Below are 255,209 nucleotides of genomic sequence, written 5' to 3'. Positions count from 1 at the left end.
AGAAGATTTTGAGAAATAAAAAAATTGAAAATAATAATTTTTCTTTTAAGAACAAAAATTCACGTGAGTCAGTAGAATTTTCCTGCAGAAGAAAATGTCTTTGGTAGCATTCAGAGAAAATGGAAAAGGAATGAAAGGCGAAAAAAAAAGGAGAGAAGTAGATTATCAATGTACATATATGATTTCAATGTTAGGCCATTGCCAGAAATCACATGTTATGCATCAGCACCATCTAAATCAAGTTCCGGTCTAACGCGTGCTTCATTCGGGTTCTTGTCTCCCTTTAGCACTGCATCGTGTTGAACATTTACATTATTATTGTTATTTTATGCAAAAACAAAATGGATTTCATGTACATTTCCACACACACTGCAAGTCCTGCATAGTCCTTCCTCGCCACATACTCATGGACAATGCAGAATGCCAGCAGTTGGGTGGTTGGGAGGCTTTTGCGATGAAGCTTTTTCCCATCCACCACGGCGCCCGCATGCATCAACCTCATGATAGTCTGGTGGGCGGTTTTCGAGTCCCAAGTGGCAAAGAGCCAAGGATGGTGTCTAGCCACCCCATTTGCATGTTTGTTTATGGAGCAGGTCTCTTTATCCGGATTCTCCATTTCATGGCGAAGGCAAATCAAATTCAAAAGTTGCGGAAAAAGAATGAGAAGAAATTAATGTTCCTTCTCAATGGTCTCTAAAATGTCCTTTGAGGCCAACAAGGAGGCTTCCTCCCATGACCCTGCAGGCTCAAAAAAGGGATATTTCACTTTCCACCCCGGGGATCATTTGGACATTTTTATAACATTGGAAATTACCCTACTCATACCTTATCTCTCCCCGGGAGTTGGGTCTCCCAAATAATTGAAGTGTCGGATGTAGCAAATCCATGTTGGCGCACGAGGAGAAAAAAAAAGGAAAATCTTTTGAAGAGGAGTGAAAGAAAATCTCATTCCTAATTTTGCTGAATCGATGACTTCCCATCATCCGGAAAAAGGTAAAACATTTGAATTTTTATATTTCATCGACCACCCCTGATTCCTATGCTAATACAAACCATTCAAGGCGCAACAAATTGATATCCTTGTATCGTCCTAACCACCCTTTTCCATAGTAGACGCCAAAGAAAGGCAGAGAAATTGATTTTTAGGTTACATAAATGACAAAATCAGGCCCAAAAGGGTACCGTCTTTATAGATTTCAAAGTGGATTTGTTAATAAAATTTTATTAAATTGATATCCTTAATTTGCAGGATAATTGTCTTTTAATTATCTTGTTTTAAACTGTCTGCTTTATAGAAAAATGTAAAAATATAGAGAAGCAGGAAATAAATTATTATATCAGCTATTAAAGAATTCATTTAAGTCATTTAAGCACTTCCCTCTATAATTAATTCCTTAAATTTTTAAATTTATTCTCCAGAATATTCTGTTAAATATTAAATTTTTAATCAATTTATAGGATTAGCAAGAAGGACCCCATTTGGTAATGTATCCAACATGGTACTTAATCTTAAGAACTTTTCTTTGCACATTCGTACAAACATTCGGTGATTTTTCTCACCTTGTCTGTAGGGGTGGAAAACACCCACACCCTCGGGGCGCATTCATTGAAGATTGTAGAATGATGATAAGTGAAAATTAATTTGAATTCTAATTGCAAACTTCTTGATTAAAATTTTTAATCTTGATTTATATTCCTGCACGCTTCGGTATTTTATTATTTACACAATTACATTTCCATGCTCCACAAGAACTTCATTCAAGGGCGGGGTGCGCAATTCTGCTGACTGAGAGGTGGAATTATATAGAATGTCTGTTCCTGATGCTCAGATGGGTTTTGTATAATTTCCATGGCATGAGGGCGATGATGCTGGGGGGTTTTGTGAAGAGAATTCTCGTTGATAAACAAATAAATAAAATGCACATGTGCTAATTTAGTTAGTAAATTCTAAGGGGTTGGGGATTATTTGTCGTGTGAGTGAGTGAGAGATTTGCTGATGCTATTAATTACGTGATGACACACAACCCCTTTGCAGACGATCAAATAAATACGACGGTGTTGTTGATACAACCTTTTCGACACATTCACGTCATTTGCTTAGTGATCCATCTTTTGCCACTTTTATAATTTGTATGTATTTATAATTGGCATCCCTCTGCTGCTAAATCTCATCAACCCCTTATGGCAATCAAGTTGACTCGCACCGAGGGGACTTGAGGTGGGATTCACTAAAATAAACAGCGTCAACATCAAAACAGGCAAATAGTATAAAAATTTATAGACTCTGAGAGATTTATTGCCACCAACCAGTTGGCTTGATGAGCAACACAGCTAAAATATGGTACTATTTTCGCCAGCACAACAAGTTGCTACCAACCAACCCACCCTCATGGGCAAAATGTTTGAGTACTTTCCAACCATTCCAATATTGCAAACACACAGTAGCAAGTCCGACAAATTGATCAATTTGAAATGGACACAGATTGATGAAAATTCACATTGTTTTTGCACAGTCGGTGGTACAATTAAAAGCACTTCTTCATCCACCCACCCCATGAACTCGCATCAGGGAAGAGTGAGCCTCAAACAAGGGTTGATATTCACCCAAAATTTACTCTCTCGCTCTCCCTCTCTTACTCCCTTTCTGTCTCACATGGGAGGACCCTGTGCCAGGGAAAACCCTTATACGCACCCTCATGCTCGATTTTGTGTTAATATCGTGCACGGTTTGTATATTTGGGAATTTGATAAAGTCTCTGTGAAATGAGGGTGGAAAAGTGTCTCCCAACTGATATCATTTTGGTACACGACAAATAATCTCTCGTACTGTTTCGCATGGCAAAAGAGGTCAGGCGGGTGGTATGAGAGGGGACACCAAAGAGCCCGAGAATAATGATTAATGGCTAATTTTGTATGGTATATCGCCAAATTACTCCGCAAATGCGGTCACATGTAGTATTTTTCACTCATTTCCCCAAAGGTTTTCTCTTTCATATATACGTAATGTATGTATGTATATTTCACTCAATATTGTCCTTTATGTGTGGAATAAAAGTCAACAGAGCTATTCAGAATGACGAAATAATTGAAATGGTAAGAAAAAAATTAAATTTAGTTATATTATTAAAAGCATCCCTTCAAAACGTACCTATTTAATATTTTATTATGAAGTGATTTTAGGCTTTAGAATATTGAATTAATTTAAGCTTATAATCTAAACTGTTTTTTGATGGGCCAAAATCTTCTTCTTTCCTTTTATATTTGTAAGAACATTGTAGGACAACAGAGATTAATATTGGAAAGCTCGAAAGCTCACTACATGAGATTGAGCTCAGATTGAGCAAAATTGGAATGAGAGAAATTAGTAAAGCAGGAAATTTCCCAGAAACTCTTCTATTTCGAACTTTGTCTAATAAAATCCAGAACAAAGAGACCACATAAATGATTCTATCCAAGTTGATTAAATATCTCTTTCTACACACACCTATTTCATCACCAACTAATTATATAGTCTCATCTTCTGACGCAATAATCTAAATCACGTGCAAACAGGAACATCCTAATTCTTAATCTCCTGTGAAATATAATGTGAGTCTATTGAAGAAAATTTATGTTTGACATGGCTTCGAAAAATCTCGTGTCTGACATCAGAGATCGTTTATTATCATGGTCCTTTCGGTTATAAGGCGAAAAAGAGAAAATCTAAATTGAATATTTCGACATGAGCAGGATTTATCTTGGATGAAGAAAAAACATGGAGATGATTAATTTATTGAGTTGTAATATCTCTCGACGTATTTGCTTTTTATGACACCCAAGAACATAATGAGAATTTTCCCACCACTCCCATCGGGAGGCTGTATGGGCATCATCCATGGCACCGGAGGTGGTACAAGCGGCCTATTTTGTAGAGGTTTACGACCATTCCCGGGAAAAACGAGAATAAGGTGACCGAAGAAACCCCATTTAATAATAAATAGCACGTCGACACGCTACTAAATTATTATTTCATGTTTTTTTTGTCAAGTTCCTCTGGGCATTTTTTCTTCTCTTTTATCCTTGATGTATACACCATTTTCCTTGCTATCGAAAATCTCTTCTGTGTGATGGAGATGTGGAGAGTGGAAAAAACTGTGAGAAATTCAATCATGAAACTTCTGCTATGAACATCAAGGTATAAATAGCAAGAAATGCTCATCAATTTAGCTATGAAGAGCTCTCAATCGAAGCGTTAGTAATTATTTCTTTCCTTTCTCCCTCCTGCTCAAGGAAAGAAAAAAAAGCTTACAGCGTGAGCTTTTTGCTTTTAGGACGCACGCTATTGGAAATGTGCCTAAATTAATGCATAATGTTGAAGATCATTCTGCTCAATGAGCCGTGCATATTTACATCATCTGAAAACAAAAAAAAAAGTTTCTAACCATCCAAGGAATTTTTTTTGATGATTCGATGATTCAATTGAAGAAGAAAATTGGTTAAAAAATCACAAACAATTCTAATTAATTCAAATGAAGCCGGAAGCTTTTGCTCGCTTATTCAAAGAATTTTTGAGAAAAAATCATCCATATTGATTGATTTTCCCCGGAACTTCCTACCTTTTTTTTTAAATATTAAATAAAATGATAAACAAGTTAAGGAATTTTTAGCGAGAAAAAAAATTGATATGATTTACGATGAGAGCTGCAAAAGGAGAATATCTAGGAATTTTCATTCAATACGAGAGCAACATCGAAAAATATTACGAGAATATTCATTAAAGGATCAAAAGCATTCATACTATTGCTATACGTGCAATTGTCAGGAAAAACTCCTCCTTTTTGAGAATGGTGTCATCGTTCGTTTAGGAATGAAAAAAAAACGACAGTAAATTATAACTTATCGGGAGCTTTCATCAACGGGGGTACATGCTAAATTGACAGTCAGCGTCGACAGAAACACGTACACACCCTCTGCGACGGTATCGTGTAATTTTCCCAATGCCTATGTCGCTGAGGGTTGTTTTAATTGTGTTCAGTGATTATTTATATGACAGCTGTCATATTGCACCACCACTCCCTGAAATATATACATATATGAAATTGAAAATTTTTGCATTACAAAATACTTTAACGTCTCCTATCATGAAGGGGAGGACCCAATACGACCTCGTATTTAGAGGACGCTTCCTCTTGATGTCACGAATATATAGAATTGGAAAGAGATGTGACATTTGTATGGGAGAAAAAAAAGAAGTTACAATGCAATACGATTCTTTGAGAGTGCAATTTTTTCCAGAGGAATGAATTCTCTTTCAGGGAAAGTATCTGATTGACGTGTTTCTTGATTCACTTTTCGAGGGCATATATACATAATATGTAATGCAGATATTAGCTGAGCAAAGGGTGAGGACATGACGAATTAGTTGACATGATTGAATTAAATGGGGTTTTAATCAATTTTCTACCCTCAAAAAAGGGGTTCGTCGCATATGAATGCCTGAGTGACAGTTTTTTCATGAGAAATAAAATGTGAAGAGTTTTACTCTCCTTCCGCAACCCTGCGCATCCCCTTAACCATTAAACTGACTCTTAGTGGAAACATTTTCATCTCAATAAGCTCTTCATATTTTTCATGGCAGTTCCGCATGCTTTTTTTCTTCTTCGCCATACATTCTCTCTCTCATCCTTTTTCCACACTTTGCCTCAAAAAAACATGACACGAATTTTTATTTATTTATTTAGAGAGGATCGAGTGAAAGGGAGTAAAAAAAAGCTGAGATTCTCAAGCACAATAAATACATTTTCCTCCGCCAGCATCTGCATAAAATGTAAACATTCAAACAGAGAATTTTTACAGTTTGTTTCACAAGAGTGGCAGGGAAATTTATTTTTAAACTTGATAAATTCTTTTAAGGCTTTTGCTTTATAGAGTTGTAATAAAACTTAAAGTTAATTTAAACTTTTAGGGAGAGCGGGGTTGATTAAAATATTTTGTTGAAAAGTATAGAAAATTTTAGGAAAGTTCTAATCCTATAATTTTTAAATATTTAGACTTTATTAATTTCCGTCTTCCCTTCATAGAATTTTTAACAGCTTTTATTAAACCTACTTCTCCAACAAACTGTAAACAATGCGGCGGGCCATGTGAAAGAAATAGAATCACACGAGAAGGCAAAAAGAAACGTCCTGACAAGGGTTATCATTGCTTTTCCAACATTCAAAAGTGTTGAATGTTGCAAATACTTGGGGTGAAAAGCTTCTCAATGTCATTTTCCGAGTCGAGAGGGTGGAATGGGTGAGATAAGAAATGTTAGAGAAATATATTTAAATAATGAAAATAAGCATGGAAAATTGCCAAGTTTCACATTTTTGGCGGAAATCCTTTGTTAATTTGGCACACACACACAGGGGTGGGGGAAAAAGAGTGGATTTATTGTGTGATAAAAATCTAATAGAAGAAACTTTTTCAAGCACTTCTGCGGGAGTCTTTTGAAAAATTCACGAGCCCCCAAATTCACCCCAAAAAGAGTTTTCTAATCGTCATTTGGGGTAATTCTAAAATTGTAGGGATGAAGTTAAGGAATATATTTTTTCTTTCAGGAATTAAGGATTTGATTGATTGAAAATTTTTATGTTGTAGAGCATAAATTAATTATTAATCAAACCCACATTTCAAATACAATAATGGGGTCTTTCTGATGGTGAATTCCAGGACAAAATCATTCTCTTTTATCCCATATCCCCATGGAGATGCGATCAAATATTTCAATCTGATGCAAATACAAAGCCTCTGTGTGCAAAGCTTTATTTAAAAAATACACTGGACAATTATATATAATAGCTATGTACACAAAGTATTTTATAGACACAGGAGTAGCATATCAATTTCATTTGATGTGAGTGAATAAATAACTGAAAGCTCCACATTAATGACAATTTCGCGTAATATCTGCATGTTTCACTACCACGAAAGGTACGATGCTACTGTTGCGGGAAATTAGTTTAATTTTCCATTGATGTACATATATGTATGTATATAATTTAAATATACGCCAAATGCACTTGCATGAAACATTCAAACAAGCCATTGCGACACAATTTAGCCCCCCTTTCAACCATAAAAAATACAAGGATACACATAATATTCATTGTTATATGTATGGGGTGAATATCAAATATCCTAGGGGGCATTAAAACAAACCACAAATGTTCATTATGTGGGTTTAGAGGCCCCAAAGGCTCCAATGGTTTTGGTTTTATTTAACTGAAAATTAATAGAAAATATGTTCCAAAAATACCTGCATAAAATCAATAAAAATATTTCTCAAAAAAAATATATAATGAAATTGACGTAATAAAAAGCACAAAGCTCTCTATTTTAAAATGAAAATCAGATGATATTATACAGAGGAATTAAAATTAAATTGAAACCTTATATAACTTTGTTGAAGCAAGAAAATTGATCGTAAATCATACTTAAGTTTAGTAATTTGAGTGGAGAATTTCTGTTAAAAGAAATTACATGCCTTCGATGAAAATAATAATTGAGATCAGTGGACGTGCGGGTTTTTTTTTGCTGTGAGTGGGAAAGGCATCACAAAATCACCTCAAATGAGACTTTGCCTCAATCTTATGTTTACACCAATATAAATTACAATTTACTTCTTGTTCTCCCCACACACACTTCAAAAATTAAATACAACACACTTCTATTTGTAGACAAATAAGAAGAAAAAAAAAGCACCAACAAACAGAATAAAAAGTCCGTCCAAAAGCATGCGAGGAGAAAGAACGTGCGGAGAAATGTTGCACCTTCACTTTCAATTTCACTCAAGCACACGTAACACGGCTCTCTAGTTCTGCTTAATATTTGATACATGTGTTAGCCGAAAAAAAGTGTCTCAATGGTACTTGATTTTTTTGTTTTTGGAAATTAGGTGGAAAGAGAGCAAATATAAAAAAAGTAGAAAAAGTCAATTTCTCGCTTTCTTGCCGCCAATGTGACGAAGGGCCAACGTCTTATATCACAAAAGCACTTAAAACTCTGAACGAAGACTCTAGGGACACTCCAAATGACGTAGACAATGCATGGTATGAAGATTTATTTGCTAAACTGTCAATTGGGTGTAATTAATTCTCATCAAACTCAATATAAATTAAAATTGCGGCAATTTTGGTTTCTTCTTGATTCAATTCGACATATGGTTATGCTTTAATGCTGTAATTTACTCACCTTTTGCTCTCTTTATGTACGTCTTTTCTTTCTCTTTAGCGAGCTAATTTGAAAGTGCTTAGCAATAATTTTGTAGATGATTAAGATTGATTGCCAATGTCAGTGACCTTAAACTCCAAAGTACATTTGAAGCGTTATGAATCTCCTCAAGTTATATATAATAGCATCTACTTGCCCGATTAAACTTCATTGCTTGGCAGGAGGATGAAAAATTTTTATTAGAAGAACAAAATCAAAAGTTGTGTAACGAAGAAAGACCGCACAAGGCATATGGGGAGAGCGCCTCTTTGGCATATTGAGGGAAAATGTGGAATAAAGCTCTCGAACTTCGATATTCATTTATGCATGGATTCCTGCAGGATATGCGCAAAATCTTCAATAGCCCAAGCTAGTGTTTAAATCTTCTTGAATATTCATGTGACCTCCTTTTGACCATGCACACTCTCCTCCTGGTGTACGCTCCTCTCACGTTTCCGGCCTTTCTGCACCCAAAAGTCGACCACATTTTTGGATATATGTATATAGTACCTCCACACAGTTGGATTCTGCTTACGGAGCTGCTTCACCCCATATCGCCAATATGCAGATGCGGAGAGAAAACCCTTAAAAATTAGTCTACGGGCATTTTGATGCTTCTCCATGCACAAATTATGCATTTCACCTTGCTATATGGGTACAGGGGGGAATTTCTTCAAACACTCCAACTCTATGACACTTCCCACTGAAATATTCACATCTTTGGTGTACTTTTAGGGGCTGAAAGTGCTGAAGAAGTGGAAAACCCAAGCATAACTGATTGTGAATTAAGCTGCATTTTGTATTCTTTGGGTATTCACTTCGTAGGCAAACTTTATACATTTTGCCATCAATGGACTTCCCTGGCAGATCTTCTACTAAATATTTGAGTCTTTTTGGTTTGTTTTCTAGTGTAACCGAAGAAGCTGAAAATCATAGGTAAAATATTTTTAGGGAAAACTTGACAGTTAAATAAACCCTCAAAGGGACTTTGGATGAACTGAAATTAGGGATTTTTTTTATTTTAAATTTCAAATGAAACTCTTTCAAAAGGTTTGTGTAACCTAATTAAATCCTGTTTCCCTAATGAACGCTTGCATAATAAACAGGAAGGTCCAGGAGTTCAATAATATTATTTTTTAATATTTAAAAAAAAATTCCTTCAATGGTCAATATTTTGTATCCTGTTTGATGAACAGAAAATTGTTGTTAGGTATTTATTTTCCAAACTGACTATGAGCGGAACTTACAATATTGCAGGAAGCTAAAATATCTATGAAAAAATACATTTTTCATTGTTTATGTTTCTTGTTTTCTTTTATATTTATTTGCATATTGAAAAAGCTTACAAAGCTTATTGGATCAAGTTTGCATCATAATAAGATGTAAAAATATGTGTTGGTTGTAGTTTAAAGGCATTTTCCAATGCAATATTATCCGTCTTAGAAAATACAAAGGGAGGTATGGAAAACAAGAATCTTGGTTATAAACCTTTAGAAAATTCCATTAAAGTGTAATAAACGACATTTTTATTTTTTTTACTATATTTTTCTACTTAAATTTTGCAAAGCTTTTTGTTGGTACATTATATTTTCCAGCTTTTTTTACATATAATTTTTGAAAGAAAAATGCTCCTGGTTCTCAATTCAAACCCTTCAATGAAAGCTCCTAGAAAATTTGGTTAATGAAGCTCAAAAATTAGGTGTTGTATATTAGAGCGAAAAGAATTCCTTTGAAGACATGATTTTCATTCATTGCCTGGAGGTTTTTGCTACTCCAACCGAGCACGCGTTTTTCTATGCATCAATCGCGGTATTTTCTTTCCTCCATCCCGCGCGTATTTCACCTTGCTCCCGGAAGCACATACGGTATTTCGGCTTCAACCAGAGGGATGATATCCACCGCTCGATGTCATTGTAATTTTGCCACAGATTCCTCCCGTTCGCAATGTTATTTGTGAGGCATATGAATTTCTCGGGGAATTTCATTATGCGTCAATATTCCCCGTATGAAGGTAGAACGAGGTGTGTGGGGGGAAAAAAGATTTCACGGAACAAAAGAGGGAGCTTTCTTGGGCAAAAGAGGCTGGGAATTCGTCATGAGGAGGAGGATTGTATGGATGGGGAGAGAACTAGATGAGGAAAATAGTCTGCTTCCGCAGAAACCGAACGATAGTGTGAAAAGAAAACCATAAATCTTTGTCAACATTCGCTCGCGAGAAATGTCTTCCATTCACACACAGTCAATGAGGGTGGGACGAAATTCTCGGTTCTCCGACGCACCCATCCTTTAGCTAGTGTAGACGATGTGCGGGAGGGTGGAGGGAGGAATATTGCTGGAAAACATTTTTATGTGTGTTAGACAAGATTGATAAATGAAATTTGATGTGAAAAATTGCTACAAGATATTATGCTGTGATTTGCCGTGGCAGAGGGCTCCGCGAGAGAGCTTTGTGATGGGAGCTTGGGAGGGAGATTGTGGGGTGGCCCGGGGCTGCGTGGAAGGATTCTATGGCGACAGCTACATGGTGGAAAGAAGGAAGACTGTTGCAAATGTGAAGAGAATAAGACGAATAACATGTGAATTCATATGTATATGTGGACTTTTACTTATGCTTCGTCTCACTCAAAGCTTTTTGAGATTTTTTTTTTTGCCACCACAATACCACATACAATGATGAGCGATTGAAATTGGGAATGTTCCACTGAATTTTTATCAAAATTCTCTATATAAGAATTTCAACAATAAAGGGAAGCATATTTTGGTAAATAATTCATTTGAGCTTTTATGAGAGCTTTTAAACAATTTACAGGTAACTGAGTTGATGAGGCAGATCAACTAACCCACCCTGTTGTTCCTTCAAAGAGGCATAAAAGGGATGTCTTTGAAAGTAAATTTATATTTATGTAGGCAAAAGAAAAATTGAAACGATGACAGATTTTTTGCCTTTTGCTTGATATCGCTTTCATCGTATAACTTATCTCGTCATGTTGTTAGGATATTCTTCTACTGTGTGCATGTAATTTAATCCTATAATTTCAATAAACAGAATTCCTCCTTCAAACAGATAAATTTCAAGCATTTTTTGCGAATATTAATCGTGCTTCGCATCACACACAACATACACATAGGGATGTGTTGCAGAAGGAACTGTTCAAATGTGATTGGCCTGGAAAAGAGAAAATGGGTGGAAAAAGTATTCAAAGCACAATTAATAATATTCAGTTCAATTCTGATTTGACATTATGATTAAATGTTTCGTTTGTTCCTCCTTCTCCATACTATGTGCTTTTCCATCCCTCAAATACAATCGCATACATACATGGAGAGTCCCTCTTCACATTGGGGCAACATTTGTTATTGTGTGTTCTTTCCCATTGCGCCAACATAACAATACGAAAAATAATAAACCAGAAAAAATATACAGGCTCGGCCCGGAATTCGGTTTCCGTTCCCGCCAAACTATTCTGCAGCAGTGGCCGAATGGGGGGGTGATACCAACCACCCTCCAGTTACACAATATACAGCAAGTAAACAGCACAAAAACAACTCCTTCCTTCCTGCCAGTGTCACTCTGAGCCACCCCACCCTCACCACCCCCGCCCAGAGGCTTGCTCTCTCTGTCTCTCTATGCGGAAAACCCCGAAAGCTCTCCCCATGTCCGACAAAGTGGAGCAACTCCCGGATGTTGGGCAATTTATTACTCAATACACGTATCATTTGGCTTATCAATGCGCCACATTGAGAAATTCAATTCGGAATTGTATTGATAAAAATTATACCGCCTTACAATTGATTTACTCCATCATGTGTATTCTCGGGAGTATGAATCAACATGGTCAAATTGATATTCTTTCTGAGAATCAATATCCTCTCCTCTTCTTCCGATTGGATTCAATTTGGCGCATTAAACATTGCACTAGGTTAATTTGGTAAATTACACGGGGAGCGAGAAATATTCAAATATTTGTATTTCATAGCATATTTTACTTATTTTAGATTAAAATTTTTAAATAAAAACTTTGAATTTTTGATTATAATAATAAAATTTTTCAACAAATTCTTAACTTCATTTCATATAAAAGTATTTGAGAATTATTTTTCATCATTATCCTCATGATTATGACACAATAAAGGAAAATTGGGAAAACATACTAAATTATGTAGGTACATACATACGTACATATGTAATGTTACATTAAGGAAAAATGAGTCAATCATGAGAGAAAAGCAGGAAGAACGTACAAAAGTCACACGAGAAAAAAAAGATGTGTTTGTTGCAGTGAAATTTCTTTCTATTGGTTTTCATCTGCGTCTTCCACTTCAAATAACTTTTGTACTCCCCGGGATAAGTCTCTCATGAAATCCCCGCTTTGGTGGAAGAATGTTCCCCTCAGGAATCAACCCTCGTTTTGTATGAATCGCAGACAGACGAATGCGATACATTGGCAACGAAAAGGAGACGCCCTTAAGACATTTCCGTTTTAATACCATCAATCTACACGCAAGAATACACTGCAGGGAGTCGATTCACTTCAATTTGAATAATTTTCTAGTCTTTTGTGGATTTTCTCGAGCAATTTCTGTGCCCACAGATTGCATTTTACTCTTTCCATCTTCCCCCTTTTTTTTGAGCCCCGCATATACAGAACACACCACCAGGAGTGAAGTCAATAAAGAGAGACGCAATCACAAAAAGCAGCCTCAGGTCCTCTTTTCGCGTCAATGTGGGGAACATCCATTCACGGGAAAACTTCCCTTTTTGCAACCAACCCCCTAAACAATTGACTTCATGCTCGATAACGCATATGGAGCTTTTCATTGTTATATTTGAAAGCTCCCCAATACCAATTCGTTAGATGTTTCGTTGAATGTTTTATGCTGTTTCTCACCCACGCAATCACCGCAGCTGTCACAATGAAATTTATGAATAAATCAACATTTTTCGCCAATTAACACGCGGTAGGATTTTGCTTGTTTCGTTTATGACTTTCAAAGGAATTTAATCCTGTTTCATGGAATTATCATTGAACTCACAACGGAACTCTTGAAAAATGAATTTCTTGAATCAAAAGCTTCCCTATATAGTTCCTAGTAGGTACCAAAAACATATAGCAACTAATACTCAGCAAAATTCTTCATATCGTAAATCTTTCCAAAGGTTGGCTAGTGTCGCATGATTTCTGGACACAGGTCTTGGGAAAAGTTAGAGAAGAGGAAAAAGGAAAAGAGAAAAAGAAATGTGATTGGAATTTAAGGGCAGAGAGACGATTCCTTTAGTGGAGTTTTGCAAGTCAAATGGCGCATAAGAAAATTCCTCTTCTATATTCTCTTCCACTGTGTTTTTCTTCGAAAATAAATTTATTACACTTTTCATTTTATTTGGAATTAGTTACGGAACGATTGAAAAGATAAATTTTTGCATCATGCACTAAAGAAAGTGAAACACGATCTTCTGTTCATTCACGTGGCAAAATGTGTGAAGATGATGGCACGGCAGAGGTGTTGGCAACCTTCCCGGGGAATATAAGAAAACATTGCTGCGTTTGTTTTTGCAAAATTAATTTATTTTTGTCTAGAGTCTTTGTTCCAAAAAAGTTTTTCATTCTTTTTGTAAAAAAAATCGTTGGTCATTACAAATCTAGCAACAATTTCAAGTAAAAAAAGCTGTGCTTCTTTGAAGAAAGAATCACAGCTACAAAAGGTTCAACAATAATTTTCCGCCGAGATGGTAGGATGTCGCTCTCTTAGAAGGAAGTTAATCAATAAATAAAATCGAAGCCCTAGAGAGTGTCTCGCCGGAAGGTTAAGAGATGCCCTTTTAATGCCAGCCATGGGCCTTGACTTTGTGGAAAATTGTCTTCACAACAGGTACTTTAACTGTTGAATAAACAAAAAGAAAAAAAACCAGCACGGGTTAATAACTCGCCAACCACATTTCCACCTACTTTGCACACAGAGCACGGGGTCAGCGCACCCTCAACTCACCTGGGATTGGGTGGGGGACGGGCACTTGGATGTATTTCTCAACTTTGTAGGGCACGTGTTTCTCCACGGGATATGGGATTTTCTTCTCCACCTTGTAGGGAACAATTTTCTCCACGGGAATGTTAATTTCCTTGATCACGGGCTGTGCCACAGGTTGAGACACTGGGATGTGAACGGGGTAAGGTTGGGGAACTGCAAAATATATTTTCAACTTTTAGTCAAATATTTGCACACAAAATAAACTGACAAGAGTTTGTGAGGAGATTGCAAGAACATCGAAAAAATATTCTCTACATCCTCCGCACTGAGAAGATATTTACCTGGCACTAGAACTGGATGGGGAATTTCAACTTTGACCTTCTTCTCAATTGGAACATGGACTTGTTTATAAATCTGCAAAGAGATGCATATTTTTTTCTCATTCAGGTATTTTCTGTACACATTTTCATCATTTTTCAGCATTTTCCTGTATTTGCAGAATTCTAAAAGAATTATTAATACTTTACTACTCAAAAATTATTGCACTCATTTTTTCTACATTTTAAATATGCCAAAACAAAAAGAGAAGGTAAATAAATTCTATATTCTTTGACGTCATGGTTCTAAAGTATCTGTAAATAATTTATCTGTATATGAATATGTAGTTAGTGAGAGCTTTTCTAATATAATTTTTTAGAGATTTTTCAATGGTATTTTCTTTGTTTTAACTGATGGAATTTTGTTAAAATTTATTTTCTCTAAAACTTTTCGCAAACTTAACGTTCAAATATATTTTTAAATTAATTTCTTTGATATTAAAAATATGGAAAAAGCTCTATCAGAACAAGAGCTTTTAATGGCAATTTAAGTTAAGAAAATCGCTGAGTTAAAATTTTAAAAGCTTTGATGCTCTAAAATTAACAACAAAAATTCGCTTTTTTCATTAAAGATTTAAATCTTGAAACAAAGTTATTAAACTTTCCTCAAAAATCAAATTCAAAAACTGTAAAAATCATAATATACAATTACTTACGGGAACTGGGACGTTCTTGGTAACTTCAATGTGTTCACTGATGGGGATGGCATGGCCGTGAGTGTGGACGGATTCTCCGTGTTCGTGACCGCCATAGTCTCCACCGTAGCCGCCGCCGAAGCCGCTATCGTGACCAGATGAGGCTTGGTAGCTGTCGTATCCACTGTGACCACCCTCCTGGTCTCCACCGTAGCTTCCGTAGCCACCACTGCTAAATCCACCGCCGTAGCCACCATCATGACCACCACTGTAGCCACCATCATGACCACCGCTGTAGCCAACACCGTGACCACTGACTGGTGCCCATCCGCCCTGACTGGCGCCCGTTGTGAGGTCAACAGACGCAGCAGCTGCGTGGGAATAATCCTGCCCTGATCCATAGCCACTGCCACCGTAGCCACCACTATATCCACCCCCTGATACACCAGTACCATAGCTATCACCATAGCTGTTGGATGCGGATCCTTGGAGGGAGATACTGGCACTAACAGCCACCCCAAAGACAGCCACTGCCATCACAAGAGATTTCTGCACGATAGTGAAAGGGATTTTGTGAGTAAATTCAATGAAACGCGTCCATAACACCACTCAATTGCAATTTCACTTACAAATGCCTTCATTTTTCCACTTAATTTACTTTTCTTTCGGGCACACAGAGAATGAGAAGATATACCACTCTCTTGCTGATCCACACGTGAACTGATGCCATTCATACCACCATCGAGTGCTTTTATACCCACCAAAAAGCCCCATAGGCTAAGATGCTCCGCGGGCGAACAGGTGATGGCTGGAGGGAGATGCAGTACATTTGCCGAAAAAAAAGTGCTATGCTCTCTAAATAAGCTTTGCCAATTTATCACCAAAGAGAATTGAGGAAAGCCTATCTCAGGTACACCGTATCGCCATCACACAAGAACGAGCGTTGCGGATTCACAATTGTGCTCTCATTTTGAATTCATATCCAGTTTTCGCAAATTGAGACGCAAATCGGCGTGTAAATAATGCACTATCAGTGTTAATTCGTGTTTGAAAAAAATCTTTCCCTCTTCTGAGAAGCAGCTGTGTGAATGATGCTCAGAAAATGTAAATTAGAAACTTTCCGCGAGATCAATTCGGAGCATTCGGAGCAATTGCTCTAAATCTCTAAATAGATTTCTTTATGATTTTGTTAAAGAGGATTTTTTTAAAATATTTCTTTAAGAAGGAAGAATTTTGTTGAAAAGATTTTATTAATGCCTTTATGAGGTATTGACGAGGTAGAAAATTTCCAGGAAAAAAACTAATTTTGGTAACATGAAAACTTTATTTAATTTATTTTTATTGAGGAATCAAAAGCTCTTTAAGTACATAATTAAAGAGTTTTCCTGATAGAATGAATGTTCTTAAATTAACAAGTTCTTATCCATTCTGAGATTCCGCCCACTAATCTGGTGGAATTTAATGAATTGTATATTATTTTATGAACGAGGTAAATTGTCGCTTCGCTCCGATTTACCTCGCCCTGCTTCGCGTTGTTGCGCTTCGCGCAAATAGAGAGAAAGAAAATGTGATGGTTTAAAGTAGATTAGGGCCACTAATCAGTCCCGAAAAAAAAATTTGCAATGAGGAAAAATCATTTTCATACAACATTTCAGGCGCCTAATTAAAAAATTCTCATAAAATGCATGACTTTTATATGGGGGGTACCTGATGGGGGGCTTTGGGGGGAAAATGAATACGGTCATCTGAAACCGCCTGTTATAAGGGGCCTCTGTACCAAATTTCATCGCGATCGGTCAAACGGTGTGGATTTGTATAGAAAAGAAGGAACGACGATTACCAAAAAACAGATCTTTTTATTATATAGATATAGATTTGAATTCTTGTGTTAACGAATTTCAAACAAGTATCTTGTTCATCTAAATTTTTTTTCTCTAAAATAAAATATTAGAAAAATTATACTTTAAGCTGAATTAAAAATTCCTAACTTTAAAGGAATTCCCCATAATTGTTTTATTTCTTTATTGTTCCTAATTGGTTTCTTTTAAAGAACTTGCTGTAAAAAAATAAAACGTTTAAAAGACAGTAAACACTTTTCTACACCATAAAATTCATTAATGACGTTTATGTGATCATTTATGCGTCTTATGCGTTCACACATCGTGTTTGTATAATTTATTTTGCGGTTCAGCAAATTAGCAACAAAGTTCTCTCACTTTTCGGTGCTTCGAAGCATGGTGAGTGTGTGAATGGAACTCATTGACAAGAACAAGAGGAAAAACTTTCAATTGAACTCTTTCATCTCCGCAACCATTCTTTTCTTTCATTGATGTTTTTTTTTGCAACGTTTTTGGAGCAACAAATAAATTGAAAAAGAAAGGATTTTTATCAAATCTTTATAACAATTTTATCGCAAAAAATTGCATCAATCACATGAATTCATGAAATGTGCAATTATTAAATAAAAAGAAGAAACTACGAAATATTTTCTGTAGAAATGATTCAAATAGAATTGTACTTTGAAATTTAAATTGAGAATCTCCTCCTCCTGCCTTGTATTATGCAACATTTCCCTGTCGAAGTTTCATTCACCTCTTCCGCTGATCAGAGATAAATATCTTCATTTGAACGTGGAATTACAATAAAAATTCTCATCACAGTTGTGAAAGGTTTTTCATACTCCAGTTTCATTTCTTTTTTGTCAATCTTTCTTTTTGAAAAAGAAAAAAAACTCCAAGCGCGAGATTCAAGCGATTCCCCATTCACAATAAAATAATATAATCATCATGCAAAAGAGAGCGAGAGTTGCAGCTGAGTTGTGGAGGAAAAAAAAAGCTCCTGGCCCACCATATTTTGAATATTTCAATTTTGCTTCTATATTTTCCATCATCGACATTACAAAAAACTTCCGGGTGTTTTTTGCACGGAGAAATGCGGATCGACCATTCTCTTCTTTTGCAGTGTGCAGAGATTTTGCCGTTTCGCGAAGATGAATTTCTGTGAATGAACAACACTGTCGCTCACCTCTTATTGTATCACATTGCGTAATAAAAGGTTGAATGTGATGGAATTAATTTTAACACCATCCAACTTCTTTCTCCGCAATTTAATGCCCCAGCGGCTAAGAACAAAACACTCCTGAGATTGTTTAGAGAGGTAAGACACCGCGTGTGTGTGGTTCAAAAATACCTTGTACACATTGTAAGATTTGCTATTTTGTGTAAAAATTATTGTGTTTTGTTTAATTCATTCAGTGATGGCGTAGAAATATATACAACAGTGTTGTATGTATATCAGTACATCATCACAGTTCATAAGTTTTGATCTACGGTAGATACCTATAATTTGCATATTTGCATGTATTATGTAGCTTGGAGATTTCCGAACCGATGAGTTTGTTGACCTGGATTAAATAATAATTTCAGTTAAAAAAAAATTAAATAAATATCGAAACAAAATTAGAAGACATCTATGTATTAGAGAATTTTGTCTACTTAACTTCTTTAAGATCCAAATTAAAACAATTTTGAAAAAAAAAACGTTTTCTAAGGTTTATATAATTTTTTATACTACTGGTCTCATACTTACTTATTTATACATTTAGCACCTGTAAAATGCGAGAAAATTATTGAATACGCGACGTGTAATAAATTATCTATACAGCGAAAATGGTATACTACCTGGTTAACCCCTATTTATCCCTTTTATGCACGTTATGGACAAAACAAAATAAATTCAATCCTAAAAAAAGTTCCAATAAAAAAGAATTTTACAAAAAGAAATAACATAATTTTAATGTTACAATTTTCAACAGAACAGCTCTCACTCAAAGTTGGTGATAACTTGCTGACTTGAAAAACTAACCATGCGAGTTTCCACTGATATTTCCAGTCATTCTTTTTTTTATGGTGTATTGCTGTCGGTTTTTTAACAATACCTTTGATGCAGCAATGGTGTCACCGAGTTAACTGATTTGATGCCTTGGAGGTATTCAAATATGCTCTACAACAACGCCAGCGGGAATCTCACCAATGCGGGGAGAACACATCAATTGGCTTCATTCAAAATCACCCCATATAGTGCCAAAGATGATAATTATGATGTTGCGACGATGAGGCTCAACTGAGAGCGACGTGCGCTTCACCCAATGAGTGTATCAAGTTGAGGCTGCCGGAAGGGCTGTGGGGCGGCAGGGAGGCAGCACAATATTGCTGCTAATAACTCGTTGCGCATAGGAAAACCGGCAAAAACAAATATTTGCTCTGCAATACTACCACGCCACGCCGGAGAGACGCTGATGAATCACTTACAGCCCCCTCACGAGTGTTTAACTTTTGAATTTGCATACGTTATTAATATGTAAGTTTTCTTTATAGGAACTGTAGTGCCACCTCCCCTCTGCTAAATATCTTCCTTTCTATCACACAGCTTGTGTTCTAAATCCATTGTTATACGCGTGGATTAAAGGGGGTATTTAATAACTTTTCAATTCAGATAAAATTATGGAAATTCAACCGCCAATTTTTTTTATATCGGCGTTTGCTTTTTTATTTAACAATTCTTTTATTTAAAACTCTTTGAAAACTTTAGGTTTTAGAAATTTTATATTCGTTTCTGTATGGAAAATTCCCTCATTTAAGGAGATCTGTGAACGCGTAATTTTATTTAAAAAAAATAATAATAATAAAAATATCCGAAAATTCAGGAATCAGCTAGATAATTCAGGAAAAGATATGCCAAAAAATGTAAAGAATGACGTCATAATGTCAATTTTGACGTCATCACTCTGTTTTTTTTTGTCTTTTTCAATGCATATAATTTCCTTATCCAAACTCACAGACACAGCATTTTGTTGCGTAAATTCATCGTGAATGCTTTATGGATTTAAAGAGATAAAAAATAAAATAACGACGTCATTGTTTACATTTTTTGGCAATTCTTTGCTGACTTTGCCCTGCTGATCCTAGTAAAAAAATTGAATGCTTCATCGAATAATAGGCTCCCATACAGAAATGAAGGAACTTGTTAGGAACATTTAATCTTAAAAAAAACTGTTTGTAGGTTTTTATCATCACATCAAATAGCATTAAAATATGCTCGAAAAATCATCTTTCTCTTGAAAATTAAATAACAATTTCAAGAAATGGATTACGTCTTTGTCTCTTCGTATAGTGAATGTTTTTCAATTAAAATTTCCTTTCTTTTTCAATTACTCCAAAAAATGGGTAAATATTGAATTTTTAAAATGAAAAAGCTTGTGGTTTGCAATCACATAAAAATTAAGTCATCATAATCGGAAGAAATTCTTTTTGCGCTCGAATGCAAAAAGTTACGAGAGCAATGGTATAGAGAAAGAACCTTCACCTTCGACACGTGATATGGTGGGGAAGTGAGTTTTTCTTCGGCTCTAGTGGATAAATGAGTGTGATGTCATGAAAGTGGCATGTGAGTGATCTTGAATGTTTGCCTGATCATTGACTCCTATGCTTACAGCCTGCCCCCTTATCCCCATCTAAAAACTGTATTACTTTCACTCTCACATCTATGCGGACTTTTTCTCAAGCCAGCCTCCTCATCAGCCCAAACACTGCCGAATTAGCGTGGCAGCACGCATACAATCAATTATCGATTTGAGCTCTATCAATCATACCGCTTTTTGCTCATCCTCCTCATTTCAAGGCACCCAGTGTGGGCTTCACGCTGCTAAATTAAAATCCACACGACAATCGCTCTTAATTCCCACTGCGTTGGTGATTTTCCTCGCGATGTGTGGACAAAAATCATCGCGCGAGGAGTTTCTTGCACATGTATGCCAATTTTGTTTTTGAGCGGATAAAACATTGGTGGACTCATTGTGATGGTGAAGGGGGCAAATTGAATTCCTCATTTACGGAAAATCGGTGAATGGCGAGATAATTGAATGTTTGCTGTATTGTACAGCGAAAACATAGGAACAGCATCAGCAAGAGACCAATGAATAGGTACATCAGACGCAAAAGAGACTTGAATCAGCTGCAGTACTCCCATTTTTTTGCTTTTGCACATGATTGTGGATTTAGTTTACAGATCTATGCTTGAATTAATCAAATTTTTTAAACAATATTTTGAGACAGACATTTTACAGTTTAAATATGTTTAATTTTAAAATGAAAATATAAGAATTCAAAAAATCCTTTTAATAAATAAAATTATGTAAAGCATTGTTTAAGATTGAGAATTAAAAGATTTCTGTGCCAGTAATCCAAGGAAAAATAATAATTTTAATTAATTTCTCATAATAAGATCCCAACGGAAGTTTTCCAAGAAGCTCCTTTTTTTTCTCCCTCTCAATCAGTCCCTTCTAGCGGCTCCTTCATGTGGAAAATGTTGTTAACAACATAATTTCATATTTATCTCAATTCATATCCTTAAGCAATTTATTTTTCCGTAAATTTTTCCGGAATATGATTACGCTTCTCTCAAACACTTCACGCTCATAAATAATTTTAGATAATAGCTCAAGCTATTCTCTCTATTTTAAGAAACTTCCATGAAATTATTGTTTATAACTTTCTTCGAATTCCTCGTTAATATTTCAAATTAGATGATGGATTATGTTATTATTGATTACCGTGTCAGCTTTCATAAGCAGAAAATCATAAGGAAAATATTATGAAATGTTTTCTATTGGAATTTTCCACAAATTTCAATATTTAATTAAAAACTTTCAATATAGTGCAGTCAATTTTCTTTATCCACTTTTCAACTGTCAACGGCAGAAGCAAAGATAAAATCTTATACATTTTATAAGCAATTTGATATGTAATTAAATTTGTATCCAATGAATTGATTGAATTTAAACAAGAGAGATTTTTTAAAATAAAGAATTTGCGTGATTTCTTTGATAACGTTGCATTCCAATCATATCCTTTTACTGGAAGTTTTCCCCCTGCGGTTATTGGCTTTAGTGTATGCATAGAAGAAGAGCTGAAAAATCAGAGAAAAAAATTTAATCTCAAAATCAAGACGCGGGAAGTAGGAGGGGGAAAGCATTGTATATATGTATTGTGGATATACATACATTTATATACAACATGTAGTACATATAGGAGTCTCTTATTGGGAAGGAAGTTAGTAATCAGGAAACCTCGAGGAGAGATTGGCAAAGCGCTAGATTTAATGATGATTCCGTCTTCATAGAGAGACTCTCAGTATAGGCACTATATGTATTTTAGGTCCCTCTATAGCATTTCACTTTATCCACATCCACCCACACCCCAAGCAGTCTCCACACATTTGACTTATTTTGCCTACGGTGGGTTTGAAATTTCAATACAAATATCTTTGGTTGGTGTGCAGAGGAGAAGCCACTAGCAAAATGAGAGGGATGGTTATGCCACAAGAGTCTCTCGGTGTCTCCATTCCCTGGGATAAAATTGCAAATAACATGTCACAAGTGGGATGGAAGAGGAAAACAGATTGAGGGCGTCATTCAGTGTGTTGTAATTTTCCATTAAAACTCACCCAAAGTTCGATTTACTCTCTCTCTCTCTCTTCGTATATATAAAATTATTTGCATTTACGTTGTATGAGGAATATGTAAACATTTTCCATCTTTTTCTTGTGGACAAAAAGTATTTATTTTCCTTCCTATAGCTCGTTGAGGGTTGATTCATCCCTTCGGGGTGTAAATCCTCAGCATATAGGAGGGGTATAAAAATATTTTTTCCCTACAAAAAGAGGATCATGGAGTTGTGTTTGGAGGAAGTCTCTGCGATACCCCTCCACACCATGGTTCGCTCTCGAGCGTGCTCAACATGAAGATTGTAATCAAATTTGGTCATATTTTGAGCCAATTTGCCATTGTTGATACCCCTGGTTGTTGCTCATACCACACACAAATACACGTGAAACTCTCTAGCATGAATTCCTCCAGATTTGTCTCCAATTGAACCTCAAATGTGACGATTGCCAACAAATTGGGCACGAGTTGAAAAGCTTTCCAAGTATTGGGGGGTTGATTTGCCCAACAAAAGCACGCACAGAGGGTGAAGCTTTTAGGAATCTCGCACCCCTTTCTCTCGTTCCCGTATTTTACCTCTCATGGGTGTTGTATTGAATCAAGTATCGAACCTGACTGGAGAATCTTACACATGCCATCATGGGAATATTTCTCACACCATCCTCATGCATTCTCTCACGCTATTTTGGAGCACATTCCCTCCATTTGACACCCTTGAGAATTTTTTCACCCGATCGAACGACAGGTATTCACCTGCCGTTCACATAGCGCGAGAAAAAGGGTGAAGATATTTCCACGAAGAATTTTTCACACTGAATTTTTTTTGCTTCATTCGGAGATTGAGTTTCTTCATGGGAACATGGAATGATTTGGCAGAAAAAAAACCACCTTCTGTACCACTAAAACATCACCAAGATATGCCTGCTGGTATGCTCAGGCCATTCAGGTAGGTATAGTTTAGGTAATAGAAGAACCTTGGGTTTTGTATGTACAAAATGCTTATATATACTGAATAAAGCTTTTTCGATTTTCTCTCCGAAAGCTTGCAGGCTTTTTCTGATCAAGCATTTAAGTTTCTTTTTAAGCGATTGCAAATATGTGGCAAAAAGGATTGAACCGAATATTTTTTTCAAGTCTTCTTATAGGTTTAAATGTGATCGTCGCAATAAATATTTGATCAGTGAAATGGGATTTTTTTATCAAAATATTTTTTGAGAAAAATTTTAATTTAATGTCTTTTTTAATTTCTTTTTTTCTATAAAACCTAATTCTCCTTTAGAACTTTATTTCAAATAATTATGTCAAATTTTCTCCTAAAAACTCCCCTGAATGAAGCCTATAATCACGTGAACAAATTAAGACCTAGAACACTTAGGATGAAGTTAAAAAGAATTTCTTTTGGTCTTTTATTCTAAAAATTTTCATAATAGATTTGCCAACAATAAATTTTGCAAAGTGCCGTCGAAATGATTTATAAGTCTAAGACCATGGCAATTTGGGCATTTTTCATATCCTCAAGCCCCTTGTCCTGCCTTCTATACTATATATGGGTGCTTGCATTATGTATATTTTCTTTCTTGAGCGTCGGTTGCAAGCAGAAGGGGATTGCATCACCACCAACGCGCGCCCTCAAGATGCAGCACCATATATAGCACTTTTGGGGAGGGTGGTTGGATTTTCGCAGCCACTCTGCAAATTGTGAAATATGATCCCCAGTGAGTGTGCAAGGGGGTGGAAAGTGCACGCTCGACTGCCCTTTAGACTCCGAGGGAATTTGTGCAATTTTCCTAAAAGAAGGGTTGGTGTATCGCATTGTTTATTTTTTTTTATTCTTTGCCTTTCCCTCCCCATTGCCGTCAATTCCTTCCTCTTTGCTCTTATAGATCAAGAGGAACGATTTTGGGCGCCTCTGCAGCGGAACTGACTGAGGAAATTCTCCACACAAACCTCCCCCAACCCTCACTGTATGGAGAAGTGGGAAAATAGTCTGGGAAATAGCGTTCGGCAGATAAAGGAGATCTGAGTGGTTTTGAGAGGAATTCCATAAAATTGTTTTATACGAATACATGGTAAGAAAATAAAAGCAATTTTACACTCTTTCAATGGGGTTTGTTAGTGTGATTCACGAGATGAGGAAAATTGGATAATACTGTAGATAGAATGAGAAATTCTGATTGATTAACTTGAGTTGGAGTGATTGGGAAAACATCCGGGCAATTTCGTTTGAAGAGAAACTTGGTGAAGTAAACTGAGTTTGAGGAAATTCCCTCGCACTAGCAAAGACAATTTCTATCACAACCAAGTTTGCAGTTTATTTTTTAAATTTTATTTTTCTGCCAAAGTCAAGTGGGGAAATGTTTTGTTTGTTTGATACCAAAAGATTTGGAAAACTCATTCATTCATTTTTATTCATAGCTGATTTATAATTCTAAGTTTAAGTGAAATTATTTTAAAAAGTAACTTTTTCATACTACATTGTGTATTTTGGCAAAAAAATCTTTTATGGCACTCTAGACACAAACCAAAAATATTAAATGACTTTCGTACAATTTATTTTTGTATATTTTCAAGCAGAATAGGGTCTTCTAATTCGTAAGGAAGTTGTACGAATTTATTACAATTATCAAAATTTAGACAGAACATATTAGTTTTCCTTTTATAGCATGAACTGTGTCTTGGCTATTAATTCTAAGCTTAAAACTTCTCTTTTGTTTTCATTCTTTAATTTCTGCCAAAGTCTATCAGAACATCTCAAAGTTTACAAATTATTATAAAAGACTTTTTTTTTAACTTAACTCTATTTAAATAAAATAGAATTCTTTTATAGCACAAAATGTATCTCGGCTAAAAATAATAAAAATCTTTTTTCTGTATTTTTTAATACCAAAAAAAATCTAATAATAATAAACGCTGTAATTGAGCAACTCTATCAATGTTATATCACAATTTATTTGAAGGTCCACCGCGTAGGTTGTGACGCGATGGGAATATATTGTGGAGTTAATTGAAATATTGATTTTTGTCGGAAGAATACTTCGCCCAAAAGCCTCGAAACCTCGAAAACGGTAATTGAGTTGGTGGCAATTAATTGTACAAAATGGGGATTTCAAGTGGTGATACATCGTTCCGTGAGATTTTCATTGGATTTTATCTAGACTCAATTAGTGCCTCCAATATATAGGCTGGGTAAATTAATAGTCTGGGTTTTGCAGGGAAAGTCAGTGTAAACATTGGCACGTAATTATTTTCCTGTGGAGAAGGTTATTTCTTCCAAAAGTGGACCGTTGTTGTTATTGGGGCTGCAAAATAGTATTTTTCCACATGCTCCGCGGTGGACCATTGAGTGTGTGTGTGTGTGTGTGTGAAATTTCTCAAATTGCAGCATGGAGGAAAGTTTTTGGGGAAAATTTATAGCCCTGGAGCGCTATGGGGGATTTCAAGTTGGATGTGAGGAGTCAGGAGAGAAGTTTAGCATATGATTGATATATGAATGCATTCACGGGGATGCTCACCATAATAGATATGTGTTGGGAATACCCAACAAGGGATCAAATATTATGCTACAGATCCGCGGGTATGCGCTTTCAAATTGTTTCACATCACTCTAACCGCGTGGTACTCTTTAGCATACGTGATACTTGATGAGCATCATGCTGATATTTGAGCAAAAGTTATGTTGTTGACAAAAGGGGTCGAATGGAATTTTTCCCATATGTGTAGTAGCATCATTGTACTATTATTGATGACACTAATTTTACAAACTTCATTATAGAGGTACCTACCTGAAACTTCAGACAAAAGTTTCGTGTGTAAATGAATTATTTTCCCTGTCTCTTCACATTTCTCCTGAGTAGCAAATTAATTAAATGCAAATTTTCACCAAACACAATATAAATATTTGAACAGGCAAACGCTAAGCTTCAAATTTTTATATATGTACCGAAGCTTTAAAAACGGGAGGAGTGTGAAAATAGGAAAAGGAAAAGTGCAACAAAAATTCAATTCAACCCGAATAAGTGCAGAAGCTTTTGCAGACGAATGCATCCAATTTATACAGAGCTTTTCTCGATGTGGAAACTCGTCGATTCGTTTTCTGGTCCGTTACTTTTACCAGACCAACTTCTCCCCCTCCCTCCCCTAAACCCCCTAGCAATTCTACAGTTGAATGCCATGAAAATCCTTCAAACTCTCTCCGTTGTTTTTATCCGAAAAGTCTTCCCATTAACCTGGTTTAAATCATGCAACTCAATGATTAGAATTCTTTGTTGATTTTCATCGGATTCTTTGGGATTTTCCCTCCGAAGAATTTAATTGGCAAAGAAACTTCCTCAATTTCATGAAGTTTTATGATGTATCTTCCAGACCAAGATGAAGAGGATTTTTCAAATTCGTTCAGAAGATAGAAAGCGACACAGCTTTCAATTCAAGTAGATTTATTTAATAGGTCACAAGGAAGAATTGAGCTAACCGAATAAATATTTTATAAATTAACTTTAATTCTATAATTCCGAATTTTCCCTCGATTTAGTAAAAATTTAGAAATAATCTAAATATTGAATTGAAAATTAAATTAATTAATCTAGAAAGAAAGTTAAACTTTCAGAAATCTCATAAAATATTCCGCAACTTTTATAATTCTATGCCCACTTGAATCCGCTAATTTATAAATTATTCATAGCACAGGAATTTCGCCGAAAAATCAGGAAAAACTTCATGGTATGTATAATTTAGTCATTCAGCACAATTGAATAATTTAATTAATATACTCACATTAATGGGACAACATTAATTTTATATTTGAACAAACATTCAAAAAATTGAATTTTATTTACTCGACATTTTGGTGACAGAAACAGTTCACATTTGTTTATAGGGTGTTGTAGGGGGGAGGGATGAGGATAAATAAATAATAGTGTTGAAAATTACGATTCTATCTGGGTCAATTGCACCTGCAAAACTTTTTCCAAATAGCCAATATGCTTTAGACTATTATTTTGTATTGTTTGCATAAAAAAAATCGTTGATATATTAATATAATTTCCGTGTCCTTAAGGGTAATTTGAGAAATTGTAAATTAATTTTCTCGTATATTTTATTCCTTGCCTTTTTGTTGTTATAAAAAAGCCTGACCTCAGTGCTAAATAAAAAAATTGCATTTCTGTAGACAAAATCTCGGGGGTTGTAAATCAAATGAAATTTTTTTTCGTAATTTGCATGAGTGACGTCACTCGGTAACCTATATATTTGATTGCGATTCCACATGAGGCCTCACCCCAAATGGGCGCACGCCCACCCCTATGTAGGGGACCCGCACTATATTATAGAATTGGTCTCCTCCATGGTGACCCAGGGCACAAACGACAACTTCATCAGCATTCATCACGTAATGGGAGCCCCACATAGCACCGTGTTTGGATCTCGCGACAAAATTTATTGGATGATTTCTTTGACTTGACACCTTAACTCGTGCATGCAATTTCCCTTTGTCACTTTCAGCATATTTACAAAATATATTTATTTACCATTTCAACGCAAATACCTGACATCCGTTTCAGGATTGAAACATACATACCTCACGACCCACATGTGACTACTAAACTATGTATAATAGATTTGAGCTATATATAGAAATTCTCCTTGTGTCTTTCAATGTAAAAATTTTTCTTTAGAAAATAAATGTTGAAATAAAGCTAAAAGAGGGATTCTTTTCACAAAAATAACATAGATGAATTTGAGTATAAAATGGTGGGATTTTCGATGTATTTTGTTCCATCAATTGGTCAATTTTTTAAGGGATTATTGCTTACATACGCCCAAGTGGAAGGCAACTGCTGAAAAAAAATTCCCATAAGCCGCTTTTGAGGACTATTCATAAATATTTGACATGGTATAAAACTCAGTACATCCCTTGTGCTGTTTTTACCAGCTAACAAAATAAAGAGGGGGGGTGGGTCACTGAAACCCCCCACATTAGGAGGAAACCTCAAAAACAAACCAACGAACTCGGGGGCATGTAAATATGGGAGCTATCTCTTTTGCAAAATATCATTTATGAAAGGGAGGAAATGTTTATCTTTTAGTTTTTGCCATCGCTTTAGTCCCTCCTAGGGTTTGGGTCAAGACTCGCTCTGTGTTGCCTTTTTTTAGGGGGGTGGATTCGAACGTGAGGTTCTACTGATTGAGATACACACAACACTATTGACCCAAAGTACCCGCACCAATAAATCACGCTATTGATTTGTCGGAAAAATCTGACTACCTCCCCAATAGCGCTTACGGAGAGTCTCAAACTGCCGCAGTTGATGTGTGGCTTTTCGGGAGGAAAAAGAGCCGACAGAAAAAAAACTCATAACGATGTAGCCATTCAATCCACAAACGGCAATCTGTCAGCGACACAAACTCCAACCAAAGCTCTTGCTCAATTTTTTACATCCCACCCCCGCACAGCATCCCCGGTACCGCACAGTTGAGAAAACCTCCAACTTAATGTTTTGCGGGGGTGTGCGGAGAGGAAAATGAGGAAGATGTTGCCGAAATCGTGAATTCTCGGTGTACTCTGGAATGAGGATGTAAATGTTTTATGTTTGGTAAAGAACACATGCTTCTGTGGCTTGGAACTTCGGGACAAGAAGTATTATTTAAGAGAGCGAGAAAGGGAGGATGGATGCAAAAAAAAGAAGACCACAGGGGCATTAATCTCTTTCAAATGTTGTACCAAGAAAAGGGGGTCAAAGTGGATCCAATCCATCCAACATTAGAGACTTGGAAGGAACTGTGAAAATGTTCTCCAATTTTCACATACTTTGCCCCAATCCCCAGACAAATGGGATTATTTAGTCCCATCAAGGAGGTTATTAAATACAAGAATTCCCTACCAGGGCCATGTACACCACTGGGGGTTACTTTTCATACAACCCTTAAGTTGAATATCTTCAGCAGAAACCTTCAATTTGATATAGTTTGTAAATTTATTGGGTTGCTCCACAATGGACCTAACTCCTCGAATCTCAATATTCCATATAACGAAGCCGAGAGAATATCTTATGGTTAAGTTGAGATTATGTATGTAAATACTTCAGTGCCTAATTTGAAAAATTGATTGTTTTTTAGCGGGTTTTTATAAGTTTTAATAAGGGATGTTTTATTTTTTCGTCAATGAGAAAATATTTTATATTTAAGCTATTTGATTGATTTTTTCTAACACGAATAACAATTTAATTAAAAATGCTTTAAATAGATGGAAAAATAATTATTTTAAAATTAAATTTCTAATGAAAATATTTAATTATTCACTAAAGAAAATTAAAGATTAAAATCAATCATTTGATGTTTATGTATATTTCCTCAATCCAGTTTTTCTTTTAAGTACTAAATCCTGAGCGTTATATTTGGGCTCAATGACTTTCTTCTTACCCCATTGCCCTCGTAACGAATTTGTGATTATCCTTTTCGATATTTATTTGGGATTTTGTAGGAATAATGTTGATTGTTCTGTTAAGATAAAATTCCCAAAAGGAATTATCATAAATACCACCAGAGAAACTCCAAAAAAGGAAAGAAATCTCTCTGTGTTGGAATAATTTATACAGATACGGAGGTTGGAGGGATGACCCAAGTAAATGGACTTTGAGAAAAATCTACCCCGTAATTTTGGGAGTGCCGACGACGACAGAGGTACAACGATGAGACTTCTTCCTTATCACTGATTGACCTATTGATTCTCTTGTGCTTCCGCAAAGTACCTTTCCCCCCATCAATACCCTACATTATATACATATTTTTCCCAGACAAATCAATACAATGGGGATGTTGTGTGGTGGAACAGAGTACCAAACACTGCACGTACATTATATAGAATTGCCATCATGGAATCCCGTGCTGGTAATTGGTATTATGTATACACATTTATACCGTCTATTTTTGCAGCAGACCAGAGAATAACCAAAATCCTATTATTGGAATCTTTTAACCCTCAAAATTGCGGGGTCGAATGGCAAATGGGTGTCATCCCCTACCCATCCTCACACCTACATTACACTTAACCCCAAACACTATTGGAGCACAAGTGGTGTGCAAAGTAAATGCGAATTAGATTTCCCAGTCACATATGGCTTCATCTACCGAAAAGCTCTGTACACTTCATGGAATTTACATTAAAATAACACAAAACACTTAAAACAAAAATGTGAAAAACCAGGAAACTCGAAAACAATGTGTAGATACGGAGAGAGAGAAAAAATCATCCAGGATGGGTGCAAAAAGCTTTTTTATATCACTTTCCAAAGTACATAAACCTCAAAAAATTTCATGTTTTCTGCATACTACACGCTACATAATACCAAATGATGTGGTACTTAAAATGCAATTTTATCATAAAGGAATTGACTACGGAAGTGCATCTAAATTGTAGGGGAAACAAGGGTAATTATTGTATAATTTTTTTTTACTGAAAAATAGTTTTAAGAAACTATTTTAAAAAATCGTGAACTTACAACAAAACGTTAAAGAAATGCGTCAAAAGTGGAGATAAGCATTGTATTAAAAAAGATATATAAAAAAAACAATTGTGACGCCATTGATCGTATTTTTAGGAAAACCTTTGCTGATTTATTCCATCTGGACTGTTAGTCTTTTTTTATTCTCCTACTTAGATGATCTCGAACAATTAATTTCTTTATCTTCATCATTAAAAAAATTATTTTATTTTTTCTGAATCTAAAATGTATTAAATTGCCCCAGTTTTCTCAATAATTTTCTAATTTTCTCAAAACTCATATGTTTCCCCATTTAATATAACTTAAATGAAACTTTTTTTTTTGGAAAAAGAGTGGCTTTAAAATTTTGTCTAGAAATATGTAGCAGGAAAATTAAATAAAGCACAGAAGAAAGAAAAAGAGAATGAAAAGCTTTAGAAGATAAATTATCTTCTTATTCTAAATCTAAATTATCCCACAATACAAATATATTTCGTTATGTATAATACATTATTTTCCGAAACAATCAGTATAATTGAATTGAAATAGTTGAAATGCTGACAGAGTAGTAGAACATTGCAAAAGTAAAATAAAAATTCTCTTGGCAGTGCTTCAAGTGCATCAAATTGAGGATTCTCATACGAATTTGGTAAAAAGAAAACATTTTTTTATAACCTCCTTGCAAAATTGAAATGTGGAACAATAAAGCTAAATTTTGGTTTTTAAATTTCCAATAACCATTTCAGTTTGGTTTTGGCATTGATTCTGAATTCGTATCACTGATACTTTTAATATAAACATTTTACAATTTAGTACATGCTAAAAGTTTCAAACTGTGGCAGTTTTCTCAATATCTTGATGATTTATTTCAATTTGAACCACAATTCCCAACTAAAAGTTCATAAAAACAAAAGACCCAAAAGCTAAGGAAGGGAAGTAATAATTTTAGAGAGTTCCTTGAGGATATTGGAAAAGTGATTTTTCCGTATTTTTGTCCGAAAGATTTTCTTTTTATTACATGAACTGTTTCCGTGGCTATAGCAGGACATTTTTTATGAGGTGGAGTAATTTAATCGATAATTTCTATAATTTTAAAAATAAAAGTCTTTGAAGCACCATAAAATTATATAAATAAAAAAATCTTCAATAACTCGAAACTTGTAGTTCTCAATATAATAAATCTCTCATATCTATGGGGAATGTTATTCAATGTTGAAATTAAAAAGAAAATAATTTTAAAACACTTCATTCAGTTCCACAACAGCCTTTATATAGAACAAAACAAATACAAGCTTTTCGTGAAAGAAAAAGCGAAAATGATTTTTCCATTGTGAAAAGTTGTGAGAAATGCAGATTGCAGGAAAACCGCGAAGGGCATTCCGGAGAGAGATGAGAAAGTTATATCAAAAATAAATCTTTTTTTTTTCGCCGCAGCATAGAAAAAGTGCTTCTGACATTGAGTTGAGAGGGGGAAATTTCTCTCGCTTCCGCCCCTGAAAATAGAAAAAAAGGGTAAGAGGTGAAAAGTCTCAGCGTGAAGATAGAGGGGCAAAAAACCTACCGCAGAACCTGGTGATTATTATTATTTCGAACTTCTTTTTTTTTTCTTTCTTGCCACCCTCAACCATTCACAACCCCCCATTTTGCTGTTGGTGAAATATAGTTTGAAAAAGTGGTTGGGGCAGTGAGAGAGAGCAATTGCAATCTTGAAAAGGTGAACTTTGGGTATAATTCTTGTAAATGAAAGCATGGAAAAGAAAGCTCTTCGCTCTGCTTTTGCTATGGCGAAATGCAATTTGTAGAATTGCAGTGCATGGAATCGTGCACCCCAAGGAAGTTTTTTAGTGTTATAGTTTATTAAAGAAAAAGCACAAGGAAATAATCTATTGTTGGATGGTGTGAAAGGCTAAAAGACTTTACTTGTGTGGAATTTAATAAATGCCAGCAATGGGGTTGCATAAGGGAAATTTTTGCAATATTTCATAGAAATTTTAACTTGAAAATAATAATGGCGCGAAGAAATAATGAATTCATGGATACATTTAGGTTGGAAAGTATTTAATTTTTCGGGTAATTTTCCTGCTATTTGTTGGAAAGTCTAATGACGAATATAAAGTAAAGTTAATTTCTTTAAAAATTCGAGTTTCAAAGAACCTTCATCAGGCCAAAAACAATAGGTCACGTCAAAATGATTGCTTTCAAAAGCTAATCAAGAACATACACATATGGAGTTTAATCAGATAAAAATATATATTGTTTTGGTAAGTGGATAGAGAGGCATTTAATGCGGGAATAAACTAACTGGGCATCGCGATATGCCATTGTCTTGCCTTATAGATAGAATGGGATTCCATGAGAGTTTGTCTCTGACACGCGTGAAAGGACCCCTTTAAACGGGGAATCCTCTCATTGTGCCAGCACGACGATAATAGTATTCTGCTGACGAGTCGGACGACTAAGCGCTTAAGTGGTTCCTCTCGATGCGTATCTGAAAAGTAATTGATATGCAAATTCACATAGTCGTCATCCCGTTCCACCCAATCCACCATGGCGATGCGACAAGAATTGTGAGATGAAACACTTTGGGAGATATGACACCGTAAGTGGCTATTCAGGGTGTGGAAGCTCACTCTGTACATACGCATTTCTTCATCGTACTGTGCCGCTCTGCTGTGTGCCCTTAAGTGCAAGACAGCGCGAGGGTATGTATGGAAATAATTTAGTTGGACCATTTTTATTTAGACCACGTTCATGGAATTTCATTAGCATAAACATCCCTTCGCTCCAGCGCGTGTAGAGCTGCGGGTGAGACTCCCACTACACAAAAAAAAAACTACACACACACTGAATTGCCACTTCCTGGCGAAAAATCCCCTTTTTCATCCCGAAAAAAAAAGAGAGAGGGAATGAAAGGAAATGTAGTGGGCAAACGTGGGCTTATTTGAGATGGAAAAAGAAAAGGGATTTCCCACTGTCCAGTGTTCAAATAAAAAACGAGCCCGGGTGGACTGTCAACAATTTATCTCACGAGAGTCCCCATGTGGCTCTTTCATGTCCTCGCCAGTGGGTTAATGGCAGTTCCAAAACCAAAATGTAATTCAGTATAATACTACGGAGTACCAGAAAGGTACAAATAAGCAAACAAATCCAAAAGAAATCTCTTTATTCCGCTGGATATTTCAATCATTGTACAAAATGCTTTTAAAAAAAATCATAAAATCATTCTGCGAACGAAAAGAAAAATTAAAAGTATCAAAATTTAATTTTTCCAGTCAATCAATCAAAACAATTTGGAAAAACACTTAATCTGAATAGACTCAAGTGTCGTGTCGCAATAGAGCTTATAAACTACATTTCTGCAGTGAATATTTTCAACATTTACTTTAAAAATCAAGTTAAGGGGCTACATACACTGTTACTGTTTTAAGATAACTTTTTCTATTCAAAAAATAGCTAAATATTTAAAATTTAGTTTAAAATCGAAAAGGAAACTCAAACCTAGAAAAGTTACCTACTTAATAAAATTGTTTATTAAAACCAAATAAATCTGTCAAAAGCTTAGGCTCTAATGCATTTCCTTCTGTTTTGAAGAAAAAAAAACGAGAAAAGAAAAGAAATAGAAAAGAAGCTTTAGGTACAATTAACAAAACTTTATCAAACTTATTTCAAAATTGCAAAATAATAGAGAATTAATTTAAAAAGAAAATATTTTGCTTTGAATAAAATCATACAAATTGCAATAAATTTAATTACTAAAAAGCATTTTTGAAAAATTAATAATTTTTTAAATACAATTTTTAAAAAATCAACAAACAATGAAAAAAATTCAAACAACGCTTCGTTTAAACAATATTGGGTATACTACCCCTCCTATATAGTGTTATGTGTCGGTTCTCCTCCTGGAGCTTTTGCATTTATGTCCTTTCCACATTCTTTCGCCTTTCAACCATAACGCTAAAGTCAGCCGTCCTATTTACTGAAGGCAATCCAGTCGTAAAAGCTCCCAGGGCATGTGAAAGCGGCAAAGTGTCATACAAAATAATCCCTTGAAATTTTTACATCACCCATCAACTTACAGCTTGAATCCACCTTCCGCTTCTTTTTTTTCGGGAGAGAAATGTGGAAACTTTGCAGAAAATCGCCTCAATGGGTGTTTTGGAAAGGAGCGAGGGCAGAAAAAAAAACTTTATTGACTCTGTCGCTATATTTAATTCAGTGTGCAAGGGATGGGGTGCGGTGGGGGAAGAAAGGGGAAAAGGAGAGAGTGTGAGAAGCGTCTTCCAGGGCGTGAAAATGATCAATTTGGGAGTGCGGGAAAGAATTTCCTAATCAACTTGAAGTGATTTTTCTTTAGATTCGATTCCCTTTCCATCTTCCCGCTCTATTGCTCGTCTATCGCATTTACAGTTTGAGCTATTGATATTCACTCCATTCTCTTCCTTGTGTAGTTTCTATATACCAAGATACTACGAAACAAAATGAAACAACTTAAAAACAGAGTCACTTAAGTTACATGAAACGTGGCGGGAATTTCAAGAATTTCCACTATACACGTATATGCTGCAGGAGAGGTTGATAAGTAAATGCATCTATTGTTATTTTCAGATTTTTGATTAAAATTTAAAAATTAAATATTATATTTCGAGCTTTACTAATGGACTCACTACTCAAATTTCAAGGCAATTATTTTAAACCATATTTGCCTGTTTGTTTTAATGTTATTTAATTATTATTTAAAAAATGTAATTTAAACCTTTTTGATGAATAATGAAATTGCTTTATATTATTAGCTGTGTTTCTTTCAGACACAGCTTTTGTGTACCGAGCAAAATCGAAAGTCGTCAGATCGGGCTCAAACTTGGTATGAGCACGAATTAGGGTCCCCACATTCCAAAAAACGTATGCGCCAAAAATAAGTTTTTTCCGGCCGGCCGGCCGTCCGTCCGGCCGTCCGTCCGGATTATAAACTTAAATTGCAAGAGAACGGTGATAGATAGAGACTTGCGGTAAACGGCAAAGTTTAAATATCGACCTGAAGAAATCCGATTATGAGGTCAAATCCACCCCCCCACCCCCCCGTCCGCCATTTTGAATAACCTCAAAATTTTGTTTTTGCTATATCTCAGCCGCTATTATAGCTAGAGGGCTGAAATTTTGATATGTTGTAGGGGCCATCAAGAGCTTTCCAACGATACCTCATTTTTGAAAATCGGTCAAGCCGTTTAGTCAATATGGCCGCCACAATTTTTCATCGAAAATCGACCATAACTCGAAAACGGCTTGACCGATTTTGATCAACCTGGGGTCAAATGAAAGATCTCAACAAACCCTACAACTCTCTAGAACATCCAAAGTTTCAAAAGTGACCGCTAGGGGGCCAAAAATCAAAAACAAAATTTTCGATGAGTTTTCGATGAATATCTCGAAAACGGCGACATAAATTTTTTTCATTTTTTGATATGTTGTAGCTGACTATATTATCTAGTTTCATGCCAAAAATGAAGAAAATCTATGGATCCGTTCTCGAGATATAGCCTTCCAAAGTTGGCATGTCATATCTCAGGTTCTACAAGTCCGATCTTGATCAACTCAAGCGCAAATGAAAGGTTTCGTGAAAACCTACAAATGTCTAGAACATTGCAACTTCGAGAAATGACCGCAAGAGGCGCTAAAATCAAAAACAAAGTTTTCGAAAATTTCGAACTCGAATTTTTCGAAAATGGCGACATAAATTTTCTTCATTTTTCGATATGTTATAGATTACTTCAAGACCTTTCAAACAAAAAAAAATTTATGAAAATCTATGGATCCGTTCTCGAGATATGGCGTTTTAAAGATTTCTTGAGGAATGACTTTTCAACTTTTCCCGACTTTGCGCGTATTTAAATTAATTTACGTTCTAGTTTGCTCTCACAAAATTGGTACACTGAAAGAAACACAGCTCCCGTAAGCTTGGTCAGCTTACCAGTACATTTGAAAATGTTTTTGCAGGTGGGATAATAAATTACATTTTCGTTAGGACGAAAACAATAAAAATGTACTGGTAAGCTGACCAAGCTTACGAGAGCTGTGTTTCTTTCAGTGTACCAATTTTGTGAGAGCAAACTGGATTGCGAATTAATTTAAATACGCGCAAAGTCGGGAAAAGTTGAAAAGTCATACCCCAAGAAATCTTTAGAAGGCTATATCTCGAGAACGGATCCATAGATTTTCATAAATTTTTCGAGAAATTTCGAGTTCGAAATTTTCGAAAACTTTGTTTTTGATTTTAGCGCCTCTTGCGGTCATTTCTCGAAGTTGCAATGTTCTAGACATTTGTAGGGTTTCTCGAAACCTTTCATTTGCGCTTGAGTTGATCAAGATCGGACTTGTAGAACCCGAGATATGACATGCCAACTTTGGAAGGCTATATCTCGAGAACGGATCCATAGATTTTCTTCATTTTTGGCATGGAGCTAGATAATATAGTCAGCTACAACATATCAAAAAATGAAAAAAATTTATGTCGCCGTTTTCGAGATATTCATCGAAAACTAATCGAAAATTTTGTTTTTGATTTTTGGCTCCCTAGCGGTCACTTTTGAAACTTCGGATGTTCTAGAGAGTTGTAGGGTTTGTTGAGAGCTTTCATTTGAGCCCGGGTTGATCAAAATCGGTCGAGCCGTTTTCGAGTTATGGTCGATTTTCGATGAAAAATTGTGGCGGCCATATTGACTAAACGGCTTAACCGATTTTCGAAAATGAGGCATCGTTGGAAAGGTCTTGATGGCCTCTACAACATACTAAAATTTCAGATTTTTAGCTATTACAGGGGCTGAGATATAGCGAAAACAAAATTTTGAGGTTATTCAAAATGGCGGACGGGGGGGTGGGGGGTAAAATTTGACGTCATAATCGGACGTCTTCCAGTCGACTTTTAAATTTTGCCGTTTACCGCAAGTCTCTATCTATTACCGTTCTCTTGCAATTTATGGTTGAACCACGGCGGACGGCCGGCCGGACGGACGGCCGGAAAAAAAAATTTTTGGCGCATACGTTTTTTGGAATGTGGGGACCCTAATTCGTGCTCATCCCAAGTTTGAGGCCGATCTGACGACTTTCGATTTTGCTCGGTACACAAAAGCTGTGTCTGAAAGAAACACAGCTAAAAATACAAAAACAAATTAAACAATTCATAGGATACCGACAAATTAAATTTTAAATGAGCGTTAGTTTAAAATTTAATTAATATAACGGAAAATTTTTATTGTAAAGTAAAGGAATTTATTATTTTCCAACCTCTTTTACAGGAGCTTTTCAGGGTTTGTTTCATTTTTGCAGAATTGGCACTCCCTTTTGGCATCTATATATATTTTCTTATTGGAGAAATATGTAATGGGTATAGCCAAGTCAACCTCCTTTCACGTACACAGTTTTGGTGGCCCCTGCCGATTTGCTGGTGAGACATAAAATTACATTAGCTAAGATTTAATATCACAGTAAATCAATTAAACCAATAAATCAAGTTAAACATTTCGATGTGAGGCAATAATATTGAATTCAGTGAGTCCACTCAGGACCATTTCCCATCGGCATGGGCAAATAATGGTTGGGTATGGGGTGAAATGGGGCAAAAAGTGGAGCGCTCAGGTGCGCATTCGGAGTCGTTTATCCATGAGTTGATATTGAAATCAATTTCGTAAGCTGTCTCCATGCCATTGTCCATGTCCTTTTCAGCCAAATTGCCCCGAGAGGAAAGTCTCAAAGTTTTGCCCTTTGACATCCTTCCGCCTTTGCGTTCGTAAGACATCCCCCAAACCGGATCCCCAACATTAGGCAAATCCTCCCCATCCGGACAACCCTTCATCGATTTACTCGCCCCCTGCCCTCCCTATATCCATCTCTTCAGCCTTGAGGGGTTTCACAGTGAAAAATTGATGAGAGAAAAAATTCAATTATCAGGAGAAAAAGATGCTTCGGCATCTGACTCCATTCTCGCCGATAACTTTTTCAACCTGCAAACGATATTTGCTCATTGAATTTTCTTAAGCTCCTCAAGGAGCTCGTTGGCGCTTTTCATCGTGAAAATTGACGCTTTATTCCAGAGCAGCACAATTTTAAGTCTTTATCAACTACAAATTAGTTTTTAAAACTACATTGCGAAAAGCATGGTAATCAAAACAGCATCACTGCAAGAGAAAAGTTATAGAGAGTATTAAAGTTAAATGAGTTAATTTAATAGGAAAAATATCAAAGGAATGAAATTAATCGAATTCAAACCTTCTAGTGAGGAACAGTTTTTTTTTTAATGAAATGTTATTTTAGTAGATAAATTAAAATCACTACTCCAATCAAAAAAAATATTATTAGACAAGAGGAACTCAGTGCAGAATTTTTAACAAATATTCTGCTGATTTCAAAAATATTAAAAGTACTTAAATGATAATGACCTGATTTTTCCATCAAGCAGAATTTTAATAAACAACGTCCATCACTTTAAACTCTTCACACATAGCTTACAAAAGTGTCACAATATTTTCCATTTTGCGTGCATTAGCCGGGAGAAAGCTCTTGGGAGATTTTTCATATAGGTATATTTTTACACGACAATGAAAAGAGCAAAAAGCCCAGTTGAGCTTTCAGCATGTCAAGCATAATTGTAGTTCCATAATTTCGTGCTTTTAAAAATTAATCCCTTTACATTGGTAATTCATATTTAATTGCAGATAATCACCTCACACACTGGGTGGCACCTTTATTGCCGCCCGTACCGAAGCGTCGTGGCGTAATTGGTGATATTTCCATTTCGCCTCCACTTCTTTTTTTTTTTAGTAAAAAGTTGCGCAATTAGTAAACCACTATGGCGCGTAAGTGTTGGAGTGGATTTCAATTTTCCTGGTGAGAAATTAAATTTAATGAAATTTCCAGTGCACATACATACTCTAATTACTCACCACTAGTATTCCTACTTATACACCTATATGTATAATGTATTATAGGTAAACTATTTGAGGTGGTAAAGCTCAAGTTTTGATTGCTATACCCCATTAACTTGAGCCATACTACTTCTCCCTCCCGCACTCACTCTCCTCTGTGCACACCTTTCAATGCGAACACGGAGAGTTATGAGAATGTTGAGAAAACCCGTCAACAATTTAGCAAAATTTGTCGGAGGAGTGACTTCTGGGAATACCAAAGAGAACGACTAGGGGACTACGGGGGGAGAGGTGTACGAAGACGACATGAGAAATTTGCTGATTAATACAAATGGATTCGTGAATTTGGAGAACTTCTTCATTGCATATGATCATCCGTCATTGGCGTCTTTCTCAGCACTTTCTCTCACCCACCCTACACACCCCCATAGACGCTGTCATTGCTTCCATTCAACATTTCTGAACACAACGCGCATCTTCCTACCAGATGCTGCACCATCAAATGATAGTTTTCAGATTAAACTGTTACTTAGTGGTTGAAGTATCAAAGATTCTGCACATTGCATATAATAAGTATATAGCGTAAACTAATATGTTTGATATTGTATCATATTTTATGCAAAATCGTCGTATTTCAATCATTCAGCAAACACTTTCCTTGGGAAATTGCATTTGTACCAGTCCTTTAGTAATTCATAGTATCAGGTTTTAAAACAGAGTGCAGCTAAAGTGAGACAATGTAATTATATTAGTTAGTAACACCTTGTGTCAATATGCTTTTGTTAATTTTGTAAAATGTCTTTTGCACTTCAAACCCACCCACCTACCCGAATATGGAAGTTTTAATGAAGACTGAAGTGAAATTGAAGTGTATATGCATTACCATTGGACCTAAATATATTGGGGGATGTTTTTAGCAAATTTTCACCTTAACCACCTCATTCATGTCTTTAGCCGCGACACACTAGTGTGTGGTTGGATGTTGTGAGTGTGGAAAAAGGATGGGGTGTATGTTTTCGTGAATTTTCCTAGAGAGTTAATTTAATTTTCATGTGCGGCCAATGCTTTTCGCATCCCCAACATTTTGCACTTATCTCCGGTTTTAGCACCCCATCCTACCCGTTGTCCATGCGAGAGTGCAGAATACAGCGAATGTGATAAAATATATACAGAAAAACCTTTCTCTACATGCTCGGTAATCCTGGAATATAGGGCGGAGAGAACATTCTTTCGGTTAACATTTTATGCAATTGCGAGTGTGCAATTTTTCGGAAGATTTTAATGGCCGTCATGCTGGGATTACATAATTCCACTTTAATTAATTTTAATTCATGTAAATGAAAATTCCTTCCGCCTCTTTTGCCCAGTCTTGCAAAAGAAGTGTTTTCCATTTAAACCCTTCTTAAATGCCATTACTTCACAATATATTATTCTAAGGTACCTATACCTTATTCCATACTTTGTTTTTAAAGAAAATATATTTTGCGCATTTAGATTTTAAAAATTTAATTCATTATTAATTTTTTTTAAATTTTTTTAATGGTTTTAAAAAATATATTTGATTTTGTTTTAAGTTCCCTTTAATAAAGTTTTCATATGATCTAAAATAAATAATTAGATGTCTCTCTATCAAGTTTAAAGATTTAGATTTAATCCTTTATTTATTTAACCTTCCTAAATCTACATTTGAGTCATTCCACAATATTTTTTCCTAATTTATTCATTTTTCTCGAATAGCTTTTAAAATTGTACAAAAATTGTCCCTTTTACTACCCATATGAGTTTATTTTAGAATGCTTTTAACAATAAACATTACTTCAGATATGAACAATATTCAGTAAAATGAATGAAAAAAAATTCACTAAAAGCTTTTCCTTTTCCACAGAGAGTGAGCTCATCGGAAGCTTCGAAGCAAAAGGTGAGGGCAAAAAAAGCATATTCAATTAAATTTAGCCCATACCCCATACATTGTTTTTATCATGGCAGCTCCTGAATGCATTTATGAGAGAAGGCTGCTCAATGGGAGATTGGAAAAATTGAAAAAAAAGTGTTGTGGGTTTTTTGGGGGATGATGAGTTCCCACAACTGGTCCTGTGCGCTGGATGATGATGGATGCTGGAAGCGGGCCTTTGGGTAGAGTCAGTTGATACACTGGTATTTCTTTCACTTCCAACTTTATTTATTATAATTGACTTTACAAATGTTACAAGTCCCAACTTGGACTACCTGACTCTAATGAAAATGTCCCAATATGGACTCTCCAAATTAACTGATCGACTGGCCAGTGGCCCGAGGCCACGCTCTGACTGATCGAACTGAACTCACTGAACTGACTCTCTGATCTGACTGACTCCAACTGAATGATTGACTCCTCGATTGAGGGCGTCAGCCCTTTTTATTAACTTGATCACCCCCTCACCTATCTCCCGTCTCAACACTCTACCTGATAAAATTCCAGGAAAAGGGAGCGTCTCTATTCTCGGGATGACGAAATTCCCAGAAAAAGGGATTTTACCCTTGCGAGAGACGCGAGGTGGCAGCTGCCCATTGGTTATCCTCAACGCATCTACCCCCGCTATCGCGGCGCGATCGCCAAACATTGGATCGCGCTTTCTCTTCCTGTAGCATCATCACGCATGCATGCTGTTACCTTCCCGCGCATCTTGAGCAATTAGGCAAGAAAAACTCTGTCACCTCGCTCTTGGTGATCGTGGGAGTTTACCTTTTTGTGAATTCTCATCTTTCAAATATGACCATATTTGGTCATAACTGTTGGGGTTCATCCGCTGTGGAATTTTACCCCTATATTGTATCAAGGTATAGTCTTTTACAAGTGAGAAGATCGAGGGAGGAAGAATGTCGCTAGGGTGACTTTAGAGATAATTTAGGCGCAAGATATTGAATATAATGTATTGAAAATAAGGGGTTGTGTTGGGTCACAACAAAAGTTACAATTTCCCATTTCACATTAATTTATACAAAAAGAGAGCCGATGGATGGTTGGGAAATTATGTATATATGTATGTATATATAAGAAAAAAGCTCACAACGCCTCAATGAAAAAGCTCGGTAAGATCTCAGGGAAATTTGCATGAAATTGGGAGGAAAATTCGCGGATGTTGAGCGTAAAAAGTTTTCTGAAAAGTCAGAGAGGTTTGAGGGTGCGAAGGGATGAGCTAAGGAGGATTTACCTTGCTTGAAGTATTGATGTATTACATTATGCAAATACTGCAGCAGTGGTTGAAATCAAGATGCTCCAGCAAGAGTATCAATTTGGTGTGTGATTGAAGGAGTACCACCACCACCCCCTCAGTGGTTTGGAGCTCCCAACATAATGTGGGGAGTGGGAGTGGATCCTGACACACTAATGGGAAATGATGGGGTGGAATTTCTTAATTGACAGTCGACGAAATTAATTAGGAGGAATGAAGAAATATGATTTTCTCCTTACACTTTTCACCACTTTTCACTTATTTGCGTTATTCAATAAATTTAAACCGTCTCTCTTGGTGGTAATTGGAATATTTTGTGAGAGAATCAATTTTTCATTTTCCTCCCTTAAAAACATTTTCTCCATCATTTCACCTTGAAAATAATCTCATTTTGCAAACACGTGTTGTATTTTGTGTTTTATTATAATCACTTTGTCGGATTTGTGGAAAATTTTCTGAGGAAATGTTCTCACCATTGAAACATGCGGCACGTTGAATTTAATTAAAAGTCGTTTATAATACTTAATTGTTCTACATAAAATATAATGCAAAGTTTTATTATGTTACAATGTTTTTTTTTTATCAATTTCCCCTTCTTTGGGCTAAAATAAGCATTGAAAGCTTTTGAATTAATTAAAGAATAAGAAGGTGAAAGTAGAATCAAGCTAATTAATCAGCTTTCAACTCGAATTTGAGATTCTTTTCAAAATACTCTCACAAGAAAGTTAAGAAAGAGAGGAAAGAATCGCATTTGAAGCATAATAAATCTATTGGTAATTGGATAACAGGCATTGTATTATTATTTTATTTACCCATAAACAAATAATTTCCTTACGATGTCCTTTCTCAATTTATTTAGTACATTACATTACAAAATCGGCATGGAGATTTCAATCGTTTATTGCTCCAACTTTTCAACTTGGAGCTCCTCGGCACAACTATTTGCACACAAACAGTCGAAACGGGAGAGATTATGTGTGTCTGAAGGAATTTAAATAACATTTCTACTTAATGGAACTAATTTGCATGTTATTGCACGCCGCTTCGGCCATGGAGGAAATTCCATTCAACACTATCCTTATTTTCAGTCTCTTTCCCAGCATCACTCTCGTTGCCATTCCTTTTGCCCGGTCGAAGAATGAGCCCAGGGAATTATTCTTCCGTTCCACAATGACTGAGTAGGGCTAATAATTTTACCCTGTTATTTGTCACATAATGTAGTTGAATGAATGGAGGAAGAGATCCAAGAGAGAGCTGTACTGGTTGGGATGAAAAAAAAAAAAGACGAAATAAAATTGTCACTCAATTGGCTTCAATCTCTATAATGGGTTTCCTTCTACATTACGGGATCATTTCATTTAACTTTCCCTTTATCCTTTTTCTCCTTTTTTTTCAACGACTATTTCATGAACTTCATGGAACTTTTCTATTGTCCTTCGCAGCGATTAATTCAATTACAGATTTTTTTCCAGAGTAATTGTCCAAGAGTTTGTAAGATTCATCTAATTTCTCCTTCAAGAGAATATTCATTCTTTTTATTAAATTTGCTTTAAAAACTTTAAGATTCTCAAGGATTTGAAAAGAATCTTTTTGTTTTATGATTTTCAACATAAAAATTTTAATAAATCTAGTAAAGTCATAAAGAATCACCGTATAAACAGCAGGATGTTCTAAAAGAGTAAGAATTTTTCATTGTTTTCCATCTTCTTTCCAGGAATTTGATTCTATGTGAAATATTTTAAAAATCCGTTTCAACTGAACGAGATCTACCAACGAAAGTTAGGAGCATCCGAAGTTACGGAATGCATATGATTGTCTAATATATATTTCAATTAGACACAAAAGACGACAGAGCTTTTTACAGGAATTATTGTGCACTTTTGAGCATTCATTGTGTACCTAGTTTTCCCTTGAAGAATTTCTCTTTTGAATAACTGAAATTCTTCCTCCCCATGAGAAAACAATTCTTCCTGGAATTCATTTGATTGTTTCTCAATTTCAAAATATTTTCCTTCGTCTTTCCTTGGTAGTGATTGAGATATATTTTCTCGGGAAATCTACCTGCATCCCCGTGTATTGTAATGAGGGTGAAACCGGTAAAAAAAATCATAAAGTTACTTGCGAGAGAAAAAAAATCTACAGAAAGAAAGGAGTTTGATCTGTCTGTTTATGGTATTATCGCAATTCAAAGAACTCTTGCTACCCCTACAGATAACAACGTTGAGCTTCTACTCACATCTTGAAATTTTATCTTCGTATTTTTTTTTCTTGCCTTTAGTGAGCACTCCGACAGCCGTTGGGGCGAAGGGTGAAAAAAACTGTTGACGGTGTTCCATGTCCCCATCATGCTCCACCCACCAAAATGGAATGTAAAGCAGCGTCCTGTGTGAGGGAAGGGGTTGGCGACAGCGGAGGGGGGTTTTTCTGATTTTTCCTGGCTGTTATTAAATTTTCTTCTGCTGCTGAATTTGCGAGGAACGCGTGCGAGAGACTGCGGTGACGGCATCAGATGAAGATGCTTGAATAAGAAATCAAGGTGTGGGCTCCCATAGAGGGAGAAAATTAAGTCACACGATGTTGAGAAATTTATTTCTTGAATTAATTTTCCAATCCACAAGACGGTGAGGAGTTCAAAGGAGCCACAGGAAATTCCTTCTTTTATATAAATTTTATGTGACTTTCAACTTTAACTTTTAAAACGTAAGCAATGAAGCTGAAAAGTTAAAGGGAATTTCTTTGACGTAAATTTTTTAAATTTTTTTATTGGTTTGAAATATTACTAAAAGAAAAAAAAACTAAGAAAATTTCTCTAAAAGTTGTTGTATTACAATTTAGCCCACATTCTTTTAGCTCCTTATGCCTACATTGGGAAAATTACATTGGGACAGCCTAGTTTCAAATATCATCAAACATTGTGTTATGGATTTTATGGAATTTGTGGGTGAAAATTTTATGGCGAGGAAATTTGCGGAAGGAAATATTGAAAGTAATTTCAAGTGTCAACATTCAACACATTTTATTGAATTACAATCGAAAGCTGAAAGATAAACAAATTCCATGGATATTCCATTGATTTCTCTCTATTTTGGTATTCAAAGCAGATATATAATATATGAAAATTCAACGAGGTGCTCCCGAAGACGTTCCACAAAGGAAGCACGCGATTGAAAATCAATTTATGGTTTTCTTACAAAATGGTTTGTTCTATTTCAAAACATATCCCAAAGTGTGGGTGTTGGTTTTATTTTGCAACAATAGCTTTGGTACTCAAGCTATGGATTTGTTAAGTTTCTCCTTCCTTTTTCCCCAAATTCTTTGCATTCCTGCCAAAAGCGTTGCATATGGCGATGGGGTGTTTAAGTTGTCAGAACGAAAAGCGATAAATTTTTCATTGTACTCCTCTACTGACAAATCTCTCGCAGATGCTGGCGCACTCCATGCTAAAAGCTAAACCCCAAAGCGCAGTGTACTATACAAAGGAAAAAGGGGGAAAACAAGGAAAAGTCATGTGAAAGGTGATCAATAAACAAGAGTTTAATTAACACGAATGCCTTTCTAATAAGGTATTAGGAAGAAAAGACTATTAGTCAATCCGATTGAGGCGGTGGCTTTGTGTAATCCACATGGGGAGACACACATGTCCCCTCATATGTGATTCAACCCTCCACACAGTGCAGACACACGTGTCTATATAGATGGGTTAAAGCAAAAGGCTACGTTACACACAATGTCCAATGGAAATGCAATAAATAGGGAGAAAATAAAATCGATAATTGACCTCATTTCTATTCCCATTTAATCTCGGACTTTTCTTCTGCATCCGCTCCATATGCACAATAGGATTTAATTAAACTGAAAATTACGTTCATTATCTGAAACACTACTGTGGATGCTTTTATACGTACTACATCAGGGAAATCACAACTAAAGGACGAAATGTTTTAGACTACATAATGGAATTTTTTAGACTCGTATCATATAGAAATTTTCGTAGGAAAATGGTAATCGAGAATTTCTTAGAACATGAAAATCGTTGCATAGTGAGAAGTTCTAAATTAATTCTGTGGAACAGGAAAAGTTCAAAATAAATCGGCAGAACGTTTTTCAGAACGAACAATAATCTGTTTCTGCAGAAGAAAATCTTTTCTGTAATTTATTTAAAAAAAAAAGAAACATATCAAAGAAAACTCTTATACTACAGTTATGAATATAAAAAAAGAATAGCGTCTTAAGAAAAGGAAAAAGAAGTAAATTTACATAACACCTGGTTTCTATGCTTCCTTGCAGAGAAAAAACTATAAATGTTGATCAGTTAATTAACTCTTTTCTTCTAATGTTTAAAATTAAAATAAAAAAGTCCTTAAAAAGAAATTTTTCATAAATAAGGGCGTTATTTACATAATAGCCCATAATATTGCTCAATATTCAAATATTAGGTATAATTTTCTTCATTTTTTCTCAGTTATTTTCCATTAAAACCAACAAGAATATTCCATTTTCCTTTAATAAAAAATCAAAAATAAACTAATGGCTTAATATAAAATATTTGTTTTTTTTTTTCTATAAAGCTCACTGCATGAAACTAATTTTCCAAATGGTTCAAAAGAATCCCAGGCAAACAAAAAAAATACCCCAATACGATAAAAATGAAAAGGGAGAAGAAGAAAAATTGGATTGCAATAAATTTACTCATTTGAAGAATTTGCGCCATCAATTCGTGGCAAAAGTGGAGGGTAGTGCCACTCTATGTATGGAGAACTTTCTCTATTGGGAGATATTTAATTGAAAATTGACCTTATCGATTGACAGATATTGAGGGGAGGATTCTCCAAAAAAAAAAGAAGAGGAGGAAGTATAAAAAAAAATACATTGACTTCAAGTGGCAATAGAGATGAAAACATCCCCCATTTCTCATTCACTTAAAATGGAAATTCCTCCAGGCTGGGCGTGTATTCGCAAAAGAGAATTTTTCCTATTATTCGGTGACCCACACCCCCCTGCTGAGATCATCGGGGTGGTATTTTGTGCTGAAAATCGTGCAATATACAATTTTTTGTTGTTGTTGCTGTATGGAAATCAATAAAAAGAAAATTTAATAGAGAAAACTATTGCACTTTTTCAAATGTGGCTGGAGTGAGGGAGAAAAAAAGCAATCAATTTTATCGCTTTGAAACATTACAGCACTCGACGGGGGACTGAAAGAGGATGTTTCCGTTATTGGGATGGAGGAGGAAGTATAGCCAAACAATTTTCCTTCACTGGTTCTATCGCCTATAACGTATTGAACTTTTACCATATTTTCGCATGTTTCATTCATCCCCCCTCAACGAGAAATGGCATCAAAAGCCAAATGCAAAAATTTTCATATGCAAATTTTGAAAATTTCACAGAATCAACGGAAATTTTCTCCACGAATTTTATTGAATTTTTTTATGGGAGTATTTTTTACATTTTCATGAGCATATAGTTTTTAAATCATGAGAGAAAGTTTAAAATGTCAATTTTCAGAGCCTTTCTAGGAAATTTTTGGCATGAAAATTTTATACAATATACTGTGAAACTTACAGTCTACAAACTTCCCTACCACATATACTTGAAATAAAATCTTCTAAAGTTAATAACTCTGAAGTTAGAATTTTAATAAAATTACTTTCTGCTCATATTGTGCCTTAAATTCTTAAATTCCTCAATAATTCATAAATTGTTTGAAAAATTGAGACCTAACGTGATTTTTCGACAATCTGCCACTCTGTGAATTGCTACAGCCCTCAATATTTGCAGCATTGTACTTTTGCACGCGGGGAAACCGAATACGAGAGTACAAGAGTGGTCCAAAAAATTGGAAGCGAGGTGCTATACCTGCACCCAAATGCTGGGGATGTTATAGTTTTACATCCAAAGGGCGGATTGCTGAGGGAAAATTGAAAAATGTTTTATTGCTCCTCAATATGCCAAACGCACACACAAATTTCCACAGAAGCCCACCTCTTCGGGTCAATAAAGCCATAGCACGCGGAGCCACAAGGAATTTCTCTCATATTGGGGATGGTTGGGGATGTCTACGGTGAACACTCCTCTCAGCTTCCGACGAAGATGACGGATTCGCATGGAGAGGGTGCCAGGAGGACTCTACATAGCGAGGGAGTATTATGTGCTATGGGAACTTCCATCCAATAAACACTTTATAGATCTACAAATATGGTTTCCTCGAGAAGCCCATAAACATCTTGTATTTATTATTAAACCTGCAAATAGACCAAAAAACTCTGCCTCAAACTTGCTCGCCATGCGGTAAGAAATTTCTCTTTTATTTATGTTCTCTCTCCGTGTACGTTACACACACTTAATAGCTCAGCTTTCAGTTTTTCCGCCACTTCCCAGTGAACCACCCTATACAATACTCCCCGTCAACTTTCAAGTTCAATTTAATGAAATGGTTCTAGGAAGTCCTCAAGGTGCTTTCGATCGTGGGAAGAAAAGAGAATGAAAAAACGCTACCTATATATAACACAAAAAATATATATCACAACTTTCTTCAATGCTGAAAATTCTTCGCTCCCACCCAACCCCTATAAAGCATGCGAAATTGCCGAAAAAAGCTCAAAAAGCTCTTCCCCTTTTCCACGTACAGGCACGAAAGTTTATTTATCTAAAAAATATAAATCAAGAACCGTCAAAAATGTTTGATTAGATGGAATGCTGGAGGGTGCGGGGTGTGGGTTGTGTGGAGAGGTCGGAGGTTTTACTATATGTGCAGTATATATATATATAAGTTTTATTCAGCATCTAACGTACAGTTACTTATGCTTTTTCAGTGCCTTAATTACTTAATACATTAGTTTTCTTAAACTAAATTTCTTTTATTAACTTGGTTCTAGTTAGGAATTCAATTACTTTTTCTATGGGGATTTCAAAAAGGATATGTTTTAAGCAATTTGACTTTAATATTAGGTTTCTTATGTTTTCTACTTTCCTGCATTCTGTAAAGATATGCTTTATTGTGAGTAGCTCACCGTTACACTCACAGTGTTTTTCATTTTCATTTCTATTCATTAGGTGGCTGTGGGTTAATCTAGTGTGTCCTATCCTTAGTCTATTTATTATTATAGCATGTTCTCTTGAAATACTATCATTATAGGCAAAGCCGCTGGGTGTTTCGTAAATCTCCCTAAGTTTTTTGTTGTCTGTTATTTGTGCCCAACTGTTGTCTCTTTGTTCAATATTTTTCTTCTTTATAAGGGAATTTATGTCCTGAAAGGATGCTATATTTAGGTCGATGTGGTATTTTTCGGTACTTTCTTTGGCTGCAATGTCAGCTATCTCATTTTTTCTAATTCCTATGTGTCCGGGGACCCATAGGATGTGAATTTTTGGGTAATATTGGAGGAGTGTATCCCTTATTTCTGTAATTGTACTGTTTTTGTTTCCAATGGTACCTATCGCGATGACGGTAGATAGACTGTCGGTAACTATCAGTCTTTTCTCGTATTCAGCAAGGGGAATTGAACACGCTTCCAAGAGTGCAAGTGCTTCGGTTGTAAAGACCGAGCACACATTTGAGGTTTTAATGCTCTCGACAACTTCTTCATTTGGGCCTACTACGCTAAAGCCTGTACCAGATTGGGTTTTGGAACCGTCCGTGTAGTATTCAGTAAAGTCTCCGTATAGAGATCGCCTTTCTCTGAATAGCGCTGTGTATACTTCAGGTGGAGTGTTGTTTTTCTTGTACATCGTTAGGGTTATATCAATGATGTCGTCTAAGTTCGTCCAGGGAGCTAACTTTGGGGTTACATACGGGATAATGTCTATTTGTGGGATGCTTAGTTGGGAAGCGAGTCGTTTAGCCATATTCATGAAGGGTTCTGGGTATTTCATTGAAAGACGGAAATTGTCATTTGGTGCTTCTGGGGAGAGAGGTAATTGTGGGAGATGTTTTAACCTGTAGAGGTATTTGATACAGGCTAACTTTCTCCTATCTTCAAGGCTGCTAAGACCTGCAGCAGCTAGCAGACTTTCAATGGGGGATGAGCGGAAGGCTCCTAGTGCTGCTCTAATTGATGCTCGAAAAGGTGTTTCAATGATTTTTAGAGTGTCTTTTTTTGCCTGACCGTAGGCCTGACATCCGTAGTCAATCCGGCTAACTATCAGTGCCGACGTGATATTGAGTATTTGCTTCTGTTTGGCTCCCCATTTTCTGGATGAGATAGCCCTTATTAAGTTAGTTATTTTAACAAGCCGGTTTTTGAGGTTAATTAAGTGTGCCTTCCATTTAAGTTCACAGTCAAAAATTACTCCTAGTATCTTTACTTCCGGTACTATTGCAATTGGATTATTATAAAGGGTCAATCTGGGAGTGGTGGTGCAGGAATATTTTCGGCAAAAGTGTATGGCTTTGGTTTTCTCATTAGAGAAAACAACGCCGTTGTTGCGTGACCATTCTTCAATTTTGTGGATAGTATTCTGGAGTGAGGCTGTCATGGCGTTTTGGTTTGGCTTAGAGCCGAAAATGACTAGGTCGTCAGCGTAAAGGAGGTATTCTGTGTCTGGGCATTGGTCTAAAACTAGTGTTAAACTATGTATGGAAACTAGGAAAAGTGGGACGCTAAGGACTGATCCTGTGACCATCCCGTTAACTTGTTCTCTCCATTGGGATTCGTGTTGACCTGATAGTACCCTGAAGGTTCTGTGTTGCAGGAAACTTTGAATTAAGTTGAACATAGGGCCTGCTAGACCCCAACTAGCCAACTGGTGTAACGCTAGAATTCTCCATGTTTTTTCATACGCTTTCGTCATGTCAAAGGTAATGCATGTAGTATGGGACATTTTTTGGCAGCTATTGCTAACGTAATTTTGCAGGTACAGAATATTGTCAGTGGTACTACGTTTTGCCCGAAAGCCTGATTGTCTGTCCGACAGTAGATGGTTTTTTTCCATCCACCAATTAAGCCGTCGGACAATCATTTTTTCTAATATTTTACTCATGCAATTAGTGAGAGCAATTGGTCTGTAATTCTTGGGATCTGTGGGGTCTTTATTGGGTTTAAGGATCGGTATTATGTTAGCTTTTTTCCAATCGTTGGGATAATGTCCGGATTGAAAAATGTCATTAAATAGTGATAGAAGAACTGCTTTGCTAGAGGGGTTGAGATTTTTAATCATTGAGTATGTAATTAAATCAGGCCCTGGGGATTTCCCTTTTGCATGAGAAAGTGCTGTCTCTAGTTCTCTAAGTGAGAAAGGTTGGTTGAGTGTACTGGTTTCGGGGGATTGGGGGTAAAGAAAAGGGATTGTTTCGAGATTGCGTTTTTTCATCAGGAAAGTGGGATCGTCGAAGTTATCGTCGCAGTTTTCATAAAATTGTGTTGCTAAAATTTCGCAAATCTCTTGAGGTTGATCGTGGTATGTGTTATCCTTTTTTAAGTGGTAAATTGAAGGGGATTTATATGTTCCTGCTATTTTCTTAACTTTATCAAATACTTCTTTAACTGGGGTATTGTTGGTGATTTTAACGACATAGTCACTCCAGGATTTCTTTTTAGCTTCCTCTTTTAACTTTTGAAACAACTTAAGGCTATCTTTGTATAGAGTGTAGTTTTCGTCTGTGGCATGTCTTTTAAATTTTCTTAGCTTTTTGGTACAGTCTTTTCGTGCTTTTGTGAGTTCATCATTCCACCAAGGTACGAGTTTCTTTTTAGGTTTGGCTTTGGTCATGGGGATACTAGACTGTGCTGCAGTTACTATTTTATCAGTAACTGCCGCTACGTTTACGTTAGTTTCTTGATTTATTGAATAGGCTTCAGATAAATCTGCTTTGTTTGTGAAATTTGTCCAATTCGCTAAATATTCTTTCCACCTGGGCCTACGCATTAAATCAGGATTATTGTCAGATATTTTGATATGGATTGGAAAGTGGTCACTACTATGCGGCTCCTCACTTACTTTCCACTCAAGGAATGGCATAAGCGAGGGACTGCATAGGGAGAGATCTATTGCTGAGAAAGATTTATGTCCCGGGTGTAAATAGGTGTAATCACCGTTGTTTAATAGGGTGAGGTCGTTTGAAAGTATGAAAGTTTCTATTAAGGAGCCCCTGCCATATGTGGACGTACATCCCCACATGGTGTTGTGTGCATTAAAGTCCCCAAGAATTAATACTGGTTGAGGTAGGTCATCTAGAAGCGCGTTCAATTCTCTAATACCGAGTTGAAGACTCGGGCTTAAATATATTGAACAAATTGTTACTCCTGACAAAAAGGGAGTTCTTATTGCAACCGCGTCAAAGTTCGAGTTTATGGGTACCTCTGTATATTGTATACCTTCCCTGACAAAAATACCACATCCACCTAATGGTCTATCGTGCAAATGTCTATTGGAAATTAATGAAAAGCCTTTAAGAGAAATTGATTTGTTTGTAGTGAGGTGGGTTTCTTGTAAGCAAATAATACCTATACTATTGTCTTTCGCCATGGATTGTATATCTGTGAAATTTTTCATACCATTAATATTATATTGGACTAAATGCATAATTATGTTATTTAAATTTTACTTTAATCTATTGTAAATTGAAAAAAACTTTGAATTAAAGACTAAACTTATGTTCTAATTAAGTTCCATTTCGTCTGGGTTGTATAGGATGCTGCTTGATTGCGTAATGAGTTTGCCTGTAGAACCAAGGTCTCCGGAATCAGTACCGGCGTTCCCGGATGGAACGCCAAAGTCGACGGCCGGTGCGTGTGCTCCGGGGGTTGACTGATGAAGGGTGGCTGTGTGTGTGGTGATGCTCTCGGTTGTCGGGTGTTGCTCTTCCGTGGTTCTGGAGAAGGGGCTGTTTCTCTCAGCTTTCGCGATATCAACGTTCTCCTTGTTTGCTTGGAAACGGAACACAAGTCCCCTTTCACCGCTGTTGAGGTTCCCTGCCGATTCGCTCTCCATGCGTTCTCCTGATGGTAAGGTGCGACGCTGATAAGCGTTGGGCTGCTGTCTGTTGGTCATTGTTGGTGCTTGCTCTGCTCTACGTCCTCTCAGGGCTTCTGCGTATGAGGTGTCCGTCCTCTTCCTCTCCTTATGCACCTTCTTTGCTGCCACATACGAGATTTTCTCTGTCACACGGATTCGTTGGATATCGAATTCTTCTCGAAAGATTCTACACTTTCGATTCCATGAAACGTGTTCTTCTCCGCAATTCGCGCATTTCGCTGGTCCATTGCATTTTCCATCGTGCTTTGGTAGTGAGCAAATGCCACAGATGGCTTCTTTTGCTCTGCATTTCTTCTCGTGGTGGCCGTATTTCTGGCATTTCTGACATCTCATTGGGTTTGGGATGTATGGCCTCACCCTGAGCGCATGGTAGTAGGCATTCAGCTCCTTTGGCAGTGTGGGTTGATTGAAGGTCAAGATAAACGATCCTGTGTCCTTCAGCAGCGATGTTCCATCTTCTGTAACTTTCCTCTTGATTCTCTTCACCTCCGTGACATTGAATGCTGCCAATTCAGTTTTCAGCTCCTCATCTGACAGCTTAGTGAATGCAAAGCATGCAATGATTCCTTTGCTCTGATTTAGCGTTTGATGCATCGAGAATTTCACTGTCTTTCCATCGATTTCCTTGACAGCCATCAGTTTCTTGGCCTGGTCCTCATTGCTGACTTGAATCAGTAGTTTTCCGTTTGCAAGTGGTTGGAAAAATGGAATTTTTCCAGCAGCCTTGTCCAATGATCGCTTGACTTTAAAGTATGAAATGCCAAGGAAGTCACCCTCATTCTCACTTTCAGCGACGAGAAATCTCTTGTTGCTACTCTCATTGAACACTCTATCCAGTTCCAGCGTTTTTGTCATTCTCTTCCTCTTTCCTTTTGCCGATAAGAGAGGAAAATCCTCCTGCCCTGTGTCGAGCGGCCCGAAGCGATTTGCCGTCGGGCTGCCATTGCCGCTACTGGCAGCGGCCATCTTGTCACTCACTTCACTCTATGGAAATTTCCACTCTTTTTCTTCACAACAAGATTTTCTATTTACTCCACAAAATAAAAGAAAAACTAATTTCCACAACGTGGATAATATAGTTATAGTGTCTCTCTCACTTTCACTTTCTTCACACTCGGGATTTTCTAATTTTTTGGAAACTTTTCTATAGCAAATAGCGGAGCGCTCAAAAGCACGTCTTGCTTGATCAAGCGTCAGACGCAGAATGATATGTGCAGTAATGCCCCGTAAAAAAAGCTTTCCACCAAATTAAATTTAAAGTGATAGGAAAGAACGAAAAAAAAAATCTTAATCAGTGAGCACCACAAACATATAGAAAAGTTGAAAAAAAATTCAGGTCACATAAATTGTGTCGGAAGGATTTGTCAACTGAAATATTGGGGCCAGTTGTATGGTGGAAAATTCCCTTTTGCAACATCAGGAGCTTTAATGGCAAAAATCTCGATATAGGGGACAAGATGGACGATTTTATTGAGTGTGTTCTATTTTAAAGAATTTTCTTTGTTGTGTATTAAAATATAATTTTATAACAAATATATTTTTAACATTTTTAAACAAAATTATTCAATCAATTTGTCATTCTTTACATGTATTGTAGATATGAGCTTTCCTGAACGATTGATAGAATAAATTCAAAGCTTCTTGGCCCTCGGGTCATATTTAAAGTATTTGAAACAAGAATTTGAATCTTCAATATTCTAAATTTGATTATTCGGCAAATTTTTCAGCAGAAAAATGGAAATTTCATTCTGAATTTAAAACCGTAAAATTTCGTGTGCTTTTTTTGTAATTAGATTTATGATTTTGCAATTCACTTTTGCGAATATTTCACGCGACTGCTTGAAATAAAAAAGTGAGAGGCAAAAAGTTGAAAAAAAAATTCCTCCCCTTTGATTTGCACCATATGGCATCCTTGTAATGCTTTGCGCAAATAGAAAGTTACATGTTATGGTGCTATAAAGCTTTCCGGATGAGAGAGATTAAGCTCTCGGGGAAGCGTATGTGGTTTTATATTTTGTGTGTGAATCAATCTGAAAAGTTTCAAACATCAGAGTGTCCCTTTGATCCCCCGTAGGTTGGTCCTATCTCTCTCTTTTTTCTCTGTTGCACCCACCCCCGCTGTGTGTAAACCTCATACTGGCTTGCAATTCATCGTGGTGCATCACAAATATTGCAAGCACAATGAAAAAAGCCTTCAATATCCGATCGGACATCCATGGCCCTCAATTTCCAGGAAGCACAATGGAATGTGACTCATGCATGCAATATAATCTCGAAGGATTTACAGCTGCGCTCCGTACTAGGTCGTCAACTTCAATATCCTGCCACACATACTCCTTCGCATCGCACCTAAGTGCATGCCTCTCACTTCCAAACTCCCCGGACATGAACATCCTTTGCTCCTCTTCCCTACTCGAAGGTGGTCCGAACAATGGCGCCAGCGAAAAAATTTCCATCCGCATATTTTCCATTTGAGCAGCATCTTGGCCGTGAAGCGGGGGGCAAAGTTTGAGAAGGGAAATGCTGTTAAGATGTTAGACTCACTGACAGCTATATAGTTTGTGACAGCATCAGTGGAAATGGCAGCCAGAGCGCGCCCGGCATGGGGATTATGGTTGGGGAGGATGGGTGGGTGGACGTGGGGGATGACAAGCGAGCTTCAAGCATAGTGAAAAATATGGAGGATAACATCTTGGAAAAATAACCATTTTTATCATAAACCGTCCCAAAAAGTAATTCATTACTTCAAAATTACACTGTCGCACCTCTTCGTTGACGGTAAATAACATTGCCGCTGCAATTGAGTGAAAATGCCACAAAAAGCGCGCGAGAAAATGCCGGAAAATTCATGTAAAGGAAATTCTGATTCACTCCAATGAGCATTATTGCTTAGTCGCGCGCGTGTGATTTTATTTGTTCTATGGAAAATAAAGGGCGTGGATTAATTGTCGATAAATAATAAATTAGATCAAATAAAATCAGTTGTTATATACCCACAGCATAGGCTTTAAGAGAATTATAAAAAAAAATAAATTAAATTAAGTTTAAAATAAATTTCAAATTAAATTTAGAAAAAAAATATTTCAGGATTTGATTCTTTCTTCCTTAAAAATTTTCCACATTTTAATTTGAGAAAACTTTCAAAATTTCAAAGGAAATACAACAGCGTATTTCCCAAAACAAAACATAGCAATAACTTATAGAGAAAACATCGATAAAGTAATTTGTAGGTGTTTAGTTTGTAACTATTTTTTTACAAGATAACTAAATATAGAAGATATTTGCAGATGAATCAACAAACCCCTGAAAACTTCCAAAACATTCTGTATTTGGATGTTGACCCAAAAACCTGCCCTCCGGGTGGAATTGAGATTGTTTTCCGAATTTCCAAATCATTATTCTCTAAAACATATGGATCTTTTGCTATGTAGAGTACATTATGTCTAACATAGGTAGGTTTAAAGAGAATGTAGCTTGATACATGTATAATTTGAAAGTTGAAGAATATCTACCCAACCCCCTTTCGATTTTCTCCTTAAATCCCTTGCGAGATTAAGCAGATAAATTTGTAGTTTACTAGCTGAACCCTCACCCATTCATCTTTCCTGCACCTCTTCAATCCCACCATCACCCTCTGCCGGAGCTCACCCTTTGACCCCGCGCTGCTTTTGCTTGCTTCTGTGTCATGTGTGCGTATTGTGAAAATAAACTCCCCGAGACATATTGCTCCCATTTTCTGTTGTTTTTCCGTGACAAAGTACTTCCGTGAAGGCTTATAATTCGATTAAATTTCCACATCGTGCGGCGGTGAGAGAAATGAGGGGTGGCCTACCACCCCTCGGGTTGCCCTGCAATTGAGCGAGGGTTTATTGTGTTTATCAGAATTTGAGCAACACTCCGGAACCCCCGAACAAATGCTCTGCTAGTCACTCATACCGCCCCATACCCACCCAACAATATGCCGCACCACCTTGGAGCAATATTATTATTTTTTGATTGAGTGCTCGTCGTGACGATGGCAATAATCATTCATAAGACGCTCCATATCTCTTACCACCCGACATTCACTCCGACGTCACTTGTATTTATTCAAGGATAATATAAACATTCCCCAGCTTATACTTTGCACACACCGCCCCCGCATGCTCTAGGCTTAGACCTGAATCTATGTATGGGAAAAGTGAGTACGGGCCAACCACCCCCGAACTCGCGCCTTTCAATGTGGGGGACGACGCACGAGGAAAAAATTAAGGGGCTCTTGAGCTCCATGTTGAATTTACACGCGCACACCGTTCACATGAAATCCAATTGTCTCACTTCACGTATGCTCCATCTTTTTTATGTGAACCACCCACACCCTTCCGAAAAGAAAAAAAATCTTCTTTAAATTTTATTTCCATCGCACCTCCTTTTATTTACTCCTTAAATGGCTTTTCCAAGAATCTGCCACACTCCCCCACTCGTACCACCGCGGCACACACAAAATATGGGCACGCACATTCCTCAGCGACTCAAGATGGGTATACCGGAGAATTAATTTTTAAATGGTTTCGGCACATGTAATTGAATTTATGGTTGAATTCCTTTAATGTGATTTTAAGTGAGGATTCCTCATCATTTCGCATTTCATATATAACCTACCCAAATTTACTCACTCACACGTGCCACCTCGCGTATGGAAAGCATTTACACACCACCGTCAACATTTCAATCTCATTCCCATAAGCACCATATTTTGGTACCGTGTAGGTACATGAACTATCCCCTCTGGGGTCCAATTACACCCCATAAGTGGCCCCAATAACTCAACTCCTCCACACCTCCGTGTGACAATTTGAAAGCTCATTTTGCGCTACAAAATCCATCGTTAGAACAAACCCAATTCCTACATATACTAGAGCTTTAAAATATTTTGCTGCGTTGAATTTTCCATAATTTGATTCTTCCGCACAATAAGCTGAAGTATTTTCAATCCTAGTTTTGATCTTGTGCTAGAGAATGATAAAATAGTGCATTGCAGTCAACGCCAAAGGCTGAATTGTATCGACTTTAATAGAGTTTCAAAGCTATGTATATTACCTTACGTTCTCTCCCTATCTGTTATTTAGGATTAATAGTGTTGAATTGAAAGCTTTATATCAGAAAATTCTTATATGTTAGACATTTCATAGATTTGAGACTAATATTCATCTTCTTGCTTTACCGTGTAGTTTATGCTTAAATATTTTTATAATACACAACAGCGAGAAAATAGCTCAAAATAGGGTGTAAAGAATCAATAGGATGAATGGGATTAAAAACGAATTGAGCATAACTTCTTGGAGTTTAGGCATACGACTTGAACATAAAATGCAATTAATATGCTAGTTTTAGACGCTTTTCATAATTTTTGTGAAAATAATTGACATAAAATATTATTATTTTATATTCCTTTAGAACTTATTTTACAAAAAAAAATAATCTTGAGCTACCTTAAAAGGATTTTTTTTTCTAAATTGGACGTGAAAGCGAATTTTAATAGAATCCTATAGATAGATGCTACAATAAAGGTACAACAATTGATAATTTTTTTTAGGATTGGGAATATTTTTGTTACATTTTTTAGCTTTTAAAGCAATTTAGCTACTATTAGTAAACAAGAATTTTGGTAATGTTTTCAAAAGTATTGCATCTCTAAAGAGTTAAATTTTACTTTAAAAAAATAATTTTTAATATTATTCGCAAATTTTTTAGCTGTGATTCTTTTATCTTTGTAATTAATTTTTTTTCGGGAATAGTCAAAGTTTGAATAATGTAATTATATTAAAACAAGCTAGTATTTTAATTATTGAAAAATAATTTTGGCTTGAATTGAAAAAAAAAATGAAAATTAATCAAACATCCCATTCATGACTCCAGAATCATATTAAATCTTTAATCAATATGAAAACAAATCTTAATACAATAATATATATTGATTGAATGTTGCTTTCAATATTGGTTGGAATCTATTGACATGACTTCCTTCCGCTTCTAATGGGAATTCCGTCCATTGCAGCATCTCTCACACCCGAGAATTGTGTGCATGGAGTGTCGATTGTTGCACACTTGAACTGGAAAATTGGAAAATTATAATCGAAAATGCTCCATAAAATAAATGAGTGACACATTAATTAAAAATTACATACACACACCCCCCTACCCCTGTTAATAGATTCTCTTTCTGCATTGCACTCGCGAGAAAATCGTCAACATGGTGGGATGGAAAATTTATAAAGTTTTCCCAGTATGAATTTATTGTTTCACAAAGAGCGCGTGCTTTTTTGTGTGTGTGTCATCGCTTGCAAAATATCAATAATTTTTCACATCACACGCCGGATTTTTTTTTCATTGGATGGTGAGGAGGAAAAAAAAAACCTAAAACATGGCGAACCACGAGAGGATGATAATCCAATTATCCAATTGTGATGTGATATTTTGGCGCCAGTTGCGGAAGGATTGGCTGAGAATCATGACCCGCTGCCAGTATCTTTTATGCTCTTTTCGCTTAAAAATGCTAATTTTCGTGGCTGTGGCAGTGAGTGTGGTGCAAAAGTGTATGTACCTGGAAGTGACTTTGTCGGTGGAAATGGGGAGAAAAGGTGTGTGTGGATCATTCATTTGCAACGGGGGAGAGCATAGGAAGCACACATAGTCAGTGGCTCAATTGATGGAGTGGCGTCGATGAATCGATGGGGTGTTTATGGTCTACCATCACCCCCATTTGTGCTGTGTGAGAGTTTGTCCACGGCCTCGGACAAAAATCGGAACATTTTGAAAGTCAAAGCGTTCCGAATGCGTGCGCCTCGATTGAGATGTGCTGCACGACTGAGGGGTTTGTTATATATGACGAACCTACCCCAATTTTGCTGATCAACAGAAGAGAGAGAAAACGCGAGAGAAGCCTTTAGCTACCCCTATTGTGGTGAATTTTACCTCGATGGTAAAATTCACCATCATGCAGCCAGGGTGGATTATATGTTCTTCGTGAGAGAGAAATCGCGCGCGAGCAATGTAGGGGAAGTTTGGGTACGAAGTGAGAGAGGAGTCTGAGTGTACGCAGTCTAAACCATGCGAAGGCATATTCCGAGGGCACACAAGCCAGTCGACGTCGGTCTGTACATCGAGTATCACGTGTATCTGTTACCCATCTGTCGGTTCGAAAGGAGCACAGAGGACGAAGGAAGTTTTTGATCCGAAAGTGTTTGTCGTGCATGAAGAATCGAGAAAAAAAGAAAAATCCCTCTCATTGTGTTCTCAAATATCAAGTAATTAACCTCCCCACAATACATCAATGTCCTTCCGCGTTCTCCCCCTCAAGTCAGAGAATTTGCACACAAAACATTTCTTCCACAGCGCTCTACGGAGTGATGGGGGCTGTTGTGAGAAAATTGAAAAAGTTCAACTAAAAGCAATTTCCACCAGCAATTTAAGGAGTAGAATAATTAAATTTTATGCACTTTAGCCAATTCGCGAGTGAGAAAAAAAAAGGCAGCCCACACGTTCATTTGCCGCTCACCATGCGGCAATGGGGTTGCTATATACATTAAACAAGCAGAAGCGGTGGAATTAAATAGAAATTAACCCTTTTTCTTTATTATTCACATAATTAACTCGGAAATTGTATCCAAGTTCCCCTGCCAACCCCGTCGGAATTGAAACTTTTTACGAGTTCAAGTTTAAGCGCGTTGGTGGAGCAGAGTGGGATGCGTTTGGTGGAAGTTCGATGATACTCACAACCAGGATTCCGAACGTTTTATTTCTCTCTTTCCGTTTGGGGATGCTCTGCATTTCCCAAAGAATCTCCTCTACTTGTTCACGAGAAATAAAGTTGAGAAATTTTTAGGGGTTCAAAGGATTCAAAATTTTATCATGTACGTACATCCTTCAACAGCAACATCCTGATGCTCCAATGAAGGCACTCTGAACAAGAAGAGAAAGATGTGGAATTAAATGGATTCTTTGGATGGTTTTGGGAAATAAAATACGGGTTGGAAATGCAATAATTCTGAAATTTATGCTTCGTACATTGCTAAATAATTGTTAATTTTGGATAATTAGTATAAATGGCTATAACTTTCTTCTCCATTCTTGGCATCGATCCAGGACATTGTTCAAAATTAAACAACCAGCATCTCTTCTCTCTATTAGCACTCATTCATTTTCCTCGGCGTGAATTCTTTAATAAATTCTTAATATTCTTTTCACAAAAATTTTCTTTATTTTAATTTTGTGTACACTCTTATGTGAGAAAGTGTAGGAAAATCTTCTTCCTGTTTTATTTTGAATTTTCTCAAATGGAGGAGTGATTCACTGGAAAAAGGGAAAATACTCGAGTGTGTTCACCAAACTATATTGTGAAAGTTTAAGTGTTCCCAAAGAAAGTGTTGCGCTTCACTCATGGAATATTCCTCTTCCTCAGCAATTACATCAACTCTGGAAGTACCCTTGTAAAAGTTCAAATTGAACATCTTCCATGTCTTAAATTTCATTGAAATTTCTGTTTTGCTAAACCAACATTTTTTTTTGGAGGATTCTGGTGAGAGATTAAGTTCGTCTTCTAACATAAATGACTCAATAATTTTGGAAACTTTAAGAATTTTTCCAATTATCTTTTCTTTTTAGATAAACTCTATTTTACTTGTCAAATACAAGAGAATGGTATTGTTAGGAAAAAAAATAACAAGATCATTTAAAAAAAAATTTCTTTTTCTTTTCTCTCATATTATTTTCATATATTTCGCAAGAATAAAATTTTCTAGGGTTTTTACATAGGTATACTAGCTAATTATCCTATTGTAACTTTATACTTTCTCGATATAAAACTTTTTAAATTATTGAATCAATAATCTTATTTATTTTTAAACTGATTTTCTAAATAACTATAAAGAATATGTTTCTGAAAGTAGATGTTTCTATTAAAAACAATTTGTCAAGGTTAAAAAAAAATACAATTGTTCAATTTTCTTGTTTATTTTGAAGAAATTTGATCCATTAAAATGTAAAAAAAACATTAGGTATTTGTTTTTTTTTCTAAGGCACAGATTTTAGTTAAGAATCATAAAATCTAAATTAAATAATGAAAAATGATAAACTCTATAATCTAAAGAAATAATATTTGTTTAAAATAGATATCTTCTTTAATTAATCCTTTCAAAATTGTTCAAACTTTTTCCCTTTATTTCAACAATAAAGAACTAGACACATTTTTTTTTTGAGTAAAGTTAGAAATTTTTTTATGATAGAATTTTCGAAACATAAATGAGAAATATGTTCATAATTTTCTTAAAGTTTAATTCGAACAGATTAAAAGTTTATTTTCATGCAACTAACGTATGTACAAATTTATTTAAAGTTTTTATAGTGTTGTTATCATAACTTTTTGCGTGAAATCTCTGACTGAGATGTTATAACTTACTCTTATAAATCGAATTCTTAAAATATCCACTACAAAATAAAGTTCTTCAGTTCATTAAATCATTTTCAATCAAAATATGATTTTTATTAAAGAAATTTCAAAATTTAAATGTGATCATTTGTTCAATAATTCAATTCTTTGCAATTTTCAACGAATAATTTCTTTAAATAATTTTGTTTAATTTTCAAAACTAGTTGCATATTAATGACATTAAGAAATACTGGAAAAATGAATTTTTCTTTTTGTTTAAATCATAAATTATCTCTCAGACATCTCGACTAATTTAAAAACTTTGTGAAATGCTAACTAAAAAAAAATGAACAGTTTTGTCATTGTCTAAATTAAAGTTGTTTTCTAAAAGTTTTCAGAGCAGAAGTTTTGAAAATTTTATGAACTCTGAACAAGTAGCTAAATTTTGTTAAAATTCTTGAAATTGTCTCACTTTTTCGTATTCATAAATCGTATATTATGTGAGAAAAATTGCCACAATTTGACTGTTTAAAACTGTTCTGAAACAAAGTTTTGAATATGAAAAAAAAGAATAATATTCGTCTTTCTAGACAAAATTTTTCCTCCCATGCTATTCTTTTTCTCTCTCTTTTATTTAAATGACTTTAAAATATTTTCAAGTCTTTTTTCTTTTTCTGCATTTTATCTTTTACGGCTGTTGGATTCCTTTCGGATCCATATAGTCATTTTCAAGTCAAGTTTAGCATTTTTGGAAATAAACAAAAGAAACAAGGTCGAGAAGAAAAAAGATCATTTTATGGAGTAATTTGTAAAGATATTTTGTTATTAAATCAAAAATGTATTCAAAATAGAGCAAAAAATGTATCCTTTGCAATCAAAAAAACATGGCCTTTAGGTTTAAAATGTAGGAATTTCTGTGACAAGAAACATCCAGCGGATACCTTTATAGGAATATAATGGAGGTAATATAACAATGAACATATTGAAATAATAGCCATTCACATTTTTTATCCACCTTTGCCTGCGGGGGTTGAACAACTCCTGTGTAGTGCTTTCGACACAGTCCTACGCTGCCTTTTTGCTCCCTCAAATAATGTTATAGCCACTCTGTGTGGGGAAAAATACTTGGGGAGGAGGTACGCTCATCCCCTAGATCACCGAAAAATTAAGCCCAAAAACGGGAGCAAGAAGTATCTTTGTGATTTTGTGAATTTGTGTCCAGAATTTAAAACGATTTCACGGGGGTGGTGGCCACCTGAAGTCATCGTCGCGCTTTTTTTCTCACATTATTAATAATACAGCACCTCCTTATTATTTAATTTGTCTTTGATGTAATTTCTCCCTTGGTGGAGATTTGCAAATGCCGCACAATTCAAAGGGAATGGCTCAAGGAAACAAATTAAATGGAGAAAAATTTTTACCTTGTTAGTTGAACCTTTTTTTCTCTTTTCGTCCTCTTCATCTGGCAGTTATTAATTCAGACGACATGAAAAAAAAGTCTACACAGAGGGGAAGAATTAAGCATGAGGGTGGCCAGAATGTGATGTATTAATTATTTATTGTCTTGGCAGGAGATGGTGTGGGAAAAGATCCTTAATTTGCACATTCCTCTGCCTTTTTTCTCCTCCTTCATCCATCCACCCCCGCCTCGTTCCATTCATGCTTTTTTTCTCTCTCAAACAAACTGGGTGCCTCCACTTTGCCAAACACGTTGTTGGAAACGATAAAAGCTTTCCCGGGTGAGATGGGAGCTTTTACTCTCTTCAATATTTCACCGAGAAACGTACATATACTTCTTTTTCCATGGGCACGGGAAAAACGGGACACAGTGGGACAAATCATTCCACAAAGGCATGCTATATATATACGTATACATATATTCTTTAGTAAGAATTGGTCGTCTCGCAGATGTGCACGAAAGATCAATGAATTTTCATCACTGAGTGTGTTGATGTAGCCAAATAGCTTTCATGGATCATTAAAAACGGCAAATGTCGTCCGTGAGAAACACACGAAGGGAACCCAAATTTTCTCCATGGGCCCCAAAAGGGGATGCCTAGAAATGTATATGTGGGACGTGGTATGAATGCTAAAAAAATATATATGTAGACAATTTCCGCAGAATTTTCCTTCGACGAATAGCCCAAAAATGCTTCAAGGCAAAAAGTAACAATTGGATAAAGCTCGAGAGGCATGGGAAAATGAAATACATGTATAACAATGTAAGCGGAAGGAAATAAAAATCAAATTTAAATTATGAGGAAATTTATCAAGCTCTAAGTAAATTTACTTAATAAAATTATTCGAAAGAATATGGAAACGATACCCATTTATGTTAGGAGCTAAGAATATATAATTTATTTGTTGGCAAAGTTGGGAATGGAAAAGGGATTTTTTTTCAGTATTTCTATTAAAAGATTCAGGGACATTTTGATTAAGTTCTTTAATTTTAAAGTATCCCCCTAATGATCCTGTTTTTTTTCTTATTGAATTCTTCAAGAATTATCTCACATTGAACTAATTCCGTTTAATTAAGCTAAATCGTTTAGTTACGAAAAGAAGTTAAAGGCAAGATCAATTTTGATTCATTTTTTTTCAAATTTAAAAAGAAGTGGTTTTAAGGATTTATAAAATTTGAGATTAATATTTTATTAACTCTCTGAAATTAAATTTTCCAGTGTTGTTAACTTTTAAAAGCCAATGGCACGTGTTCATCCCATATTTTTCTTCGCTAATTGTTTACTCTGAATAAATTGTCGTCCTAAAAGGGTTTGAAAAAGCCTCAAAATGAAAGAAACCCTTTGAGTTAGCTGGGTTTCTTTCAAACATAGCTTTTTTTCATTGCAACTTAAAGAGAGAAATGAAACGACAAAAATCTTTAAAATACGTAATTCATAGTGAAATATCTCTAACAAAGCTAAGAGCGTATTCCGAAGTATATGATTCAACTAATTACTGCATCAAAAGTTGTACTGAGGAATGCATTTCATTTTATGCCAATCTGGAGTAAGTTTTAACAAGGAATTTTAACAGTGACTGCACAAATTACATACATACTGGAAAGTTAAGTGTATGTGTACGTCGGAAAAAGCAGAAAAACTGACAAAAAGCTCTTACAGCATAAGCTTCTTTTCAGTGAAAAATAATTTTTCCTGCTGGTAAACGGCATGATAACAATGTGAATTTATATCTGTGAGTTGAATTTATTAATTTCCATCTAGAATATTCTCATTTTTTTACCCCCAATGGGAAAGAGAAAGATTTGACGCGGAAACCATAATGAATGCAAAAATTCAAATTTCCCAACTGCATTTGTGAGATGAAAACTTTAATTAACAATTTCCCCATGTTCAGCATTTTTCGTCTATGTCGAATTTATATAACATCAGTTTGAGTGGATTTTTTTTACAAATATTTTCCTGCGAAGCTTTTTTTCTCCCCACCCAACTGGTGGAGATGGGATTGCTGTGGATGGTGATTTGTTTTAGCAAATTCCCGCCAAACAATCCCAGCTATGTGTGCAGTAATGTTTTGATGCAGCAAACTCTCAGTTTGGGGGATGAAATGGGTGAAATAAAAAAAACTCACAGCCGCCAATCGAAGCAAATTCAATTGACTTGATTGATTGGAGAGTGTTTTATGAATTAGCGTGCTGAATTATTCAAGACTCACAATATCTTTTCCATTTTCTTTTGGCAGGTGGATGGGATCAAAAGCTTGTGGTGGTGATGGCATCGAGCAGTAATGATTGAAAATTCGCCGTGAGAACGAAAGTGATGAGAAAAATCTCCCTCTAATTAATCCTCTGTGTGAAATTGGGAGTCTGTTCAAATAGACTCCAGGCACAAGAGGGTGTGCAAGAAAAGTAACAAAAAAGTGTGAGGGTTTGAGAGAAAAGCAAAAAAAAAGAGGAACCGCAGAAACTCCAAAAGAGTTTTGTGCAGAGGGCTTTTTCTGCAGGGTGGTTGAAAATAAAATAAAAAAGCGGAGTGTATGTACAAACACTGAGACAATTTTCAACACTTGCCAACCCCCTGAGCGAGCAGTGGATGTGATTTCTTTTGATAAGTTACCCAGACCCAAAGCGAAAATTACTCTGTTGTGTGCCAAAAACTTTTGAAGCTCAACACCACATAAAACCAACAAGAGACATTTACGGTGCAGTGAATTTTCTCTCTAACCCTTTTGCTTCCATTTGACAATTTTCCGCATTCGCACACACCTTTTTTTCCACACCCCCCGCTCTTCTCTCCATAAGAGGGGGTAGAGAAATCTGAGCCTGTGTGTTGACTGAGAGTCTGTGAATTTGTCCACGGGAACATTACATGCGCCCACCCTCCCTGTCAACTACCCCCAGTGCCGTGACAAAGGAAAGTGAGACCAAATTCTTTTTTATTATATTTTTTAACTTTCCGTAAATTTCGTGTTCACCAAAAGAAAAAAAATAATAAATCACACCAAACGGGCAAATTTTCATCAGAAATTTTCGAAGAGAAAAGTGTTGCAATCATGAAGAGGTCATCAGTCACCGGACGCCGTCGAGGTGCGTCAATTTTGCGCCCAGCAATTTGCATTATGGTCATTCTCGTGGCCGCAGACACCCTATTTACGGAGGCAGGAAATTCAAATCGCGGTAAGTTGATCAAGTGACCTATAACCCCCGTACCCACCAAAAACCCCCAAACTTGTCAATGTTGCGAAAAAGCCCCCGTGGCGCATCATTGGAGTCACCTGATGTGAAAATTAATTGGAAAAGTGTCAAAAGTTTGACTAATGTGTCACACACACTGTGACCGCAAGAGAGCCACCCCAATTAACTCCCATTCATTTTCTTTTTGCAATTTTTCACACACACACACACACACACTCTACTCAACATCTGCGGGGCCGCAGGACTTTTCAACTGATCGATTTCCACTGTGACGACTCGCTTTTTGCGGTCACCTCCTCCGGAGGAGGCCAATGTGTCAGCTCACCCCGAGAGTAATTAATTGCCCCACGAATCATTTTTCACACTGCCGAGCTTTTTTTTCTACTCGTGATTTTTCACCAAAACGGGGATTTTCTCAGTGACGCACGTGGCAGTATATAGGAAAAAAAGAAACACAAAATGCCGTCAATGGAATTAAATTTTTCATCCGACGGCTGGGATTTTGGGGATTTTTCATTAGAAACTCCATGAGCTTTTCTAATTTATAAAGTTTCACCGTGTGTACAGATTCTTGCCGGAAGTTAGTTGCTTTCTATATACCAATTTGTATGTATGTATATATTGAAAATGGCTGCCACTAAATGAGTTTAACGGAAATAAAATGGGGTGAATAGGATAGCATTTTGCAAACTCTAAGAGATCTTTGCCAAAAAGGTAGGACTATTAAATGAGAATAACCTAGGCGATTTTTCACTTTAAATTTAATTCTTTCCGGTCCTGTTCTAGTCAGAAAACATCTTATATTTTTTCGTGTAGAAAATTAGTTTTTGTAGCAAAACTTAAAAGCTTCAATAAAATATTTTATTATTTTATACAAAAGGAAACCAAAGAATTAATAAAATAAATTTAATTTATATTTCCCACAAAGAAAAAGAAGAAATCAAAGGATATTTGCAGAGTGATTGAATCGAATTATTATTTCAATTTAATGAAGCCAGAGGAAAGGAAGTTAATGCGGCGAGAGCTTTCTGTGGGGGTGGAGAATTTTCTTGTTTATCACCCAAGACTTCCGCTGATGTTTGTGTTTGCGACTTTTGCCACTTTGCACTTCCAATTTGGGGGCTGTTGATTGAATTAAGGGGTGAAAAAGTCTCTTCAACTTTTTCGGGATTTGCTTTTCTCACTTTGCCATTTGCATCCAGACAAATTCGCAAGAGAGAAAGTCCTCCAAGTCAATCAATGATAATTCTTTGAGAACTTTTCCGTTATCGAATTATCGACGGAGAATTTTTCACTTGAATTTGTGACTTATGCTACTGCTGTGTGAGAAAGTTTATATACGGGGATTTCACGCTGTCACTTCTGTGGAATTTAAAATGATTCTATTGTTAAGCTCCTTGGCCCCCCAAACGTGTTGGAAAAGTTACTGGAAAATTCTCACATCGAATTACAGGAAAATTATTTGAGAATTTCCTGCATGTGCAATTTCGATGACAAAAGGCATATGGCAGAAAAGTCGGGAAAAGTTACAAATTAATGCCAGAAAATTTAGTCATTTATTGAGGAAATGAAAATTTTCCAAATTGTCCAGTTGATTTGGCACAGAAGCTTTTCTGTGGTAAAAGGACCCTTAATCAGACTGTTAGATTGGCATTTGAAAATTACGTTTACGTTTAAATTTGAGGCAGAAATTTCCAGGCTTCGTTATCTCTGTGTATCCAGAGATACAATTTTCCCGATTAATGTTGTATGTATTAATTAACCTACACCTCCTGCAGGTATATGTATTACATACGCTGTTGGATTACCAAGTGGAAATGTTAGAGAGTGTTTATTATTTTGCGACTAATTGCAACAGGGATATTGGGTGCATGTTTATTAATTTCAATGTGATATGGATAGCTTGTATTGCCGAATGTAAGATTAAAATACCCAAAGGAATAAATCACACGTTTCTACATTATTAAGTAAACATAAAATGTTATTACCTATATTAATCACAAAAATAGGGTATCATTACATAAATTACAATTTTAATTAATTAATTGTTATTCCTTCAAATATTTTTGATTATATACATTTGTAATTTCTACGAGCGGCCACAAGAATGAGGAAAATCAATAAAAGTTGCCCCAATTAGATGGGAAAATATACCATTTCATGAAATTCAATTATTTACATTAAAATACAAATTTTCCTCATTACTGGAGAATTTTGTAAATATCAAAAAACTTCCAAAAGAGCTGAAAAAATCTTCTACACTTCTTCCTGCTTGCATTACGCCTTACTTAAACATATAATTTGAATTTTCTATATGTGTAAATCAAGAATTAACGAACATTTAGAAAATCCTTTTAGAATGTTTGCAAAATTAGCTTAATTACGCTTACATTTTCTTCTAGCGAGGGAAAAAAAACGTGAAAAAGCACAAAAATCAGCAAGTGGGGAAAAAATGGGATAAGTCATTAGAGCTTTCGTTAGCGAACGCTGTGTTTAAAATCAATTTGCGTATGTCAGTGAATGTTAGTTAATTGAATTAAAATTACACGCTATTTCCGTGATAACTACCGCCACCCTCGCAATTCTGCCTTTCCTTGTAGGGAGAATGACTCGGACAAATTGACGTACGTTGACGAGCGGGTCACAGAGCTTTTTTTTGCTACTCGCAAATCAACGAGTAGAAGGATTAAAGTGAGAATCAACGAATAGTAATTGCGGGGTTTGTGTTATATCAAATTGATAGATTGTCCAACATACAGAGAGCTTTTTTTATGCGCTCTGCACTTGTGCACTTATATTTAGCGAAAACAACCTCAAATACCTCAATACGGTTTAAAAGTGTACAAATCATGTGTGATATATTGATGGCTATTAATTAAATGTCTCCAACAAATAAAACGACAAATCCACCACATTTTTATACTCCACTTTTGCCATTTTATCCATTTCACTGCGGAGCTTTTTTTTTGCTTTCAAACTACCTACATTTTCATACATAACATTTTTTTGCAAATTATCTTTTTGGACCCATATGTTCCAGATTTATTTTTGCTTACGAGTTTAGAGAATGAAGAGAGGAGAAAAATGCAATATTTATGGGATATTAGCTTACTAAACATATTTGGAAATATGTTGTGATTTTTTTTGTATGTTTAAAAAAAACAGCATACATCCAGAAGGTATTTAAAAGCCTGTGAACTAAAATGCCGAAATGAGATTAAATTAATACATTGAATACGAAGTGCTTCATGCCACATGAAATATGGGAAACATGTGACGTTTGCTGAAAATAATGATACCTAATTAATCATACGGCTTTATAACATTTCATCGTGACACCCATATAACTCACATAGCAGCATAACTCCCTTGACTTGCGGGGCTCGCCGTTTGCCAATAAATTATGTTAGTTCGCCAAGTGGTAGGACAGATGGAAGGATGGTGCAGCATCAAGTGACTCTCTGCTGTTTCTTTACCAAAATTTCAATCTCAGCCCATTCAGCGGCAATGCGTCTTCTTTTGCTTCATTTTGCGGTTGTACTTCTGTTCCACTATCCTTTGCCTGCATTATCTACATCCTCAGAATGCTAATAGAAAGGAATCTCGATATATTTAACTTTTTTTCACGTATTTTCTAATGAGCTTTTAAATAATAGAAGAGGTTGGGGCAGAGTCATTTAGGATTCAAATAACTTTGAAATTGTAAGAAAAGAAAATTCGTAAGAAAAAATGTTTAAAAAATATTGATAAATTTTCCGATTTAAAATAAAGCAAAACGTCGCTGAAATTCAAAGCTTCCTTCTTCTCTTTCGCAGTCACTTTTCCTCCAATTCTCGACAACTTTTTCCACCACAGTCTATGCAAGACAGAAAATTTTCTCTGTAAGTGAGCGAATTGGTGTCTGAGAGTGAGTGTAAAGTTGTGTAAAGAAATTCTATTCATCTTATTCTTATCTTTTATATTTATTTTTATACGTTACCTACCCTTGAAGTAGGTTTACATTTAAATTGTCCTATATTGTTATCTCTACAGTACAAAGAAAATTTCGTGCATTCAATTTCCGCGGCTTGACGATTTGCATGTGCCCCTCCACACTACCAAAAACATTCCAATTACACATAGTCTGGGACAAAGGAATCATGCTAACAAGTGAAAAGTTTGGTGCATTCTGAAGAATCTCTGTGGGAGTCGCTTCGAAAACATTTCCCCTTCTTTTGTGCACACAAGCTCTCATTCAACAAAGGGCATCTCTTTTGCCATATCCAATTTTTTTGCGCTGCACGAGCCACGATGAATTAATTAAAAGTGCAGAAGAAGTCTTTCAACTTTGTTGGCTAAGAGAAATTACAAAGCAAAAATTTACACATGGCAAAGCACTAAAGAGCATTGTAAAGAGGAGACTATGCAATGGGGTTTGTTTAAGCTTGCTCGGGTCAATAAGTTGGGGATTTTAATATGAAATCCATTATTGGACTAATTTTAAAATTTCAATTTGAATTATAAATGGCAAGATAATTGCATAATGGGGTGTCGGATTTTTCCGCTGTGATTAAAAATTAATGATTTCCATAATAATAATCTGTTTGATTTTAAATATTTCGTTTGATCATCTTCCCTCTCATATTTATACTCTCCTCATAGAAAACATAGGCATTCCCCCAGCATAATTAATGTTAAATTTTTATTTGGAAAAAAAATCCCTCGACTTATGTAAACTTATTTCTCAGCTCGCAATTTGAAAAAAAAATCCAATCAGAAACTGGCGCGTTGAAATTCGTCCAATTCTTGAAATTCCAGCATTTGCTGGGCCAAGAAAAAAGGGATGAAGAGATGCTGGAAAGAAGTACGGTGAAGAAGGAAAAAAAGAGCGGAAATTAGATATTGTGGCTAAATCGATCCGACTCTCCAAGACAATATCGCTCCAGCAGAGATTTTCCACCATCAATCCACAAGGGTGTTTTTTGTTGGCTTGTGTAGAACCCACCCCCCAGCCCCTCTTCTCTGCCCTGTGAGTCAGGAATGGGCGAAAAAATATCACAAGCGCAGAATTGTCGACAGCCCATAAATAGCGATGTGGAAAATGAAGCGAAAAGAGTACTTCCGGTTTTCACCGAGGAAGCTGTTTCTCACTCCCACACCACGATCCCCATGGGAAATACCCCGCAAGGATTTCCACACACACACACACACATACACATACATATACATATAATACACGGAGCCGATGAGAAAGGGATGAAGAGGTAAAGAAAGTGATTTGAGGATTTTCACTCACCATCCTTCGCGCTTTTGGAGATTGTTTACGATGAGAAGACCACTGAACAGCCAACATGAGATAATTTCAAGACCAATTTTCTACCATAGCGCTGAAACAACATTCCCACCCCGTCCCATGGGGGGTGAAGCCACCCCGGGAACGATGGCTTCGATGTTCGCAATCAAGTTGGTATTGTGAATTTGGGCCCCTTGCCAAGAACACTGGAGAGGCGGTAAAGATGTGTGAAGGCAAAATTATTCACATCATCCTCATGGGGAGAAGGGAAGGAGGTGGCTGGCTTGGCGAATGGTACACCACTCACGAGTTAAACTAAAAGTAGAATGTATTCTACTTTTTTTTTTCATATTATTGAAAATGTACTGAGATATGCTTGTGAAATCTATGTTGTGGTTGCAAATAAATTTATTTGGGATTTACTTGTGTATTTATGAAGAATTCTTTTTTTTTGTGGGATTTAAATTTGGGATTTGCGGGATTTACAGTGGGATTTATGGAATCTGCAGAAAATTCTCTTTATAGAAACAATTAAGAAGCAAAGAAAATATTGGCTAATTATGTAATAAATTAATTTCTAAATATTTGAGAAGGGATTTGAGGGATTTATGTGATTTGTGTAGGTAATTTTCAAGTATTGTATAAGATTTTAATTAAAATTAAGAATTTAAAAGGATTTTGAGAAGAATATTTTTTAACAAATACGAATTTAAAATGCTTTCGAAAGAATTTTAGCGAATAGACATCAATTAATAGGCAAAAATTAATATTTTTTTAAGCTTTCAGCTCAACCTGTAGTCTTCATTAGGGGCTGATAACTTTTAAAAAGATTTTCTAATTATTTTTTCTCGAAATGAAAATTCACGAAAATTAATTCAAAACTGTATGAAATCTACAATCTACAGAGAACTCAATTCTGTTCCCTTCTCTCAGTGAGATGGTGTAAAAATTTCCAATCTTCAACTACACAATATTTCGTGTATTTGGGGCCGAAATACATAGTGGGTGAAAATTTTGCAGTATGTAGCTGAGGTAAATCATGATGGGGGACGTGAAATGGTATAATTTTCAATATTTCTGTTTTCTCCATACCCCTGTCAAGTATTATAAGAAGCAATCGAATCAAGAAGTTATGTGAAAACTTTTTTCATAACGTCACTACATGACTCAAAGAGGGTGTAACATGCCAAGGATCCCACGGTTCCCGGGGTTTTCAACTCTTCCCCCACACGCACCCATACCTTTCGATGGCAAAATGACGTAGTCACGGAGGAAGTATGCAAACTTTATGTTTTCTGTATATAATCTTTTTTTTTTGGCCCATTTCGACTTTCTCATATTTATTTTTCTGCCATGTATATACCCAACATTTTTTACATATTTGTTTAATTTTGGCTTGAGCTTGACATCCCGGACTTCCGACATATCTTCCGAAGTGCTGGTAGAAACTTTTCCTCGCCAAAATGCGTTTCAAGAATCACTCAAGAAAATTGAAGATGGAATCATGCGGGAATGGGGAATGCGGTGGTGGCCCACAATTCGATGTAACATCACCCCAATGCCTCCAAGCTGTGAGAAGGGTTTTGGGAATCTCGCGAGAAATCCTCGGATGCAAATAAACCCTTCTCGCATACGCTTTGGGGGAAATTTTGATGTAGATTGGGATGAGAGCGCGAGCTAATGTAGTATTCGAGGTCTTGCTCGAAGGAGCGACAAAAATGCCTTGAAGTTCGAGGAAGGAAAAGGAGCAAACTCTTAGCATTCGCACAAACTGCAAATGCCCCAGAAAACTGTGAATGGTGCACACGCCCCTTTAATGGCAAAACGAATATCAAGTTTTGCAAAAGTTTCTTGGAAAAAGCAAAAATAAAATCTGTCGGGAAATCCATCGATCCATCCATTTGAATGCAAGACATCTTCTCCATTTCTCAATTCACACACCACCCCCCCATCCAAAAAGCACATCTTATTTCTAAACAAACGATGTGAAAAGATTTGGGTGGGAAAACTAGAGGAAAATGCACAGAAAAATCCCCCTTGAAGCTACACACATGCCTTTTCTGTTGTACACTTAACCCCGGAGCATTGCATCCACTCCAAACGAATGATCCGCATTAGCACCATTTTCACTATGGAGATGCTGGTGCAGAGAAATGTGGATAATGTCACACAAAGTTTCACTATTAGTTGGTGTTCCACTTCGTGGCCAACACCAAGTATTGTAATCGTCGGAAAAACCGACCACCTCAGATCGGGCTCAAACTTGGTATGAGCACGTTTTAGACATCCCACATTACGAAAATGGTGGTGGAAAATTTTTGATCCGGCCGGCCTGCCGGTTATCCTGCCGGTGGTCGTAATTTTGCCTTATAGCTCGAGAACGGTAACAGATAGAGCCTTCGGGTTTGAAGTTTTCTATAGAAATGTAGGTGTAAAATTTCATTTTTTCGCATTTTCAAAATCCAAGATGGCCGCCGTCCGCCATTTTGAAACACCGTCAACCACTTCCCTTATAGCTAGAAGTCTGAAATTTTAGTATGTTGTAGAGCTGAGTGAGACGTTTTCATCAATAATTCATACTTGAAAATCGGTCAAGCCGTTTAGCAAATATAGCGGTCTAAAGCAAAAAGTGTTTTTTCGGTATAACTTGAAAACGGCTTGACCGATTTTGACCATCTTGGTATCAAATGAAAGGTTTCAAGAAGCCCTACAACTGTCTAGAACATTTTAAGTTCCAAAAACATCCGCAAGAGGCGCTAAAATCAAAAACAAAAATTGCCTAACTTTAAGGGGCAATATCTCCGAATCCCCATTATCGATTTCTTTTAAATTTTGATATGTTGTAGCCTGACTCAATATCTTTCATCAGTCCGAAAATGAAGAAAATCTATGTCGCCATTTAGAAGATATTGTCATTTGAAAAATTCTTGAATTTGAAAAGTTCTAAGAGCCATATCTCTTGAACGAGTTGTCCGATTTTGCTCATCTTAGTATCAAATTAAAGGTTTTGCAAAACTCTACAACTTTCTAGAACATTAGAATCCTGTAGAACCATTCCTTCAGAACAAAAAATGCGATAAACTGTTTCGGTAAAACAAAAATCCGCCATTTTGTGTTCTGGAGGTGACCTTGAAAATTATTGAAATTCATGTCAATTTTTAGCATGTTTTAATACCTTTCCAAAACTAATCAAGAAATTTCTGTAGGTCTTATAGAACCAGAGATATGACCATTTTTATCCATCAAATTGCCGAATTTTACAAAAAAATCAAATTTGTCTACTAATTCTGCTCACAAATCGCATTACAACGCATAAACAAACTTCTACACGTGTGGGACACCAACTCTAATAACTGGACGCGTTATGATTGACTTTCCCCTATTTTCTCGCTATCAAATTTTCCGGAAATATTCAGATTTGTAGACCGTATAAAATCCATTGAATTGAGCCACATTGTTGAATTTCAGCTTGAAAGTTTTGTGCTCTCAATTTGGGGGTGGAATAAGAAGGATTTAGGGAGCTTATATATACACAGATCTAGAACGATTTTTCATACACGGAGAAATCATAAAAAAATAATTTCACAAAAATAAAACTCTTTTAAAATGTTTAAAATAAAAAAAAACTAAAAACTCCTTTAAACTAAAAAGCAAAAATTAAGACAAAGGAACCTTTAATATGCAACACTTCAATATTATTTTTCCTCAATCTCTTCATGGCAATATGATGTTGCTCCTCTGCAGAATGCATCGTGTTGTACAATTTTGAATAATATAGAGCACAAAAAAGTATAAAAAAATATCTGCTTGGTATGCGAGTGACACGAGAGAGTACTGAAGAGACCAAAAGAAGCACATATTGTCGCAGAAATTCTTTCTCACACTGTTTTCTCATTCCATTTGGATTTATTTATTTGTTTGTTTCATCCTCGCGATTTCACATGGCACTTAAATATTTTCCCCCGGCATCCATTTCACGATACAATTTATGACTATTTTCTGTTCTTTTGTGGCATATCCAATTTCAAATTTGTTTTCACAATTTACTCACACAAAAAAATCAAGGATAATTGTTTCTTATCGTATTTCACGTGCTCTTTCATCTGCTCTCCCATATCATCGCCACTTATGCTCTCAAAAGCGATATCAAAAAAAACCTGTGTATGTGATAATTTGAAGGATGGGTGGGGGTGGAACGGCACAGGGGGATTGGAGGAAAAAAAAGAGCCCCTAAAAGAGGGTGAGAATTTAATTTGAAGCCGGACTTTTAATTAATGACACCCACAAACCATGCCCACCACCCCATCGTATAGAATTTAAATGTTGAAAAAGCTGAACCAACATAGGAGGGAAAACCACTGCAATTACTCCCCGATGCAATTTCCGCACGTTTTCATATGATATTGGGGCTTGTAATTGTGGATATTTTCTCTAAAATATTATTCACAGGCTAACTCTAATTGCACGAGGTATGTTGCCTAATTAAATTTTGAATAGAGTAACGCACATATGCAATTTTCCACATGTGATTTATAACTATGATAAAATTCACATTTTTATACCATCTCATTGCTGCAATATTGCATTCCTTTACATTTCCCCTATTTTTCTACATTGTACATTTAACACATAATTTCCCAACAATGTGCATTTTCATTTATTTTTATTGAAACTTTTACTTCACCCATCAATTGAAGGCTACACACAGCATATTTTGTACATAAATGTTTACACAATGTTTACCTTTCCCTTTTTTTATTAAATGAAAATGAGGGAAAATTAAAATTTTAATAAACATTATCATTATTGAATACAATTCGAATTTGTTTTAATTCCATTAATAAAGGTTAATAAAGTAATTAAAATGAAATAGATTGAGCACCTGTAGGACAGCCAATAAAAATTAACTCATACTGCCTTATTTGAACTCATTTTCAATTTTAATTAAACCTTTAAATTAGGGGTGATTTTTTTAAACTTATTTTTCTGTGAAACAGCTTATTTTATTTTTTTTCTGTGTAAAATCATAAAAATTCCAAAAATCTCTTTATCCCAAATCTCAGATTATTTATAGGACTTCAAATTTCCACTCTAACTCCTAATGTAACCACCATTACTGCGAAGAAAAATACCCAAAACGTGTTAAAGTTTCTAGTCTGTGCAAAGCATAAAATTCTATTATACAAAAAAGTCCTCAAATCCTAGAATTTTAAGAGAATTTCTCAACTTTCTCTTGCCTTTTTGGCTTTTTCATGTCTCACGTTTTTTCCTATCTCTCTTTCTCTCTCTTGCGTGACTTTCTCCAACTGTGTAATGTAATTAATTTCAGTGTAAAAAAAAACTTGTGAAACTGGGATGAGCTTTCTTTTGGGGTAAAAAAAAACAACCAAAAAATGTCTTGGGGGGTGCTGAAAGATGATGAAAAAGTAAGAAATATAATAAAATATTTTTTGCGGATGCTTAAGCATGAAATATTTAACGTGTGTTACAATAAATTTATAATGAAAATATAAATTAGCCAGGGGGTGTATTTTGTTCCCAAATTGGATGTAATTAATGGTCACAGAAACTTTTTGCGTACCACCAGATTTTTTTCTTACCCAATTTTCTCTGTCTTTTCTTTTTTTCTCCCAACAATTCTCACACCACCTTCCCCGGTGGAGGGGATGTGAATTCTGCCAACTTTGGGTGGGTACACACACAGAGAGAGGAAGACAGCGAAAGTGCCAAGAGCGCTTTTGAGTCCTCACCAGAAGCGAGCATTAAGCCCCAACCATATGAAAAGTTTTATTTTCTCTCAAACACCCTTACTTAAGGGTGGATAATTCCCTGGGCTTAGACCACCATGACGGTGCACGAGGGTGAGAAACGGGAGATTTATTATTTTTTAACCATATTACAATTTTTTTGCTCACTCAGCCAATCGAAACTCCCTGCAACAAAAGCAGGGAAAAGCCCTTTCGTTTTCCCCCCGAAAAAAAAAGAGAAGTTGATGAGGCGAGCTTAAGAGATGGTGAGAAATTGGGTTTTATCGCATTTTAATTAAAGTCTTCCCCTTAATTCTTTGATATATAACTTTTCAATCCTTCTGCAGATTTTTCCAACTTTTTGCTACGAGAAAATGGAGCATGCAGAAATGCAAAGAGTAGTGAGAGAGCGAGAGAAAAGTTTGGAAAAAGTAGAGAGAACGTGGAGAAAAATGGAGAAAGTTTTATTCAATTTGTGCAAGTTGCATTGATATCACATTAATGTATGTCCTCAATAAATCTCCATAATTCCTGTATAGTTGGCACTATGTATATGGGCGGTATGGGAAGTGCTATCGTGCATTTTCCGCAACCCAGGCGCACACAGAGAGGCGAAAAGTGTGCTACATAGAAGAGATTGAGTTGAAGTGAGAGAGAGAATGAAACAAGTGATTTGTTAACGTTTGCAAATTTCTCACTTAGACACTGAGGAATATTTTTCCCGGTGCTTTGTGGGAAGTCATATCCGAAATGGACTCGCCAGGAGCGGCGATTTTCTCGTGAAAAGAAAACGGGAAAAATATTCAAATGGACTCCCTGAAAAATCGCCTTCCGTCTCTAGTAAGGAATTTTGCTACTATATGTACCTCAAACGGTGCTCTCATCTCGCCAAAAGGGGTTTGTCTTGGCAACATAACAAGTCCTCATAAAGCATTACCTTCTAGGCCTCCTACAGTGAGCTTTGTAGAGAGGAAGGGAAGGGTTGTAGAGAGGGTTATATTTATACGTAAATTTCATAAATTTCTTCAACTAAAAATTATGCAAGGAATTCTCAAAAATATATTACAAGAACACGAAAGCTCTAAGACACAGTTAGCTTAAGAGCTTTAATGTTAGAAAAAGAATTTAAAAATTATTTTTTAAGGTTCAAAACTTAATAGTATAATAGTCTTTTAAATAAAAACAGCATGAAAAAAATATTTCAAAAGCTTCCTAATGATTGTCGTATGGCTCATTTATTGAATAAAATGCTATGCAAATGCATTTTCAGAATTTTCATTTTATTATTTTCCACTAAAGCTCACAGCACTGTTCAAGTAAATAAATAATAATAGTTTTAAATTGAAAAGTGACTTTCGAAGTTTTAGTGAAAACTTTTTCGCGTGAAACTTTAACACCTAAAATTCATCTCTTGGGAGCGTTCTCGCCCAGACAACCAAATCATTTAAATATATAATGTCCATTTTGTTATCGCCTCTTGCATTATGCATTAAATGTGAAACTTTTCGCAATTCACTGCCTTTTTATGGGTACTTCTATCTCACTGTTGACACTCACCAGTGGATTATGCTTCCCTAAAAATATTGCTTGAGCATTTCTCACCAGACTGCACTTGCCCTATGTGCGATGATTACATGTGAGATTTCTAATTCCATCGTGAGTCATTTTGCGTACAAAGAGCGGAAGTTCGGAGTAAATTGATGACTATGTGCTCCTTGCAAAGAGTATTGCATATATACATATATGTACGTATGTATGTATATAGTTAGAGGGTAGTGCTATTTTTAAGAAGCGAGATCTGGGTTCCTTATCTTCTTCCATTTGGAGAAGAACGAGATATCTCGGGGGCGGGTGGTGGAATAAAAATGTAGCGCTACTAATAGAATTTTACGATACAACCCTTCCCCGCCATGAGAGACTCCCACTGTTTTCAACGCATAAGGGAGTGTATATAAAGTGAGTCATTTTGTAGGGGATGTATGGGGATTCTGGTTCCTTTTTAATAGTTCACCACGGGTACAGCTGGAAATCAACATACTTTCACGCAGCATTACAGATGTAAATGGCAAAGATGGTGGCTACGTGTGAGCTCATGATGTGAGACGCCTTGACTCCACCATCATCCTGTAAAGCGGGACGAGATCAAACTTGGAATTTCCAGTGCATAAAGTTGAGCGCGTCGGGGAATCCGGGTAAATGGTTCGGAGCTTGTAAGGGGCTGCATTTAAAATATGGGCAATGTGGGAGGGTGGTTTGGGGATGAATCGCATAACTCTCTCACGGAAGTTACGTGAATGAAATTTCTGCCGAGAGTGAAGCGCATCTTTTACCCTCTTGCCAGCAAGAGAAAAAACAGCATTTCTGGGTGAAAGCTCTGTGTGCAGAAGCATAGACATCAGAGAAATTCCCGGAAATGTATAGGGATCGTCTTGGATGGAAAATGTGACGCCGTAATGATGATGAGATGACATTTTTTTGCTTGGCACAGCATTCGCCAAGAGAGGGTGTCCCTCTTTGGCTGTGCGCCCCAGTATGGGGCGAGATTGTTCCATCTGTGTCACACTGAAGTGGGAATTAACTGACATAAACCCTAAACGATATCATTAAGTTAATGTCCAGTCGCTCGGAAGGACTACGGGACATGCAATACTCTTCTTTCCATCCATGCCACCCGTCCCACCCCCACCAACCCACCCCCCAATGCCAATGTCCGAGAGATAGAATCGATGTGTATCTTTCGAGTCTTTCACACACACTGGACAGGGATTTATGGACCAAATAAGACTTGTGTTTATGCATCGTTTTCTTCTTCGCTGATGGTACTTCCTGTCTCTCTCCGGGTTCCTTCCTTCTTGCGCACTCACATTTTTGGCATAATTGTTTTCCATCCTGTGTGTGTGTGTGACGATTGAAAAAAAGAGTACCGGATTGAGTCAATCCGGAACTTTATTTCGTCCCACAGTTGTACCTATAATCTGTCAATGGACAACGCTTCATTGAATGCCGCTTTTCTTCTCATTGCGAATACTTTTTCACACAAAATACATTTACACTAATTTCTATCATTACCCGAAATTACTACGCAGATACTTAAGGACTTTCTTAGAGATTTTTTGGGGGAAATGCTTTATATTGTGGCTTGCTTTTGAGGCATTAGCGAAGGTCATGAGAATACCATGAGATTGGTTAATTTGATCGTTCGCTATCCCATCATCAGACATTGAATTCTTAGAAAAAATCATTTTATTAAGTAAATGAAAAAGAGTTTGTAGAATTCTTTAAAGTATAATTGTATTACCTAATGCAAAACAACCGGAAATCGTCAAAAAAAACTTTCCCAAACGAAACAGAAAATTATTTTAAAAAAAAGACGAAAAAATTAATGAAAAAATACATAACGTCACAAACAAACAATAGAAATGTTTAAAATGTAACAATTTCTCCCACTATTTACCCCCAAAATCCACTCATGTGGAGTTATTTTAAAATATTTTTGTCATTGGCATGGTAGCTTTTCAATTAGTTTTGAGTACTACATAGAATTATTTGTGTGCATATCCTCTTTGTGGACGGGTTTCATATTTTACTGCATAGTTTGTTAAATGGGAATGTTGCAACAATATAATATGAGGGGATGGGGGTGGTTGCACAAAAAAGGGGTGGGCTTTTGTAGAATGAATTCTTTAAATTCTCATTTTTTTCGCCATATCACTCATCGTGTTGGAATTAATAAAAAAGTTACCGTATATCCATGTACACAGCCGTCTATTTTGAAAATGATGAAATCCCCCGGGGGGTGTGTGTTGAGTCGCGGGGGTTGCATAACATTTTCATATGTAAATGCAAAGTTGCTACAAATGCTCCTTTGACGCTGCTTCGCCGCCACTCAATAAAACTTACTCCAACCCCCGCCTTTGTCGCCCCAACTTTTTCCTCGCACAACAACTGTGTATATACCGCTGAAGAATGGCTTGAGATGTTGAAAAATGACGCCATATCGTGTGCAGCTTTTGCCGGGAGCTTTTAGCGGAACACATCCATTGCCAGGGTGTTCCAAATGGATGGAAAAATAGTTCCCAACTAAGATCGTATACGCTCCTGTTTCTGCTGACTATGGAGGAAGTGTTTTTGTGTACAAAGGAATTGCTGAGCTTTATGAGCTTTCAACTACATATATACCATCCACATCACTCTGGTTTTTCGCAAATTAAACCTTTTACCAATATATATTTAATTTGAAAGGGGTTCCTTCATGTAGAACATATGGATTGCATATGGTTCTATTGAATATTAAAATTTCTAGAAAATGTATTAAAACTTTAGAGAACTTTTTAATCTGAATAAATTTCATATGAAAGTTTTTCATAAAAGCTTGAAGTTATATTCATTATTTCTCTCTGGGAAATTAGTTATGAACTAAAATTTAGCTTTTTAATATTCTTTATTTTTGTAATAAAAAATCAAAAATTAGGAAAATCTAGTCCTTGAAGGCTTTTTAAATTATGTAAGAAACACAGAATAATACAACCCTTATTTTTCGCATATATAGATTGCATAAAAAATTCTTTTAATTTTCTCTATGATTTTTTTTACTCGGAAAAGATGTTAAAGGAAAAGATCTACATGGCTCAGGAATTCTTTTATTTATTTTTTCAGACCACAAAACCACGTTCCTATCTCTAAATTCTTCAATATTATGTCATCCAAAAAAATATCAAATAGGACAACACATATCCTTTCCCAGACGCACATTCTTATTTACTTTCGATCGCATAAATAAGGGAGAATTTATGTATGGAGAATGTTTTCCTTTTGGAGGGAATCTCGAAGAGAATCATCCGCACAATACGCAGTTGACAGTCCTCAATATTATTTTATTGTTGGGAATACAAGATTGGCGATAAGATAAGGCAAAAAAGGGTGCAGAAAAAGAGAAGTCTTTTATCCCTCAACCCCGAGAAAAAAGGGTATAAAACACTAAAATGGACGAATTGTTGGCTATTTTATTTCCCTTTTTTGCGTTACGTCTTCCAAAGAGTGGAAGAATTCACAGAAAAAAAATATTAAGGCGAACTAGAAATTGAGATTTCTGCTTGGATTCCGGGGTTTGAAATTGCCCAAAACATTGTCGCATATACGTTGTTTAGTAATATGATGGACTGAGAGTTTAATGTAATAAATAAAAACTAACACGTAGATACATATACATAAAATCAAATTAAATTAACGATTATTTTGTCCAAACAATGGAGATTTCATAAGTATTAATTAAAGAGATTTTTAGTTGTTTAACTTAAACGAACATTTTTCTCCATCAATGATCCTTAATATTCTTTATTCCCCTTAACATATGCAATTTCATTTGGTATCCTTTCTTGCCCAACACTAATGTTTTTTTTTTGTGGATAAGTTTCGTTTATGTACAAAAAGGAAGAAAGAAAAGAACATGGTACAAAAGACTTTGTCAACCAAAGAATTTCATTGAAAACTTTTCCAATCTTTTTTTCTCCTCCTGCTATTTCTTCATTCTCGCATTCTTTTCTTTCTGAATGAGTGGAACTATATAACAACACATCTTTCCTTGCAATGTGTGGTATTTCAGAGACATGGTGTGCAATAGAGAGGGGGGGAGGGAAGGAGGGGAATGGTACATGGCACTTCACAAAAGGAGATTTAAAAGGGGTGTATGTGGTGCAAAGAATAGGAGAATCTCCTCTAAATCTTTATTTATGATCTCTTATATTGTGGCACCACGTAAAAGTTTGAACCATTCCGCCGGGGGAATCCCATGAAATTCAGTTGCACTTTGAGGTGGTTTTGCAAAGGAATGGAAAGAGGGTGGGGGTTGCTAAAGCCCTGAGATTTCTGCGGCAAATATGGGACAAGTGGTTTGGGCTGCCGGGTGGAGCATCATGGAAGAATGAGAAATTGTCTCGTAGGCAAGTAGCTCAAGTGGTGTCGCAGAGAGAGGAGAATTTTCACGAATTTGTGACACCCCTAGTGCTTAAGTGGGCGGAAAAATCCCACCCTGCACGAAATCCACCCGCAGGATTCAACGCGGTTGGAATAATAATTTTTTTTCCTTCCCACCGCTTTAATTTGTCACAATTTAGCGGCTCTCTGAATGTGTTTTGATTATTTTAAATTCACTCCCTTAGAGCTTTTCATCCCCCGCCATCGTATTATTCAGTATACGAATATTACAGCAATGTGAGACTTTCTCGTCGCGCTTTCCCTATGGGGAACACCCGCATATGTGTTGGGAATTTACGCATTGGGATCTGGCAGTGTCACCCCCGAAATGCCACGTCAACCAACCCCGAAAAATTTCGTGTAGGAAAATACAGTCACTAAGCGACAGATAAGGGATGGAATTGTCCTCGACGCGTCTCATCCATTTCATTCGCACTCCTCACGCAAAAGAGGACCCAAAAAGACATTTTTTTCCTGTTATTTTCATGCTTTTCTGTGGGGGTGGTGGCACATAGGGAAATATCCTGTGACAATGCCTCTGAGCCGTTTCCTAGAAAACGACAGAGAAATCCTCTGAATGTTAATGGTTTTTCCTTCGTGGAAATTAACCATGAAATTATTTCAAGGAACTATCGTGATTTTCAGAAAAGACGCCACGCATAATAATTGTTTAGAAAACGAGAAATTGATTTAATTAATTAATTGAATTTTCTTGAAATTCTACTTCTAGCTTAGTTTTAAAGAAAATTTAATACTTTTCGGGATTTTTCAAAACATTTTTCGAAGTTTGAAAAAAGTATTTTTCCTAACTTTTCTTCCTATATGTAAAAAAGCTCCTTTTAGCCGCTCCCAAAAATATCAAATCAAAAAGAAAATATTCTCAACAGAATCAACTCTCAATTTTTAATTCATAAAATTTTCCAAACTGACAACATACATTAAAATTTTCCTTTTAACGAATAATTAATTTTTATTTGTCTTCTTCTCTTTTTAGGTGAGTACTTTTACATCGACTTCTCCAGCATCACGGAGTAATAAATATTTTATTGCACTGAAAGAAATATCATCGAATGCTACAACTTTGTATGCAAGAGAGAATGTGGCAAAAATTCCTTCCCGAAATTCTCTTAAGAACATCTCTGAGTATGTAAACTAATTTTAAACAGCAAATACCAACAGAGCAAGCAGAAAATTTATCAAATTTAACTTTCCCAATCAAATGATAAATGAGTAAATTGGAATTTTTCGTCAAATAAATCTCGAGCGATATGCGATTTTAATACGATATGTTCAACACTGGTGGTTGGTGCACTATTTGGGTTAGAGAACGAATAGATAATTACGGGGGTGGTGTTCTGGAATTTCCCAGCATATATTCACCACATCTGAGGTAATTAATAATTCCCAGACGCTCCCAAACCAACAACGTGAAATCCTTGCTATGAGTAAAACATCCGGGTTTTCTGGGGTTTTCCCTCCACCCTCTACCCCCCTGCAGAGTAAAGGATGGTTGGAGGACGGGTTGAATCCAATGAAATATTTATGTGCATTTGTCGGAGAAATTTTGCTACTGATAAATTTTTATTGAGCATGTCGTTTCTTTCTCTTCCCTCCACCCTGCAATTTGCCACTTGCCCCGTATATATAGTTGTGCAAAATGCTGTGAGAATTAGTGGAAAATGTGAGAAAGAGAAACTTTCCATCCCATTAAAATCCAATAATTTATTAATTAGACTCGAATATGGGCATTTTGTGTGATAAAGTTTTAAAGGTCTAATGTGGTATATAGTACAGAGAGAGGAAATGGTTGGATGGGGAAAGTGCTAAAGTGTGAGCAATGGAAAACATGCCAATTTACGGGCCTGGAGGAAAAACCCCTCCAAAATGCCATAGCTTGAAGATCTCTATATACGATGGCTCATTTTCTAGTCAACAATGCGGGGTAGTTTTACCTTTTATTGTCGTTGAGGTGTTGTTGCCATTCAACACGTACCCAAAAGGCTTTCTCTGCATTTTCCACCGGGCGAGGATAATTACTATACCCCTAAATTATTTTGCCGTGTAATTACGAAATGGGAATTGTCCTCTTCAACTTCTCAAGTGGTTTGGCTATACTATACCCCCCACATGTGTGGGTATTAGCTACGCTTTTGTTGTTGAAAAGTTTCGTGGTGGGAGGCAAAAAAAGAAGTGGAAAATCCTGTACAAATGCGGATTTCAAAAATTAGTATTCTCCCTCACCACCATACTTTGCAAAAGTGATTTAACATTATGTACTTTATGTTGGTTTATATGCAAAATGGATGTTGTGGTATTACATTAATATTTATAATGTATTTTTGTACCATAAAAACGGCCCATCATTGTCCATTAAACATTATTTCTTCTATGAAATATTTTTCTTTTTTTTTCAGTAATTTTTTACTTGGTTTAAACAAGCTTTTTACTCAAAACTGTCTTTTAAAAAAGAGATTTTGTGAATCTATTTTAAATAGGGTTTTACAATTTCCACTACTCTTAAAAAAAAAACCTAGGAAAATCTTGGTCATATTTACGTTAATTTCTAAATTAATCCATTGAGAATCAGTGTTTAAAACAAGCTAAATTTAGTACTTAAATTAATTTACATTTAATGCCACCGAAAAGCAATTAAAATATTAATATAGACATATTATTATTTATACCAAAATACATATAACCAAAAACAATTTATCAAATACATACCTTAACTCAATTAATTGATGCTATAACGTTAATGTCAAATTCCATAATTAGGTAATTTCCCTTGTCCATATGGCATCAATATGAGCGGGGGGTGGATCAAACAACACCCCGTATCCGGGGCACACAGAATTATTTGATACAAACTAAATCTGTCTCATTTGCGGAAATTGCTGTATATGTTGATTGTTGATCTACCCCAAAAACTATTTCCAAATTGCAATTGAACCCCATAGATCAGTACATTGGGTGTTTGGGGAGAAATACATCAGGCAGCTTAATACTCAAATATTTGTCAAATTTATTTACTGTTCTGGCTTAAGGGGGTTGGAGCACAATGGGGGGGGGGGGTATGAGTGGGAGATGTCGCCAAAAGGACGATGAGGAGAGCGGGTGGTGGCAAGAGGGCGTGAATATTGCACGACACATTAGAAATATATATCAAAAGCAAATGCAACTGTATTTGGCGGGAATAGGAAAAGGGGTTGCATTTTCATGGTGGAGGAGAGTGTATTTCGCCTGTTTGCAAGTGAGACCTGCAGCGGTGGTATGAATTGGAAATGCTTGGGAAATTCAACAAATAAATCTGTCAAGTCGTCTTGGAGGCATGCCAAAAGCTACAATTCCACGCCGAATGTAATTCCAGGTGAATAAAGTGTATTACGAGGAATGTGTGTGCATGAATGGGGCTAAATGGGGTGGCACAGGGATCGGGGTGGGGGTGGTGGTAGCCGTGAGAGTATTTTCGGGGCTATGGTGCTCTAGTGCAGATGCGGAGGTTCCCTCCACAACCGGATGTACCACCCCGTACTTGGCCTCACCGAGGAGCCGAAGAGGAAACATTTATATTGACAAGATATCGCTTCAGCTACAAATAACCCGACGAGATGGAGAGCATTCGTATAAAAGTGCCAGAGGGTTTGTAGATAAAATTAAGATGAGGGAAATTCGGTCGTTTTACAGCCCTCAGGCCACAGTCTTCGGGAGATGCAAAAGTTAAATGCGAACGGTAGAATGGGGGCTGGATTTGCGGGAAGGGGGTGAATTGGCAACCACGGTTGGCTGAATTAATCCTCACACAGCCTTTGGGATTGCCAAAGAGACGTGACTGTCTCATCTTACTATATAGATACACACCATAAATACAGCGTGGAGGGATGAGGGATGCTCCAAAGTGCAGAGATAAGGTAGATGAGTGTTTAAATCGAAACAAGATGTTTCACATCTCAAAATGTTTATGCATCGTCATCAAGGCAACTTAATCTCCACATGGTGCACATGTTATACAGTCAAGAAAGAATGTCAAGATAAATAACCAAATTCCCTCTCTCTCTCTCTGTGTTGCATTTTGTTGATACAGAAGCAAATGTGCTGGTGTATAAGATTCACTCTAGTGGAAAAAGTATCAAAAGAGAATCTCTCCTTAAAAATACATACATTCATGATACCCCATCATCTTATCCACCCCCACTTCCTCTCTTACATTTACAATGCTTCTCATTCCCAAATTTATATTGAATGTTCTCTTTTGTAAAATGCCCTGAGCATTTTAATTAACTCTAAAATGGGAAATCAATTTAATACCATAGGGAGAGAAGAGAACAACCAAGAGGGAAGCAAAAAAGTTCTCCAAAAAGCTTTCTGTAGACCGGAAAAGGAAGTATGTGTATATAGCGTCGTGTCGAAAACTTTTATAATACACGACAAAATAAACATTTATTGTTCCACTACTGAAAACACCATTAATCTCCTTTTCTTTCTCATACATTTTAGCACATTGCAGCACTGATTCGCTCGCTCTGTGTTATTTTCTCCACCAATCAATGGACTTTCCACATAGGATTATCCTGTTTCTACAGTCACTCTCTAATACCGGCATTTAATTGTTTCCAGGGATAAAAATCACCCTTCTTCTCTACATTGCTCTGTTTTTAAATCTCCATAGAATTTAGAGCGGATAGTTTAATGTTGTCTTTAGTATTACAGCTTTTTGTTTTTTTTCCACATTCCCTTCGTTTATACCTTAAGATTTATTATTAACAAATTGTACCTACACATTAAAATTTTTAGTTGCTAGTATGTTCTTTAAGCTATTGGAAAACTAATTCAACTCTTTTTTTGAAACTCTCAAAGCCATATCCAATCTTTTTGCAAAACTGTTTAATTCATAAGAACCAAGTCAGTAGTGGTCAGTTTTTTTAGGAATCTTCTTCTTTCAAGCAGTGCAACAGAGTGTTGTATTTCTTTGCCTGCCAAAGTCGTTGAAAAGACTTTTATAAATCCAGTAGTTTTCGAATGACGATGAATAGGAGCTCTCAGGAAGCTCAATTCAACTTGTTTGACTAGCCAAAGTTTAACAACTTCAAATAAAAAGCTCTAAAGTTTTTTCTCTTATGAACTTGAAGAACTTTTACTATGTTTTTTATTAAATTTTTGGACCTGTTGTATATACTACATATAATTTATTTGAAAATGTTCTAGATTATAAAACGATTTTGAAAACTCAAAAACCGTAACAATAAGCTTAAACATGTAGAACAATGCTATGTGCCCCGGTAGAGAAACCCTTCTACCGTATTATATGTTGAGCTATGGCACTATGTGTGTCTAGGGTTGGACTGCACTGGGTGAAAGAGTGAGATGAGTCGTTAGCTCTATGCCGCTCATCAGGCACTCATAGGTATCAGTAGCCCACTGTTGCTCGTCCGATTCAGTTCGGGACCCGTTAGCTCTCTAAATAAGGGTAGTTAATAGCCCCTGTAGGAATATCGTCCTACAAACAGAAAAGCGAAATCGTTGTTTTAAATTTTCATTCTTTTCTATGATTGCAATTTTATTCAGTCTTGTGGTTTACTTAAAAATTCACTCAAAAAGCTTAAAAATTTCTTAAGTAAATACTTATATACAATGTAAGTAAACCAATTCTGATTATGTAACTAAAATGTATCATATTTGTAGAGGGACTCAATCTCTCTGTGTTTCTGAGCTTTCAAGTTAATTTAAACAACAAAAATGTTAGCAAAAGTTACGTAAATACAAATGAAGGTATTTTCTTGGAATTTTTCATTCCTCTTTCCATGTTTTTGAATTTACTTATTAACTTTAACTGCGCCGTATTTCATAACACTGTACGCTGTATTTTGTGAAGAGGGTTTAGGCTAGTAAATTCGCGTACATGACGGCACACCATTAAGTTTGTACTTATGATGTGCCGCCCGCAAGTCAGTGGACGGGCTAGAACGTCAAAGACACAGCATAAGGGTGGTGTGTGTGTGTGTGTGGAGCCCGCGGGTGGCGGAGCGCCGACGAACGTGGGAGTAAAGCGTTACACTCTCTATGAATGTAATACTACATTTTACATAAACTATCTGCCACCTAGTGGTTCTTATCGGGACATAAATTTGCCCAGTCACGTGATAAGGCTGTTATTTCACCCGGCAAGCACACAATTTGTTGCTGGGTGGCGGAGGGGGAGTGGAAACCACAGGGTGGCAAAAGCTCCTTCGGCCACTGTGGCCATGCAAAGCATCAAGTCGCTTTTGGTAAAGGAGTTCGTGTGTGTGCGGTGTGGGAGAGAGCTCTCATGTGGCTACATGGAATTACAGTTCGCTTGACCACTACCAGGCGCCCCCACTGAAATTTCCGGGTACCTCCCTCACATTCCCCAACCCATTCCCACACCTTTTGGAGTAGCACAAACTCATTTATACGACGCCCAAATATTACTCGCATACAGTGTGGCATGCGGTGGGGCAAAATGTTATAATCTGTGAGCAACATGCATTTTGATTTCCGAGATAATTAACGCTGGAAGAATGAAATATTGTGTGCTACACCCATCCACTCGATTGCCACTAAATTCCCCTAAAAGTGGCGAAGAATGAAAAGTCTCTAACAATGTTGCAATAAATCTTCCTCTCACAGGACCATGACGCTTCTGCCGGAGGAGTCACGTTGCCATATAATCCCTTCTCATTGGATTATGTTGGGCGATGGGGTTGGGGGTGGATTTCTTCTTCCAAGAGAAATATTCCCCACACGGATAGAAAAGAAAAAAAAACGAAGAAAGAACCTCAAAGCTACATCTGGGCGAATAAGCACACAGACACCCAATAAGCATTTTATACCAATTGAAAGAGCTTGTTTGCTCTCACTCCGATAAAACTGCACTCATCGCAACTGGGTGCACTGCTGCACCTATTCACATTCTATATATATATATATCTATGTGTGTGTATATATGGCGTTAGTTTAACGAAATGTCTTTATCCATAAGTACGCAGTTTATTTTTCTAATCGGATAAAAGCAATTTTCAGGAGAATTTGAGTCTAACATTAAGTATATCAATCTTTATAAATGGGGATTTCTTTAAATACGATGACCGAAAAATTGGAGCTTTTTCACATAATTATAGTGATAAACTTCAGAAAGCTTTCAATTCTGCATTTTAGATCCTCTTCTCTATGTCAAAATTGATTTGTTTACTGAAGTCTTTTGAAACAAAGAAAAAAATAAAAATTTTAACAATGTCTAGGCCTGATGAAGGGATAAATAATCAACGAAAATATTTAAAAAAAATTGTCATTAATTCTCATATTAAAATCATTTTATTTAAAAAAAAAAAGTCTAATTTGATCAGCAAAGAATCAAAAATGCCACAAAAATATATGAAGATAAAAATGAAAGTTTCCAAATTTTTCTTAACAAGTAAACTATATATCATTTTTCACATAAAGCATTGTACAATAACGATTTATCTAAAAGTTCCTTTTACGAATACAAAGCACAATTTATCTCCATGACTTCTTACTCCTGTGCCATGCTCCATCTGCTGTGGTGGAAAATGAAGTGGAATAAACTTGTGTATTGCATGTTTCTAGCATTTCAAATGTGAAAGTCACTTGAGCATACTTTCACCTTTTCTTTAGGATAGGTGCTTCAGTGGTACACACCAGCACAAAATCCATATAATATAGAGAAAGACTCAATGGTGGATTGCAAAAGGCGCTATACCCACCTTAATCTGAGTTCGGGAGGAGAACGTTCGAAGGGCGTCCTTTCGATTTATCTCCTCGTGCAGAGCTTTCCTCTCAGCAATATCAACTGGGCTGGTAAATTGTACAATGTTGGGAGGTGATGTGTGGAATTTTAAATATATAGCCATGGACTCAAAAGCATAACCATGGAGGAAAAAGTTACATCAAGGAGTACTGCAACAACTTTTAAATAAAGTCAACTCTCAACTTCAAAACTACTTCCATGCTCTTTGAATATTACTTTGAACAACACGTTTCCACCCCTCAAACCCTTTTGGCTCCGCAGCAACCCCTTTTGGGGGTTCTTGTCATCCGGCCTGAAGCCCAAAAGAGGGAATAACTTTAAGAGGAGGGCGCAATGGAAAACATAAATGCTGGGGAGATTGTCAGAATTCGTTTGTATGAATAGTTCTCATTAAAAGTTTTTTAGGCGGCAAGAAGAGTTGTACGACGGCATAAAGTCGACTCCACTTCAGAAATTTTTCACATTTCCAGGAGAATGTTTTGCAAATTTAAGTGAAGCAATACTACGGGCCTTCAAGTGTTGCAAATTTATTACCTTTTTTCCTTCAAGTTTGAAGTTTACAAACGAACAAACCACAGAATGGAAATATTATCCGCACGTTGTTGAATGTTTTGATAAAACGTGTAAATTTCTTTAAATTATTTAGAGAATATTATCTAGAATATAAAGAAGATTTTCAATATTAGATATTAGACTTTTAAGATGAAAATTGCCACAATTTTAAAGAAAAAAGTAGCGAGATTTAAAAAAAACCAAAGATTTTTTAAAATTTAAAACTTCCTATCATCTGCTAAATTTTCTTCTCTGCAAATATTACAAAATTCATCCCCAGAGAGTTAGAGAAAAAAACCCAATAAAAAGAAAGGTAAGAGCAACCAAAAGTTGAATTTCATTCCATGAAAAAAATTTAACTTCATCGCTGGAAAAATTTGAAAATCATCCCTTTAAAAGTTTGTACAATATTTCATCCCTTTTTAAGGGATTTTCCACGAAAAAGAAAACAAACTTGAAAATCATTCCTAAAGGTGCTTTGCAATCATTTCTTTTTTAATGTTGAAAATTTTTCTGGTCAAAGGGTTTTTGTAATTCTTCAGTGGAAAAGTTTTTTGTTAAATACGTTCTGAAAAGTCCTTGAAAGGGTTTTTCTTTTGAAATACTTTTGAATATGATTCTGACTACCGGATTAACTCTTTCATGTAAGCATGGTCCACGTATTCAATTTAAATTAAAATAATTCTTACTAGGAAAATCTCTATTTATTTGTGAAGGGTTTTAAAGTTTAATTATTCAACTGAAAAACTATACAAAATAATAAACAAAATAATACAAACTTAGACATTGAAAATGTACCTAATCAAAACTTTTTAGTTAAAATTTTAGTTGTTTGTTCTTTGAAAATTTATCCAAATATCTCCCTTTGGGATTCAACTAAAAGGAAATATATTTTCAAAAACTCTGCTTTGTAAACTTTGTGAATTTATATCAAAGATTTTTCGGACGATTTTCCAGTAGTATAAATATTTGAGGGTCCTTTTACTTGCATTTTGTTTCGACTACATTTCCCCTTGAATATACACAGAGAGAGGTGAAAAGAATATTCAAAAGAACTACGGTGGGAAATCTTTTGCCATCTTTTGCATTATATCCAAAAATCACTCATGCACAACTCTTTTCTCAAAAAGTATTAAACACACTTGAGTTGAGGAGGATTTATGTATACATATTTACGCATATACGGGGAAAAGTCGCTTTAGTTGGCAGAAAGTTTTGATAAATAGAGCAAAATGCAAAATATACAGTTTCACAATCAGAAATGTCTTGTCACAAACTTTCGCATAAATGTTTATAATTTTAATTATACCAGCATGTTGGGGGTTGAGCAAAAAGAAGGTGTTTCTGTATGACTCAAACCACCCTCCCATCCCCATTGTAGATGAGGTGTGGGTGGAAAATGTGTATGAGGAAGAAAAAGTTGATTTCATTTTGCAATATATTTCCACCCCTTGGGGGGTTTCTCTAAACTATTCAAATTGCTTTAATTGAATTTCTTTTGTGACGGATTTTTACCCCCCATACTCCATCATTTAGAACTTTTTCATAAATTGCAATTTAGCATGTTGCTCCCAGATGAAAAGTTGCCAACAAAGATGCTTTCTGAGTGCAGCAACAAAGTGTATATGGTGAAAAAAAAGCTCTAAATTTTTTTTCAATCTACAAAGTTTTTAGTGAAATATTAAATTGAATTAAGCGACCCGCGCCGACCGCCTTTTTTAAATGGAATATGAAAGAAAAATGAAACACACTCCATAGTTTGGGGAAAAATGATGATGAAAGCGCAATAAAATGATGGAAAACTTGCATTTTTTTTAGACAGGAGCAAAGCTCTTCCTTTTATTATGCATGTTAGGGTATCTTGACCAATTGTAATTTATTAAAAATAATTTTTTGTACGCTTTTTTTGAATATCCATTCTTCTCATTTTATTTTCACTGCTTAACGGTGGTGCTTACAATAATTTTTCATGTAAAATAGAAGATAAATAGATTAAATAAAGGAGTAGTTTTAGGTTATTTTGCAATTTCCGTGAAACCATGATGAGCTTATACGTGTTACCTATACTTCACCTAGCGTGAGCTTTATTAAATTTCACTTAACAATGAAGAATCCTCCGCCAGCAAATGGAATTTACTTCGTATTCGGTGCAGAATCCGATTATGATTAAAGCTTGTGTGTCTGAAAATAGGTGGTGATGGAGCAAATAGCACACTTGTTCAATTTCCTATACACCAATGTATGCATGGTGGAGGTATCCTTTTAGGGGGCTATTTTCCACAAGTCTGACCCTCAGACAAATCACTTTTAACAATATAGGGCGCAACGTGGAAGGGTCGCTTGGTGTGTGGGTGAAAATCAATGGGTGAAAATTCAAAATTGACTAAGGCCTGAGGCGGGCCGAATTTTCGACATAATAATGGGGAAATGTTGGATGAATTATCATAAATTTTCCACGACGATACCCAGAAATTGGCTTTTCTGATTTCCCAATGTGTTGATGCATCATTCAACTCGTTTTCCACTCTGACAAACTCCCATTTTCTCTTTTTGCATCTCTCTAACATGCCCCAAAAAGGATTTCCCACCATGACCACGCGGCTCTGTGGGTGACAATTGCCAATAATATAATTGATTTTATTATGCAACACATTTGCAACAATTGACACACTGCCAACACAATTTTCTTTCAACGCAAAATTCACTGTGGCTCGTTTGTTATGTACATATGCCCAATTTTCAATATATAATCGATTTTAATTTATTTTAATTTTGGTCTCTGGAATTATTTCTAAAAAGAAAAATAAATCTTTTAAAAAATATACAATAAGAACAAATAGCACACCTGTGAGAGCTTTTCCTCCATGTCCTTCTGTGAATAATATTTTGGCCTTTTGCGGGGGGAAAAACACAAATTTTATTCGAATTAATGCGGGAGTGTTGAAAATAATTTCATTCGTCAGACAGGGATTACATACAAGAGGGTAAAGTTTCGAGTGTAATTCGAGAACGTAACATTCAACACGGACAGAGTGAGTCCTATATTAAATTAATAAGTCACGCAAGTTGTGGATTTCGTTTACGTACACTTCTCCTGTTTTATTTACTTCTGGCATTCTGGGGCAATAATTCATCTCATTAACACAAAAATAAAATAAAAATTCTTATTATTAATTTATTTCTACGCTACTGCCCTAGACGTAAGAGGTGGGACGTGGGAGGAGGTGAGTTGTAGAGAGTGAGTCATGGCAGATGGGAGAGGGAGTTTTCTTTGTTTGGTGCGGGAAAGCGAATTAGAAGTTCCATTAAATTGATCGTGTCGAGACGTCTTTTGTAACCAAACATCTTCTCTGACATTCCGCATGGGATTTTCAGGGGTTGGGTGGTTGAGTATTTATACGAAAAAGGGGTTGGGGTGGGTTTTTGGAAGCAGCAGAAAATGCATTAGTATTTCGCCACCGGCAACTGTAGCGAATTAATAGGGGAAAATCCGTCTCAGTGAACAATAGCCCGTACCGAAGTTTGGTCCAAATGCAGCCATCTGTTTACGATGCATCATCAGTCCATTTACCATTGTTCACATTTCTCTTGGCCACGGTCCTCGCCTTCCCAATGGTCCAGTCTCCGACATTGGCTCTCCACAGTCCATTCACAAAACATTTCCATATATGTGCTGAAGGGACCCAACATGCGAGAACATTGATTTGAGGTATACTAAAACGATGTTTCATGAAAGCAACCAAACTCATATGCTCTTGGATTTCATTCACTACACATCCCCCAAGTACATAGTACGTACATATAGTGCCTACCCCATGGATACATTTTAAATTAACATCTGGAGCACATTTTGTTGCACATTATGGCTTGCTCTTCTCGATACTTAATTACTTATGCATTCACACCCATGGCCATTGATTTTATTGAACCACTTTCATATAATGTTACTTACTACAGCTTTAATTAGTTCCAATACAAATTATTTATGTCTAATTCTTCAATGAATTTTATGTTTTTTCCAAGGGGTTGACAACTGCTGAAAACTAATTTTTTTTTTTGGAAAATTCAATGTAAAATTTGGTATGAAATGTAAAAGAATTCTATCGGTAAAATAAGTTTTTTTTTTAAATTTGTTTTGCTAAAAATTAAGAAAATAATAGTCAATGATTGCAATGGAGGCGCCAGGTTGTCAAATTCGTTAAATAAGATGAATTAATTGATAAAAAATTAATTATTCTATAAAGATAAAAATTTAAATTCAAAACAAGTTCATCAAATGAAAGCTACAACAATAAAATAAACGAACTGCATATCATTGGAATCTTCTGCAATGTAATTTAACATTAATTTAAATCAAGTTAGAGGAGTTAGAGAGTTTTTTTTTAATATCATTTATACCTACATACTCTTTTATTACCCCCATAAAGTCACTTTTTATTCATCCCCCAATTAAACTGAGATTTAAGCACCCACACAGTTCCTTCCTTGGGGAAGTCAGTGACTGGAAAAGTCAAGAGAGCACGCAGTCTGCAGGCGTATTTTTTTTCACACTCGCCCGCAGGCAAGATAAGGTATCGCACAAAGGTGGGTGTTTTATAACAACGTGTGGAGGTGGCCATTATTTTAGCATTAAGAACCTGACGATTTTAGAGTCATTAATTTGCCAGACTAATTGTTCTCTTGACAGTTACCCATGCTCTCACACAAATCACCGTAAATCTTTGCTAAATCTTCTTCAGCTACGACTCCTCAACTTAAATCCACCCACTCTCACCCAGTGATTTTTCCCATAGAGTATACTAAGAAGATACCATTCTTGCGTGAGAAGTTTATCGGCATGGAACTTTCCAATTATCCCACCATTCATTCCACATATACAACATTTGACCCACCCACTTTTGGCTGGTGAAGCCCGCCAATCTGCTGTGTTATAACCCCCAACTGAAAGACATCCACCCAACTCATTCCACTTGAGAGCTTTGGGTACTGTGTGTGTGCTTTTCACTGAAGCACTCTGGCATAGCTCGTGTGGATAAATCTCCATTTCATTGATATGGCGCCATATCTTTGTCAGAGGATGAAGCTTCCTCCTCTCGTGGCGACCAGAGGAGAACCTCAATGTGGACATTGTGCGATACGATGGTGTATTCAGTTCACGTTGCATATAACACAAAGAGACCCTAATAGGCAGAATCGGTCAGTGGACACATTTTGCAGCAGCTTCGAGATGTCATGCCTTCACAACCCCATCATACAAAATGGGACAATTGAAGTGTGATGAATATCTCTCTGATTTTTATATGAGAAGAGCTTTGGTGGAATGATGATGAATGCGTCCTCTTTATTTGAATTATATTGATAATTCTAACAATTTGCATGCCTTTCTATCAGAGCTAGAGTCTGGCATTTGAATGATTTAGATTTAAATTTTAAGATCAAAAATTGTTGTCACTTTTTTTATGGATTAGCTAACAGAAGGAATGAAAAGCGAACCTGTCCAAGTTGGAAAAAAATCTATTTTACCCAGACGTTCAATTCACCATATTTTGATTCAAACCACCCCATTGTACTATATTGTTTCACATCAATTGGGTCAATCTGTATTTATTACACGCACCCAAATCTATGTTTGTAAAGTCAAACTGCCGGTGTTGCCATAGACCTCGGTCATATTGCCCATCGTTATCAGCTTCTGTGCGAAAATGCAAATATACGAGCACTCTGCGACACGACACTGACGCCCACACATTGACTTATTCATTCAAATTCATTCACATATTGTTCTGACCCACGAACCTAACGGCTGGATTTCGATGCAGATCCCCAATGCGCATATGAATACGAAAAGGAATCCCACATATGACCACCCCCCCAGGAACACCTTTCGCTCCATTTTCCCCAATTTCCCATTGCACTCTCTCACAGAGTGGCTTATTGCAGGGGGCAAGGGGAAACAATGGGAGCATTTCCATCATACCAAATTCCACCAACTTGAGTATGAATTTGCATCATCGTGCACCATGCTGTGATATGATTGCGCCAATGACAGCATGAAAAATTCAAAATGAACATAGCCTCAGCACCCAACGGACCTTTCGTGTCATGGTTTGAATGGCAAGAATAAAAATTCACAAGAGAAGCAAAGATTTAATTATGTGTGGCAGAGTGTGGTTGGAGGCTCTATCTTCGCATTTAAAAAAACAAACACGAAGAACAATAAAAGAATATTGCTGCGCTTTTGCCAATATCCTTGTTGCACAAGAAAGGGGATTTTTTGTGAAGTGAATTTTTCGTTTGTAAAATTGATTTTCCCACAAGCACGCGGAGGAAGAAAGAATGCGGTTATAGGAACACGAAGGCAATTTACAGGATCTTAGGGGGCTCTTGAGGAACATGTGCAATGCTTTTAGATTGTAAAATGCAAGAATTCAATAAAGTTGTTAACACACCCAGAAAACAAATATGGCGTCGATAAAAATATACATTTGCGTGACTATTTGTTGTCCTTAAAAATGCAATGGAAAATGCAAGAGCTTTTAGTTTGAAAGTTTTTAAATCGAATTTTGAAAAGATTTTAGTAAAATTGTTTAGGAAAAACAATTAGATTATAAATCGGAATATTTCTGAAAAACAATTAATTTTGCATGCATTTTATTCAGTTAGTTATTTGCCCCTTAATGATTGTCATCTAAAACTACAAACAATCGTGTCTCCTTTCCAAGAGCACAAACAATATATATTTTACAATTCGACATTTAGTTGTTTTTTTTTTAAGAAAATTCAATAGAAGAATTTTCAATAAATTTCCCAACATTTTCGCAGAGATTTTGATCACACCACGTTGTAAGTAGTTGTGGTGTATGTTACAAAATATCTGCTACACACAGCATGGGAAAGAAAGAATAATTGTGTAGGAAATATGGAGAAAAGTCAGTATCGGAAAATTGAAAATCGGTGCTATGAATAGGAAATTGGAAAACGAGCTGTTTTATCTATAATTTGTGCCATGTAGCATTAATATTTTTCATTTTGGTCTGACACGGTTATATACAGAGTGGGAGGACGATACTATTGCGAGAGTGCAGAGAAAATTGTGGAAAATGATAATAAATTGTATTGTTTGGTGCACCCTCAGGGGAATAAATGGCCAAATTTACTTGAAATCTCCACCCACCCGTACCCAATTTATAATGTGAGTGTGTAGCAATGCAATATGAATAAATGCCACGAAATTTGAATTTCTAAACTCACTGCCTGGGTGGGATGCTGCTGAATTTTCTGGGTATATAGTCAGGAGTTCAAGGGGGGTGTGTGGGAGCGGATGTGGTTTTGAGTACGATGGAACGATGCGAGAGATGGTGGTCCAGTCCAGCGGATGATGGTGCACTTAATTGGTCATTCATTCTCGTTTAACGCTCCCCACTTTCGACATTGTGCAGCCACGAGGCTTTCAAAGCATGGGGATATTTGGATAATATTGCATTCCCATTCCTCCCCCCTGCACACAGGTCCCCGGGTAAACCATTGACCAGGGGAGAGCAGGGAGGAAGGTCTCCCTTATGTAGATCCCAGTAATGGACCTCCCCAATGCACTTTGATATTATGCCCAGTGATGGCGAGAGTTCTCTTGGGCACAACTCTGTGAGGATCGAGAGATGTATCCTAATAAAGTTCATACACATGAAATAATTAGTGAATATCGATACACCAAAGGGGAATTATCCATTTTCCATTGTCACACAGCAGACTTTATATATGAAACGAGTCACGATATTGCTAAAGAGGGGTCATTCTGCTCTCACAAGACAACCACTCACCGTTAAAGTTAATTTCGGTGCATTAAGCAATGAAGGCACCCTCATTTTCTATATAATACAACGTCTCCTCAGGCATACCAGCCACTGTATCGTTACTGAACAATTGAGAGATCAATTCACCTAATTGGAGGCACTTATGTCTCAACAAAACATTCGAGGACATTGGCAAAAATAATTACCTCATCCTTGTGACAAAACTCATTTTCAAACCCAATAAAGTTGAAGTTTGCCCCCTGAAAAGTCAATTAATAAATTACACCCACACCCCTCCCACCTTTCATGGAAAATAAGTAACATTAATGCATATAGGCGGAAACTCCATTAAAATTTCAGCATCTTTCTCCAACAAATAAATATTGATTTTATATCAAACAACGTTGGATTACTATCGAGAACATTAAACTATTAATTTCATCTTAAATTATGGCAATATAGATTCTTAGATAGAAAGGCGAATTATATTATTAAACTTAATTATGGATTGTTCCAATAATTAATATGAAAATTATATAGGAAGGAGTTATCTATAGCGAAAGCCTGTTACAATTACATAAATGTAAAATTCTTAGTAAACCACTTTAATATGTAGGATTACCTATTTTATTACGTCTCTCATTATGGAAAATTCGATTATTCCTTACTTCTGGTCTCCTTAATTAAAAATTAATATGGGTCTTGACTGCATTATGTACGTACGTATTTGATATAAAACTATTTTAATTAAAGTTCTTGGAAATCCTAGAGTTTTTCAAATTATTGATTAAATTCTTATTCAGTATTTTTGTTTTATCAAAAACCAATTAAGAATTTAAATAAATTGAAATGCAAAAATATCTGAATTTTTGGAATTTAATATCAAATATATTCTTTTTAATATATTTCTCAATATATTAATAAAAAATCAGTCACATGTTATAGTAACATTTTTTTTGTAAAGCCGCTCACGTATAAATTTTAATCCGTTTCGCTCATAATATCAAAGTGAAATATTTTACGGGGAATTTCACGCAAATGTTCGTCGTTTGATTTTTTTTTTGGCACACCATTTTGATTCATTCTAAGCACGTACTAAATTATGCGTAATATTCCGACGTGACACTCATGTGTCGAAGATTTTTTATTGCTGTTTGATTTTTTTCTGTCCTGAAAATGAAATAATATTTTATTGAGAAAGGTTTGTGAAGGATTCAAGGAAACAGGATCACGACAACAGATGACGATGGCATTATACATATTTCTATCATTTTTTTTTCAATTTCAAGGTTTTGTTAAAACTATATAGAGGAAACTGGAGTAAAGGAAGTCAAACAAAAGTATTGAGAAAATTCAGAAAATCGCATTTTGCATAAGGCAAAAATGTTCTACAATAAACTACAGCGGAAAATGTCCATTAGAACTCTTTCTAAAATTATAAATCGTATTACATTCATAATAAATATTTAATAATTTTTCATACATTGTCTCAATAAGCTGACATCGTTCTACTTTCTGAATGGTAACAAAACATAAAATTATCTATGTTCTCATACCACGAATTATGTATACACACACATAATATAATAACCTATATATTTCCTATTCCCAAGAAATTCCACACAAACACCGAGTCTGCGTGGTAATTGAGAAAGATGAAAGTGTAATCTTTTATTAGAAACAAAATGGAAATGTTGATGATGTTTCTGATGGAATTCATGATTGCGTCTGTTCCGGCCTCCATCGTGACACCCCCACATTCACAGAGAAAGTTCTCACATCTCTTCTGCGCCATACCCCCCACACCCTTCATTCATTTACGTACCCACCACCCAAAAATTCCACCCACGCAATGGGAAGGTGGAGACGCCGGAGTATGTGATAGAGGCAATGATAAATATTTATTATTTCCCCAAAACACAACTGCCCACTTTTCATCCCTCCTTTCATATCATCATCATTATCATCGTTGGCGGAATATCTTCGCATTTGGAGAGCACCAAAGCTTTTTGCTATCGCACTCAAGAAATCCAAAACGCATTGGAGGGATTTTGTGTCCCTGCTGATAATGATAATTGCAGGATGATTCCCCACCAAATGCCTGTAGGAGAGCCCATTGGAAAAAAGAGGAACGTCCTCCCGACAATTCGACTCCCCCACATAAGAGCTTTCTCTGAGAATACAACGAGAAATCCCTATCTGATCCATACTGAAGGAGGGAATTTGTATAAAAGTTGTTTTCAATCTCGCACGACAAAAGGAATACCATCAGTTTAGAAGGGGATGGATTTTATGGAAGATATTTTAAATGTCGCAAGACTCTGCAGAAGTTTTGTTTTGAAAAATGATTCAATCTTTAAAATAAAATTTTCTCTTTTATTAAATCACATTTTTCTCTTAAAATTGATCTCCTCAAATCTATTTTTTTTTGTTTTATGGTTATAAAAAAAGATATTATTGGTTTTCGCTAAATCCAATAAAAATACTCCATCTGTTAATTGAGATCTCAATTGATCTAAATAGAGATTTGGGAGCTCTAGGAAAAATTAAATTTTCCTGAAAACTTTTCCAATCACAAACATACAATAATTTTGAAAAAAATATCAAAAATATTTTCTGCGTTGGTATTTTTTATTTAACCCAGTTATAAATGATTTAATAATTATTATTCAATTTAATTATTAAATTAATATAAAATTTTAATTCCTAATTAACACACATATTTAAACAAATTGAAATATTTCCAATTACAACTGCAAAAATGAAAAATTAATATAACCAATTGATATGAGGAGGCCCCAGGTGTCGACCAGGCGCCTCCACTGTGGATTAAAATTCTTAAACCTTAAGATTCTTAAACCTTTCAAAGAGCTTTTAATATATAAGTTTCTAAAAGGAAATGTCTTCAACAAACGTTTGTTCAACGTCTGATTTTATTTAAAATAAATTTTTCTAAAGAATATCATGAATGGCATAGAAATATTTTCATATGAGCCCCCTAATTATATAAATTGAAATGTATATAACAGCCAGATTCCTTTATGCGTAAACGTCTCCCATGGAGCATAATTATATGTAACACACAATATACTATGTACAAGTACATATAATATAAATTCCTTTCAATTGGCTTCTAATAAGAATATTTCACACAAATGCTACACTTTCTTTCATCTCTCCCAGAAAATCCACTTTATTGTTGTGAGTGAAATTGAGATTGGGTGAGGGAAAAAAAGCCTCTGCGCTGAAATGAAGTGTGGGGGAGGACAGGAAGGATCTCGTGTGGAGCATGCTTTCCCACCCTCGTGTGCACGAGTCTACCTCGCCCACCACGTGGCAAAAAGTCAAGCGTGCTGGGGTTCATTTTTTTCCCTGACTTCTCAAGGGAATGAGTCTTCTCGATAGCTTGTAACAATAGCGGTGAAAGAATTACGTAGGTGGAGATTGGGTATTGAATTTTTGGTGGATGAATAGAAAAATAATAACTGTCGAAGTCAACCCCCCACCCGCTCATAGATGTTGGGGGTGAGATACACCAATTTCTCATTGTCGATGTTGACTGAGCGTATATAGAAGTACGTAATGCTGTGCGGCACAATTGAGACGATTTTCATCGTAACGAATCAGAGCACTGGAGGCCATACAAAAACAATATAATGGAAATCTTGACACAATCTATTATCATATCGCTCTAATTTATGATTCCCCGACCAGGAAGTCGAATGAGTGGCGGCGGGTATTATTTCATTCACTTTCAGGGGCTTATGTGATGCCACCGCATCTCCTTTGTGGGTGGGGTGGGAAAATCATTCTCCAAAAACCATCGAGAGACTCTTGAAGGGTTTTCTCAGTAAAGGAAGTTTGTGGATAAAGAGAGAGAGAGAGTTTTCTTGCAAAATCCAATATAAAAGTGAAAGGGTCGCTTGTTAAACTAAAGAAATGAAAATAAAAGAAATGTAAAGACAAACACAATAAAAAGTAGTTTGTTTTTCTTTTATTTGTGGTAAACTATATAAGAGGAAAAAGTCAATAAATTTTCTTGTTCTGTAATAATTTTGTTTTGCAAAGATTTTTTTTAAATGATTTGATAACCTGAGGAAGATCCTATAAAATAAACCGAAACATCAAATGAAAATTTATATAATGACTAAACAAAACTAGGAAGAAAAAGTCAGACAATTTTAAAACAAAATATTCAAAAATGTCAAAATGCCATAAAATTTATTAATTAAATTAAAACAAAAATCAATGCTTATTCAATAAATCGAAGCATGAAAACTAATAATTTGCTAGAAGCATGTTCATACGACAGGATCATTTATTTATTAAGCATATTGTAGTTCCCTCCAATACTCTATCTCCATGGATTACAACCACCCAACCCAATTTATACGTCCCATCCCTAAATCGACATTAATTACAAGTTTCATGTTTTCTTCCCTTTATTGTGAACACAACGCATACAATATTATCGATTCATCACACACGTCAGCGGGATGTTATATATATTAAAACTTCAGAAGGAAAGCAAAACCATCATTTTGTGTCTCCTCCACCTCATGAGTGCAAATATGTACCTCGCTGTTTTTACTCTCCCCCGTTTTCAGCCCTAGAGATTTTGGGATTTATGTCCATTTCTGTAACACCCTTTCAGTGTTGCCGCTCCTGGCTTTTTTTTCCTGCCGGCACACACAGAAAAATCTCACAAAGTCAAAAAACCACCCTAAATATCCGGGGGATTTAAATGGAAAGCCACTTTGTCAACAATTCAATCCTTGTATTTCTTTTCAAACCATTTTCCAAATCAATACGAGATGAGTGCTTCTATAGGGCTCTTGCTACTTTTATATAGCCACAACTTCCTGTATTGATTGCACTTGCCACAAAAAATATGGTTTATTGATGAACTACTATAGGGGAAGCTTGCGAGAAGAAAAACTAATTAATTCTGTTCCATGATTGGTCAGAAGTTTGGAGAAAATTGCATAAAACTATTTTATAGAACATTTTTTCAAAACAATATAAATTAAATATATTTTCTCTTTTCTGTTTTTAGGTGAGTACCTTTTTAATGCTTTGGAATCTGCCAATTATCCCAATGGACGGTATGTACTTCCTTAAATTACTTTTCTTTCTGATATTATTCAACACCTGATGAAGGAGTGAAACAAATTCGAATAAAAACGTCAAGGGTAGAACAATATTAAACTCTAATTTATATAAGGAGATTAAATATGTTGAATTTAAATTGAAATGACTGATCAATACGAGTAATTTTTTTTTGCTGTAAATTTTTATACATTATGTCGAACGTTTTTACCATTAATTTATTCAATTAATTTCTTCTACATCCTGTCCATTATTTACGAGAACTCAGCGGAAAGGTTAATTACCGAAGCATTTACAATATTAATGAAGAGATACAAACCCTTTACCTACTTTTTTGGGGAAAAATATAGGGGAGAGGATCGAGCAAATAATATATAATTATAAAGAGCTTGAAAAAACAAATAAAATTGATTACCCATCTAGCATTGAATATGCTCCTCATCCACATCAAATATTTGCAAAAGGATTATTGATATATTTATATTTAAACTTTGATTCAATATTGGTCACAGGTATGAGGTATTTTTTGATTCTTCCACTATTGTGTCAATAAACTAAATAATATTTTCAATTTTGTGATATCATACCGTTGATCCTTTTTTTTTGCCTCCTGTGGGCGGAAGATTTTATTCGAGAGAAATGTACCGAGAATTGAATTAAAATCTATATGCTTTATCTATATGTTTTTAGAGAGAGAGAGGAAGCGTGAGAATTTTGAACATGCGAAGCTCTCGAATGTAGTCATACTTCAGCATGGGGTAGGATCGGGGATTTCCTGGACTAAACCCGTGACACGCCACTCACATCCAATATCCCGGAAATATATTCAAAGCGGCTCACTGTTTGTTGTTTGGGTCCAATAGTGTGTGTACGCGGCATGTTCATCACATTCCAACGCTCTTTGTCACTGACTGGCAGCATCTGCTAAGCATCATTGAAGTGGGTGGTATGCGGCGAAGGCCTCGAACCTCGCACCCCTTTTGCTTGCATAAGCCCATTCATTATGTGCATTGTATTCTGGGGTGTCACGAGCGCGCGCCAAACACCGCACATTATGGCGCAATCTAACGCGACTCCCAAACCGCGTTTCATGCGAAACTACAGCGTCAGAATGCTCGCCAAAATTGTAGTGAAGGATTTTCCTCCCCATGTCTAAAGAGGTGTGGGATCCACTAATATTACATCGAAGAGCGATTTGCACGGTGTTATTTCCTATTAAAATGCAAATTGCATTACATGCATGTGATTATGACATTCGCATTGAGAATTTATTAGAAGGATTCATATTTTATCTTATTAAAAAAAGAGGTTTTTACATTTTCTGTTAACTAGAAGGAATTCAAACAGAGACATATTTTTCAATTTTATTACTGTGCTGAAAAATAGGGTTAAGGTTGAAATTTTAGTTAATTTTGAAAATAAATGGAGACGTCTAGTCATCACCGGGCGCCTCCATCTCGATGAATTAAAATAGCATAAATATAATGATTGAAAATTTGTTTTTAAATTAGAATAGAATTTCACCATCACACCCCTAACTTTTTCCTAAGGAAATCTAATGCCAATACAACCAGGCGCCTCCACTGTCTTCAATGGAACTTCCAGCTAATTTGTAAGACTAAAAGAGAAATTTAATTTTGAAAGAAAATTAATAAATTGAATTAATTTATTCCCAAAGTTTATTCATTAGATTTATGCAGCACGGAGAAAGATGTGCTTTTATAATCCTATCGACCTTAATAAATCTTTTGGCTTATTCATCGTGGAATATGTGCAACGCTTAAGGATATATCTTTTCATTAGGATGACTTTTAAAGGCATCCTAAAGCAGCGAGTCCTAAAGTTTCTTTGTCCCACAATTAATGTGGGCAACTTTTACGACGTCTCCCCGATGAGATGGTGTCTGGTTGAGGTTGTCATAAAACACAACCACCTCCCCTGATTCACCCGCAACATAACCCCAATACAGCATGTGCCTCGTCAATTGTTAACTGATGCATCATTTTGGCAATTAACGACATAATTACACCCCCATGGGAAAGTCATTTGGCATTGAATGGGCATTTTCATGGACATTTTCATGGGCATTTTTGTCCCATATATGGGTGACTCTTTGTGAAATTTATCGTAATAACATGCAAACATTTCGCAGTGGATTTAGCAAGGGAATGTAATTTTGTGAGAGCATTAAATCGCGATTCTCCGGCCAACATTTGCTATTGAATGAATTTAGAAAGAGGATTGGGGGTTATTTTGTCGGAAAATGAATTTGTATAAGTTGGAAAATTCTCTCTCTCTCTGTCAAAATGCATTTTCTCCCTTCATCTCACTATGCATGGTTCTGTGATTCATTTTCTCTCTCCTCATTGAGCTTCAATTTCATATGAAATTATCCAAATTCCATGAAGCCAAAGTGCACAAAGTTCGAAGAAAATTGAATTAAAATATATGGAAATTGCGGGGAGAAGGATATGCCAGAGAAAATGCTGTATGGTTAAAAGTGGGTTGAACCATTGGGTGGAGTTTTGGGGGGAGGTGGTGAGTTTGTGGCAAAACTCCCACATATACGATCAAACTTTCCACCATCAAACATTTTCCATTCAGTTGGAAATATTCCTTCCTGCATATGTTGCATATTATATGCACCGGAAAATCTCACATGCCTCCCAACTATATTGGATTTAGAAAAAAGATTAATTTTTTATAATAAACCAACACACGACCACCATCCCTTTCTATTTTTGTTTAGCCTATATCCTGGCCTATATACATTTCAAAACATACCGGTGCATATTGAAATTCAATGTTCCAATTCTCAAGACTTTTTTTTAATAACAAGAAGAAAAATTTGCATAGAAAAATAAGATAAAAATCATTGAGTTTGTGCTGGTGAATTGATTAATGTCCGAGTGCGGTATTTGAGTCTCAATTCTGTCAAATTAAATCAATAATGATTTAGTGTTTAGACCATAATTAAAATTCATATCGTGTTCGCTCACTTAAAGTTATTGGATTTAATCCATTAAATCCCATAGAAACATGGGGAGAAGCCTATTATGTATGAAGGAGCACATCTCCAAACAAGCAAGAATATATCCCCAAATTATATATTGAGGAAAACATAAACTACATAAACACCTATATGCGACATCCTGGAGTGCTACGACATGATCCCATAGAGTGTGTATAAGCATGATGTGAGCAATGTGTATGTGTGGAGAAAAGAACAGCTGGATTGGAATTAATTCGTCAAAAGCCCAAACGGAGTACTTTCTTAATTTCATCATTACTTAAGGCGGCAGCATATTCATTCACGCTAAACACTGTGGGGGTATTATTTCTAGAAAAGGGGGGTTTTGTTGTCAGGGACAACATGAGGCAGATTTCCAGGCTCTCTCTTGTGCTCCGAAATCCACTTCTCGTGATGCCAATTTATTACATTAGAAAACGCATGTTTGCTTGACGTAATCCAATGAGAATTATGCGCCAATTAATGCCCCCATGTTTTGCGTGCCAGAGCCCGCCTATGAATTTGCCTTCTTGCGATAATCAGGACATACTGGTTTGGGGTGCGAGAGGATGGGTGTGAGGGTTAGAGGTGGAAAGGAGTGTGGCAGTTGAGACAAATAACGCGATGCTTTGGAACTCTGCAACGAAAATCCTGCCAAGATGATAAATAGAAATAAGAGGCATGAAATTGAGCTTTAAATTGAGCTTTAATTAAAATTCATTCTTAACTTATTTACACATTCCAAATGAAAGGGGATTTCAAAAAAAATACATAATATTGGTTGCTGAGAAAATTCTTGGAAATTTTACCTACAACAAAATTCTTTAAGGTTTTATTTAAAAAAAAGCTCCTGATTAGCTTTTGAGTTCTAATTACAATAATTACTAAAAGAAGGAAAAAAAAAGAAATACTTTCAAAGCAACAACTTGCTTCCTTTGAGACTTTAAAACTTTCCCAGGTTGGATTAAAATATGTAGCGTTGTATGATGCTATAAATTCTCAACTTACCGCAAAAACTAAAACAATGTATAAAATTTAACACGATCAATAGCGTGCATATATTGTGGCATGGCAAATCTCTCCAACATGCTTGGGTGATTTTTTTGCATAAGAAGCAAAGTGTGTCGCCATTGAAAAGCTTTTTGACTTGAATTTAGGTCAAATCGATTGGGTATTTTGAATTTTATTTCCTTCACTTTTTTTTATCTTTGCCATCTTCAGTCCTGTCCGCCTTTTTTCTTGCCTCCACGTTCCTCAATTTACGACAAAAGGAGATTTTTACGATTTCAGGATATTTTGACACGCTTTCAGCATTATGCTGGTGTGTGATTATTTGCCTCAGAGGAATCCCCTTGGTGCGGTCTCTATTCAATATCATACCAAAACCCCACGGTGTGTCGCCTTGTCATATTGTCACACAAAATATGGGTAGAGCATACAAGAGTGGACTTGTGTTCAACCCCATCCCATGGGGGACCTCACACACTCACACACACCCACCCCTTCTGGCGAGGTAGAAATATTCCATTAAAATCCATGCTGAAGGTGGTGAGGGCTAAAGTAAATGGCCCAATCTGGGATAAATTGTCTCCAGATTGGATGGATAGTGTTATGGATTAGGCTTTGGATGGATATTCCCATGTTCTTTGGCATAAATTTGGGTCAATTGAAATCGAGGGATTTCTCCACAAGTATATGTACCTACATAATGTATACAATCCCTCTTCTTCCGGTGCTCCTATTGCAAATAACCCCTTTTGCTAATTTGCATATAATGCACGTGACATTATGCTTTGCGGTGATTTATTCATTATATACAATTCAAATGCACCAACCGTTAGTAATTGAACGTTCGAAGATGGAATCTGGACGGGGGGTAAGAACATTGTCTTCAAATGCAATTGATTGAAGAAGAGAGAAACCTCAGAGAGAAATTATACCAACACAAGTGATCCAAACCCCATAATGTTCTTCGGATTTCCAAAGACAATTACTTGAGGTCTAAAATGCGGAGAGCTCCTTGTTAAATTCCAACTTGCCCCATCTTTTACCAATAAACTGCCAAGAGAAATCCAATAGACACGATTCCAAAGAACTTTCAATTGCAGAAGTATGGGGGGATGCGGGAATTTTCCTACACACAGTGCTAAACAGAAATGAAATAATACCCCCCGCCATCATCCCCATATATATGCTCCGTAGAAAGCCACATGAGCAATTGAAGGAATGCCACAATTGGTGGCTTTGGAATGTGGAACCACAGAAACCAAGTGACGTGGCCTCGTCGCGCTATCATCATTCACTTTTGCATTATGTTTGTATGCCATATACGTGGGAAAAGCTCCCTGATAGGGCCCCCAGAGCTTTTGTCTTTTCAGCTCTGTAAAGCCACCATCGATCAGCCCTTGCCACACACACCATCCAGCGCCCATTTTTGCCACTCGCCTCCCCCTGAGGGTGGATATCCCCGGAAAATTGGGATTCAGCGTTTGGCTCAAACGTTGGGTTATCGTAGATTTGACGAGGCAACTTTTTTGCGTAGGCGCTGAGGAGAGAAATAAATCAATGGCGAATCTCCCAAAACGATGCACGTTCAAAATCCGTGATGTGAGTAATGCAATCAGTGGAAAAATGATGAATTTATTGTGTTATGATGGAAATACCACAAAGAAATATACCTACATACCACACGTACATAATACGGGAAAAGTTTTCCGCAATTCTTCACTTGAATATTAAGCAAGATTTTTTTTGCCTCGAGAAAGAAAGCTTAATCGACAAATATTAGCCTGTGTGTACGTACATTCACTTTCTCTTTTTCTACAATATTCAAGGGGAATTCTTATTGTTTTTTTTTTGGTTAATAGAAAATTAAGATTTTTTTGATAGAAAAAAAGTCGATAGAGCTTTCAATAAACCGTATTGAAAACATATGTACCTATTGAAGCCAATATTATTTTTTTAAAAAAATGTAATATTTACTGATTAAAGGAAAATTATGCTGGATTATCCAAAAAAAATTCTCTATTGACCAAAATCCACATTTTACTGCCCAAAATTAACAAGAATTTCCTCCTAGTTATTTTCCATCATATTTTCAGGGAAATTTTACGATTGCTTTGTGCTTTTTTATTTTTATTTGTGTGTGTAATTCAACATTTTTTACCAAAAAAAATCCAAAAGCTCTCCAGTCTATTTGAACAGTAAAAAGTTCATTTTATAACCGATAAAAAATCCACTATATGTTATCTTTTGAATTACATATGTTCAATATTTTTATAAGCGGATAAAATATTCGAAAATTTCGACTACAAGAGAATTCATCAATGTATAAAGTAAAATAGCAATGTAGGTAATAAATAGAGAACAAATAGTGAAAATAGTTTTGAAATATTTTATTAGGTATTTTTTTTACAATTAGAACTTTTTATATCACATGCATAATACCTTTATCTTTGTCGGAATTTTAGAGGACAAAACGTAATTAATTTATTAAATTTTCAATAAAATTTTATCCACCGAAGAAAGATAAATATGAAAAATGCTTTGGTAGGTTCCTGAATTCAAATAAGATGATTAACTTTCCACCTTGTGACCAGGAAAAATCGAGAAAATTAAATGCTTTGTGGAACTATATTCTTATTAATTAGTAAGTAGTTTCCTCTCGCCCATTATTGTCATAAGCGGACAAAATAAATAGGAATTAAAAGCAGTTTGCTTTTCCCTTTGTGTTTCGTAAGTAGAATAAATAATTTATTCTGCTGTATTTACACCACACTTCTTATGGGTCTTTAACGTTTTGTGAAAAGAAAAGCTTCTACTAAATGGGACGGTGGAAATAAACAAATAGGATTCTCTTCAGCGTGAATTGGCATCATTCAGAGACAAGAAGTATGTATGTGTGCTGGGTATGGAAAAAAAAAGCTTCTTTTTCTTCTTTTTTTTCATGAAATCGCATCCACAAGAATTCTTGTTGGCACGCTTTTGTGGAAACACGTGCTGGTTTTTCGCAAGCAATAATCCCCCATCCCCTTTTGTGAATTTTCGTGAGTTTGCATTTCAATCACACTTTTCATGAAAACCTTATCGATTTTCGGTGATTTTCTCACAGTTTGCATTGCACACACGGAGAAAGCTCGCGCGCGCTCAATGTTGAAAGCTTGAGAGAAAAATCAAAGGGAAATGTGTATAATTTACAGAAAACTACCCCATACTTTTGGTATATAAGAGAGAAAGAGTAAGGAAAGAGGAGAATCACGGTAATACACTTTTCAATCATATCATCAAACTCTCGAGGCTTTTCTCGAAATCTCATATGAACCCCACGCTGTGTCTCCTTCTACTTTATCCTTCTTCCACTGAAATTGAATTTCAATTCACCCCGAAATGCTGGCACTCCCCCGGGGGATGGGGTTGTGGGTGTTTGAGCGTGTGTGTGTGTGCTTGTGTTGAAAATCCAAAGTGAGGAAAGTGTCTTGATTCGCCATATTTTACGTTATACACCACCAACCACTCGACTGAAACTTTTCCATGCTGAAAGTCAATGGCTTTGCCGGGATGGGGGATGGCAGCCCCTTCAAAAGGCCACAAACGTGATGGAATCGATTCGATTTAGCCGGTGTCCACCGTTTCCTTCCGCTCTCTTCGGTGTGAAAAGAATTCCCAATATACAATGTGTGTGGGTGTGGGTGTGCCAATTTGATTCAGATGGACCAGCAGATTTTGCAAGAAGACCAACTTTAAGGGAGACACCATTCATCACGAAGCCTCGAGGCTTTTGTCCCCCGATTACACATATACTTTCTCCCCGCACATATTTATGGTCAATTTGGGGGCTGCCTGGCAATCGAAAGTGAACGAATAGATATGTTTCCCCACACATCCACCCTCACACTTCTATTGTCACTGAAAAAATCGTTTTTAAAATTAAAGAGAAGAGTGAAAAACTCTTGAAAATTGTTATTCTTCCCTTTCATTCTTTCCTAATGGAAAAAAAAGAAGGGGGAAATGATTCTTTTCTGCAAAAGAAATGTTTGTTTTTTAATACTTTAAAACGTTTCCGAGAAATATTTTTATTTACTTTAATGCTCAAAAATAATTCTATAATTTAAAAAAAATTATAGTGATGATATATAACAGAAAACTCTAGGGATAACACTATTTTTTCTAAAAGCTTGCAAAAAATATTAAATATTAACAAAAATTTAAACCAAAATAATTCAATAACAAATATTTTTTGTAAATTTTCATTTGAAAAATCAGAATTTATTTTAATTTAATTATATATATTTATAAAACATTAACTAAAAAATGAATTTATTCACTACCTATAATTAATTGAAATATTATATAATAATATTTGATCTTTCACAAATGTTATTTTAATTTCAATGCAGTGGAATGAATTTATGAACTATAAAAAAACAAATTCAAAATATGTTTATCTACTTTGCATTTACAAATTAAATTTTATACATAAAACTAATTAATTATATTTTCACATATTTATTTATTTTTGAAATTTCATTCAGGAATTTCATGTGTTTTTCGCTCTCAGTGCTGGCGAAATTCAGTTGCAAATTGAAGTGGAAAATTGGGTAACTTTTCCCGTCACACGCCCTCTCCACACTGTGTCGAGCTTGATGCCTTAGTTTATTGTTTAAAATATAAAGAGGAAAAGTAGAAATCCCATGGGCTGACCAATCTCTGGAGACATTGAGAGGTTTACATGAGATCCACAATTTTTCTCGTATTTCTTTCTTGACTTTGCCCCCAACACAGGACATACTCCACATCGTCCTACTCGTCCTACTCCTGAAACCTTCACAATCAGCAAATTCAAGGGGATATCGTACAGGATCAAATAGCAAGAAACTTTAGGAATTGTTGACAGTATACAATGATCTTATCACCAGGGGAATTTCGTCTCCATCGCATGACCATTTTCTTCATGGTGTTTTCCCTCTCTTTCCCCCTTTGTCTTTTATCTCAATGAATTCGAAAATTCAAATCATTCCTTAATTTAGCATTCACGTTTATTTTTATCAGCAATTCAAAATTTATTTCATTCAATTGAAAGTACTTGACAGCAAAAGTTGCACAACACACTCCCTGCAAAAGTGGTGTAAGAGTAGAAAAATTGAAAATGAATTGAATAAATTGGCAATTGCCATGAATTTATGATGGGAATCGAATTGAAAGAATAAAACAGAGCTATTGTGGAACATCAATAAAATATGAAAAGTGTGAAAAAAGAGGACTTTTTAGCTACTTTTTTTTGCAACTCCAAAACTTGGATGTATATTTGCGGACGGAAGAGGCGGAAGGAGTATCAAAGCTCCCGGAATTTGGGCCACTAACTCATCCGCAAAATATCGATTGAAGCGGAAAAAGTGGTGCTGGGAAAAATTTTGCAGAATGGAAAAATCATGTGAACGCTACATGTTCATGATGAAGGAATGTGTGCCTGTGGATTTCTGGTGAACCCTTCTTCTCCCAGAATTTTTTTTTTGCCTTCCGCAACTGTGAGGAAGTACGTATCATATAGCAAATCGAGCAAAATATATATGGGAAGAAAAGAGGATGATATTCCATGGAATTAACTACAACCGGAGGTTTGTTTGAAAATGAAATGGGTGAGCTTTGGGAGGGAAATGGAATGGAGAACGGTGGAAAAAATAGAAATCTTTCGAAGCCCAACGTGACATGATGGAAGAGCCCCTGAAGTGAATGAACGGCTGGAAGTTTGGCTAAAATATTTCTGTGTGGAAGAGCACTGAAGTGGGGGTGGGTGTGTAGCCGATGAGAAGAAAGTTCAGTGTACATGGCTAGATTCAATATTTACTTCTCTCAGTCTCTATGGCGGAAAAGGTAAGATTGGGCACGAAAGAGAAGCACGAGCTTTGATGAGGATTCGTGACGAAAAAGGGACACAATTGATTTTTCGAAAAGTTTTATTTGTATTCCTCAATAAATTCTTTTCTTATTTTTGATATAAAATAATAATAATTTATATATTAAAGGCATAGATAAAAGTCCACCTTAGTACAATGGATGGAAATTCTGAGAATCTGAGAGTGGATTTGTTTGCTTTCTGTGATAAAGATCCATTCTCAAAGTTAAACGGATGGCTTCCTGAAGAGCTTTTGGCTGAGAAAAGCTCTTCAACCTCTCTTATTTCACATCAATTTTTATAACAAATTCAATATCGAGTTAAAAGTTGCTCTAAAGGGATTGAAATCGATCCATGAACGTCAATAGAATATAAACTATTTTAAAAATTACGAAATCATAATATATTTGTCTTTAATATTGTTATCCTCAAACTTGTTTCATTGATTTAAAGAAGAAAATTCCTCAAAATGCTTAAAATTAATTTTAAAAACATTCTAATGATTTTTTTCTTTCTTTTGTTAATTCTTTTAGAAATTGTGACTTATATTTAGAATATTCTCGAGTGATCTAGTCTATTGATTTAATCTATTTTTAAAAATGGTTTGTACTATAAAACTTTGTTAAAAGGTATAAAATTTAAATTTAGATTTGATTTATTGATGCCCTAGTTGATCTCTCATGTCGTTTTTCCTTCTAAAAATTATGCTGCAGCTCTGATTTTGAATTCCCAAATGCTTAAAGTCAACACATATCAAAATAGAGTGGAATAAAAATCCATTTCTGATTGATAGATGTGCCAATTCCATTGAGATTCCTGCGGCAATAGGTTAAAGTTAGAGTTGTGGCATTATAGTTGTATCCTCTTCTTATTTTAGCTACCAAGAATGACTTTGTCCCTATCCGTAAAGACTCAAGTACAAAATGTGAAATAAAAACTTATTTCTACAATTTATAATTTAAAATATTTTCTCATGTCTCAGGGAAAGCTTTTCGAGATTTCTGTTTGGAAAACAACCATCTGCTGTAATATCTGCAGTATCAACACTAGAATCAGACTTGATAAATTTCTATTTTATGTTGGAGCATATAATATACGTGGGGATGAGTGGAAGCAAGTGAGGAGAGAGGATTCACGACGAGACGACGACACCCTTTTGGGGGGAGAGGGGGGAGAGGGAGGTTGAAAACTCAATGGCAGAATGAGAGCGTGGAATGGATGAGAAAGCGACAAAAGACAGAGAAAAACTATAATATGTAACATCTGTGAGGAGTCAATATTGGAGCGCTCCACGTGAAAAGGGGTGTCGGTGGTGAAAAGTCACAAAAGTGTCTCTTTAGACATCTTCATCATCCACCTTACGTGGCCCGGGGATTGTTTCTCTGATTTTGAATTCCTCCAACATTTTTAACCCGCCCCCATACCTTCATCTGACGTCCCCACCTCAGTTTTCTCCCCGGGAAAGGCAAACAAATCGAATACCCTCCCCACATGCATGTGACACATTCAAGAGCCCACCCACCCCCATATAGTAGAAAAGTCACATGGGGTGAGCAACCTCGTACCCAGAATGAGTGGAGTGGTGAAGTATGATGTTCATTCTTGTGAAAAATGACACTAAATTTAAGTTTTTTTTTTTAACTTTTCACCCCCATTTCCACCCCCTCCCAAAGCACCTCCACCCCGATGTTGAAATCTTGTCGTATTTCATAGAGAAACTCCAAATATCGATCTACAATGCTGAAATATAATACATTTTGTTCTCTGGTGTGGAAGGAAATTTTTGTAAAAAAGATGAATTTTTATATTTTTCAAATTAAAAAAAATATCTTTATGTATTCTCGAGCTATAGTCCTGAATTTATGTTTTTTTTTTCTTATGTTTCTTTTACAGCATGTCTCTGATCATATATTTTTTGAAGAAAAGTCATTAAATAGCTACCTATATAAGCTAAACACTCTTTACCGTTATTCAATGCTATTTATTCTTATATAAAACATCACTTTCTGTGCATATTATCAATTTACTTATTATATTGACATACTTTTGATCAATTCAACATGTCAATTTGCATAAAATGTTGATATAGAATTGAAGAAAAAGTGGACAAACTCATTAAAAAAAATATCAAGTAGAAAATACTTTTACTGCTAAAATCAATTATTTGCAAGTTCATTAAAGAGAATTGAATAAAAAAATAAATTGGATGTAATGATAATTAAAATAAATGAGAAAAATTGAGAGCCACGTATTTTATTTGATATATTTCAACACGATATCCAAATTAATAATTTATTAAATACCATAAGATCACATTACAATTCATCAGAGAATTTAATTACATATTTACGTTTTTTTTTAATTACTGACGTATTTTATTTATTTATTTTTTCATATTGTCAAGAGTTATTAAAATTGTATTCCTTTTGAAGTTTATTATGGATCTATTGGATTCGTTTTTAATCATCTATGTGAAGAGCAATACGAGATTTTCATTGATGAAATTGAATGGCCATTTTTTTTTGTTTTATTTTTAATGATTTTTTTTTCAATGGAAAAATTCCGCAAATTTATAATTGAAATTCTAAGAATATCTCTTGTGGTTTGTTAGTTTGGGGATAGGTTTAAATTAATAAACCAACATAACAAAACCACTTAAATGTTTAATATAATTAGTTAGGTATTATGATTAATTTTAATTTGGTATTGATTTAATCAAATAATGTTTGGTTTTCGTGGTCACACAGTAAATGTACATTAAAATTAATAATTTATAGAACACGATTGGATACTTCAAGGCAGATTATATTGCTTCACCTACATCTCGAAGATTTATTTAGAAATATTATTTATTAAAAGCAATTTGTTGGTTAAACAATTTTCTTATAATAAAAAATAAAAACAAAGTATAATCCTATAAATAGACTATTATCCTGTACTTTGAGCAAAATTCAGCCAGTATAAATTCTTGTTCGGAATGCAATGCTATTGGTAATATCCAATAATGTTCAATTAGTGCTTCGTATGAATAATGTGATTGGAACAAATGGATGCTACTTCGGTACGTTTTAATTAACTCAAAACCCCAAAATACGATATGAGCAGTCAGTATGGGTCAGTCAGGTGGAGTACCGGAGGGGTGAATGAATATCTAGATGAATAGAGGCATGTTCGACAAATACGATTTCTGTTTGTGGTCCTATAATCTTCTCACCGCATAATGTCAAGCATTCCCATGTGAGCTGGAGAAGTTCATCTGGGATGCTGGGTCATGAACGGGGTACCCTGATCAGGCAAAAGGGAAGAATCTATACTCGCAACATCATACCTTTTGCCACTTCGCATAACCACACATCGTCCTATGCAGCATCGCCTATATGCTTGCACATCTCACCTTGACACAATGTACCCACTTCTTGGTGGGTCGGGCAGAGCATGGGGGTGGTTTTGGCGGCAAAATCCCTAACATATTGGAAACTCCCAGCATCCAACCCGGTGGTGGTGCTCATTTTACCATAGAGATCCTATCAATATTCATGGCTGTAATGTGTTGAATAAACAATCAATTGACATGTCAGCTACATATGTCTATGATGCACTCTGGTTTGATGCATCCAAATGAAACTTTACCACCACACACCCACCCCCATGGACCCCTCGGCAACCCCATGCAGAATGCAAATATTCATCAAATATACACGGAATGCCATTATGCGCTCCACTGCAACATACAAAGTTCATGGGGTTTGAGATATTTACCACCTCATCCAACGAAATACAGATCAAGAGGCACCCTCCATTCAACCATTTGGGGGTGGCAGTGTGGGGGCGATGGAGTGGAGGTGCTGCTGTAAATACATCGAACAATAATGCATTGCACTTTATCAGTCACACCAATTCGATTGGCAATGTTGATAGCCATTTTATTTTAATTCAATTACGCAGTCACTTTTCCACCCATCAAATAAATCATGAATTTCACTTCTCGAATCTCATGCGGTGAATTAGCATTTTCATTGTTATTACTCCTCATTTTCTAAACCACCCACACTCTGGCCTCCCACACCAGCCACTCAATTGTTCCACCACCAATTCCCCCCATTCGGCAAATGGATTCACCCCCATCATCGTATGTCTGAATGACTTCCTTTCTGCAATTTCCACACCCCATACTCAAATTAATCGGATAAAGTTGAAATTGAGAAACTTGCTCCTTTTGCGGGTTATCTCTTTTAAAGAACTTTTACTCAGGTTGTATGCATGGAAAATTTGCAGTATTTGTTGCAGTTTGTCTCTGGTTTGAAAATATGCATATAATTTGGAAAAGTCCGAGGGTGAAAATGTAGAAAATACAATTTAAAAAAGAAACACAAATTACGTATTTAATTAAGTGTGGAGAATATTCTATAACATTTTTTGGAATATTTAAAAAAAAATCCTCGTAATTTTAAAAAAAATAACGAGATAATCGTTTCATCAATCAATTTCAATCGAGAACACCATTTTTTGGTAATTATTCTAAAAAGTTAATATATTATATTCAAAAATTAAGAATAATATTCCTAATTATTGCCCCATTTATACCATTTAAAAAATGTTATAAAATATGTAACAAATAGAAAATTGAGACACCCCCACAAAAATTCTTCTAAAAGGGATCAAATATTTAACTCTTTAATTTCTATTTTCTAAAATTAACCCAGATATTAGTATAATAAAAAAATTACTGACTTTCAAATAGAATTTCTTCCCAAGATATGAGGAAGGTGAATAATTTCTTAAAAGTGGAACATTCAACTCCTTTACTGCATAACTTTGTATAGACCCCATTTGAGCTACTTGATGTGCACCACTTCTAACCATTTTAGAGTAAGACACTCCCCTGCGTGTGTCTCCTTCGTTGCAAATCACGAGTAAAATCGCTGTGGATGACGATGATTTGAAGATAAAAGCTTCAGTATGGGGTATGCTGTAAAATCTTTTATGTGACGCTCTAGGAGCTTTATTAAGTCTGAATGTTGACAGTTTGGTGGGAGGTTGGATGAAAGAGTTGAAGAATGATTTTCTTGGGGGATTTCACCTCAAGGTTTTTCCCGTTTGCCATATCTATGAAATTGTCTATTTCATTGCACATATAAGTAGCATAGCGCTTTTGACTAACATTCTCAGCACTATCTTGAGCCAATATTTCATCATCAAGATGGAATAAAAATTATAAATGAGCTTGAAACGACGGTACGGGAGCTTTTGCACTCAAAACACGAGCAAGGGATGAAAATGCATGCGCCACAAATATTCCCTCATCTCCGTCATTTGTGCGGGGGGGTTTCCTTCTTCGTTGAATTTCTCATATGTGGGGCGCATAACATTGCAAAATTGCAGTCATGGAGACAAGTCACATTGGAGGACTTTGGCGTTACCGAAGCGGGACCTAAATCAAATGAATTGCACCCATAATTTACATCGTTAGTGTCGGAAATAAATTTTACACCCTGAGCTGTCGATTGAGGTACAGCAAGAATCCTCCATCTCTGTCCCCATATAGCGTACCACTTTCCTTCGCCAATTGCCTTTGCAAAATGGTGGCAAAGGCACAGGGGGGGCAGGAGCCCATACAAATGAGTGCTATTAATTAGCTATTCTAGCGTCTTTTGTCTCAACTCCACCCCCACCCAAACATACCCTTAGTGTTCTACCCATTTTGCTTTAATAGATTCTCCCCTCGCCAGAATGAATCACACTCTCATTTGCTAGCTCAAATAGCATAGTTTTCTTATATACTAACAGCATCTTCGTCGTCACTGCAATGAAGATATAAAATGGAGAGCGTGCAGCAATTCCTTAAATTGCGCCATTCTTATCCTAATGAGGAGATTTTCATAGTGTTTATTGGACATGCCATTTTGTTCATAATATGGAGGTATCAAATATACATACCTCATCAGTCTGTATATATGTGTAGGTGAGGACTGAGGAGCTTTTTAAGGGCATTTTTGTACCATTTTCATTCTGATTGTTTACTAGATAAAAGGGCTTTTAACATTGAAGTCACAGTAGAAGTCTTTTTAAGTAAAAAAAAATTAATTATACTTTCATACTAAAGGATTTTTGCTACTCTATTTATTCCAAAAATATCTTTTAAATTTTTTTTATATTTTCAAAACTGTTATGGAACTTTACAATTTATTTCAACGAATTTTGCAGTTTCTTTTAAAGTAAATTCAAGCATTTTAAATTTTATTATGCAATTAAAATTATTAACTCACTATCTCAATTAAAATTCGGTCTATCTTTTTTCATCCAATTTAAGCCATTCTTTATTTTAAAAAAAGCATCATCCGATTTAAAAAGAAATAAAAATAAAATGACTCAATGTCCTCAATGTGGATTATTTTTGTATATTTATTGGTCATGAGAGAATTTTTTTTTGTAAATTTTCCTCAATCAGAAGCTTAAGCGGCGAAAATATCATGAGAGGTATTAAAATAAAAATTGAGTTTATACCTCAATGAAATTCCAACTGCATTATATAATCTTTTATTATTGCCGATTAATATAATGAAATTCGATTATGTGGCTTCTCTTTTTTCCCAACATATCATGACACTGGAAAATTTTATATTGTGTCATTTAAAGCACCATTTCCGATATAAATAGTAATATTGAAGCTTTCATCATATTTTATGCAATATAAATATTTCCATTGGATTATTACATTATTTTTTTTATCAAAAATTAAATAGATACGAAACCAACCCAATCCTATTTAATTCACCCACACAAATGGAATTTACAATTGGGAAAGTATTATAGAAACACAAGGAAATAATTTTTTTATTATGTATAATGAAGTGAAAAAGCTTTGTTTTAATATTTTCAAAAACAAAATATGAAAGTATAATAAGGATTAAATAATATTTTTTCAACTCAGACAGGAATCATTATGAGATTTTATCGTTAAATTTAATTTTTTTTTTAAATCTCATTAAACAAAAAAATATAATTTAATAAAATATAGCTTCAAATAACTATTTTTACACTTAATAAAATGATCAATTTCATAATGCAGTAATTGATAAACATATGACATATTTCTGCAGAGTATTCCTATAAATAAGAACAATTCATCAAATTCACCTTTTTGCCATATTTTAAAATTTTCTGACAGTTGAAATGCATTGAAATAAACTTTTATATCACTCAATAATAAATTGAGAATAAAGAAAAGCTTCTAAGTTATGAGATCAAATTGAATGAATTTGAGGAAGAAATTGACATAAAATTCTTCATTCTGTCAAACTCAAAATTATTCATAGAAGAAAATGGGAATATAAATAAATTTTATTTCAATAGTTCTTCTGGCTCTATGATTAGTTTCCATTTTATACATAGCAATAATAATCTGTTATATTTCGTTATGTATACATTGTACGTATAAGAAACGTAAAATTTTATGATTCTCTATTTTATCCCATCAACTGAATGGTCTGCAGTTTTTTTTTCTTCTCTCTAAATGTGAGAAAAAAATGAACTCAAATACGAATAACTTTTGATATTGGGAGGGTGAAAATATAGGGGATGAGTGGAGAAAAAAAATGAGAATGAATTCAGTTTCACCGCAAAATTTCCCATATTTCACCTCACATCTGTGTATACGGGGAAAAACTCCTGAAAAACTTGCTTTGTTGGGTGTGAAGGAGGGAGAGAGAGAAAAAAAAGAATCCCAATTTCAGCTTTATTTGGTGTCTGTGCGTGTGGGTGGATGGTGAAAGTTTGTGCCGGAAATACATTTATTTGGGAATGGGGGAGAGGCAGAAAAAAAATCGTAAAAACTAATATCCCATTCGCTTCCCCTATATACACTCTATCACCATAAACATGAACTCATCAAGATGAAAGAAATCTTGGATGTTGCTTCATTAAGCCCATAGCAGAGCTGTGTGAGAGGATGAAGATTTTGGGTTTGTGCCCTAAAACATCACCACCATGCTCACCCAGAGACGCTCTGGCTTGGTAAGCAACATGCCAAAAGGTATTTCCTGGTGTAATGGCAGGCTGAATCTGATTCTCAAAAATTGCCATTTAGGGTACTTTGTGCCATCAGTCGAAGGGCGGAGGTCAAAGATGTCGGAGGTGATGAAATTAAATTTCCGCACAAAATGTGATATAAGGAAACATTCCTTATTGGAATAAAAAAGTCAAAGAAATCAAGAGAAATGCGTACATTCACCCCCTCCGTGCTCCCCAACAGCGGAGGCAACATAAAAGGGACATCAAGTGAATGCGGAGGAGTCAAGAGAAGATGATGAAATTCAAATAAATGTGGTTCAATTAGGCATTCAACAAATGCAATAATTGTTGGAGATACCCAATTGCCGATGTGCCTCTTTCAGTCGCCTCTCTGGCCTCCCACGAATTTACATTGAATACGAATGTGGGGGAGACATGAGCATTTAGACCCTTTTCGATGGCCCCATTCACACAGCCGACACAATGAAGCTTCCATTCATTTGAAGGCTTTTTTCTCATCGCCACTCAACAATTATTATTCAAGTGCTACTTCTTCATATTCATAACGCTCCATTTTGTCCTCTCTAGTACCCTCAATGTCCTCAATTCTCATGCAGTACTCCCCTCCCTCCTCCTACAATTATGATCTACATCCCAATTTTTTGTAATACTTCTACAGTTCAGGAAAAGCATTCTACAGTTCCTCCTATCTATGCACTTTGGCAATTATGAATTGTAAAAAATACTTCATTGAGTTGCCTATTGAGGGAAAGCATTAAGAATTCCATTTATGCTTGGAAATAATTTTATCCCAAGGCCTTTATGCATTTTTAAGAGATTTATGATGTCTTTTTTTAAATATTAGACACTAAGTCAGAGGTTAAAGTGAATTATTTGTGAATTTATTATTTTGTCATTTTTACCAAGAGTTAAAATGCCATCAGAATTGAAAATTTGACGTGGAAAATTCATGAATTTCCAATGATTTTTTCGCAAACGAGAAAAGAAGGTGAAACATTATAAAAATTCAATAAAAATGCCAAAAATCTAAACCTTTACGCTGAAGTTTTGCATGAAATCATGCAAAAATAACCAAATCATCTCTCAAGATATGATTCACCAAAAAAGGAAATGAAAGAAGATTTTCAAATAGTTTTCTTCGTTTTTCACTTGAGAAGATTTTATTGGATTTTATATGATGGATTTTTGCTTTAAAAAATAATAAGAAAAAGTTAAAAAAAAAAAACCTACAACCGAAAACCATTGAATGTGCGGCGGATGATGTGCCAAGAAGAAATATTGGCGTTCGGACAATATTTTAAAAGTTTTGCGAATATTCATGATTCATAAAACATCCAAGTCAGTTTAAAGGGCTTTCCATGGTTATTTATGACGTAATATAATCCGACATCTTCCAAAAATTTGCCCCCATTCTTGCAGTCGCGCACTTAAAGTCCTCTTCTATGGCGCTATTTTCAAAATTGTTCCCACAATAAATTTCACATTATCCACAGCACCATAATCACATAACTTTTATGCTGCAGTTGTTTTTTGCCCCCTTATCTGCTTTATCATGAATTTCTTTGGGTGTAATTGGAAAGTAAATTAACTTTGATTCCCAATCATGGAATCATTGTCATCGCTTAATCAATTAATTATTATATGTATTTGGGGGTATATGGTGGGATGGGGATAACAATAAATATGTGGGATGAGTCAATCTAATAATTGTCCAATTTGTTTCTTCCACCAGGTAACAACAACAAACCCACGCAATCAACGCTAGCACCCAGATTCTTAACACGTGGACACACCTACAGGGCCGTAGTTGGTGACACACTTATGCTACCATGCGAAGTGGAAAACTTGGGTGAGTACCACTCGATAAATCCCTTCCCTCATCCCCTGCAACTGATAACTTTTCGAAAAGCCTTCTTTTCGTGGAAATATCAAAAAGTTCCTTCTCGTTATCTATCTTGTCAGCACACACGAGAATGAAGAAAGAACATTGTGTTACATATAGAGAGAGGAGCTCGTTCTCCAAAAGAAAAGCTCTCATACACCCAAACCCACCCCCAAACTAAATTTCCTACTCCACAGAGACAGTATAGGGGGTGTCACAGGATCTTGTGAGGGAAAATATTTAAAAATCAATATTCTTGGATATTTTATTGCGTTGTCATCTTATGTGAAGGAGATACTCATGCATTTCAATACCAGACACATTTTTGCACTCTTCAGGGGGTTGTCATTGTCTTATCGGAAAAATAAGAGAAAAAAGAAGGATAGGGGGAACGATGATTGAAAATATCTACTTTTCCACGTCAATGAGATTACATTTTACACAAAAGAAATGGCAAAAATGTCAAGAGTACATAAACATTTTAGTCTTTTTCTTTTCACATTTGGTTGTTTTTGATGCCTCTGTTATTGCGAAGTAGATAGGTTACTAAAAGAGTCTCACTTTGAATCCCCATGCACGTGGATCTTGCTTGTTAAATTGAAAACAATGTTGAAAGAAATTAGTGTAATTTAGTTTTTCAAAGAATTTTCAAAGAAAACTACCCTTAACTGAATAGGTTGGGAGTTGAAAGACTCTTTTTTTTATGATTGCGGTTATTCATATATTTGTTTTCATAGACAGAAAGAAAAGATTTATGTAAAACTTTTCACTTTAATCAGTTAAAAAAAAAGCTCATGCTTTCTATTGTATTTTAAAGAGAGTTCCCTTAATTAATTAATTAAAATTACCTTTGTATTTCCAAGAATAGTATTGCATGTGAGTTATTCTAGGAATCTGACTAAAGATTAGAACTTAGGAGTTAGTCTAATTATAAATTAAAGAGGTCACTAAGCTAAACATAAGTCAACAAACAGCGCAGTGTTAGAATTATGTTTATAATAAATTGATTAGAATAATCTAATTATTATGGATGATTTCCGGTAAAGGTGATCATTGTATTGATAATAAATAAATATTTGCATCTTTAATATGGTGTTTCCGGGTGAAAATAAAGGGGACCTTAAAGAGCTTATGGTAGGTGGTTAGGTAGTTTATCCTCTTCAAAATTAAATGGATGTGCCTGCCATGTAAACCAAGGGAATTGCGTTAACGTTGCCTGTAGTGGACAATGAGGTAGAAATGTTTTGGATGAGATAGTTTCCCTCTCGAAGAGCTGGGTGGGTGTGGGTGGATGAGATACAGGAATTCCTGAATGTTATACTATATGGGAATGGTGTGGGGAGATCTCGGGTAAAATTGTATGGAGAGTTATTATGAATTCCTAGCGCTCTGGGAACCGAAAGCATTCTATTTTTATTTCAATCCTACTGCAGCAGTGCCCCCCTACGTGGCGCGCTTTCATACACTTTCGCCCTAAGCAGGACAATGGGGTAAAAGCAGACAAGTGCTGGAAACATTGTGTCACTTTCCTCTTCAACACTCTCACCAGAATCATATTTAGTGGGAGGACTGCAGGATGCAGATGAGGCAACGTGTGATGAGACAACATGGAAATTATTGCAATTGTCAACACCTTTCACCGAAGAGAGGCACACGACACAATGCAATGATGCTGACATACCCAGTTTCAATGATTCATTCTGGGGCACATCACTCCTCTCGGTATTGTGAGCTTAAATTAGCTCTCGCAATTCTAACTAGGTTGCCTGTCGCCCATTGAATGTTTTTACGGCAATAGTTTTTAGTTTGGATTTTTTTTTCCATTTCAACAGGGGAAATACATTTTCTTCACTGTACTGCCATTTTAGTTTTTGAATAGGAGGCAGAGATGGTAAATTAATTTCACAACGAAACTCTATCTGCTTGAGCTGTTGTGTGCACGTTGTGTGACTATAAATTAGTTTTAGGAGAAGAATTTTTGTTAAGTAATTTTGAGCAAAAAATAAACATCACTGTGCTTGAGCGATAAACAATTCGTACAAAACCTTTTGTTTAGAATATACATACTTAATTTATACAAAATATTTAGAGGAGACTCGGGTTTTTGTAAGCCCTAAGTGGATAGAAAAACTCATAAAGCTATTTCGTTATAATTCGATTTCCTTCCAATACATGTTTAATTATTCATTTATGTATATTTATAGAGAAGAAACCCTTGAAATCTTTGAATTTTGCACTGAAATTTCAAGATTTCAAGCCAATTTCAAGGGTTTCTTGGTCGCTCAATAAGGCCCATTATCTAGATTTTTTAATTGAAAACTATGAAAACAATGAAAAAAAAATTTTTGTACAAAAATATCATTAGAAAAATGAAGCTTTTTTACTCACATTAAAAGTTTCATGATATTTACTGAAAAACGGTTAATTAGTAGATTTCATTACAATTTTAAAATCACTTTATATAAAATAATTTTATTAATTCAATTCAATTTAAAAATCATCCAATAAAAATTCAAGATTAAACATCAACTGTGGGCGAATAAAAAGAAGCCATAACCAAATGTGGTGGACATTGCGGTGAAGCAAGAGATTTATCGTGAAACCCAAAGAGATGCCACACGTGGAATTTAATCCAAAATAGGGACTTTCTTGCGTGTTTTGTTTGCATACTATGTGGGAAAATTCACTTCCATCATAGTCATTGGATGGAAATAATCAGATTACGCCATTTGTGAATTCCATTTGTCTTTTCCTGCTCTTGCTTCCGTGGCTGAACCCGGTGCTTGGGAAATATGATTTGACGTCCACTCTCAATGAGCGGAAGAGAATGAGGGGAGGGATAAGTTGGTGAATTATGTGAGAGGCATTCCTATGCTATTCTATTTACAATACACATATTACTTCTTACCCACCCTCACAGCCACCCCTCGGCCCCGCATTGTTTTGGTTGCGTTCCACCAGTAAAACCAAAAACAAGTAAAACTTTCCCCAACAACCACAGACAATATATTATGTTGATGGAACAGATGTTTGTGTACTCTATTTCCCTTCTGGGAAAATCCCCTTTGGAAAAATTCCTCACGTGGAATTGTAGTGGCTAAAATTAGCGAATGGATGGGAACGAGGAGAAAAGCTCTCCACATACAAAGGGGCTTTTCCACATTCAAAAAGCTCTTGTCAAATTTCACAGAAACAGTTGAAAAAGATGCGATGAAATAACTACCTTTTGCTATGTATATTTGTGGAAAATTGTCACACAATACTCTTAAGTTTCCATTTTCCCAGAAGATTGTTTGAAAGCTAGACATTACATTGTATCTCTTTGAGGAAATTGAAATCCTATTCTTATGCCTAAATGTCTATACGATATTATGTATGTGTAAAAAATATATAACTAAAATTTTCAAAGATCTATTTTAAAAAATCTATCATAAAATAAATAAAACATAATAGAAAAAATAAGCTTCCTTGTCATAATAATAACTGAAGCGAAATTTGTACAAGAAATCAAATATATACCTACATACATATTTACATAATGTACATTATGTACATACATAAATAAGTCACACAGTTTATATAATAATGTAATTATTTACTTACATCTAAGGCACAATGTTATTCCCTCTTGGGGGTTCCTTTTTAATTGAACATGATGACCTAATTTTCGTTTGGATGTGAACAGAAGTGAAAGAAAGAGTAAAGAAACGACAAATTAGGTACTAGTTAGCTATAAACATAAATTACATTAATTTTCATAATGTTCCCGCGCTTGGCTTTCACGAAACATACAAAATATGTATGCAAAATCCCTTAGATTAACCTTACGCACTGACAAAGTGCTCCAAATGGAGTCAAAGTGTGGGTGCCTCATAGAAAGTTCCAAAATAGACTCTTTTTAGTCTATTGTGAGTGTGCAAATTCTGTGCTAATGAATGAAAGTCATCTTTTCTAATGAACGTGGGATTTGCGCGCGGGGAGAGGTGGTTGCACCCAGAGTGGGTTTCAATGTGAATTCCTCCGCATGAGCTGAAAATTAATTCTAATCATTTAAATGATTCACCTAATTGGTACAGATTTAAGCTATTAAGCTATTTTGCCACGCATTTCCATCTCCTGAGAGACTTTTCTCTGTCAATGCGGCCCCCTTTCACCTTCACTTATGGTGGTGCGCTCACTAACACCCAATGATGGGGAACCTCTTCAAAGGGAGCACAATTCACATAGCCGTTTAGCAAATGATCCTGGATGTTGGGAAAAGGGAAATATTTCCATTTGATCCAACCATGTAGAAAGCTTTGACGAACGATGTGGAGAGCAATATCTATATACATAGAGAAGGTTTTGGAGGGGGGGGGGTTAGGTAGGGGTTTGACTGTGGTGCTTGGGTACCTACATACATATACGTTGTACCTCGAATGGCATCTCCTCGATGATTGCTAAAGTGGGAATGTGTGTGTGGCAGAACTCAACAAAAGTCAATACAGCTTTTAGCGGCAATGAGGGGGATGGGGGTGTAAATTCTTAATCATTCTCCATTTTACGCAAAGTGTTCTCTGTCTCCGGCATCTGGGAAATGCGATAGAGCTCTCGGGTTCAGCATAGACGTGTGTAGGGTATACGATTTTGAGCTCCGAAATAAGAAGCATATGTAATAAATTAGAGGCAAACCCCACACCGACAAACATTGATACATTTTCGGAGGAGATGATGGTGGTCCCCTATAGTAGTTTCAAGTAGCACCACTACGGCGTGGAAGTGAAGTGCACCCCACCGTGACGCAATTCAAACGTTATTAGATCCCTACCGAAAGCATCATAAAGGTAGAACAACATAATACAACTTCTGAAGGAGTCAAAATGCTGCGGTGGAGTGAGCTTCACATGAGTCTATACTAAGGAAGAAAGCTCACATCACTGATCATCATCTCTATATTCACATACATATACACATAGCACCGAAATCAGGGCACAGGGTGTGTCAATTGAATTACAATCAATACACTGAAATTACTCAAAGCTCAAAAAGCTTTCTAATGTAGGTTAATCTTTATCTCGAATACGTTCATTTCTTTTTTTTAAACGACTTCGTGGTTAAAAATAAATTAGCATCAAGTGAAAATTTTAAAACATTTCATATTTTTCCTATTATAAAATTTCAATTGAACCATTTTGTAATTTTCATTTTGTTCTATAACATTGTTTCCTAAAATCTCTGATAACACGAAAGCTTTTCTATATGAAATTCAGTGAGATGCTTAAGTGTTGGAGATTCCTCAAACTTACAGTTGGATATTAAATACAAAATGAAAATTCCTCTACAAGTTAACCACCATTTAGGTAGAAGCATGAGATGCCCTATTCTTCGCAAGGATTCTCCAACACGAAAATTCCCTTCCCGCGCAAGATAATAGGGATGAATAGGTAACTGAACACGAGACGACAAGCATTTTAGAAGGCTCAATGAGTCCTCATCGTAGTATTTCTATACCTACTTCCCTTTTGCTTGCGTGTCACTGGAATCTGCAACACATTTGTTAATACATTTTACTCATGTAATCCCATCCAGGCTTCCCCATTTACCCTCTTTTGCAAACCCATCCACACCACCCCCGCACACACCAGGGGTGGCTACAAATGACACGCAGAGCAAATTTGTAGTGTAAGGGAGAGGTAATCTGTAACTATTCTGCTAAGACACACAATCCCATCCAACTATGTAAGTAACAAAGAAGGGCGTTCCAGCTTTCTCCAAAGAGCTTCTGCTCACGAAATTTGTATCCAATTCACGTTTGTATCGCGACATTAATTTAAGTGGGGTTCTCTGTGGTGGGTGATTCAATGAATTGTGATTAAAGATACTTAATTATTCGCTCATTCACAATTATCAGAAATGACATCGCAGTGGGGAAAAGTATTCGGTGTAGTATAAGCTGCCTCACGCACATCCACCACCACCCCCACGAAAAAAGGCTTGCCACGCAGGGGGTGGGTTATGATGGTTCCACAGATGATAGATACAGACCTGGGCGTTACCATTGAAACCATGACCCAGTGTTTGGGGGTGCTCCACCGCTGCGGGGGATTATATCACCCTCCGTAAAAGGGAATCTTTTACGACTTAAAGAGGAAATATTTTATTGATTGCTTTCTATTGTGAGAAATGCCCTGTTATTCCTCACGAAATACTTTCCCATAATGCCCCTAAATTTCCTCCACACTGCTTTGGGCGGCGACAGAGAAAAAATTGAGGTAGTTTCAATAAAGCTTTGTGACAAAACAGATAAGATGGTATTAATTTTATTGAGACTTTCGCTTTAAGAATTTATTTCTATGGGGTTCTTTTCTGATAAATAATGTGAGCAATCAAAAGCAGGAGGAAAAGACTGAAAGTTAGGTTATTATTTGTCGTTAAAAATTTATGTGATTATTTTCTATTCTAAATTTAATTTCATTCATTTATGGCCATTGAAACCATTCAGTTAGTTTTGTACACATTAAGTCTTTAACTGCTCTTTTTTATTCAACATAATTTTATTCTTTTTTTTTAAACATATCAGAAAGTTTCTACAAAAGCAAGTTTAAGGTATATTAAAAACCAAAAGTTTGTTTTAGACTTTGCTATTCTTATTTTGTTTGACGTGACGTGTTAAAAAAAATCATTTTATCAAAATCTTTGATAAAATGTTCAAAAATTAATATTTTCTCTTCTCTGGTTGCTTCCAAATTCCCAAAAGTATTTTTAAAAAAATATTTCAAAGTTTTTGGTGAAACTTAGAGACAAATGGAGGCGCCATGTAAATTTAGATATCTTCATTCCAATTTCACACGAAAATCGCGCGTTTTAATTACCTACCTACTACTTTATTTCTATTTGCACCCCCCAAGCTATTCAAACTTCAGATCCAACCCACAATGATATTTCTTATTAAGCCACAGCGTTTGCATTAGATGGGGGGCGCTTTAGAGTCATTCAATATCACTCACCTGCGAGGATATAAGTTGGTTTTAGAGGTGATTAAGGGATGTTATATTATGTAGTTATGGTGAGGATATGTCTACTCAGCGTATGGGGCGGCAATGTACGGCGGTTGGGTCCTGGAAATTCCACCACATTTGCGTGTCAGAGTGAGACAATTTATTATTCAATTATGTATTTTTTTATTATCATGACTCCATTGTACAAGCATATTGTCCGACAAGCACCACTATGAGTGGGATTCAGTCGATTTTTTTTCTTCACCGGGTGTGGTGTAAAATCTCTGAAAATTTACGTATATTGATGTAATTGATATAATAAATCAATTGATTTTTTTTGCCTTGAATCGATACTTGAATATTTAGAGTGAGAGGAAAGTTTTATCGGGCTATCAATCAGTTTCAAGAAGAGGGTGGAAGATTTAGGGAAAAGTGATTTAAGGGAAAGGAAATATATTTACGTGTAGCTCTAGGTAGGTGTAGTTGGTTGAAAAAAAATCCCTGAAGAGATCAATAGTCACACGTTTAAAGGAAAATTTGTAAGAGTGATGGGAAATGTGTGAAAATGTGTCGTAAAATTTTGTAAGTTTGAGATAATTGTTAAAGATATAGGCAAATGTTTTTGGGTTAAAACAAACAGAGTGTATAAAACCCCAAAAAATCTCATTTATCTCTTGGTATAGCTTTTTCGGGGAAACTCCTGTGAGAAATGGCGGTAGCAGAAGGTTGATGGGGAATATGTAAAAGATAAATGAAGCAGTTTGCAGAATCACAGAGACAGCAATTGGGCGTTCTGTGGGGGGTGCTGCTTTCCTGCAATCAAAATCTATATGAAAATGGCACATAAAGAGCGTCATTTGGATTGAATTATCCCCATTATCATCCCCACGGTAAATCCCACAGCTCCGGCATGAGAGCACAATGGTTATGGGACATTTGCACAGAGACACAGAGGGGAAAAAAAGTCCCAGGGATGGATGTCATACGAATGGAAATCGTGGGAAAAATTGTGTGGAAAAATCCAATTTTGTAATTATGCTGCTTTTGAATTCACACCCCTCCGCCACCCACTTCTCCCGCCTATATCATTTACTCCCAATGGGGCTTCCTCTTGCACATCACACCCCCCCAGCCCCTTTAAAAAATGGGTGATAAATGAACCAACCAATTTTACATTCAACCACACGCAAACATAAACTGATGAAATTTAGTTTAATTATGCGTAATTATGATTTCGGATGGACCACACTCTGCTAAATTCAATTTGCATAAGTAATTTTGTTAATTAAAAACCAATAGAGTTCATAAAGCAATGACATAAAACTGACAAATGCAGAATTATGTGGCTTTTTGGGATCATACGTAGAGTTTTGAAATTTTTCGCGAAATTTGCTTCATTTTATGTAATAAAAATTTTCAATTAAATCTATTAACAATATCCCCGCTAAGGGAATAATATTGTTGATGATTCCCTTGGAGATTTCTATTATTAGTTTTGGGCTTTGTTAATCGAAATTGTGCAATGATTGCAATTTCAATTTAGATATTCCCCCAGCAGCCATATGTTGACTTCTATTGCAACCATATTGTAATGCATAGATATTCATCGCATTTACAAAAAGCAATTATTATTATTTTTTATGTACTATCCAAACTCTATTATAAATTCATTGTAATATTAAACACAGCTAAATTGATCAATGTGCAAATTATCATTTAGCCCTTGAATATAAATTCATTAATAGAGCTTTTTAATAATAATAATAATAAAGAATCTCCAATTAACATTGTATCGTTTGCAAAAGCACAACTCTCAATGAAATCCCATTAAATTTCTCTTTGTGCGTTCTCTTCCGCTGCATTTGTTCCAATATTGCACGAATGTGGGGAAAAAAGTGAGAAGGAATGGTGACAAAAGAAAAGATCGAACGAGGAAAGTTGCTCTCTGGTATATAGCTAGACCTAGAATATGTTTGAGATTCAATATCCCGGGTGGTAAGGTCTAATGGTGGAATCAGACACTGCGGCTAACATCAAAAAGCACTCAATTAAAATCCACACTGATACCCCTTTGAATCGACACACGGATTTTACTTTATCACTGAATCCCATTGGCTGGGTTGTTCTATAGGTTCTTGATGTTCTAGAAAGTTATATGTAGATCCTTGCAAAACTTTAAATTTTATGTCAAATCTTTCTAATTGTAGAACAATTATATGTACCACGGTAGAGAAACCCTTTTATCGAATATATGTAGTATTGATTTGAGGCACTACATATGTCTAGGGTTGGACTGCTCTGAGTAAAAGAGTGAGATGAGTTGTTAGCTCTATGCCGCTCATTAGGCACTAAAAGGTACATATCAGCCGCCCATTGGTGTAGTTATTAGCCCTTGTAGAACTATCGTCCTGCATAATAGAACAGGAGATAGGGCTTTTAGAACTTTGAAAATACAAGAATTTTTTAAATGGCTATATCTCGTAAACAGCGGACGGTATTTCAAAATAGCGCATGGTGGCCATTTTGGATTTTTAAAATGAAAATAAAAATAAATAAATTTCACATCCACATTTCTGTTACTAACTTCAAATCGAAAGTCTCCATCTTTTGAGCTACATAAGTATAAGGCAAAATGTAAATCATGAAATGAAACTCCAACTAATTAGAAATATGGAATCCGTATTTGATGACATATTTTCATTTTTCATTTCATTTTAACTTTATTCATCTCAATTACATTTATCCTATCTTCATGCGCCCTTGGGCGTCTTAGTGTTGTCAACCAACCTCCAGAGCAAAACCAAGGAAAAGCTCCTTCTCAGGTTGTATAAGCCAGGGTAACAAATTTGGGGTTGAGAGACGCGGCCCAGCATAATTGCTGTAGGGTATTGTAAAAAAAAGGAACACTATCGCTTTATCAAAAAGTCTAAGATACAATTAAATCTATTGGGACTATCACACTTGTTAATTAGCTCCACCGTCCAGAATATGTATAAAAAGAACTTAAGCTGTAATAAATTGGTTCAGAGCTTTTTTTGGTCATTTACTTTAATTCTTTATTCTGATTCTTCAGTTCTGTTCTCTGACAAACATTCTAGTATTAGGTATAATAGTATTCAATAAGTTCTCGATATAGTAACAAAGATTTTTCATTGAAGGATAAAATTTTATCAAGAAGAAATTCTTTTGCATCATATTCAGTAAAAATCTTTCCGTTTGTTCCCAGTTCCTCAAAAATATCAATAAGTAAATTAAGTTGAATACGTTCAATCACAAAATGAGGATACTTTTGTTTAAATTTTTTCATCATATTCTTCAAAGTGAATGATTTTCCCAATGGAAAATCATAATCTTCATAGTCATTACAATCTTCATAGTCATTATAATCTTCATAGTCATTACAATCTTCATAGTCATTATAATCTTCATAGTCATTATAGTCTTCATAGTCATTACAATCTTCATAGTCATTATAATCTTCATAGTCATTATAGTCTTCATAGTCATTATAGTATTCATAGTCATTACAATCTTCATAGTCATTATAATCTTCATAGTCATTATAGTCTTCATAGTCATTACAATCTTCATAGTCATTATAATCTTCATAGTCATTATAGTCTTCATAGTCATTATAGTATTCATAGTCATTACAATCTTCATAGTCATTATAATCTTCATAGTCATTATAGTCTTCTTGGTCTTCATATTCTTCATAGTCATTATAGTTTTCATAGTCATTATAGTCTTCATAGTCTTCATAGTCATTATAGTTTTCATAGTCATTATAGTCTTCATAGTCTTCATAGTCTTCATAGTCATTATAGTCTTCATAGTCATTATAGTCTTCTTGGTCTTCATATTCTTCATAGTCATTATAGTTTTCATAGTCATTATAGTCTTCATAGTCTTCATAGTCATTATAGTCTTCATAGTCATTATAGTCTTCTTGGTCTTCATATTCTTCATAGTCATTATAGTTTTCATAGTCATTATAGTCTTCATAGTCATTATAGTCTTCATAGTCATTATAGTCTTCATAGTCTTCATAGTCATTATAGTCTTCATAGTCATTATAGTCTTCATAGTCATTATAGTCTTCTTGGTTTTCATATTCTTCATAGTCATTATAGTTTTCATAGTCATTATAGTCTTCATAGTCATTATAGTCTTCTTGGTCTTCATATTCTTCATAGTCATTATAGTTTTCATAGTCATTATAGTCTTCATAGTCTTCATAGTCATTATAGTCTTCATAGTCATTATAGTCTTCATAGTCATTATAGTCTTCATAGTCTTCATGGTCTTCATAGTCATTATAGTCTTCATAGTCATTATAATCTTCATAGTCATTATAGTCTTCTTGGTCTTCATATTCTTCATAGTCATAATAATCTTCATAGTCTTTATAGTCATTATAGTCTTCTTGGTCTCCATACATTCCATGATCTTCATAATCTTCAACAACCTTCCAATAACTGAAGAAAATAAAGAGTTTTTCAAACAATTCTTTGTAATCTTTGGAACCATTATTTGGAATACGTCTCAACTGTAACGGAAAATTTTGAATTTTTATAATCCTCTCTTCAAATTCCTTTTTTGCTTTTACCGTGAGTTCATCATATGAAAATATCGGAAGTTCATCAAATGAAGAAAGCCCTTGGATCTTCCCAACAAAATAAATGTTTGGCTTTTCCACTAGATCTTTATAACTCATTTCTTTATCAACTAAAACTACTATATTTCTTTCTTTATTCCCATAAAAACTCAAAGATTCAATATGAAAGTCATTGAGTTTAGACATGGGAATCAAAATGGTGTCTCTGTCCGCCATTTTGATTGAATGCAAAACTCTCAGTGCAGTTAAATTCACGTTTCTCTCACATTTTATGAATTTGGAAGAATTTTGCAAACTTTTCCATATTTTCTCTGAGCAATTTTTTTCAAATTCAATTGATAACTCTATCTCAGAAAAAAATGAGTCAGAAATTCCTTGTAAATCTGCCTCGAGCACAGAAGCTCTTAAAAGTACATCGAATATAGTTTCACTGATAATTTTTCGTTTTCTTGTGACTATATCACCGTTAATATAATTCTTTGTTCGATTTTTAATTACTTGGAAAAACGTTTCTCTATTCACAACATCCACATCGATTAATAAGTCTTTAATAATTTCCAAAAATTTATCTTTCTTTGGCACTTCTGTTAGAAATATCAGACGATCAATTATATCATCGAGGGTAGCTCTTGAGATATTTAAATTTTTTTCAAGTTTTTGCAAAATGTGTTCAAATTTTTTTAATTGCTGATCTACTTGCAATACTTTAGCCCCTGAATCTATCAAATGATCTGAAAAATTTATGATCAGTTGATTTTCTTCCATTTTAGGTGATTTAAATCTAATATTTTTCATATACATATCCATTGATGCAGTTGTTGCAATAATAAATCGTACTTCTCTGTTTTGCGTGTACTGCTGAAAGTCCATAATGCCTCTTATGTGCTCCTCCAAGTTAATTTTTCCTTTGATGAAATCAGATTGTGAAATTTCTTTGTCATCCCTTTGAACGAATTTCGCCTGGATTGGGAAGAAATATGTACTTCCGTTCAATTTGAAGTTGCAGACAACGTCGTCGAATTTAGTGAACTCTTCGACTTCGTATCCAACCGAAAACAACTGGCAATCCATCTTTCTAAGTTTTGCGCAACAATAAAGCATTAGATGCTTTTGAAACTTAAAACCTCCTTCACAGCATTTGGATTTGTAAGACTTTCCGCTCAAGAAATCCATTATAATGAGTTATACTGTTTTTTTTATAAAAAAAATAAATTTCAAATTTTAGTCACAATTCTTTTCTTTTAGTGTTATTTATTTATTTAACAGGTGCGTTTTTAAATGTACCACCGTATAGTTTGTGTATAGTAATAATCAGTCTACATATAATTACGATTTCATGTGATAAGTATTTCCTTTTCCGAAAGTTTAAAATAAAAAAAAAAACAAAAGTTTTAATACCTTTTAAAATTATTTCAACTAAACTTAAACTTTAATTTTCAAAAGAAGGAAAGAAATTTTCTCTTTTAGAGATGTGTTTTCTTCGAAGTTTTCTTAGTGACTAACTTTAAGATAAGATATTATAAAGTATTAATACCAATTCTTTTATCACCTGAAGATTTGTTGAATACTTATTCCTGGAATAGATTATTTTCCTTCATTTTTATTTCATCTTTTTAGTACAATTTCTCTATTTAATCTTATCTCATTCTTTATGATTAGTTGATAATTTCTTAAATGTCCCAACACGATGATTCGATTTGATATTAGCCATTAATTTCATTTACACTTTTTAAGTCATTTCATGGGATATCGCTTTTTCAATTTTCTCAGTTTTGTGCATATTTCGGGTTTTAATTAGCATTGAGATATACTTACATCACAAGATTTGAATTAAAAAGCAGAAGTAAACTAAAAAAAAATATATATAAATGCATAGATATATACATTATACATATATACATATAAAAATGCAAAGATAAAGATATATAAACTGCAAATATAAAAATTAAATATAGCATGGATGGAACAGTATAAAGCGAAAGAACGGTAAGTAAAACTTACGGGCTGTGATTCTTTCTTTGTCAGTGAAATGTGAAGATGGCAGAAAATTGAGGATGGGCAAAATTTGAGGAGAGACTTACTCGTGAGCCGAATCACAGCCAACGCGCTGAAATTTTGAAGAAAGTCTGAATCGTGGAGGGCGTTGGCTGTGATTCGGCTCACGAGTAAGTCTCTCCTCAAATTTTGCCCATCCTCAATTTTCTGCCATCTTCACATTTCACTGACAAAGAAAGAATCACAGCCCGTAAGTTTTACTTACCGTTCTTTCGCTTTATACTGTTCCATCCATGCTATATTTAATTTTTATATTTGCAGTTTATATATCTTTATCTTTGCATTTTTATATGTATATATAATGTATATATCTATGCATTTATATATATTTTACTTTACTTTTATATGTGTATATATAAAACGCCCCGCTTCGCGGGGTGTTAGTCATGCAACTCAAGATATGACATGTTAACTTTAAAACGCGATATCTCCGGAACGGCTACATAGATTTTCTTCATTTTTGGCATGATGAAAGATATTATAGCCAACTATAACATACCAAAATATGAAGCAATTCTATAAAGCGGTGCTCGAGATATTCATCGAAAACTCATCGAAAATTTTGTTTTCGATTTTAGCGCCACTTGCGGTCATTTTTTGAACTTGCAATGTTCCGAGCAGTTGTAGGGCTCGTTAATATCTTTCATTTGAGCCCGAGTTGATCAAAATCGGTCAAGCCGTTTTCGAGTTATGGTCGATTTTCGATGAAAAATTGTGGCGGCCATATTGGCTAAACGGCTTGGCCGATTTTCGAAAATGTGGTATCGTTGGAAAGGTCTTGATGGCCCCTACAACATATAAAAATTTCAGATTTTTAGCTATTACAGGGACTGAGATATAGCGAAAACAAAATTTGGGGGTTATTCAAAATGGCGGACGGGGGGGTGGGGGGTCGGATCTGACGTCATAATCGGATGTCTTCCACCCGATATATGAACTTTGCCGTTGACCGCAAGTCTCTATCTATCACCGTTCTCTCGCAATTTAGCGTTATACTCCGGCCGGCCGGACGGCCGGACGGCCGGACGGACGGCCGGACAGATTTTTGGCGCATACGTTTTTTGGAATGTAGAGACCCTAATTCGTGCTCATCCCAAGTTTGAGCCCGATCTGACGACTTTGCATTTTTGAGTGTACACAGAAGCTGTGCTTCTTTGAAGAAAGAATCACAGCTAAAAAGAGAAAACTCAGATATTTATTTTCCCAATAATGAAAATCCAATTGCTTTAGATTATTTATATAGAAAGTCTATTAGGGTAGGTATGCGATTAATGATGAAATATTCAAAAATCTAAATTTTCTCTATTGCGCAAAAATTGCTCTCTAAGGTCTGACTTGATAACCTTTCCCGAAACGGTTTTAGGAAAATCCTTTACGAGTTGAACGTGACGAGGAATATGGGATTGGGCTATTTTTCCTTGACAGTATTTATAAATATCCTGAGAGGAAATTGCTTCAAATTCATCACGAAGCCCAATAAAGGCACACAACTCTTCCCCCAGATGCTCATCTGGTACGCCTACAATGTAAACTTCAGCGATACTTGGATGCTTTCCCAAAAGTATCTCAATATCTTTTGGGAAAATTCTTTCACTTCCTTTTGTGATGAGGTCACTTATCCTTCCAATAATTTTTCCATATCCATTTGATTCAAGAACCACGAAGTCTCCTGTTCTTATCCATCCGTCGCTTCCAAGGACTTTCCTTGTCTTCTCCTCATCCTCCCAGTAGCCTATCATGGTTTGATATCCACGAACACAGAGCTCTCCTGGTGTTCCAAATGGAACCATTTTTCCCTCACCATCAGTAACTTTCACTTCCGTATTATCCAATACATATCCAACTGTATCGAGTTTCTCTTTTTCCACTTCATCTGGAACAAATGCAAAGCTAACTCTACTTTCTGTCATACCTAAAGCCATCTGAAAAAAAATTACATTAAAAATAATTTTATTTTCAAGATATAAAAATGAAAAAGTTTAATTACCTTAAATTTCTCCAAACCTAACTCCTTCTTAGTCTCGTAAAATAATTCTGGTGAACACATTGACCCGCCAGATACACCAATTTTTAAGTTAATGTCCAACTTTAGCTCTCTCTGTTTGGCTATGAGCTCAATATAAAATTTCGGCATAGAAAAAATAATTGAGCATCTTTCTTTCCAAATAGCCTGAAGAGTTTTCTCAGGATTGAAAATAAAACTCGGTACAACGACTGTTCCTTGATTACATAGAGCTGCTAATGATATTGTTATTGCATAGATGTGGAAGAATGGTACAGGCATGCACATCCGAGCACTATTTACTTCACATCTCTCGCCAAAACTGATTGCATTGTTAATGTCACCGAAATGGCTAACTAGGACAGCTTTTGGGGGTCCTGTAAAACCTGAGGTGAACTGAATGTTGTACCCACTGTCTGGACTGATGTCCTTTTGTTGCTCTTCAATGTTTTGAATTTGAGAAATTCTTGGCAATGTCATAACATCTTTAAGACGAAGGGTTCCCCTGAAATTCAAATGAATTTTTGAAGTTTTAGAAATAATTTAAATTTTTAATAAAACATATTTAAAGCAAAAACTTACGTATAGTTCTTCTCAGAATCAATGATGATTGTCGAGAGGGAAGGAATGGCTTTGCTCTGAATTTTTCCTCCATGAGAAGTTCTCAACTCAGGCATAGTTTCCAAGAGTTTTTCATAATAATTGTATTCAGAACCAAATTGTTCTGATGCCACTAAAACTTTTGCCTTAACTTTATTTAACCATTCAGCAATCTTTTGCGAGTTAAAGGTTGGATTGAGAGACACCAAAATAAGACCAGCTCTTGCAGCAGAATAAAACACTATAGGCCACATTGACACATTAGGAGCTAAAATAGCCACACGATCACCTTTCTCAAGTCCCAAACACTGAAATCCAGCTGCCAAACAATCAGCTTTCTCTAAAAGCTCCCCATAAGTGAATCTTATATTTTCTTCAAAAAACACAAAAGCTTCTCGATCTGGATCTTCATTGGCAACAATACTCAATTGTTGTCCAATTGTTCGGTAAAGTAGAGAATTCTTTCCAATACTGTGAAAGTAACTTAATCCATTTGAAAATTCTGCACTATCTTCTTGAAAACCGTTCACTTGACTTTCCTTCACTGCCATTTTGGCTAAACTAAATTCCCGTCTATCTTTCTGGAGCTTTTATATGCCCGGAGAAACCTTGGAAATTAAATTAATTTAATTTCGCTATTCTAATTGTTGCAGGTGTGAGAAATAAAAAGAACATTTTATGTCCTGTACTGTGTAACTCATTAAAAAGAACGCAAAAAAAACTTTTAGTCGTAGTTCTTATTGCGTCACTGTTTGTTTCCTACTGTTATAAATTTTTCAGTTAAATAATATGAAAACTAACAAATTGTGAAGAGGTTTAGATTTAAAAAAATATATACTCTTAGGAATTAATATTTAAAATATTTAGTTATTAGTCATCATATTTCAATTATTCAAATTACCTATTTAATTCTGTTTCATTTCAAACAATTTAAAATAATTTTATTTAGTTAATAGACAGATAATAATACTTTTTGTCGCTTCATCGATTTAAATTGTTATAATTATTTTTTTAAAATTAATTTTAAATACAATTCAGTTAATAGTCTAATGCAAATTATAGAATTAATCAAATTTTAGCTCCACTAGCAAATTTTACTTATAAAAAACCACAAAAAAACAAACAAATGGTACACCAACTAATTTAATTCAAAACCACGTTCTTTCTTATTTTATTTTTAACTATTAGTAGAATCTCACCTTTTTACCTATAAGTTTTATGTTGACGACGTTCAGTGGAAGTTATGAGGGTTACAATAAAGTAAAATGTTTTTCTAATCGAAAAGTTCTCATATAGTGGAAAATGTGTGCAATAAAAATCACATTCAGTGCTGAATTGCTGAAGGGATTGAGGGGGATTTTTTGGGGTGTGAGAAACGAATGAGAAACAAACAGAAGGAGAGTAGAAAAAAGTTGTGGCGAAAAAGGATTCCGAATCAAATAGTTCCATGATGATGCTCTTTGTGTGAGTCCCATTCCTTTTACGCAATTCCTCCACATGCCACAAGGGAGGAGAAGGGGTGAGACAGGAACATAAAAAGCAATTAAAATACCACTTGAGAAACTTTTCTGATTCAACTGGAAATTTTTGTTCCTATATAGTGGTGTGGCAAACGTGGAAGGAAAAAGCTTTTTCTGCACGTCCAATGTCCTCATTTGTAGAGATTGTTTTCTGCTGGTGAGAACTCTTTTTCTTTCCAACTCATGGCGGAAAAATTTTTTTTTTCAAGAAATGAAAGATCATTAAAAAATTAATTAATTCATAATATTATAAGAACCTATAAAATTAATTTAATTCATTATTTCGATTTTAATATAACTTCCGTCATTTAAAACATTTTCTAGGTCGAATTTAAAGGTTCTCGTAAAAATTAAGAACTTGCTCAAATAATTACCTACAATTAACCCAATTAAAGTATGTGTGTATAACTACATTAAGACAAAATGTACACGAAAACTTCAATGTGAGGATTATTCAGGGCATACCTACAGTGCAGAATAAGAAACTTTCCCAGGGAATTATTTTATTGGAAAATCGTTTATGTTTAACTTTTGTAAATCCCTCAGACAATATGATCATTTTCTACTTCAATAATTCTCAATTATCCTACTCATGCATTAACAAATCTGAAATAATTAAGCGAATTATGCAAGATAGTTCTCAACTTTAATTTATAATTCCTCCAGGATTTGTTCCCTAACTTTATTTCCTGGTTTGAACTCGTTTTTATGCAATCATATTATTTTCTTTTTTGACTCTAAAATTCTTTTTAGGATATTATTAAATAGAGTTAAACTTTTTATACAAAATTATCATTAAATAAAATTTTTACTTTAATACTCTACAATGGCATAATTCGTATATAATTCGTTTTTATTCTAAAAACTGAGATAAATTCTTTATTTTATGGTTTTGCAACGTAAGAAAACATTTAATTACTTAATAATTTTCTTTTAAAGAAAACATTGCAAATAAAAAGTTTTTAACCGCGGTTTTTATCATTGTAATAAATTTTTTAGATTGAGTGTTTTTATCTTTGTGAGTAAGGGCTTTTATCAGAAAGGTTTCACAGTAAAGCTCATTGATTAAAATGTGTTCATTTAGATGAATTTCGATTGCAATATTGTGAAAGCTTTCCAATGTTACCTACAAAAGAAACGAAAGAAAAGTCATTATAAAACTTGTGATTTGCATAATCCAATAATAAATTATTCTTTCAAGTTTTCTTATAACCCATGATTAGCATTTGTTGAGGGAAAAAACATTATACTCCGTGGGAAGAATTTTAAATGACAACAGACAACCTTATCTCTTTTTTTTCTCATTCCCTCTTTTTTAGGAAAGCTTTAAAAGAAACTTTGTGTCTAGTACTTGAGACTTTCCCAACAAAAACCAATTATTTCGCACTCACCAAGGTACCTACTTTTAGTGTTGTTTCCTCAGCAAATATTCCCATTGTTCAAGTACCTCACAGTACCTAGAAAACCCTTCGTATAAAAACATCTCACAAGGAAGCATTCAAACTGACCACCACACAAAATGCCGAGGGATCTCCAACGTGTTGGGGAAATTTCACATCTAAGAAAGGAAAATTATCCTACTCTGTTGTGCATTATCCCAATTCTATGTGTATACTGTACCGAAGGAGAGAATATAAATTTCCTTAAAAACTTGACACTCCACCTCTGGTACTGTCACGTCATTCCCACGGGGGAACGTGGTGCATTCATTCCGTGGCAAAAGTGCAACTGTGTACATCGCGACGGTAATCGAGTTGGTGTGGATAAATCTGCTTGGAAGGAAATAAAATTGTACCCCCTTATGGGTGGTACGCGAAAGGGGACGAAAATGCGAAGGAGACGGCAAAAAGCTTCTTCATGCCCATCAAGTGTTGCAATATAATGTTGTGGCGGTGTTATTCTCCAAGTAAACTTTCTTGTTCCCCACGGGAATGCATTTTAGTTGAAATTCAAAGTTCAGCAGTTCGCACGTTCGTCGAAATTTCTCTCGAGGCGAGATAAAATCAACGTTGGTATCTCCTCTAAAAAGGACATTTATGACCCTGGACTTGGAATCTAGAGAGTGTTTTGAAAGGAATCATTAGTTTTATTGTTGGTGAAATGGTATATAATTTAGATTAAATTGTCTTTTTATGATCACAGAATTGTATTAACCCATTAGATAGGTATTCTTCTTTAATCCAGACCTTCCTTCTGTAGAATCTTGAAATGTTATTTACTTTAATTTTATTGAATATTGCATGAAATTGTCTGTTTCAATTGGAGAAAAAATTTCTTATTGAAAAAAAAGGATAATCATTCCTTTCTTTAAGTAAATATTTCCTAAAAAATCATTCTAAAGTTTAATCTAATCTAAATTCAAATTGACTAACATCCTAATTTCCCACATTCCATAAATTAAACAAATATTTTCTAAATTCCGAATGCGTAACTTGAGAAAGCTCTTCTGCTATTTACCCCTTGCCATTGGTCTTCTTACATTTTGCTGCAATTAATTTTGTCACAATTTATTACCCCTTACAGATATTTCCCATTGACGACAATATTGTCCGGAGAGTTTGCATAACTCATTAGCAGTCGTACACCCCTTTCCGGAATTCATCTCACTAATTAGGACAGAGCTTAAAAAACACTTAACATAGCTTAAAGCTCTGTCAATTTTCTCTTGCAAGCTCAAGTGATGTTTTGAGTTTGATAAGCCTTTCCCCACCTCCCCTTCCATCCACTCTTTTCCGGAAATCCCTCAATATTTTCCCCATTCTGTTTATTTCCTCTCATGGTACCTACATGTATGCTATATATTTATTAAATATCTCACCATATAAAGTGATAATTTGCATATGAATCCATCGTAAGGGAGAGGGTGTAGTAACTGTGGTACATGGAAAGTTGCTGAATTGGTTTCCTATTTCAGGAATGTGCTTTTCCCTTCCTCCCCCTGTCTATGTGTTTGCTCTAAAATTGTACAATGGTTGCGGAATGGAAAATGAATTCACAAAGCATTGTCTTTCCACTGAATTGAGTAATTCGTCGTGCACATTGTCACCATATGGAGAATCAGGAGAGAGTCTTTGCGATTCCCTTCATATACAACAATCCCAGATATAGAGGGAATGTTGCAAATTACTCGGATGGATGCATTTAATACCCCGCATATTCTATATGTGTATGTGTTGCTACCCTTAGCAACTGGAGGTGCTTTCGGGTCATCAGATTAAAGATTGAATGGACAACTTTTCAATTCGTATATCTAGATTTTTCACATTCGCATGAAAAAAATTGTTCCATTCAGTGATGCAGCGAATGGAAAACCCATGATTTAGGGTTTTACAGATACAACCACATTCAGGTGGGATGTTTTATTTCTTTTTCTCCCCAAAGTCCACCCCCTCAGACAACTTTGAATATTAAATTTCCTGTGAGCATTTTTCACGAATGATTTAATTTGCTCTTCCCGCAAAGGATCCTCCTAATTGATTCTACTGTTGTACTAATAAATTGAAATTTCATCTTCGTCTCTACCAACTCCACCCACAAAAAAGTCTTGAGTGCGAAAAACCAGAGCGACGTGGCCACATTATTTGGCGCAGCTGGTGACGAAAAGTTTGCTTATTATTTGTAGTCCCTCGAGAGGGAATGAATTTGTTATGCCCCACAGAGTTGGTCGCGTGGGAAAAAGACGATTTAGAACTGATGGTTTTGTTGGTTGCTTTTTTGTATTCTTCTCCTTGGTTCCTTCCCCCGAAAAATAGGGGGATGGCTTAAAGGGGTAGCTTTTCTGATGAATGACCAGTGGTTGCCGTTTAATACCCTTTTACGTCCACCTCCACTATGCTATGGAAATTCATTCATTGTGGCCGGAGTTTCTTTACCATGGAAAACGAGAACTGCCCTGAAAATCTCCTCTCACACCCCCAACCCCCTCCTCAAACCATGCCATTGAATCCATTTTACTTTCTCATCACAAAATCGTGCACGAGGATACAAAACTTGCTATTTTGTGAAATCTACATTTCGTACAAAAGTCTCATTTCGTGTTCACAGAACATTAAATTATTGCTACAAAACCGCAATGTTCTCCTTTATTTAGGAAACTCTCTGTATATATTTTTGACCACTTGTCTTGCAATGTTGTGATCTACTAGCATGAAAACCTACTGTCAGAGTTGGCAAAATATTTCATTTTACTTGATGATTTGTTGAGTACTTCCAAACTTATTTATTATTTTGAATTTGATGTCTTCAACTAAACTTTACGATCATTAAACATTTTTATGATTTTATGCTGGTTTAGCATAGAAGTTAAACGTTTTTTTTAAAAGTTGTTTAGAAGTTCGAGACTTTCCGCCTAAAAGGCATTTTTCACAACATTTTTTATTGAATACATTTAAACCTTTTAATCTTTTATTCTTTAGCCCAAAGAAAAAAAATATTTTGGCGCTACGTCCCATATAGGAACAGGGCGGGCCGCCCTATATGATGTTGTTGTTCTCCTTGCGGAGAAGTAGTGGGAGGCCTTGCTAGATACTACCACGTGTGGGCCATTTTACAGATAGGAGTGTATCAATCTCCTGATCCAACCGGTCAACGTGATCTAATTGCACGTTGGCGGATGGGGCGCGTTGCCGGGTTCTGTATTCGAACCGGCGACCTTTGGATGCGCACTCAAGCGCTCTATCCACTGCACCCCAGGCCCACAGCCCAAAGAAAAGTAAAAGCAAAATAAAATCTTAAATCTATGATACATTCAAGCAAAACGTCTGACCTTAAATCGATTTTATGTTTCATTTCTTACATGATGAAATTGCAAACCGCTGATTACTTCTTTCACCAAGTTCTATTTCGAAGCTTTTCGTGATTCCGTCATGCACAATCAAACTTTGATTTATATGTGTTTGTGGGTAATCCAATAGGACTAAATTCAATTTAATCATATGGAAAGCACAATTTGCCCCAGGAGGGTATTGTGATGTCTATATGTATGTATGTATTGTATATAATCTTTGCTTTACATGTAGGAAGCTTTTAAAGCTCTCACTGCAGTTGTATATTAAAGCCCTCATCCCGCAGTGAATGATCTCAACAATGTGAATTAATTTGAGTATTTTTTGCGTGATGAGAGATTAAGTTCTGTGCGAGCAAAGAATTGAAACACGCGGAGCGGAAGCAACAATGATATTATTCTCATCAGCAAAAATTACTCACTCAGTGGTTTAGGGAGGGTGGTAGGCAAAAAAAATTCTCATTTGCTTTCACTTTCATCCATCACTTCTGGTGTTTTCACTGCAACCACGGCAACTTGGCATTTGGGGCGTCCCAGGGCATCCTTTTTTTGGTCAGAATAAGCGCAAAAAATTCGGGGTTGAATGGTGTTTTGAAGGAACACAGAAAAAAATTCAATTCAAGCAACTTCTTGTCGCTTTTGGTCAACGATGGGGTGGAAAAAGTCACAGAGAGTGCTTTCCACATAATGTGCTTGGAGGCGTGTTGCTCAAATGTACTTAAGGGGAGCTTTTCGAGGACTTTCCTCTTTACGCCTCTTACCTTATGTACCTTCTCTAATCTAATTAAGTAATGAAGTTATTACAAGAGTAACATCCGTTCATTTTATATTGAATACTAAACTCTTCATATTAGCTGTGTTTCTTTCAGACACAGCTTTTGTGTACCGAGCAAAATCGAAAGTCGTCAGATCGGGCTCAAACTTGGGATGAGCACGAATTAGGGTCCCCACATTCCAAAAAACGTATGCGCCAAAAATAAGATTTTTTCCGGCCGTCCGGCCGTCCGGCCGTCCGTCCGGATTATAAACTTAAATTGCAAGAGAACGGTGATAGATAGAGACTTGCGGTAAACGGCAAAGTTTAAATATCGACCTGAAGAAATCCGATTATGAGGTCAAATCCACCCCCCCACCCCCCCGTCCGCCATTTTGAATAACCTCAAAATTTTGTTTTTGCAATATCTCAGCCCCTATTATAGCTAGAGGGCTGAAATTTTGATATGTTGTAGGGACCATCAAAAGCTTTCCAACGATACCTCATTTTCGAAAATCGGTCAAGCCGTTTAGTCAATATGGCCGCCACAATTTTTCATCGAAAATCGACCATAACTCGAAAACGGCTTGACCGATTTTGATCAACCCGGGCTCAAATGAAAGCTCTCAACAAACCCTACAACTCTCTAGAACATCAGAAGTTTCAAAAGTGACCGCTAGGGGGCCAAAAATCAAAAACAAAATTTTCGATGAGTTTTCGATGAATATCTCGAAAACGCCATTATCGATTTGCTTCATTTTTTGATATGTTGTAGCTGACCATATTATCTAGCTTCATGCCAAAAATGAAGAAAATCTATGGATCCGTTCTCGAGATATAGCCTTCCAAAGTTGGCATGTCATATCTCGGGTTCTACAAGACCGATCTAGATCAACTCAAGCGCAAATGAAAGGTTTCGAGAAACCCTACAAATGTCTAGAACATTGCAACTTCGAGAAATGACCGCAAGAGGCGCTAAAGTCAAAAACAAAGTTTTCGAAAATTTCGAACTCGAATTTTTCGAAAATGGCGACATAAATTTTTTTCATTTTTCGATATGTTATAGCTAACTTCGAGACCTTTCAAACAAAAAAAAATTTATGAAAATCTATGGATCCGTTCTCGAGATATGGCCTTCCAAACATTTCTTAGGGTATGACTTTTCAACTTTTCCCGACTTTGCGCGTATTTAAATTAATTCGCGTTCTAGTTTGCTCTCACAAAATTGGTACACTGAAAGAAACACAGCTCGCGTAAGCTTGGTCAGCTTACCAGTACATTTTGACTGCTGCAGGCAACAGCTCTAGCAAAGTACTATATACACACCCCCTATTTAATGCTTCCACCCCCAAAAAACGAAAATTCACGCTTTTATGGTCATTTGGCTCATTTCAACCAGTTTACTCCGGCATTCTGTAGATTTTCACACAGTCAAAAATTCTTGCCATGTCATTGTGTGTTGAATTCGTGCGTGCAGACGGGAAAATACAAGAGCTTTTTCTCCCCTGAAACTTTTCACTCTATTTTCTTCCCATAGCAAAAGTGCAAGAAATGGGTGGTTCGTGACTTATAGTTTTCTCCAACAACACAAGAGCGGGGAAAAAAGCTCTCTCCGCTTGAAAAGAATCCACCCCCCAAAGCACCCCATACCCGTTTAAATGCTCTCCCCGAACATCCGGCAGCTTGTTGAAACTCAATGCTCAGGGAGGGACGACAAAGGCAAAAATAATAACCGTATCACGAGATCAATTATAATCTCATCATCCTGGGAATTTAACGAGCGTCGAAGGAGAATAATTCAGAGACGCCGAAATTTGATTACACGACAACCGTCTCCCCTGTGGAATTCACGTGCAATGTTTATTCCCCATTTTACGAACCATCCAAATGACACACTCGTCTGATTTTCTGTGTGAAGTTCCTCATGGGACACAGCAGCCCCTTCCTCAAATATATACATACATATACCTACAACACCCTCGCACTCTTCACTGCCAAACTGCCAAATTAGTAAAGCGTACAAGTGCCAAGTACGTTACTCAAATATAAACTTTCGCGTTACATATAAAGTTATTTTCATTCAACCTCCCCCCTTTTGGAAGTGCTTTCAAAATCGTTTCACGTGCGCGAGAGCTTTTTCCAACCGAGTGATATGAAATGATGAAAAATTAATAAAATTTATGAAGGATATAAAATAAATAGATAATAAAAAAAATATATATATATATTAAGGAATATCTCAATGCACAAACAAGACGAATTTCAATCACGAAATCAATAAATATGTTCTCAGAAGCATTTTCTTTATTTTTAAGGACATTTTTCATTAAGAAATGTTTTGAATTTATGATTTTAAATTTATTTATATGTATTTTAATTATGCTGAGCAGCATAAATACTTCCCTTTGTTTATTTATTAAAGGTTGTATTATATTCGTGACAGTCTTAAGAAAATTAGCGCATCAAGATTTAGAATCAATGTTATATGATTGAAAGTAATAATAATAGTAATAGTAATAGTAATAGTAATAGTAATAGTAATAGTAATAGTAGATTAATAAATTTTTTTGTCCTAATTGCTCTCAATTTTGTCTTTATCAATCTGAAATTTTTTTTATTTGGTTTTACGTAGTTAATATTGTTAAATCTTCAACACTCGTTTAAAATAGATCTATTGTTAATTTTAAGAAGCTTATTGTTCTCTGGATAAAGTCAAGCATATCACACTATCATGAAGAACAGAGCTTTGAAACGATTTCTAAATATCTTACAGCTACATTGACTTAATAAACATAACATAAATGTTCGTATAATAACACATATCTACAACCAAAATAATTGTCTTAAAATTAATAAACTGTATCAGCTTTAAACAGAGCTTAGAACCTCCTTAATAATTGCACATGCATAGTAAATTACATAAAGTTTCCCGCAAAACCAATTGAATGTTCTTCGGTGAATTTTCACGCAAATTACACTTGAACTATCGTAAATTTATAATATCTTATACACCACTGAGAGCGAATATTTGCATTGAATATTAATAAGTAGAAATTGGTTTATATTGGAGGTGTAAATTTTAGTTCTTATGCTAATAATTTTGAATTAAATCAGAAACTCTTTGAACTCAATTCAAAGTAGACTAAAGATAGAATTATTTCGATCCTATCACCAAAGTGCATCAAGTTAACTATTTTCAATACATTCTAGAACAAAAAAAAAATGCACATTTATGCTCAATAAATAAAACAAAAAGCTTTCAAAATTTAATTATTTCACAATTTCCACGAGCATATTTTATTAAATATAGTTTCCCAGAGCAAATGAGATAAATTCTGCGCTTGTTGACTTTTCAATAATAGCCCAATGAACAGTTTATCGGTATTATGGCGAAAAGTCCTTTTAGGAAAGAAGGAAGCAGCAAAAAAAGCCCTCTTCAATGTTCTTTTTCACATAAAGAAAGTCAATCATAACGCGTCCAGTTATAAGAGTTGGTGTCCCACAACGTGTAGAAGTTTGTTTATGCGTTGTAGTGCGATTTGTGAGCAGAATTAGTAGGCAAAGTTGATTTTTTTTGTGAAATTCAGCAATTTGATGGATAAAAATGGTCATATCTCTGGTTCTATAAGACCTATAGAAATTTATTGACCAGTTTTGGAAAGGTCTTGAAATAAACTATAATCTGACATATATTTCGATACATTTCAAGGTGACCTTTTTTGGCATTTTTTGCCCTAAAAGAATAGTTTTACAAGGTTCTAATGTTCTAGAAAGTTGTAGAGTATTGCAAAACCTTTAATTTGATACCAAGTTCAGAAAAATCGGACAAGCCGTTCAAGAGATATGGCTATTAGAACTTTTCAAATTCAAGAATTTTTCAAATGGCTATATCTTCTAAACGGCGACATATAATTTCTTCATTTTCGGACTGATGAAAGATATTGAGCCAGGCTACAACATATCAAAATTTAAAAGATTTGCCTAATGGGGATTCGGAGATATTGCCCCTTAAAGTTAGGCAATTTTTGTTTTTGATTTTAGCACCTCTTGCGGATGTTTTTGGAACTTGGAATGTTCTAGACAGTTGTAGGGCTTCTTAAAACCTTTCATTTGATACCAAGATGGTCAAAATCGGTCAAGCCGTTCTCGAGTTATATCGAAAAAACACTTTTTGCTTTGGGCCGTCATATTTGCTAAACCGCTTAACCGATTTTCAAGTATGAATTATCGATGAAAACGTCTCACTGAGCTCTACAACATAATAAAATTTCAGACCTCTAGCTGTAAGGCAAGTGGTTGATGGTAGTTCAAAATGGCGGACGGCGGCCATCTTGGATTTTGAAAATGCGAAAAAAAGAAATTTTACACCCATATTTCTATAGAAAACTTCAAACCGGAAGTCTCTATCTTCTACCATTCTCGAGTTATAAGACAAAGTATGGACCACCGGCAGGCCGGCAGGCCGGCCGGATCAAAAATTTTCCACCACCAGTTTTGGAATGTAGGTTGTCTGAAACGTGCTCATACCAAGTTTGAGCCCGATCTGAGGTGGTCGGAAAATCCGACGATTACAATACTTGGTGTTGGCCACGAAGTGGAACACCAACTAATAATAAATTTCTCGAGGAGTATTAATAAAAGGAGTGACTGTCAGTTTTTATGGGAATGTTTGTCTTGAATGTGAGCTTTATTGCGAAAAGGAGCGTACACAAATGCAGAAGATGAAAAGGAGGAATCTCAGTGTTGGCTGTAGAAAAAAATAACATAGCACAAGGGAAGAGTCAGAAGGCGGAATCGGAAAAACTATGGTGGAAAAAAGAGTCGTAATAAATTGAGATTTTAAATTCAACCAGACACTAAACTCACTCATTTTCCAAAAGGAAGCCTCCTTATTAAACAGACAATTGCAATAAATAATGGGGAGTCATTGGGGCATTATGAGGAAGCGCCGGATTCACCGCTCTGTGCGCTTTCAGCGTGAACCAGAAGAGAAATAAAAAGTCCCCGAAGGGTGGTAAAGTTGGAATAAAATTTCTTGATTTATCACTAAAACCATGAAGATGATGGTAAAGCTCGATGGAGGTTTTATTTTATTTGATTTACGAGAAGGAGAGAAGGAGAGAGGGTGAGCAAGAGCACCAACTCCTTCATAAGGGGTTTTGGGGGATGAGAAAGCGTTGCAATGTGGCGCGAAAATCGTCCTGGCATGTTGGACGAAAAGTGTATGAAAAGTTTCTTGTGCAGAAAGAAAGATTTTCTCTCATCACCATGCCCCCTTATTCCTTTTAGTCTCTTGGTCTGCTGGCACTATGGAGAAGTTCGAGATTTTCGAGATCTCGATTTCTGCAGCTGTATACCCCCATACCCTTCTGTCTACCTTCGAACGTATATTTACGTGCTTGGGGTTTAAACGTATACTTATGAACGGTATATATACTTCTATGTATAGCTTGAAATGGGGGAGACAGTATGGGTGGGTCCGAGACAAACTTTTGCCAGCATCCCTTTGCCACTTTCCGCACCGCATCCCCACAAAAGAAAGATGTGTATGTAAGGTAAGAGAAGGTGGTCGAGGTAAAAGTTTCGCTCATTAAGTTAATTTATTTAATCAATTTATGCGGGAAACGACATTCCTTTTTTTCCCCGCATTCCACTCCCACAGCCGGCCCCTTCTTACCCGGAGCCACTTGGTGTATTTTTTGAAAGTTTCTCTCCGAGACATTCTGTATTGTCTATAAATTCCTCTTCCTCCTCCAACTACAACCGCTACCATGCCACCACCATCCCCTTTGGCTCTCAACTCAACAATACCTTAAGTGTTTTGGGTGAACCTTCTTTTTAAGTAAATAATGGAAACATTCTTCCTCATTCTCTTTCACATTACACCGAAAAATTCAATCGAGACCGACCCTAAGTTGTTTCACTATATACCCTTCCTTTTGTTGGATAACATTGCAGATTTATGTCAAACTTGAGGATTTCCTCCCCCATTGCTTTAAATTGAATTAAAAGAACATTCCACTTAAATAGAGAATTCTTTGTGCATTATATTTTATCTCTAATTGGGTTTTAAAGGTTTCTTAGGGAAGTTTTCTTAACTTATAATCAATTCGGTACATTGATTATTTATTTTGTGACAAGCTTTAGTTTAATTTGGCTTGAATCAAGCATAAAAATCGATTATAAAACATTTAATTAGTTTGAATCCAAACGAATAATAACTTTATTTGAGAACCAGGTGCCTCCATTGCAAAAATTTTCTTGCTATATAAAGAAAAAAAGCAATGCCTATAAAACACCCGGCGTCTCCATCTCGATCTTTAGATATATTGTGTACTAAAATTGAAAAGCAAAAAAGAACCAGGCGTCTCCACTGCAATTTATGGGTGGTTTTGAAGAAAAATTGAGTCCGTTGGACAACCTGGCGCCTCCATTGCAATGTTTCCAAAATTTTGCAGCTCAATGGAGTTGCCTAGTACAAAGTATTGCCAATCAAATTCGTATTATTTTGTTTCTGATTTTTCAATTTTGCCAAAATTGATAATTCTCCGAATTTCATGCTTTTTTACTCATAATTCTGTTTCAAACAACATGGCAAATAATTTCATTTCAAAAATAAAATCTACAAAAAAATCTGAACCAAGTTGTTAATCAAATAATTGAATTTTCAAACAAAAATTAATATAAAATTGGTATGCCACGATTGTGGTATACCAACTAATAGATTGCAAAAAAAAATATTTTTTATGACAAGCAAAATTCATCAGTTTGTTCAAATATTAAATCAATTTAATAAAAAATTTTTCCTGAAAAAAAAAAAGTTAATTCACGCGACATGGGGCATAAAAATGTGAAACTCGTGATGTTCTTTTTTTTCGGAATTACATAGGTACATACATATACAACATAGCCCACTTGGGAAGAATAAAAGTTCACCCAAAAGCATGTTCATTCCAAGCAAAACGAATAATAATAAAGTACCACAAGCTGAAAGAAATCTGGAAGAACACGCATAATGCTCCTTTTATTATACATACTACGTGTAATTTATCACCAACTGACTTTGCAAAAAGTTCCTCATGTCGTTGTATACGGGGGAGGTGGATGCTAAGGGGCTTGTGGCAAGTGATTTTTGCCAAAAGTGCACCACCAATGAGGTTTTTGGGGGTGGCTCTGGGTGGATGGTGATGGTTTGAGGGCCGAAGTGATTCTGACAATTGAAACAACATAGATGTAAGAAAAGGAATATCTCGGACCATTATTTGCTACCAAAAACATCGTATTATTGCTGGAGCATTACACCTCACAGAGCACCGCGCCAGCAACATTATTGTTGCGGCTTGAGAAACAAACACACACATCATACCATCAAATTGTTGGAATGAAGAAACGTGGCCTTTGTTAGAGGGTGGGAATGGTGTGCAGCAGTGTCTGGCATAAACTCGGAGAAATATTGCTCAATATTGTAGAAACACGGAAGGAAGTTATGGCCATCACGGCCACCTAATGGCCGTACGAAGAATTAGTGAAGTTTAATGTGCAATTTTGGGATTTCTCCCGCACTATATAGTCGTGGTGGAGATCATTTGGAAAAGTTTCAGTCTTCATCATCCCCCGCCACAATGGCTAGGGGCAGGGGAATTTTAGGGAGGGGTGTAGAGAAGGTGTGAGAATATAGAAAGCAAAAAATGCAAACTCTCTCGCATTTTCGAGGCACACACCGCAACTCACGAGAAGCGCCACCCACTACCCCCCTTGCGCAAGCTGGGAAAACGTTGATTACATCATTGTTAAATATAACCTCGTCACATTCTCACCACAGAGTGGCGGAAATGAAAAATCTGACAATGGAATTTCATTTGCAAAACCCCATAGTTAGAAAGCCAGGGTATCATTTGCTCTAATGACACAAATTCCACCCTGTGTCCCTTTTCTCACTCATCATTTTAAAGTATAATTTGTGGGGACAGAGATATTGTTGTTGCCCGAGAGTTGGGGGAAATAAGAGACTAAAATATCTCTTATTTACCAAAACAAATTCAGGCCTCACGGATGGGCTCAGGCTGGGCCACATGGGTTGCCGTGAAGAATGGGTAAGGGAAGGCGAGAAAGTCAAAGTTTCGTTATATATGACAAAACTTTGCGTTAATTACCATCACATTAATTATCGTATATATCGTATATGACTGTTTTGCACAAATTTAGCCCAATTGATATACCCCTCTTCATATTTTCGCAGCGACACATTACATGCACCCCTAAACAGATTTAACTTTATGCCAATTATAGTGTTTCTCCAGATTTAATAAAGATAACTGACTGTATTTTACACTGAAGATATTCTCGGGAACAATGGGGCGCTAAAGTCACTTTACAATTTAAGGGATGATTCAATAATTTTAAAAACTTGGTGGCTTACCCATATCCATAAGTTTCTTGATCTTTTTGAAATTTTTATTTGAAAAGACAAGTCAATTCTTTACCGAAATTCTTAAAATCTTTTCCTTAAATCCAATTTATTCGATTTTCGTAAAAATAAAAACTTTTCATGCCATTTTTTTATGCGCTTAAAGCCAACAAAGAAAATTTTCCAAGCAAAAATAGGACAATGGGCAAATCTGGGTCAATTATCGTAACGAACTTATTAATTTATTTATTTATTAATAAGAAAAAAAAAAGAAAATTGTTCTCTTAATTTAAAAGAAGTAGCAATAAATAAAATCAACTATCTGGAATTAAATCAACTCTAGCCCACACTTCACGTCTCCTCTTATTAAAGTTCTCCCCTATATACATATGTATGTACACTATGTATGTATATTAGTGTTGGAGACACTGTGAGTGAGGTAGATTGGGTACGGGTAAAGGTATAAAGTGGATCCTTGAACTCGGGTTGTAATATTTCGGACAAGGACAGTGTAATATTCAACCCACAGAGGAGAGCCCTCGTAAATTGAGAGGCAAGATGATAGGGAAAATATCCATTAAGAGTCAGTGGTGCATTGTTCTTAATTATCTCCCATCCTCAGCACACCAGAGTGGACTGGGGGTGGTACCACGGAAAAGTATGAAGCTGCGGAGATGATAAAAAAATGTCACGAGATAATGAAATTTAGGTGGAGAAAATAGCAAAAATACAAAATGAGGAAATCCCTCATACCCCCATCTCAATTACAAGGGGAAAAGTATAGTGCCCACCCTGTATCTCACAGCTAATTTACCCATTCTCAAGATCATAAGAAGGACGCGTGTTCGTCGCACAAGTGATTTAGGAACCCAATGGGTCCGGGTAATTCGCAATACAGGCACCCGAAATGTCAATGAGCGGAGACTTTATCTCCGGAACCAAGGATGATTAATGGTCTATTTGGAGAAGAGCTCACAGGGGGCACCATGAGGAATCTTAGCGTACAAAATCAAATATCTCCCGGAGATGGTGTAACATGGTGCAGGCACCCACCTAATTAAGTTGTTTTAGGTGACGGAATGGTTCCGAAAAAAAAACATGTTCATGGAAGAAAAACGTGGCCTAATTAACGTTGCGAAATAGTGGCAAAATTTTAGTGCTCAATATTTTTGGGCTTATCTCTATATATATGGAGTTTATCCAAAATCTTAGTGAAAATGTGTTTACTTTAATGCGCTATCTTTACGATGCCACAATTTACTGGCGTCGTCAAATAATTTTCATCCCTCCGCGTGGATAGCATTGCTGCGTTGGAGGAACCCAAGGAGTTTTGCTTAATCACCCACCCAAAGAGATGAAAACCCCCAAAATGCGGAGGACAAAATTAACAAATTTAATATGGATTTCATTGTTGTGGAAAATTTCCTTAATTTCCTCACTAAGCAAAGCTTTTCTCCTTCACACAAATATTGTGAAAGGAAACTGATTAGCTATTAATAAGAGAGAAAATATTTTTTATTGTCTCTCTAATTTCCTTTTATCTATTTATTTAAAGAATCTTCTACCCTCCGTTTCTCATTTCATTCAGTCAATACGTTTCTTTAGTGATGAGAATGGTGCACAAAGAAGATACAAAGTTGGTAAAAATCTCAGAAATTCGTTGAACGAAGAAGATTGGGGAAGGTGGATTTAATTCACCTCGTAGTTAATTTAATACATCCTCCAAAATCCGTTTTTCACCCGTGAAATTTGATTAAATTCGCTTTCATTTCTCAAACCCCCTCCTGCTTCATTTCTTTTGGAGAACGAGCACCTACTTAGTGGAAGTCATCTACCAGATATAGACAATGCTGCAGACCAACGCTGATAAATTGGAATGAGGGAAAGCCGCCCCGCTGTGGTGGATGGGGACAAAGATTTTCTCCCTTGGCACACTTTTTGCGTTGTCTCCCCCAAGAAAGTTGAATGAGAAGAAAAATTAAGAAGAGAAGAGAGCGAAAAAAAGCTCAACGACGAAGGAATATCATTAAGTCCGTGCAAATTGCTTTCTATACTCGTGTAGCAATTTATAACTACGCTAACTTTGCACAGAACTCATTCGTCTTCCATCCAAAACTGAAGAAAATTTTATCAAGAGACACGTTCCACTTAAGTTTTTTTTTTCAAATCTGGAATTTTCATTGGAACATACATAGTTTCAATGCTAACACCTGATCAGATAAAAGGGGATGCCATTTGGAGATTATATACGTATCATTGGGGATAATTCAGTGAGTTAATGAGATTCTCCTTGCACCACTTTTTAAAAGTTTTAAAAGGTCGACTTTTCTCTACAGAGATAAGGGAGAAAATTTAATTCTGGCTTCTCTAAATGAGTTAACAATTAATTACAATATGATATAGAAATATTATTATTATACATAATTGATTTTTAAATAAGAAATATGCACAGTAGGATCTTGCAATACAGCCTTATATTTTTGAAAAAAAAACTTTGTTGTATCTTTTAATACGTGGGCCTGGGGTGCAGTGGATAGAGCGCTTGAGTGCGCATCCAAAGGTCGCCGGTTCGAATACAGAACCCGGAAACGCGCCCCATCCGCCAACGTGCAATTAGATCACGTTGACCGGTTGGATCAGGAGATTGATACACTCCTATCTGTAAAATGGCCCACACGTGGTAGTATCTAGCAAGGCCTCCCACTACTTCTCCGCAAGGAGAACAACAACATCATATAGGGCGGCCGGCCCTGTTCCTATATGGGACGTAGCGCCAAAATATTTATTATTATCTTTTAATACAAAAAATCAAAATTAAATCCAATTTTTAATATTCATTATTTTTTTGCTAATTACCAGCAGCTTCAAAGCAAAACGGCTGTACTACGAATCTCTAGTGTAATTTATAATTTAAAATTCATTGAAAAAGTTATCACGTTGCAAACTCTGCATTTCCATGAGCTTTGAGAGAGAATATTAAGCTTAAATCTACGCTCTGGCTGGGGAAAAAATCCCAGCATTCAGCAAGCAAAAGCTCTCTCTCTGTCGATATATTGAACGCTCAAACTTTTAGCTCCTCTACACAATTCAGCATGACTTATTAATGATCTCATTACAATTCTCAGCAGTGTGGCATGGCAATCAATTTGCGATCTGCACAAATCGAAAGCGGAGAGAGTAAATTATTTGATTCTTACGTGTGAATATTTGTTCATCGTTTGCAATCAATCTTTCAATAGTTTGACGATCAATTTGACTTTCCACGTTTTGGGGGGCTTATTAATTTCATCCCCAATGGCATTTGCATTCAAATTCTCTCCCCTATAAGCGCATTTATGTACCTATAGTAGGAAATTCCAAAATTGGCAATCTCTCATGCAAATCTCCCATCTTTTACCATTGCAGGTTCATATGTGCTACTGTGGCGCCGGGGGACGAACGTATTAACCGCTTCCAATATAATGGTGACACGAGACGAACGGGTGCGATTAATTGATGGATACAATTTGGAGATAACTGAGCTGGAGCCACAAGATGCTGGCGATTATGTGTGTCAAATTAGTGACAAGATAAACAAGGATCAAGTCCATACAGTGGAAATATTAGGTTTGTTGCTCTCATCATCAATCTCGTCTCATTCTCATAAACATCCCCTCCCCCCCCCCCAGCAATAGCCCCTCCAACCTTGTCCGTCCAAATCACTCACTGTCACCCCAATTAACTCCAATTTACTGATTTTGCAATCGATGCCAATCAAACCATGAGATATGCCTCCCCATCCCCTGCCCCCCAAGCAGAACTATCTAAAACATTGCTCACATTTCCACCCTCCTTAAACAGTGCCACCAAGTATACGAGCTGTGCCAACAAGTGGTCAATCGACAGCCCGCAAAGGTGGCTCAGTCACGTTGGAATGCAAAGCTTCCGGGAATCCTGTGCCGTCAATCCACTGGACCAAGAAGGTGAGTCATGCAATATACCCCAAGAGAGTCCCCTCAGTAGGAGCCCCAGTAGACTTTCAATGCTCCTCCTGGCAAAAATTCATGGAAGACCACACATAGACGAGATTCTCCTGAGGGGGAAATGATAAATTCTTTTCGACATTCAACACGAAAGCTCCTTCAGGATATGATAATTATTTCCGTTCACTAGACAGGAAGAAATCTTCGATATCATTATTACTATTGACATTTTGCACTTCAAAAAAAACCTGGTGACTCTGCAGTCCAATTTAATGCTATCTTGAAGTGCTTTCTGGTGGAAAATTTCAACCACCCACAGGGTGCAATGATTCTTGACATTCTCCAATACGACGGTTCCATTTACTTTTCGTTCAAGCTTCTCTTTTAACTAGTTAGATAATTAATTTATTAGTTGAATCTTGTGGTTTTCTACACAATTAAATTTTATGTTATGTATGGTATTATTAATTTTATTTTTCTTAAAGGTGTTGCAGCATTGAAAATTAATAAGATTGATAATTAAAAAAAAACTATTTCTTAATTAAAAATCGTTTCTTTATTTCTAAACTACAAAAATATTTGTCAATCTTAAATAATTGCAATTATTTCTTTCATAGAAATATTAAATTTGTAAGATTAACTGATTTTCTCCACCTTCTGACATTCTAAAAAAAATCATAAATTTCTATTTTGGACATAAAAGCCCCCTCTTTTGTAAGATACCGTCTTGCTCTCTCTCTCTCAATGCTCAAGCATCATGAAGTTTCTCAAGTGCTTAGAAGAGGAAGTTGCAAATCTTACAATGTCAGAGAAATGCCGCACACGTCACAGACTTTATACTATAGTTAGACTCATAGGCACGCCTGGTAACATTTTGTGTCACTTTCAGAGTGGCAGTGCTACCGGAAGTACATCCCCAACACGAATTGGCGAGGGTCCAATTCTCACACTGGAGCGCGTGGACCGCCAACATGCTGGAGTTTATCAATGCACAGCGGACAATGGGGTGGGTGAGCCTGTCTTCTTGGATATGCGTCTCGATGTCTTGTGTAAGTATATCTCTGTGAATACATTTTCCTTAACTTATTGGATAATTTGGGGGTGGGGGTGGGGAGAGGGAATGAAGGGGATGGGATGTTGGAAAACGTGGTTCAACCCCCATCGGTATATAATCGAATCGTCGCGTCCTAGGGATCAGACAATGACAATGTGAGACGATGCTGAATATCTCGAGGGGGTGCGCGGCAAGGCATTTAGGGGGCGTAGGGGGTTGAATAAAATTTAATATCGACTTACGTAGAACGGAGGCAGACTATATGATGTCAAATTATCGGTTTAATCGAATTTCTCTTCATTTACTGTCTCTGCCATTTGCGCTGCCACGTATATAAATCGATGCAAAACTAACATCAACCCCCAAGTGTTGGGGACTTCCCACGACTGCCAAGTAGGGGTTGTGACACCTCCATAACACAGCCCCCAATTTCCATATGACAAGAAGTCTTGGGAAATTTCGCCCTCACTCTCTAAATTATCATAAATGCGACACATATTATATGATTTATCTCGCCCCACTACAACATGCTTTCGTCGCTGCTCAACTTTCTCGTTGAGCTTCCGTCGCATTCAACTCCTGTGAGCTTCCCCACTCTCCGGGGCGAAAGCTCTTCCTTTACCACCCCCTCACGCCGAAGCCCGAAAGTGACATTTACATATTCGAGCCGATGAAAAGTAAGCATAATTTAGTCAAATAAAAACTTATTTATTTATTTATTTATTATTTATTTATTTAATTAATAAAGGGGGTGCCATCATAGCTGATGATTCCCCTGTGTATAATATTTTATAGTAATTCTGTTATGTGTGTTTTTTTTATAATTTTGTGTATATATCCGTTTCTTTTATAAATTTTATCAAGTTATTAATGTTTTCATTGTTATTGTTAAGTATTGTTTTTATGTTATTTTTTATTTTGTATTTTTGTCTTAGATTGTTGTATTTTGTGCAGTTTGTTAGAATGTGATTTATGGTGATTTCTTCATTACAGGTGTCGCATGTTGGTGTTGTTGTTCTTGTCTCCCTTTCAAAAAGGTGACCATGTGTCAGAAGAGAATGTCCTATCCTGAGCCTGCATAGTACAACTTCTTCTTTCCTGTTTGACCTTTCCGATGTTGACCAACTTGATGTATCATCCTTTATTTCGCCTAGTTTGTCTCCTCTTGTCCTTTTCCATTGCTGTGTCCATTCGTCTTTAATGTTGTCTACTGCAGTGTTAGTCAAATCCTTTGCCGTGGGAGTGTGTTGTGTTGATGTCTCCCTGCTGTTTCTTGCTAGTTCGTCTACTGTCTCATTTCCAGCAATGCCTAGATGTGATGGGACCCAGCAGATCGTGAAATTGATGGATGATCTTTCGATCAAATCTATTGCCTTTGAGATGATTGGTGATCTTTTGTTGTTATAATTGGTCATAGATTGGATAACACTTAGGGAATCTGAAAAAATAACGACTGCATTATCTACGTTCAGGATTGCATGATTGACTGCTTCCAGTATAGCGTATGCTTCTGCTGTGAAAACAGAGCTGTGTTTTGATATTTGGAATTGGGCTATATTATTTTTTTCCTTAATCACAGCAAATCCTGTGGCAGACTCAGTTTTAGAACCGTCAGTGTAATAATGAGAATGTGATGAATATTTGGTAGAAAGGAGTTCAGAGAAGTAGATTTTCATTTGTATAGCTGACATATTTTGTTTATTTGTAATTTGAAGAGACCTGTCGATTTTAATGTCAGGTTTGTATGGATTTACTTGTAGGGTATTTCTTTTAGGGACATCATTAAAATCTGGTAATTTTCGAATTATATAATTGTGAAATCTTTTAGCTGCAGATTTATATTCTTTTTTGGTGTCGATAGAATTATATATTGTATTGTTAGCATGATTATTTAATTCTAGGATTTTAAACCCGTATTTAATGTTGAGAATATTTCTACGATAACTAAGAGGACATTTTCCTGCTTCTACAAGTATACTATTTACGGGACTAGTGCGGAATGCTCCTGTGCTGAGTCTAATGCCTGCGTGATAAGTTGAATTAAGCATTCCAAGGGTTTTGTTATTGGCAGAAGCGTACACTATAGAACCGTAATCTAGTTTGCTGAGGACTAATGCGTTAAATATTTTTAATAGATTTTTTCGATTGCCCCCCCATTCTTTGTGGGATACGCTTTTGATTATGTTTAGGGACTTATTACATTTTGCTTTTAATTGACTAATGTGGGTTTTCCATTCTAGTTTTTTGTCAAAAATTAATCCTAGGAACTTGTGTTCATCTACTACTGGGAGAATGTTATTATATAGGGTGAGGACAGGATCACTGTGGGATTTTCTTGATTTGCAAAAATGTACGACTTTAGTTTTTTCATGAGAAAATTCGAGTCCTGAGCTTTTTGACCATCGTTCCAGTGACCTAATAGCTAATTGCAATTTTTCCTCTATAAGTCCTATATCATTCGCTCTATAAAAGATGACAAGATCGTCAGCATATAAAAGTCCAGTAATAGGGGAGGGAATGTATTCAAAAATCTTGTTTATATAAATCAAAAAAAGGGTGACAGATAGTACTGACCCTTGTGGGACAGAATTATCTAGGTCGACTTTCTCTGAAACATTGTTTCCCATTATTACACTGATTTTTCTATTTCTTAAGAAATTATTTATAAAGGAGGCCATATTTCCATTTATTCCTAGGCTCATAATATTGTCTACTACACCTCTTGGCCATGTCATATCGTATGCTTTTTTAAGATCGAAAAAAACTGCTACTAAGTGCTCATTTCTAGCAAAGGCTTCTTGAATTTCACTTTCTAATCTAACTAAATGATCAAGGGTTGAATGGCATTTACGAAAACCAGATTGGTACGGTGATAGTAAGTTATTAGTTTCAAGATGCCATACTAGTCTATGATTTACCATTCGTTCAATAATTTTACATAAGCAAGAAGTGAGGGAGATAGGTCTATAGCTATTTGTGTCTGTTTTGTCTTTATTGGGTTTCAACACTGGTACGACAAAAGCTTCTCTCCATGAGGATGGAAATTCATTATGTGTCCACATGTAATTATAAATTTTTAGTAGTTCATTAAGGGAACTATGGTTTAAATTTTTTATCATTTCATAATGAATTAGGTCAGGGCCAGGACTACTTCCTTTAACTTCTTGAAGGACTCTATCTAATTCTTCAGGAGAAAAAGGAATATTATAAGGAGCATTATAGTTTAGATCAATTATGGGAGGTTCTGATTCATGTTCTTCTTTGTGTAAAAGGAAATTTAGTGGGTAGTTTTCATTACTTGAATTTTCAGCAAATGCCCTTGCTAGTTCATTGCATATTTCTTGAGGGTTCGTTATATCAATATTATCTTTCTTGAGTAAATATATTTGTGAGGACTTAAATTTTCCAGAAATTTTTTGAATGGTATTCCAAACTTTTGTTACGGGTGTATTGGGGTTTATTGTGGACACATATTTTTCCCAGCAAGCTTTCATTTCTTTACGACAATCTCTTTGCATTTTTGCTTTAAATTTTTTATATTCAATTAAATGGGATTCATCAGGGGCTCCTTCTCTTAAACTCTTTTTATATTTTTTAAGAGCTCTATTTCTATTCTTTTTTGTCGCTTTAAGTTCTTTATTAAACCAAGGATTAGGAGGTCGATATGGTGTTGTTTTAGTTTGAGGGATAGTTTTCATGGCTACATTTATTATTTGGTTAGAAAAATTACTTACGATTTCAGATGTATTGTTACCAGTCATTTCAATCCCTATCAAGTCTTCTTTAAAAACATTCCAGTTTGCTTCTTTTATTTTCCATTTCGCCCTTCTCGACTCAAGAAAAAGTGAATCCAAGAACTTTATCTGGATAGGAACATGGTCACTCCCATGGAAATCATCTAGGGTATTCCATTCTAGGTTGGCTGCTACTTCGCTGCTAATGACAGATAGGTCGATTGCACTAAAAACTCCAGTTGCTATAGTCAAATGTGTTGGTTGTTGATTATTTAAGATAGTGAGATCATATTTATCAATTGATTCTTCAATTATTTTTCCTCGAGGGTCTAATTGAGATCCACCCCATAGGGGATTTTTTGCGTTCACATCTCCTAAAATCATATAAGGTTTAGGCAGTTGTTTTATGAGTTTATCAAATTGTTTTTTAAGTTTAAATTGGGGTTGTATATAAACATTGCAAATTGTTAATTTAAATGGGAAAATTATTTCAACAGCTACTGCTTGGAGGGTGGTATTTAGATTAACTTCTTTACTATCAATGGTTTCTTTAACCAGTATTGCAACTCCTCCACTAGCTTTTAAATTATCTTCATAGCATTTATAAAAACAATTGTAGCCTCTTAATTTGGGTGGGTTATTTCTTGTTGCATGTGTTTCTTGGAGGCAAAAAATTAGGGGGTTGTGGGTATTTTTAATTATTTTGATTTCAGGAAATTTGTGATAATATCCATTTGAATTCCATTGGATAATATTGTGATGTTGTGGGGGGTTTAATTGATTAGTGTTATTATTGTGGTTATTGTTTGCTGTAGTGTTATCATTTTCTGTATTATTTATATTGTTGTAAGGTCTCACCGTCGCAGGCGGATCCAAAGAGCCAGAACCCTCATTCACATCTTGTGCAAATGGTTGCCCAGACCCCAAAGAACCACCAACACCGGGAGAATCCTTATTGTTTGTATATGAAGTGTTATGAGTGAGTCAGAAGTCTTCGTCTAATTGTTTCATGTCGGTATCTTCTCCTGTATCAACATAATCTTCAAGAATTGTATTTGTATTATTTTGTGTACATATATCAGTTTGTAAAATATTTTGATGCTGAGTTCTGAGCCTTTCATGGTTCTCAGAATCAGTCAATGCATTTGCATATGTATAATTGTTTGGTTTTGTGGCGATGTTTTGCTGTGGAGAAAAATTTTTTGTGGGCAATATATTTGTAGATGTGCTTGGTTGATGAATTTGAGAAGAATTATTGTGTGTGTTCGTCCGTGTGTTTCGGTCTTTGTCTGTGCGCTCATTTGTGTTATCATTTTTTCCAATTGAAGGATTAGTTGTGTTAGTATTATTCGTACTTACCTGGGATTGACGTTGTCGTTTGGGTGCTTCTTCATTGCTGGAAGAGAGAGCATGTCTGTCTCGCTTTGTGGGGTTTTGGTGTTGTGTGGACTGTGATGTTGATGGTTCATGTTGTCTTGAATTTTGCATGTTTTGTTGCTTGCTTGTTGATGGTTGCTGTCGGGTTGATGTTTTCCCTTCATGTCGATTTTTCCGTGTGTCACGTTTCTGGTTGTGCTCTTCTTCTTCGTCGCTAATGTTGTTATTGTATGCAGTTGGTGTGGATGTGATTGGTGCTTCGTGGATTGGTATTTGTGCTCGTCGTTGCTTTTTGGTCTTTTTGGTGCGACTAGCTTCCTCGAGGGTGGGGAAATCATCATCGCTCTCATCATTTAGAGCGGTGTATCTGTTTGAGATGACTATCTGTGAGTGTGTGTTTGTGCGTTGTTTCGGGTGTGGGTAATGCAGGGCTGCTTCCGCTTTGCTCATGTTCTTGTAGGCAACGAGGTTATTGATGTTCTCTTGGCGAATTTTTTCAGGGCAATTCACAAAGTCAGCACTGTGACTTCCTTTGCATGCGATGCATTTGGGTGATTCTTGGCATGTTGTGAATGAGTGGGTGGTAGAAATTTCTTCTCCACACCTCTTGCATTTTGCGGATTGTTCTGGGCAATTCCATGCCCCGTGGTAGTAAGACCAGCAGATTTTGCACGCGGTTGCTCGCATTACAAATGGTTGACATGGCACACGCACGTAGTTAATGAACACATACTCTGGTATGCATCCTCCCTCAAAATACACTTTCACTCGCTCTGTATCGATAGCGGTCTTTTGACCGTCAATCATCTCATGGCGTTTCACTCTCACAACTTTTGTGATCTTCAGTTGTCCCGCTTCTAGATTCTCCAGTAGGTATTCTTCACTGTATTTCTTGTTGATGCCCCATATTACTCCACATGTAGTGGTGAAGTAGAGGGGAATGAAGACTTTGGTACCTTCACTTTGCAGGGTTGGCACTTCCGGAATGGCATTGGCCACGTTGTGGTTTTCACAGTAGATTATGAGGGATTTACGTCCCGTTTGCCTGATTTGGCGGATTTCGTCCTTTCGGAAAAGTTTCTTCACGCGATCCCCTATATCAATCGGATCTAGGGGCCGTTTTTCACTCGTCACCATCACCTTATATCCATTATATTTATTGTTCGGAAGGTATTTGTAGGTTATGGGTCTCTGAACCCTCACACTGTCCACCGGAGGGGCACTAGGCCCCCCGGGATCATTTTCACTCATTTTCACCTTTCACCAAAAAAGAAATGTCTTGAAAATTGTCTTTATAATTTGAAAACTTTTAATATAGTTCTTAGGAAAAGAAAAAATTAACGTATTCCGCACTTGCTTGAAATCACGACCACTCGGTATGAAAGCCGGTTTGGAACTGAAATAAAAACTTATTCTCCTTTTTTTGCCATCCCTGCACATATTACTTTGCATTATCCTACGCCTCGGGTGCCGCGCAAGGAAATGCCTCTCAGCTATTATTCACTCTCGCGAAAATATGTTGCGAGGAACAAAAAAAAATTGGAGAATGGCTTAAGACGATGAGAGGAATTCTGGAGAAAACAGCACCACATTATTAAATTTCTTCTTTTATTTTTTGTCACTTGGTCTTTGAGGTTTTTTCTCCATGCCCGCCAGGGAAAATAAGCATAGCTGATGATCATAAAATGTGGCTCGCTCCACCACAGAAATTATACCCTTCATGAGTTTCATTGTCATCTTGAAGCTCTCGAGGCTTATGTTTTGAGTTTTTCTTTTTTTTGTTTCTTTGTTTTTTTTGGAAAATAAACGATGAAGAGAATTAAGGGTAATAATTCCTTGCCTTTAATTAATTCACCTTAAGATTCGAATTTCAAGAATTGTCCTAATTATTTGTCACAAAGAAATTCAAAGAAGGAGAATTTTTAATGTCTTTGGGGTATCTTAAAGTTTCCCTAAAAGAAACGAAACGAAAAGTACAAAAGTCCATTCATATGTAAAATTGTGATAAAATTATTGAATTTGAATATATATTTTTTACAAATATAAAACAGATCATTATACGTACAAAGAAAATCATTTGGAATTCCCTCTAGAAGAGACACGGGTATAGTGAGAGAAAGTTAGACAAAGTGTCATGTATCTGTGAGTCGACTGATGTACGTATCCTTGTCTCAGAGGATATGGGAAAAGGTCTCCCAGAGGTAGTAGCGAGTTAGAGAAGAAAATAAAAATGGTAGAATATGATAGTTCCCAGGGATTGTTCACATTTTGTGACCTTTCCTTCAGGCCATATAACCATCACCCCTCCCTTCCCGCCTCAACAAGAGCGTAAGCAGCGCCTTGAGAAAATTACCAAAAAGTGGTGACAAAGTAAAACTCTTTTATTGCAATTTTCATCGTTACTCACTTGTCGTCTCTTGCTCTGTTGCTGTATATACCTATCTGGGAAAGTTGGTAACCCTCATCATCCACCCCCTATGTGGGCGTAAGTCTGCCATTTTTCCACACAGCTCCCAGTCATCCCCTCTGTCATTCGTGGAGAAATGAAAAATCAAATGCACTTGACTTCCTCGGCAGTGAACATGAGGAGACAATGGATCATCTCGGGAATAGTGTTTTGAAGGAAAAGTCGATGAATCCTCACTCTGTTTCCCTTTTCCGCACTCTTCAACGTTTTTTTTTATCCCTCTACTTCTCATCCGTACTCCTCAAATCGGTGCTTCTTGTCCAATGTTGAAAAAAAAATGCTGAAGAATCCTTCTCTGGAATCCTTGCTTTACACTCGTCCTTCTTTTGCAAACCAACTGCTCACAGGGGTTATTATAGTGGTGAAAAATATATAGATATCAGATATGGTGGAAAATGTCTCATATTCTGTATCTCGATTTTTCCACACTTTTCTTTTTCTTTGTCATATTTGGAAAATTGCTAAAAATGATAGGGAAAAAGAAATGACACAAAAAAAGGAAAACCACAATATTTTACTCTGATGAACTCTTCTCGGAAGCACGCTAAAAAAACAACAGGAGAACATTGACTTTATGAAAATTCATTGTACGACGCTCCCTATTTTCCGAGAAAGAACATAGGCAGGAAAAGTTTAAAGACGGTGAAAAAAGATATAAATAAAATAAAACTTGTCATCAGAATATAAATTTTCTTCACCATGTCTCTCAACACTCTAATGCCTATCTCTCTGGCCTATCTACCTCAAGTTTCGGTAATGCTGACGGGAGGTAAAACAAAAAAAAAGTATGTATAGCATAACTTTAAGCCATGGCTCTCGTGCCATCAAATGGATTTCCATTTATGAATCTAGAGGCACTTTTTCATTTTTATGTGATTTTCCTCATGTGCATAGTAATGAAGTCACCTTAATTCCTTGAGCTTTTTCCTCTTACTCACTTCCATGGCTTTAAAATGTGATACAGAGTTGGTAATATTTTATTTTGAAGTTTTTAAGAAATTTAAGAAATATATGAAATCGATTTTTTTTAATTAAACTTTTCTGATTTACGAAAAGTACTCTGAAGGGATGATTTTTAAATGCTTCCCTAATAATTTTCTTTCTTGGTTCAAGTTTAAAAAATTACCTTAATTATTATTTAAATATTTACAAAATATTCCTTTAAAATATATGTCCTTTTGCATAATGTTTTCATGAAAAGATCAATCGTGCATTTTCAATTAAAAAGATTCTTCATGTATAAAAACTATTACTATTAACGGATAGAATTGAATTACTCTGAGACCATCTTTAAATTAATGCTTTGGATTAATTGTGGAAAATATTTTCCTAACTCTTTTTACAAAATACGTAAAACAATTCGTGGAAAAACCTCCACTCATGTGTTTGAAATTTTCATGATTTTCATTTCAATTTTAATCCAGATTTCAAACAAAATTAGTAACTTGTTTGAACAGATGTTTAAGTAAATGATATTTCAGTTATGATAAAAGGGAAGTTTTCTCCGTCTATGTAGGTATATATCGTTACATCATCTCTAGATAATTCAGGCGCTTGCACGAGAAAAGTTGAATGAATCTGGAACGGATGCTGACTCACTGTTCTATGAAACATCCACCCATATATGAAAGCTCATATTACATTTTCGTGCAAAAGGAAATTTTCCACCCCTTTCCAACTCCCCTGGGTCGGGGAGGAGGAGGAGGAGCTGGATGGGTGGGATGTGGGGGTTGGAAACGAGCAATGAAGAAAGAACAAGCAAATCACGAGGAAGAGTACAAAAAATATACACTCAACTGTGGAGTCTCTGTCAGCTCCAACTTTTTGGGACTCCTCTCCCCTATTCCTCCAAGAGGGGGAACGGAGGGTGATGGAATGAGTTTTCGGGGAAAAAAGATACTCACACATGCATGATGGGAAAAATGGGAAAAATGCGTACACAACTAAATTACCAAAAATCCTTGATTTTTTTTCCGTGGAGATTCCCTTTTCGGTATAACATTGTCGGCCTCTTTATTTGCACCGTGAGACCTCGTTGGGGGGAAAAATGGAACAGCATATGCTTTATGCTTCACGGCATAAACACAATTTGCCCATCAAAGGGGGTGGCACAATCTCTCCTCTCATCTTCGAGGTGTTTTTCCCACCAACCTCTCTATGCTGAATTCTGTCGTCATATACAGGATGTATGGCAATATTGTATTTTTTCCTTCTTCTTCCATCAACCTATATATTTTTGATTTTCAAAGTACACTCGTGCCTTGGCATAAGATAGTCTAGGATGTACTGCTCTCGCGTATTGAAAATAATGAGTGTGAAGAGTATATCCTAAACTATCTTATGCCAAGGCACGACTGTACTTCTTTTGCGTTGGTGTGAAAATATTTATTAAAGTGCAAGAGATTTTCTTTTTGGATAAGAGAAAAGCTGGAAATACTTTTTCAAATCTCCCTGGATTATTTTTGTGGATTTGAAATAGAAATTTATTTCTTGAATAAATTCTACCATTTTTTTGGAGTTATTCAGGGATTCCTCCGTAATATACTAAAAGCTCTAAAAGCTCTAGAGATTTATGGTAGGTAAACAGAATTTATTTTTAAAATTTTGTGATTGCAAACCTGACACTGACTGCATCGTTTATATCCTGTTGAGCAATGAATTCTTTGTTGGTAAAGCGCATTGATCAGGAATTCTTTTGAAATCCCTTTCATCTCATCTGTGGTGAAAGGAAATATTTCCCATTATGAGAAATTGAAAATTAAAGCCACATCCGAAGGTAACACACATACAGAGTACAGATAGAATAGCTCCATGGGCTTGTGGAAGCATCTGAAGTTGATTGGAATGTCAGTCACAGGAGAGTTGTTTATAAATGAGAGACAACCATTGATGGTGCTATCTTGGAAATAAACTGCAAAATGGGGTAAGAGATAAGGCAATCTATTTCAACACCCCTCCATAATCAACTCCTTTGCATGCACCCTCCCGTATTTCAGGATATATACGGACGATGAGAGTGAGTGATGGTATCAGAAAATCACACTTGTGGCGCCCAGGGGTGTTCTCTCAGCTTTTTACTCCCCTTTGCTTTTTTTCACTCGTTTTATTTTAGTTTTAGTGCACGTATAATATGTGTACAAAACACATACCTACGTCAGTATATATGCGGATTGAATGTAATTCCTCTTTCTCCCACTACTGATGCGTTTATTGATTAAAATCGTAAAGTAATCTCGAAAAATATGTAGGTATAATGAATTTGAGAGAATAACATACACAGTATGAAATTTACTTTTAGCATTTAGGGCCACAGTTGACCTAAACCTCCCCATCAAAGGGTTAAAACAACTAAAAGCACCCAACTTGTCACATATTTTGCCTCAGCAGTAAATTCCACAAAACTGCTCTGTGAATTGCACTTTCTAACCCAGTTTCACATTCATTAATTCACCCAATGGGGTTCTTTATGGAGGCATTACATGGATGCACAGTTGGGGAAGCTTCTCGACAATTTCGCGAGACACAATTTCCTTTGATGCATTAATTTATCTGATGTGCATTCATCCCCATACGGATTTCATTTTCATATTCACGGGGGGTTTAGTTGATGTTCCGCAGCTTAAGTGCTGGTGAAGCCACAAAAGCATGAAAGTTTATGGTAAAAATGATTTAAATTTCATTGTAATTTTTTTTTTATTCTTTCACACTTTTTGTTCTTTTATGCGTTTTCAAATGGAAGAATATTTAGTAGACATTGAGCTTTGAAAGCTCTGATTTGTGAAATATTTTTTTAACCCACAAAGAACGTTTTGCGGAATTTTCTCGATAAAAAAATAAGAAAGAAACCAAAAATATTCATCTCCTCACCCTCTCTAATAAGCTCAATATCTGACAAAATATTGCAAAATTTTATTTACTGATGTTCCATCATTAGGAGAACTAAAAAAAAGTCATTCAAAAAAAGAAGAAAGAACTTTCTCTCGAGCTTTGGTAGTTCTTCAGCTTTTCTGTTCTGAATAACGAACATCATTTATGATTTATTTTATCCTTCCTTGTATATTTTTGTAACTTTTTTTTTAACTTCTGCACAAACAAGAATAATGGTGCTATGCAGGAAAAGAATGTCAAGTAAAAATTATCATGACATTTTTTCCTGACATTTTTTTTCATTCCCTCTCACTTCCACTAATGTATTTTCCTATCTTTCGTCTTTCTCCCACGCATGGTGACGACATTTTTTTTCATGACATGTTTTTTTCCTTGCGCACAACATGTTTTTATTTCCTTGAATTTTCCCAACATTTGGGGGTATTTTCCCCAAAGAAAAGTGGAAAATGCTTAGCTAAAGAGCCCACAGTGCCAGGAAAACAGTGAAAAATGGAAATTTACGGTCATATATGGGCCAAATATGTGAAAATGTACGAAGTAAAAATCAAAACATTCTTTCCCTGACCAATTTTTACGGGATTCTTGTCGGATTTTCACCACACAAATCACTTCCTGCAGGTTTTTTGGACCTTCCTACAGGTCATCTGCACACGGAAGTTCTGTGTGGGATCAGGGAAATGCTTCCTGGATCGTACAAAAAACTCCTGAACACGGAAAAACTTTGTCCGGGAGTGAATGTTTTGCTGTCGAACATCACTGTTTTCACTTATTTGGCCGATAAATACCCACGATTTTCCACTTTTCACACTTTCACAGGCACTAAGAACACTTCCACAAGTCGCTTTTCACTTTTCCCAAGCTAAAATATCACAATTTACAGAGAAAATTGCAGAAAACTAACAAATACGTTGACTTCACAAGCGCTGGAAAAAGAATGACAGAAAAAAACATGTTCCTGCGACATTCTTTTTCAAGCTCTTGCGTAGTCAACACGTTTCTTATTTTTCGTCAATTTTCTCTGTGAATTGTGATATTTTAGCTCGGGAAAAGTGAAAAGCGGCTTGTGGAAGTGTTCTTAGTGCCCGTGAAGGTGTGAAAAGTGGAAAATCGGGGGTATTTATTGGCCAAATAAGTGAAAACAGTGAAGTTCGACAGCAAAACATTCACTCCCGGACGAAGTTTTTTCGCGTTCATGTGGGATTCCACCACCCAGGAAGCATTTACCTGACCCCAGGCAGACCTTCCCTATGCAGATGACCTGTAGGAAGATACAAAAAGCCCGCAAGAAGTGATTTGTGTGGTCAAAATCTAGAAAAGAATCCCGTAAAAATTGGTCAGGGAAAGAATGTTTTGATTTTTCACTTCGCGCATTTTCACATATTTGGCCGCTAAATGACCGTAAATTTCCATTTTCCACTGTTTTCCTGGCCCTGTGGACTCTTTAGCTAAGCATTTTCCACTTTCCTTTGGGGAAAATACCCCCAAATGTTGAAAAAATTCAAGGAAATAAAAACATGTTGTGCGCAAGAAAAAAAGCATGCCACGAAAAAAGATGTCGGAAGCATACGTCAGAGAAAGACGAAAGATACAGAAATACATTAGTGGGAGTGAGAGGGAATGACAAAAAAATGTCAGGAAAAAATGTCATGATCATTTTCTCTTGACATTCTTTTCCTGCATAGCACCATAATTCATTTTTCATCAAATATTTAATGCTCGAAATTCATCATGAAAACTTCTGAATACTTTTTGTCTCCGGATTCTTTTTTTTTCTGCCACCATCATATATTCGTTCTCACTATGAAGAAGGATGTTTTAGGATTTGTGTAGGCAACAGGGAGGATGTGTAGACGAGGAAGAAAAAAAAGCAACGCAAATAATAAATTGTTATGATTTACGATTCTAGGATTTTCATTACATATATTCTCTATTATGTACTCATTCCCCATAAGTTATCCTTCCAGCTGAGCCACCACCACCTTCGTCCCCCGCCTCCCCGCCGTGCGACCCCCCAGAAAACCCGCACCCTCGTCAGTGTGGTGTTTGAGGGAAAATGGAGAAGTACACCGCGTATATAAATTGTTTATTATTGCTCCGCTTTTTAGTTGCTGCTACTTTAACAACAATATACACAACATGGTAGATTTACCTCTGCGCCAGTTTATAATTCTCGCCGATCCGGTTGTCGCGGTTTACAACATGGATTTCCCGTCTTTCCAACCCCCGTTCGAACCCCCCGTAGTCCGGGAATACACCCATATTTCACATACTATGGAAATTATTATTGTGATAAATGATCATATTCATTGGCGGGGGGTAAAAGTGTACTGGCGCGGGTGCTTTTCTTTCATTATTAATACCACCCAGAGGATACAAACACCAAAAACTCACTAACTCACAGAGCTCTAAGTAAATCTCACCTGAGAGCTAGGTATCGATAATTCCACACCGCGCTCGAGTTCGCGCGTCTGTACGAAAGTCTCACCTCACTTCCTTCCTAAAGCCAATCATGTGTAGGTATAAGTCCCAAAACAGAATACGGTGTGGTTAATTAATGTTCAAATCAATTACACCATCATATTCTCATCGTATACCCATTTTATCCTTGGCAAAATCCCTTAATCATCGTGGTATTTGATGATATTTGAATATAAAAGAGAATAAGGCAACATTCAAGCAAATATGCCTCTTGAGCAAAATTATATGCAATAAAAATAACATAATTTTCCCTTTTCTCTGTCTTCTCTGCTTCAACGCTACAATTTTCAAGTGAAAAATTACCATATATTACGATGCTGAGTTTCGCTAAATTAATTCGATATTTATTCATTACAAACTTGGTTTTGCTCAGTGTTAAATGATATAAATTTATTAACTCGCTTCCTTTCAATTAAAGCACCAAGAAAAGTCACGAAATAAATTTTAAATCAAGATTTTCATTATGGAGAGATTTATTAGGAGAAAATGCCATCTTAAGGATTCTTTTGTAAATATGACGATTCAAGCTTTATATTCCGAAATTTTTAAAATTCTTTTACTTGAAAGAATGAATAAGAAATTATGTTTAGGGGAGACCGGGGTAAAAAGAGTCATTTTCGAATTTTCAAATGCCAATTTCTCCCAAGTTATAAATCGGAAAAATCGGAAAAATTAGGGTGGAAAGCCCTATACACCTACAATTTTTGACAGTAATTTGGAGGTTATGTGATCAGTACTTTGAGAGTTAAAAAAGAAAATAAATTTTTGTCCCATTTCCCAAACTTTTGCGTATTGAGAAAAACGAGTTTTCCGAAGTTTTCCTTCAGCAATTTTCCAATCTGATAATTTTTCTCACTAGCTGGGTTACTTCAGAAAACGTTGCCAAGGTGTATTTTTCAATAACTTTTAATGATTTTTCTAAACAATTATTTGAATCAAAACATACCCCTTGGGGTAGATCGGGTCAACCCATGTAAATCATATGGGAGTTCGAAATTTTTGACATATTTTCTATCCATTTGTTGCAAAATGGCGTGATTGAGAAAATCGCAAAATTCTCTGTTTTAGTGTATAGAAAAGTGAAATTCCTTGTCACGGATCAAAAGGTGAGAAGTTTTGCTATCAACTACTGTCAATCTCCCAGGTGGAAATCATTGGAAATGTCGGAAAATTCGACCGACTTTATTTAGCCAACTGGTGACTATTTTTACCCGCCGCGTTTAAAAAAGTCAGAAGCGGAAGGGTTTAGGAAAAGCTCGAAAACTCATATTTCCCGGGGAGATAGAGAAAAGTGGTCTGAGACAATGTTGTAGGCAAGGAAATTTCCTATAAGAATGACATATTGAGGAAATTTTCTTGTTCTTGGGGAATCCTGCAGATAAAGATTTATGCAAATTGACTTTTTTTACCCCGGTCTCCCCTACATTCTTTTATTTTATTTATTAAAAAATACAGAGAAGAAAAATATTGTTTCTGAGAATTAAATTACGCGATCAATTAGCTAAAGGAATATCTATCTTGCCCGCAATAAATTAAAACGATGAGATTGCCAAAATAACTCAGAATTCTTTAATGAAGCCAGAAAATTTTGGCTCACCTACTTTCACAAAAATAGGTCATGTTTTTTAAATTTATATTTATTCTTCGGTGATAAACACAAATCAATACTGAAGGTAATAAATCAGTGAGGAAAAAAAATGTTCTTAAAAGTGCGAAAAAATGTGTATAAGAAAGTTCTTGTTGGAGCGAATAAATTTAGGGTGAGGTATCAAAATAAAATATTTAAAACAGGTAATATTGATTTTCTTGCGCGCTGTATTATGCTGGGGTATAGGTCTGATTTTCCACGATAAAATTCACCTCGAAATGATGTACGACATACCATGTAGAAGCCACCACTCTGATATAAAGTTCATGTTCCATAAAATCAGACCATAAATATTTGCTTCCAATAAATATAATTCACACGCAAACATTCCACCCTCATCCGGGGAGAGTAATTTCCAAGTGTCTCAAGGTCACTGACACACCCTGTGACACGGTGTGTTTTACAAATTGTTCCCCATTTTGACCGAGAACGAGAGTTAAACGATTTCGCTAATTTCCCCCATTTTTGTCTTCTCGAAGAAAACCCTTCTTTTTTGGAGGTGTACAAAAAAAAACGAGAACTTTTCCCAGGGAGTTGGACACAGGGATGTGGTGAGATAAATTTGAAAAAGTCCCTCAAGTTGAGGGTTTTCTTTTTTTGAAAAGTTTTCCCACACAGTGGAAAGCTCGCCAATTTGTCTGAGTGGGAAGCCACGGGGGGACAAAAACTCCTCTGACTTTTGAAATGGCAGAAAGAACAAAGGAGCAGCAAGTTTTGCTAAAAATATCTTGTGGTCAGCAATCAAATAGATGAGATGGGAACTTAATTGGGCATTTGATTGACTGGTTGGGATAAAATTTTCGAGAGGGAAAAGCTCATATAAGATTGGTTAACAATACAAAAAAAACTTCAACTCTGGATTTTCTCCTTTTTCCCTCTCTGCAGATCCTCCCGATATTGCGGTGGAAAAATCCTGGGTGCATTCAGGAGAGGGATTTGAAGCTCAACTCGTTTGCATTGTTCATGCTGACCCACAGCCAACGGTAAGTTGTACAAATTAAATTCTTTTTCCTACCCTCCTCCCTTGTCCCGTTCTCAGAACTATATCTTAAATTGGGGTTGCTGGAAGAAGGGAAAAAAATAAAGGGAATTTAGTAATGAAGATTATTCCGGAGCACTGAATGTGGGGCAACAAAAATTCCAAGAAGAGAAAATATCTTTCCCTGGGAAAGTACAAAATGTGAATTGCTCGTGGCGAAAAGAGATTTACTGGCAACACTTTCTAAAATTACACACCCCCCACGGAAGTATGCAGAAGTGCGCGCGGAGGACACCCACCCCCACCCACGAGATTCCCCAAGTCCTCCTCATTGAGGTAGGGGGAGGTGGAGGAAGGGTGACAATGTGGTGGCGGAAATAAAAATTACAACCCCATTTATCATGACTATGTGGTGTAGTGGTCTGAAACTGGCAAACGCTATATAGTGCTAATTCGGTGAATAATGAGCAAAAGACCATTTTAACTCATAACCACCACTCGAGATCCACACAATTCCCCTCGAGCTCTCGAAAAATTGTTCTACATGCCGCTAATTTAGTTACATAGAGGAGGGAATCTCATCCTGCTCTCGAGGTTTTCGTGGGATGCTGCTCAGCTCATTTGGGAGGGAGAGGGGGTGGTATGATGGGGTGGACAGGACTTTTTAAATTTTTAAATTATAGAGAGACAAGTGAGAAGGAATGGAAATTACTGTGCCAAAATTACAATAGGCAGAAGACCAGCAAATTGCAATTTAAGAATACCTCCACGCCCCTTCGCATACGCCCCAACATTGTTCCAACTTTAATAATCATGCGGAGAGAAAATGGCAATTCTACGGGAATTCTAATTTGGCACATTTCGTTTGGTAAGTGCTTCCACAAGATTAAAATTCTTACCTAACTTTGTGGAACAAATTTAATGAAGTTTGAGGCTGGGAAGTATTAAAAACTTAAACCATTGCATTTTGGGAAAGTATGTTGCAGAATGAAAAAGCTCATTTTGTGAGCTTTGTTGCGGGAAAAAAAATCTTGCGAGTTATTTCATTAAATAAATTGTAAAATACCAACTAATTAACTTGATTGAAAAGAAGAATAAGAACTCAAGAAAACTCTTTTTCTTTAAGCTTGTGATTGATATTCTCAAAACTTTAATGAATAAATTATATTATTTATTTAAAAGAATTAATTTTCTAATGGAGAAGACCACAAGAAGATCACATTGCATTAAAACAAAAATTAAATGCATGCTATTGAAGGAAATTTGAGAGAATTCCTCCCTGGGGCTTAATCAAAATGAACACAATTACTCTGCAAGGAATCTTCCACTGCACGAAGGAACCCTCTGTAAATAATAATATTGAATTTGTCAAATTAATTGTTTATGTTTCCTGTATATATGCTCAAAATTCAACATTTATATTGAGAAATCACACGCTGGCATTGCTTAGAATGTAGCAGCAAGTAAATTAAACAACAGAGATTTGTTTGCACACTGATAAACTAATTTTCTCACACGACCAATGTCACACATAAAATGTTTAACATCAGATATTTTATTTATATACATTAAACATAAATATATAGACATTATTTTAGACACTATGAAGGGGGGAAAATCTCTTAATTTGAACGATTCACGAATGTTGCTTTCTAAATTTTCACGTACAGTTCTCTGCACGTCATATTTAACTTTCACAACCCCCACCCACACCCCATCAACCCCATCGTTGTATTTCTAGCAAACCCCGTCCCAGAGGATGGTGAAAGGGTTCTAATTCCAACATATGAATGTCCTCACGACTCATCTCCCATTCATGCTTTTTCGCTTTCGCCCCAATCCCCAAGCATGGAATTGGGGGGAACGGAGAGTTTTGCTTTGGGGATACAGACGGAATTAAGCACGACACATGTGATTATAAATAGGGGTCAGATGTCATCTTCGTCCACGAGGTGTAAATGCTCACCAACCAGCCCCACCCACCCCTATCCGTCGCCCTCTCTCTCTCTGTGGGATCACACTCTGCCGTGAGGATTATGGTGAAAATTTGCAAATATTCACAAACATGTTAGTTCAGAGTCAACATAAACTTCCAAGTGATAATATTACCTACACCGCCCCCCCCCACCACCCCAAAAGACCCCTCTATACACCTCATATTACAATAATAAAACAGAATTCAATATCAAATAGCATTTCTCGGAGGAAAGACGCGGAGTTTTCGTGTGAGGAGTGGTCTTTAAATGGTCTAAACAATTTGCATAAAATGATTGTGTTAATGGAGGCGCCGGGTGATTATAAATATTTAATGAAACCCTCGCACTCATTGTCAGTTACTTCCGTTTATAGACCCAAAAAATCCTCAAGTCTTGATGTAAATACTCAGAAATATGCATATATACCTACATAGGAATGTATAATATAGAATTATCGCATTTTCTTATATGCCGTAATTAAAGTAAATTGCTCAATTTATGGGAAACCGGGACTAAGTGAATCAATTTAAATAAAATGACTTTTTGGGGCTTAAATTCTGAGTAGTTTTTTAAGCAGAAAATCAAACAATTTAATAGAAAAGGCTTCCTGAACTTATCTTGATTTTTTTTTTCTTCTCGAAATTAAATAAAATTACGATAAAATTCATAAATTTTCTCACACAAAATTAAAGCTTTTAATAAAGTACTTTCTTTGTAAAATTCTAAAGAAAATAAACCTAAAATCTCTGTGAAAATTAGGTAGGTATACATAAGATTATTCAAAGGGATTTCCCTCGCAGTGAAAAAAAAATCACAAAGTAGGTACTTTAAGTTCAAAAGGGAAAGGTTGTATGGAATATAGTGAAAAATCTATGTAAAGTATATGCTCACATAGATAGTGTTCTTTGGCAGTTTATTTGGAAAGTTTAATGTATTCGCAGAAGGTATTACCAATTCTAATTTGAAAAGTTCCAAAGGAGAGAAAGGTGCCAAAAGGGAGAGGTGTGTGTGTGTATGTGAAAGGGAACGTTGAGCAATGGAAAGTGTTTGGCTTTTGAAACGCAAAAGGTACTCAATGGAGTCATTATAGAATTATCACATTATCGAGGTATTTATGGATTTTTCGCCCCTCCAGGGAAATTGGATAATTGAGGATGAACGTCTATTGAGACACCCATAGGAGCTCCGCCTAATTTACACCAAATTCACGGGGTATAATACCCCAAACTCTGTGTGTATGTACCAAAAATCGAAGGCGTTCTTGTGGGTTCTGCTTTGAGAAGGTGGCAGCGGCGTGAGGGCTTGGTGGTGTAGGAATTTCACACATTGGAGAATTTTCGGGGAGTGCGGGAAATTGCTGAGAAAACACCCTCTGAGGAATTTCTCAAGACGCGCCACTCTTAAACGTGAAAATGGAATATTGGCAATAAAATGAATTATTTATTTCGGAATTTCGCATCAACGATTTCTCATCGTTCGATGTCTTACGATATAGCATTGCTGGGCTAAGATATGCACACACATAGAGCAAGAACGAGAGAGGGAATCCTCTTTGAATTTTCTCCATCAAATATTTGAACATAATTTGTATAAAATATCCATTAGAAATTGTTATTTATCTGTTTGGGGTATGTTGTTTCACCTCCTGAATTCATAAGATTCACTCCCAAAAAATAAAATCCACTATACAGGTCCAGACGATCTCATGATGGGGAAGGGAGGGGTGGAAAAATATATATACTCTAACAAATTTGTGAGGCACATGAGAATAAATAGTAAGTGATATTAGGTGGTTCATATGGTGAGATGTGGACCTAAAATGACTTCTCGACATTTCTCCCACTGGAGCAGCAATATCAAGGGGTAGAAACATTTTCAATTGTAAAATTACCATAATGACCATTTATTGCCCCCAAGAGGGATGGTGGTGGCTTCCTTTTAGCTTTTCATCCCTCGATTTCTTCCACAAGTTGGGAATTCTCTCATGCAATCTTCCGGTTTGGTATTGAAATGGATATTTCAGCTAGATTTACCAACTCTTTAAGCCATATATGAGAGAATTATGCAAGCTTTTCCCTCAAAAAGCTCAATGAAAAGATTTATTTTTATCATTTAAACGCTAAAATGTGGAACAGTGAAGAATAAAAATTTTAGATAAAAATTCTTACGTTATTCTCTTCTACATTTTATTTATGTAGAGAAAATTTTATTTAGTTTCCAAGCGGAGGCTGAAATTGAAATTTATAATCTATTGAGAAAATAAGGAAAAGTTTTCTAATACTGTGGAATATGCTGTCTATATTTGGATTTCAATTTAGCATCATTTTTTTACACGTGGATAAGGTTTTCTCCATCTCTAGAGGCTATTTTTCCAATTTTTCCAGATCCCGCCAATGGGCCCAGATCATCCCCGATGTCACCCCAAATCCACTTCAACATATATTTATGTTGGGGTAGTTCAAATGGGTGGGGGGCGTGTTTGTTACTTTGTGTATTTGCGAAATAGGGATGAATAATTTATCAAACCCCATTTTGCTGTTAGGGCCAAAACAGTGCGAGAATGTGGGAAGAGATAATGTAAACCTTGAATAAGCCCAGCAGCCCACGTTCCCTCCACATCTACCTATATTCCATACCTATCATGTTCACATTTTTCACCAGACAAACCCTAAATGGTACACTAAAAAATTGCTAAATTCGAGTAATTATTCACAAAATCCAATATTTATCCTACCCTCCATCCATAGGGCCAAAATCATACGTCAATTCGTTCATGATGAGGTTTCTCGCAGCATTCAATCGAATAATATTGTGAATTCGCAATCAATGGGGCAGAATCGATAAACTACTAATTATAAATTCACATTCATCCATGACAAAATTGGATGGAAGTGTTTGACTTGTTGTGAATTAATCCAGACACAGAGAGAGATGAGAAATGCAACAATCTGAATAAAACCCTCCATCACCCCATCAAATCATAAATGTTGTCTCTATGGTCGCCCAAGTAATTGCCAATTGAGTTGAGAGAAAAGGGAGGATATTCCCTTACAATGGCATAAGTCCCTCTTCAAGCTCATATGATGGAGGCATAAATCCATTTGTCAGAGGCAAGAATCACTCCATTTCATTGTCCATTTTAACTCTATCCCTTAATTGATGATGATACGCTAAAGTAAATATTAATAAAGCTCTTGGATGCCCTTGGATTTGGACTCTATATCAGTGCGACAATGAAGTGTGTGTCACCAATATTTCTCACATAAATAAAATATGATTGATGCGTTGTAGCTATACATCAATTTATGTTACGTTATGTCGTAGAAAAAACATGTTATATAGAATTCATTGGATTGAATTTCATTTTGTGAGCTTTTACAGGACTAATGTTTAAGAATTAGATTAATTTTGATCGTTTCGGATTTCATTTGAAGTTTTATTCTGTAAATGTATTATTTCAAATTAAAAAAATCATTTAAATAAAAATTATGCAAATATATACTTTCATAAAAAAATGTTTTTTAGACATGTTGATCCATTAGTTAACTATTTATTAAGCTTGAAAATTCGGGCAAAATCAGAGTGGATTAACCAAATATTAAGTGAAAAATCACATCAAATCTAATAAAGCTTCTATGACATGTAAAAGCTTTCGATAAAAGCGAATTTTTATTGACATATGTTTCATTCTATTAGTTAGCGGCCTAAAATATGTATGAAAAACATCCTCTGTCGAATGTTATGGAATTAAATATTTCATATAATTAGCTTGTTTTACAAAATCTAAATATTTAGCAATTAAATAAATTAAACAGCTAATTAAAATTTTTATTGTACAATAACGTATGCTTCACTAATATCCCACCTCTGCTATTTTTATCTCAAAACATTTAATCACATTTTAAAATAATAGATAAAAGCATATAAAAATTGAAACTTTTTTACTACATATATGCATTATTTTATAGCTTCAAAAAGAGCATGGAAATAAAATTCCAAAGCTGCTTGAAAGAGACCATCTTTCTTGAGCTTTATGCTTTGTGGAGATGGGGTGTTCACCTCCAAGGAGTATATTAAATTTTTGGAAAGACCTCTGCCAGCCATTTTGCAATCGTAAAATTCCTTCCTCCATGCATTGCGCATACAAAATATTAAAACCCCACATCATGAGAAAATAATGCAGAAAGGGGTGCGGTAAAATAATTATTTATCTTCCTGTTTGATGCTTATAACGTTTTACGTATGTAGGAGAGATAGTTTTAATGTGTGGGATGTGAGAAGGAACTTCACAGTGTATTGGGGATGGAGCTTTGTGGGGGATGTTGTAAAATGAACATCAAAAATCTTCATCAACCATTTCGGTCTTACGGGTGAAAGTTTTGCTGTGCCGCAGAGTCTATACCCTGTGGGGGTGGTGGCTTGATTGGTGGGGTGTTGGTGGAGAAGAAGAAGAAAGGGAATTGGTGGAAATTGTAAATTCCACCCACAATTGAAAGTTTAATTGAATGCTAATGGTTCCACATGTGTGCCAGGATTATATAGAATGAATTGATACATCCATACGTGCGGGTGGGCGGCGTCTCTCCCTTTGGTTTTGGTATTTGTGGAAAATGTCTACACGATGATTCTCACACAGTCATTAAAGTCCAAAAAGCAGTTTTATCGCGTGACCCCAATTGAAAGGGGTTGTCCTACCCTCAATATTGGAGAGACAGAGAACCCCTAAAACCTCACAGGTTTGGAAGGTGTGTAGTATAGCATGCCGGGGGAGTTATGGTAAATGAGAGAAATTCAAGTTTAGTCAGCAATGACTTAAGTGTTGAAACGTACAAGATATATTCATCCTCTCCTCATGGAATCCACTTGTGATATTCATCCCCCAAAACTGCTCGTCCGGATAAGAGCACTGTTGAATTATTCACCAGAGCTGATGTGTACCAAAATATTGCAATTCGGTCCTACGCCCTCTGCACACCATCATCAGGTCTCTCTTTCCCACACTGGGGGACACACAGGAGAATGCGGTGGAGGAGACGGGTAAAATATTCTGGGGGTGCTGCCTCAACTCATGTGCGGCTCAGAGGGAGTCTATACATCGAGAAAGTGCTTTTAGGGTTGCTCTTACTTCAGCTCCTTTAAATCACTTTGTATTTGGGGGGATCTTCCTCTCGCACCCGATCGTCTCCTCGACACCTCACATACAGTCTCTGGCCCAACCATCATTCCACGAACTCCCCAAGGAGAAGTGATATTCAAAGATTCCTCGTGTGAAAATGGAACAGAAGAGTGTTTACACTGTTACAAATCGTTCCCAATTTTTTCACTAAAGGGAATTTGGATTTTTGGAAGATTTTTCTTTTGGGAAATCTATTGCTTTTTCTAATAAATACATACATATATCATGTTAACAGTTTGATGATATGTTCTTAAATTTTTCTTGAGGACTCTAAGAACAGTCAGAAAATAAATTCAAGGCATAGCTTTTTTTTTGGTTTTCTGATTTTTCCAAGACTCTTACAAGAAAAAGTTAATAAATTAATAAAAAGTTAATTCTTTTAAAAGAATCTTTAAAAGTTGAAAATTGAAACAAATCTAAGATTAAAAAAATTTTTCTAGTCTATCTAGGAGAAATTTTCCTCTAGTCCATAAAAAAGCCCCAAAGCTCTTTTCCTCGAAAGCACTTTCTTCTATATATTTTGTTTGAGTGCTATTCCCAGGTGCTACGTGAAAGCCTCACACTATTTGTAGCCGTGTAGTATAAAATGTTGTCAGTGCGGTTGCTTCTAAGTGAACCTCGAAAGTGTGATATTTTGTCGATGAGGTTTGGGGGTGAATGATGAAAGTTTCTGAGATAATATCCCGAAGTGCTGGTGGGGGGAATGGATAAAAAAGGGTTTTTCAGTCTTATGAATCACATTCCAGCCAACCCACTTCAATTCACCACCCACCCCCAAAAACGCCCCCGTCAGGCACCTGAGCCCCGGTCTCGACAAACCCACGAGGCAGATGACAAATTTTAGGAGAGGGCACCAAGAGAACAAAAGCACGAATGAATAAATAATTCTCCTCTTTTACCAACCTTTTTTTTCGTTCTTTCTCTCCTTTTCAGGTGTCCTGGTTCCAGAATTCCTTCCCAATTCAGCCCACAGATAGGCGTGTGATGTCATCGCGGGGAAATAAGCACACTCTCAGCATAAAGCATGTACAATCGGAGGACTTTGGTAATTACAGGTGAGTTGTAAATCAACCAAAAGAGCCACCCTATTTTGCTTAATTTATTTCATCACCTCAAATTACAAACATCAGATACAACACACAAATTGAACAACCTTCATTTATGTCCTCATCTCAATGGAGAGACCTCTCCGCATTCATTCATGTTTCAATATGCTACAAAATTACTCGCCCACTCTATACATTGGAGCACATTGTGGAATATTGTTGATATTTAGCTCAATTTTCCCTTCATTCACCGCAACAGTTTACACTTTAAGTAATTTATTAATAACATTGATTGTGAAAATGTGTGTCAAAAACACTCGCTAAATGATTGTATACCATTGCTAAAATTCAATGATTAAATTTTATTATGAGATGACTCCCCTTTCATTGTGCACTAAATGTTAATCTACTCGAAAGTGAAACTATAGAATTAGCAACAAAATCTAATAACTTTAGCTCATTTGACATTGGTCAGCTATACCCCCTGATTAGAAGATTAAAATTTTCCCATGTTCACGAATTTTCAATAAAATCGTTAAATATTGATAAATGTTGCTAATTAGCTAAATAATTTTAAAACAATTTAATATTTAATCAACATGCTATTTAATTGAATTGCAGCACAAAATTAAATTCATTCTGATTATAAAATAATGATAAGTTTAAAAGCTAATTATTCAAATAATCTATTAACAAATTATCAACATTTTGTAATTGAAATTGCTAAAATTTGCAGACTTTAAATTAGGTAACAAAAATAATTTTTTAGTTGAAAATTCCTTTTAAATCTATGCAAGAAATTTTCTCGGTCCCAAATATTAAAGATGGAAAAGAAGAATTTAACTTTAACGACGTATACATAAATAACTCTAATAACTATTATGTAGTTAGTAAGCTAAATTACATAATCGGTTTATGTAATGTACGGTTATTCCCACGAAAAGCAAGTTAACATTACCCTAAAAAGGTTTCGCTTAAATGCTATTAAAGTATTAGGGGGAAAGGGAGTGAGAGAGGTAATTTAGCAAGTTTGGAAATGCTATCAAAATAGTTAAAGAATTTTGTGAAAGTTCCCACTGAAATATTCCAGCAAGGGCAATACATATTGCATTTGATATAGGTACCGCATGCTGAGGAAGGGTGGTAGAACCATGGAATGCTGGATGATTGAAAGAAGTGGCAAAGAGTTGGGAAAATTAGTCACACTCTCGATGTAACTTTGTGACACTCATGGAAGGGATTGAATTTAGTTATAAGAGTGGTCAAAAACAGAGGAAGAGAGAGAGAAGTTTGTACTTTTATGGGAAAAGGAATATTGGACTAATTTTGCCTTCTTTTTTCTTTAAAAAAAATACTTTAGCTGTGTGGCTGACAACTCCCTGGGGCGTGCCAAGAAGTACATGGAAGTATCTGGTCGTCCAGGCCCCGCTGAGTTCATTTCGCCGCCATGGAGTAGGTTTGTGGATTCTTACAACATGACGTGGAAGGTAATGAGCTACCCACCACTTCAAGAAGTTCGACTTCTCTACAGGAAGTTGCTGGTTAGTGTGCACACAAGTTTTACTTTATGAGCAAACAATCAAGTTTGGTTTTAGCCATTTCATACATAGACACTTTATATTGATTTATAAGTATACAACACCCCCTTTATGTTCTCTTTTTTCAATCTACCCCCCTGACGTTACCACCCCTCGACTTTCCGGATGAATAATTAATAATACTCCCACCCCGACTTTGGGATTGGCAACGTGAAAATTGCTCGATTCAACTCATTAATCTTCGGTGCGAATGATTAGATGAACGACACATTCCAGCAGCCAGGTCGATGGCATGACGTGATCCTGACCCCAACGCCAAGATCTTCACCGGAACCCAGTGAGCACATAATGTCATTCCACCTGCGTGGTCTTCAGCCATCTTCGGTGTATGAAGGGATTGTGCAGGCAAAGAATCGATATGGATGGAATGAGGTAAATATCACTGCATTTTAGTGTTTTGTCCCGCCTAGGAAAATAATATGCTAGTATGTTGAATATATACGTTCCCAAGACGCCGTGACGCTTACAATCCCCCGGCGTGACGAACTCGACCCACATTTTCAAATCCTCCCCGGAGCAAACCACTCTCGCAGGGATTTTCTATACCACCACCACTACAGACAATATTAAATTGACTCGGGGAGTTAGCGACAGCATAAACTTTTCTACCCCCTCCTCCGCACTTCTTTCCCACATGAAACATTCCCACATATCCGATAACCTTTGCCTTTGCAACATTTAAGACATTCTTTTGGGATGTTTTCGCCCATTTTTGCTGGTCGCATCAGCTGAATCTGACAAAAACACGCGACTCGTTGGCTCTTGAGATGATACCACGCGATTTCCACGTGTAGATTGCTTTTAGAGAATTCACCTCCAAGCAAATGGGAAAATGTAATCGCCGCCACGGGGAAGACCTACATATATCGTCAATTTGTTCCTTGAATTTGAAGAGAAAAGTGTAAAAAAAAAGAAGGATTTTGTTCCTTCGATGGCGTCGTTATTTTCTCTTTTTCACCGGGAGGAAATCTACTTTACAATAAATGTTATTTAACACTTGGAGGACTCGAATTTCTAACCTCAAACTTTGAGCTTAATTTTCTATTATAAGAAAAACGTTTTTCCGGATTTTCTTTTGACGAACTTGTTGTATTTGAATCCGCCTACACATAGATGTAGAAATTATCAAGATAAGGTGGATAGATTTTAATCTATGGCGGTTTAAAAAAGTCAATTTGGCAGTGATTACCAGTAAAGTCCTCCAAGTGTTAAGCAACTACTTCAGAACGATTTTTTAAGAAAACTAATTTATAGATAACAACATAAATTACAGCGTTGTTTAATTTCGTAAATGATATTGCTAAAATTTGTCCTTTTGTAGACTTTTCATTGAAGGTAAAATTTACAGAAAAAAAAACAATTTTTTGTTATTTTCATTAAAATATTTTTTTCCTGGACTGTTTAAATTTTATTTAAAAAACCATTTTTAACATCTAAATACATTTTTATTGAAATTTAAAATTAATAAAGCTTCCTTCCTTATTGACAAAAACTTTGTGATTGTATAAAATGATTAAATTAGTTTTTCCCCGAAGTGCAAGAGACAAGAGGAAATTTTATATTAAAATGGTTTGTATGAAAATTTCAAGAGAGAGAACATTTTTCATTGCTTTTCCGCCCCCGCACCCACGTTGTTCATGGAAGGCATCTCATTTTTATTTAAAGTTTGGCATAGCGCGCGCGTGCAATTTGTCGATAAAATTAATCACACGGGGATAATCCTAGATTGTCAACATTAAATAATAATGATTTAATAGCAATTTTTCCATCACGAAGCACAGCTTGTAAAGCTTGAGTTTAACCTACTTTCACAGGTGAGTGACATATTTCAATTCTACACACAACGAAGCTCCTCGGAGCCACGACTCGAGGATATGGAGCTTGTGGCGAGTTCAACATCACGGAGTAGAGGTAGTAGCACAGTTACCAAGAGGACGCTCAATTCGTGTCAGCACTTCCTTGTGGGTGTCCTGACATTGCTACTTACCACCCACTACACCCTCGGTCACGTGTGAGGAGCCATCCGATAAATCTGCAGCACTTCATATTGCCGAGGATAAGTACTAAATTTTAGAATTTACAGAGAGAGAGAGAAAGAGAGAGAAAATAGTGCGATAGAGAAAATCCCTGAATTGAAAATATTTTTATTTATATAGAAAATAAATCCCATTTTGCGAATAGTTTTAACAAACAAACAAACATCCTATAATGAAAACCCTTTTCAATTTCTAAACCAAACTTTCTCACGTGATTTTAAGAAAATTCTCTACCTATAATAAAATTAAATAAAAGAAGAAAAGAAAACATTTTAGCTCATAAGACGCGTGTACGAATTATGCGATGTTGATTCTGTGAAATGATTCAATAGAAAAAAAATCCTTTTCGTGTACCAACATCCTTCCCAATCAAGTTTTAAGTGATTAAAGGACAAAAGAAAAGTATATTAAAAATCCTCCCCTAAAAAATGGTCACCCAATCGTTTGTAATTGAAGTGAGATAAATGAATTTGTAAAAGTAATTATTAAAAAAAAAAAAGAAGAATTGTATTTTAGAGAAATAAGGAATAATTTTGAAAGATTACAGACTTTAAATAGAATTATATATATTTGAGTGGGAATACAAAGAGAAAATAGAAATACCGGAATGATTATTATGTCGGCACAAGGTGAGAAAAGAGAGCGATAAAAAAAGACATAATGTAAACTGTTTACTATCATAATATTTAAGCAAAAATGTAAATAGACAAGTTGACTCAACCGGTAAAGCAAAAAAAAAGAATATATAGGAATATAATTTAAGGAGAAGAGGAAAAAATGCAGAGAATGAAAATAAATTAAACGTAAATTTAATTATAAAAAAACACGCTACAAAAATTCCAAGTAAAAACATTAATTAATAATTTCAACACTTCCGGCAAAATGTGAGATAATTTCGTTACACCCCAGCACTACCATCTCGCTTTTCGTGTGACGCAATGCAAGTTAGTGAGGAGAAGAGAGTAAATATTCCTTTTTATGTTGAAGGAGAAAAAAACCGGCAACATCCGAAAGCCCGTGCTAGTTTATTCGAAATAGTTAAAGTTTCGTAGCATGGAAACCAAACTGTGTGGAAGGGAAATAGAGATGAGAATGTCTCACTAATGAAGGTACTCTTTGGGTTGTTTCGGGAAGCAAGAGAGGAGCCCAAGGAAGCGAAACATGTCAATCAAATTCATTTATGATTGTCAAATGAACACCAAAAGTTGAGAGCAAGGAAAGGTAACACAGCGACATGAAACCTCCGGGAGTTTTTTTTTACCTTCATTCCTTCGCAACGAGTCACTTTTGTTGAAGAAAAAGCGACAACTTCACCTGAAATTGTTGATTTTTTCCCAACGTTTTTTGCTGTGAAGTTGTAAAATGGATTCATTTGAGTCTTAAAGAGTATTTCTCGTGTATAAAAAATATTTAAACAGGAAATAAATTCAAAATAATTTCATATTAAATTACATTTAGTCAGAAAATAATTAATTTTGTAACAGTAATAAATTTTACTTTGCAAAAAAAATCATGACAAACTATCTAAATTTCGATTAAATTTTCGCTGAAGTTTATAAAACTATTAATTCTCACCTTTCTCAAAAGCTCAACAGAGTGTCAAAAGTTCAGGACAAAGTGATTAGAAATTTCTCCGAAGAAAACCCTTTTGTTACCGCTAAAGAAACACAAAAGAAATCAAAAAATCACTCCCAAACAATATTATTTGAAATCATAAAATAAATTGAAAGAGTTTTTTCCATGAAATTTTCTCCTCACTAACTTAACTTTTTTCGAAGGAAGAAATTTCAGGAAAGAATTAGAGAAACTTGTGAAAATTAATCTCATATATGACATCATTGGAAAAGGCGTGGAATGGAGAAATTATTATGTGATAAGAATTCGAAAATAGAGCTAGTTTGTTGGAAAAGTCATAAAATGATGAAAACACCATCATTGAGTAAACATCACGGGGACTTTGTAAAAAAAAAAGCAAATAGCATAATCCACTAAAGGTTTAATAGGTGAAGAAAAAAACTATAGAAATCACAAATAAAAGTAAATTTAGGAAATAGAACCACAAGCACATGAATTTTGAGTATATTCAATCCATTAAATCAATTCCAATTTCTTGGAATTTCTCAACAAGTCTGTTAATTTTGGGAAAGATGAAGAGAAAAAATTATTGTAAGTAGTCAACATTTATGAAAATTTTTAAGGGAAAAAAGCATTTAAAAAATTGAAAAATTGATTAAATTATTTATGAAAGTAATTTTTAGAAATATCAAAAAAAACATTCCAAAAGAACCACCCCCAAAATTAAGGAATAAAAAAAGAAAATTTTGTAAATATCGAGTAATTAAACACGCAATGTCAAAAACAATTTTAATTGTGGGGAAAAATCGAGATTGCAAAAAAAGAGAAAAATTAAATCCATGGTGTAAATACAAAAACTTTTTATATGGATGTACCTTAAATACTTAAAGGAAAATTAGCTTTTAATTTGAGAAGTAATTTATCGTAATTTTAGGAATAATATAGCTGTAAGGAAATATACTAAAACATACCATTAAATGTAAGTGTCTAAACGATAAAATAAATAAATAAGGTAAATAATTTACAACAACTCTTCTCTAATACTCGGCCATTTCCCCATTCGCGCACATTCTGCAACGAATACTTGTGTTGAATGCTCTTTTCCTATTCTCGGAAATTTTTCAATAATTCACACCACACTGGATAATTGCTGCAATTTTCTCATACTACTCACATGTCACTGTGCACAACATACCCTATGTTTTCTACACTATTATATGGAAAAACAAAATTGTAAATTTACACGAGTTTCCTCCGGGGGTATTTGCTGTATAACGCTATTTTCTGCAACACTTTAGCCAAATTGTTTGCTAAAAGTCGGGCTTAATAATTGGAAAGCAATAATGTATTCAAAACTGTGAAAGTTAGACCGATTATATTTGCATTGGTTTTGTAAACTTTCATCTATAATTTCAAAAAGCAACTCCATACCACATCCAAAGTTTTCAATGTAATATCTATAGATGAATTTTCCCAGGTCATATGCCTCTAGCTTGCTTAATAAAATATGATTTTGAAGCATTTTATGCAAATTTTAGAACGCTTTTCTAGCATCATTGAGTTGTTTTTCGTATATGCGTATTAAGTATTGATATTTATAAAAGGAGTTTATGCATAAAATATGGAATAAGTGTCCCGCCCGTATTAGAAAATTGATGCAGTTACATTGTTTTGCTATTTTTGCATAATTTAATAACTTAAATGTGCATCAATATTAATGAAATACTCCAGATACTTAAATGTAGCTTAGAAGCTTAAAGCTTTTAAAGTATATATAACCCCATCAATTGAAAAATCCAACAAAGACTTTAAATTCCGAGAAACGAGCACATTTTTTCCTCAAAAATCCCTTTAGGTCAATTAATTCAACAGAGTGGTGCAAAAGCTGCCATCGGGTAGATGGAGGAAGTGGAAATCATCTCTCAAGTTTTGTGTGAAAAAAAAACCCTTTAAAAAAATTCCATTCAACCCACTTCCTCAGTGCAAAGCGCGCGTTCTCCTGGAGGAACAATTCAATTAGAAAATTGTATGATACCATCGCGAGGGGACACAGAAAATTAAATTTTTCTCATGCCCATTCTTCTAAATCACTCACACAGCAGAAAAAGCGAGAGAGCGAAAAAAATGGTGTGTGTGTGGGAAAAAATCTTTCAGAGAGGAAAAAGTGCTAAATTAAAAGTTCTCTATACACAATTTATTTTCCAAAACGTAACCCACATTCATTCCTGGGGGTTGGTTGTTGCTTGTAAATCAATTTGGGGACTAAAGGGGGGATCACCTGTAATTGTTTTTTTCCTCCCATTTGCCGCCTCTTTGAGCTTCCTTCGTATAAGCTTTTCCTCCTCGTTTTTTTTTTTTGCACCATCCCACCCATGCTGTGGTGAATTCAGTTCATTGTATTTGAAGCACTTCCACAACAGTCTACAAATTACGAGGAATTACTTTGTAAGTACATACTCACACCGAACAGTTGGGCATTGTTTAGAAAGTACCCCATCAGGAAGTTTTCTTGAGAATTAGGTCCGACATGTAGGCAAGAAAAATTGAAGATAATTATACTGAAACTGTGCGGATCAGCACATTATTAAATTTGCTTTAAAACACATAATCTAAATTTAAGCTTAAAAATGAGTTTGAATTTAAATGAGTTTATTTATTTCAGGATAGAAAAGCCCCAACATTGAGGCAATTAGGATAGGTTAGGGACGCGTAATCATTTACAGAATAAAATAAAGAAATGACCAAACTGATTTCCCATTTTCCATTAAATTCAGCGAAGAAAAGTTTCATGCATTAATATAGACAAAAACATTAGAGGAAAGCGGGGCAAAAATGTTACTTAAGGATTTGGAAAAAGCTCAAATTGGATAGCATAAAATGACCTGAAAAAGACTTTTAGGTCAAAATAAGTTCTAATGAAATGAGCCATACATTTCGCTTTATCTGTTTGGGAAATATGATATTTTGAGCTTTTTTCAACTCATTTAGCAACTTTTTAACCCTGCTCTCTCCTATACTATGACGTCATTTTTACATTTTCAGGCAGATATTTCCTGTCTTTCCCAGCCAGCTAATTCCACTGCAAAATGTAAAAACTGTTTAGAGTTTACTTATTCCTTTTTATTCTCTACAATTTACGTGTATTCTAATTATTTCATCGGATGAGAAATTTTTCCACACAGAATTGAATGAACTCCTTTAATAAAAAATTAATCTGTTATTTTGAATATTCTTAAAATATGTACGTACGCATCGAATATTTAAAACATTCTCTGACTTTTCTAGTAAAGAAAATCTAGAGCAGAATTTACAAAATTTAAATTTTTAGTTCATATTTTATGAGCGAAACATACTTATTTGATTTAAGCACAACATCGTTTTTGCACACACAAAAAAGAAGAACATCGAGCTGAATTTTGTCGTTCGTAAAACTAAAGTTTGGCCTCATTCGCCACTCGCACGTGGATATTTCCTCTTCCTGGGATTTCCGTGGGTTTGCTTTATGATTAATGGTTATTCAATTCCAACCCCTTTTGCACTCCTCCGATTTTCCCACCGCACAGGGGCTAAAATACTATTTCAATTTTCTCTCGTTTCCCACCCACCTTCTCACATCCACCCACCCCACTGGAATGGAAGTCGGTGTGCGTGCTTGGTTATTTGGGGAGGCCTAGTATCCGGGGTCGATTCTGGATTGCTTCCTAATGGAGGAAAATCCACCATGGTCGTAAAAATAGGAGAGTGATTAAGGAGTGAAGGAAAATTTGATATCTTACTTTTTTCTCCCCAATGGCCCTTTTTTGTCCCACCGGGATGCCTTTAAATTGGACATTAAAGAAGCCAAGGGGATTACACGGTTGGCATCTGTTGTGGTTTCGTACCTTTTATTTATAAAGTAGAAAGGATTAATTAATGTATCCTGAATCGTCGCCGTTGTGGAACACCGGAGCAGCACCGCACACACGCGTAAGAGATAAAAATAATAATTTTAATTTATGTTTTGACTGAGAAACGTAAGGAGAGATGTTACTCGTTTGGCACTTACGTGTGAAGTGAAGTTGGGAATGCATAAGGCATGTGCCGCCTGTTTTGTTGGGCGACACAGAGGCCTGCGCCGCCCCTAACACCTCCCCCCTTGATGAGCTGACGCTGGCAGCTGTGGCCTGGGAATCCGAGAACGGAGTACCGGAGGAGATGAGCGAGTAGGAAGCCTGGGGTTCCGATAGGGTCGACGTTGAGGCTGAGGACGCGCTGGGACATCAACTGTTGCCGGTGTTTGATCAGCTGACTCAGGTGGATGAAGACCATAGTCGAAATCAAACGGTATGGAGTTTGGGTGATCTTCAGTTGGAGGAGAAGGAGATGACGTGTCCATTGTGGCGAAGCGTGGTCGAAGCTGATTGATGTGACTTCGAATGAGCTTGGTTCCATGTTCCAGGAAGATTCGCACATTGTACATAACACGGCCCCTCTTCTCGACAATTTCTCCAGGAGCCCAAAAAGATTGGTTCCGGCGGAAGCATTTTGCCATGACTTCCTCCCCCCTTGTAAATGAACGATCCTTGGCGCCGTGCTTTTTGTTGAACTGTTGTTCCATAGCTGTGTTTCGCTGAAGGTCACCATGGTCGGCAGGAGGTTGTGTGAGAGAAAGAGTGTTGCGCAGAGATCGTCCAAGCATGATCTCGGCTGGTGAAGATCCATTGAATGAGTTCACGTTTGGTGTACATCGGTAAGACATTAGGAACTTTGCAAGAGCTGCCTGAATGTTGTGCTCCCCAGAGAGCTTTGAGAGTGAACGCTTCAGAGTGTCTACAAAACGTTCTGCGAGGCCGTTGCTCTGGGGGTGAAATGGCGCTGTGGTCACATGTTTGATTCCGCGAAGCTGACAGAATTCTGCAAATTCTGTGCTTGTAAATTGAGGTCCGTTGTCTGTCACAAGCGTTTCCATGAAACCAAGACGAGCACAAGCATCTAAGATTTTGGAAATTGTAGCAGATGATGTTGTGGATGTAGTAGCGTAGACTTCTGGCCACTTTGAGTGTGCATCCACGAGAACCAGGAACCATTGACCATCGATAGGCCCTGCGTAGTCAGCATGTACCCTCTGCCATGGCCTTGTGGCAAGGGGCCATGAGGAAAGATTGAATTTGATCGGATTTTTGGCAACTGCAGCACATTTGGAGCAGGATTTGACTACATTTTCAATTTCTGTGTCCATGTGAGGCCAGAAAACGTATGAACGAGCCAACGCCTTCATGCGATTGATACCCGGATGAGCATCGTGCAGCTGCTTGAGAATTGCGCTCCTCAGTGTAGGTGGTACGACGATGCGATCCCTGTAGACAATGCAGTTCTGGACGAGGGTGAGGGAATCGCGAAACTTGTGATAGTTTGCCACTTCCGGAGAAAAATTTGCTGTTGAGCGTGGCCACCCGTTGCGGACATAGTCCGCGACTTCTTGGAGAGTCGGAGATGAAAGAGTGGCAGTTTCCAACATTTTGAAAGTGACTGGGAACTTTTTGTTGACATCGTTGATGAGAATGCTGTCAATGTTGACCTCTTCGTTAACCATTGCGATAACGAACTCCTCATCGTTTGCCTTCTGCTGCTGAATCAAACGGCTGAGTACATCAGCGCCACCAAAGTCATTTGTTGGGATGTACTGGATGTCAAAGTCGTACGCGAGCAAGATGAGAGCCCAACGTTGAAGTCGGTTTGCAGTCTGCACTGGCACTCCCTTCTTAGAGCCGAAAATTGAGAGAAGCGGCTTGTGATCCGTTTGCAGAATGAACTTTCTCCCGTAGATGTAAGTGTGGAACTTTTTCACTGCGTAAACCAGAGCTAGGCCTTCCTTGTCTGATTGAGAGTAGTTCTTCTCTGCGTTTGTCAAGGTACGAGATGCGTGATAAAACGCTTTGAGCTGCCCATTCTCCATTGTATGATAGGCTACACATCCAATTCCGGTCTCACTGGCATCTGCAGCAACAGTGATGGGAAGGTCTGGATTGTAGTGTGTCAGTAGGAGGTCTGAGGACAGAATACGCTTGACCTGGTCGAATGCCCTCTGACACCGTTCCGTCCAATTCCATTTGACACCCTTCTGAAGCAATTGATCGAGTGGTGCCCTGATGGTGCTGAGAGATTCAACGAACCTTGCATAAAAGGTGATTGCGCCCAGAAAGGATCTGAGCTGAGGAATGTCTTTTGGGGCTGGCATGTTCACAATGGCAGCCACTTTGCCAGGGTCTGGACGTTGACTGAGCCGCTTGAAGACTTGAATGAGAGTTTTCTGATGTTCCTCCTTGGATCGGGATGCTATGAGCACATCATCGAAATAGGCATGTACCCCACTGATGCCTGCGAGCATGGTCTCGATGATTTGCTGAAAAATGCCAGGTGCGGATTTCACTCCCGGACAGAGGCGGTTGAATGTGAAGAGTCCTCTGTGTGTATTGATTGTGAGAAGTTTCCGGGAATCTTCATCCATTTCAATTTGTAGATAAGCATCCGATAGATCAATTTGGCTGAACACTGAGCATGTCGACAGTGTAGCGAAAATTTGATCAGGAGTGGGGATTGGGTAGTGGTGGGTTTCGAGATTGCTATTGAGTCCGGTGGAGTAATCTGCACAGATTCTGATTGAGCCATTTGGTTTCCGGACAACAACAATAGGAGCAGCATATTCACTGTAGTCCACAGGAGTGATGATGCCAAGGTTGAGCAACCTTTGTAGCTCCTCTTCCACCAGATCCATGACGTGAAATGGCACAGATCGTTTTGGCCTGAAAACTGGAACCACTGCTGGCTTCAGTTGTAGATGAGGCTGAAATTTTGTGCATTTTCCCAGTGTGTTAGAGAAAACATCCGGGAAGGAAGCCTTGAGGGATGAGACCACGTCCTCCGTTGACACAGTACTGACATGGCAAAGTGATGAGAGTGGTGCGTCCCAGAGACTGAACACATTGATCCACTCAACCCCAAACACATTGATGTCGGCTTCCGAAACGAGGCATCTCGCTGATTGAGTATCCCCATTGAATTGCACAGAGCACTGGAATTCGCCACGGAAGAGAATTTGATTCCCCTGCGCATCTGTGGCCTTTGTGGGAGTAGGCGACAGAAGCGGTGACCCAATCTGATGCCACACAGATTCTGAGATGATGGTCACATCGGCGCCAGTGTCGAAAAGAAGTTTCACAGGTTTTGCATTGATGGAGACGTCCACGTATTTCCGCTGATCACTTCCAACGGCGCAGACGTTCACGGTTTTCGCAGCATGCTGATTTGGTTTGCCCTGTGGCTTTTTAGAGTTCTGAGAGCTCTTTTGCTGCTTCTGATTGCAATAACCTTCCTTGTGGCCCACCTGTGAGCAATCCTTGCAGGTATGCTGAGAGAAAGGGCATTGTTTGACGAAATGCATTCCCCCACAGAACCAACAGGGAGTTTTGGGCTGTTTTGAAGGTTGTTGATTTCCGCGCTTTGCTTGTTTGTTTTTGGGAAACGCCCCCTTTGATGCTTTGTCATGCCGCTGGACAGAAGAGACGTTTTGTGTAGAATCCTTGGACTCCACCGCAGCGCTTTCAGTCTTCAAATTAACAAGGCGTGTTGCCTCATTGGCCATGAACGAAAGGGTCAAAGTTTCCGGTTTCTCAACCTCGAGCATACGGAGAAGTCGTGTGCGTACTTCCGTGTCTTTGCTACTGCGGAGACTGAGAATGAAAATCAAGCACTTGAAATGCTCGGAAGTGAGGTCTTTGAGCTTAAAATCCTCACATGCGCGGTTGATGAGAGTGGAGTGTGTCTTGAAATCATCAGATTCCTTTTTCTGCAATTGGAGACACCTCCAGCGTGTGTGAAAAAGAGACTCACGGCGTCCGAAAAGATCTTTTAGCTTGGCAATGTTTTCATCGAAATTGAAATCCCGTGGAGCTTTGGGTAGCAGGGAGTTGACGTAGCCCTCGTGGCTCTGAGGGTTGAGCTTCCTGAGCAAGAGACGCACTCGTGCTGAGTCGTCGAGAGATTTGGCGTCCTCACGGAAGATATCCTCGTGCAGAGAAAACCATGAATCGAAAGTGACGCCATTGTCCGGATCGTAAACAAAGGTTTGAATGGTGGGAGCCAATGCTTCGATGGTTAGTTCCGGACGTGCAGGAGGTTTGGAGGAAGCCTCCAAGACATCCATGCGAGCTTGCTGCTGGGCGAGGAGCTCCTGAGTTGCCCTCAGAATGTCCAAAAGAGCGGCATTTTCCGCCATTTTTGCCAAGTAGTTGTGAGGTTATGTTGAAGAAAATTCCAGAAGGAACCTCACATAGATGAGGTGGGTGTGCTTCCGTGGGCAAGGATCACAAATCCTCGTTCGCCAGTTGTTGTGGTTTCGTACCTTTTATTTATAAAGTAGAAAGGATTAATTAATGTATCCCATCCTCGTCGCCAGTTGTTGTGGTTTCGTACCTTTTATTTATAAAGTAGAAAGGATTAATTAATGTATCCTGAATCGTCGCCGTTGTGGAACACCGGAGCAGCACCGCACACACGCGTAAGAGATAAAAATAATAATTTTAATTTATGTTTTGACTGAGAAACGTAAGGAGAGATGTTACTCGTTTGGCACTTACGTGTGAAGTGAAGTTGGGAATGCATAAGGCATGTGCCGCCTGTTTTGTTGGGCGACACAGAGGCCTGCGCCGCCCCTAACAGCATCCATATACGAATTTATTAGAGATAAAGGTTTTACCTTTTTACCTTTACTTCTACCCCGCGCGCGCATGTCCTTGCGTGGTGGGACGAAAGGGAAAATGAAAAGCAATTAAATGCACATAATGGTATAAATATTAAATTCCAAGATACATCGTGACAAAAGCTTTTGCTGCATTATTCCTGCATGAAAATTAAATAAACAAGTAATGTACTTAGAGGAGGAGAACGTGCAGGGAATTATTGCGCACAAAATGTATGTAATTCTGCATCCCATTTTTACCTGTAATCACACCGTTTGGAGCGTCTGCCGCGGTTGCGTTTGTGGCCGTTACCAAGAGGAAAAGTCACGAGGTGACCAAGTAAACCTCATGATGAATGCGAGCAACACGTTATACAAATTGTGGATATTTAAAAAATAAAATAATTACCGGCAATTATGAGTTTACACGTGAAATAGAAAATGAGAAAAAAAAACAGCCATACCGGCACTCATCGTGCGCGGTTCTTTTTCTGCCTCACCGTGTTGAGAATTTTTGTGCATGGTGTTCAAGAGAATATTAAACAGCATATCATGTACTCACAGAGGGTGGGTTAAATTGGGACGGTGTGGGGGTGGTTGAATAAAAAATGCAGACCATCGTCCCACACCAAGGGTGGAAATTTTTCAAGAATCTCTCGTGCCACTCGAACGAAATACCAGTAAATGGAACCACGCAAGTTACTCAACAATTTCATTCACGTACTTGCACTTGTTCTAAATTCTAAACTATGAAAGTCAGCCAATCATTCACTCCAAACCCACCAAGACAAAAATTCCTTCAAAACTCGCAATTTTTTTGTTCTTTGTGGGAAAATCTCTTTTTTTGTTTGTAAAAGCACGACATTCTCTCACAGACTAAAAAAAATAACACAAACTTCCTTAATTGGTTTTATACTACACAACTACCTACAATGTAAGTTGAGATAGATAGTAAAATGGAAAACACATGTAGTAGACAAATAAATAACAACCCAAAATGCTTTTGGACTTTTAATCAAAACAGAAACTTTATTTCGAATTAAAGGAGTTTATTCAGGCCAGTATGAAAGATGATCCTCTATCGCAGAACAATTTTAACCCATTCCATTTTGTAGAGGATCAAAAAACATTGAAGAATCGCGAGAGAAACTCCCCAAAATCCACTGGGATCACATCGAAAAGTGCAAATAAAAATTGCCAAAAAATTCAAATATTGCGACGCCATTTGACGTTTTTTTCCCTATAAAAAATGTTTGAAAACTTTTTTGTAGACTTGTCGCTCATTTTCCGTGGAGTTTTTTTCTAGTCAAAATAAATATTTATTATTTCGTTTCTGGAGTGATTTCTACATCTGAATCTGTGAAATCTTCTGCTCCTTGGAAGTCTGTGCATCTAATGATACTCTCAAAGCACTGAGAAAACAAACTCTTTGGGAGTTAATTGCTGTGAATAATTTCATGAGACTTCCGGATGTCTTTCTTGATAATCTCCACGGTGTGGAGGGATTTGAAGATTATGTCCAGGAATTGGAGACTTACTTGTGGTGTTTCAGCCTCCTCGAGAGCGGATGCAACAAGGAGGAGGGCATAGAATCTCTGTTCACTGCCCATTGATTCAATTTCAATGCGTCGGAGCAAATCTTTCGCTTCCGGAAGTCCCAATTTCTACAGCAAAACCTCATAGGAATTCTGCAGAAAAGATCTCTGAGAGGCAAAATGAATGTTGAGAATCACTTTTGTCAGCTCCAGGGAGTCTTGGGAAAGATGAATGGGAAGACGGTGATGAAGATTTTGTGGACTTGCTCAGTGTTCCAATCTCAGAAGGAGACTTTTAGGAGCAATGTCAGAAATGTCTTCCGTGCTGGTCATGATTTGCTTGATGACTCCGTCGAATGTTTCCGGATACTGACTACTATATTGATTTCTACATCTGAATCAGGTATATTGCGCTGGATGGGATTCAACTCAGTAAGATTTGCTTAAATTCTCACTGCCAAAGAGGCCCAAAAAATGTAAAAAGATTTGTTTTGATTCGCAAGGGGATGGTTCTATCAACCTCCCTCAGCTTCATTTCGCAGTGGATCACTTGATTCAGATGTAGAAATCACTCCAGAAACGAAAAAATAAACATTTATTTTGACTAGAAAAAAACTCTACAGAAAATGAGCGACAAGTCTACAGAAAACTTTTGAAACATTTTTTATAGGGAAAAAAACGTCGAATGGCGTCGCAATATTTGAATTTTTTTGCAATTTTTATTTGCACTTTTCGATGTGATCCCAGTGGATTTTGGGGAGTTTCTCTCGCAATTCTTCAATGTTTTTTGATCCTCTGCAAGATGGAATGGGTTAAAATTGTTCTGCGATAGAGGATCATCTTTCATACTGGCCTGAATAAACTCCTTTCGGGGCGTATCACTTTTTTTGACAATTAAAAAACGATTGAATAAATACATAAATACTGAAATATGCAAATTCGCAATATAATCAAAATGACTTGTGGCGTAGTAATTGAATATTCATTATTCCAGTGAGTTATGTATTTACAGGGCGATACTTAAATAAATATGCTGAAATGCAATAAAAATGTAGATGAAATTATGTTGATATCAGCACGCAGAAATTTAATACTTTTGAAATCACATTGATCAACGTAGAACATTCTCTATATATGATTATTTTTAATTAAAGAACTTTCAGATTTTTATTTTAAATAATGAAAACTCTTCCTGGAAAACTTCTTCGAAATAGCGAACAATTTTGTGCTTGAAGTAAACTTTCATTGAATCTTTCTCTATTACATAGAAAATATCTTTAAAATCATTGCACCTGTCATAAGAAAAATTCTCATTTCTAAGCAGTTCATTTTGAGATTGAAGAAAATTGTCTCGTTCGTCTCGTTAAATTGCAAAAAATGTCTTCACCTCGTTAGAAGCAAACAAGAGGAAGCAAAATGTCATCCCCATAGTCTTAAAGTGTTTGTCATTTTGTGATTCTCAATTAAAGACTCCACTCTCTCTGTCACGGAGTTTATGTATGGTTTACGGAGGAACAGAAGACGTCCTCTTAACGTCCCTCGTTGAATGTGGAAGATGGTTAATTTCATGGGTCTCTCCGGCGTAGCCATTTGAAGATAATCATCGCTGAAAGAGAATGCTATGTACACGAGGCGAGTGGAGTTGTCTTTAATAAGGAAAACACATCGTAAATCCAATTTATGGTGCACATAATTTTCCCCTTTGGTGTTTTGTTGCCTTTCGGGGGCGAGTTTGCGGAAATACTTGCTAATAATCTCAATTAATTTATACACACTGGCTGTAAATAGGGGATGAGAGCTGGTTGGGGGACGGGGGGTGATGGTGGTGGTAAGAATACCTATTAAGACGGAACATTATAGATACTTCCCTTTAGCACCCCCTGGACATTGCACGAGCATCCCCTGCACGTGAAATCCCCTGCAGCAGCATTGCCCCTGCAAATGTGTTGAACGGAACTTTTTGATGCTGGAATAGTATAAAGTTTCATGTTAGTATGTGCAATACATAAAGTTTACAGCACTCACCGTCACTTAGATACCGCTCTCACCTAATTTGGGGCAAAATAGGTATATATACGGAGAAGCATGTGGGTGAAAGAGAAGATTCCCGGAAGTGGGTCTTTTACCAGACCACCAAAGGCCTGGAGAGTTCTCCTTGAGCCCATTCCGTAAATATGGCCAGATTGGTAGAGTTTCTCTCGAGTACACAGATTTTCCACCATTTGAGGACACCAAGTTCAGGCGCAAAAGAGGAGGGGGAGTGGAGAATGCTCCCGCGCCACTTCTCAACTATATATGGAGCACATGTTTAATGAAATATGACTATATGGGGGTGAGTAGTTGTGCACTGCAAGTGGTTCTTAAATGCGCCTCGTTTCCTCGTTAAATATGTAGATATACATTTTGGAGTTTTAGAAGAGGGGCATATGTGTTAGAAAACACCCCCCTCATTCTTGCCTTTACTCAACAGCAAAATGTTTTCGTTGCACCCAACATACAGCACACATAAGGAGGCGAATGAGACATGAACAACTTTACAAGTTATACTTGGAGAGTTTAAGGATTAAAGGAGAAATTTCATGCAAAATCTTGTGTGTTTTAGCATACTAATTCACTTTGGATATGACTTCCTCTCAAGAAAATTGAAGGAACGTTGTTGCAAACATTATGTCGCATGGAAAAGCCAAAGAATCTTTGCAGCAATAGAGAGAATTAAATTGCTAAATAATTCATGGAAACTTGTGGTTTGTAATCTATTCTAGATCTATGCTGTACAAACGATACAGCTGAAAGATAAAATTAGATTAAAAACAAAAAGAAATTTAAATAAAAGTCTTAGTTTTACTTTATTCCAATCACGCAATAGTTTGTCTTGAATCTCCTGAACAGAACTTTGCTTAGATTTTTAAGGAGCATCAGAACACAATAAAAGATTAAGGAAAGGTTGTCAATATAGGTCAATTATAAATTAAATACAATAAAGGAAAAAGAAAAAGAATAATTTTAGCTGTGATTCTTTCTTAAAAGAAGCACAGCTTCTGTGTACACTCAAAAATGCAAAGTCGTCAGATCGGGCTCAAACTTGGGATGAGCACGAATTAGGGTCCCTACATTCCAAAAAATTGTGGCGCCAAAAATTGGTCCGTCCGTCCGTCCGGCCGGCCGGAACCTTTCGCTAAATTACAAGAGAACGGTAATAGATAGAGACTTGCGGTAAACGGCAAAGTTTAAATATCGACTGGAAGACATCCGATTATGATGTCAAATTTTACCCCCCACCCCTCCGTCCGCCATTTTGAATAACCTCAAAATTTTGTTTTCGCTATATCTCAGCCGCTGTAATAGATAAAAATCTGAAATTTTGATATGTTGTAGGGGCCATCAAGACCTTTCCAACGATACCTCATTTTCGAAAATCGGCCAAGCCGTTTACCCAATATGGCCGCCACAATTTTTCATCGAAAATCGGCCATAACTCGAGAACGGCTTGACCGATTTTGATCAACTTGAGCTCAAATGAAAGATATTAATGAGCCCTACAACTGCTCGGAACATTGCAAGTTCAAGAAATGACCACAAGTGGCGCTAAAATCGAAAACAAAATTTTCGATGAGTTTTCGATGAATATCTCGAGCACCGCTTTATAGAATTGCTTCAAATTTTGATATGTTATAGCTGACTATATTATCTATCTTCATGCCAAAAATGAAGAAAATCTATGTAGCCGTTCCGGAGATATCGCGTTTTAAAGTTTACATGTCATATCTTGAGTTGCATAAGTCCAACGCCCCGCGAAGCGGGGCGTTTTATATACACATATAAAATAAAATAAAAAATATATATATATAAATGCATAGATATATACATTATATATATACATATAAAAATGCAAAGATAAATATATATAAACTGTAAAGATAAAAATTAAATATAACATGGATGGAACAGTATAAAGCGAAAGAACGGTAAGTAAAACTTACGGGCTGTGATTCTTTCTTTGTCAGTGAAATGTGAAATTGACGGAAAATTGAGGATGGGCAAATTTTGAGGAAGGCTTTCTCGCGTACCGAATCACAGCCAACGCCCACGATTAAGGCTTCTCACAAATTATCTGCGCGTTGGCTGTGATTCGGTGCGCGAGAAAGCCTTCCTCAAAATTTGCCCATCCTCAATTTTCCGTCAATTTCACATTTCACTGACAAAGAAAGAATCACAGCCCGTAAGTTTTACTTACCGTTCTTTCGCTTTATACTGTTCCATCCATTTTTCATGGGAAGAGGTTTGATACTAAAACTAACATCATGGACGTTGCATCCGTCCTCTGTGCAGATAATGCAAGAAGAGTTATCTCCATTTCCAGATGTATTCGATTCAAAACATGTAGGAATATATCCTTTACCGTAGTTACATCCCCTCTCCGTGTAAGACTTTGTTTCCCCATCTATCGCCGTATAATCTGGAATATTATTCATTAATTTACTGAAATACCCCTAAAATGATATTTTTGTCAAACTATACATATTCTTGCACTGTAACATCCTCTGACTTCAAAACCATAGTTGTAGTCAACTTTGCATGGTGTTGGCTGGATGAAAATATCATCTGGTTCAAGGCAAGATTCATGATATAAATTTCCCGGTGTTGAACGACATTGATAGCAACTCGTTTTTGCATAACCGTGGTAGTTGCATCGTTCTACGGGGCAAAAGCTACAACTATGTGTATCGCAATACCTATCCTCATTGCATCCTCTGCGTATGAAGTCACCTTCAACACTATTGTAACACCTAGCTGGTTCACCAAAATCCAAATTCCTCATGCAACGAACAGGTGGTTTTTGACCAATTTGGGAATATCCACAAGGATCGGCATTTACATTGCCAGAGCACTCATAACAGGTAAGATATCGATATAGTTCAGAAGATGCACTATTGCATCCTATTTCGGAGCACTTTAGACAATTTCTTTCAGCAATTTCGCAGTATCTCGTGTTTGTATCGTTGTCTGACAAACAACCACGATGAACTGCACTTGGACTTGCAACAGCATAGCAGGAATCATCAGGATCGTAAGTGCGGCAAGGATGAAGGAGTGAAGGAAAATCTTCCATATTTTCACTGCAGTTCTGCCTACCGCTACAGTGATAGCAGGTAAAACGATCTGGTGGGAAAATGTCCTTATTGCAGTTAGGACTATTGCAGAGTTCACACGTACTACTAGGACAGGTTGTTTCTGTCGTTAAATTCAGCTCCTGATAACATCCTCGAACTGTTTTTCCATGCAGTATAACTACCTGGGCACAATGATCATCATACGCATCACAAACTTTTGTTGCAACATCACCAGATGAGTCAATGCAGGTAAAGTCATTCTCATCTTGAACAGCATCTAATTCTGAGTCACAAACATGACATTCCTGAAAATCCACTGATCAATTCCCAAATTAGTCAATAAAGTTTATTAAAGCAACTAACAGCTAATTTTGAGCCTAACATACCTTTTGTATTGCAGCTATTCCCTCGGCAAACTTTGCATGTTTCTCCTGTTCGACAAGTATCAATCATATCATTTGTTAAGGCTACCATGCAACCTCGCTCAATACTCCCATCATCCCTTTTATTGAGGAAACAACCACCAGCTTCGTATTGATAAACAAACGGGCACATTTCCACAAAGAGATCAGGCCTCGCAAGGCAATTTGAATTTCTATGTGAATCACAAACAGCGCAGTATTCTCTTATCGTCTGATCTATGTTGCAGCCGTCGTCTGAGCAGTACGAGCAGCTCTCTGATGCTTCACATTCCTGCCAGTTTGTAGTTTCAGATAGACATCCTCTTACTGTAGTACTGCCATTTGTGTAGATAAAGCATTGATTATCAGGCAGGGCTCCTGTACATTCTGAAGCTCTGTCTGAAGACTGGAGAAAGTGACAACCAGGATCACTGTCTGAACTGCACTTTAAACACTTCAAAGCACAACTGTAGATCACTAAACTAATAAAATATAATCCGATCGCAAATAGTTTCATGTTTATTGAGATCACGGTACTAAATCTTACTGAACTGACTCAAGCTAGCTTTCTTAAGGCAACCAGTTATCTCTACAGCTGTAAGTTTCCTCTTAAAAGAACGTAGGTACACAATATTGGCGTTTTGACCTACAATGTTACTTCAAATAATTTGTAACTGCTAAGATCTATAACAACAACAATCCCCAGAAACCTTAACTTTCTTTTGAAGATTTTAGTTATTAGAATATTTTCTGTTTTTCACAATAAGAAGATTTGAATATCGTTCAAACACATTAATTTAAGAAAATCTCATTGTTTTTTTCTCAATATTTGGCCCATTTGCCAAACTTACAACGCTTGTAAAATAATTTCTTAATCAAAGGAAAAAAAAATCCAATGACATCAATGAGATTAAACTTCTATCTTCTCTGATTAGATTAATACCTACAATACTCTTTCCCAATTACGCTGATTAAAGCTTTCTAACGATATTACGAAATATCATAGATTAGACAGACTAATCATCACAGTATTGAGGCTGATAATGTTACTCAACTCGATTCTAGGAAAAATCATAAATTATTTATGTTGCAATACAGTACAATTTACGTCTTAAAATTCAATTTACGAATCTTCTGACAACTTTGCATTGAACTAATAACAAAAAATTCCCGGAAGAGCATGAATTGAAGTTTTTCGTGGAAAATTAGAAATTCCGAATAAGACTCTCTGCAATCCGTGCGTTATCATCGGCTACAATGGGAAACTTTTAGATTGACTTCGGGTAAAAAAAAATCATGCTACATGGAGAGGAGCAGATGGAAAGAAAAGTTCATTTGATTTTCAGAGCGAAAATGAGTTCTCAAGTTGATTTCTTGCATAGGTAAAAGTTCAAAGCCATGAAAAGAATGCGAAAAAGAGTAAAAAAAAAAAGTCGGCGAAAAAAAAATCATTTGCCAATTTTATGGGTGAAGAAATTAAAATTCAATGTTGTCGCCCACCTTCTTTTTTGTGTGTGGGTATCTATTGAAATGCAGAAAGTTGTCCAATTTGGTGCAACTACCGAAACAGAGTAGTCTTCCTTTGCAAATTCTTTTCATGCGCGTCCGCATCTGTCGCTTCGTGTGAACTTTCCACCGCCAAAGCTTTTTTGGGTGTGGGGGATGGCTTTCAGTTGGGGTTGCAGTGTTGGTAATTATTGTAAGTTGAACGTGAGTTGGGAATCAATGGTGTGTTGTGCAAAACCCCCCAAACTGTGTGAGTCTACTGCGGAACTATATACATATGTATGTAGGTATCTATGATTCCGCCTCAGGTGCAATCGCGTTGACAAGGCGAGGAAAATGATGGTAATTTTACAAAGAGACGCAAAACTCGCCACTGCAACTCATTTTACATGGCAACCACCTCAAATAATGAATCCACTGCCGAATGAATTCTGCCGAAACTCTCGTGCTTAGATTGAAAATCCACTAATTCAGCGATACCAGGATATTGGGTGGGAGCAGCAGGACATTGCAACCTCACCATTGCGTGATTTCCCCACTGAAGGCTTCATCAGCCATGTCCATGGAAATATGCTGCTGCACTAAAAGCTGCGCACCACACATCAAGATTGACTTATACCCGCGCTATACATTTTTTTATTCATTCGACTTTTCACGTGTCGCTTTTTTCTGTGTACGGAAAAATACCAATTACGGCGTGGGAGATGTGTGGAGGAGTATACTACCTGGGCGCAGAAATTCAATTTAAGGGGGGTCTCTTTTGAGAACTAGTGAAATTCAATGTTTTTATTTTTCTTAAGGTTTTTCTTAAACTTGGTTTTCAAATGTTGGTCACATTTGAAGACTTATTATTGAAGAATAAGAAAATCAGTTTCCGCCATCTTAGGTACGACGCCATCTTGAGATTTTCTTCAAAACACAAAGGTAGGTTTTTCTCAGGATCTACTGGATGGATTTTGATGGGGTAAAAAGCAAATGAAAGAGGAAATACCAATGCAGATTTTGATGTACCAGAATTTTGAATTTTTATTCTGGGGCTGAGAAAAGTGGAAAAATGTGACTTTTGGTCAGATATTTTTGACGTTATTCCACTTTTCTCAGCCCCAGAATGGAAATTCAAAATTCTGGTACATCAAAATCTGCATTGGTATTTCCTCTTTCATTTGCTTTTTACCCCATCAAAATCCATCCAGTAGATCCTGAGAAAAACCTACCTTTGTGTTTTAAGGCAGTCCTGTGGAAAAGACGGAAAATCACAAGATGGCGTCGCACGTAAGATGGCGAAAAGTGATTTTCTTACACTTCAATAATTAGGCTACAAATGTAACCAACATTGGAAAACCAGGTTTAAGAAAAACCCCCAAAAATTGCAACATTAAATATGTGTAAATTCTAACAATTTTCCCAAGAGACCCCCCTTAAGCGCAAAAAACTCTTCAATTCATGTACGTGATGCGGACATTCTCGCCTCGAGAATTATAAATTGAAATTATTGGTGTAAACGCATAACTAGGTTAATTATTTTCTTTTATTTGTTCTTCATGCACAAAATGCTTTTTTCTCGCACGTTCATTCTGCAATAGACATTATGCACAATATATAGAATAAGTCTTTCGAATTTTTACACTCTTAGCTATTAATGAAATGAAAAAAATTGAATTGCTAATCCTAAAGCAATCAAAGCGCTATACTAGTCCCTATACTAGATTTTCCCACAAACAGCCTTTAAATTAAATAAACAAATTATTATCATTCATAATTTTTCTCAATCAGTGCAAGATTTTCATTTGAAAGAAAGAAAAATTCCAACAGGATGCAAAATGTTTCCTCAACAATTTCCAAGTGGAAAACTTTCATTAGAATTTCTCCATAAACTTTCTAAGTTTATGACAAGTTTCATGAGTTATTCAGAGAAATTAATAAAATATTATTTCCATTGGTGTCCAACTTTTGCTCTCTCTTCCATAAAGCATACAATTATGCCTGCAGTGTCGTCCTTTAGAACATTTTCTCTAATTATACGGTGTGCAAGATGAATAATTTAGTTCACAATCTGTGATTAAATTCCAAAAGGAAGCCCCCACAAAGAAGGATTTTTTTTATAATACAATTAAATAAATCTTTTCTCATGCAGAAGACTTTTCTCCGTGTGGAAATTATTACGTAGAAAAAAAGAGATTTATATTTAGGTCACAACATCAGTAATTGCCAGCACATAAATTGAACAATAATTGCTGCTTTTCCTGGAAGTATCTATTAGCTGTGTTTCTTTCAGACACAGCTTTTGTGTACCGAGCAAAATCGAAAGTCGTCAGATCGGGCTCAAACTTGGGATGAGCACGAATTAGGGTCCCCACATTCCAAAAAACGTATGCGCCAAAAAAATTTTTTTTCCGGCCGGCCGGCCGGCCGGAGTATAACCCTAAATTGCGAGAGAACGGTGATAGATAGAGACTTGCGGTAAACGGCAAAGTTTAAATATCGACTGGAAGACGTCCGATTATGAGGTCAAATCCACCCCCCCACCCCTCCGTCCGCCATTTTGGATAACCTCAAAATTTTGTTTTCGCTATATCTAAGCCCCTGTAATAGCTAAAAATCTGAAATTTTGATATGTTGTAGGGGCCATCAAGAGCTTTCCAACGATACCTCATTTTCGAAAATCGGTCAAGCCGTTTAGTCAATATGGCCGCCACAATTTTTCATCGAAAATCGACCATAACTCGAAAACGGCTTGACCGATTTTGATCAACCCGGGGTCAAATGAAAGATCTCAACAAACCCTACAACTCTCTAGAACATCCGAAGTTTCAAAAGTGACCGCTAGGGGGCCAAAAATCAAAAACAAAATTTTCGATGAGTTTTCGATGAATATCTCGAAAACGGCGACATAAATTTTTTTCATTTTTTGATATGTTGTAGCTGACCATATTATCTAGCTCCATGCCAAAAATGAAGAAAATCTATGGATCCGTTCTCGAGATATAACCTTCCAAAGTTGGCATGTCATATCTCGGGTTCTACAAGTCCGATTTTGATCAACTCAAGCGCAAATGAAAGGTTTCGTGAAACCCTACAAATGTCTAGAACATTGCAACTTCGAGAAATGACCGCAAGAGACGCTACAATCAAAAACAAAGTTTTCGAAAATTTCGAACTCGAATTTTTCGAAAATGGTGACATAAATTTTTTTCATTTTTCGATATGTTGTAGCTTATTTCAATACCTTTCAAACAAAAAAAAATTTATGAAAATCTATGGATCCGTTCTCGAGATATGGTCTTCTAAAGATTTATTAGGGTATGACTTTTCAACTTTTCCCGACTTTGCACGTATTTAAATTAATTCGCGTTCTAGTTTGCTCTCACAAAATTGGTACACTGAAAGAAACACAGCTCTCGTAAGCTTGGTCAGCTTACCAGTACATTTTTATGTTTAACACAAAAATAAAATCATTTGTACGTGAGTGAAAAAAAAGAGTGGAAAATTGCACTATGAAGGACAGATTATGTTTTTCCAGTATAAAGTAATTGGGATTTATAAACAGTCAAGGGGAAAAAGGATTTTTTTGAATAAGGTTATATTGAAATTGTTTTATTTAATAAAACGAAAATTCTTTATCTAAAAATTAACTCACAATAAGAATCTTTTTACTTCTCTGATGAAGGTTTCAAAGAAAGACGAAATTTATGTAAAAACTAGTCAGTTTTCTCTTTAGGGCTGAGAAAAGAAATAAAACCCCGTAAAGAAATTGTAAAGCCTAATTAAATGAATTTTCACTTCTCCTTTATTATTCACCAAATTATTTCAGCATGTGCTACTTATTGAATATTTTAGCCAATATGTTGTTTCATGTACCTTTCATAATACTTTGTACGAAATTATTAAATTCTTCTCCAATACATAAGCTGTGAAAGTTTGCAATAGAACAAAACATTTATAATGCAGATTTCCAAGAATTCAAACTATAGGGAAAAGGGGGTGAGTTTGAAAATGCTATTATTCGTTTTTCTATTCCTCTCTAGCACCTTTCATTTAGTACCTATATGACAAATGTGTGTGACAAAGCAAATAAAGTTCCTCTGTCCACATTTTCCTCTAAGGCTTTACACAGTTATGTGCTTTCCGAATGATTTTTCCATTACATTTTTTCCCTTCCCCACTCCCCCACAAAAACTGCAAAAAATAGAGAGAAAATTCCTGCTTAGTGCACATATAGGGCAAACCACATGGGAATAATTAATTTTATAATTAAAAAATGAAATCAATCAATTGAGGAGGGATAATCAAAAAGTCAATAAAAACCGATATTTGACGCTTAATGCGATTGAATGCCATTTGATGGGGATGGGGTCGGTTGGCGTGAGCTTAGGGGAAGAGGGTGGGTGGGTGTTTCGAGGGGTTTGGTGCGATTTAGAGCATCACGGTGTGTGGATGGGAATAGTACACTGATGGCTCTCAATTCCTCTGTGTGTATGGCACAGTGGGTCGGTTTTCATGCCAACAATGGGAGTACACCCCACAAAGTTTACCTATTAATTAAATTCCATTTTATGATTGAAGTGGTTTCATCAGCAATTTCTGCCTGGGACAACACAAAATGCTCACACATAGGGAGCTTATACGGTGTGGAGAAAAGCTTCGGACATTAAATTTCCAATGCATATTAATTCGAATTTGTACACACACACACCCACGCCACACCCTCTGGACCATCCGTAAAAGCATCCAAAAGTGCTGGGAGTATTGTGTACAAATTTCAAGAGTCATCTCACCTCTCTCAGCGGGTCAATTTTCACCCAAAACAAGGCCCCCAAAGTGAATTAACCACGCACCGGGAGAGATCCACTCAAAGGTATACTGTGTGCACCCCCTACCTTATTGGTCTAGGGGTCGCGTGGGCATCTCACGTAAATAATTCAGAGTGCGGACTACTGGGGGATCCCTCCATTGTTCTTGTGGACATCCCAATTTAAATGATTAATTCGACCAATGAACATCCAATGAACACCCACACGCAATCCCTTTAATAATATTGTTATCGGCGCTATTTCGTCTATTTCATCCATCCAGCCCCCCACTGCTATTCCACACCGGCAAAACAATGCACGCATGATGCCCTAGATTGGCCTCCTGTGGGAATTGCGGGATCGAACATTCCTCCAACCAGGCATGGGGAGATTACTCCACATCGGGGAATATGAATTTACATTCCATCTCACCTGTTGGCTCGCAGCAGAGAGTGAGATATCTCAGAATTCACCCTTAGCCAAAAAAAAAAGATCCACCCCATTTGGCGCTCAAGTCCAATTAAGCAGACACCTTGTGAATTTTCCCATGGAGCAAATCAACCCTCCCCCGATGGGAGCCACCGTTTGATTCACCATCCCATCACACGGAAACCTCTTGTCAATTTGGTGAGCAAGAATTGAATTGCAACACCTCATATCTCACCCATGTTACCCTTCTCAAGTAGCACAGCAGCCCCACAGGTCACATCACCCTCGGGGAGTGTTAGATAAAACAGCGCACACGTCTAGCCTCAGGGGGGACGGATCCAGCAGCCTCTCTTATACCGCCTCACGGAGTGGAAGGGAAGTCAATTTCTGACCCACATAAATCCAACTATACCTGGCCTCTCTATAAATATTCCATCCGATATTCGCAACTCAATAATCCATCCCCAGTAGCCACACCCTTTAATATGCTCAAAAGTGGAACTTAATTATGCAAAGTAGTTTATTTTTACTCCTCCATGGATTCATGTCATACACAGTGGGGGGGGGGATACAGAAAGGAATGAAAAGAAATTGGTGAACACATATTTGGACAAATTCTCAGTTCAAAGGAACATTTTAATCTCACAATCAAATTATTCTCTTTTATTGGTCGAATGCAAAATACTATAGAGCTGAAAATAATTAATTGACAATATTAATATTTTTTTAAAACATTATGTGATTCATAAAATTAATGTATGAGAGACATAAAATTGCACTTTATCCACGTGAATTGGCGTTAACTTTGAAATGAGCTTAATAAATGATATGAATGAACTTTTCAACTGAATTAGCTTTCCTTCCATAAGACACCTGCAAAATTAACCGAAAATTATATTCATTATGCGGGGCAAAAATGAGTCACTCTTTATAACTTCATTAATTTGATTCATCATTGCATAATTAGTCAATTAGTATGACAAAAGTTATTGGAAAAAATTTAATTTTGAAATATTTTTAGAATCTGGGACATTATTAATAGCTCAAATAAATTAATTCTCGGTAAAATTTAATGCTTTATGAGGGAAAATTCTTGGAACAAAAGTTAAAACAGATAACTGGTATATATAATTAGTTTGTAAGCTCTTCTTTAGCTAATTAATCTTCTTCTCAGACGCTCTATTTCATTCAATTAGTAAAGGTAGTTCTAAGATTCCTGCAGCAATGAACTAAATATTTGTCACACCTCATGTCCTACATAAAACACGACCTCTGTGACCCTAAGAACAAAATGTGTATAAGAGAATTTGCAACATAATAGACTTTGTGCTTGCAACTTAGCAGCAAATAACTCAAATTAATACAGCTAAAGGAATTTATTGTACATCGACACGCAAATTATGGTGTTGCTTTGGATTTTCTTATCACAATTGCATGTCATATCACAAAAGTCTTTCCGAGTCACGTCATTAGTATATATTTTGTTAAAAGAAAATTGTATAAATTTAGCAAAAATGGTGTTTGCAAGATTGCGTTAATACACCTTTCTCGTTTATTCGAATAAAATTGACCGGCATGCGTTTGAACCACGAAAAACTTCTTTGTTTTCCTTATGGAGATTTCCATTTTAATTCATGCTATTAATATCAGCTTAAGCCGTGATTTACATGATGTAAGCATAATCAACGCCCAAGGGGCTTAGTAGTCGTAGCATGATTTATATCAGTACAATGAGTAGCACGAAGCAATAAGAGGCGAAAGGGGTTTGTTTTAATTAGAAGAAAAAAAAACAAATCTAATCTAAAATTAAATGCCAAATGGAAAAAAATGAAATAGTTCTCTAACTAGTTGTAGGGGAAGACGGTTTTTATTTGACCTCTATGTGTATTGTTTATTTTTTATTTGATTAATTTTCATTTTCTTGCACAGAAAATTTCCTTAACAGATCTTTACAAGAAAACTAGAAAATTTTAAAATCAATTTTTAACATTTTATTCCTTTTGTTCTTTGAACAGCGTCAATGTCCGATCTATGTCATTTTCCCCTATTTATTATGTTTTATGTTTGTAAAATGAACGTATGAAATTTTTAACAAACCTCAATTTTGCGAATTTCCCTCAAATTCGGGAACATATTGCAAATTTGACGCAGTAACATTGACAAGCAATTAAATTTCCAAAATTGCAACAAACTCTCATTTGCAGATGGTGTTTTTCGGATGAAATTAAATTAGACAACAAATAACCGAAAAACACGGGGAGATATTTTCCATTTTAATCATTTTTCCCCTCCAACTTGTAAATGGAATAATTTTCCCACACAATACAGTATGTTGACTCTAATTCAATAAATTGCGAATTGAATAATGGATACACATGCAATTGATTGATTAAAAACAGAGAAAGAGAATGCGGGGAAGCTATTGTCACGAATAACCACAACGGAAACAGGAACAAGTTAATTTTAAATATATCACAGCGAAAGAAACATTTAAACTGAGCTTTTGGGAAAATTTTCACCGCAAATCGCATATAATATCGCGTTACGCAAATAGTTTTGACTTCTCTGTAGTGCTCTAAATTATATTGAAATGCGGGCAGAATTCAGGTGGGGGAAATTGAGAGCCTTTTGAGTGATTTTCATTGAAATTTAATACCATCTCATTGATCAAAAGCCCCATTTTCCCTCATCAAAGTCTTCAGCACTCCGTTATATCTCCTAACATTCGCCATGGAATAGTGTGAAAAGCTTTGGGGATCGAATAGACACCTAGATGAGATGCTTGAGATGACTTACGGGGTTTTATTGGTAATGATGGTGCAAAGTGTTTGAAACAATGTGTACAAAATTAGCATTGAAATCTCACAAAGGAATGGAATTTAGGCATTCCCTGTAAATTCAGTTTTGCGTTGTATTTAGTATTTTATGTTTAAATGGTATTCCCATATTGTGCTATCAATATTCAATGAATTTACACAATACGATTTAACTGCCATATGCTAGTTTATTTGATAAACTTCACAGCAAAATTCTAATTTTATCTCCCTGATTTTATCTCTTCTCTAAAATTCGGAATTTTAATTAAAACTATGTGTGAGGTTTAAAAATAATTGAAAAAAATTTAAATTTGCATTGCAGGACAGAAGGATTTTTCCCTTTTCCAAACTAAACGTTTTAAAATATTTCTTTAACATTTTTCCTGCATTTTATGTGCTTTGTAATGTGAAAAATTAATTCGCTCTCATAAATTTCCACTGAGAGTATTATAATCTTCTTTCTGCTTTATTGAGTTTAATTACAAAACTAAACTTCTTTTAATTTATTTATTGTATGTTATGCATAATTTTTATATAGGTACATGACTGACATTAATTTGCAAGTGGATGTTAAACTTTTAGCACTTTGGCAACTTTTTCTCACTCCTTATCCATGGATTTTAAAGATCACATAAAGACTTTTGCAAGTAAGAAATCTTGAGAGATTGCACGGGAGTCAAGTGGACGATCGGATAATAAATCACTTTGCTACTCAACTAGAAAATTTGTCCTGTCTTCGGAGTAAACTTTTTCCCACTCACATGCTGAAACTTCGTACACACATTGGAGAATGTTCCAAAACGAACTCCATGATGTTATTTTTTTGGAGGTTGGTGAAAAAGGCAACTATATGCGGAGACTAAACTACGAAAGACAACAAGTGATGCTGGAAAAATGTGCAAGGATTTTTCCAATTGAGTTCATAAAGTTTTCTTTAGAAAAACAAAATTGTTAAAATTGTTAAAGAATTCAATAGGTTTTGGACATAGATGCCTCTACAGTTCGCTTTAAATGTAATTCAATCGTTATTGAAAATTCAAACATAATCATTCATATTGCAGACAATTTGCTCTCATCCTCAAACTAAAATGGAGATTTTCGTATCAAGCATACAAGGGAGAAGAACCTTTTCTGGGTGATTTGAAAGTGAACCACACAATCAGCATAAAATTCTAATCTCTCCAAGCCCCCTTTTATTTCATTTTCCATCCCAAAATTGACGACATACCCTCAGAAACCGCCCCTTCATTCGCACACAAATCAATTGAGAGACATTCAATTCCTTATCAATGCAAAATTTAAATAAAACCGAGAAATTATGATGATTTTAATCCACCTTTTGAAAATTTAATTCTCCCCCCTGTTTGTGAGGTGCGCTTTACATACCAAACCTCCCTACGCGCCCGTGCTTATACCAAAAGGGAATAAAAATTCTCTGTGAATTTTCCATTCAAAATCAATATTTGTATTCTCGCACCCACCCGGCGTCTCCATTGACGACATCTCGGCTTAGCGTCACAAATTTACACTTGAAGCCACACAGGGGAATGCCTAAATAGGGATTTTATATTTCACTGTAAACATGATTCTTTTGTGTGCTTTCTTAAATTTTTTGGGACAAATGTTTAAAATTGAAATAATCACTTTCTTGAGAATCTTTAGAAATTTGATTTTTGTTTATTTTTTCGTAGTTTTCGCTTAGAAAGATGTTTTCTTCTAAACTAAGGGTAGGTAGAAAAGAATATAAAATTACCAGAGAGACAATTATTTAAACTTAATTGATTTTTAGAGAAACGGCTTGACCAATTTTATTATTTTATTACAGTATTGGCAAAAGATGGGTTATATTACGTTACGTTAACTCGGAATAAGTACTTACGCTTACTCCACATTACTACGCACATTTTATGTTTTCAAACCCATTTTTTTTTTTCAAAAAATCTTTTCAAATTCAATTCAATTAATTGCAATACCAGCGACTTCTTCACAGAGGAACCGGCTTCTTAATCTAACCAACAGCAAAAAGGGGCTCTCATTTCTCTGGCATGTTCAAGAAAATCATGCAATTTTTTTCCGCACCAGCTACAAGTAAATTCCTATAATTTATGTCTGAATTAATTAACAAGGGTGTAAGGAACTGATAATGTCATACAATTTGATTGATTTACGTATCCAAATGCCACAAAGGGGCCACTTGTGTGCAAAATTCGAAAGGCGCGCGCGAGAAAATTCCACAGGGTGCGAGGGTGTTAAAATGAGTAAAAACACCCACCCCTTGTAGACACTCCTACCTCTCACACGTGGATAAGGAAAAAGTTGTGCACGGAGCAACTTTTGCCCCGCTATATCTTACGTTAGGGGGCAAATTGCACTTCCGACTTGAAAATTTATTTGTATACGATTATTCACACCCCTAAAGCTCGGTTATGCGACAATTGCAATAATTTTTATTCATACATAGCGAGTTTTATTTTCCAGGAAATACTCCATGTTTTTTAATGAACACAAATATTTTTAGTTTAAGATAAAAGGTTGACAAAGGAGTAGAGCAACGTGTGTCTGAATATGTATTTAGACCTTAGAGCATCTATTAATTTAATTTTTGAACTTATTTTTTTGGTTTTTTATTCTTCAAATAATATAAATTTAAATTAAATTCTCATCTAAAACCAAGAAAATCCTTTGAAAATCTAGAAGTAATTGGAGGCTGAAAGAAGGTCTAAAAATAAAATAAACCGAGTTCACTCAGATGAAATTCAATTCTTTTCCCACCAACACTCTATATTCCACTAAAATCATTCATGAATATACCAGCATGGAACGTTCATTTAATTGAGATAATGAATGAAAGTGGATATCTGCTAATGATTTCAGTCGCTTAAGGAAACGTTCGAGGAAATCCTAGAAAAATCCTGACCCTGCTCCTCCTCCCCCCGTGTTCGTTTCCCCACCTCAAATTAATCTCATCCTTTCATCAAACCACGATAAGGGTGGGCTGAAAAAGTTTCGAGACACCTCAAATGGCGTATAAAAGTTTAGCGCGTCAAAGCTCACATTCCCGCCAGAGCTGAAGCAAAAGAAAAAAAAACGTAGGAAAGAGAAGAATCTTCAGTGTGGGAGCTCATAGGGATGCCCCATAGCTCCTCATGCCACTTTGCAAACAAATAAGGCTCTTAAGCGGATTTTAATTATCCCACTTTAATTTGGAAATTTCCTCCGCAGACGAGAAATCTCAAAGTTCTAGCGCTCACTCTCTCGATATATTTTGAGGGCTGCCTGTTTTGAATGAAAAAGAAATAAAGGGAAGAAAAAACTGGAGGAATAAAAAGAAAATATTAAAGTCATTTGCATTGTCAATCTCTTTTTTCCACTTCCTTACTCCCTTAAGCTAAGCACATTCACTTCTCATTAGAGTTGATTTTTGAAGATTTACGATCAATTTCTTAGGGAATGTATTTTTTTTATTTACTTTGTGGAGGTTTTTATTTATTTATTTATTTATTTGAAACAAAAAATTAGGTGCGTTTCTGAATATAGCACCGTATAGTTTGTATAGTAATAATTCATTACATATAATTACAATTTCAAGTTACAATTTTTGCCTTTTCCGAAAGTTTTTATACAAAAAATATTTTAATACCATTCCAGTATATAAAGAGTGTCAAGACAGAGGCAATAACACGTCTTTATCGTATGGTGGCGTACTCCAAACTGCCATATCTTTATTTCATGTTTCTTACATATTTCATCTACGTTACATCTTTCCTTTTCTATTTTTTTAACAGAACTAATAAAAATTAATTGGAAAAAAAAAATTATAGGTCCAATCGGTTGGGTGGACGGACTACTCGTCCTGAACGGGTAGTGATCACCTGGGATCCTTGTGGGACCGATGATGGCCTATCTGAAATTCCATTTGACGAATTTCCTGTTGGTAAGGGTGCAGGACAACTTTGAGGCGTTGGGGTGACATTTGGGGTCGGTTCTGGATGAGAATTTGCGCCTGCTGCTGGGGGGTGATGAGACATTGAGGGGGCTTTTGGTGGAATCTCTGAAGTAGTCTCATGCAAGAAGTGTCTGTTCCTCCATACACGCCTACCGTCGTCCATTTTCACATTGTACGAGCGTCCTGATTTTTGCTCTACAACTGTGCCTGTGCTCCATGTCTTATCCTTATCTTGAACACGAACCCTGGTTCCTTCGGGTAATTCTTGAAAGTCTCTCGCTCCGACGTCAGCATACTCCTTTTGTGCATCACGTTTCTCCTGAAGTCGCTCCGTATTGTCGTTCACTGTGTCGGGTTTTAGTAGAGTTCGGTTAACGCAGAGTGGGTTTCTTGTCTTCCTGCTGAAAAGCCGTTCTGCGGGTGAACGTAGACCTTCTCCAGGAGTATTCCTCGAGAGCAACAATGCCAATTTGACGTCTTGCCCATCTTCATGACATTTCTTCAGTAGATTTTTTGCAGTCTGCACGTAACGCTCTGCCAGACCATTTGACCGGGCGAAGTAGGGACTTGACATTATGTGGTTAAATTTCCATTCCCTGGAAAAATCTTTAAATTCTTTGGATGAAAACTGTGGGCCGCCATCACTGTGTACTTCCAACGGTATTCCATGATCTGCAAATTTGTCTTTAAGGAACTTAATCACTGCTTCGCTAGTCGTATTTGGGAGCATCTTGAAATCATAGTACCCACTATAGGAGTCAACCATGAGGATATACTCCTTCTTACGGAATGAGAAAAGATCTGTCGCTACGATTTCAAATGGGTAATCCGGGACTCTCTTCATGATTACTGTCTGCTTCTGATTTGCCCGTTGGTTTTTCTCACAGATTCCACATTTTCCAAGCATCTCCTGGATTTGAGCGCACATTCCAGGCCAAAACAAAAATTCTCTTGCCCGACGAAGTGATGCTTGAATTCCGATGTGCCCAGTATGAATATCGTTCAACGCTTGTTTTCGTTCTGATTCTGGCACGACGACTTTCTCACCCTTGAAGATTAGCCCCTCGGCAATTGACAACTCGTCCTTGAACGTAAAATAGCTCCTGATTGCTTTGGGAACTTCTTCAACTGTATCCGGCCATCCTTTCATGATAAATTTGATCAACTTGGCAAGGATCGGATCTTCCTGTGTAGAGATTTTGTACCTTTCCAAAGCGGCATCGGACAAGCACGTCATTGAATTCACCTCCAGCTCTTCCTCATCGTCCATCTCATCTGTCATAATTTGGGCACAATCTCTGCTCAGAGTGTCAGCAATCGGGATCAGACTTCCTTTAACGTATTTTACCGCAAGATCGTATGCTTTGAGCTCATGCAATATTTTTCTCAAACGCGGTGGGGCCTTCGCGAGTGGTTTGGGGTATATCGTTTCCAATGGCTTATGGTCCGTTTCGACAGTTACTTGCTGACCCCAAATATAATCATGAAATTTGCGACAGCCAAATCGAATCGCTGCGGCCTCCTTTTCGATTTGAGGCCAATTAACTCTTTGCTTTTCCGTCAACGCTTTTGTGGCGTATGCAATTGGTCTGCCATTTTGCAGAAGCACTGCACCAAGTGCAGATGACGAACTATCAACGGACATTACAATTGGCTGATTCACGTCATAATATGCCAGCACCGGAGGATTTTTCAGGGAAATTCTCAATTTGTTAAACGCTTCTTGGTGGCGCTCATGCCAGTCCCATACTACGTTTTTCTGGAGTAGTTCTCTCAAGGGGGCCGTGAGGTTAGACAAATTTGGAATGAACTTACCGACATAGTTGATCATACCGAGGAATCTCTGTAGAGATTTCTTGTCCGAAGGCACTTGGATTTTGTCAATGGCTTCTTGCTTAGCTTCATCTGGCTGCAACCCTTCGGCGGAGATTCGATGGCCCAAAAATATCAACGAAGTCTGATTGAAACTACATTTCTCTGCGTTGAGTTTCAATCCGTTCTTGTCCAAGATGCGTATGACTTGCTCCGTGATTTCCTTCAGCTTCGACTCGGTGGCAGCATGTATCAAAATGTCATCCATTGACACTTCTACGCCTTCCAATCCACCGAGCAGGTCCACCATGATCTTTTGAAACAACTCAGGTGCTGAGACAAGTCCAAATGGCATTCTGCGATACGAATACCGACCCCAAGGGGTGGCGAACGTGCACAATTTGGAGGTTTTCTTTGATAGAGGAATTTGCCAAAACCCCTTCTTACAATCCAAGAGTGTGAAGAATCGACTGTTCGATACTTTGGCGGTCACGTCATCAATTCCTGTGAGGGGATAGTGTCTTCGTTTAATATTTGTATTGACGTCCGTGAGATCGATACAAATTCTCAACTTGCCTTTTCTCTTAACGACGACCATCGGGGAGACGGCATCTGTGGCTTCGGTGCATCGCTCTATGACTCCCAGGCGAACCATTTCATCCAGCTCCTTCTTGATTGCATCTTTCATTCTGTATGGTACGTTCCTTGCTGGATGAACAACAAAATTAGGGTTGCTGATCAACTCAGCATCATATTCATAGTTCTTTAGCTTACCCAGGCCGGAGAATATTTTTTCATCGATTTTCAAATCTCCCAAGTGGTCAATTTTTGCTATAAAGCCGGCCTTAATCGCAGTTTTTCCGTCAATGATTGTACTTCTGTTTCCGGAAATTACTTGGAACCACAATCGGAGAATTTTCTTCCGGATTTTGCATTCTAGCTGGACTTTTCCGTGCACTCTAATATGCCCACCGTTGAAAGCGACTAGTCTCTTCACTTTGGATGGAACGATTTCGTAATTTCGCAGCTTTTGGAGCACTGTTTTTGTAATTACATTGCACTGGGCTCCTGTGTCGATCTTCACTACAATCTTTTTCTTCTCAATTGCTATCACGCTCTCCCATGCGTCTCCTTTTCCACTATCTACCGAGTACACTCGCAATTCTTCAATGCTCGGGTCACTATCATCTTCAGAATCTGCGTCCAGCTGCTTCACATTTTTCTTTGTTTTCTTACACTTTGAAGCAAAATGTCCAATTTCGCCGCATTTATTGCATTTTTTGTCAGCTGCGGGACATCTCCTTGTCTTGTGCTTGTACCCACACTTATCGCAATCAATTTCACTTTGCCCTGCCTTCGCTGAATTGGCACCTTGCTTCTTTGTGTTCATCTTCACATCACTGGATTTTTTCACCATGTTTACCTCCCCTTTTGCTCCAGGTTCCGACATCTTTTTGGATTGCTCTACAGCTTGTTCGCAGCTCTTGCATATTGCAATTGCCTCTTCCACGGTCAAAGAGGTCTTTCTCAGCAGCTCTTGCCTTGTATGGCTTGATCGGATGCCATGGATCAATTTGTCCCGGATGAGTCTATCCTTCGCCCCCGTAGGGAAGTCACATTTGCCCGCTTGCACTTTCACTCTCACAATAAATTCGTCCAGGGCTTCGTCTTCTTCCTGGGCAATGCTGAAAAATTTGAATGACTCGTATACTTGGTTGTCGCTCGGGGCAAAATATTCCCGGAATTTCGATTTCACAACATTGAGGTTAGATTTCTCTTCTTCGCTCAAACCAAAATTTGCAAAGATATCTTTCACTGCAGAACCCAGGGTTCTCATAAACACAGCCACTTGAATCCTTGGTGGCTGCTCATCCAGCTCCATCGCCATTGCATACCATTCGAAGGCATCTTCAAATTCTTCCCACGCGGTTTTGTTGTTAACCCCCAAAACTATTGGCGGCGGAGGCTTCACGAGCACTCTTTTGGGGGTTTCCGCTACATTTCCCATTGCTTCTCGTTGTTGTCGATCAGGATTGTCGGGATTATTGTTCATTTTTTACGCTTCTGACACCATGTCAAGACAGAGGCAATAACACGTCTTTATCGTATGGTGGCGTACTCCAAACTGCCATATCTTTATTTCATGTTTCTTACATATTTCATCTACGTTACAAAGAGGATACTGGAAATTATTTGAAAAGTTATTTTAAGTTTTTTTCGGGAGCATGAAAATCGGCTTACTTTTAAGAAAGCCGTTTCAGCTCATAAGAGAAATATTGAATTCATAAAAAAGTTTTAACAATACCCGGCTTCGGGTGAATCATAATTTTCATCAGAGTCTGAGATCGCAGAAGTGTTTATATCATCGTCGGGGGGATCGGGGGGTTCAGGACGGAGGATCGGGTCAGGAGCAGGAGGAATGGATGGGATAAGGGGGACAGAAGGGGATGATAAGGGAAGGGAAGGAGGAAGACCAATTGATGTGCCAAAAGGCATCATTGTTGTGGATGTTTGTGAATGAGTTTGTGTTGTCGTTTGAATTATCGAATTTTTTTGTGAATAATTACTTTGGCCATCAAGAGCCTTTGGAGGATTGTGATTTATACCTTTTGATTTTCTAAGTGATTTAAGTTGATTCGTCTTATTATTTAAGCGTTTGGCTTGTTTGAATGTCATTTTGCGAGATTCTTTTTTCGGAGAAAGGCTTACAGATTTTTCATTGTCATTTTTGGAGTTAATATTTGAGAAAGAAGATCGCTCTTTTGTTGTAGAGGTTGCGGCCGTTACTGATGTACATGGCATATCCTTAGGCGGAGTGGTATCCATTGTTGACTCGGCTGCGTTCCCTGAAGACGCAGATGAATTCTTCTCTGGAATTTGGCTCTTGAGTGACCGTGTAGTTGAGGGAATAGAAGAAGAGGTAGATGAATTCATCGAGTTTTTCACAACGTGTGAAAAAGATGCTTTTCCCATATCCTTTAGAGAATTTGGGAGGTGTGCTGGAATGGCCTTATTGCGTCTTCTGTACTCTTGTCGAGCCAAATTGTAAGGAATGCGCATGGTAACACGAATTGCGTTTATTTCTCGCTCTTCCATATAGGTGGGACACGTTTTGCTAAAACTGGGATGGTTCCCATTGCAATTTACGCATTTTGCCGGAAAAGTGCATTGATCAGTTCCATGGAAATCTTGGGCGCAGAAACCACAAACGGGCTTATTGGATGAGGACTTGCATCGTTTTTTTGTGTGTCCAATTTTCTGGCAGATGACACACCTGAATGGGGCTGGGATATAAAGTTCAGTTTTCAGGTGGATAAAACCAACCCTAACTTCTGCTGGGCACACTGGTGTGTTGAATGTGAGTAAGTGAGTCGGAGTGTCAACCCAATTGTTGCCTTCTTTTCTCTTTAGTCGTTGTACGTTGATCACATGTTGATCCGCCAATTTCTCAATAATTCGTTCGATCTTCACTTTCATAATGTGAGTGCAACGTATTAGTGCCAACGATTGGTTCAGCACACCATTCTCGGAAACACAAACCGGCAGCTTATCAGCCCCAAATGATTTCAATGTCTTTAGTGTCTCAATTTGTTGCGCATTTTGAGTTTGAATAAGCACATCACCACTTTTGAGAACCGTGCAATTTTTAAAGCCTTCCTTACTGATATGTTCGAGTCCTTCATGAATATCAAAAATGTCCAGATTTCGAATGGTGTCACCACCTAGGACGAAGTATTTTTCTGTGTCCGAAGGGTGCGTAAAAAATGCTGTTTTTAGGGCTTTATATGACTTCTTTTTAGGCATCTCATTCAAGGCTGGCATTTCACCGCGGTGGAGCACATTATAAATATTAAATGTTTCAGGGGGGCCTGGGCCCCCCGATTTTTCACTCATCACTTAAGAACTATAAAAATCAAACTTTGTATAAATACTTTTCTTAAAAAGAAAGAAAACTTTTCGATAAATGTAAACCAAAAATAAGCTCTGTGCAAAAATACGTCTGATTGCTTCGAGATTTTACACAGTACTGGGAGGTTTTTAATGTATTAGCTTACATATTTTCTAGATTTGATGTAACTAATTTGTGTCTTTACCTAGAATTTTTGACGTAAATCGAGACTCGCCTAAAGAAGCTCTAACTGTCTGATAAATAAAATTCTTTTCATTCTTCTCCACTGAGAAATAAGACTTAAAGGAGCTTTATGAGCTTAGAAAGCCAATCAAAGAATTTTTATTCATAATTCTTACATCACTAACCTACATTCTTAGCAACTCTGTGTGCCACAGGAATTGGTACAGTTAAAGCACTTCACAGATGCTCGTGGGGATTGCATATACGGAAAGTTTGGTCCTCCATTCTCACTCTTCTTTGCTAATGACCTTTGGTACACAATGAATACACCATATTGGATACGCTGGCAACGGAGAGTCCATACGGGTTGAGGGTGGAATATGGGGTGGTGGTGGAAAGCAATTAAAAGTTAAGTACAGTGCATCGCCTGCGATTTCGTGTTTCTGATACACACACAAATGGCAAACTATCTTAAATTCTCGCTTTTCCTGTGACCTTTTTTTTCCAACTGCATCTTTCTTTTCCCTATACATTCTGCCTAAATTCTGTCAAAAGCTATCACAACCCACATAGTTTGGTAGGTGCTTTGGGCCGAGAATGTTTTTTTTTTTTTGAAATGTTATCAATTGCAATACTTTTAGGGCTTTAAATAGGACTTTATAAATGATTGTCTCATTTGGGGGATTTTCATTGATTTTCCGGAGAAAGAGATATTTGTTCTAAGCATTGATTTAATTAGAAGAAATAGTAGAACACGACATATCAGAAGAGCTTTTATATGGAGGAGTTTGAGAGCTTTTGTGGCAAATAATGGGGGGTATGTGTGTAGCTCATTCGCTGCTGTATATGAGAAACTTTCCTTGATGTGAAGTCCCCAAATGGGAAGCAGAGTGGCAAAGAAGAAGTTGGATGAAAGTGTACAACATTCAAAATGTTGTCACATTTCAACAAATTTCTTAATTTCCCCTCCCTCTTCTACACCACCCCCTCCCTCCTTCGTGGGCTCCCACGGCGACATTTTGTCATTTAATGCAAATTAATTGTCACAGGTGTAGTGCATTTCGGTATTCTCCACCAGGCGCCTCCATCTACAGCTCACTTCTTCCGCTTTGACTCATAAATACAAAGCTCAGACAAACATCCCCCCGTCTGCTTTCCGCGTGCCAGGTGAGGGGTTGTGTAAAGTGAAATGGATGAGAGGTATAGTGTAGAGGAGCAAAAAGCGAGACGATGAAGGTGCTATAGCACAGGTGGAATGGGCGGGGATGGAATATTAGGGAACGTCGTACAAATGCCCTCAAGTTCCGAAAGCGCACAGGTAGTTAACATTAATTTACAACCCTCCATCCATTCTCAAAACTCCATCCCACCTGAACCCCGCACTACTACATCCCCAACCAAACCTTGTACTTCTTCTGTATTCACATGATTACACTATTTATTATGCAAATAAACACAACAAGTACATCTCTGATTTTCCACCCGAATCTCATTTTGCATCCGCACCCACAGGTTCTCTAGCTGGCATACCAAGACGAATCAAAATCCTCCACCTTCGACACTACTTACACACGACAACCATTACCCAATGTATAGAATTTTTGTAGCAATTAACACGCGCTCAGCTACTCTGTCTTTCCACCCCCAGCCACCACCCATTTCCCGAAACACGCATCAATGGAAAAGTTTCTCACAAGGTATCTCATTATATGTAGTAAAGAGGTACCTAGCCAAAAGGAAAGGGGAATGCAAACATGCAGAGAACATTGCAGGCATAATTTAACCTAGTGAAAGCATGGCTGTATAGAATTATCAAAGAGAGAGAGATGCTTTAATGTCATGAAGAGAGTCAGAGATAAGACGAAGATTACCCCCAAGAATTACTCACCGTGAAATTTTCCTTAAACCCATCCCCGTAGCCCCACTCTTAACACAAATCTTTAGAGCATAACATCCCTTTTTGGTTTAAAATAGATAGTGTTGTACATAAATCAAATTGAAGCTTTAAGAATTTAAGGAATAGAAATTCACAAAACATACCAAGAAGTGGGTTATTAAGATTTCTTGGAAATTGTAGAAAATATATCTTTTTCATATAAAGGATGTCATTAAAAAATTAATGAAACTTTATATTATGGAAAAACAGCTGAGGAAAAGCTCTGAAGCTCTAACATTAAATTAATCTCCTTTATGCTGTGCTGTTTAAAGAATATGTAATGCAATTATTTTAAAATCTAAAATCACGTTTTAAACTGTTTTTAGCTCTTATATTTGAAAATTAACGTCTCAAAACGCAAATGAAAATTTTAATCTATGCTTCAACTTGTAAACATTTTAATCTAGCTCTTGCCGTTCTAGACTATACATGAGACTATGAAAACATAATTAAAAGGTTTTTGGAAACTCACGATTTGCTCTACAGCAAAATGCTTAATTTTTTTTAATCATCTACTGTCTAAAATTAAACTTAAAAGCTCAAAATTGAAGCACTGTGCTTTGCTTTGGATTTATAATTCCAAATAAACTTCAAAGCTTTCACAGAGAAATTAATCTTTCCGAAGATAAAACGAAGAAAAAAGCTTTATTGAAATATTCTCTCAATAAAGACCTTCAATTTCTGAATTTTTCATAAAATTTTTAATTAAACTTCTAAAAAAAATTTGAAGACAATTTAATAAAGGAAAATCTAATGAAAAACTAACGATTTTCTTTCAACAGTTCATAAAATTGATTTTTCGAACCACCAAAAAATGCATCAGAAAAAAACAATTTTATTAAGTAATTTAACACGGTAAAATGTTTTAAAAAGAAATTATGTACCTAATGTCTTTTAATCTTTTAATGTATATAGTACACGATGCGCTCGTAAATCACATCAGAGACTAATTTTCAAGATGTTTTTGTGATATCCCAATGTGTCAGTCTCCCTGTAAATCACCCCATGTTGGTGGAAGCTCACGCGGAGACGCCTCCCCTGAGGGCAAAAGCCCCAGACTCGTCAAGAGGTTCCCATTGGGGGTTAAAATAAACTAAATTGTGGGCTTTACCCCGCCATGGCAGACAGCGTTAATCAGAGTTAAAGTCTTTTCGGAGGAAAGGTGCAAAAGTTGTGGCTGCCTGGGAATTATGTAATTCACATAATTTGCAAAATCTCCGTGATTCAGCACGTAGAGATAGATGTGGCATACCCCTTTGGGAACTCACAGAGAGACAGAGTATTTTCTCAACCCTTCAACTCTTTTGGCATTTGCGATGTAAATTTTGTTGATGATTTGAAAATGAGACGCGGGCTTTTGTGTGAAATTTTATGATTTTTCTGCGAAAATAATTCACATTGGGTGGATGGGAGGAAAAGTTGAGAGATGAGAAGTACCATACCCTTGGGATGGGTCAAAGAGAGTACTTTATAGAAGAAGAGAGTCTTTACGGATGATGCTCCTCATTTTGCCGCCACGGTTGAATATGTCCTTTAGAGCCCAGGAGGGAAAATTTGTTAAGAAGATACAGAAAAGGAGGAAAAAGTTTAGCCAACAAAGGTCTGTGTTTCAGTCACTCCTTCACAATTTGGCATTGATGCGAAACATTGCTAAAACACAAAAACCCGAGGACTCTAAGGAGAACTGGGACGGTGGTTGGGGGGGAGTGGAAGACAACGTGCACAGAGGCAAAAGTGCGGGTGGATCGCTCTGACAAAATTTTAATTAAAGCCATGACACAATGACACGACAGCAACACAGCGATAAAGAGATGAACATCAGCACTTTTGATGTTTTCAACCCTCGCTTAGCATGAACTTTATCAAGCCATGGGTTTTGTCATTCTCTCCTCTCACTCTCCACTTAGGACATTTTAACAATGGAAATAGTCACCTGATGGCGTATAAACCCCAAAATGAGATACCTCTTCTGCATATTCTGTGCATCCAACTAAGCCCCCCTGAAGCAAAAACACATATGGCAAACATTCAAAGGCCACACAGAAGCTCGGAAATCACAGAATCACTAATAAAATGACATTCACAGTATATAGGTAATTAATCAAAGGTTCTTCCTATAAATAAAGGCCCAACCCTTTATTGACAAATCACACCACAAATGGGAATTCCATGTATGTACATATGGATGAGATACAGAGCTTTTGACTTTTTGTGAGCTTTCAACAGATAACTACAGAAGATGATAAAAATATCTAAAATCAACACAAATTGAAGAATTTTAAAAGACTTTTCATGCCAAATTAATTTAATTAATTAAAAGAGAAAATATAAAATTCAAAAATAAGTCTCAAATGGAATTAGCTAACCCTGTACGGCGGTAAAACTCTCGTGAGACAAATATTCTCCCACATTTGTTTGTCCCAATTCATTTCACTTCTGCCACATTTTGTGTGATAACTTTTACATCAAAGTTTGCGATACGGCATCTTTGGCATGTATGACTGCAGGAACAGCATTATATGCAACTCGCTAACAACATGCCATTCGCACAAAACTCAAAATGTGACACCCTTTTAGTTACGAAGATGAAAATAAGTTTGAGATGATTTAGCACATTCCAAGTCTGGCAGGAAGCTAATAAGTTGCATAAATATATCGTAAAGTACAGGGGGGGGAGTGTCTTGAATAGGGGCGGTTTTTTAGGAACTTGTATGGCGATAGATAAGATTGAATTTGAAAGATTAAAAATTTAACCCTTTTCGTGAGCGATGAGATGAAAACTTATTTTTTTATGAATATTCATTTTTTTTTTATTTTAAAAATTTTTTGAAAGTATTATAAACAATTGAGAATTTTCAGAAGAATCTTACGAATCTTTTTCAAACATTATTTTTAACTTAATTTGTTTTTACCACATCTTGAGGATTAAAACGTATTAAAGCTCAACAGCTCTGGTATAAATAAAACAAACAACACTTTATACATCTTGAAAATGAATAGTAAGAATATGTGACTTGCCCAAAGAATTCGAAAATGCAATCAATGACGTCATTATTTGTGTTTTTTAACGCCTGTTGAAGCATTAGCATATAAGTGCTTCATGTATCAAAAGAGATAAAAAAATATCAATAGTGACGTCATTGATTGCATTTTTTGGCAAATCTTTCTAGGTTTTCTCAGCTGATCTCGGTAGAAAATGGGAAGTTTAATACGAATCTCTTAATTTTTATAATTTCTTTTGTTCAATTTTTTTGAAGAATATTATACTTTGAGGGTTTTTTTTTCTCCAAATTTTAAACCTTTGTAAAACCCTTTTAGCCCCGACCTCCCCTAATATTCATATTTAGATTATTAATGGACCTCACAATCACTATATTTCGTCTCTCATAATTTTATATATTTATACACACAACTCAAATGACATTATACTGACCATAAATCTACTTTAAATTCCACTTCCAACAATTCTGACCCAAATTTTCCATTCAAAATCATTCATAAATAGATAGAGTTGTTATTCTCTCATATGTAGAATATTATACGAAATTTATACCTTTTGCATGTACACATATTTCTCTGAAATAGAGAAATGAAACTTGAGCACACCTTGCCATAAATACCTCATTGTTAGTTTGCATTTCATATATACATACATATATTTAGATATACATACATATGTAGGTAATACAGAGTGAAAATTACAAACCCATGGGGTGTGACTAAAATTCCATGCGGAACTTATTCAAGTGGCAAAGATGTGTGTGTGTCGACGAGATAACGAAAGGCGATGCTTGGCAATCAAAGGAAAACGGAATTCCGGGTTTATTGTGTTGCCATGTTGACCGCCACTGTGGCAAAGCAAATGCATCCACCCCACCCCCCACCCCCCTTAAAGAAAATTCAGCATGCAAAAGAGCAGTTGGTGGTGGAGGTTTATATTCCAAGAGATATCCAATTTAGTCAAAGTTCCTCGGGTTTTGTGTTTGTGTTCAACCCCAAAATGATTTTGAGTTTGTTTGGTGGTGGGTTGTTTTATTTAGTTATGTCAGGTGCTATTTGTCGAGGAAAATTTTCACATATTATATACAACAGTTTGCATCAAATCCAATGATAGTTTGCAAAACAACAACGTTCGGTCGTACAGCGTGGGAGTGAAGAGCATTGTAAAGCAATTTGCATTGATGATGGACAACAAAGGTCTCAAAACTTCGGGATGTGAATGCAAGAAGACTCATTTGCAATTTTGTCTTGCATCTTTCAATTTTATGTACATTTGCATGCATAATAAAAAGCCACAACCAAAAAAAATCCCTTTCAGTTTGAAATGTATGACAGAAATTCACCTCATATAGTCATCTAAATGACGAATATATTGGGAAATTGGAAATGCAAAATATTGTTACCTATATATTTTATTTCGAACGTATTGTATCGTATTCACAATGCTGAAATGTTATTATACATGTATAATGGACAGCTTCAATTAAATCAATTCATGCGAAATAAATCTAATAATTAAATATAATTGATTAACCTATCGCAATTGATTTAATTTGTGTATACAAAACTAAAAATATTATTTCAACCATACCTTTTTCAATCCAAACTCACGCTCCCGTGAGATTGATGACAAATGGGAGATAACAAAATTAACCTACCTATCGAATAACAAACAAACAGACGAGGTCATCCTCACTCACCACCCTTAGATATTTTTAGGATTTATGGAATAACAGGATATTCAGCGAACCTTAGGGGTTGATATGAAGGAAATTGCCCGTTTCCGCATATTTCTTTATTCATTCACAAAATATCTCGGAGATGCATTTTTTCCTTCCTCGGCTTTACTTTTCTTTTATGTACAACAATAGTATACGTGAAGCATATGCTTTAGTGCTTTAATAAACAATGATTTCTTTAAACACGGATATTCTCAGGGATATTCTGAGAAAACCCCGGAAAACTGTTGACATTCCATGATATTCTATTTCAAAATTCAACGGGGCAATACATATTATATTTCTAAAAAAATTAATCAGTGAAGCAATGATACATATGCCTCATACTCAAAAATGAAATTTAAAGTTGATTAGGGGCGTGGTTTTGATTTTTTGCAAAGAGTTTTCTAACTGATTTTTCGGTGAAAAATATAAATTCTGAATTTCTTCAGAATCATTCCCTTAAATAAATAATCTCCTTAGATAATTATTTTAACTCATTGAAATCTTAATTAAAGTATGTAATAGAAAAGTTTAGGCTTTTTGTAGCTTCTTTTATTTCTATTTTTAAACAATATTCGTTTATCGTAAAATGGTTAGTTTGACAATAATAATATTAAGGTAAATATTATCAGGTTCAGTTTTATTTCAAAATTAGGTATTAGTTCAAATTTAAAAAGCAATGCATGAAATTGCTCCCTACTATATCTCCCAAATTTTATTTCAAAATGTTTTTGTGGGCGAAATTTAATTCAATACGTTTTAGTTTATGAAACATAAACATGCATTGTAATTTATTTAAATTTGCCAAATGTGCTTTATTTGCACAACATGGAAAATTGGGAGGTGTAAAGAGAGAAGAACACAACATAATGGTCCCACCCAACAATGTGCGGTATTCATTTTAACATGACTTCAAAGCGCAATCAATACTGATTGTCTATTTTGTTGAATGGAATTTTTTTTTTATTTTAAAATTAAATACGCTTCGGATTATATTTCTCTCAATTATTTATCTAAACATATACGAATTGCGGTGAAATGGGGTTTATTTATTTTACAAAAAAAGCAACTTTTACCATTGTGCCAAATTAAATAAATAAAAATTCATAATATTATTATTGAATTGCTAGAATAACTTATCATTTAGCCGGGTTTTGTTATTATTTTTAGGACTTTACGAATTCATTAAACGTTTAATTTGCATTCAGATTGTGCTATTTTATTTAGTTTGTTATTCCAAATTCAAATTATTTATATACTGCTAAAAGGGAAATATATTTGAATAAATAAACAGTTGATAATGTAACGAAGTTTTTGTTTTATAAAAAAGTGAATGAAAAAAACCGCTTAAAATAAATAAATCAAGAAAAATTTGCTATTTACGTGGTTAAGGTAATTAAAAAAAAGTTTTTTTTTTAAATCAACTTCTGAGTTTTCTTTCTGCTTTCGTCTCTAACTAACCAAAAGCCAAAAAAAAATGTTTTTTCAATTTCATTTGGATTTTTTTCTCATAAAGTATTGACATAAACTATTGTTATCCCATAACCTAATTAATTAATGGAAAATCCCCTCAACCACGTTCTTGCTAGTACAATTATAAAATCTGATTGTGCAAATGTAACGTAATAGAAGGAATATGTAAATATGTTTGCTGCATTTACATAGATGATGTAACTTAATTAAAGTTTTATCAATTTCAAAAGTGCAATTAAATTTTAATTGCAATTGAGTTGAAATTTAATACACTCACACCCCGCGGGGTAGAGTCCCCACCGCGGTGGTTGGTGAAACAGTTTGAGAAAGATATGAAACAGAGAGCACCCAATTTTGGTGAGTCCATCGAACCGTGATTATACAATTTGCATAGTATCATTATTAATCACCGTAATTTTTGGTCTCTCGTCAATATTGAAATATTCATTTGGGGAATAAAAACAAAATTCATCTGGAAAATTTATTTAATGTTCCATATTGCGGAAAAAAGATTAAAAAATAAAAAAATTACCCAGCACCTCATTAAAATAAAACTCTCTACAATTTTTATTAAATTTTATTTTTATCTCTTTATGTTTTTGTGTATAAAATTATATTTAAAAAAAAAACGTAAAATTTACTACCATCACAACCAATCCAGATAAGTATAAAAAACACACGTGTGAAAAGAAGTAAAAAAAAAAAGTCTAATACCTTTATAGTTTCGATGAAGTCTCCCATTCAAGAATCTCTCGGATTGTTCGAAGTGAATCGTGAAAGAATTGCGTGAATTTCTTGCAATTTGTCTTTTTACTTTCATTGTATACCGTTGTTATGAGAATAATACTGCAAAGAGAGAAATTACTAATTTTATTAAAAAAAAATTTAATCTCAATGGCAAAACAAATGGATTTTCTACATTCCACTAAAGGAGTCTATTCATTGTTGTGAGCTCATTTGATTACACAAACTACACCAAATAAATTTTAAAGGATGATAAAAACATTAAAGAAAAGCTAAATAGACTTTCTGACTTCAATTTAGGTCAATTGAGAAAAACTAAGAAAGATTTGTCAAATAAATAAAAAAGCCACGCCCCCATTTTTGAAGCATATGCATCAATGCTTTATTTATTGGAAGTAATTTAAAGGTAAACTATTGAAGCATTGACGCACAGGTTTCATACAAAAGAGTAGGAAAGGGAGGAGCAGAAAAATGTGATGAAGCATATGCATGAGGGCTTCAAATAATAATATTTTCTAAAAGACCCCAAGTGCTAATTTGTGAAAGGAAATAAAAATACATATTCTATACTTTTATAATAAAAACAAGCATCGTGAAGCAGTAGAGCATATGCTTTATGCCCCTAAAAAATTAAGCACAATTAAGGCGTGGTTTAATGTTTTATAGACAAATCATTATCAATATTTCCCATGGATTTGGGTATTTTTCGAAAAAGAGTACCTACCTATAAGAAAATATGTTCTTATCATAAGCGAATCACAAAATAAATAAACTACCTATGTAGAATATCCACATAGAATTATTTGAAACTTTATTTTCTATTTGACAATTTATTTTCTTTTGAAAAATATATGAAAAATTCGCCATAAAATAAAAATATATTGACATCATGACCAAAATTGAGCAATTTTCCAACAATTCCTTGAATACAGCGGGTACTCGCAATGCAGCCTTACCTAAATTCCATATATTTATCTAAAATATCCCATTTTTATCACAATAATGCTTCTCTAGAAGCTCAATAGTGACCTCAAAAATTCTTTATATAAATTAAATGTTTCTCAGCAAAACCTTTTATCTGCGCAGCGTGAGGATTTTCAACGACACCCCACTGTGTATACGGCAAGAGGGATGCAAAATAAATTGCATAAATATGCAATAATAGAAAAATTCACAAGAGAGCATGATATGCAAAATATATCGGAAGGCGGAGAAGGCAGCACAACTATTGAAGTTTGAAGGAACGAAAAAAAATCAATCAAGTGCCTACCTGTTGGGTAAAATATTGTAGAAAGTCCCATAACCATCGAGGCACATGGGGGCCACACAGCCGCCACAAACACTGAATCCCAGGGTGCTCGTTGATAGAATAAAATTACCTCCGCCACCGCTGCAGGCACGAATGGGGTAAAATCAATTATTCCTTTCACCAAGAATTGAATTTATATACAAAATACATTACATAGAGAGATATTACCTTCGCGAATAGAGGGGATCGTCATAGAGTTTGGGAATTTCAAATCCATTCTCATATGCAATACACCACAGTGCGAATAAATGCCGATCAATTCCTCTGCCGGATCTTGCATCATTCATAAGTTGAGTTTGTCTCTTTGCTGCTATTCTGAATAATTTCGCCTTTGTCGGAATCTTCAGCATAAAGAGCAATATGGAGAGAGAGTGAGATGAGACATAACAGAGAGAAGTTAGTGCTATTGAAAGGATTTTATGCGTGAAATTAACAAAGTTCTACAACCCCTCCAAAAAGGGAAGGAGATCATTTTACAAAATGGGAAATGTGGCTGTTTAAGCTTTAAATGCTTCAGAGTAACAGAATGAAAGCACTCACAACAATAATGCAAATGCAACAGTCTAATTCGTATAAATGACTGATTAAATAATTAAATTAGCAAAATTAACCCAAAATTACTTTTCAATGTTTATTAAATTATTATAAATAAATAAATATTCCAATGCTTTTTGCCTCATGCACCATTGAAAATTCATGCAACAATATTGGGCAAAATACAAAAGCTTTTCCGACCATTTTCTCCAAATAAATCTTCATCACGATGGAGTGGATGGAGTCTTTTTTTTTTCTTTAAACTATGTGCAATTTTGGACACAACAGTGTGAGTAATGTAAGGAAATTTGTGCATATAAATCACCCATCTGGATGAGAAAATTCATACAGAAGGAGAACAAAACAAACTCACCGACACTTCGGCATCCACCATGCATTTAATCCATTTCACAGCATCTTCACTGCACGAACGAACAGTTTCAGTTCGGCCCTTGTAGTAATTTCTCATGAGAGCTGTCTCGTAAGTTGGTGCAAATCTAAACTTGCAAATAAGGTGGAATATAGGAGGGTGTGTGATGGGTGTGGATATTTTGTAGTTATTTAGAGGTATGGATATAAAATCATATTATTTGCTATGCTGTTGTAGTATAACAAAATGTACTTACTCGCCATGGAGACGATGGTATGTGAGTAGAAGTGCCAATTGAATGAATGCATCAGGATGGATTTTGCATGGCTTAATCGCCTCCTTTCCAAAGTCCATGAAATGCGAATAATCAACCCCACATGCTAGTTTCTGCGTACACAAACAAACAACACAACAAACTTTTAAGCCTTTTGTAGATTATTTTCAAAGAATATTTATTCCCCCTTTTGTTGACAATAAATGCCCAATGAAACGAAATAATAAACTATCAGTTTTCAGCATATTAATTCATCATATTAATTTATCATCATAAATCCAAAAAACCTTTAGCATTCATTCAATACATATTTCGTGCATTAAAAAAATCTTCAATTGATTTATTTTGATTTATTGCACCGTAACACGAAATTGAAGGAAGTTCCATAGCCCCCCCATATGAAAAAAAAATGATAAGCAAGTTTACTCACGTGCTGTCTCGCTGTGCTTTTCATTCGGGTGATTTCAGTACGGAGATTGTCATCGAGATCGAAGATAAGTTCAACAGGTGACTTCCGCAGAGGTTGCACGTTGCTCCAATTGGGCTCCACACCACTGGAGAGACTCTCCAGCAGGAAAGCGCTCAGGTGAACTGCAATGGTGCCATCGAAGCAGGTGTGCTGGAAAATAAATCAAATTTTACGTTTAAATAACAAAAGAGGAAATTTTATTTGAGGAAAAAAAACGAGTAGCAAATGGGGGTCATACTTCGCCAGCACAGCCAATTTTCCCATTGGCAAATGAGACATAGTTGAGACTTTTATCTGCCCATCTCTGCTCCAAGTCTCCACCCATGATATCAGCTACGACTTCGGTGTAATCGCTGGGTTGTTGATCATCGAGATTAATCGCCGCGACAGCGCTCTCAATCAGCTCAAGTACCTTCCTGTTGTTCTCCGTCAATTCCATCAACTTCTTCCGGTTGATTGCCCAATTTGTTCGATTATCTGACGTCAATACAGCCACCCCAGCACCTGGTTCTCCTCCATCCCTTGCAACTTCCTCCCGAATAGCCGTGAAAAGGGCAAAGAATTCTAGAGGTGTGAGGATTTCTCCTTCTTCATCGACACAGTCAAACATGAAGATTCTTCCACGACAGAGGACAATTGAATGACTCGGGCATGATCCTTCCTTGTAAGTTTTAAAGGCACTCCATACAGTGTCCATCGTCTCTCCGGGCAGGCGGCACGAATTGTAGAGACGACGATGGAGGAAGGACGTTAGTGGGGCAGAGCTCGTTGACCCGGACTTTATACGCTCCTGCCGTAGAAGCTTCCAAAATTCCATTATATGGTAAAACATCCACGCTGTTGTCTTCAGAGACATTTCATGTGTCTCCGGAATGCCGGCGCTTTGTAAATTGAACGGATGAATCATGCCGCAAAAAGGAAGAAGAGGCATCCTGAGTGTGCAGTATGCATAATCATCCCACCATTTTGCTACCTGTTGACGAGTTTATTTCTTTGAAATTTACTTTCTATCAAATGAAGGAATTTATTCATTTTTGTCTTCTTATAAAATCAATGAAATATTCACGAAATTCATTAAAACAAATCTTTGAAATTTAAGAACAAATTACAAAAGACAGGGAAACACATAAATATTCGTCCTGGAAAATCTGACACACCCTCTTAAACCACTAAATCTACAAAAATGAACATTAAAAAAATGCCACACAATTTTTCCTCTGAAATATTAGACATATTTAAGATTTTCCAGAGAAGAAAGAAAATTCTGCGGGGGAATTATCTTCTGTTCCCTTAGCCACAGCGAGTGTGCAAATGAGCTAAGAAAATTGCGATACAGCCCAGAAAATTTCTTCACATTTTTTTTTTGTAAGTTACTCTCCTCCCGGAATCCCGCAGAGATTCCTTTCATTAGATAGGGAGAGAGATACTGTGGGATGGCAAAAAAAAGATGGGGAGAGATATACAATTGACACTCGCGGTCTCCTTTTTCCCGCTTAATCTCCCACCCATGCCGAAAGAGTGGCACATAAAGCAATAATTGCCATCCACTTGTCTGCATCATAAAGTTAATTATTTTGCCCAAGTCACAGGGCAATAAATTTCAGCTGAATTTCGGGGGCGCTATCTGTAGCCAATGGAGGGATTTCAAGTGGTCACTTCTTGTCTAATCTCTCGCCCTGGATGAGCTGTATTGTGGAAGTGGAGAGTGTGCAAAAGTTATAAAGGGCGCTTCGTAGCTTAGAGGGAAGTTTAGTTTTGTGACAAACAGTGCGAAGGTGGTTGGAGAAGCCATGAAATTCTCCGTGGCTTTACTCTTTGTGGCCTTCGTGGCCACAGCCAGAGGCAATAACCTGTTAAAGGCACTCGACGATGAGGTTGAACTCGGTGATCCTGTTACAATGCAGATCGTCCTGGAATTCACTCCTGATATGATCGCCAGGGATGTCAGCAATGGCACAGAGCCCGTCACCGTGCAGAGAATCATTGACGATGTGGACGTTCTCGTGACGCGTGTTCGTAGTACGGAGGGTGGGGACAGCATGACGCCCTCGAGGAGACCATTAGATCACATTGGCGTACCCGTAACAAGGAATGCTCCCTTTGAGGATTACCCACCAACACCCCCAATCTACACCACTCCCCCCGTTTCCCCCGATACACCAACTCCACCCTACATAACTCCACCCTACACAACGACCACAGCACCTACAACCGAACCCCCAGAAATGACGCCATACGGCAGAAATCGTGAAATCTTCATGGAAGCCTAACGGGGCTATCACACTTAAGCTCCAAGACGTGGGGCCAACGAAGAAAAGATTAAATAAGATAAAAAATAGAGACTGCTTCGGATTTATACTCTCACTTATAAAAATTAAGGTTTAAAGCAAATTAAAATAAGATTTTGGATGGTTTTGTAATATTTAGGAAAATAATAATTTAATTTCTCTCATACATTTTTTGTGTTTTATTCCTTTTATCAACTGAGACCACAAATGTTGCGCTGCTGATCCATAAAATAATCTAATCAATGCATGATAAAAATTCGCCATCAGTTAATCAGTAATTTTTGAAATATCACAAAAAGTAAAAATGAAGTAGGTATATTATCTTTAATTCAGCCATATATCAAAAGTTGATATTCAACAAGCGAAAGAATTGAATGAAAATTCAAGAAATTTGTCACCAAATTTATAATTTTACGTCTTTTATGCAAGAGTGGTTAAATTAGGAGTTTATTAATTTTATGGCTCACGTGGAAAGAGTTTAAACCAGGAACGAAAATTATTCGAATGGGATTAAAAAGAAATTTTCATTTTCAACTGAAAACTCAGAGAAATATTTTCCTTAAAATAAAAAAGTTACACTCATTTTTCTTGGACATATTGCATTATGCGCATGAAGCATATGCTTTAGTGCTGCAATGATTTAAAACAGAGATTTACTAAAAAATCATCTTTAATAAAAAAAAATTGAATTTTATTACCTCAGAATTTTTTTTGCAATATTTTTAATGAAGAAATGTTCCAAATAATGAAGCAATGAACTCTAGAATGTCTAGCATTTAAAATTTCTTTCATTTATTTCTTTAGGCCAGTTATAATGTTTATTATCTCTTTTTCATTTTATTCACTTGAGAAAGCCATGTTTTAAGGTTTTTCGTCATGGTTTTTCCGTATCAATATTAACCCGGATTTGCCCATTATATTTAGTACCTTTAACGTTTGAAAACGTTTAAAACTTAAATATTTCTACAAAGGTCTAAAAAAAATACTAGAATGAGGTTTAATTTTTAATTTCCTATAGCTAAAATTTCAAGAATTTTGCATGAAAACTGATATTTCATAAATTAAAAATTCCGGACTAATTTGAGTTAAAGACAAAGCTGTAAAAATTCTTTTCCTTCCGTGATTGTTTTTCTTTAAAATGTGTTTTTCAGAGTTTTCATTGCCCAAATTTCATTCTTCTCTCAATGACCGTCACCTTATTTTGTTCTCTTACATTTTTTGCTTCTTTATGTAACTTTTTACATTGCTCAATTTTTTGTTAATTCTTGTGATTTTCCGGAAATTAAATGCCCATAATAGTTGGTATTCCACATAAGTGACAAAAACAGACTTTTCTTTAAGTTAAATCTGGCTATAAAACAAATCAAAGCATTTACTAGCTGAGAGTCTAAGCTAATAAATCAATTGACCACACATATCGCAAACAATATGGAATACCAAATAATCAATTTAATGTTAATGGTTTTGTCGACTTTTTTCTAAACTTAAAAACTTTATTTAATTTTTTCTGATCATAAATCAGACTAAATAAAAATCTTCTTAGACTAAAATAAAATTGTAGTCTGTCAGTAATAAACCTTGATTTAAGACTTTATAAAACAGAAAGTAATCGCAAAATTCAACTAGAACACCGTACAAAGTGATCAGTTAAACATTGATTAAGAACGTTGTGAACATTGTGGATTATTTTGTGCATAAATATGTGGAAAGAAAGCATAATAGTCAGTGTAGTAGCATTAATTTTAATTAGAATTTGCAGTGGAGCAGAATTTCGTGAGTTTTTCTTGTGAAAAATTTATTTTATGAAGAAATTATTTGATTTATGAAACGTTTCTAGCTGAGAATATTCAAAAATGTCATTACGGCGATTCAACGTGTTTAACTGAAGTTTCTCAGAGCATAATTAAGGAGCATTTCAATGGATTACCAGCCCTCAATCTCGTTCAACTTGATCCTGTATTGATTGACAAAATGGCACTGGATGATATTGGTACCAGAGCTTTTAATATTCGTCTCAATTTCAACAATATTTCAGTCCATGGGTTCAAGGACATCACATTTACGAGAATAACGTAATAAAACTTATTTTATTCTAATCCGGATATGTTCTCAAATTGAGCAGAACTTTAAAGGTCGCATTGAGGGACATAGCCGGGTCAATAAACCTTCTACATTTAGCATAAATCATAATTTATTATTGATTAATTTTTTTCAGAGGCTTCTCGGAGGATTTTGATGGATCAGAGAATGAAATTGAATTTACAGCCCCATTGATTACAATCGCAGGTCATTATACAATAAACGGAAAGATCCTTATTGTAACCCTCAAGGAAAGTGGACAGAGTAGTATCACTTTAGGTAAGAAAATCTTGAGAAAAATTACATTTCAGTTGAAGATTTTCTTTAAAAAAAATTCTCTTTCTTTTAGAAAACATCAAAGTCCGATTGAGTTTCACAGGAAGAAGGATAAGCAAGGATGGGCAGGACTATTTCCAAGCTGAGAATCCCACCATGACGATGACAACAACGCAGCTTACGTTGAATTTTGCAAATCTTCTAAGTCGTGGCAAGAAATCCTTGGAAAAATGGATAAATGCATTTTTGAATGATAATTCAAAGGATATCTTCACTGAAATTCATCCAAATGTTACTAAAGCCGTCGCCGGAGCTATTTTGCAATTAATTAATGATGTTTTTGCCACATTTCCATACAAAGAATTTTTCTTGGAGTAATTTTTATTAAAATAGGATAATTGTTGTGAGAAAATATTCTCGAGGCATTAAGATTGATTTGTTTTGTTTTAATAAATTATTGTTCTCTGTTCTTACTGTGAGATTTTTTATCTGAAACATTTGAAAACATTTAAATGCGCAATAAGCTTAGCATCGGAGCATTTTCTTTCAAATTTTATCTTCTTAAATGGTTTGTTTGTAGAGATTATTTATGGTTTCATTCAACTTTAACCTTCTTAAGCTCATCAGAACAAGAGAAAGATTTTTTTCCTCAAGAAAAAGGACCCTAATTTCCTCAATGCATTGCCTCTCGCACAAGATTGCCGAACGAATCTCAATTTTCCAGCTACGGTGTGTGCAAGAACCGGCTTAGTGAGCTATTACGCTTATCCGACCTTTGGAATTATGTCGTACGTGGAAGTGAAAGTGCAAAACTCACCCAGTTCTTCTCGGACTGCGCCTTCTTCTCCAAAATCTCTTGCAACTTCTTCCCGATGCCTACTTTGAAGTCCTCAATCGTCTTCCGGGATGCCTTTAGCTCCTCTTCCGTGCCAAAGGGTTTCAGGGAGTCATAGTAGCGCTCCATTGTGTCCGCCAGTGTGGGCAGGGGCAGAGCTGGAGCCAGTTCATCCTGCTCAAAAGTACTGGGATCACCTTCGCTGCACACAAAAATCAAATCTCGCCGCTGCAACGCCATGACTGTCGGGAAAAAAGCAAAATTCAGCAAATTTATGTATGAGCAGAACACACAAAAGGTGATAAGGCCACCCAGACTAATCCCAAAGAGATACCGCGGGAAGAAAGGTGGATTTAATGATATGGAACAAAAAATTACATCCGTCCATTAGCTCCCATTCCCATCACACGCAATCGTTCTACCTTTTCAGGTGAATACTTAATTCGTGCAAATTCTTTGCATACCAAATAATGTGCAATGCTTTTGAATTAATTTGGACGAGCGGGGGGTCATTGTGTCCGGCAACCTTTACCTTTTTGGACTTTGTCCCCTTGGACAGCCGGAGGAAGTTTGGATTCAATTTGCGCGCGTGTGGGGCACCGCAAAAACCAGACTCATTGATAAAATACCTCTACAGCACCTGGCACGTTCACTTTCACTATTACTGCTGCTCCAATCGTCTTTATACGGCGTTTAATTCACGATTGAAATGCACACGATTTTTTAATGTGTTTGTTTTCATTTTTTTCCAGTGTCCAATTTTTTCACCAGAGCGCGCCAACGGCGTTTTGTCGTGGTGTGAGTTTGTAGTTTGTGGGTCGTGCGTATGTGTTGGTGCAAAACGAAATTGTTAAGATTTTTTCAACGAAAAATACATTTTTGGGGCTCTCTAAAAGTTTCTAGAGGGGCCCCCATGGAGTTTCTGTGAAAAAATAGGCGCGAAATTTGCAGTATTTTTTGCGGAATTTGCACGACTTTTTTCGGCGCGAATTTTAAATGTTTCAAGCTGGAGATGCCAATCGACGCGGCGTCGCCTCCCAATCGAAAAAAACCCGATTTTGTTGGAAAATTCAATGAAAAATACAAGAAAATTGTGAAAAAAATCAAAAATTATCAAATTCAAATCATCCGTTTTCCCGCGGGAAAAATACTACGTAACCATCTCGTGGTCGGAGACGAAACTATAGTGGATGAATGAAGTGTCTGTATGTTTTTAATTTCACAGCTATTGTATTTTATTGAAATAAAAAAAGAACTTGGAAATTATTTCAAAAAAAAAATCAAAAGTCCAGCCGTAGAATAAAAATACTCAAATCTTGTTAAAATATCTGATAATATTAAAAAATACATAAAAAAAAACTATTTTGATCAAGAATGAATAAAATAACGTCACCAATTCATTTTTACGAATCTTGGCTAAATTAAGAATCACTGAGCGCCATAAAGTGATTCAGTATTAAGTTGATGTTTCATCGAGATTGGTTTTATTTTCAAGTGTGAAAAAATTCCTTTTATCAGCGCTATCAACTGAATTTGGGATCTAAATGACTGCCATCGTCGCACTCACGTCCCTCCACACCCCACCTAGGTGTAGATAGCGCCTTATCGCGCAGGTGTTCACGAAATTCCCACTGGTCTGAACTTTCTGTTGCTCTCGAGGAGGACGTTTCTTTGGAGGATTACGCGGAATTGAACGCTCAAGGAGTCCTGGACAGGATTTGCAGTGTTGACAGTGTGTCTGTATGAAGCTAAAGAGTGTGGGATAGTGTTGAGGACAATTCCAAGAGTGCTGGAGAAGTGAGAGATCCGTGAGTGTGCGAAGAAGATTCAATCAATGTCATCGACGTCAGAGATGGAGGAACAGAGTCGGAGCTGAGGCAGCCAACCCCACACAAGGTAGGCCCACAGTGTTTTTGTTGTTTTCTCTCCGCGGGAAAGCCTGTCTCTGTGAGAGATGAAGGGTTCTGAGAGTCCCCAGGAGCAGGGGGATTCCGGGAGTAGTGGGAAGTTGTGCAGTGTGTGCGGAGACAAAGCATTGGGATACAATTTCAATGCCATCACATGCGAGAGCTGCAAAGCCTTCTTCCGGAGGAATGCTCTCTCCACGAAGCCCCTGACCTGCCCATTTAGCGAACAATGTGATATCACAGTGGTCACGAGGCGCTTCTGCCAGAAGTGTCGCCTGGAGAAGTGCTTCAGTATTGGCATGAAGAAGGAGTACATCATGTCGGAGGAGGATAAGATTCAGAAGCGCAAGAAGATTGAGCAGAATCGGGCAAAGAAGAAATTAGCCCTCGGGGAGCCTCCGTTAAAGATAAAACGTGAACCTGCTGACTCAGATGTCTGGACACATCGTCCGGAAGCATTCCCACCGGAAAATTCCTCCTCATCGGAAGTCTCCTTCCCACACGATGGGCACTTCTCATCGCCTGAGAATGCAGGCTCACTGTACTCCCCAACGACGCCAACAACAACGAGAAACTTCCCGACCATTGAGTCCAGCCCCACGGAGATTGTCAACAGTATTGTGGATTCTTCGGATGCATCTCGGGTGATTAATCATCTGATGAAGACACCTGAAGATGCCATCGAAGTGATGGGGAAAATTCTGAATTCCGCAAAGGATGCAATTGTCCTCATAAGTCACTTTATCAGTGCCCCCGGAGATGCCCTGAAAATCATCAGCAAGATCATGAATTCCCCCTTTGATGCCCTCACGGTATTCACGAAGTTCATGAGCTCCCCAACGGATGCCTTTGAGATCATTACAAAAGTCATCAGTTCCCCAAATGATGTACTTCAATTCCTGCAGCAGCTCATGCGCTCCCCCGCCGATGGGTTGCAGATCATGAACAAATTCATCAATGCCCCCGCGGAGGCACTCAAAATAATCAACAAGATGATGAATCACTCCAAAGTGGATTCAACCACGTCGCCAGGGGACAAATCCCCGGACATTGAGAGCCCCTTGAAGACGATGCTGCACCTGCAGCCAAATGAGAGCCCTAAATCATCATCAATGGCATCCTCGACGTGTGAAAGCGCCACCCCAGAGCCACAGAATCCGGAACCAGCGGAGGATGAGGCAAAGAAGATTATGGAAGATGTGGAGAGGATGCCAATTTTGCCAAATTCAATCGAGTCCGTCCTTTGCGAGGCAATCAAACTAGAGTACGAGGGATGCTCGTCAATGGGGCAAGCAGGGGCCAATGGGAGGGAGCTGAATGATGCTGAAAGGGCGAAACTCAATGAGCTCATTGTGGCCAACAAAGCCCTCTATGCGCCTGTCGATGAGGACCTCTCCAGTCTTATATCTGACGATTACAGAATTAGGGTGAGTTAAATGAGTTTTTAATGATTTTTTTTTAATTTTTCTTATTAGATATAAACGTTTGGTTTAAAATTTTTAGGCTAAACTCAAGTTTTTAACGCTTGATCTATGTTTTTAAAAAAAAGTTTAAGCTTTTAAATCAAGGCGTAAAATCTTTGAACTAGGCTGATGATTTTCAACCCAGACAAAAGTTCTCTTAAAGCAAGCCTAAGTTTCTTATGCTAGGTCCTGGTTTAATATGTGAAACTTAAAGCTTTTAAAGCTGGATCTATGCTTTTTAATGAAGGCCTAATTTTTTTGAACAAGACCTAGGTTTTTCAAGTCAGACAAAAGTTTTTTTTTAAGCAAGCCCAGTTTCTTAAGCTAGGTACAGGTTTTTTTTTTAATGTCAGACTTAAGTTCTTAAAGCTAGATCTATGTTTTAAAATCTAGGCCTTAATTCTTTTTAGACTTAGTTTTTCTTAAAGCAGGCTTAATTTCTTTGGATTGGCAAAAAATTTTAAACTAGGTCTAAAAGTCTTAGAACGATTTAAGTTTTCTAAAGACAAAATTTTAGTTTTAAAGCTAATCCTTAGTTTTTTAAACTAGGCCCAATTTTTTCAAAGTCAGACTTTTAAAGTTCCAAGCCTAGGTCTGAGCAAATCAAGGCTAAATGCATTTTTCTTAAAAATCATCTAAAAATTCAGCCTGACTTAACATTACACCTTAAAACTTTGAAAACTTAAACTCGATTTAAAAATCTAACGAAAATCTTAAGAGAAGTTTATATACTTTACTTAAGAAATCAACTAAACGGAACTTAGTAGAGAACTTCACCCTTTATTGTGATTATTTTAAGAATGAAACATTCTCTTATCAGCATTTTCTTCACATCAAGTAATTGCGATAATACTCTTTCGCAACATGGTTAGTCTCTAAAAAATCCCTCAATTATAAAAGTCTCTTGATAATGTCATTGGCACTGTTGAACCATTGCTATGGGTCAGCGGAAATTAAAATATTTATGAATGGAATATGAAAAGTTTTTCAAACTTTGTCCTTCCCTCTTTTTAGCTGTGATTCTTTCGAAGAAAAGAATAGCACAGCTTCTGTGTCCACTCTAAAACTCAAGGTCGTCGGATCGGGCTCAAACTTGGTATGAGCACGAATTAGGGTCCCCACATTCCAAAAAACGTATGCGCCGAAAAACTTTTCCGGCCGTCCGTCCGGCCGTCCGGCCGTCCGGCCGTCCTTCCGGCCGTCCGGCCGTAGTTTGGAGCTCAATTACAAGAGAACGGTAATAGATAGAGACTTGCGGTCAACGGCAAAGTTCAATTATCGACTGGAAGTCGTCCAACTATGATATCAAATTCAGCCCCCCACCCCTGCATCCGCCATTTTGAATTTTTTTCAATTTTGTTTTTGCTATATCTCAGCCTCTATTATAGCTAGAGGTCTGAAATTTTAATATGTTGTAGGGGCCCTTAAGACCTTTTCAACGATACTTCATTTCCAAAAATCGGACAAGCGGTTTAGCAAATGTAGAGTTCTATCGTAAGTGGGCTATAACTCCTAAACCGCTTGACCGATTTGGACCAAACCGGTTTTGAATGAAAGATCTCAATGAGGTCTACAATTATCTATACATAGGAACTTTCAAAAGTTACCGCTAGAGGGCCTACAATCAAAAACAAAATTTTCGATGAGTTTTCGACCAGTTTTCGATTAATATCTCAAAAACTGGACGATAGATTTCGATTAAATTTTAGTATGTTATAGGTGATAGGCACACCTTTTAACCAAAAAAAAATAAAAAAAATTTATGTCGTGGTTTCAGAGATATAGACCAAAACAGGTTTCCATATGTACCGATTGTTGTAATATTGCCTTATATCGGCTTAACGGTACTTGATAAAGACTTTTCGATTGAAGTTTCATCAGGTATAGTGGGCATGACCTATCAGATTTTACTAATTTCAAAATTCAAAATGGCCGCCTTCTGCCATTTTGTTACATCAACAATTACTTTCATCTGTTCACATATATTTTAAACAAACTAATTGGCGCCCCGCGAAGCGGGGCGCCTTTTTTATACATAAAAAATATAAAAATATAAAAATATATAAACCTATAAATATACATATATAAATACAATGATGGTCCAGCAGAGTAAAGGGAATGTACTGGTAAGTTTCACTTACGGGCTGTGATTCTTCCTTCAGATGACAGTCAAAGTGTGGTGAAGTACAATGATGGTCCAGCAGAGTAAAGGGAATGTACTGGTAAGTTTCACTTACGGGCTGTGATTCTTCCTTCAGATGACAGTCCAAGTGTGGTGAAAATTGAGGTGGATAAATTTTTAGGAATGGCTTTCTCACGCATCGAATCACAGCCAACGCGTGTAAATTCTGGGGAAAGGCTTACTCATGCGCGTTGGCTGTGATTCGTTGCGTGAGAAAGCCATTCCTAAAAATTTATCCACCTCAATTTTCACCACACTTGGACTGTCATCTGAAGGAAGAATCACAGCCCGTAAGTGAAACTTACCAGTACATTCCCTTTACTCTGCTGGACCATCATTGTACTTCACCACACTTTGACTGTCATCTGAATTTAAAGAGAATTTTATTGATTTTTTTATTGGAAAATCCCACAATCAATGGGGGAAAATTATACGTATATTTTATGCTTTTGCAGAGAGAATTTTCATGATGGGTTTGATTTAAAACTCCACCCCTATTAAATGAGGGGTGGATTCGAATGGAAAATCGAGGAATTTAGGAAAGTTTTATTTGAGGAACTAATCATCACATTCCGTTGAACTTTTAACACGGTTAATTTTCTTTTTAAAGGTTGAACTTAGGAAAGGACAAAGGTTGAAAATACTTCTCATAGAGTCTTGGTTACAAATTGAATTATTGGTTATAGGAGGAGCAGGTTGTTGAGAATTTGTGTTTATTTTGTGGTAAAACATACACTCTTACTCGAAAATCTATAATAATACTTCATGATAAGTCGATTATATGCTGACTTTTTGATAAGACAACATTTTTTTTCTTTATGATTAGGCATTAAAAATTTGATTCAGGCGCGAAATAAATCGTCACACACACAGAAATAAGCATTAAGTACTCTTCGTCCGCAGTAATTGACTCACAATCAATCTTCCTTGAAGAGAAAGTTTTTTTTTCTTTTGCATACCATTGAGCAATTTTTTTTACGTAATAGAATTTAATCTTGTTTGTGATATGAAGTTTGGGAGAGCTCGTAAATCCCTCATTGAACAAAATATAATTGAGATATCACGAGGTTTGGTGAGGAGAAGATGAAATAATGGGGTCTAAATCACATTCATTGTGCCCATTTGTGCTTTGCTCTGTGATTCACAAAATGTTTCTCTTCTTTTAATAATAATCAATTTTCCATTTGGAATTCTCGTGCCCGCCCCACAATCGCGCGTCATAACTTTGAATCTTTTTGATGAAATAAACAATCAGAAGAATTTAGTTATAGCTGTTAATTTCGGAGGATAAAAGATAGGGAGCTGGAGAGATTTTTAATCGCTTTCAATGCGTTTGAATTGATTATAAAAATTAATCTGATTCATTTAGCCCCATAAGCGTTGAAATTCTTCAAAATAAGATTCAGAATTTGATGAAAAATAATTATTTTTGTACTCTTAAAATTTTGAGATTTTTTTCTTTAATTTCATTAGAAAATTAATTATTCCGATCAATTCAGGAACTTTTACATGACTTACCCCATATCACTATATTTGTTCACTTTGAGTGCATAAAAATGTCTTAAAAAAGACTTTATTTTCTCAAAAATCGGACAGATTCTGTTAAAGAAAAAAAAGTTTTAGAACTTTTTAAAAAGAATTTTAAGAATTTCTCTTGAAAATTGATCCTTTTCGAGAATTTTGAAGTCAAACTTTTTTTTTTTTAATTAATCAGACAAATTCCGTTAACCCTTTCGCGTCCAACGTGAAACATAAAAACAATGAAACATGCGCTATTTTATTACGATATTTATTCTATGAATGCTCTCAGAAGATTTTTCTCAGTCAAAACGTCTTCTTTGGCCTCTTTTGCGTGAATTTGATGCTTTTCTAACTTTAAAAAAACAATTAAATTCATAAATAATTGAAAAAAATAAAATGTTTCTCGTTTGGGTCATCGTATGACCCACAAAACGCGAAAGAGTTAAATTAACATTTAATAGACTTTCAAAATTTCTTTTAAAAATCAACTAAACAAATTTTTGCAGACAAACCACAATCATCAAGACCCACAGCTGTTGAAACTGGTCAATTTAACAGCTGTTGCCATTAGGAGGCTAATAAAGATGTCCAAGAAAATCAGCGCCTTCAAGAATATGTGCCAGGAGGATCAGGTGGCGCTCCTTAAAGGTGGCTGCACGGAAATGATGATCCTCCGTTCAGTGATGCAGTACGACAGTGACAGGGCGTCGTGGAAGGTAAATGAATGGTGGTGGTCAGGAGACATTCCAGAAGATGCTAAAAATCCCGTTTTTCTTTCAAAAGATTCCCCACCATCAGGAAGAAATGTCGCGGATTAAAGCAGATGTCCTCAAGTTGGCCAAGGGGAATGTCTACGAAGAGCACGAACGCTTTATCCTGACATTCGATCCCAAATGGAGAATGGATGAGAATATAATCCTCATCATGTGTGCCATAACGCTCTTCTCACCGGATCGTCCACGTATTATCCATTCGGATGTGATCAAGCTCGAACAAGTAATTTTTTTCTGGAGTTTTTTTTTCGAAGATTTTCCAGAAGATTTCTCATGAAAATAATTCTCCTTTTCAGAATTCCTACTACTACCTCCTGCGAAGGTACCTGGAGAGCGTCTATCCTGGCTGCGAGGCGCGTTCAACCTTCCTCAAGCTAATGCAGAAGGTGAATGAATTGCGACGGCTCAATGAGGTCATCATTGGGGTCTACCTGGATGTGAATCCGCAGCAAGTGGAGCCCCTTCTGCGTGAAATCTTTGACATGAAAAACCACTGAAAACCACTTTGCTAAATTTACAACAAATGTTAATTTTTTTTTCAACGCAAAAACCGGAGCTTTAAGAGAAATCTTCATGTGATATTTCGTCAACTTCTGCGTTCTTATACATTTCTTCGTGAGGAAAGAAAAAGAAAGCCAGAGCTTAATCAATAGGAATTTAATGCTCTCGGTCTCAAAAGGACTGGGATGTGGACACAAAAATGAAGGATGTTGAATTTTTATTGTAAGAAAGAGATAATGATTTTAAGAAAATCACAAAATGCATATTTTATTAAATGTAATAGTGCTTTATTTTCAAAGATATAAATGTTTTAGAAAGATCTCTCAGACATTTTGAATCCATTTCAAGTCCTCGGAGATTGTATCGCTTTTGGTTTTCTTTGCTGGCTTCCTGGGGGAAGTGGATTCACGATCTCTCTTCCTTTTGGCTTTCGGCTGATGTGGTTCAGGTTCCGGAGACTCCGTTTTGATGACAACGCTCTCAATTTCCGCCAATTTCTCCTCGAAATTAAATCCCAGCAGTGGATGACGTACTTTAAGATCCTTCGGGAACTCCTCGTGAGCATTATCCTGGTAAACGTCTTCGTATGAGATCTCCTGCTTTTCAATCGTACGCGTGAGACTTATTCTCCCAGCCAAGGGGAAAGTCTCTGCTTGTAGTTTCTTATCCGGACAAGAAACAAGTGTGATGGTCTTGGAGAGACTATCGGGGAAGTTTTCAATGCAAAATTCCAATCCCTCTTCCTTCATTTTTGTCTTTCCGGACATGTAAATTTTCTTCCCGAGAAATTCTTCAGGATCCAGCAGAGATTTATGGTACTGCAGCACAAAAACTTCCTCCTCTGGGTAGATCTTCATATCCGGATGTCTTCGTGGGGGTTTTACAGACAAATCCCGGTGATTCTCCAGATAATCCTTCACCTTTTCGGACAAATCTGCTTCCAGCAGCCGCGATGGGCCACGTTTTTTTCCAACCAATTTGCGAACTCGTTGAGTCTTCCCAATTCTATCTTCAGATGATGATTCTCTGCTGTCGTGATCATGATCTAGCTCCACCGCATCCTCACTGCCTGCACGTGAAGGAATTTCCACCTTTGCCTCAACTTCCGGACTCGTGCTCCTGGATGTATTTGCTTGTTTCTCCCCTTGAACACGTGTCCTTTCTCCACTTTCAGACGTATCTGCATCGGAGATGATTGCCTTTGTTGATTTTGATTTCTTTTTTCGCGAATCAGACGGCATTTTTTGAGAAAATTAAATAAAACTAAAGTCACTAAAATTGTTTTCGTTTTGCCGAGCAACAAATTTTGAGGTTATGTTGATTGGAGG

At 36.2% G+C, this 255,209-nt stretch overlaps 7 protein-coding genes across 8 annotated transcripts; 2 read left to right on the top strand and 5 right to left on the bottom strand.

Moving 5' to 3' along the window:
- Nucleotides 1-13,771: 13,771 nt before the first annotated feature.
- LOC129786128 (serine, glycine and glutamine-rich protein-like) lies at nucleotides 13,772-16,047 on the bottom strand. The gene is made up of 5 exons (XM_055820961.1): nucleotides 15,835-16,047; nucleotides 15,227-15,754; nucleotides 14,535-14,607; nucleotides 14,215-14,406; nucleotides 13,772-14,106 (listed from the first exon to the last, which is right to left on the bottom strand). Exons 1-5 carry the CDS (start codon nucleotides 15,937-15,939, stop codon nucleotides 14,048-14,050), a joined length of 957 nt encoding a protein of 318 aa, XP_055676936.1. The 5' UTR covers nucleotides 15,940-16,047; the 3' UTR covers nucleotides 13,772-14,047.
- Nucleotides 16,048-53,906: 37,859 nt separating this feature from the next.
- On the bottom strand, nucleotides 53,907-55,250 carry LOC129789113 (uncharacterized). The gene has a single exon (XM_055825799.1). It carries the CDS (start codon nucleotides 55,248-55,250, stop codon nucleotides 53,907-53,909), a length of 1,344 nt encoding a protein of 447 aa, XP_055681774.1.
- A 6,155-nt stretch (nucleotides 55,251-61,405) lies between these two features.
- Nucleotides 61,406-193,665, top strand: LOC129786068 (protein amalgam-like). The gene is made up of 11 exons (XM_055820871.1): nucleotides 61,406-61,570; nucleotides 67,390-68,323; nucleotides 126,233-126,349; nucleotides 161,504-161,704; nucleotides 161,939-162,060; nucleotides 162,950-163,109; nucleotides 179,592-179,689; nucleotides 187,771-187,892; nucleotides 189,244-189,424; nucleotides 189,680-189,853; nucleotides 191,296-193,665. The coding sequence occupies exons 2-11, from the start codon at nucleotides 68,200-68,202 to the stop codon at nucleotides 191,494-191,496; spliced, it is 1,500 nt and encodes a 499-aa protein (XP_055676846.1). The 5' UTR covers nucleotides 61,406-61,570; nucleotides 67,390-68,199; the 3' UTR covers nucleotides 191,497-193,665.
- On the bottom strand, nucleotides 136,060-138,828 carry LOC129786024 (cysteine-rich, acidic integral membrane protein-like). Its single transcript, XM_055820781.1, has 2 exons — nucleotides 138,815-138,828; nucleotides 136,060-138,708 (listed from the first exon to the last, which is right to left on the bottom strand). The coding sequence occupies exon 2, from the start codon at nucleotides 138,191-138,193 to the stop codon at nucleotides 136,460-136,462; it is 1,734 nt and encodes a 577-aa protein (XP_055676756.1). The 5' UTR covers nucleotides 138,194-138,708; nucleotides 138,815-138,828; the 3' UTR covers nucleotides 136,060-136,459.
- Nucleotides 193,666-196,942: 3,277 nt separating the features above from the next.
- On the bottom strand, nucleotides 196,943-201,651 carry LOC129785947 (uncharacterized protein K02A2.6-like). Of its 2 annotated transcripts, none has more exons than XM_055820628.1 (2): nucleotides 201,544-201,650; nucleotides 196,943-201,472 (listed from the first exon to the last, which is right to left on the bottom strand). In XM_055820628.1, exon 2 carries the CDS (start codon nucleotides 201,344-201,346, stop codon nucleotides 197,213-197,215), a length of 4,134 nt encoding a protein of 1,377 aa, XP_055676603.1. In that variant the 5' UTR covers nucleotides 201,347-201,472; nucleotides 201,544-201,650; the 3' UTR covers nucleotides 196,943-197,212. The 2 variants fall into 2 exon arrangements, 1 of the variants encoding a protein (XP_055676603.1); XR_008750076.1 differs by having other exon boundaries at nucleotides 196,972-197,011; nucleotides 197,138-201,651.
- A 35,260-nt stretch (nucleotides 201,652-236,911) lies between these two features.
- On the bottom strand, nucleotides 236,912-246,325 carry LOC129786015 (peroxisomal carnitine O-octanoyltransferase). The gene is made up of 9 exons (XM_055820774.1): nucleotides 246,067-246,325; nucleotides 245,517-245,776; nucleotides 240,295-241,029; nucleotides 240,018-240,206; nucleotides 239,570-239,700; nucleotides 239,317-239,440; nucleotides 238,578-238,750; nucleotides 238,371-238,490; nucleotides 236,912-237,202 (listed from the first exon to the last, which is right to left on the bottom strand). The coding sequence occupies exons 2-9, from the start codon at nucleotides 245,772-245,774 to the stop codon at nucleotides 237,073-237,075; spliced, it is 1,860 nt and encodes a 619-aa protein (XP_055676749.1). The 5' UTR covers nucleotides 245,775-245,776; nucleotides 246,067-246,325; the 3' UTR covers nucleotides 236,912-237,072.
- Nucleotides 246,326-246,985: 660 nt separating this feature from the next.
- Nucleotides 246,986-254,202, top strand: LOC129786006 (nuclear hormone receptor HR96). Its single transcript, XM_055820760.1, has 4 exons — nucleotides 246,986-248,868; nucleotides 253,114-253,323; nucleotides 253,391-253,603; nucleotides 253,677-254,202. Exons 1-4 carry the CDS (start codon nucleotides 247,489-247,491, stop codon nucleotides 253,875-253,877), a joined length of 2,004 nt encoding a protein of 667 aa, XP_055676735.1. The 5' UTR covers nucleotides 246,986-247,488; the 3' UTR covers nucleotides 253,878-254,202.
- The last annotated feature ends 1,007 nt before the right edge of the window (nucleotides 254,203-255,209 follow it).

Source organism: Lutzomyia longipalpis, chromosome 1, assembly GCF_024334085.1.
Source record: "Lutzomyia longipalpis isolate SR_M1_2022 chromosome 1, ASM2433408v1".
Classification (NCBI taxonomy): Eukaryota; Metazoa; Arthropoda; class Insecta; order Diptera; family Psychodidae; genus Lutzomyia; species Lutzomyia longipalpis.
This window is presented reverse-complemented; position numbering and strand designations above follow the sequence as displayed.

What these genes read in the sequence shown, in the direction of transcription:
- LOC129786015 (XM_055820774.1), bottom strand. Translation starts at nt 245,774, where the DNA reads ATGGCGTTGCAGCGGCGAGATTTGATTTTTGTGTGCAGCGAAGGTGAT. An exon ending in TGGTGGATGCCGAAGTGTCG is followed by an intron (nt 238,751 to 239,316) that starts GTGAGTTTGTTT and finishes TTTATGCTGAAG; the next exon opens with ATTCCGACAAAGGCGAAATT. An exon ending in GATCCCCTCTATTCGCGAAG is followed by an intron (nt 238,491 to 238,577) that starts GTAATATCTCTC and finishes TCGTGCCTGCAG; the next exon opens with CGGTGGCGGAGGTAATTTTA.
- LOC129785947 (XM_055820628.1), bottom strand. Translation starts at nt 201,346, where the DNA reads ATGGCGGAAAATGCCGCTCTTTTGGACATTCTGAGGGCAACTCAGGAG.
- LOC129786068 (XM_055820871.1), top strand. Translation starts at nt 68,200, where the DNA reads ATGAAGAGGTCATCAGTCACCGGACGCCGTCGAGGTGCGTCAATTTTG. An exon ending in CAATCCACTGGACCAAGAAG is followed by an intron (nt 162,061 to 162,949) that starts GTGAGTCATGCA and finishes TGTCACTTTCAG; the next exon opens with AGTGGCAGTGCTACCGGAAG. An exon ending in ATCGATATGGATGGAATGAG is followed by an intron (nt 189,854 to 191,295) that starts GTAAATATCACT and finishes CTACTTTCACAG; the next exon opens with GTGAGTGACATATTTCAATT.
- LOC129789113 (XM_055825799.1), bottom strand. Translation starts at nt 55,250, where the DNA reads ATGGCCGCTGCCAGTAGCGGCAATGGCAGCCCGACGGCAAATCGCTTC.
- LOC129786128 (XM_055820961.1), bottom strand. Translation starts at nt 15,939, where the DNA reads ATGAATGGCATCAGTTCACGTGTGGATCAGCAAGAGAGTGGTATATCT. An exon ending in CCAAGAACGTCCCAGTTCCC is followed by an intron (nt 14,608 to 15,226) that starts GTAAGTAATTGT and finishes ATCTCTTTGCAG; the next exon opens with ATTTATAAACAAGTCCATGT. An exon ending in CGTCCCCCACCCAATCCCAG is followed by an intron (nt 14,107 to 14,214) that starts GTGAGTTGAGGG and finishes TTTATTCAACAG; the next exon opens with TTAAAGTACCTGTTGTGAAG.
- LOC129786006 (XM_055820760.1), top strand. Translation starts at nt 247,489, where the DNA reads ATGAAGGGTTCTGAGAGTCCCCAGGAGCAGGGGGATTCCGGGAGTAGT. An exon ending in GTGACAGGGCGTCGTGGAAG is followed by an intron (nt 253,324 to 253,390) that starts GTAAATGAATGG and finishes TTCTTTCAAAAG; the next exon opens with ATTCCCCACCATCAGGAAGA. An exon ending in ATGTGATCAAGCTCGAACAA is followed by an intron (nt 253,604 to 253,676) that starts GTAATTTTTTTC and finishes TCTCCTTTTCAG; the next exon opens with AATTCCTACTACTACCTCCT.
- LOC129786024 (XM_055820781.1), bottom strand. Translation starts at nt 138,193, where the DNA reads ATGGCGGACAGAGACACCATTTTGATTCCCATGTCTAAACTCAATGAC.